At 42.3% G+C, this 207,528-nt stretch overlaps 8 protein-coding genes and 1 pseudogene across 27 annotated transcripts in view; 3 read left to right on the forward strand and 6 right to left on the reverse strand.

Moving 5' to 3' along the window:
* LOC112229656 (protein SMG5) overlaps nucleotides 1-2,998 on the reverse strand; it is a 15,569-nt gene extending 12,571 nt beyond the window's left edge. The window contains exons 1-3 of the mRNA XM_024395607.2: nucleotides 2,539-2,998; nucleotides 1,568-1,666; nucleotides 1,353-1,476 (exon numbers count right to left, since the gene is read on the reverse strand). Of these exons, the coding sequence (XP_024251375.1) occupies nucleotides 1,353-1,476; nucleotides 1,568-1,666; nucleotides 2,539-2,603 (288 nt within the window). The 5' untranslated portion in view covers nucleotides 2,604-2,998. The remainder of the gene's footprint in view (nucleotides 1-1,352; nucleotides 1,477-1,567; nucleotides 1,667-2,538) is intronic.
* Nucleotides 2,999-14,177: 11,179 nt separating this feature from the next.
* Nucleotides 14,178-127,133, reverse strand: LOC112229665 (ras/Rap GTPase-activating protein SynGAP-like). 7 transcript variants are annotated; one of them, XM_042311650.1, is made up of 22 exons: nucleotides 126,686-127,131; nucleotides 107,389-107,525; nucleotides 96,794-96,899; nucleotides 59,839-59,933; nucleotides 58,073-58,194; nucleotides 52,666-52,819; nucleotides 52,090-52,188; nucleotides 50,099-50,338; nucleotides 49,565-49,894; nucleotides 47,667-47,811; nucleotides 47,401-47,545; nucleotides 46,963-47,199; nucleotides 46,508-46,709; nucleotides 45,972-46,180; nucleotides 45,450-45,663; nucleotides 44,524-45,087; nucleotides 43,880-44,323; nucleotides 41,131-41,313; nucleotides 40,083-40,294; nucleotides 30,394-30,475; nucleotides 26,815-26,876; nucleotides 14,178-16,750 (listed from the first exon to the last, which is right to left on the reverse strand). In XM_042311650.1, exons 1-22 carry the CDS (start codon nucleotides 126,705-126,707, stop codon nucleotides 16,636-16,638), a joined length of 4,119 nt encoding a protein of 1,372 aa, XP_042167584.1. In that variant the 5' UTR covers nucleotides 126,708-127,131; the 3' UTR covers nucleotides 14,178-16,635. The 7 variants fall into 7 exon arrangements, with proteins under 7 accessions (XP_042167584.1, XP_042167596.1, XP_042167587.1 ...); XM_042311661.1 differs by lacking the exon at nucleotides 14,178-16,750 and adding an exon at nucleotides 19,778-19,913 and having other exon boundaries at nucleotides 126,686-127,133; XM_042311662.1 differs by lacking the exon at nucleotides 26,815-26,876 and having other exon boundaries at nucleotides 126,686-127,132.
* Nucleotides 127,134-129,483: 2,350 nt separating this feature from the next.
* LOC112229673 (PHD finger protein 1) lies at nucleotides 129,484-144,865 on the reverse strand. Of its 2 annotated transcripts, none has more exons than XM_024395639.2 (15): nucleotides 144,461-144,865; nucleotides 143,815-143,893; nucleotides 143,640-143,721; nucleotides 142,874-142,960; nucleotides 142,266-142,360; nucleotides 141,595-141,743; nucleotides 140,083-140,178; nucleotides 139,524-139,592; nucleotides 139,175-139,298; nucleotides 138,730-138,797; nucleotides 138,323-138,454; nucleotides 136,215-136,293; nucleotides 131,900-132,015; nucleotides 131,551-131,634; nucleotides 129,484-131,408 (listed from the first exon to the last, which is right to left on the reverse strand). In XM_024395639.2, exons 2-15 carry the CDS (start codon nucleotides 143,890-143,892, stop codon nucleotides 131,066-131,068), a joined length of 1,602 nt encoding a protein of 533 aa, XP_024251407.2. In that variant the 5' UTR covers nucleotide 143,893; nucleotides 144,461-144,865; the 3' UTR covers nucleotides 129,484-131,065. The 2 variants fall into 2 exon arrangements, with proteins under 2 accessions (XP_024251407.2, XP_024251400.2); XM_024395632.2 differs by having other exon boundaries at nucleotides 129,485-131,408; nucleotides 138,317-138,454; nucleotides 144,461-144,864.
* A 4,307-nt stretch (nucleotides 144,866-149,172) lies between these two features.
* LOC112229687 (ral guanine nucleotide dissociation stimulator-like 2) lies at nucleotides 149,173-169,784 on the forward strand. 5 transcript variants are annotated; one of them, XM_024395661.2, is made up of 21 exons: nucleotides 149,184-149,453; nucleotides 150,624-150,739; nucleotides 150,916-151,085; nucleotides 158,711-158,758; nucleotides 158,880-158,963; nucleotides 159,107-159,270; nucleotides 159,438-159,494; nucleotides 159,621-159,814; nucleotides 160,139-160,242; nucleotides 161,083-161,298; nucleotides 162,009-162,112; nucleotides 162,888-162,972; nucleotides 163,878-163,937; nucleotides 164,422-164,508; nucleotides 164,653-164,685; nucleotides 164,988-165,109; nucleotides 165,241-165,330; nucleotides 166,423-166,516; nucleotides 166,854-167,078; nucleotides 167,297-167,411; nucleotides 167,507-169,784. In XM_024395661.2, exons 3-21 carry the CDS (start codon nucleotides 150,927-150,929, stop codon nucleotides 167,677-167,679), a joined length of 2,214 nt encoding a protein of 737 aa, XP_024251429.1. In that variant the 5' UTR covers nucleotides 149,184-149,453; nucleotides 150,624-150,739; nucleotides 150,916-150,926; the 3' UTR covers nucleotides 167,680-169,784. The 5 variants fall into 5 exon arrangements, with proteins under 5 accessions (XP_024251457.1, XP_024251429.1, XP_024251420.1 ...); XM_024395652.2 differs by lacking the exon at nucleotides 150,624-150,739; XM_024395671.2 differs by lacking the exons at nucleotides 150,624-150,739; nucleotides 158,711-158,758.
* Nucleotides 169,785-169,949: 165 nt separating this feature from the next.
* Nucleotides 169,950-175,078, reverse strand: dnase2 (deoxyribonuclease II, lysosomal). Its single transcript, XM_024395699.2, has 7 exons — nucleotides 174,939-175,078; nucleotides 174,304-174,401; nucleotides 173,828-173,996; nucleotides 173,209-173,308; nucleotides 172,853-173,017; nucleotides 170,774-170,998; nucleotides 169,950-170,611 (listed from the first exon to the last, which is right to left on the reverse strand). The coding sequence occupies exons 2-7, from the start codon at nucleotides 174,399-174,401 to the stop codon at nucleotides 170,193-170,195; spliced, it is 1,176 nt and encodes a 391-aa protein (XP_024251467.1). The 5' UTR covers nucleotides 174,939-175,078; the 3' UTR covers nucleotides 169,950-170,192.
* Nucleotides 175,079-176,356: 1,278 nt separating this feature from the next.
* LOC112229719 lies at nucleotides 176,357-179,564 on the reverse strand. Of its 2 annotated transcripts, none has more exons than XM_024395710.2 (5): nucleotides 179,405-179,564; nucleotides 178,551-179,064; nucleotides 178,135-178,294; nucleotides 177,574-177,800; nucleotides 176,357-176,975 (listed from the first exon to the last, which is right to left on the reverse strand). In XM_024395710.2, exons 2-5 carry the CDS (start codon nucleotides 179,046-179,048, stop codon nucleotides 176,835-176,837), a joined length of 1,026 nt encoding a protein of 341 aa, XP_024251478.1. In that variant the 5' UTR covers nucleotides 179,049-179,064; nucleotides 179,405-179,564; the 3' UTR covers nucleotides 176,357-176,834. The 2 variants fall into 2 exon arrangements, with proteins under 2 accessions (XP_024251478.1, XP_024251487.1); XM_024395719.2 differs by lacking the exon at nucleotides 179,405-179,564 and adding an exon at nucleotides 179,244-179,397.
* A 1,570-nt stretch (nucleotides 179,565-181,134) lies between these two features.
* Nucleotides 181,135-187,687, forward strand: LOC112229761 (pre-B-cell leukemia transcription factor 2-like). Of its 3 annotated transcripts, XM_042311734.1 has the most exons (9): nucleotides 181,322-181,434; nucleotides 181,524-181,525; nucleotides 182,225-182,298; nucleotides 184,016-184,260; nucleotides 184,673-184,863; nucleotides 185,328-185,463; nucleotides 185,579-185,720; nucleotides 186,774-186,862; nucleotides 187,036-187,687. In XM_042311734.1, exons 3-9 carry the CDS (start codon nucleotides 182,250-182,252, stop codon nucleotides 187,114-187,116), a joined length of 933 nt encoding a protein of 310 aa, XP_042167668.1. In that variant the 5' UTR covers nucleotides 181,322-181,434; nucleotides 181,524-181,525; nucleotides 182,225-182,249; the 3' UTR covers nucleotides 187,117-187,687. The 3 variants fall into 3 exon arrangements, with proteins under 3 accessions (XP_042167663.1, XP_042167665.1, XP_042167668.1); XM_042311729.1 differs by lacking the exon at nucleotides 181,524-181,525 and having other exon boundaries at nucleotides 181,135-181,434; XM_042311731.1 differs by lacking the exon at nucleotides 181,524-181,525 and having other exon boundaries at nucleotides 181,299-181,438.
* An 81-nt stretch (nucleotides 187,688-187,768) lies between these two features.
* Nucleotides 187,769-193,587, reverse strand: notchl (notch receptor, like). 6 transcript variants are annotated; one of them, XM_024395740.2, is made up of 12 exons: nucleotides 193,250-193,587; nucleotides 192,608-192,842; nucleotides 192,307-192,460; nucleotides 191,650-191,982; nucleotides 191,316-191,542; nucleotides 190,829-191,159; nucleotides 190,400-190,548; nucleotides 190,184-190,257; nucleotides 189,944-190,073; nucleotides 189,107-189,204; nucleotides 188,587-188,918; nucleotides 187,769-188,473 (listed from the first exon to the last, which is right to left on the reverse strand). In XM_024395740.2, the coding sequence occupies exons 2-12, from the start codon at nucleotides 192,693-192,695 to the stop codon at nucleotides 187,951-187,953; spliced, it is 2,439 nt and encodes an 812-aa protein (XP_024251508.1). In that variant the 5' UTR covers nucleotides 192,696-192,842; nucleotides 193,250-193,587; the 3' UTR covers nucleotides 187,769-187,950. The 6 variants fall into 6 exon arrangements, with proteins under 6 accessions (XP_024251508.1, XP_024251533.1, XP_024251518.1 ...); XM_024395765.2 differs by lacking the exon at nucleotides 192,608-192,842; XM_024395750.2 differs by having other exon boundaries at nucleotides 192,307-192,457; nucleotides 192,608-193,587.
* A 993-nt stretch (nucleotides 193,588-194,580) lies between these two features.
* Nucleotides 194,581-202,967, forward strand: LOC112229767 (annotated as a pseudogene).
* The last annotated feature ends 4,561 nt before the right edge of the window (nucleotides 202,968-207,528 follow it).

Consider the following 207,528-nt stretch of genomic DNA (forward strand, 5'->3'; position numbering starts at 1 on the left):
TGTTGGATCATTTTCATTGTCGCTCTCGTCACTTTCATCCGGAGGCAAATTCCCCGCTGAGCTCATGCTGCCCTCTTCAACACGCAGCAGTCCAGTTTTTCGAAACCCGTTGATGATAGTGGATTTTTTGACAATGCTCCACGCTGTCAGGACCCGCTGGCAGACTTGACCATAAGTTGCACTTCGCATGCGGCCCGTTTTAGTGAAGGATTTCTCCCCACTTGTCATCCAAGCCTCCCACTGAACACGGAGCACCACCTTAAATGCACGATTTACACTGATGTCGAGTGGCTGCAAATACTTTGGGCCATCTGCTTTTTTCCCTCTGAAAGCTTTTGTTGTCTTTTTGCACTGAGTCAGTTCCTCACGCTGCTGTTTCCAACGTCTTATTATCAACTCATTAAGGCCAAGCTCCCGTGCAGCAGCTCTATTTCCTTTTCCAACAGCCAGATCGATCGCCTTCAACTTGAAAGCTGCATCATATGCATTTCTCTGTGTTTTTGCCATGATGAGGGTGACAAAATGACTACCGTAATCCGAATGATGGGAAGTTTGAGCGCGCTCGATTTACGTCACATTATGTGACGGTGCTCAGTTTTTTGGCGGCATGAATCTTGTAAAAGCGGGAAAAATCCATAAATTAGCCGCGTCACTGTATAAACCGCAAGGTTCAAAGCATGGGAAAAAAGTAGCGGCATATAGCCCGGAAATTACGGTAAGTAAGAGTGTCCATGATTGAGTCTTTGAATGAAGAGATGGAGATAAAACTATCCAGTTTGAGTGTTTTTTGCAGCTCGGTCCAGTCACTAGCTGCAGCGAACTGAAAAGAGGAGCAACCCAGGGATGTGTGCACTTTGGGGACCTTTAACAGAATGTGACTGGCAGAATGGGTGTTGTATGTGGAGGATGAGGACTGCAGTAGATATCTCAGATAGGGGGGAGTGAGGGTTTTATAAATAAGCATCAACCAGTGGGTCTTGCGACAGGTATACAGAGATGACCAGTTTACAGAGGAGTATAGAGCACAGTAATATGTCCTATAAGGAGCATTGGTGGCAAATCTGATTGAGGAATGAAAATGGCTTGTTCGAGAGTGCATTGAGTGAATGTTGGAAAAAATATCTTGATTCCTTTCTAAATATAGCAATCTGAATACAGAGAGGACTTGGACCACAACATGGATAAAGTGAACTGGCAAAAGAGTTGAGTCCTCATTCAAAGGCAAAGTAAGTTTGAATACAAAGAGAACATAGTTCTATAGCTTATTTTTTACCACAAAGTTCACTTTAAAGAGGACGGGGACTGGTTATTTTAAAGAGGACTAGATGGGAAAACACCCTTAAATGCTGTACCTTCTTGTTGGTCTTGATGACCTGGATGACCTCGTAGTAGACCTTCCTCCACAGAAGCTCCTCAGCCTTGCGACCATAGTCCACAGGGTGGAGAAACATCAGCTTCACACACAGCTCCCTCAACCTGGGCACAGAAGACAGATGAGGTTGGAGTTAGTGCTTTGCCTTTTGCCTTAGTTTTTAGGGCAAAGGTTGGAGTAGAGTAAAATGCTTACTTGTTGCGAAGGCTGATGTTCTCAGGCTTGAAGACCTCCCTGTACGATGACTTGCTGCCAATGACGACATCCAGCTTGTGTACCGACTCAACCACTGCCCTGAGCACGCAAGATACAGTTATTATGGCATGTGAATCACTGGTAATGGCCATTGGAGGAATGAGCAAACTCATTCTTATCAATGTAGGGAGCTAATGTTAGCTAGCTAGCTATAACTGGAAACTATCAAATGTCATGTCTCACACTGAGATAATGGTTGACATTACAGCTACCTAACTAGGAAGGTAAATCTAAAGAGGCTTGTGAAATATGGTGTCTCTCCCTAACTAGGCCTAGTTATGCATGTTAAAAGTAGCCAGTCGACATTATTCATGTGGTGATGTTCTGCAAGACGCTTCTAGTTATCGTAGCTGTTAAATAACTAACTCGCTAGGTAGCTAGCTAGCAAACAAGGTAGGCCTATCAGGTAACTAGTACTGTGACAATACTGATAGCTGAAACTATCACAACTAGTTAACCAACTGACGTTATTAAGAGAGCAAGTTGGCACAGGAATAAGTTAGCTAGCTAATAGCACAGTAACTTGTTACTGTACTGTTACTGTTCAGTTGCTTAGAAGCTAACGTTGGATAGCTAATTAGCTATCCGCTCCACAAGTTCCCACTGTGCTACATCTGGTTATTTAAAACACATTATCGAAAATGTCCGACTACTTCGTAAAAATGTCATTGTCCTTCGACGAAGGACAGTTAACTAGCTAACGTTAGCTGATTCAAGTCAGACAGACAGGTGACTGGATAGTTAGCTAACTAGCAAGTTGAATAGATGGCTAGCTAGTTAGCAAACTAGCTAAGGTTAGCTATCCATTTATTTCACTACTGTTAGCTAATGTACAACAAAACAAAAAAAAAGAATTTAAAAAAAAAAAACTAGCCAATGTAATGTTTCCCAGCAAAAGGCATTTAACTCACCTGTATAGCCGCTTGATGAGGAGGACTTTTGCCTCTGGCTCGCTATCCTGCCCAGGTCCACTCATGTTAGCATCTGGTGCCAAGAGTCACACGCTCCAGTCCAACAGAGTCTGCGTTTCCACCCTCTTCAACCCCACTCTTGTCAGGGTTGCTCCGGGCTTGCCCCACCGGCAGTGACAACTGTGTTGACTAGCTAGCTAGCAGCTCTCTCCCCTCCCGCTAGCGTATCTTATGTCGCTTGGCAATCCCCCCCACACTGCCCATCCGTTCGGAACCCGTTTAGGAGAGGGAATGGCACAGTATGTTTGTTAATTCCCGGTCAGCTATCACACTCCGATGGGTTCCTTGTGTTATTCCCCGTTTCAGACATTGCTTCGAGTAAGAGGGCGGCCATTAAACAGCGACCGCCTGAACAGCGCGAGACTTCTCATGAAACGTTCGTGCCAAGGTTCGCGCGGGACCGTCACTAGTTACCACAGCTACAAAGTCATGACCTCCGCCATGTATACAATTTCTCTAAATTAAAATATGACTTAACCCTAACCTTTACCACACGGCTAACCGTATGCATAACCCCTACCTTAAATTAAGACCAAAAAGAAAATAATAATACTAATATTTGTGGCTGTAGAATCTAGTGGACACCTAGCTAGATTGCCAGACAGCAAGTCATTATGATTCATTTGTTTGTGTAGGTTTGTGATCCCTGGCAATGTAAAACGTTTGTATATATATATTTGTGATTAGGGCTGCATGGCACAATAACCGGGTAACCAATGGTTATTGATGAAGACTGTCATGAAAATGAAATAAGAGCCATAACCAATTTACATTAGGCATTTAGCCGACACTCTAATCCTGAGCGATTTACAGTTAGTGCATTCATCGTACCCTTTTCCAGCAGTCAAATGACCTAGTGGCCTCACGGGTGGAATGTTATTCACATTTTTTTCATAATTCATTTTTAAAAAGATGAAAATCTGGTGTTTCTATGTCAAACCATTTTGTTTTATTTCAGTCTTCTGTGATGTACAGTATATAAAGTGTAATTTTGGGATGCAAACTCAAAATTGAATACATTTCAACTCTTTATCGGACATGGTATAGCGGTCTTCTTTTTTTAAGCCCATAACCATGTGTGTGAGGTGCATACTTTTGTTTCAAAGTAGATTTGTTTAAAACCAACAAGAAACACTGTGTGACCCTGATTATGCCCACTGCAGTAATAAGATAGCTAGGTTGGAAAACCACATATCACAGTCATAGTAGGTACATTTTTCCTCAATAAAGTACCTATCAGAAAACTCAGTTAGTAAGAGGGAAAACAGTTGTGTTTGTTCAAAAAAGGCTGTTTTTTTTTACACTGAATAAAAATATAAACGCAACATCCAAAGTGTTGGTCCGATGTTTCATGAGCTGATATAAAATATATGCACAAAAAGCTTATTTCTATCAAATGTTATGCACACATTTGTTTACATCCCTGTTAGTGAGCATTTCTCCTTTGTTAAAATAATCCAACCACCTGAATAATCACTACACAGGTGCAACTTGTGCTGGGGACAATAATAGGCCACTTTGTGCAGTTTTGTCACACAACACAAGTGTTGAGGGAGAAGCAATTGGTATGCTGACAACAGAAATGTCCACCAAAGCTGTTGTCAGAGAATTTAATGTTAATTTCTCTACCATAAGCTGCCTCCAATGTTGCCATTCATCCACCACCATCACCTCATGTTTGAGCATGATAAAGCACAGCCCCATTTCGCAAGGATTTGTTCACACTTCCTGGTACCTGAAAATGTCCCAGTTCTTACATGGCCTGCATACTCACCAGAAATGTCTCCCATTGAGTATGTTCTGGATGCTCTGGATCGATGTGTTCCCGCCAATATCCAGCAAATTTGCACAGCCATTGAAGAGGAGTGGGACAACATTCCACAGGCCATAATCAACAGCCTGATCAGCTCTATGCGAAGGAGATGTGTCGCACTGCATGAGACAAATGGTGGTCACACCAGATACTGACTGGTTTTCTGATCGACACCCCTACCTTATTTTTAAGGTATTTGTGACCAACTGATGCGTATCTGTATTCCGAGTCATGTGAAATCCATAGATTAGGGCTTAATGAAAGTATTTCAACTGACTGATTTTCTTATATGAACTGTAACTCAGTAAAATACTTGAAATTGTTGCATGTTGCGTTTATATTTTTGTTCAGCATACAGTTGAAGTCAGAAGTTTACATACACCTTAGCCATATACATTTAAACTCCATTTTTCACAACTCCTGACATTTAATCCCAGTAAAAATGTCCTGTCTAAGGTCAGTTAGGATCACCACTTTATTTTAAGAATGTGAAATGTCTGAATATTAGTAAAGAGCATGATTTAATTCAGCTTTTATCTCTTTCATCACATTCCCAGTGGGTCAGAAGTTTACATACTCAATTAGTATTTGGTAGCATTGCCTTTAAATTGTTTAACTTGGGTCAAACATTTCGGGTAGCCTTCCACAAGCTTCCCACAATAAGTTGGGTGAATTTTGGCCCATTCCTCCTGACAGAGCTGGTGTAACTGAGTCAGGTTTGTAGGCCTCCTTGCTCGCACACACTTTTTCAGTTCTGCCCACAAATGTTCTATGGGATTGAGGTCAGGGCTTTGTGATGGCCACTCCAATACCTTGACTCTGTTGTCCTTAAGCCATTTTTCCACAACTTTGGAAGTAAGCTTGGGGTCATTGTCCATTTGGAAGACCCATTTGCGACCAAGCTTTAACTTCCTGACTGATGTCTTGAGATGTTGCTTCAATATATCCACATAATTTTCCACCCTCATGATGCCATCTATTTTGTGAAGTGCACCAGTCCCTCTTGCAGCAAACACCCCCACAACATGATGCTGCCACCCCCATGCTTCACAGTTGGGATGGTCTTCTTCAGCTTGCAAGCCTCCCCCGTTTTCCTCCAAACATAACTATGGTCATTATGGCCAAACAGTTCTATTTTTGTTTCATCAGACCAGAGGACATTTCTCCAAAAAGTACGATCTTTGTCCCATGAGCAATTGCAAACCGTAGTCTGGATTTTTATGGCGGTTTTGGAGCAGTGGCCTCTTCCTTGCTGAGCGGCCTTTCAGGTTATGTCGATATAGGACTTGTTTTACTGTGGATATATATACATTTGTACCTGTTTCCTCCAGCATCTTCACAAGGTCCTTTGCTGTTGTTCTCGGATTGATTTGCACTTTTCGCACCAAAGTACGTTCATCTCTAGGAGACAGAACGCGTCTCCTTCCTGATCGGTATGATGGCTGCGTGGTCCCATGGTGTTTATACTTGCGTACTATTGTTTATACCAATGAACGTGGTACTTTCAGGCGTTTAGAAATTGCTCCCAAGAATGAACCAGACTTGTGGAGGTCTGCAATTTTTTTCTGAGGTCTTGGTTGATTTCTTTAGATTTTTCCATGATGTCAAGCAAAGAGTCACTGAGTTTGAAGGTAGACCTTGAAATATACATCTCCAATTGACTCAAATTATGCCAATTAGCCTATCAGAATATTCTAAAGCCATGACATCATTTTCTGGAATTTTCCAAGCTGTTGGGCTGACCAGGAGCTGCCGTCCCATAGGAGTGATTTGGATGAATACTGAATATTCTGGGTTTATGTTTTCGATAAAAAAATGAGGCTAAAAGTAAACGTTTCTCATTGGTTTTTGATTGCTAGACAAGGCGATCTCCGAAGGATCACCTGATCCAGCGTGAACGCCATCATCACATCTATTTCAACAGAGAAAGGTAAGTGCTGTTCATTAATGCTGTTCATTGAGAGTTTGAATCGGCTTGAACTTCTTATTTTGTAGCTAAATGAGCTATCTGTTTTTCCGCGTAGATTTAAGCGTTAGGAATAAAATTAGGCCACTTTGCTGGTAGGCTATGCCTCTGTAATTTGATAACGTAGTGTGCTGGGGTGCGTTTTTCATGAACCGACACACCAGGTAAGCAGTGATTGCATTCATTTTAAACTGGTCTGCAACACTAAATGCATAACGTTGGCATAACATACTGTACACTTTAGCCTCTATGCTTCTGAGTGTGGACATCTCCACACTTGTTGTAGATTCCAGAAGACCTAACAGTCCTTTTACGTAAGATTATTGTGTAAACGTAATTAGAATTTAGGCTGCTCTACTAAAGTGTGTTCAGTTTGATTAAATGTTTGCTACGTTGCGTGACGGTTTGTACTGAATGACATGTTTCCCCAAAACGTTCAACGTTCTTGAACAAACTTTGAGGTACGTCGCAGACACCAATGCCTCAATCAAGCTAAACACTTTCTTGTCCACTTCGAGGAAAACTACACAGAGCCACCGACGAGAACTGTGTGCCCCCGATCTCTGTGGCCAACATGAGTAAGACATTCAACGATGTCATCCCTGGCAAGGCTGCCAGCCCATATGGCATCCCAAGCCAAATCCTCAGAGCATGTGCAGACCAGCTGGCTGGAGTGTTTACTGACATATTCAATTGTTCCCTATCCCAGTCTGTTGTCCCCACTTTCTTGAAGATGTCCACCAATGTTCATGTACCCAAGAAAGCGAAGGTAACCGAACTAGCTGGCTTCCACCAGGTACACAACCCTGCACCTTAAGAGACCGCTGCCTTATGTATATAGAATCATTGAACAGTGGTCACTTTTATAATGTTTACATATGGTTTTACCCACTTTATATGTATATACTGTATTCTAGTCATGGCTCATCCTATATATGTACAGTTTGGTAAAAAAGTACTTGCCCCCTTTCTAATTTTCTCTACTTTTGCATATTTTTGACACGGAATTTTATCAGATCTTCTTCCAAAACCTAATAAATAAAAGATAAAGTGAACCTGAGCGAACAAATAACACAACAATGATATACTTATTTAATTTTTTTCATAAATAAAGTTATGCAACACACCATGTCCCTGTGTGGAAAAAGTAATTGCCCCCTTACACTCAATAACTGGTTGTGCCACCTTTAGCTGCAAAGACTGCAACCAAATGCTTACTGTAGTTGTCGATCAGACTCTCACATCGCTGTGGAGGAATTTTGTCCCTCTCTTGCATGCAGAACTGCTTTAACTCAGCGACATTTGTGGGTTTTCAAGTATGAACTGCTCATTTCAAGTCCTGCCACAACATCTCAATTGGGATTATTAGGTCTGGACTTTGACTAGAACATTCCAAAACTTCAAATTTGTTGCTTTTTAGCCATTTCCATGTAGACTTGATTGTGTGTTTTGGATCATTGTCTTGCTTCATGACCCAGCTGAGCTTCAGCTTCAGCTCACAGATGGATGGCCTGACATTCTCCTGTAGAATATACTGATACAGACCAGAATTCATGGTTCCTTCTATTAAGGCAAGTCATCCAGGTCCTGAAGCAGCAAAGCATCCTCAAACCTTTGCACTGTGTATATATAGAAAGCTGTGTACTTGCCTAATACATTTTGATTTGATTTGCTCCATTTGGTGGGTGTGGCGGGTTGTGGCTTTAACAATGAGTGACGTATTTAAATGGCAGTGGCCATTCGGACAGTGTTCCCAACCCCGTTTTTCAACTGGTCGCTCAGAACAGCACCTTTTTCGTTTAATTGAACAATACACATCATTTTGTCATATTGAACGCAGCCCTATTGTCTGCTGAGTAATTCCTTATGCCATTGAAAATCTGAGACATTGGTCTTGTCTGAATACCTATTCTTGCTAAATAGTAGGCATTTTGGGTATGGGAAATAGGTTTTGTAGTAGGCCTATATGATTTTTTTTTGTATACTTTAAATGCCAGGATGACATACTGCGTAGTTGTCCAAACTTGGTCCTCGTGGCCCCGTTTTTTTTGTTGCCCTGGTACTACAGCTGACTCAAATAATCAACTAGTCATCAAGCTTTGATCGTTTGAATCAATTGTGTAGTGTTAGGGCAAAAACCAAAACGTGCACCCCTTGGGGTCCCGAGGACAGAGTTTGGGAAACGCTGTCATATTCATTTAGGCTTTTCCTCTAGTTGAATTTTCTGCACACTATTGAGGAAGAGAATCGTCTCACAGCTGATAATCAGATAGGCCTTTTATGATCCGCTGTACCAAAATTAACGAATGGGGGAACGCAATTGCGCATTTGCGCACTAGATGAGCATTCTCAATATGGATGAGACTACTATGTTGAAATTTGTTGCTTACTGCATTTGATTTTACTAAACAGTATGTTCTAAATAGTGTGTACTACGATTAGTACACAGTATGCAGTTTTATAAAGTAGTAGGCAAGACAGAATTCTGACACAGACAATATCTACAGGAAAGTAGGCCTTAAATCGACTTCCAAACATGGGTCTGTGTGGCTCTCAGGGTTTGTTTGAGAACACAATGTAAATACATGCACACAATGCATGCATATACAGTTGAAGTCAGAAGTTTACATACACTTAGGTTGGAGTCATTAAAACTAGTTTTTCAACCACAAATGTCTTGTTAACAGACAATAGTTTTGGCAAGTCGGTTAGGACATCTACTTTGTGCATGGCTCAAGTAACTTTTCCAACAATTGTTTACAGACAGATCATTTAACTTATAATTCAGTGTATCACAATTCCAGTTGGTCAGAAGTTTACATGCACTAAGTTGACTGTGCCTTTAAACAGCTTGGAAAAGTCAAGAAAATGATGTCATGGCTTTAGAAGCTTCTGATTGGCTAACTGACATCATTTGAGTCCATTGGAGGTGTACCTGTGGCTGTATTTCAAGGTCTACCTTCAAACTCTTTGCTCGATATCATGGGAAAATCTAAATAAATCAGCCAAGACCTCAGAAAAAATATTGTAGACCTCCCCAAGTCTGGTTCTTCCTTGGGGGCAATTTCCAAATGCCTGAAGGTACCACATTCATCTGTATAAACAATAGTACGCAAGTATAAACACCATGTGACCACGCAGCCGTCATACCGATCAGGAAGGAGACGCGTTCTGTCTCCTAGAGATGAACGTACTTTGGTGTGAAAAGTGCAAATAAAACAACAGTAAAGGACCTTGTGAAGATGCTGGAGGAAACGGGTACAAAAGTATCTATATCCACAGTAAAGCAAGTCCTATATCGACATAACCTGAAAGGCTGCTCAGCAAGGAAGAAGCCACTGCTCCAAAACCGCCATTAAAAAGCCAGACTACGGTTTGTAACTGCACATGGGACAAAGATCGTACTTTTTGGAGAAATGTCCTCTGGTCTTATGAAACAAAAATAGAACTGTTTGGCCATAATGACCATCGTTATGTTTGGAGGAAAAAGGGGGATGCTTGCAAGCCGAAGAACACCATCCCAACCGTGACGGACGGGGGTTGCAGCATCATGTTGTGGGAGTGCTTTGCTGCAGGAGGGACTGGTGCACTTCACAAAATATATGGCATGATTAGTTAGGAAAATGATGTGGATATATTGAAGCAATATCTCATTACATCAGTCAGGAAGTTAAAGCTTGATTGCAAATTGGTCATCCAAATGAGTCTTCCAAAGTTGTGGCAAAATGGCTTAAGGACAACAAAGTCAAGGTATTGGAGTGGCCATCACAAAGCCCTCACCTCAATCCCATAGAAAATCTGTGGGCAGAACTGAAAAAGTGTCTGTGAGCAAGGAGGCCTACAAACCTGACTCAGTTACACCAGCTCTGTCAGGAGGAATGGGCCAAAATTCACCCAACTTATTGTGGAAAGCTTGTGGAAGGCTACCTGAAACAAGTTAAACAATTTTTAAAGGCAAAGCTACCAAATACTAATTGAGTGTATGTAAACTTCTGACCCACTGGGAATGTGATGAAAGAAATTAAAGTTGAAATAAATCATTCTCTCTACTAATCAAATCAAATGTATTTATATAGCCCTTCGTACATCAGCTGATATCTCAAAGTGCTGTACAGAAACCCAGCCTAAAACCCCAAACAGCAAGCAATGCAGGTGTAGAAGCACGGTGGCTAGGAAAAACTCTCTAGAAAGGCCAAAACCTAGGAAGAAACCTAGAGAGGAACCAGGCTATGTGGGGTGGCCAGTCCTCTTCTGGCTGTGCCGGGTGGAGATTATAACAGAACATGGCCAAGATGTTCAAATGTTCATAAATGACCAGCATGGTCCAATAATAATAAGGCAGAACAGTTGAAACTGGAGCAGCAGCACGGCCAGGTGGACTGGGGACAGCAAGGAGTCATCATGTCAGGTAGTCCTGAGGCATGGTCCTAGGGCTCAGGTCCTCCGAGAGAGAGAAAGAAAGAGAGAAAGAGAGAATTAGAGAGAGCACACTTAAATTCACACAGGACACCGAATAGGACAGGAGAAGTACTCCAGATATAACAAACTGACCCTAGCCCCCCGACACAAACTACTGCAGCATAAATACTGAAGGCTGAGACAGGAGGAGTCAGGAGACACTGTGGCCCCATCCGAGGACACCCCCGGTCAGGGCCAAACAGGAAGGATATAACCCCACCTACTATTATTCTGGCATTTCACATTCTCAAAAAATTCATTCTAAAAAAATAAAGTGGTGATCCTAACTGACCTAAGAGGGAAATTTTAAGAGGGGATTAAATGTCAGGAATTGTGAAAAACCTAGTTTAAATGTATATGGCTAAGGTGTATATAAACTTCCGACTTCAACTGTACTTAAAGGCCGGATCACCATATCTGGGGTTTTGGGCACCTACCTTCAGGCGGCCCCACAACCAGGGGTTGGAACCAAAATTATTTTCCAATCGTTTCGTTCTGAACAGAACCACATTATTTTAGTTCCGTTCCTCTGTTCCAGCCAGCAAAATATAGTTCTGAACTAGTTTGAACCCCCAAAAAGTACCGATTTATATCGTTCCTTACTGTTCCTTTTTTAACCTGTGATATCAACAGTTTTTTACATTTAGCTCATTAAATTACTTGACCAATCAATGCAGACAGAGCAGGTTGTAACGATCAATGAGTGAATAGGTGTGGAGTCAGGCGCAGAGAGCAAAAGGATGCGGGAAAAACACGCTTTAATGTCCAGGGAAAAAATAACATAAACAAAACTGGTAACAAAAATAAGAAAATAAAGGACAGCGAGAAACCCGAAATACAAACATAAATCACTCTAACACCTACAGACAAACAAGCCCGCACAAACAGAAGCGGGCTGAACGAACTTATATAACCCCACCCAAACAACCAAACAAGAAACAGGTGATACCAATTAGACAAGACTAAACGAACACAGAACAAAGGATCGGTGGCAGCTAGTAGACCGGCGACGATGACCGCCGAGCGCCACCCGAACAAGAAGGGGAGCCACCTTCGGTAATATTCATGACACAGGTAAGGTAATTGTTTACATGTGTGATGGACAGACAAGTGTAGACTATGGTGCAAGATGCGACTGACATTTTGTTGGTGGGGAAGGAAAAGAGCAAGAGAGGGTTGTGGAGGAGGCTTGAAGTGCTGGGCATCTTGTTATGACATGCATTATCCGAATTGGGTCCACTGAATTATACCTAAGAGGACAGGCTTCTATGGAAGAACTTTGAATGTCCTTTGAGCCAGCTAGCTATCAAGCTTGTGTGTGCAGAGTGGCACCAGAATTAAAAACACATCTTACCTTTTTGTAGTTAATAAATCCTTTGTGAAACATTATAACTAGGCCTATTGCATCCTTAGCTAGCATTTAAAAAGTTAATAGATTCTTCTCAAGCTAATTAAAAATCTCTCTCCCTATCTTCTGTATCACGATTCTAACGTCAGTACAGTAGCCTATGCTTTGGAGGGGGATGGGCAGGTATCCTATATACGCACACACACTTACAAAGATTTCAGCTTGCAGGCAGACACTGGAATACGTTTCTGAGTGACAGAGTAAGGGTTTTGCATAGGCGCTTTGTTGCATTTTCTTGTGGGAATAGTACAAATGCCTGCAACATAAAAGGTTATTAACTGGTTCTTGTGCTTTTAAAGTTCTGTTCCTGAACAGTATGGATTACTTTTGTTCCATGTTCTATTTATGTCCTATTTCTGTTCCTTTTTCTGATTTTTTGGGGTCCTGCAATTTTACACATTTTGTCATGCCTTATGATGTGAGCATATGCTAAAATCCAGGGGGTGGTTTAGAAAAGTCAGTTTAATAACACTTTTCTGTGGATATTTTCTCTCAAATTTTCAGCATAATGACCAACCACCAAGACAACCGGTAGAGTAAGTTCAAAGGTAATATAGCTCAACAATCTGGCTTGCAGAGGTCCTGAGAAGACCTTTCCAAACAATTTTATTGTATTATGTCAGACAGTGACTAGCTAGCAAGCTATCACTGGATGATGTATCAGGCTACATACAGTGCCTTCCAAAAGTATTCATACCCCATGACTTATTCCACATTTTTTTGTGTTATAATCTAAATTCAAAATAGATTAAATATATTTTTTTCTCACCCATCTACACACAATAACTCATAATGACAAAGGGAAAATATGTTTTTAAAAATGGTTGCACATTTATTGAAAATGAAATACAGAAATATCAGATTTACATTGTATTGTATTCACACCCCTGACTCAATACATGTTAGAATCACCTTTGGCAGTGATTACAGCTGTGAGTCTTTCTGGGTAAGTCTCTAAGAGCTTTGCACACCTGGATTGTAGAATATTTGCACATTATTATTTTTTTTAATTCTTCAAGCTCTGTCAAGTTGGTTGTTGATCATTGCTAAACAGCCATTTTCAAGTCTTGCCATTGATTTTCAAGATGATTTAAGTCAAAATTGTAACTAGGTCACTCGGGAACATTCAATGTCATCTTGGTAAGCAATTTCAGTGTATATTTGGCCTTGTGTTTTAGGTAATTGTCCTGCTGAAAGGTGAATTTGTTGATCCATCCTTGGTTTTCTTATATCACAGTTAAACTATGTAACTGCTTTAAAGACACTATTGGCCTCATGGTGAATCTCCCTGGTCCTTCTGGTTGAATCTCTGTTTGAAATTCACCGCAGAGATTGAGATTGAGACCGTACAATAATTTGTATGTGTGGGGTACAGAGATGAGGTAGTCATTCAAAAATAATGTTAAACACTATTATTGCAACTTATTATGTGACTTTTTAAGCACATTTTTAATCCTGAAATAATTTAGGCTTTTCACAACAAAGGTGTGGAATACATTTCTAAAAACATAGTTCCAGTTTGACATTCTGGGGTATTGTTTGTTGGCCAGTGACACAACATCTCAAATGAATCCATGTTATATTCAGGCTGCAACACAACAAAATGTGGAAAAAGTCAAGGGGTGTGAATACTTACTAAAAAGACTAGTCCTCACTTTTATCTCACATGAAATGCACCAACAGCCTCAGCAAATAATATTTGCAAACGTGATTGGTTATGGTAACGTTGACTACTATGATCTTACTGGCATACTGCGTCTTTGGTTGTCCAGTGATAATCTAATGATGATTCTGTAACCTACGGTATATCTCTTGATTTGGACCCCAGAATAGGCCTCATAAATGGCCAACAGGCCTAGTAAGAGTTTCAAGATATTTTTCACTGTGGTGACTGTTCTGTAGGAATGATACAAAAAATACATATCACATCTTAATTTAAGAAGTTAATTATTTGTTTATTATTCATTTGTTTAAGTATTTCTATCTCCAAGATTCACCCACCCGAAAAATATAAATTCCGGCTTATTCAAAAATGAAATGAAGGAATTGTTATTGACCGCATCAAAGGAATGAATCAACAAAATCAAAGTGGCAATAATCATAATCATTATTACAATAATAGTTAAATCATTAGAATATCCACATTCATAACAAATCCATGTACAATGGCAATACACTCTTCAATATCACTCTTTCCATTAATATACACAAATCCCCGAATGTCTGTCCTTTTTAAAACAAAAATAGAGGGGTTGGGGGACTATGGCTTGTCAAGGGGTATGACTATGAGTGACCTGTGGGGTTGAAGGTTCAAGGGTGAGGGAGGGTTGGCGAGTTGGAGGCACACTTAATAGAACTTGAAGAAATGGCTAATAACATGGTGTTACTTGCATGGAAGAGTTGCTTCACAAGTAACAGTGTGATCTGAACCAAATGTTCAGCCTGACAGAGGGGCCTATGAGAGGCAGAGTTCGGGGAACTAAATTGGAAAGATTAGATAAGGGTTGTCTGGATTATATACATCAGAATGACAACCATTGCAAACATTTAATGTAGAGAACGTAAAACTTAAATCAAATAACAAGAAAGAATCCTAATAGTTACAGGAATTTTAAAAAAGGAGATGGAGGTCACTGGAAATATTATCTTAGTTTTTCTATATACTGTATATGTACAAACATTGCTTGGTCACCCAAATATCATTTTTAAAAATGCCTCAGTTGATGAGAAAATGAGTGCAAGCCAGAGATTGTTTTGAGAGGCATAATTAGGTGTGTAGGTGTTCAGAGGTGTCAGATTGGTCAGTGTCTGCACAGAAAGTGCATCCCAGACAGCTGTCCTTTAAATTTCCAGTGTGAACCTCTCCACTCCAACATTTCTCTTTGAGGAGTCAAATATGTAATTTACAAGAAAGGGAGAGAGATTAGAGGATTGAGGAAAAAACTGTACACCCTGCATATACAAACAAACTGTATATACACATAGACATACTTTATATACACACACATATCCAGTATATACACAACAACTGTACACACACTGTATATACACACACATTCAATCACTTAAAAGGTATTAACCTCTAATCTCTCGCTCTTTTGATGTGTCATTTTTCAGTGGTCAGAGGCGAAGGAGGGCACAGGGTTTTATTTAGCTTCTGTGTCAGTGGAGTCCATACAAAGAAATCAAATGGAAGTTATACAAAAACTAGGCTCCAGAATTCGGTCTCACCACACTGGAAAAACATGATAAACTCGCGTCTGCCCCACTAAGCTTACATCAGAGACTGAAATAGGAAAACAAAAACGTGATGGTAAGGATGTCCTCTTCTAAGGAGTTTTAGATCGTCTGTAAAATGGAGAGCTCCCCAGCGATTGTCAAGTAGAGAAACAACATCCATCCTCTTATATCTCTTCCAGGGATTACAAGAGAGAAGTGGAGGGGTACAGGTCACTGCAACGTGCAAATCATTGTGAGGGGAGCAGGTAAAACAACAGTTTGTGTTTTTTTCCATCACAATCCCAGGGCAATCTTTCTCCACAAAAGTGTAATGTTCCATAAGATTGTCTTAAGAAAACTCAGTTGATACAAAATTGATCATTTCTGGACTGTCATGAGATACTAGAGTCTTGTCATTATCAAGAAATAAACATTTGCACAGGAAGATTTCCAATGAATAGTTTTTGTAGTACTACGGTAAGAATAAGCATTATTATAGAAATATAAATCCTAGCATTGTCTACATTTTTCAAAGTTTTAATTGAAGCAATATTTTGTTTTGTAGCAGTTTCACTTGTAATAGGCTGTGCATAATTAGTTTCCTTTAAATGTAAAACTAATAGAGATAAAGAAGAAAGAACAAAACCGAAACCATGGGAGATATGAACAGGAGCAGAAAAGTCTAAAAGGGGTGAACATAAACTGAGGTGGTTGAAAATGGTTAAGAATAGATAGAAAGAGAAATGGGTAGATAGTGGGTGGACTGTAGAAAATGTTAGGAAGGAAAAATGCAAGAAACATTGTGAGATCATTGAAAAAATGTTAGGAAAGAAAGATTACAGCACCTTTGAAATGCATCTTACACACAGTAGCTCTCCCTCATTTTATTTACTGCTCAATCCCAAAAAGGTTAGTATCATGTCAATCTGCATAGCTGTTCTTCACATGCTTGATGAGCCAACAAAACCATTTCCCGAGATTGATTTTCTTTTAAAGACGTGCCAAACATCTAATCACAAGCATCAAATACAGATTGTCCAGCCATCCAATCAGAGAGAGAGGGCCCAAGTAAAGTAGGATAAATAACACAGCAGATCCTTACATGGTCAGCTGTGGCTCTGGACTATCCTTAAGGTCAGGAGAATTGGACCAATGGCCCAACTTCTCCCTTTGTCAGCCAATCGCATCACGAGAGAGCGCTCTTGATATATGGCCAGGCCATGCGGGCTGCCCATGTTGCCTCAGCCAATTAGGTTCCAGATTGTCCTCCACGAAGCTGCGTGATTGGCTAAGAGGAGAAAAGGAAAACAGAGAGAGAAGGAACGGGGAGGTGCTTGATGAGTTGCTATCCAATCATAGCCATCCCACTGGGCACAGACGTCATTTCAATGTCTAATTTTGATTTACATTTGGTTGACTTGTCAACTAAAGTGAATTTAATCCATGTCATTGGATTTAGGTTAAAAGTAGGGTGAAAAAAATACTACATTCCCTAACGTCCCTAATGAAATTCATAACTACATCACATTTAGCCTTTTTGTTTAAATGATGTGGAATCACTGTTGATTCAACCAGTTTTCGCCCAGTGGGATAGATCTTGTAATAGATGGACCAACCACTGTATCTGATGGCAGTCACTCCAAAGATGGATTAATCTCTGTCAGTTTGCATTCAGCTCTGAGGCAATTATTTGTTTACCTGAGTCTCTCAATTCTGCATCTCTGAGGTATATTAATGGCAATGCTCATATATCAACCAGTGACCCTGTATAGTCCCACATCTTTACTCAATGCAGATGTAAAGCCCTAGTTGCTTTAAAATACATTTTATTACTGATATGAATGTTTTGGCATTCGAAAGGTAGCCCTATTAGCTGACTTAAGCTAACTACATCAAACTCTCCCTATTAATAATCACATTTGGTTAACTTTTAATTCAACACTCATAGCTAAATCTCTCTCATATCTCTGAATCTCACCCACTCTACGTTATGGCTAATCCCCTAGTACTGATTTGACACAGCATTGGCAGAGCCATTTTGACCCTATACACTAAGTGCCGAATCCTAACTTGAGATCTGCATGTTAAACTCAGACTTACTCGTAAAGCATGATGCCAATGGGAGAACTGCAAAAATATAAATCAAGTTAGGATTTGGCACTTAGTAAATGGACTCTTAATCAAATACAAGAGTTAAATAAGACTGACGTTGGGTTCTGCAAAACCAGGACTGTCTGAAGCATGTTAATGCTCTTGAGACGCTAAGCCAGCTAAGGAATGTTATCCAACTAGTTATAAAGCACCACCAGTGTGAATCTTAAAGGGCCAAAATAAACCCAAATTCACATCGAAACAAAGATTACAATGGACAAGTTATACACAAAACAAGAGGACATGACAACACAGTATCACAGTATTCACTGACAGGTGATATCTGAACAGGTGACACAAAGCAATCAATTCCTTTAAGCGCACGGTGTAACGTATTTTAGATTTGAAATACTCTTTACTAACAATGCCCCTAACAAACTTTGTTTTCTCAAAATGTTGTTACATCAGCATTCATCATGCTCAGCTACGTTAACTTAAAACAGTCCCTCGAAACGACATGAAGAAAGTCTATGCCACATATACATTTGGCTGAGCACTGTCTGACTACTGGCCAAAATGTGTTTATCTGAGACCCAGGCACTTAAGGCTAGACTTAACTGGCTACCCCAAAATAAGAATCAAATAAATCGGTTTTGGTACTAAACAGAAAAAGCCATGACAACAATTTTGGAAGTGTACTAGGTGTTACAAGTGACTACGTTATATGCCTGGACACTGAAGGTCCAAAAATAGCATTCCTTTTATATTTTCAACCACTTCAAATTGCCGGTAAACTTTTTACCTGACAACTTTGCTATTGTCTCATTTGGTTTAAGCACCCTACTGGACCCAGCTCCCACTCCATTAAACAATTGCACACATAGGGACACGACACACATAACAAACAAACAGACAAATACATAAAAGAAATAGGCTACCTTGACAATAACAGACAGAGTGAGAGAGACAGACATACAGACCGTGGGAAACATGAAAGGCAGCGCTATGACACACACACTTGATTTGGAGATGGCACTGTTTGTGTCTGGAGCACCAGTTGATCACACACAGGTTCTGAGATCGAGAAGAGAAAACATTGCACGAGTCCAGTCCACGAATGGGAAGTCCCTTAATTAACACATTTTTTTAAAACATCACACACTTTCCTTAGGCCATAGGCCATGTCTGTGAAATCCCAAAAATGAAACCGTATTCTGCTTGTTCTGCACTCTGTAGTTAGTCTGCATTTTAAAAAGCATAGTTATTTTGGGATCTTAATAAGACTGCTTATGTACTGTCATCAAATAATATAATCTTTCTGTCAATATCATCTCCGCCTGTTATTTGAAAACCCTGTTAAAATACACTCAAAGGCACTAAGGAAACCAAACTACAAAGCCAGATGACCACATCTCTACCAATGAAATTTGAGAGCTGGAGTTTTCAGGACAGGAAATGACAAGACCTTTATCGATGGAATTATGGGATACTACACGCATGTATATAGTAGGATGCTATTGGCTACTAATAAGTCTTTAGGGAGTGAGATGTTATATAGTGTTTGCTTACGGTCTATATTTGATTAAACAAACACACAAAGCAAAATCTCACATAGTTGCTTGGTTTGGTGATTAGGCCTATACCAGTGTTTTATAGGCTCTATAGTTTGATCGATTGAAACAGTACATGAGGATCCCACAATGTCAGCGATAACTAAAAGGTATCATTATCTTGTCCTGCAAGACAGATACTGACCAAAGCCCAGTTTGAGCATGACGGAAATTAGGTCCATTGGAAAGCCCTTTTGTTGTCTTGTGTGATAATGCTGAACGTACTGTACAGTTAAATGTACAATGACTGCTGCCCCCTACACATTTCTTCTCTCTCTGGTTTGAGTACACATAAAATAAACTGGAAAGATTGCAGTCATCTCATCCTCCTCAAAAAAGGAAGGAAATGTGGCAAGACTTTTTTATTTGTGTCTTCTCTCTCTGATTTGGTTTTGTGTTGTTTTTGACCTGCTCCCTCTCCTCTATGCCCAGTCCTGCTGTTGTAGTGCTCTCAGCTGCCTCCGTGCTTGTCACTGGGGAGGATGTAGGGTTGTCACGGAGCTCTCCATTCTGGGGTGGATTGGGATGGAGATGAGGAGTGGGGGGAGGAGGAGGGTCTACGGGTGGGGAGGGGACTCCATTCTCATTCCGGGGCAAGCTGGTGGAGGAGATGCCCGAGGAAGAGATAGTAGGGTCAGGATCAGTGGTCATCCCTCCTTCTTTTTCGCCTTCTTTTTCTCCTCCTCCCCCTCTTCCACCTTCAGTATTCACACAGGGGTCTGCTGAACCCAGGGAGGAATGCTGGGCCCCCTAGCAAGACAGAGAGAGGGAGGGGAGAAGAGGAGTAGGAGAGGGGAGAGATGGGAGTGGGAGAAGGGGCATTCAGTGGGGGATTTGTGGCATGGACAAGGGTGTAAAGGAGTCAGCCAATCCAGGAAAGAGAGAATGAGGCAATATAAAGAGTCATATATGAAGCAGGAAATGTGTAGAGAGAAGGCAACAGGGAGGATGGAAGGAGAGGGAGATATAAACAAGCAAGGAATAATCAAATAAAAAGAGGAGGCCAGTGAAGAACAAACATGTGGGTAGAGGAGAGAGTAAATAGGTGAATCAGTTACAAATGTAGAAAGAAAAGAATGGAGGAAATAGTGTGGGGTGATGTTGGTCCCGATAGGAAATGATCAAAGCAGGAGGTAAAGAAAGAAAGGATTGTGTGAGAAAGCAAAGGGAGTAAGGGAGGGAGAGAAATAAGTGACAAGGGATGGGAGGAACAACGGAGAAAGAGAAATAGAGGAAAATGAGTTACAGAGCAGAAGTATGAGGTACACCAGTAGAGATGGACAGCATAGGAGAGGGGATACAGTCAGAAAAGGAAAAGGTGGAAGGAATTACAATCTTGGGTTGACCAACATGTCAGTTCCTTGATCTTCGTATGATGCTGAGTTAGAAGGGGGTACTAGTCAGGGACGGGTGTCAAAAGGAGTCCGAGCAGTCAAGTAGAATGAGAGTTGTGTCAATCTTAGCCAATGAGATTAATTTCAAGGAGTTTCTATACATTCTAATTTGTATTATAAACTGGGTGGTTCGAGCCCTGAATGCTGATTGGCTGACAACCGTGCCATATCAGACCGTATACAATTACATTGCTAACCAGTTTATAATAGCAATAAGGCACCTCGGGGTTTGTGGTATATGGTCAATATACCACGGCTAAGGGCTGTATCCAGGCACTCCGCATTGCGTCATGCTAAGAAAAGCCCTTAGCTGTGGTATATTGGCCTTATACCATACCCCCTCGTGCCTTATTGCTTAAATATACTGCAGTGAAGGCTTGAAAACCATGGTGACACAAATATTTATGACTCTATAACTAGATACAATTGTGTCATCTTAATTAATCTTACTCACATTAAAATCCATGCACATTTCATGTTTAGCATGGTTTTTGTTAAGCTTTCAGTCAATTGACCTTTGTCAGAGCAAAACTTTCACAGAAAGAAGAAAGAAAGAAATAAAGAATAAAAAGCGTTCACCGAAAGCTTAGCTAAGACCACAATAAATGTGAAGAAATTCAATATTGTTTTTACATGTACCTTAGTTCCCTTGTCAAGTGTGTGGTTGATTCCCACACGTCATTGAACCTTATAAGTACTTTAACCTTTAAATAGTAATAAGTACTTTCAAATAAAAACATTATAGATGATAATATTATAGTATTGCATTATTATAATAGTCTAACATGCAGATGGGTTACTTTAATTCTTAGAACTTTAGATGCGAATTGGAGAACATAATGACTAAATACTGATCTACAAAGCTCGAATAAGAAGCTAGTATTCAAGAGCTCTTGAATAAAATCTCAACTGTGTCTAACCCACCAATCAGAATTTCTAAGCCATACCCATTGACCAATTATCAATGGATGCTCATTCATTTACCAAATCTGTAAAGCACTGGGTTGGAATTTGTAATAAGCGAATAAGTCAAAAGTTTGGTTTTGCTATCTATCCTTACCTACATTGGCGCAGAATAACGTCATTGCAAATACCAGATTGATTTCAGTTCTTAATTAAATCAAGCTCTGAATGCAAGTCATCATGTCCAGTCCTGTTCAATGCAGTCTGTGTTGGAGCAGTAGGAAAGAAAATAGCTGGGTTATTGGCACTGATGGAGGTTGTGTTCGATTAAGGAAATGGTGTCTAACGTATCCAAGTAAAAACAGCAATGTGGAATCATTTAAAAGATTTCTACACAAATAGAGTGAATTGACATTTTCTCAAATGTGTAATAACTTCATTGAACTTTAAGGACTAAAGACCATTCATATGAATGTACCAAGGACTATGAAGTCTTAAGATGTGAACGAAGCACTGGAGAAGTGAAAGTCAGAAAAAAAGGTATTTCAAGAGGGTTTTATGATCTGCATCCAGTACAGAAATTAGTCGGAAAAAGGCCATTTGTTTTCAAAACTAATTAGCATTAAAAATCAGGGTGGGTGTATCCATTGTGTGTAGCAGGTGTTTCCATCTCTAGAAAGAGAACAAAAAATGTCCTCCAAAAAGTGTAATTGAACTGGCAGACCTTTTCTCTTCTCACTCAGAACCTTGTAAAACACACGGCGATAACCAATTTCAACAGATATTACCGTTAGCATACATGCTAATCCCATTCCCTACTTGGTACTAGCAACAGTAACAGGAAATGGGTTATGGAAACAAGGGGAACAAGTGGTATTTCTCTACCAGTGCTGGATTACTTTCAAACCAGTTCTACAAAAATGACTACAAACCCTTTCACATTATTTATCCAAGTTTAGCCAGACCTGACAATACAACTGGGAAATTGTGCGAATATGTTATGATAAGAAAGTTAGCTAGCTGCTAGGTAGCCACCCTATGCTAATAAAAGAAGCAGCGATCCAGTCAACTTAACAAACGTGCATCACTCACTGTTAAAGATCCATATGTGCAGAGTTTGCTTACTTGAACAACTTGGTGTTTATGTTTGTACAAAAGCTGCAACTAATAAAAGTTAGGAGATTGTAGACAAAAACGACACATAGTGGATGAATTGTGCAATGTTAAGTGCATTGTTAGTATGCTTTGGTACACAATTCTCAAATGTTCTTACCCAGCAACATGAATAGGAAATTATTAATAAATTGCTGTTTCAAACTAGGTATATCATTGTGGAAATTAGATGTACAAACCAACCAAATATTCCAGAACAGTAGTATATGACTGACATACATATAAAAGATACTAGACAACTCTCCAAGTATGACCCAGAGCAAAAAGAACAACAATACAGTACTGGCGACACACTTGATCAAACTCACAATGACAATACATGAACATTGGATCAACTTATGAGCTCAGGTGCCATATACATACAGGACACATACACACAGGAATATATAAACACACTCTCCAAGAAACACACACATTGACATATACGCACACCAGTTGTTTATTTTCAGGAAAGAATTGTGTCAGATACGGAGATTTCCCATAATTCCCGTCATTTATTTTGGGGAGTGGTGGGAGGGGAGATGAGTCGAATTGAATGGATATGTTGATGACCCACTGTAACGTGTTCCTCTGTGAGACACGTGCAGTGTGTGTAGGTGAGATTGTTGATTTGAGCAGGGTTATTGTTGTATATGGATGTAGTCAGTTACCTTGTTGATATTGGTTCTTGGAATAGAGCTATATATATGTATTACTGCAGCAGAGCCATCAGTGTTTGTACGTGTACCTAATAGAGTATCTGAATTGTCAAGCTTTTTGTCATAACTGGAACTAACTAAGGCCTGGATTCAATCAGATCGATCATTAACCATCGTTAACCAGCGTTGGCCAACATCTGCATAGCAAATGTTTTATAATCCCTACCGCGAGCTGACCTATCGGTGAGCGGGTACTTTTGTCCGTCACAAACCACTCCCTTACTTGTTATCCCTACCGCATTAGAAGTTCAAAACGGCGCTAGAAATTGTAGGCTCTATCGATGTTAGAAATAATGACTCTCAAATGTCCATTCATTGATGTTATGCTAATGTATAGAGATGAATAGCCTATCAATCTAATTTGAGTGTTTGATTGGTAACGCGGCTGCATAAACCTCTAATGCGGCTGCATGGAATTCGTCGGATTACGTTGAGTGTGGTTTCGTTGCCACTTGTGGATTTGACAACTCTAATGCAGTTCCACCTCCGACACCGCTAAACAACGGCTGGGAGACTAAGGCTGTCAATCTGATTGAATCTAGACCTAAGTATATATTACTACCAGCAAGGCAGGGTAGCCTAGTGGTTAGAGTTGGACTAGTAACCGGAAGGTTGCAAGTTCAAATCCCCGAGCTGACAAGGTACAAATCTGTCATTCTGCCCCTGAACAGGCAGTTACCCACTGTTCCTAGGCCGTCATTGAAAATAAGAATTTGTTCTTAACTGACTTGCCTAGTTAAATAAAGGTAAAATAAATGTAAAAAATATATATATATTCTGATCAAACAGTTTGTGTATCATCCCAAAACAACACAGGGAAATTGAAATAAAAAAGTAGTGGAGGGATGAACAAGGATGAAGGATGTTAAGAAGGATGAAGGAGTTGCAAGGTTTTGCAAATGCCAACATTTGATAATAGTGGAGCATTGAAATGGAGCATTGAATTAAACAGCTGAACATTTTGATGCATCTCGGTCAGGAATTCTACCATTGATTGCTGGAGTTTTATGGTTTGAATCCAGAGGGTAAGCAATTTACCTAATGCAAAAAGTTACACGTTTAGGAAGTCTCCGTATATGACTGAATTTGTGCAAATAATGTTGGCATATTTGTCTGAGTGGTGTAAGAGTAACATACATTAATGTATATAGTATGTGTATTTTAAATCTGTACAATACATAAATCCAAATGTCCAATATATAGTGCTACACTGTACAGTGCCTTTGGAAAGTATTCAAACCACTTGACTTTTTCAAGATGTTGTTATGTTGCAGACTTATTCTAAAATTGATTAAATCGCCCCCCCATAAATCTACACTCAATACCCCATAATGACGAAGCAAAAACAGGTTTTTAGTTTATTTTTGAAATAAAAAAAATGGAATATCACATTTTTATAAGTATTCAGATTACAGCCTCGAGTCTTCTTGGGTATGATGCTACAAGCTTGGCACACCTGTATTTAGTGAGTTTCTCCCATTCTTCTCTGCAGATCATCTCAAGCTCTGGCGGGTTGGATGGGGAGCGTTGCATTACAGCTATTTTCAGGTCTCTCCAGAGATGTTCGATCGGGTTCAAGGACATTCAGAGACTTGTCCCGAAGCCACTCCTGCGTTGTCTTGGCCGTGTGCTTAGGGTCGTTGTCCTGTTGGAAGGTGAACTTTTGTCCCAGTCTGAGGTCCTGAACGCTCTGCAGCAGGTTTTCATCAAGGATCTCTCTGTACTTTGCTCCGTTCATCTTTGCCTCGATTTTGACTAGTCTCCCAGTCCCTGCCTCTGAAAAACATCGCCAGAGCATGATGCTACCACCATGCTTCACCATAGGGATGGTGCCAGGTTTCCTCCAGATGTGACGCTTTGCATTCAAGCCAAAGAGTTCAATCTTGGTTTCATCAGACCAGACAATCTTGTTTCTCATGTTCTGAGAGTCCTTTTGTTGCCTTTTGGCAAACTCCAAGCAGGCTGTCATGTGCCTTTTACTGAGGAGGGGCTTCCGTCTGGCCACTCTACCATGAAGGTCTGATTGGTGGAATGCTGCAGAGATGGTTGTCCTTCTGGAAGGTTTTCCCATCTCCACAGAGGAACTCTAGAGCTCTGTCAGAGTGGCCATCGGTTCTTGGTCACCTCCCTGAGCGTCCAGCTCTATGAAGAGTCTTGGTGGGTCCAAACTTCTTCAATTTAAGGATGATGGAGGCCACTGTGTTCTTGGGGACCTTCAATACTGCAGAAATGTGTTGGTACTCTTCCCCAGATCTGTGCCTCGACACAATCCTGTCTCGGAGCTCTACAGACAACTCATTCGACCTCAAGGCTTGGTTTTTGCTCTGACATGCACTGTCAACTGGTGGACCTTATATAGACAGGTGTGTGCCTTTCCAAATTATGTCCAATCAATTGAATTTACCACAGGTGGACTCTGATCAAGTTGTAGATACATCTCAAGGATGATCAATGGAAACAGGATGCACCTGAGCTCAATTTCGAGTCTCATAGCAAAAGGTCTGAATACTTGTATGTAAATACTGTAAGTTAATGTTTTTAATGTTTTATACATTTGCACACATTTCTAAAAACCTGTTTTGGCTTTGTCATTATGGGGTATTGTGTGCAGATTGCTGAGGATTTTAAAAATAAATAATTTAAATTAAGGCTGTAACGTAAGGTCAAGGGGTCTGAATACTTTCCAAAGGCACTGTCCAGCCTGGCCTCAGACTAGATGTAAAAGTAAACGAAAATCCGGTACACTCAAATTAGCATGATATGTTATGTTTGGTTACATCAGGCCGAAGGTTATTTAAGGCAAAAATTAAAGGATTGTAGTTGGTCGGGGTGGATGGTTGAGCGTATAGCTACTTTGCAACTACTTGTTAGCTTCCCCTTCCCCTAGCTCTTTCAACTCCTGACCTTAACCGTAACGCCTAACCCCTAGCCTAGCTAACATAGCCACCTAGCTAACGTTAGCTTGAACCATCTAGCCACCGTCTTAACATTAGCCACAACAAATTGGAATTCTTAACATATCATACGTATTGCAAATTTGTAGCATATTTTATGAATTGTAATATATCACACGAAATGGATGATGGACATATTAGTACATACCATACGTAACGATCATACTAATTTGAGTGTCCCAGATTTTTGTTTACTATGTTATGTCTACCCCAGAATCTGGGTTGATATTTCGGCTCCAGCATTTATTGATTTTCTTTTACAGTAAAGCTCGACATTATTCAAATTGCTGTTGACAAAATCAAAATAACCAAAATAATGTGAACAATAGGTAAAGAAAGAATATTGCCGTTTATAAGACGTGTGATTTTCTGTATAAGACATGTCTGTGTAAATCAATTAGTGCTTCTGTTGGTGCTGCATGCGGACAGTGATGCACATACAGTACAGTGGAGGAATCAAAGTGAAGAGGCAGAATGTATGGATGGAGAGAGGCAGTACCACTGAAGTGTATGCTGGTTGGTTTATTACCTTTGTACTCGGGGTGGGACGGGCGCGAGACGGGGCTGCACTAGGATGGATTGGCGCCTCCCCTAAGAGAAATCACCGTATCTCATCAACACAGGAGAAGAGGAGAGGAACGATAGAGAAAAGGAGAGGCTAGGCATGTGTGCACTGAAGGAAGTAAATGGTAGAAGTTGGGTGTCGAGGAGCATTAGGGATACTCAACGCCAACAGGACACACACAAACACAAAGGAACACACACCACATTCGCGCCAACACAAACCCAGCAGCCTGAAAGCACAAGAGGGCCCAACATGTCAACCAAGTCTGCATGCTGAGGAAGAAAACCAAGGCTGTTGATACACACATGCAGCAGTGAAGATGGTAAGTAGCCATCTTGTGCAAGCCAGAACATGAGGCAGCTTGATGTACAAGTACACCCTCCGGAAAGGATGCTACTCAATCGCAGGGGCATATCCCCCAACCTATCTCCTTAATGCTGAGCCAAGCAGAGACACATTGGGTCCCATTTTTAGTCTTTGGCCGAGGATCGAACTCCCAACATTCCAGTCACAGGGCGGACACTCTAACAACAAGGCCACTGAGTTGGTTTAGCAATAAAGATAGTTGAATTTTAAATCAAGCTAAATGTCATTCATTGATCCAAAGACTGAAAAGTCTTAAGAAAAATTGTATCTCTGATCTCTTCTGATGCTGAGGGGTTAGAAGTTGAGGCGAAAGGTCATGCTACTGCTAAACATGCAGTAATCATTGGCAAAAGTAATAAACACAACTATTACTGCAACAAGGAATAAATAGTATTAAAAAACAGAGTTAAACAATATAAATATGCATACACATAAAAAATGTTGAATGACACATAACACATACAAGGATTTAGAGACAGTAGATAACTGATGGAATAGGGATAACCAGGTACAGTGAGACATGCATTATACTCACAATGATGCATGGAACATACAACATTAAGTTGGAAAGGATATGTAGAGTACAACATCCAAAGGATGATTTATTTGTTACGAGTCATTACAAGGACAGGTTGATCTACTGTACTTTCAAGAGTGCTACCACTAGTTGCACATTTTAAAGTGGAAATTACAAACATTAGAAGCTAAATTAACTAATTTAATCAAGTTTGACAATGAAATCCCATTAAAACCAGATATTTACTAGAGATGGGGTGGAGGTATTCTCAACATAATGCTCTTGGAAGTTGTATCCACAAATTGCACGTAAAAAGCTGAATGCTGAGTGAACTGCCCACTGTTGGGACAATAAAGATGACGTGAACCCTATGAGTCACCGACACCCCCACCTAGACACCTAGCATTAAACACCTGTTGCTGCCATGGTGATGGACAAGTGATTGTATGGTAGCCACCTCACTGCAAATAATGACAGATATTGGAAACGCAATCATTAACACATGCCAACATGCTCTGCTTGGGCATAGCCATGATGGGAATGTAATGGTCCACAACAATTTACGCTTTCCTTTAATAATCTTCTTGACTATAGCCTTCAGAACAATGGAGATACACAGTAAGGTTTGCCTGGTTGCATGACAATGAACAATTAGCATGAGAAAAGAGAACTTGGGTGGAAGCATGACATGGAAATAACGAATGGTACCAGAAGATCCATGTTGGACTGCTGTGATTTGTGATACGGTGTCTCGGAAGAGACCCAAACAGCTCATGTTAGATAGCAAATCTTCCTCTTCCAGCTTGGAAACAAAACCAATGTCAAGATGGATGCACAGCCTTGAACGCTACTACAACCTCTTGAGAAGAGCTAATCCAACTGTGTCTCTCAGCCCTCAGAAAGGACAAATAGATTCCGACAGCAACGCTGTGTGAGGCTGTAGGCCAAGTCTACCATGACACTCCCCGCAACTACATGTCAACCACAGGCTGGCCACGGTCGACTGAGTGTAACCAACGCGAGCGCAAAAACTCTTTGGTCTGCTACTTGTCTGGCAACTGAACACAACGCCACGCATCGCTGGACGGCTTTACCCCCTTTCAACCACAGTTTCTAAGCCTTTCTGGCTAATCTCTCCCTCTCTTCCTCTCCCTCCCGTCCTTCCTCTCCCTCTCTGGGGGAGCTGTGTACTGAATGGAGAAATAACAGCAGAGACGCATTGGATCACTGCTCACTCGAGGAAGCATGGCTGAAGCCGTTACCGTTTAAAGCCTTGCAGGGGTGCTGCATTCAGCTGTATTCTTATCTGGGACATAGCGGGAGCCCTGTCTGTTCACACCGCTCAAACCTTCTGCTTTTGTTTTTATCTCTGGATGTCAGAAAATGTATTATATCTGTTGCCTCTTGAGTCTGATTTGATTCAGATATGGATAAAGAAGTTTAGATTGGGGAAGCGGCTGGGTGGGATTCAGCGAAGCTTGAGCGTACATGTGTCATGTTGTTTGCAAGAGACATTGTGGTTTGACACATACTCACTCTCTCTCGCTCTTTTACACACACACACACATACACACACACAGACACAGACACAGACACACACACACACACACACACACACACACACACACACACAGACACACACACACACAGAGAGAGAGAGAAAAATCTGGCATGTCTTTGCAGCATGACTCATGATTGAGGGTGGGCTTGACCGGTTTGACAGGAGTTGATGTGTGGCTGGCTAAAAGCATGGACCGAGAGACATTGAGTGTGGGATGTTGGAGACGTTGTCGGCCTGACAAATGAACTCATCCTCAGGACTCAAACTGTTCAATAGTTGTGTATTATGTCTGTCTTGCATTTGTGTTAGATTGGTAATACAACTTGACGTTGACATGCTCAGTGTGAAGAATTGGGATGAAGGAGTTTGGATTGGGGAAGCGGTTGGGTGGGACTCATCTTCTGGTGGAACAGGGATTTGATTTAAAGGAATGGAAGAAGCTTGAGCATACATATGTGATGTCATTTGCAAGAGACATTGGGGTTTGACACACTATCTCTCTTTCACACACACACAGACACATATACACACACACACACACACACTGAAAGCTGGTATGTCTTTGCAGCATGACTCAGGCTTGAGGGTGAGCCTGCCCGGTTTGACAGGAGATGATGAGTGGCTGGCTAAAAGCATGGACCGTGAGACATTGTGTGTGGTTGCTGGAGATGTTGTCGCCCTGACAAATTAACTCATCCTCAGGACCAAAACTGTTTAATAGTTGTGTATTATGTCTTGCATTTGTGTTGGACTGGTAATACAACTTGACTTAATACATATAGTTCACACAAAGTTGATAGACGTGTCTGAGATGTACAGTTATCACAGACGCTGATTTGATTACAACCTGGATGTGGTCAGACGTAATATAAACAGACTGATTGAGAGACAGACACGAGATGTAAACAGACGTTCTTTGACTTTCAAAGCACCTAAATGGATTGACAGACAAATGACAGTCTCACCCAAACCCAAGGACTTGTCTAGACAAAATAAAAGGGACAAATCAACAAAGAAATGAAAACAACATAGAGAAGGATAGAGAGATAGACACAGGCCATCCTACAGACATGGCGACCGGAAGAAGAAAATCACAGACCTGATCGGCGAAGACCCTAACGTTAGCTTTTGGCGGCTCAATGATGGCTCCTCCCCTTATCTCATCCTCCACAGCCATAAGTCTAAGAGAGAGAGAGAGAGAGTTCAAACAGTTGAGAGAATTGTGAGTTAAGTAGACACTAAGTAGCTAAGTGCAATGCGTAAGGCTTATAAAGACTGTCCAGGTGCAAGCTGCACCTGTCATTACCCTGACAAACGTTGATTTGTCAATTATACCCATTACCTGGTTTATAGTAGCGTTGTTATAACCTCTGGTAGCCAAATTATAATCTATTCAACCAATGCTGTAGCTGTTTAACATACACTGCTTCAGTAATACGAGGAAGCATTTTTGAGGCAGTTGAGGTGCATATTTCCATGTTTCCCAAGGGATTCAGCATGATGTGTCTGTCCAATTCAGGGTATTTTCCAATTTAATCATGCCTAATGATGTCTAGATTGTGGTGTTTTGCCGGTCATCGTGTTCTGAAGGGGGTTTAATTAATAGTTCATCCTCATGGAATAGTTGAACTGACGCAACATGATAGAGATTCCAAATCCTTGTTATAACCATTTCAAAAAGGGTTGGCTTACAGGGATATGGGAAGCTTATTGCTACAGTCTCCATAGAATATTTTTCTTGCCATGCAAATTCATCTTTAGACACGATTACTCAGCATCAGAATTATTTTCCAGAGAGGGGAACATGGATCATTAATTACTTGCCTTTGGAATTTCAAGATCTGCATCATTCAAGGCAATGGTTCTGATATTTTCTTCAACAGACACAAAAGGTGAAGGATCAATTAAAAGTCACTGCAATCATGAAGTCAAATCCAAGATGGTGATCAGCTGTTTGGTGATGGAGATTCAATGAACAAGAGTACATATGACATCCTAACTCCTACCTGGTCGGTATTTCTGAGGTAATGAAATTCTTCTGCTTTGCTCATTATATATTTCATTATCTTTCAATCTTATCACATCTACTTTCCGCCTGAACGACATGGTTGTTTTAATTTGAAGTCACACAGAAAAGCTGTGAAATTGCTGACAAGGTGGATGAACTTCAGAGCGTTAAACTCCTGAGATTAACAGAATGCTGAGAGAGGACTAATTGCACAAAATGAATGACACATTTATATACAGCGCCTTCAAAAGGTATTCACACCCGTGACTTTTTCCACATTTAAAATGGATTACATTGAGATCTGTCACTGGCTTACACACAATACCCCACAATGTCAAAGTGGAATTATGTTTTTAGAAATGTTTACAAATGAATTTAAAATGAAAAGCTGAAATGTCTCGAGTCAATAAGTATTCAACCCCTTCGTTATGGCAATAAATTCCGGAGTAAAACTGTGCTTACGAAGTCACATAATAAGTTACATGGACTCATAATATTGTTTAACAAGATTTTTGAATGATTACCTCATCTCTGTACCCACACATACAATTATCTGTAAGGTCACTCATTCGAGCAGTGAATTTCAAACACAGATTCAGGTTTTTCAATGCCTGGCAAATAGGGGCACCTATTGGTAGATAAACAAATATAAACGCAGACATTGAATATCACTTTGAGCATGGTGGCAAATAGGGGCACCTATTGGTAGATAAACAAATATAAAAGCAGACATTGAATATCACTTTGAGCATGGTGGCAAATAGGGGCACCTATTGGTAGATGAACAAATATAAAAGCAGACATTGAATATCACTTTGAGCATGGTGGCAAATAGGGGCACCTATTGGTAGATGAACAAATATAAAAGCAGACATTGAATATCACTTTGAGCATGGTGGCAAATAGGGGCACCTATTGGTAGATAAACAAATATAAAAGCAGACATTGAATATCACTTTGAGCATGGTGGCAAATAGGGGCACCTATTGGTAGATAAACAAATATAAAAGCAGACATTGAATATGACTTTGAGCATGGTGAAGTTATTATTACACTTTGGACGCTGTATCAATACACCCAGTCACTACAAAGATACAGGCATCCTTCCTAACTCATTTGCCGGAGAGGAAGGAAACCGCTCAGGGATTTCACAATGAGGCCAAAGGTGACTTCAAAACAGTTACAGCGTTTAATGGCTGTGATAAGCGAAAACTGAGACAGGAGCAACAACAGACAATAAAACTGCAAAAAATGTAAAAAATGTTAACTTTAAGTCCTGAATACAAAGCGTTATGTTTGGGGCAAATCCAAAACAACACATCACTGATTACCACTGTCCATATTTTCAAGCATAGTGGTGGCTGCGTCATGTTATGGGCATGCTTGTCATCAGCAAGGACAATGGAGTTTTTTAGGATAAAAGAAATTGAATATAGAGCTAAGCACAGGCAAAATCCTAGAGAAAAACCTGGTTAAGTCTGCTTTCCAGACAGACACCGGAGACAAATTGACCTTTCAGCAGGACAATAACCAAAAACACCAGGCCAAATATACACGGGAGTTGCTTACCAATACAACATTGAATGTTCCTGAGTGGCCTAATTACATTTTTGACTTGAATCGGCTAGGAAATGAATGAAAAGACCTGAAAATGGTTGTCTAACAACAATCAACAACCAGCTTGACAGAGCTTGAATTTTTTTTATAATAATGTGCAAATGTTGTACAATCGAGGTGTGCAAAGCTCTTAGAGACAAAGACTCAGCTGTAATCGATGCCAAAGGTGAGTCTAACATACAGCATATTGACTCAGGGTTGTGAATACTTATGTAAATGACATATTTCTGTATTTCAATAAATTAGCTAAAACAAGTTTTCACTTTGTCATTATGTGGTATCGTGTGTAGATGGGTGAGAAAAAAATAAAATTGAATCCATTTTGAATTCAGGATGTAAAAAAAAAAGTGGAATAAGTCAAGGGGTATGAATACTTTCTGAAAGAACTGTATAAGACATTGTGCAGCGGCAAAAGGGAAAGTGTGGACCAGACGGCCAATGTGACTGGTGCAAAAACTGAGCCAATAAGACAAGCTAAAAACAGAAATACATTTTAATGTTGGCACACATTTTAGTCAAACTATTTCAAAATGCGTGGTTGGTTTGGACAGAGGATAACATATCACTAATTGTCATATGCCACCATATCCAGCTGTAGCATTTCCGCAGAGAAAGCAGTCTCTGAATATCTTTATGCTTAACATACTACAACTAAATTGATGCTTAACATGAATAAATAATGAAAATCCACAGGTGAAGTTTCAGACATTCGTGTTAGATGTTTTATTACATAAATAATGTACAGGGATTTATTGGACAAAAATAACAAAGGGAAAAGGAATCAAACGTATGCACTGACAGAAACTTTGGCACTGATCTAAGAAACAATGAAATGTAACATGAGTATACAGTAGAATTCTACAGAAGGCAGACAGTGATTCACATGGGTGATAGGTACCAAAACTAAACCTGTATATCTATTTACTTCAAGTTCAACTAGTGTGCTTGTCAGGTCAAGTCTTACACACAGTCAAAACAATGTGGGTTTTTGTCAATATGAGGTCAGGGACAGGTCATGATGTCTGAATTGGCTGTGACAGAGAAATAAGGCAGGAGATCGGGTGAGTCAAAGGTCACCTGATATGTAGTCAATTATATGTACATCAACAGTAAACCCTCACTATGTCCTGCTATTTGCCATATCAATCCAAATGGCTTTATTGCACAGTGCACAGAGAACTTTCAAAGTAATACTGATGTAATATTATACTGTACATCTATACAGACTACCAATATTATACTTGCTACAATGCCAAAAGAGAGGCAATCTTATGATAGTGAACAATTCTTGTTCCACATCGTATCTCAAAAAAATGACTCCCTCAAAGCTCTAACTTTAGCAAACAACGACACCATTTACCATTCTGTCTCCTATGATTTACAGCAGATCAAAAGTTAAACCAATGACATATTGCAAAATTATAAGAGATAGAAATCTTAACACTTTAGATAAATTGCACCAATCCATCTATCTGCATGATTAACATTTTTGTTCAAGTCTCAAACACTATACAGCCATGTGTAAGTCAAATACATAAGTTATAAACTATTTTTACAGTACTGTATACGCTGTATCTATGGTATTTAGGGATTTACAGTATCCATGGTCGTACATGCAGAAGTCTCAGTATAATGTATGTTGATATGGTTTCAATTGATACAGAATGGGACCTGAAAAAAAACCTTTAAGTGTATGAGTTCTGTATGTATGATCATATGATATATGTATCTATGCATGTAAGGTATACATACTCAATATCTTTGTATGCCTGAATGTAGGCCTACATACATATAATACTTCTGTTCATTAATGCTCAATTTAAATATATTATTGCACATGTCAAATATTGCTATTTCAATAGATTAAAATAGTTAATTACATTGGTAATATCATAACAAAATGTACATACAGAATCTTAGTGCATCATTATTGGTACGGCTGGTACAGTACTGGTACTTCAATAGGGTATTGATAACATTTAGATAGTGTGTTACTCTGTCTTGTCTGATACAATAGAATATAATCTGTCATATTCCTCTTAAGAAACATAACTGCTACTCTAGAGGCAGTCGTCTAGAGCAACCAAGATAAATCACAAAAAAAGTATTTCAAAGAATATCTGAAGTCATTTCTAAGAAGAATGATGAATGAGATTTGAAAATCAATGATAAAGGTTTGGGTTTTGTAGGAATGTATGGCTAATTTTCCTTTTGGAGGACAGTGGAAGTCGGGAAGTTTACATACACCTTAGCCAAATACATTTAAACTCAGTTTTTCACAATTCCTGTAATTTTCTCCTAGTAACAATTCCCTGTCTTAGGTCAGTTAGGATCACCACTTTATTTTAAGAATGTGAAATGCCAGAATAATAGTAGAGAATTATTTATTTCAGCTTTTATCTCTTTCATCACATTCCCAGTGGGTCAGAAGTTTACATACACTCAATTAGCATTTGGTAGCATTGCCTTCAAATTATTTAACTTGGGTCAAACATTTCGGGTAGCCTTCCACAAGCTTCCCACAATAATTTGGGTGAATTTTGGCCCATTCCTCCTGACAGAGCTGGTGTAACTGAGTCAGGCTTGTAGGCCTCCTTGCTCGCACACGCTTATTCAGTTCTGCACACAAATGTTCCATAGGATGGAGGTCAGGGCTTTGTGATGGCCACTCCAATACCTTGACTTTGTTGTCCTTAAGCCATTTTTCCACAACTTTGGAAGTATGCTTGGGATCATTGTCCACTTGAAAGACCCATTTGCGACCAAGCTTTAACTTCCTGACTGATGTCTTGAGATGTTGCTTCCACATAATTTTCCTACCTCATGATGCCTTCCATTTTGTGAAGTGCACCAGTCCCTCCTACAGCAAATCACCCCACAACATGATGCTGCCACCCCTGTGCTTCACAGTTGGGATGGTGTTCTTCGGCTTGCAAGCCTCCCCCTTTTTCCTCCAAACATAACGATGGTCATTATGGCCAAACAGGTCTATTTTTGTTTCATCAGACCAGAGGACATTTCTCCAAAAAGTACGATATTTGTCCCCATGTGCAGTTGCAAACCGTAGTCTGGCTTTTTTATGGCGGTTTTGGAGCGGTGGCTTCTTCCTTGCCTAGCGGCCTTTCAGGTTATGTCGATATAGGACTCGTTTTACTGTGGATATAGATACTTTGTACCTGTTTCCTCCAGCATCTTCATAAGGTCCTTTGCTGTTGTTCTGGGATTGATTTGCACTTTTCGCACCAAAGTATGTTCATCTCTAGGAGACAGAACGCGTCTCCTTCCTGAGCGGTATGACGGCTGCATGGTCCCATGGTGTTTATACTTGCGTACTATTGTTTGTACAGATGAACGAGTGACAGTACCTTCAGGCATTTGGAAATTGCTCCCAAGGATGAACCAGACTTGTGGAGGTCTTGGCTAATTTCTTTTGATTTTCCCATGATGTCAAGCAAAGAGGTACTGAGTTTGAAGGTAGGCCTAGTGTATGTAAACTTCTGACCCACTGGAATTGTGATACAGTGAATTATAAGTTAAATAATCTGTCTGTAAACAATTGTTGGAAAAACTACAATAGATGTCCTAACCGACTTGCCAAAACTATAGTTTGTTAACAAGAAATTTGTGGAGTGGTTTAAAAACGAGTTTTAATGACTCCAATCTAAGTGTATGTAAACTTCCGACTTCAACTGTATATACTGTATTTATATATATATATATACACATAAAGATTCATACGTATACACGTACACTACTGTTCAAAAGTTTGGGGTCACTTAGAAATGTCCTTGTTTTTGAAAGGAAAGCTATTTTTTTGTCCATTAACATAACGTCATATTGATCAGAAATACAGTGTAGACATTGTTAATGTTGTAAATGACTATTGTAGCTGGAAACGGCAGATTTTTTTATGAAATATCTACATAGGCGTACAGAGGCCCATTATTAGCAACCATAGATGTCCTAACTAACTTGCCAAAACTATAATTTGCTAACAAGACATTTGTGGAGTGGTTGAAAAACAAGTTAATGACTCCAACCTAAGTGTATGTAAACCTCCGACTTCAACTGTAACTACCTGAGCTAATGAAGTAGCTTGAAACCTATTTTCTACCATCAATAATAAAAAAATGCAAACAGCATTTCTCATTCATTGACAGCATATGAATCTGTCTTAAAATCTAGCAGCCATCCACTACTCATAGAATCCTCTAGATTACCTTGTCAACTGTAACAATGCCATCGCCCAAACTAACTTCAAAGGGGAAAGAGAACTTGTCATTTAGCAGATAAATTAGGTTTAGTCTGTGTTCTCTTTACACATCATAAGAAAGTATTTCCCCATCAAACTTTGGTCGTGGTTTGTAAAGATTGGCATTGTTCATTCTCATGGCAAGCTGTTATGGTGATGACTACAATATGTCATGTACTACCTTAGTCTTTGCTTCATGCATTTTTATCAAAAACACCATTATGGCCTCTTACTGTATAGGGCAGATAGAAGTCATATGATGTCACCTTTCAGTCCATTATTGTGCTTTTCAATTCAATCTAGGTGAATCCCTCTCAGTTTACAATTATCGGAATAATCACCACAGATGATGCAGGTGAACTACTAAAGGAAAAGAAACAAGCAGCATGTTTGATATACTGGTAAGAAAAAGGTTGCCAAGTAGTGCAATAGTACAAAGGGCCTAAAAATGTGTCGTTTGGGTTCTTTATGCACAAAGTTATGGGGTTATGGATGGGATTGGTTCCATTAAGTACAGCCAGGAACTGCCTCGGTCTTCATTCCATTTCTTCTTCCCTGGAATGGATTAAAAGTTCCCTGTGACGCATATCTAACTTTCAATTGCAGATTATTAGAGGTGGTGGACAAAAGCAAAACATTTACACAAATAGTTTCCTCTCAAGTTCCTTGTCTCAAGTCAATTTGTTAACATTAGTCAGAAAAATAATGTTCAATGAACATTTTTCTACTGACTGGGTGAAAACCAATTGCCTAATGATTTCACTGTTGACCTCACCTTTCAAATTAATGTGCAGTTAGTTTGAAGCTATCCCATTATTTATATATACACTGCTCAAAAAATAAAGGGAACACTAAAATAACACATCCTAGATCTGAATGAATGAAATATTCTTATTAAATACTTTTTTCTTTACATACAGTTGAATGTGCTGACAACAAAATCACACACAAATTATCATTGGAAATCAAATTTATCAACCCATGGAGGTCTGGATTTGGAGTCACACTCAAAATTAAAGTGGAAAACCACACTACAGGCTGATCCAACTTTGATATAATGTCCTTAAAACAAGTCAAAATTAGGCTCAGTAGTGTGTGTGGCCTCCACGTGCCTGTATGACCTCCCTACAACGCCTGGGCATGCTCCTGATGAGGTGGCGGATGGTCTCCTGAGGGATATCCTCCCAGACCTAGACTAAAGCATCCGCCAACTCCTGGACAGTCTGTGGTGCAACGTGGCGTTGGTGGATAGAGCGAGACATGATGTCCCAGATGTGCTCAAATGGATTAAAGTCTGGGGGATGGTCGGGCCAGTTCATAGCATCAATGCCTTCCTCTTGCAGGAACTGCTGACACACTCCAGCCACATGAGGTCTAGCATTGTCTTGCATTAGGAGGAACCCAAGGCCAACCGCACCAGCATATGGTCTCACAAGGGGTCTGAGGATCTCATCTCGGTACCTAATGGCAGTCAGGCTACCTCTGGCGAGCACATGGAGGGCTGTGCGGCCCCCCAAAGAAATGCCACCCCACACTATGACTGACCCACCGTCAGACCGGTCATGCTGGAGGATGTTGCAGGCAGCAGAACATTCTCCACGGCGTCTCCAGATTCTGTCACGTCTGTCACATGTGCTCAGTGTGAACCTGCTTTCATCTGTGAAGAGCACAGGGCGCCAGTGGCGAATTTGCCAATCTTGGTGTTCTCTGGCAAATGCCAAACGTCCTGCACGGTGTTGGGCTGTAAGCACAACCCCCACCTGTGGACGTCGGGCCCTCATACCACCCTCATGGAGCCTGTTTCTGACCGTTTGAGCAGACACATGCACATTTGTGGCCTGCTGGAGGTCATTTTGCAGGGCTCTGGCAGTGCTCCTCCTGCTCCTCCTTGCACAAAGGCGGAGGTACCGGTCCTGCTGCTGGGTTGTTGCCCTCCTACGGCCTCCTCCACGTCTCCTGATGTACTGACCTGTCTCCTGGTAGCGCCTCCATGCTCTAGACACTACGCTGACAGACACAGCAAACCTTCTTGCCACAGCTCGCATTGATGTGCCATCCTGGATGAGCTGCACTACCTGAGCCATTTGTGTGGGTTGTAGACTCCGCCTCATGCTACCACTAGAGTGAAAGCACTGCCAGCATTCAAAAGTGACCAAAACATCAGCCAGGAAGCATAGGAACTGAGAAGTGGTCACCACCTACAGAACCACTCCTTTATTGGGGGTGTCTTGCTAATTGCCTATAATTTCCACCTGTTGTCTATTCCATTTGCACAACAGCATGTGAAATTTATTGTCAATCAGTGTTGCTTCCTAAGTGGACAGTTTGATTTCACAGAAGTGTGATTGACTTGGAGTTACATTGTGTTGTTTAAGTGTTCCCTTTAATTTTTTTTAAGACAGTGCATCCCAGTGCAAGAGGTGTCACTACAGTCCCTGGTTCAAATCCAGGCTGTATCACATCCAGCCGTGATTGGGAGTCCTATAGGGCGGCACACAATTGCCCAGTGTCGTCCGAGTTTGGCCGGGTTAGGCCGTCATTGTGAAAATAAGTATTTGTTCTTAACTGACTTGCCTTGTTAGTAAAGGTTTACATTTTTAAAAAATAATTTAAAATATGGTTGAGGCCTCCCCGTTATTTCTCCATACATTATTAATGTATCTATTTCATAACTATACACTATCTAGACTCATATATTCATCAATATTCCCCATATTATTTCCAAAAATCAGCACTTGCCTAAAGAAGATTAACTCTGTCTATAATTGTTGATATTTCTTGGATAAACGTAATCAGACACGATAGGTCTTAACAATTCATTAATTTATTTTCTTCACTCCATTTTAGTTCTCTCTCTCTTCCTCTCTACATCTCCATCTCCTCCACCCTCCACCACCACCCCTCTTTTTACCTGTTGATTATTCCTTTAATTTGGGAGTCTTTCTCCACTTGCTGTTGCCGTAGCCTCCTCTCGCTGTCCTCCAGGCGACTCTGGTATTGTGAGAGGATCTTACTGGTCTGCTGCTCCTGGGAAAGGAGCCTCTTCTCATACTCCTCCAGCTTCCTGTGGGACATGATCAGTCGCTCCTTCAGGGAGTGGATCTCCTCCTCGTATTCCTTTACCTGAGACAGACAGACAGAGAGAAGAGAACGCATTGGAGATAGAAAATGGTTGAGCAATTGTCATACACGTCGACAAGTCACCATGGAATAGGGAGGCAACCACATTGTTGTCCAGTGTTCATTAAAGTCTAAGGCACACATAGTTTATCCCATTTTCACTTACTCACTATGCACAAAGATCCAGCTATGTCTATTATGAAAATAACTCCAGAAGGGAATATATTGAAAATATAAAAATAGTTGAGCAAATGTCATACTGTTTATTAGCAACACATGGCTAAACAACCAGCAAATGTCCTTGGGGGTTGACTGAACACACCTTCACTCGGACAAAGAAATGTGGTAATGCGGTGTCTGCGGTCAAATATGAATATGTGAGCTAAAAGTTTGTTTATTTTCAATGACTCACTGTTGTTCAAGTTCATCCTCAGCTGTTCCTTTCTAAATTATTCATAAATACGTGTCTCGGTACCATCTGTTCTCCACTGATAGACTTGGGTTGCACTTCCCTGACATCTGTACTGTGCATTAAAGAAGGAGATATGACTCAGATCAGTGTTACGGTTCTCTAGTCTCACAGTTTGCTGTTTAATATGCTGCTACGTCGAATTGCTAAAGATAGAAATTCTGCATTCCTTTGAGGGATCGTTTTGTTACTGTTGATTTCCTAGAAGGTTGGGATTTCAATGCCAAAGCTACAGTATATTGTTAAGACAATTATCTACTGTTTTTATATACATATATACACACACACACACACACACACATTGCCAATGTCAAATTTAGGCTAGCATTCTTTTGTATTGCGAAAGCTGTGGTGGGAGAGATGTATCTACCCTGTCTAAGCGAGACTCATCCATGCTTTTGGAGTACTCCTTCAGCTTGAACTCCTCACGGTCGATGCGGTTAGCCTCCAGAGTAATGTCAGCGGAGAGGTGAGGCATGTTGGAGACCCAGGCGACTGTTCTCTCATTGGCCGGGGTCGGGGGGTTAAGGGTCGAGGGCGACTGCCCGGAACCCTGGGGAAAAAGGCAAGAAGCAGATATGAAGAGGAAGAATATGTACTAGTACTAGCAGTGGTGTGTATTCATGAGTGCCAAGGGAAGCCAGGCCTGTCACCAAAAATTGAACAAGAAAAAACATAGATACATTTTTTTTTTTGTCTCTCTGTGTTTCATCATTTTCCTTCAATTCGCAAGAGGCTGAATATATCTATATCAGTGTCTCCTGACTCCTCCTGTCTCAGCCTCCAGTATTTATGCTGCAGTAGTTTGTGTCAGGGGGCTAGGGTCAGTTTGTTATATCTGGAGTACTTCTCCTGTCCTATTCAGTGTCCTGTGTGAATTTAAGTACGCTCTCTCTAATTCTCTCTTTCTCTCTTTCTTTCTCTCTCTCGGAGGACCTGAGCCCTAGGACCATGCCTCAGGACTACCTGACATGATGACTCCTTGCTGTCCCCAGTCCACCTGGCCGTGCTGCTGCTCCAGTTTCAACTATTCTGCCTTATTATTATTATTATTGGACCATGCTGATCATTTATGAACATTTGAACATCTTGGCCATGTTCTGTTATAATCTCCACCCGGCACAGCCAGAAGAGGACTGGCCACCCCACATAGCCTGGTTCCTCTCTAGGTTTCTTCCTAGGTTTTGGCCTTTCTAGAGAGTTTTTCCTAGCCACCGTGCTTCTACACCTGCATTGCTTGCTGTTTGGGGTTTTAGGCTGGGTTTCTGTACAGCACTTTGAGATATCAGCTGATGTACGAAGGGCTATATAAATACATTTTATTTGATTTGATCTCAGTGGAGAACGCATCCAAGCAAGCAAAACACTGCCCCTCTGTCTCTGTATGTGTCAGCCATCTATCTGATGCTGTCTGGGCCAAAAGAGTATGACATTGTTGCCGGACGTAGCATTGAATGCAAGGGAAACCAATAAGCATTTGGCCTTCCTTGATTAAGTATAAAATAATAGCCAATCAGCGTTGCTCTAAACTGAGTGAGCCCAACTGTGAATGGTCCTGGCGTATCATTAATAAGTGTCAAGGGAAGCCAGTTTGGATTTGGCATCACTCCTATCAAATCGCAATGAGAGCATACGTCATTGAGAAACAACTTGAATTGTTGAATCTCGTTGTGATGTTGTCCTCTGGTGGCTAGCTAGCTCTTTCCTAATTTAGCCATGGATGGAAATAGGGATTTGGACTTGTGGTTTTACTTAATTCTCCATACTGGCCAATGATTATAACAGTGATTCTGATCCAACCATTAATTCCTACATTGTGCCCCTGGCCTGAGAGGATGGAAGTTCAATATGTAGCTTGATGTAAAAGGCTCATGTTAACTAGCTAACATTGCCCATGAAAGGAAGTTAGACTAGCAAGCAAGCATTTTAGCCATGTAGCCTAGGACAACAATAAATAAAAGAGTGTACTATATGACAGAGTGACTGTTTCGTCAACATTAAAGAGGATGGCATTGGCCTTTCTCTACAAGTAGGGTGAGTTAACAAGTGTTTTCGACTTGCACAAACTTTCTCACACACACACACACACATGAATCAGAACCATGGATAGCCACATTATATTTAGCTTACGTTGATTGGACTAAATTGTTTTTGGTTGCTTTTAGTTGTCACTGTAGTAGACTAAGCATAGGTGATATGATGATGTTGAAATGTTGAAGTTGAAATGTTTAATCTCAATCTCTTCTTTCAAATACTCATCATGGACACTCTTACTGACAGTTGTGCCTGCTTTGCGTGATGTATTGTTGTCTCTACCTTCTTGCCCTTTGCGCTGTTGTCTGTGCCCAATAATGTTTGTACCATGTTTAGTGCTGCTACCATGTTGTCATGTTGTGTTGCTACCATGTTGTCATGTAGTGTTGCTACCATGCAGTGTTGTCATGTGTTGCTGCCTTGCTATGTTGTTGTCTTAGGTCTCTTTATGTAGTGTTGTGTTGTCTCTCTTGTTGTGATTTGTGTGTTTTGTCCTATATTTATATATATTTTTTTATCCCCCGACCCCGCAGGAGGCCTTTTGCCTTTTGGTAGGCCGTCATTGGAAAGGGTTCTTAACTGATGCCTAGTTAAATAAAGGTTAAATAAAATAAAAAAATGGTGCTGGAAAAGTGTTTTCTTTGCATCTTGTGGTAACTCCCCTTGTGGTAACTCTCCTTGTGGTAACTCTCCTTGTGGTAACTCTCCTTGTGGTAACTCTCCTTGTGGTAACTCTAAACCAATAGTTGTTTAGTGGTCAAAAAATGTCTGAAACATTAACTTGACCATGCTGTAGGTCATGTAACTGTTATATATATATATATATATATATATATAATATAGCTACTGTGTACTACACACATGAGGGGGTGACCCTTGGCCCTATTTAATCATACAGGTCACTGGGACTCTGGGGTTGGTCAGAAACAACTGTGAAAGAGAGAGCATGGTTGAACTGTATTTGATAGGTGTGTTGGAATTGTTATATAATGCAGAGTGAGAGAAAATAACAGTGACAGCTATGAGCTTCTTGTCAGATTTAAGGGTAGATTAAATTACACAATAGAGTACAGTAGCCTGCATACCTGTTTACTAATGGAAGGTTTGAGCAGGTGCTGTTGCTGTGGTTGCTGTTGCTGCTGCTGTGATTGCTGTATGGTTGTTGTAGTGCCTCCCTGTGGCCCCTGGGGGCCCTGGCTCTCCCTGACAGAGCTCTGCTGGTGGGGCAGTCCAGGGGCTGTGTTGTCTTTGACCGACAGCTGTTGCCGTGGTGCCTGTTGCCGACCTCCGTAGCCCGACTCTGGTGATAGGTTGGCACTGGGCGGTCGCGTCTTAGCGGATGGTGTGGGAGCAGCAGCCGCACTGACGGACAGCTGATGGGAGGTCTGTGATTTGACGCGTTGAGTGGGAGGCGGGGCGATGGAGCTCTGGCGCACAGGCTGGACTGTGGAGGGGGGTGTGGCCAGGGAGGAATGGGAGGTACCAGTCTGAGAGGCCATGCCCATCTGCTGTTGCTGTTGAAGATTATCCTAACAAGGACAATTATAGAACTCCAAGTTATCCTGGTCTTAAACCTGTTTCAGATGTTTACATTATGCTAATCCTATTTATGTAGGCTACAAACAAATGTTGACTTAAATTACAAGAAAGTAGGAGAGACAATAAGGCTAATTTGCACAAAAGTAGAACATGATTGTAAACACATTCTTGACCTTAAGTTAATCCATACCTGCCCGTGCATGGACAGTTGCCGCCGTGCGAAATCAGCCCTGCTGTAGTCGTCGCTATAGCTGTGTGAGTGGATAATGGCTGGCTGCCCCAGGTGCCCTGCCCCGGTCCTCAGGGTGGACAGGTCCTCGCTGCGAGAGAACCCCCCATGGGCGAACTGGGGGATGTAGGCCTCGTGCGAGCCACCGGGGTCAGGCTCCGGGGCCAGGAGCAGGGGCGGCGGGAGATGGGCCCTGCTGTGCTGGTGGTGAAGGTGGGGTCCATCTGCAGTGCCGGTGGCCAGGTGAAACAGGGGGTTCTGGAAGGAGAGCGGGTATCTCAGGGCGGCGGCCTGCTGCTGCTGCTGCTGGGACAGCGAGTCGGTGGTGGTGCCCATCTGGCTCAACTGGCTCAGCCGGAGGCCCCCTGACATGCTGGATCCCCCCGAGCCTGCCGAGAGGCGGCCTCCGGCCCGGAGCTGACCACTCAGGCCCGAGCCCAGGCCTCCTCCACCCTGGCTGCTGAGCCCTCCGAAGCTGCCCATGCCGGTGATGGAGGCCTGGGAGGAGTTGAGCATGGCCACCGACTGCAGGTTAGACACGCTGTTCATTGTGGAGTCCTGGAGGTCCATCATAGATATACACTTTATTGACACTGAGCACCTAGACGAGATTGATAGAGCTAACAGCCTTCTGTGCCCAATTCTAGTGCCAATAAGTTGATTATGTTTTTTTATCTATTAAGAGGGGTGGTTGTAAGCCTGAATTGCATGTCCCATGACTTACCACTAAGGTACATCATTTTCCTATGAGCGCACAGCTGCCATACTATCCTGCAGTCGTCTGCCAGACTTGGCTACCACATGGAAAGGAGATGTGCAGTTTACATAGCTTCCTGTAGAACATGTCTCCTAACAAATCCTAATGCTATCAAAATAATTCAACTAACCTTGTGGTCTGGCTCGGTGATATCGGAGCTACTGGTGCAGTAGGCAGGGCTGGATCGGGCCAAGGGAGGGCGTGTTACATAGAAAACGTCTTTGGAGGCTCGATGTGGGTGATCACGCTCTTGGAAACTCAGCTGAGGATGAGCACGAGACGGCATGACCCCCCCACCGGACACACCAGATGTAGGGGAAGGCAAGCGAGTGATATCTATGGAGCTTAAGAAAGGCAACAACACATGGCAACAGATTGGAGAAGACGATGACAAGGTTATAGGTGTATTACGAGTTTGGCACAAAAGGCACAACCCAACCACAGCTTTATGGCGGGAAAGGCAAAACTTTAACAAATGCACCAACCAACCATCCTCTTAGGGCTGGTTTCCCCAACACGGATTAAACCTAATCATAGACTAAAAAGTATGTTCAATGGAAATTCTCCATTCAAAGTGCTTTTTTGTCCAGGACTATACTTAACCTGTTTCCAGGAAATAGGCCCATAGGATTAAATAAAGCCAGGGCACTACCTGTTGAGATCCTTCATCATGAGATTCTGGAACTCCGAGGAGACTCCCCTGTTGAAGCTGGGTCGTGAGAGCAGCCTCTCCGTCTGTCTCTCATGGACTCTATCTGTCTGGTTCTGGTGGCTGGGCTGCCTCTGCAGGTGGGGGTTACGCAGGGCCATGCTGATGTCATTCAAGAGGCGGGGCAAGGGACCCAGTTTGATAATGGCATCCTGTGGGTTAGGGTTAGAAGACTGACATGAATACAAGTTAACTATGACAATAGGAAAAGCATTCAATGGGTTACAAAGTGTGGTTGATCATTTTAAGTATCTTATCTTTGAAAATTACAAGTGCCCTTAATCATTCCATTCATTCTACTGACTCATACGTTCAGATTACTGAGTTGTCAAGACCATACATAGTTATTTTATTGTCCTGATTCCTAATTGGACTTCATTATTGAATAACACTACAATGGTTATCTGTAACTTGTACTTTTCTTATTGGTCATATGTTGTAGAGGTTATATTGTTAATATTTACCCTGATCCTCCCTACCTTGCTGAGCTGGGCCATGACCTCCCAGAGGAGGCTGTGTAGTATGGACAGCTCCCTGCCCAGGTCGATGTAGCCCTCGAAACCCCCCGCGTTGCTCACACTGTCCAGGTTGGAGATCTCATAGAGGAATTGTTGCATGGAGCCCCACTCCATCTCTAAGAACTCATTCATGAAGCACATGTACTCCTCTTTCATACCAAACCTGAGGGAGAGAGAGAAGAAGAGTCAAAATGCTATAAACTCAGATTACACATCATCGGCTGGTTTCCCGGACACAGAATTAGCCCAATCCTGGATTAATAACTAATAAGAAATTTCAATGGAGTAAATACATTTGAGCATGCTTTTTAGTCCAGGACTAGACTTAAATCTTTGTCCCAGAAAAATACTCAAAATATTACAGAAGTTTTAGCATAAGCATAACATTATAAGTTGTAGTGAATGAATGAACTGACTTGGAGAAGTTGGCCAGGTTCTGCACCACTTTGGAGATGAGGGTGAGCGTGCGCGACGTCTGCTCATCTGGGTACTCCTGGGTCAGGTTAAACAGAGAGGGGGACATGACGGCCGGACACAGGAAGCGCAGGAAAAGGGAGCCGCTGATTAGGCGGTCTGCGATGTCCTCCCTCCCCCTCTCTGCACAGCGCACCCTCCACGAGGCAAACACCTCCTTCAGCTCTCGAGGAAACACACTGCAGAGAGATACAAATATACAGTGTGTTATTATCATTTGATAGTATATTCTGGCTTTAGTAAGGCAGCGTATGCCAACTACTGAATGCAAATCTGGTGTGTTCAACAATAAAATTATGTAAATAAGTCTTTGGGTGCTGTAGACCAGGAGTAATCCTACTTGAATGAAAACGGTAAACACTCATATGCCAACTACTGACCAATGGGAGTTGACGATTTTGCAGAGTGCCAGTTCGCAGCACATACGGAGATTGGCTTGGTGATCTGGAAGGACAGAGGGTGGTGTCCTCATGGGGTCCACCTCGCAGTTCTCCTCTGATTCGTACAGCGCCCTTATGAACTCCCCTGAAACAAACACAATATCACTGACCATTAGGCAAACACAGAAAGATAATGAATACATCACAGCAAGAACAGTTCAACAACATGTATTGAGTGATAAATGTGAAGTATTCGAAGGCCACACCTATTGCATCCTTGAGGTACTTATGTCCAATCAGCTTGAGATACTCTTCTATGGCTTTGGTGGCCAGAGTGTTCTCTCTGAAGATAAGGTGTTCTCGGTCTATGAATCTATCTACCTCACACATCGCCATGTCTGAAAGAAAATCCTGGGAAGAAACAAAACAGAAACATCAATATAGCATAGACTTTCTTTTTAAAACATTCAATTATAATCCATTGGGTACTCTCAAATTCAATTTTGAGGATATAACGCCTTTCCTCAGGTCAGAGTGTAATTTGTTACGTTTAATATTCCTTCTGTTTCAATCTCTTTTGGTTTATGGTTTGGTAAGAAAACCAAGAAGTAGTCAAACTAATGTTAATTTTGTAGCTTATATTGCCTTAAAGATAGAATACGCAGGTTGTGGGCGCCCCCCCATGCTGCCCCACTTCTTCTGTTGTGTTTTCTCTTTGAACAAAAACAAGTGGTTTCAGCCCTGAGCCGCCTTGGGCTGGCCTTCTGGGCAAGGTGTGTCTTTGCACTAAAACCTGCCTACTCGAACGACCCTGCTGCCATGCTCCAGAGCTGGAGAAGAAGTGAAAGTCACTTGCAAGCTATAGTCGCAAGAAACAAACACAGAGCAGACGAAGCCAACAAGCTAGCTAACTTATTTGCTGATAAACTGTCCTGGTAGCAGGGCCAGCGTTTTCAGAAAATGTAGACAGAAACAAGCATCATTCTCAGTTCTTGGATCTGAATCAACTCGACCCCAAAAGAGAAAAAGAAGCGGAAAAAAAGACTGCTCATGACCAATCAACAAACCGGATAAACATTGGAATTAATTTTGTAAGGTGGAAGAGTGATGCCCAAATGGCCACCATTGTCATGGACAAGTGTTGGGTTGCGTTTTTTTATAGCTACATTAGCTGCTAACCTTAGTGTGTTCAATGTTCAAGCTTGCTAACATGGCTACTTAGCTAGCTAGATGACATAGATGACATATTTTGTATTTGGAAACTAACGATAACTAGCTACATTATGAAGCTACACTGCATAAACAACACTAAATGCCCAATGCCTTTATTTCAACTAGCTAACGTTAGCTAGTTACGTAAAGCTAAATATGCAGATTGTTGACATGATAGTGTGTTTGGTTTGTAGATGATAATGCTAGGTGGTTGACAGCATTTTCAACCTAGGACCACCCCAAAAATGCATCATCTAGCTATACAGTGACATCACGCAAACATTTTTTTTCTCAGGGAGATACTGGTGGAGACAGTCTGATTTCAAGGGAACCTGAGGTTGTAGAAGTTGTGATTGTGGAAAAGTCCAAAAGAGAGGTAAACATTTTTATAGAATGTTTTGTGATTGAATAATAATTTGATTGGTAATCGACCAATGGAAGCTATGTTTGCCAGTTCAGCACATTGCTTACATAGCATGGCATTGAGGCCTACCGTGAACTGCCCAACTTCAAGGACTGAATGAATATCCAGAGGGGTCAGTAAAGTAAACAATGGCTCATCTGCATGACATATTGCTAGACCATGGGCCATCAAGTAATAGGATGGTTACATTAGCATGACACATGTTACACTGGTTACAGCGCAACACTACATGCTATGTATTTAAAGGACACTGTTATGACATTGACCTATTTGGCAGTAATGCCCCCCCCTCCCTATTTAGCTGTAGTCAACAGAGCATGGTGATTTGAGGCAGTTGAATATATAAACAGTGGATACATTCTCACTATAATGTACTCATATTCCATCAATATTATGCTATCAAATCAAAAACAGCATTTATCTGGCATATACACAGGATACAGTGAGGTGTATACAGGAATATGACCTTGCATTGTACCGTGTACTATTGAAGTAACAACTTGTTTAATGTTTCATGCCAATACATACCTTTGCTTTCCCCGTGCTCTGTAATATGTGGACCAGCGCACAGGCCACCTCTTCTTTACTCTTCACGCTCAGTAGAGGCTCTAGCACCGCACACAAAGTCCGGTAGTTATTGGTAACATACTCGGCAAACTCCTTGTACAGCTCCATGGGCAGGATGCTCATGGTCTGGTAACGGGACTTGAGGCGTAGGGAGGCATTGATGATCTTGCCCCCTGCTTGCCCCTTGGCCAGGATGCTAGGCTGGATGACCGGGTACCACTGCTCCACAAACTGTCGGCCCGTGATGCTGGAGATAGGGATACTGACTAGTCCCAGGTATGTGCTCTTTTCCTGATAGAAGAGGGGAAATGAATATGGGATTTTGTGGACAAGAGTTATGTGGCCATTAAGAAAGAGGAGAAAAAGAAGATAGTAATGAAACTAAAGTATATTCATCTTAATCATTGGGCAAACTGCTTCAACCAGTCTGCAAAAAATGTCATTTTAACCAGTTTCATCCCGTTTTGCACACTGGTGAGAGAGTTGTCTCTTTACCTTGCGTCTCTTCTTGTCAGTCTCCTTGTAGAGATGAAGGCGTAGGTTGCGGACGGCTGGCAAGTTGTTGAACTCAAAGTGCTCGCCCCAGAACACGGTGTCAGTCCGGGGCTTGCTGGTGGTGCGTGCGTAAAGCATGTCGTCCAGACAAAGTTCGCAGTAGTAGCGCTTCTTGGCGGGAAGTTCCCGCGCCTCGATGATCCAGAGTTTCAGCACGTTGTCCACCCTCCGACTGTTGTCCTGAAGAGGGGCGAAGAGAGGGTGGCAAAAGGACAAGGCAGAACAGGGAGGAAAGAAAACCAAAGGGAAAAAGACCAAAGAGAAAAAGAAAGCCAAAGGGAGAGGGAGGGTTGAGTAGGTTAAGAACAGTGGTGTAAAGTACTTCAGTAAAAATACTTTAAAGTACTACTTAAGTCATTTTTTTGGGGTATCTGTACTTTACTATTCATATTTTTTACAACTTTTACTTTACATTCCAAAAGAAAATAATGTACTTTTTAATCCATACATTTTCCCTGACACCCAAAAGTACTCGTTACATTTTGACAGGAAAATTGTTAAATTCACACACTTGTCAAGAGAACATTCCTGGTCATCCCTACTGCTTCTGATCTGGCGGACTCACTAAACACAAACGCTTCGTTTGTAAATTATGTCTGAGTGTTGGAGTGTGCCCCTGGTTATTCGTCAATAAAAAAAATTAAAACACAATTGTGCCGTCTGGATTTCTTAATATAAGGAATTTGAAATTATTCTAGTTTTACTTTTGATACTTAAGTATATTTTAGCAATTTCATTTACTTTTGATACTTAATTATATTTAAAACTAAATACTTTTAGACTTTCTCAAGTCGTATTTCACTGGGTGACTTTCACTTGAGTTATTTTCTTTACTTTTCTTTACTTTTACTCAGGTTTGACAATTCAGTACTTTTTCCACCACCAGTTAAGAACAGTCTAAGAACAATATGCACACATACAGATGGAGATAAATGAGATAATACATATGTACTGGAGGCATGAGAGACAGAAAGTGGATGTGTGATTGGTATGGTGCAGAAGAGAACTGCATTTTCTGAACATGATTACAAAGAGCCAACTATGTCTGAAATCCCCCCATGGGAGGAGAGCATGCTGTGCAGATTGCACAGAGTGATGTTTTAGTCAGGGGTGAGTCATTTCAACTAGTCTGAAATGCCACTGGATCGCTCAGCCTTGGCTCAGATCAGCTCTTAATACCGAATTTAGATTGCTAAGTATATCAGCAATGTTCCAAAGTAGTTTTTTCTTAAGTACTCCATTGGTATGCCACCTGACAATTGCAACCGTTCATCATGAATTTCAATAAGAAGAAGAATCAAGAGCGCCTGTCTGCCCAGCGACGGTTGCGAAATCTAATGAACATCCTGGTCTCTATCGACATCGCATCTCGTCTTATCTCTCCCATCATGTGTCTGGTTGGGAAATTCATGAGGGTGCAGAGGATATTTCGGAGCCCCCGTGTTGAGTCATTGGAGCCCCATGATTCAGCCAGGAACCCCGCAGTCACAGCATCTGGATGAGTCAATCCACTCGGGCTGATGTTTCCTCTCAGTTTGCCTTAATAACTGTAGCTCCCTTGCTGCCATCAAGAGCAGTTATCTGTCTCTTGTAATGTCTCTTTGATAAGAGGGGGCTATTACGCAGACCTAGGAGATCAAGCGTAGCTGAAATTAGAAGATCTGTTTTAATCAACCGCATCTAAAGTGCTGAGTTTGCTCTTTTTAGTTATCTATTTAACTCTGATGATAGTGTAGAAGTGCTGTGTTCTAATATGTACTGTATCTGGTGACTATATACATTATAGACATAGACAAACAGAGAGCACATGGAGGTTACAGTAAACAAAATGAGGAAATGCTCATATTGAAACAGACATTGAAGACAGGGGAGAAGGAGAGAGGCACTGACAGAACGAGAAGTAACTTAATTTTTCGTCCTTGTTTCCCCACCTTGTTGGGTTTGACAGCTCTCTGAAGATTCTCGATCCATTTGTCTCTCTCTGCACCCGAGCGACATGCAAAGCACTTGGTTCCCGAAGCCGTAGTCACCTGAGGTTACCAACGGTAACATCAACAGCCACAACCATTAGCAACTTGGGAGAAGATGACAAGTGGCATAACAACGTCCTTTAATCACAGAGACTTTTGTCATGTACACGTTGGCTATGGGAAAGTGAGCCATGCAGTGAAATCTGTTTTCACAACAAATTTCTGTGACAAATCAACTTGGGACATGAGCTCATTTCGAGCCGCCCATCATCTACCCAACATTAGTAGCAATAGTAGACAGACCTGGGTTCAAATGCTATTTCAAATATTTCAAACACTTTTAGTGTTTGCTTTAGCCTGCCTGGAGTGGCAGATGGATGGGATCTGAACTTTATCTTCTTCTATCGGTTCCACTGCACCAGGCAAGATCAATCAAGCTCAGCAAAAGTATTTGAAATTATTTCAAATAGTATTTGAACCCAGGTTTAATTAGTAGCGCTCTCTGGGTTCATTGTGTGTGTGTCGTGTCAGCCTCACCTCAAAACAGTACTCCTGTCCCAGGATGCTGGAATGGACGGGCTTGATGATGGCATCCTCGTCCAGGGTGAGGTCCAGCGCCTCGGCTGCACTGCTAGGAGACAGCAAGGACTCATGGGAGTGGGACTCTTTGAAGCTCTGCATCAGGCGCGTTCTGGGTGGGGAGCAGAGACACAGTGAGAGGAGCAGAGTGAGTCCCATACATTACAGTACAAAGCATTCTGAACTGTGTTTTTTTTCTACATAATATTTCCTCTATCATTTCCTATGGCTAAAAAGAGCTTCTGGACATCAGAACAGCTATCACCAACTTCGATTTGGATGAGGACTTCTACTTCAATGAGTCGGAGAAGAAAGACATTGATTATCCCGGGCCAGGCCCAAATCCCTGACACTCGAAGAAGGAGGAGACGCCGCTATAGAGGCCGGTGTACAGGATACCTGACAAGACTACGTCAGAGAGTGGATAAATAAACTGGATTAGGTCCGTGCGAGACGATTCTATCATCGTGGACTACAGGAAACAGAGGACCGAGCACGGCTCCATCTACATCGAAGGTGCTGTAGTGGAGCAGGTCGATAGCTTCAAGTTCCTCTGTGTCCACATCACTAAGGAATTATCCTGGTCTACACACACCAACACAGTCATGAAAAGGGCAAGACAACGCTTCTTCCCCCTCAGGAGGCTGAAAAGATTCGGCATGAGCCCTCAGATCCTCAAAACGTTCTACAGCTGCGCCTTTGAGAGCATCTTGACTGGCTGCATCACCACTTGGTATGGAAACTGCTTGGCATCCAACCGCAAGGCGCTATAGGGGGCAGTGCGTATGGCCCAGTACAACACTGGGGCCTGAGCTCCCTGTCAGAGGAAGGCCCTAAAAATTGTCAAAGACTCCAGCCACCCAAGTCATAGACTGCTCTCTCTGCTTTCGCACAGCAAGCGGTACCGATGCATCAAATCTGGAACCAACAGGACCATAAACAGCTTCTACCCCCATGCCATAATACTGCTAAATAGCTAGTCCATGTAGCTATTGGTTAACTATTTAACTGTTTGCATTGACCCTTTTTTTACATCTCTTTTGACTCATCAAATATGCTACTGTTACTGTTTATTATCTATCCTGTTTATTATCTATCCTGTTGCCTAGTCACTTTATCCTGTACATATCTACCTCAATTACCTGTTACCCCTGCACATCGACTCAGTACAGGTACTCCGTGTATATAGCCAAGTTATCATTGACTCAGTACTGGTACACCGTGTATATAGCCAAGTTATCATTGACTCAGTACCGGTGCCCTGTGTATATAGCCAAGTTATCATTGACTCAGTACCGGTGCCCTGTGTATATAGCCAAGTTATCATTGACTCAGTACCGGTACCCTGTGTATATAGCCAAGTTATCATTGACTCAGTACTGGTACTCCGTGTATATAGCCAAGTTATCATTGACTCATTACGGGTACTCCGTGTATATAGCCAAGTTATCATTGACTCAGTACTGGTACTCCGTGTATATAGCCAAGTTATCATTGACTCAGTACGGGTACTCCGTGTATATAGCCAAGTTATCATTGACTCAGTACGGGTACTCCGTGTATATAGCCAAGTTATCATTGACTCAGTACTGGTACTCCGTGTATATAGCCAAGTTATCATTGACTCAGTACGGGTACTCCGTGTATATAGCCAAGTTATCATTGACTCAGTACTGGTACTCCGTGTATATAGCCAAGTTATCATTGACTCAGTACGGGTACTCCGTGTATATAGCCAAGTTATCATTGACTCAGTACGGGTACTCCGTGTATATAGCCAAGTTATCATTGACTCAGTACTGGTACTCCGTGTATATAGCCAAGTTATCATTGACTCATTACGGGTACTCTGTGTATATAGCCAAGTTATCATTGACTCAGTACTGGTACTCCGTGTATATAGCCAAGTTATCATTGACTCAGTACTGGTGTATATAGCCAAGTTATCATTGACTCAGTACTGGTACTCCGTGTATATAGCCAAGTTATCATTGACTCAGTACGGGTACTCCGTGTATATAGCCAAGTTATCATTGACTCAGTACTGGTACTCCGTGTATATAGCCAAGTTATCGTTACTTATGGTGTATTTATTCCTAGTGTTATTTAAAAAAAAAAATTCTCTGCATTGTTGGGAAGGGCCTGTAAGTAAGAATTTCACTATTAGTCTATTCCTGTTGTTTACAGAGAATGTGACAAATACGATTTGATTTGATTAGGCACTACAGAGGGTAGTGTGTACGGCTCAGTACATTCCCAGGGCCAAGCTTCCTGAAATCCAGGACCTCTATATCAGGCGGTGTCAGAGAAAGGCCTTAAAATTGTCAAAGACTCCAGCCACCCTAGTTATAGGCTGTTCTCTCTGCTACCGCATGGCTAGTGGTACCGGAGCACCAAGTCAAGGAACAAGAGGCTTCTAAACAGCTTCTACCCCCAAGCCATACGACTTCTGAACAGCTAATCAAATGGCTACCCAAACTATTTGCAACCCCCCTCCCCGGTACCCCCTCTATATAGCCCCGCTATTGTTATTTACTGCTGCTCCTTAATTATTTGTTTTTCTTATCTCTTACTTTGTTTTCTTAATTTTCTTAAAACTTAATTGTTGGTTAAGGGCTTGTAAGTTAGCATTTTACTGTTGTATTCGGGGCATTTGACAAATAAACTTGGATTTGATTTGATCAGTGGGATGATTAAGTCAACAAGGTAACTGGCACCATGTGGCCAAAGAAATGCAACCACTGTCAATATTTTTCATTTGAATGTCGGCATACACTTCTTCAACTAAAGGGACTACCATCTGTTTATAGCTCCCTACAATCTCACTAACAAATCTAACTGTGACAAGGGTAGTGGAATACAATCAGTCATTGAGGGCACAGAGAGCCAGAGATCTTTCACAACGGCAGGCTCGGTGGAGTTCTTCTGAGATACACTCGAGCATCTCTGATTCCGAAAAGTTGAGAAACAGCACGCAACCATTCTGCTTTTCATGCCAAAGGATTCCGTCTGTACTCACAAATTCTGTGTTCTGTGAGCTTGCAAAGAGGTCACATCAAAAAACAATGTGATGCTTGTCTCACAACGGGTCTAATTGTCATCTGAAGAAGTTTCACTGGATTACATTAGATTTGAGCGTAATGACAATAGTGTTATGATTACATTTCTTGGACAACAAAGCTATGTTTCTATTGACAGCCATACATGCATAGAATTGTCCATGACGCTTGACCGCCTTTCCCGCCATGCCCGCCCACACTGACTTATACATATATACACATAGACACACACATACCAATTATGCTACAATGCCACTGAACTGAAGAGGATACAGATACAGAGTGCCAGAAAGGGGAATGACAGAGACCACAACACTGAAAAAGCAGAGAGAAGAAAGTAACAGTCTCCCTACTATGATGTCCCTGATGCATCCAGCTCTCTCGCGTTCTCCCTGTGCCACTGTTTTTGTGGACATTCACTCATAATGGGCATCAGAACATTGAATACTTACAGAGAGAGAGAGAGAGAGAGAGAGAGAGAGAGAGAGAGAGAGAGAGAGAGAGAGAGAGAGAGAGAGAGAGAGAGAGATAAAAATAGACCCAAAGAAATGAGTCAGAATGAGAGAAATAAAGGACAGTGGGGGAGGTCGAGAAAGGGAGGGCGAGAGGGTGAGAGAGACAGAGGGAGAGAGAAGGAGAGGGGGAAGACGGTGGGAGAGAGAACCTCTCAGAGGAAATCAAGTTTATGTAAACTGTGGGTACTTTAGAGAAGAAGGGAGTGACAGGGCAGATGAGAAAACAGAGAGAGACTAAAAGAGATAGATATGGTAGAAGAGGAGACACAAGAGGGCAGCAAATGAATGAATGCAAATTGCAATGCAACACAGCTAAGCCACACTGGAAACAACTCCATCCCCCAACATGCACTTTCTACCAACATTCTCTGTACCGAAGATGCAGGCAGGTGTTTCAAAAACAACAAAAAGTATTCTAAAAAGTGAAGTAAAACTGCCCCATCAACTACACCTCAAGCAACTTATCCAACGTAACAACACAGAATATGTATAAAGTCACCCTATTAGGATAGGTCATTCTCACAAACAAGTAAGGGACTAAATACCAGAAAATGACCAAAACAACCCACACATCTCCCTTACCTGCAGCAGGTAGCCTAGTGGTTAGAGTGTTTGGCCAGGTTGCTAGATTGAATCCCCGAGCTGACAAGGTAAAAATCTGTCGTTCTGCCCCTGAACAAGGCAGTTAACCCACTGTTCCTAGTCCATCATTGTAAATTAGAATTTGTTCTTAACTGACTTGTCTAGTTAAATATATATTTTAAGTAAGCCAGGAGACGACCAAAAGCCAACTGTGTTTGAACTAAGGCCTTTGAAAAGGAAATCAGTCTTTGATGCTTTGAAGACTGCATCCCTGGCGAAACATGACGAACTTCAGAAGCTGCTTGACCTGTCTTTCTGTGTATCCTCAGACTTAACCATCCATGAAATACATCCGGATCTCTTCAATGAATAAATCATGAACAGAACAGCTCCTCGACCGCACTTAAGCCCTTTCAAGATCCAAATGACCTCTTCTACACAGGTCAACTTGGAGTAGCTACAACACAAATGGCATGTCACTGATTTACCATTGTTTATTTAGCTAGCTACTGGCACTATCATGCTGACAGATTTGCATAAAATCCATATGTTGTTTTCAATTTATGTTGTTTTCAATTTATTCAGTATGTATCCCTGCAGAGAAGACTACCCCTATTAGCATCATTAAATCGTATAGCCTGGTATAATTCAATTTTATTCCCCACACAGGTTCATCTAAGGTATGTCCGTTCTGTGGCCATACAGCTGTCTGATGGTTGCCATGGAGAGGTCAGGACTTTTTATTAAATCTTGAATTGGTATTCTCCATGTATTAAGCCGTCATAAAAAATGTAGTATGTAAAATGGGAGTGCGGCGGCACCGAAAGGGGCGGTTGTGAAACAAACACTTACTGTCAAGGCTTACTGGTTTCACTATAGCTAGGAGTAATACTAAAAGCACAGTACCTGCCATATTGTCCTTGAAAGGTATCCAAAATAGACACAAGAAAGCATCTTTAAGAGTCACACATACATGTGGACACACCGGTAGGAGTGTACACACACACACACACACACACTTGAAAAGACACATTGCAATACAGCACAGCTAAGCCACACTGGAAAAAACTCCATCCCCCAACATGCACTTTCTACCAACATTCTTCCCCCAACATGCCTACCTGACCTGTTCCGCACACGGAGAGAGCAGGGAACACACGCACACACTCACAGAAACACACACACACAGACACACACAGAGACTCGTACCTGTCCTGGTCGGCACTGCGGAAGCGGGGGAGGATCATGTGTCGGAAGCTGCTGGTGCGGTCCAGTTTGGGCTGACTCTTAGCCCTCTTGATAGAGCCCTTCAACCTTCTACTGAGGAAACTCTGAACAGGGCAGCCATGGAGAGAGGGAGGAGGAGGTGAAGAATGAGAGGGTGTGAAACAGATGGAGAGAGGGAGGGAGGGGACGCAGGAAAGGAGATAGATCAGAGTTGTAGAGAGGGGGAATAGGGTGAGTGTGAGTAATGATGGATATTTTGTACCCAAAATGGATTGGAAGAAGAATAGAGGACATGTGATTTAGTGAATGACAGGTGATTGAAGGGGGAGAGCAACAGAAAGATTTATTAGATATTATATCAGTCATTCGTCCACAATACAGCAATAGTAGAATAGTGGTAGAATAGTGTAGTATCATTTGGTAACCAACAGTGGGTGGTGTTGTGCCATAAATATACCCACAATCCAACAGCATACACTGGACCTCAGTAAAAATAGGAGTTTCATATTGCAGTGCAGTTTTGTCTGCAACCATATTCCCCTGATTTTGATCAGCTGATTTAGTCAGTATATAACATAGGTCTTATCGAACAGGCTGTGTGTTGATACCGTGTCTTTTATAAGAAGTGCTGACAGGGAGAACATGGCTTCAATAGTAGAATGAAAATCAATGAATGATGTCATTCTCCGCAACATACAGGATAAGGTTCCATGCAACTACTATGCAGCCTTCTCTCAGAGTGGAAGGAGAGCCATGCTGCTGTATCTGAATAACCTCACAGTGCTTTTTTGACAGTCTTACAATGCTGTTTCACCTCAATTCAACCTCTCTCCATGTCTAACATCTACTCAGATATCAATCTGCACATTACACATCAACATTGAACACTACATTCCGGGAGGAATTTGTCTGAATCGAGACCAACCATTCACTTTTTGTGAGCTTTGTGTCACTGAAGTCTGTTTTAAAGAAGTGACTAAAGATTTGACTCATTTGCTGACCGTCAAGGTAGCCGACTGGTAGGACTAGATAAGTCATTCTGGTTTGATTAGCCAACCTTTCTGACACGTTTAAGCCTCATACAGTCAGAAGAACTGAATCACAGTGGTGGGTCACATTTGGCATAGGGAACAGAAAACTCCATAGCATTTGGCATAGGGAACAGAAAACTCCATAGCATTTGGCATAGGGAACAGAAAACTCCATAGCATAGGGAACAGAAAACTCCATAGCATTTGGCAAAGGGAACAGAAAACTCCATAGCATTTGGCAAAGGGAACAGAAAACTCCAAGCGTGAAGTTTAGAGGGGTTTCTTCACCACATACAGAGAACATCTGCAGTCATGAACAGAAAACTCCATAGCATTTCGGAGGCAGATGCAGAAAATATAGCGTCTGGTCACTGGGCTGGAAGCGGCAGAAAACCCTCCAGTCTTCACCCCGGCCAATTAGATCGGAGGCAAGGTGCAATATGGGGGAGAGGGGGAGACTAAGAGACAGGCAGAGGGGGGAGAGGGGCAGGGAGCGAGGGGAGCGAGGGGGAGGGGGTACCGACCCCTTTCTTGTAGCGTTGCTGAGGGCAGGAGTGGCCATGGGGGAGGGAGGGGGAGAGAGAGGGTGAGAGGGCGAGGGGGAAGGGAGGGGTTCCACTGGCCCTGCGACAGGTGTGTGGTGGGGAGTGGAAAGGGAGGGCGAGAGAGAGGGACGGGGGGGAGCGAGCGAGGGCGGGAGGAGGGAGGGGTACTCACGGATTGTCGGAAGGGTTGGGGGGGGGCAGTGGGAGGGATCTCCATGCTTGGCTGCTTCACGTTGGCTATGCTCTTCCGCCGGGCGCGAGCGTTCTCTGAGAGGGAGAGAGGGAAGAAGACAGGTAAGAAGAAGAGAGAGAGAGAGAGAGAATCCAAAAGACAGGTGAGAGAGAGGGGGAGCGAGAGAGGGCATGGACTTGGCATGTGGTCAGCGGGGAGACGGGAGCAAAAGAGAGAAGATACACACAGTACAGACATACGGTCAGGGGAGAGAGGAAACATATGAGAAACTGACAATTAAGGTGAAAAAAGGTGAAGTGAAGGTAGTGTGTACAAAAAAAGCAAGGGAGAGAGCAACAGAACAAGGTTAAGGGTGAGAGAAGCAATGTGATGATAATGTCCCATTCACCCTGATCTCCATCATCCCCTACTTCCTCCTCCTACCTACCATCCCCCCCTCTCCTCCTACCAGGAAAATGAGGAATGTAGATAGAGAGCTGCATGGAAAGGAAGATGAAAGAGGAGGGGTGAGGTGAGTGAATTGAAAGGGATGGGTTTTCTGCCTGACTGTTCGACAAGGCAAATGTTAACAATCTGCACTGAGTGTGGTGGGGGAGGGAAGAGAAGAGGCAGGGAGCAAGAGAGGGAAGCAGGTGGAAGCATTAACAAACACAGCGCCATTGACTTCCGCCCGTGAGTCAGTCCCTAATGCAGTGAATTAGGCAGTAAGGGAATACACTCTGTACTATCCATGATGGATGGCAGAGGAGACCAGTGGCCGGACAGTAGAGAAGATGGATCACAGAAGCCCATTCTAACATTCTGTACTGTCCATGATGGAAGGCAGGACCCACTAGACAGAGGCGTCAATTCAACATCTTTTCCACGTTGGCTCAACGTAATTCCGTTTAAATTATGTGGAAACAACATTGATTCAACCAGTGTGTGCCCAGTGGGAGGAGACCAGTGGCTGGACACAGGAGAAGATCTGTGAAAGGCAAGGAGAAGTTAACTAATGTATGCAGTTTATTAGTTTACTCCAAATGGGGGAGGGTTGGTAGGGTTTGTGGGGAATAGTAAAGGTATATAAAAAAAAAAAAAGTGTGCATATGTATGCATATATACCCTACTGTCCAAAAGTTTGGGGTCACTTAGAAATGTCCATTAAAATAACATCAGATTGATCAGAAATACAGTGTAGACATGGTTAATGTTGTAAATGACTATTGTAGCTGGAAACGGCAGGTTTTTAATGGAATATCTACATAGGTGTACAGACGCCCATTATCCCGACTCCGGAATGCTGGCCTTCTAGGCAGATTTGCAAAGAAAAAGTAATATCTCAGACTGGCCAATAAAATGAAATGATTAAGATGGGCAAAAGAACACAGACACTGGACAGAGGAACTCTGTTCTCGGAGTCACATCTTCACTGTTGACGTTGAGACTGGTGGGTTGCGGGTACTATTTAATGAAGCTGCCAGTTGAGGACTTGTGAGGTGTCTGTTTCTCAAACTAGACACTAATGTACTTGTCCTCTTGCTCAGTTGTGTACCGGGGCCTCCCACTCCTCTTTCTATTCTGGTTAGAGCCAGTTTACGCTGTTCTGTGAAGGGAGTATTACACAGCGTTGTACGAGATCTTCAGTTTCTTGGCAATTTCTCGCATGTAATATCCTTCATTTCTCAGAACAAGAATAGACTGACAAGTTTCAGAAGAAATGTCTTTGTTTCTTGCCATTTTGAGCCCGTAATCAAACCCACAAATGCTGATGCTCCAGATACTCAACTAGTCTAAAGAAGGACAGTTTTATTGCTTCTTTAATTAGCACAACAGTTTTCAGCGGTGCTAACATAATTGCAAAAGGGGTTTCTAAAGATCAATTAGCCTTTTGAAATGATAAACTAGGATTAGCAAACACAATGTGCCATTGGAACACAGGAATGATGGTTGCTGATAATGGGCCTCTGTACGCCTATGTAGATATTCCATTAAAAATCAGCCGTTTCCAGATACAATAGTCACTTACAACATTAATTTCTGATCAATTTGACGTTATTTGGACAAAACATTTACTTTTCTTCCAAAAACAAGGACATTTCCAAGCGACCCCAAACTTTTGAACAGTAGTATATGTGTATACATATGAATGTTTATGTATGTATATATATACAGTTGAAGTCAGAAGTTTACATACACGTAGGTTGGAGTCATTAAAACTCGTTTTTTAAACAACTCCACAAATTTCTTGTTAACAGACTATAGTTTTGGCAAGTCGATTAGGACATCTACTGTGTGCATGACACAAGTCATTTGTACAACTATTGTTTACAGACAGATTATTTAAGTTATAATTCACTGTACCACAATTCCAGTGGGTCAGAAGTTTATATACACTAAGTTGACTGTGCCTTTAAACAGCTTGGAAAATTCCAGAAAGTGACGTCATGGCTTTAGAAGCTTCTGATAGGCTAATTGACATCATTTGAGTCAATTGGAGGTGTAACTGTGGATGTATTTCAAGGCCTACCTTCAAACTCACTGCCTCTTTGCTTGACATCATGGGAAAATCAAAAGAAATCAGCCAAAAAAATTGTAGACCTCCACAAGTCTGGTTCATCCTTGGAAGCAATTTCCATTCCAATTTCCTTCCGCCTGAAGGTACCTCGTTCATCTGTACAAACAATAGTACGCAAGTATAAACACCATGGGACCACGCAGCTGAGATGCATTCTGTCTCCTAGAGATGAACGTACTTTGGTGCAAAAAGTGCAAATCAATCCGAGAACAACAGCAAAGGACCTTGTGAAGATGCAGGAGGAAACAGGTACAAAAGTATCTATATCCACAGTAAAATGAGTCCTATATTGACAACCTGAGAAGTCACTGCTCCAAAACCGCCATAAAAAAGCCAGACTACAGTTTGCAACTGCACATGGGGACAAAGTTCGTACTTTTTGGAGAAATGTCCTCTGGTCTGATGAAACAAAAATAGAACTGTTTGGCCATCATGACCATCGTTATGTTTGGAGGGAAAATGGGCACGCTTGCAAGCCGAAGAACACCATCTCAACCGTGAAGCACGCGGGTGACAGCATCATGTTGTAGGGGTGTTTGCTGCAGGAGGGACTGGTGCACTTCACAAAATATCTCAACATCGCAACATCTCAAGACATCAGTCAGGAAGTTAAAGCTTGGTCGCAAATGGGTCTTCCAAATGGACAATGACCCCAAGCGTAATTACAAAGTTGTGGAAAAATGGCTTAAGGACAACAAAGGCAAGGTATTGGAGTGGCCATCACAAAGCCCTGACCTCAATCCCATAGAACATTTGTGGGCAGAACTGAAAAAATGTGTGCGAGCAAGGAGGCCTACAAACCTGACTCAGTTACACCAGCTATGTCAGGAGGAATGGGCCAAAATTCACCCAACTTATTGTGGGAAGCTTATGGAAGGCTACCCGAAACGTTTGATCCAAGTTAAACAATTTAAAGGCAATGCTACCAAATACTAGTTGAGTGTATGTAAACTTCTGACCCACTGGGAATGTGGTGAAGAAATAAAAGCTGAAATAAATCATTCTCACTAATATTATTCTGACATTTCACATTCTTAAAATAAAGTGGTGATCCTAACTGACCTAAGACCGGGAATTTTTACTCGGATTAAATGTCAGGAATTGTGAAAAACTGAGTTTAAATGTACTTGTCCAAGGTGTATGTAAACTTCTGACTTCAACTGTATATATAAAAATAATAATAATGTATGCAGTATCATAGAAAGAAGGGAGCAGGAATGAAAGTGAGAAAGCATCTGAGGCCAGTTCATTTCAGTCTTTCTTTCCCTCCCTATCCCTTTCTCTGCTACCCTCTTTTGAGATAGATCAATGATAACATAGTCATATCTGAGGCTATAAATATTCTTCATGTTTCCTATTCTCTCTGTCTCTCTCTCTTTTTCTCTGTCTCTCTCTTTATCCCTCACTCTCTTCTCCCTCTCTCTTTCTTTCCCTCCTTCTCTCACTCTCCCTGGTTCTGCTATCACACAGACACACACATTCAGGCATACACACTACACACACACTCAGGCATACACACTACACACACTCCTCCTCTCTCCCACGCAGCTATTTTACATAATTCAAAAGTGCATTTATCCTCTCCTCTCTCCAGCCTCTCATCGCTCTCTCTTTTCTCTCCTCACTCTTCACGTTTTCACATGATCCCGTCTTTCCCTTTACTTAGTCATGTATCTTGTCTCCTCCATCCTTCTCCTTCATCCTCCTTTCATTCATCTGCATTCCTTCTCTTTATCTGGTCTCTACATTCCCTCTACTTCTCAAAATGGCAATCTTTTCTCATGACTCTGCTGTCATGCTACTTTCCACTGCCCACGTACTGAGCTGAGCGAGTGCCTTAGGGAAGGATCCTCATTGTGATGATAACCAAGTCAACGAATCACAGAGGGTTATGAAATCCAAAAGGGTGTATGTCCATTATACACAGCGGAAAATCCCAAGACCTATGAACCAACTGCTAGTCCATCATTGTCCTTTGTAAAGGAAATATGGGTGGCACACAGGATCTTTATTTGATCACTCTTTTTATGCTGAGAATTTTCCTGCACAGCAGGACATTTTTACTTGTGTATTTCAGCTTTAAAAAGGCTTCTTTAAGTTTGTAATTTCCACTTAAAAATGTCTGACTTGATTTGCCCTCATGAAAAATGTACAAACCTCTACAAAAAATATCCATTAGTTATAATCCACATAATAATTAATATTTCTTCTTGCTCCAGAATTGTTTTCCTGCTGTAGCAAATCAGATCAAATTAAGATCCTACATCTGTATTGAGGTAGTTATCGTACTAAGGGACCTGAGTTTTTCTAACCGCATAACCTGACTTTGAAAACTACAGGCACTAGTCACCCTGGTGTCATGATCTGTTGTGATAGAGACAAACATCACTATTAGGAGCCAGAGTTTCTCCTGACTATGTGACCTTTTCCTGGTCAGTTCACATAATTAGGAAAATATCAGGACAATAGTCATTATGTGTGCACTCCAAATACAGCCCCAGTCAAAATGCAACATAAACTAAGAGGTGCATCAGTACCCCCTGGAACTACTGTTCCCAAAACAAATTCGTTTTCCAAGAGCAAGCAGACTGTAGCCATGTCTGAGTAGCTAAGTGAAAATTCAGCTGGCATCCTTCCTAACAGTCCTAAGGTGTGACCGCTCTGTGGCTTTAGCTAGCTATACATTTAGATAAGCTGGAGCCAGTCAGCAACTTGGCATCGTGCTCTCTCCCTGAGGGTGAAAACTTTGTCCTTTGTTGCCAATTTAGATTCATATGATTATCTGAAAATATTGGTGTTATGGAGGATTTCATTAGGCAAAACCTTTCATTTGTTTGGAGATCTACCAAGTCGTTTTCTTTACCCTTTGCAACGCTTAGTCTACTATGGGAAAGAGTTTATTCAAAAAGACAGCAAATATTATTCTGATGAATGTTTTTTGTGTGTATAACTGACTGTAAAGGCTTGTTGAGTCACACTGGGTTTGGATCATCCAGACAACCCATCTGTAGATGCTCTACAGATCAACAAACTATCCGTTAATAAGCAACTGCTTACTACGGTTACAGTTAGGGTTAGGTTTAGAATAAGGGTTAGGTAATGGTTAAGGTTAGGGCTAGCGTTATGGTTAGGGTTAGCAGATAGTTAGTTGAAATGTTGCTGATAGTCTGTAGAGCATCTACAGATGGACTATCCAAATAAAGTGTTACCGTTGGCCGTCATGGGTTACCCCTCTTGAGTTCTTTGGGTTTTGTGTTCTGATATGATTGGCAAATTAAGCCTTTTGTTCGATCTGAAAGTGCACAGAGCTTTGCAGCGTGACGGTGAGTTTACGGAAACAGGAAATAGTTTAGCAAGACCCTTCCGTATCTGCTGTTCACCACCATCGGCCTTCACGCAAAGCTCTCAAATCACCGCGTGAAGCCAAACCTGACATTGTGGAAGTGTTTATGCAATAAAGGTTCCGATGCTTCCGTACTAACAGAACGAACCCTTGAGATGCCCTTAGCATAACGCTTGCTAGGAACACCAATATTTTGGCATAGTCGGAGTGTCATTTGGCTCAGTAAATTAAGAAAAGAATGCACATGTTTGGTAATGATTATGAACAAAAACCTTAAGTATACCTAATAGGCCGCAGTTATTCATAAGAGCTTTGTGTATAAGAAAACATGATGATAATATTACTAGGATTGATGATCCATTTCACTACATTATTTTAGTAATATAAAGTCAACATTCTATTTATGACACTTTTTTTCTGAGCAAGGATTTCTGCCCCATTTAAACATAAAGTGTTAATTGCTTTATCTACAAAGAAACAGTATTACGGTGTTGTGATTTTGAGTCATTGCGGTTTGACCTCCAAAAGTGGATATTTCAAAGCTTTACAAATGTCAACAGTCTTTGTTCCAATTCCTTAGTGATATGCAAACGTACAAGAAAGGATCTAAGGCAGTGTAGTGCATACTAACCTCCACTAATGTACTGTAGGGCTACGTTCCAATGACCATACTAGCATACTACTTAGCATATCAATCAAATTTCAATATACATTTATTTATAAAACCCTTCTTACAGCTGATGTCACAAAGTGCTGTACAGAAACCCAGCCTAAAACACCAAACAGCAAGCAATGCAGGTGTAGAAGCATACTACTTGCCCAATGCTTTAGCATACTTCATTCTAGATGGTATGCTTGTGCGTTACAGACAATATATAACTGACCAGAGACAACATACTATGGACAATTTTCTGTTCTACACTGAAAAAGGAAAAACCTGCACTTGTTTTTTCTTTTTTGACTATCCCTTTTGAACCAGGCACTTTTAATTAACACAAACATTTCCTCCTGCTACAATTTTCTGCTCTAGAAATGACACAAGCAGACATAAATGACAAGTGACCTGACACTGTTGTGTATGGTTCATGGTACACAAGATCATCTGGGGTCTGGGCTAGCTTGTCACTTGGTATTGGGAAAGTATACACCCACGTGTCATAGCAGCAGTATGTCATTTTTGTATGAACTGAAATCAGATGTTATGAAGTAGGAGGGGAGAAGGGAATCATGCTATTGAAATCCTAAGAGCATCATGTACATATTATGATGGGTGAGTCAGACACATGTCAAATGTAGTCAAGTGTGATCAAACGTACATCTTTTAGGGTGTCTGCTACCCGGGATCCTTGGGACATTCCTACACCATTGAAGTTGACATTTGAAATGGTTAAGGTAAGAGTTAAGGTAAGGAACTGACCCATTCTTTAGTGGGGTGCAGTGCCAGTATAAAAGAAATGGAGCCCAACACACTCATAAGATCTACCACGTACCTTTATTCACAAACATACCTTGACGGTGGAGCTTATGAGTGTACGACTCTATTTCTTTTACACATGTCAAACGTAACCACATATCCTCACTTGTTTAGTCATGTCCAAGTGTTACTATAACACTTCATGCGCTTCATGCTCAGAGTGTGGAGACGAGATGAGTGGGTTGAAGTTGCTTCTAAACACTGATACAGGGTCAGATCTTTTTTCATCCCTACAAGGTCAAGGTTATGATGAAGAGATTAGTAATCTGATCCTAGATCTGTTGTTAGAGCAACTTCTACCTTAAGTGGAGACAAATGAGCGGCGTGAATTGTGTGATGTTTTGCAGTAGCACCAGTATTATTTGTGTCCTATACGAACCCCTTAATGGTGTTCAACAATAATCGACCACATTAAATATTTATTTATGATAATGTGTTAAAAAGCCATCCGTAAAAGGGACTCAATAGGTCCATTTCATTCAATTTCTCACCCAGTCCCTTTTGAACCAAACCCGGGCTCTTTATTTAGTTTCCATGGCAACATTTTCGAAGTACCTTGCATGTGAGTTACAGACACATAACAAAGCCAGCGAACAGAAAAGACACATAGGACCCTATAAACTACATCCTACACACTCACCTCCAAACGCTTAAGCAACAGAGGGAGAAAACATGCTCCAAATGTGGGGGAAATGAAAATCTATAGTCATGCTGATATAATATGTTTTTTGTTCATGATATCTGGGGTATACGGTGTCTAGTACTGTCATTACTGAAATTACAGGCAAATGCAAAGCAGTAAAAAACCTATTGCCTTAGACTGACTTAAATAGTATAGTAGTATATGAAATAGTACTAGGCATTACATAATGAAGGGAGGGTTAGAGGAACGTATAGAGGAGAAAGCAATAGTGTCCTCAGTCTTCTGTTACTGCATCTGATTTGAACCCATAGAACCATTTATATTGAGAACGCGTTCACGGATACAATAGGATGCACATGATGTGTGCGTTCATGTGCAATTGTGCATGAGCTTGTATACACCGCCTACAGCATACCTGATGCCAATGACGCACGTGCGCCTCTAACCCTCCCTTCATACGGTACAGTTTGCACTGTCATGCACATGCATGTGTGAACATGTCAGTTTGCATTGGCATGTGCTTGTGTGTGTGTGTGAAATGGTGCACTCTTTTCCTTCTGAATGTAAATCTGATGTCAAGCCGAAAGCTGAAGATGAAACGTGTGGGTGGCAACAGCTTCCAGCTTAGTCCCTCAGAGAGAGAGTATGGTGAGGGAGAGTGAGTGAGGGAGAGTGAGTGAGGGAGAGTGAGTGAGGGAGAATGAGTGAGGGAGAGTGAGTGAGTGAGGGAGAGAGAGAGAGAGAGATAGAGAGACAGAGATGAATGGATAGAGTGAGAGCGAGTGGGAGGGACAGAGAGAGAGAGAGAGAGAGAACAAGAGCCAGAGTGATGGAGGCTGGAGAGGGAGTGGGTGTCTATAAGGTGCTGAAATGCTGTGGGCCTTTTTTGTATGTTTTCCATTGTTTTGAGAGAATTCTGGTCTGCAGACCTGTTAGCTTTTGATCCAAGAACTGTAACTCCAAACGTAGGATAGTCTCTCCTGTGTGCAACATACACTATACTCCATTGCAGTTCTATGATGATCTTTCTTGACATATTTCAACACATTTAGGTCACGTCTCTACATGTATGACCATGTCTTAGAGGATGTCTGAGCCATAGACATAGAATCTATAGAACTGATATCCTCATTCTCTCCGATATCCTCATACTGAGTGTACCAATGAGTAAGCTATACTGTCAAACTGACTTGGCATTACCCGTTCTAATTCTTTATTTCTATGGTATGCGCACTTAGGAGTAATTTCTGAGTTTTAATTGATGAATGATTTAACAGATAAACAAACAACGTCTAGCTTTTAGGCTTGCCACTTAGCAGGCAGCGGCAGCTTACTTAGTGTAATTTGATGCATGTCAGAAAGGATACGTTGTCATGGCAATAAAATATTCCTATTTTTCAACTAGATATCCAGAATGAGCATGTTCTACTCTTGGCCTAGCTCTAACCAATCAGGGCCAATAATAAAGAGGGAGGTAGCCTTGTAAGATTTAAAGTTGTCGTTCACCCTAAAATATACGTTTGCTAGATGTTTTCAGACCTCAAAGTGGTTTGATTTGAGTTTAGGGTGAACTATCACCTTAAACTTGCACAACTCAAGTGTTTCATCTTATATTGGTGCAAGATGTTAAAATCTTCTTACTATTTGGGAAAGTACAAAAGCGGACTGTAATACAGTGGATCATGACAACATGTTTTCATGTGTGCATGACACAACAAAACGAGATGCCAACTCAATCCAATAGCCTGTTCCTACTGTACAGAACCGGAATAGAATCTGGTGAATGCAAGATACTTGGTCATGACCAAGATGGGACAGGAATCATCGGATGATGACTTTGGCTCCAACCTAAGAAAGAAGACGGCGTTGTTTCCAACCTAAGAAAGAAGACGGCGTTGGCTCCTACCTAAGAAAGAAGACGGCGTTGGCTCCTACCTAAGAAAGAAGACGGCGTTGGCTCCTACCTAAGAAAGAAGACGGCGTTGGCTCCTACCTAAGAAAGAAGACGGCGTTGGCGCCTACCTAAGAAAGAAGACGGCGTTGGCTCCTACCTAAGAAAGAAGACGGCGTTGGCTCCTACCTAAGAAAGAAGACGGCGTTGGCTCCTACCTAAGAAAGAAGACGGCGTTGGCGCCTACCTAAGAAAGAAGACGGCGTTGGCTCCTACCTAAGAAAGAAGACGGCGTTGGCTCCTACCTAAGAAAGAAGACGGCGTTGGCTCCTACCTAAGAAAGAAGACGGCGTTGGCTCCTACCTAAGAAAGAAGACGGCGTTGGCTCCTACCTAAGAAAGAAGACGGCGTTGGCTCCAACCTAAGAAAGAAGACAGCGTTGTTTCCAACCTAAGAAAGAAGACGGCGTTGGCGCCTACCTAAGAAAGAAGACGGCGTTGGCTCCTACCTAAGAAAGAAGACGGCGTTGGCTCCTACCTAAGAAAGAAGACGGCGTTGGCTCCTACCTAAGAAAGAAGACGGCGTTGGCTCCTACCTAAGAAAGAAGACGGCGTTGGCTCCAACCTAAGAAAGAAGACGGCGTTGGCTCCTACCTAAGAAAGAAGACGGCGTTGGCTCCTACCTAAGAAAGAAGACGGCGTTGGCTCCTACCTAAGAAAGAAGACGGCGTTGGCTCCTACCTAAGAAAGAAGACGGCGTTGGCTCCTACCTAAGAAAGAAGACGGCGTTGGCTCCAACCTAAGAAAGAAGACGGCGTTGGCTCCAACCTAAGAAAGAAGACGGCGTTGGCTCCTACCTAAGAAAGAAGACGGCGTTGGCTCCTACCTAAGAAAGAAGACGGCGTTGGCTCCAACCTAAGAAAGAAGACGGCGTTGGCTCCTACCTAAGAAAGAAGACGGCGTTGGCTCCTACCTAAGAAAGAAGACGGCGTTGGCTCCTACCTAAGAAAGAAGACGGCGTTGGCTCCTACCTAAGAAAGAAGACGGCGTTGGCTCCTACCTAAGAAAGAAGACGGCGTTGGTTCCTACCTAAGAAAGAAGACGGCGTTGGCTCCTACCTAAGAAAGAAGACGGCGTTGGCTCCAACCTAAGAAAGAAGACGGCGTTGGCTCCTACCTAAGAAAGAAGACGGCGTTGGCTCCTACCTAAGAAAGAAGACGGCGTTGGTTCCTACCTAAGAAAGAAGACGGCGTTGGTTCCTACCTAAGAAAGAAGACGGCGTTGGCTCCTACCTAAGAAAGAAGACGGCGTTGGTTCCTACCTAAGAAAGAAGACGGCGTTGGCTCCAACCTAAGAAAGAAGACGGCGTTGGTTCCTACCTAAGAAAGAAGACGGCGTTGGTTCCTACCTAAGAAAGAAGACGGCGTTGGTTCCTACCTAAGAAAGAAGACGGCGTTGGTTCCTACCTAAGAAAGAAGACGGCGTTGGTTCCTACCTAAGAAAGATGCGAGGTGCTTTGATCCCAGACCTCTAAAGTATCTTCAGATGTCCAAAGTCTATTCAGCCCACAATAAAAAAATGGAGGCAATTCGAAGCAAATTTGAGATATCCAACTTCGTCTTGAGTTACCATAGTTTTCCACGGGTTTTAGTGTCTGTTTGATATTGTTGTCGTTGTCACATTCCTTTGGGCCCAAACTTGCTGTAAATCAATGCTCCTCCACTATGCCTTGGCATTAGTGTCTATAAATAATTAAATACATTGGTGTCAGTGAGTATCTGCTGACACTGGACATGATTGTTAATGTGTGTCATGGCATTTGCCTGATAGCCTAAGTGCATTCGTCTGGGTTGCTGTCAAGCAGGTGAGTGCCTCACCCATTGAGTTCAGCATCTGCAGGTCTGAGACTATGAGTTGGCCATACAGATATATTGCTCAGGCAGTGCTTGAGGTCAATTCTCAAGCAAAGAATCCGATTTAAATAACACCAGCAAGCAAAGACGGTAGAATATATTCTAATCAAAAACGAATATACAGCCAAATAACTAAAACAGCCAAATAACTATCAACAACTTTGTCCACATTTTAAATATTCAACACATAAATACACATATAAATGACAGAATGACCAGACTTTACTATCCAGGCTTCTTGAAATGGGAATCTCTAGATCAACTTAACATTTCACTCATGAAAAAAAATCTATTCTAACTCAGTGATATAAATATGAGAGATTTTTACAAGTGCAATTTAGGAGGGGGAAAATGAATAGCCTTACTCGTGGCATTTGTGTTTTGGTCAAGGAAGTGAGGCAGTAGTCTCCTCATAAGGTGCAGTGTCTAAACTTCAAGCTGTATACTGAAAAGTGCTCATTAATATATTTATCATGACCTTAAAGTGCCACATGTAAGCTCACAGAGAATAAGGATGATTCTTTTCCACACACATAAATAAACACCAAAATATTAGCTATCCTAGGCTATACTTGATTGGATTTGTAGACGTCTCTTACAGTAGTATATCCATACGGAAAAAAGAAAAATGAAGAATTAGAAATAGACTATGTCTCCAAAATCAGCGACTGTTATAATTCCTCACGGATGTATGGTTCATTCTTCCACCACCTCCCCCCAGCCAAGCTCTCCAGCACCGGCAGCGGCTGTTCCGCGGCGGGCAGTCGCGCTGAGAGCTCCTCTTCCCCGGCCTCTCCCTGTCCCCTCGCACAGTTGCCCTCGCCCCCAATCCCGCGGCCGTTTCCTCGGTAACCTACAGAATATCTACTGAGGCGAATTTCTCTCATGTTTTGGTTGTAATTGAGCAATGGTTTTTAAGGGTTGTATGCCTTCTATCCCCAAAATGATGTTGTCCAGGCGTGGATGATATATTTTATACAAGACCTCAATGTCGATTTTGGAAAAATAAAATAATTATTAAAATAAATATTAATAATACACTTTTTCGTTAATTCAATGTTTTGTAGTTTTAGTTTTTTACAATAAGCATATCAACCCATGATATCTGCAGCTGTGTGTGTATGTGTGTGTGTGTATGGGGTGGGGGGGGGGTGGGGGGGGCGAAGTCCGCCTATCCTGTGTGCCAATTATTGGATATAGGCTAGTGCGCGTTCGGATGCGCTCCGACAAGTCCTAATCTTATGCAGGGGGATAGATATTCGAAGTAATCTTTCCGTTGATTGACCGATGCTTTTTTAGTTCCCAAATCGGCAGAGAATATTGAACTAGCAGCAGGGCAGATGCTGAGCCAAATCGGCAGAGAATATTGAACTAGCAGCAGGGCAGATGCTGAGCCAGCGCCTGGTCAGGCTACTCTTGCATGTACAGGAAGTACGAATCATTGGTGACCATCAAAACGCAAACGTCATAAAAAAATAACAGCGAAACAGCAACACTTCAACGAAAGTGAACAGTGTCCTACAGCATGGAATAACCGGGTGAATATTTCCAAATTAGCATCCCTTATCCAGTTGCTAGAAATTATAGTACATCCTCAAGTAATCCGCCTCCCCTTCGGTGGAAGTCCTATCCAATCTATGTTGAACGAGATTGTGTCACACAGGTGTATATGGTTGGAGCATCACTTATGCCTTGCCTTGCTTTGCCTTCACATCTCCCTCTCTCTTGCTCTATCTCAGTTTTGTTAAAGGGATAGGACAGCGATGTTTTGAAATGGTGTGGGAGTCGAGTAATGGAGTGATTTTAAGTACAGTACTAGTATGAGGTGCCCAGAATTCTCTCTCTCTCTCGCTCTCTCTCTCTCTCTCTCTCTCTCTCTCTCTCTCTCCACCCCCTTTCTCACTCTCTTCCTGCCCCCTCTCACACACACATCTGGGAGAATGAGAGGTTCAGAGCTAGGGGCAAGTGTGTGGGAGGCGTAACAATATGACTATGACACTGAAAGCTGCAACCCGCTCATGCATACACAAAAACACACAGTGAGACACAAGACAAATCTGGGGTCGGTGTAACGGTTTCAATGCACATAACTGGATGTGTCATGGAAAGAAAGACAATGAGAAGTACCCAAACACATCAGTAATGGTGACAACACTCTATACCTATCTTCACGTAGACCTACATCAAAGCACAATTTGCGGTACTCTTTTATCACCAACAGCTAAAAAGACAGCCATTTTTTTTCATTTCAGTCACTTAAGACATCACCAGTGATGACACTTAATAGTATATTTAAAGTAATCGAAAGGGGTAAAAGGTGACTTAGATCTGTTTCCATGACAACTGTAAGCTTGGGCCAACTTTTTAACCCATCGCATTACAGATAGTAAGTCACGGAGCTATTAGAATTACAGGGATTGGTTCATTTAAGTATTGCAGAAAACAATTTACTACACCCCCTCCCACACACACACACACACACAGATTTTCTCTCCTTCACCCCCCACCCCCTCTCTCTGCCTCTCTCTTACTCTCTCTTTTGCATTCTCTCTAACCGTCTGTGCGTCTGCTCTATAATTATTTCCATGGTTACCATTAGTGATGTGAACCTAAGGCGGATGTACTATTGTAGTAATCTTTCCCTCTCTCTCACCACTGTCATTTACTTTTTTCACATCCCTTGCTTACTCCATGCAATACAAATGTCCAACCCGTTCCCATAGTTCTCTCCCCGTCTCTCTCCATCAGATAGGATAGGGGAAGAGGAATGATATGAAACAAGGACACAATTGAAGCGTGCACAGTGCCACCTGGCTCGGTGGAGTGCCAAGGCTGAAGAGTAAACTGGGATGTTGGCAGTGGTGGGCACAGGAACTTGGGAAACTGGGAACGCATTGGAGCCACAGACTCAGTTTACAGTACAGTACAGTACAGTACAGTACAGTACAGTACAGTACAGTAGAGTACACACACACACACACACACACACACACACACACACACACACACACACACACACACACACACACACACACACACACGCACAGTGCAAGCAGGCATATAAACACACACACACAATTACAGTGCAGTATACACAACACAAGCCCACGCATTCTCTTGCATGTGAAGATATTTGCATGGATGTTCGCACACCTTCTGTACATACCCTACGGCCTCACACCCATAACACATACATCGCCTTGACTCATTTACCACATCCCATTCACTCACCATATGGTGTGAATACTGTATCTCCCCATCTCCCATCCATTCTTACTCTATAACTTACTGATAGACCAAGTATATGAGCTCCTTTCTAGCTTCACAGAGCGCGGTGGAGCCTTTAGGTGACAGTCAGTCAGAGTGGGAGTGTTGGCCTGACAACACCGGTATTCTGTCCCTGGAAAACCACGTGCCTCTGGAGCTGCAGCACACGGCTGTGTGCAAATATTCAATTAAGATCCTGGCTAGTACAGCTGGAGAGCCTGGTAACGACACTCTACGTGTGAGAACACAGCCAGAGAGCTGAGAGAGATATAACAGATATACAATACATACCTATAGGGGCATTGAGATAAAGGTGTTAGAGACAGGCAGAGAGAGGGGGGAGATAAACAGAGAGATGGAGAGAGAGAGACAGACAGATAGACAGACAGACAGAGAGAGAGAGAGGGGGGAGAGAGAGAAACAGAGAGATGGAGAGACAGACAGAGAGCGAGAGGGGGGAGAGGGAGAAATAAACAAAGAGATGGAGAGATAGAGACAGAGACATACCATAGACAGAGAGAGAGAGGGGCTAGAGCAAGCTCTAATACAATTTGTACTACATGAAGGAAAGTTGGCTATCATAATGACATATAATATCCATTATAGTGTTAGAATTTCAAAAATCTATTTCATAGCTGCATAGAGTTATGATTTCAAGAAGACCACACCGCACTGTCCTTATATTTCTCAGCAACACTCTCCAGTCAATAGCTATTTTTGCCTCTTTTGTGTAAGCGGATGTACTGGCATTAATGCTCTTGTATATGACGTGAGGACCAAGGTTGTTTTACCTTTGCTTGGTCGCTTTCTTCAACTCCTAACTCCCTCCATTTCAACTCCCTCTATTTAACTATGTACAGTACAGCAGTAACAAGTGCTGATTCTTGGCTATTGACGAATGACAAACTAATTTGTAGCAACTGGCATGTACCTATTTGAGATACACAAAGAGCAAAAGCATACATTTATATGCAAAAGGAGAGAGTCATGGTCTATGAAAGCCATACGGGAGAGAGATTATTGACATCTTGTGTTAGAGATATGGTTCTTTGGATTGGTTTAGCATTGGCTGTTGGGGTTGCCGGTACATACAGTACTAGTCTGAGTCGCGGGGGTGTAGGAACATACTGGTCTGAGTTGCGGGGGGGTGTCGGAACATACTAGACTGAGTCGTGGGGGGTGTATGAACATACTGGTCTGAGTCGCGGGGGGTGTCGGAACATACTGGTCTGAGTCGCGGGGGGTGTAGGAACTTTCTAGTCTGAGTCGCGGGGGGTGTAGGAACATACTGGTCTGAGTCGCGGGGGGTGTAGGAACATACTGGTCTGAGTCACGGGGGTGGGGGTGTAGGAACATACTGGTGTGAGTCGCGGGGGGGGGTGTCGGAACATACTGGTCTGAGTCGCGGGGTGTTGGGGTGGGGTGTAGGAACATACTGGTCTGTGTACTAGACTGAGGGGGGTGTTGGAACATACTGGTCTGAGTCACGGGGGGTGTCGGAACATACTAGACTGAGTCGCGGGGGTGTCGGAACATACTAGACTGAGTCGCGGGGGTGTAGGAACATACTGGTCTGAGTCGCGGGGGTGTCGGAACATACTAGACTGAGTCGCGGGGGTGTCGGAACATACTAGACTGAGTCGCGGGGGGGGGTGTCGGAACATACTAGACTGAGTCGCGGGGGTGTCAGAACATACTAGACTGAGTCGCGGGGGGTGTCGGAACATACTGGTCTGAGTCGCGAGGGGGTGTAGGAACATACTGGTCTGAGTCGCGGGGGTGTAGGAACATACTGGTCTGAGTCACGGGGGATGTCGGAACATACTAGATTGAGTCGGAACATACTAGACTGAGTCGGGGGGTGTCGGAACATACTGGTCTAGACTGAGAACATACACTGAGTCGCGGGGGTGTCAGAACATACTAGACTGAGTCGCGGGGGATGTAGGGTCTGAGTCGGGGGGTGTAGGAACATACTGACTGGTCGGGGGGGTAGGACATACTGGTCTGAGTCGCGGGGGGTGTAGGAACATACTGGTCTGAGTGGTCGGGGGTGTAGGAACATACTGGTCTGAGTAGACTGAGTGGGGGTGTCGGAACATACTGGTCTGAGTTGCGGGGGGTGTTGGAACATACTAGTCTGAGTTGCTGAGTTGGGGGGGTGGGGGTGTCGGAACATACTAGTCTGAGTTGTGTCGGAACATACTAGTCTGGGGTGTCGGAACATACTAGTCTGAGTTGCGGGGTTGCTGTGTAGTAACAACTGAATGATGGCATTTATTTCCCATAAGAATATGCTGCTCTACTAAAGCTCTGGAACGAACACATTTCATGTCAGGAGAAGGTGTTGATGTTCTGTGTGTGTTTGTGTGTGCGTGTGCGTGTGTGTGTGCGTGTGTGTGTGCGTGTGCGTGTGTCAGGGGCGTAGACACAGGTGGGCCTGGGTGGTGATTTCAATAAAATCCTTAAGCTTACAGATTAATCCCCAACTGGTATGTTAGCTACCACTTCCCAAAACAGAAAACTGCCAGCAAGGATTGGCGACTCGTATGTTACATCTACAGTGGGGAATGCAGCCCCTGTTAGGAGCAACTTGAATTTACAGGCATAATGGAACGAGATATTGGACTGGAACTCAACAGTCGTTTTCAGAACGATGCATGTGGGATAATGAAGAAGGCCGCAACCCCCTACTGCCCTGATTGGTCTCATTTGGTCAAATGGCAGTGATACAGCCACCCAGTGCCCATTATGACATTTCTGCAGAGATAACTACTATTTTGGTACAGCAGCTTAAACGAAAGGTACGAAAGGTACAATCAGGCTGGCTATTTTAAAATATATACAGTGCCTTGCGAAAGTATTCGGCCCCCTTGAACTTTGTGACCTTTTGCCACATTTCAGGCTTCAAACATAAAGATATAAAACTGTATTTTTTTGTGAAGAATCAACAACAAGTGGGACACAATCATGAAGTGGAACGACATTTATTGGATGTTTCAAACCTTTTTAACAAATCAAAAACTGAAGAAAGCAAAATTATTCAGCCCCTTTACTTTCAGTGCAGCAAACTCTCTCCAGAAGTTCAGTGAGGATCTCTGAATGATCCAATGTTGACCTAAATGACTAATGATGATAAATACAATCCACCTGTGTGTAATCAAGTCTCCGTATAAATGCACCTGCACTGTGATAGTCTCAGAGGTCCGTTAAAAGCGCAGAGAGCATCATGAAGAACAAGGAACACACCAGGCAGGTCCGAGATACTGTTGTGAAGAAGTTTAAAGGCGGATTTGGATACAAAAAGATTTGCCATCGGAGAGAACATCTTGCAGTTTTCAAGCTAATTTCCTGCAATTCTACACATTTTGTCATGTGGCAGAGATTTTTGTTGTTATTGCAGCTTTAAAGCTAATATCCTACAATTCTACACATTTTTTCACGAGGCAGAGAGAACATGGTGCAGTTTTAAAGCTTAAATTACAGTACATTTATGTTGTTGTTTTTCTATTGTGGGGGAGAATACAATTAGTGGAGAATAGGATTATTGTGGATACCAATATCCCTGTAAACCGACCAGGCCCATGTTGCCCAGGGTTAAGAATATACATTGTAGATTTATAATATTACATTGTATATTATTTTTGAGAACCCCTGGCTTAGATCACCGTGTCTACAGCAGCTTCGGCGATCCCACAATTTAAATTGATGCTGACTGTAGAGTAGGCTACTGTAAGATTTCAGAAGCCTAGAGAGAGATTATCAAAGAATACAGCAAGGGGTGAGTTTGTTATGAGTGTTTATTTATTTATTATTCAGCACTGCAACGCTGTTTTTATTCAACACTTTCAGAAATCATGAAATACACTTCTCCACTTTGACTCGCACTCTCCCCCTCCGCTGAGACTGACCATCAGTCCAGTGAAATAGTTACTTCAATTTATGCTCGAATGTGCCTGGCAAGTAGTAGGCTACAGCAACTGACCTATTACCAGTGCTATCAAATAACCAAACTCAGTGGCGATTTTAGCATGGAAATCTTGTTGGGGCAAACACATTTTTATTTTTTTAATGCATGCCAGCTAAGCCACTACATAACACAACACTAAAGAATACATTAATTGCACTATAACAGTGACAAACGGTGCCCACAAACTGTTAGGGCCTACATAAAAATGTCCCCACAGCAGAGCTTTCTTTTCACCACTATGGGGTGATTTACCACCACTACACCTGGCTATCAGCAGAGGCTTGTCAGGCAGCGAAACAATTCATTCAACCTCATTTACTGGCTGACTTGCTTAAACAAATGTGGTTTCTACTGACAATTGAGATGTACAAACCATAGCATAAGGGAACGATGAGCGGATAAGAGGCATTCCATAATTTTGATCAAGACATTAACGAGCCAGCTAAGACGGACATTGTCAATATAACTATATATCAGAACTTTTGAAATGTACAGCAACAAAATTCAGAACATGGGCCATTTTTACAGTATTCTCCCTGTACACCATGTCAGAACCGTAGGATAAATAAAGGCGGCATACTGTATAAGCAGACAATGAAAGCTCTTACAATATTCGATGATGACATTTCTGTAAAACAGGCATGACATCAGTGACCTTCAGGTCGGCGCTCTAGAAAGAGGCCAGAGTTCCCGACTTGAAATTCCGTATTGGATAACTGTTCAAAACGTTCAATTTCAAGTTGTTTTGAACGCTGCAGAAGTCATGCTGGATTGACAGCATGGCCAAAGTATTCAACCTTTTTTTGCCCATGGTGTTGCGTGTGAATGTTTATCCTTTTAAGCTTGGAAAATAGTGATTGCTTTGCAACGCTTGCAGTTAGCCACTGATTCCTGCCAAACCACTCATTGTTGAATTTGTGATTTCCAACTTTTTGTGTCATGTTTATGTCCAATGGCCGATGAGCACCGATACGTTTTATCTATAATTTCTCTTCATATGAGACAAGGATTGAAAAGGATTTGCCAGTAGATTGTTGACGTGATGCATGATGATAACTGTTTTCTCTAGCTTGCTAGCTAAGATTTTGAAAGTATGATGTTGGCATGATCAGTCCAATCAAAGCTACGGTAGATATAACGTGATTTGATGTAATTTTATCTGTGGCCAATGACCTTGAGCCTTCTTGGATGGGCACTTCTAATGTAAATCTATGGTAGCACGTAGGGGGCTTGAATTTTCTAGCTCTCCCAGTAGATTTTGAGATGACATAGTGTCCCCATAAGTGACAAAACACTGAGCCAATCGCAACTAGAGAAGATTACCAACCCCTAAAAATATTTTCCACTGGCTGTCCCTCCACAGAAAGCACTGAGCTAGGCTGAAACACCTGCATTTTGGAGCTGCCTTACTCAAGAATGCAAAAAAGAGACCATGTTTATATGCTGCTTTATCCACTTGATTTTTTTAGTTTTCAATTATTTTTTTACCCCTTTTTTATGGTATCCAATTGTAAGTAGCTACTATCTTGTCCCATCGCTACAACTCCCGTATGGGCTCGGGAGAGAAAAAGGTTGAAAGTCATGCGTCCTCCGATACACAAGCCGCACTGCTTCTTAACACAGTGCACATCCAACCCAGAAAGGTGTCTGAGGAAACACCTGGCAACCTTGGTTATTGTGCACTGTGCCCGCCCTGCCACAGGAGTCGCTGGTGCAGGATGAGACAAGGATATCCCTACCGGCCAAACCCTCCCTAACCCAGATGACACTAGGCCAATTGTGCATCGCCCCACAGACCTCCTGGTCGCGGCCAGTTACGACAGAGTCTGGGCGTGAACCCAGAGTCTCTGGTACTTTTGTCTAGTTCCCAGGATGTCACTGAGGACCATGTCAGGACCTTTCTCGGACGTGCTCATGACTTTCATTTTACTCGTGTGCAATGGCCCCAAGGAAACGCTCTCTGGAGGACCTTTTTATAGCTCCAGTTTTGACCCCTGAAGGTTCTTAGTACATTGTGTCAGGTCCCCTGGAATATTTGTGTAGTTCCTGGTGTCCCCAAAGACATTTATAAGATGTTCTTGGGACGTTGTGTCATGGTCCCCTGGAGGTCTGAAGGAACATTATAAATGTAAGAAAATGCATTAAAAAACTGAATGGCATATTTTGAGTTTAAATATAAGTGCTTTGAGTGTTGACAGTAATCACAGTAATTCTGCCAAAAAGTTCAACGGGTCATCTGCCAAAAACAGCTCAACGGGTCATTTTTAAGAGTTGTTTGGATAGGTCCTTTGGAAACTTTCTGATACTATATAGACATCAACACGCAATGACGGACTGGCCATCTGGAGCACCGGGAATTTTCCGCTTGACAATTGGGGCCGATGCAACGCAAAATATAAATAACCCCAGCCCCCGCTTAAATAAAAATAACCAAGTGCTGTGTGTCTGACTAGCCCAGGCGAGTGGGCTGGCGGCCCACTGACACTGCGGTTGGGTATTACATCTGTCAGCCTCTCTCTCCCAGCCAATTACTTTTGGTCCAGTCCATTCTAAATTTACCTGGGCCCTGCCCCTTTTCCATCTCTGTTAAGAGGTGACATTTGGATAAATAGTGCAGTGGAGCAAGATGGACAAACAGAGAAAAAACGTAAAGGTGGTGCTGAAAATCGGAGAGAAGAGGTTGAAGTCCCTGAGGCTGAAGCAGCCAAATGTTTTAAAATAACAAATGATTAATTTGGCGCCATTACCAGTCAATCATGTCAGCCTAGTGAGCCTGAAGGCACTGGCAGCGTAGAGGAGAGAGAGCAGAGAGAGCAGCCCATTGAGCCCAGCGATACCCATTCAACTGTTTGTCAAGGTTTTGCAAAACCTACAAAAATTATAAATATTGTTTGTGTATTTCTTAAACTGCTGTATTGCCCAATTGGAATTAATATTATACTAGTGGTATATAGTATACTATTATATGAATCTACTAACATTGTATAATTAATATATTAATATTATACTAACATTATACTATTATATTAACATTATCCTTTTAATTAATGTTATAATATTGAACTAATATGCTAATTTATAGTAATTACTCATCCAGGTTGAGGATAGTGCATCTGCAGTGGACAGATGTGGATTGAGCCAGAGCCAGGATGACACTGCCACCCCAATTTTGGATTATTTTAAGAGGCCGAAGTCAGGGGACCTAGATATGTTTTTTAGTTTCCACCCCCAACAAAAGTGTGAAAAGTCTGTGATGCAGGTTTTATTTTGTAAAGATGGAACCAACAGGAAGAGGCTGTCATACAGTGAAGAGAACCATGCTTTATTCTGCTTCATTTGTATGGCATTTGCAAAGCCCACAGAGAACAGCCCTTTCATGAATGGAATGTCAGACTGGAAGCATATCCATCAGAGAGTGGGAGAGCATGAGAAGAGCATTATGCATAGAGGTTAAGCTGAGGCCTACTTTCTAAGGTCCTCCAAAGGTAACATTGAGAGCCTGTTCATCGGCAGTCAGATGTCTGCTCATAGAGAGCAAGTGAACAGAAGAAGGCAAGTGCTAGAGCGCATTATAGATGTTGTTAAAGTCCTAGGCAAGAGGGATCTGAGCTACAGAGGCATGCAGTCTGAAGCAGCTTATACGCTAGATGACAGCAGCATTGACCATGGCAACTTTGTAGAGATGATCATTTGGCTGGGAAAGTATGACATGTGTATGAAAGATCATCTCACTGCCTGCATAGAGAAAAGCAAAACACTGCATGAGTCTGGGTCAAGAGGGGGCAGAGGCTCTCTAATCAAGCCCCCTCCATTTCTCCTTTACCCAAATCCAAATAGCCGATGTTCTGAAAGAGCTGCAAAATCTGGACCCTACAAATCAGCCGGGCTAGACAATCTGGACCCTCTCTTTCAAAAATTATCTGCCGAAATTGTTGCAAACCCTATTACTAGCCTGTTCAACCTCTCTTTCGTATCGTCTGAGATTCCAAAATATTGGAAAGCTGCCGCGGTCATCCCACTCTTCAAAGGGGGTGACACTCTAGACCCAAACTGCTACAGACCTATATCTATCCTATCCTGTCTTTCTAAGGTGGTCTTCGAAACCCAAGTTAACAAACAGATTACTGACCATTTCGAATCCCACCACACCTTCTCTGCTATGCAATCTGGTTTCAGAGCTGGTCATGGGTGCACCTCAGCCACGCTCAAGGTTCTAAACGACATCATAACCGCCATCGATAAGAGACATTACTGTGCAGCCGTATTCATCGACCTGGCCAAGGCTTTCGACTCTGTCAATCACAACATTCTTATTGGCAGACTCGACAGCCTTGGTTTCTCAAATGATTGCCTCGCCTGGTTTACCAACTACTTCTCTGATAGAGTTCAGTGTGTCAGATCGGAGGGCCTGTTGTCTGGACCTCTGACAGTCTCTATGGGTGTGCCACAGGGTTCAATTCTCGGGCCGACTCTCTTTTCTGTATACATCAATGATGTTGTTCTTGCTGATGGTGATTCTCTGATCCACCTCTACGCAGACGACACCATTTTGTATACTTCTGGCCCCTCCTTGGACACTGTGTTAACTAACCTCCAGACTAGCGTCAATGCCATACAACTCTCCTTCTGTGGTCTCCAACTGCTCTTAAACGCAAGTAAAACTAAATGCATGCTTTTCAATCGATCGCTGCCTGCACCTGCTCGCCTGACCAGCATCACTACTCTGGACGGCTCTGACTTAGAATACGTGAACAACTACAAATACCTGGGTGTCTGGTTAGACTGTAAACTCTCCTTCCAGACTCGCATTAAGCATCTCCAATCCAAAATTAAATCTAGAATCGGCTTCCTATATCGCAACAAAGCCTCCTTCACTTATGCTGCCAAACATACCCTCGTAAAACTGACCATCCTACCGATCCTCAACTTCGGTGATGTCATCTATAAAATAGCCTCCAACACTCTACTCAACAAACTGGATGCAGTCTATCACAGTGCCATCCGTTTTGTCACCAAAGCCCCATACACTACCCAACATTGCGACCTGTACGCTCTCGTTGGTTGGCACTCGCTTCATACTCGTCGCCAAATCCACTGGCTACAGGTTATCTACAAGTCTCTGCTAGGTAAAAGCCCCGCCTTATCTCAGCTCACTGGTCACCATAGCAGCACCCACTCGTAGCACGCGCTCCTGCAGGTATATCTCACTGGTCACCCCCAAAGCCAATTCCTCCTTTGGTCGTCTTTCCTTCCAGTTCTCTGCTACCCATGAAATCTCTGAAGCTGGAGACTCACACCCTCTCAATAGCTTTAAGCACCAGCTGTCAGAGCAGTTTACAGATCAGATCACTGCACCTGTACTTAGCCTATCTGTAAACAGCCCATCTATCTACCTACCACATCCCCATACTGGCATTTATTTAGCTCCTTTGCACCCCAGTATCTCTACCTGCACATTCATCTTCTGCCGATCTACCATTCCAGTGTTTAATTGCTATATTGTAATTACTTCGCCACCATGGCCTATTTATTTCCTTAACTTACCTCATTGGCATTCACTGTATATAGACTTTTTGTTTTCTTTTGTTCTACTGTATTATTGACTGTATGTTTTGTTTATTCCATGTGTAACTCTGTGTTGTTGTATGTGTCGAATTGCTACGCTTTATCTTGGCCAGGTCGCAGTTGCAAATGAGAACTTGTTCTCAACTAGACTACCTGGTTAAATAAAATAAAATAAATAAATAAAACTCTATTATCAAAGACTACCATCGATAACATCATTACCACCATCCAACACACAATGCAGGCCACCATAGCAAGTGAAATCCAGGAAGCTGGTATGTTTTCAGTCCAGATTGACACTAGTCACTGTCATAGTCAGATATGTGACGAACGTCACCCATGAGTAAATTGTGGCTGTGGTGAAATGCGAGGCATCCACTGGACAACACTTTGTCCAGGTACTGTGTGAAGTACTGGAAAACATGAAGCTTGACATCAGCAAGTGCATTGGCAATTCCACTGATGGAGCCTCCAGTATGCAAGGCCAGTATAAAGGCTTCTCTGCCCTGCTCTCTGGAAAGTCCACCAATCAGGTGTGGTGCTTTGCACACATTTTGAACCTTGTTTTGGCAGACACAACAGAGAGCGTCTTGGCAAGTTTTTCTCTCGCGAACAACATAGCTGTGTTCTTCCATGAATCCTACCAGAGGATGAACATTTGGGAGAAGGAGAGCAAGAACACAAGACACAGACGTCTTGCTCCAATTGGAGAGACACGCCCGGTGGGCTAAAATAGTGCCTTAAAGGTCTTTGGAGCTTTTGGAAATCCAGATGAGGGTCTGTATGTTGATGTCCTTCTCACTCTTTCAACCATACAAGATCAGAAAAACATCAACACTACTGCACGGGTCAAGGCACAAGGATACATTGAGGGGTTGCTGAAGTATGAAACGATACTTCGATACGATATTCCTCAGAATATTTCAGGTCACCTCACCAGTCTCAAAATATCTTCAAACAAATGGAATGGACATTCTGTCTGTGCATCGTATGGTTGTGTCTACAGAGGAGCTGCTGAAAGGAATGGCAAGAGATTTTGAATAAGTCAAGGCAGCTGCAGACACATTTGTTCAGTGGGCCAACAGGAAGTTGCAGGAACAGGATGAGGAAACAGAACTGGAGTTAGAAAACACTCTGCCAACAAAAAGGGTCTTTCAAGCCCTTTTTGTTGGCAGAGTGGTTTCTAACTCCAGTTCTGTTTCCTCATCCTGTTCCTGCAAGAAGACCATGCCTGAAGAGATGGCACAAGATGTTTTTTTTACTGTGGCAGAGTGCATACAGGATTGGTGTCCATAATCAAATTCTGGATATAGTTCTAGAATGCATCCATCAACGATTTCTGAGTAATGGCACTTTGTATGCCGACATGGCTCTTCTGGACCCTAAAAACTTTAGTCAGCTAACATCCAGTGCCAGTGACCTTCCACAGACAGCCCTTCAAGAACTAAGCAAATGTTTGATCAAATTTTACAGCAGAGCAACGGTGTTTCAATTTACAGAGTGAGCTCATGAGTCTGGCCGAACAGTGGACTAGGTTAAAACAATCGGGATTTGAAGAATACACAACCAGGACTATGGAGGATCATGGACCTGAAGGAAATGAAGACGAGGTGGAGATGGTGAACAAGAGCTGTTCATCTCACAAGGACTGTCCAGTGTGTTGCTACCGTATTCTTAGTCAGTACAACCTATTGACGACGCATACCACATCCTGGGCCTTGCTTACGAGTTACTACTTCCCCTGTCAGTAACCCAGGTAGCTTGTGAGCGGAGCTTCTCTACTCTGAAATTCATCAAGAGTAGGCTCAGGAGCAATCTATCTCAACAGCACCTGGAGGCTTTTATGCTCATGGCTACTGAGCGAGATGTTTTAATGGCCCTGGACAGTAACCTGGTTATAGATGGCCTTGATGAGAGAAGTGAGCTTCTGCAGAAATTGCTCATTTAAGGAGGTAGGAAATATGTTTATTTTAATTTTATTCTATGACTTGCCTACTCACCAGTCTTTTCACCAACAAATGTCTTCCTGTATTATTTATTTTACTGGTCAGATGGTTCCAGAGATTCTTGCCACCTTCCTGCCAGTGCCAGAGCCAGCCTCCTCCTATTTTACATATATTTGACGAAAGTTATTGTTATAAATATTGTTCAGTAATCTTGTTTACATAAAGTGTGGCGTGGGTTGTGTGGGTGGTGGTGTATTGCTGGGGGGGATTTGGTGTGCCAGTCAAAAAGTCCAGAGTCAAAAGGTCCAGGGCCATTTTTCATTCCTAGTCCATCCCTGTCAACACGTCTTACCTGCTTGTGACTCTGTAGGAGAATTTGCAAAAGTCATTTTTTGGGACGTTTCGTTTCCCTGCCTCTATGTCAATTCCAAGCTGCACTGTTCTTCATATACAATTTAACAATTGATAATATTCTCACCCACCAGACTATTGTCAATTTAACACTTCACTTAGAGTTTGAAAATCACAAAAATACGAATTAATGCAATTCTTCCACCATGACCGTTCATCTACTTAAGAATGGGTCTCAAACTGGTAAAACACAAAATTATACTTTTTTGTTTGTTTGTTTGTTTGTTTGTATTTTACCCCCGTTTTCAATCTTGTCTCATCGCTGCAACTCCCCAATGGGCTCAGGAGAGGCGAAGGTGGAGTCATGCGTCCTCCGAAACATGACTCGCCTACCCACGCTCCTTAACACCCGCCAGCGTAACCCGGAAGCCAGCCACACCAATGTGTCGGAGGAAACACTGTTCAACTGGTGACCGGGGGTCAGTCCACAGGCACCCGGCCTCAGTCCACAGGCACCCGGCCTGCCACAAGGAGTCGCTAGAGCACAATGAGCCAAGTAAAGACCCACCGGCCAAACCCTCCCCTATCCCGAGCCACGGCCGGTTGTTGCACAGCCCGGAAATTAACCCGGGTCTGTAGTAACCCTTCTAGCACTCTGATGCAGTGCCTTAGACCGCTTCGCCACTCAGTAGACCCCATAATTACATGTTTTACAATTAATTTAGACCCGCTACCGGAATAGTGACATCCATGATGTTCTGGGTCAATTTGACCCGCAATTTGACCCACGCAATTTGACCTTGACCTTGGTCTATACCAGGCCTGGGCAACTCCAGTCCATGGGGGCCTGATTGGTGTCACACTTTTTCCCCAGCCCCGGCTAACACACCTGACTCCAATAATCAACTAATCATGATCTTCAGTTAAAAATGCAATTAGTTTAAATCAGCTGTGTTTGCTAGGGACGGTGGAAAGTGTGACACCAATCAGGCCTCTGAGGACTGGAATTGCCCAGGCCTGGTCTATACAGTGCCTTTGGAAGGTATTCAGACCCCTTGACCTTTTCCACATTTTGTTAGGTTACAGCCTTATTTTAAAATGTATTAAATTGTTTTTTTTCCCCCTCATCAATCTACACGATACCCAATAAGGACAAAGTAAAAACAGGTTTTTATACATTTTAGCAAATGTATTAACATTTTTTTTAAACATATCACATTAACATAAGTATTCAGACCCTTAACTCAGTACTTTGTTGCAGCACCTTTGGCAGTGATTACCATCTTGAGTCTTCTTGGCTATGACACTACAAGCTTGGCACACCTGTATTTGGGGAGTTTCTCCCATTCTTCTCTGCAGATCCTCTCAAGCTCTTTCAGCTATTTTCAGGTCTCTCTAAAGATATTGGATCGGGTTCAAGTCCGGGCTCTGGTTGGGCCACTCAAGGACATTCAGAGACTAGTCCCCGAAGCCACTCCTGTGTTGTCAAGAGGTCCTAAGCGCTCTGGAGCAGGCTTTCATCAAGGATCTCTCTGTACTTTGCTCCGTTCATCTTTGCCTCGATCGTGACTAGTCTCCCAGTCCCTTACGCTGAAAAACATCCCCACAGCATGATATTGCCACCACCATGCTTCACCGTAGGGATGTTGCCAGGTTTCCTCCAGATGTGATGCTTGACATTCAGGCCAAAGAGTTCAATCTTGGTTTCATCAGACCAGAGAATCTGGTTTCTCATGGTCTGAGAATCTTTAGGTGCCTCTTGGCAAACTCCAAACGGGCAGTCATGTTCCTTTTACTGAGGAGTGGCTTCCGTCTGGCCACTCTACCATAAAGGCCTGATTGGTGGAGTGCTGCAGAGATGGTTGTCCTCTGGAAGGTTCTCCCATCTCCACAGATTAACTCCAGAGCTCTGTCAGATTGACCATTGGGTTCTTGGTCACCTCCCTGACCAAGGCCCTTCTCCCCAGATTGATCAGTTTGGCCAGGCGCACAGCTCTAAGAAGAGTCTTGGTGGTTCCAAACTTCTTCCATTTAAGAATGATGGAGGCCACTGTGTACTTTCCAAAGGCACTGTATAACTTGTAAATGGTTTGTCCTTGAAACAAGCTGCTTTCTAAGCTACTGGAAAATACATTTTGGGAGGTTAAACTTATATATTTATGTTCTTGATGTACTTACTGCGCTTACTGTATGGGTCAAATTGAACCAGAACATAAACGGTTTAGACCAAATCAAACATAAATGAAGGGTGAATTAGGTTAACTGTATTATTATACTTTACTATTTATATTTTTGACTACTTTTACTTCATTACATTCCAAAATAAAATTATGTACTTTTTACTCCATATATTTTCCTTGACACCAAAAAGTACTAGTTACAATTTGAATGCTTAGCAGTACAGGTAAAAGGTCAAATTCACACACTTATCAAGAGAATGTCCCTGGTCATCCCTACTGCCTCTGATCTGGTGGACTCACTAAACATAAATGCTTCCTTATGTCTGAGTGTTGTAGTTGGCCCTAGCTGTCAAAAAAAAGTAATAAAAAAGGAAATTGTGCCATCTGGTTTGCTAAATATAAGGAATTTGATTTATAGCATTTATTTTTACTTTGTACTTTTACATCTTTGCTGGCCCTGCCATCAACGGATTTCTGCCTAGAGTACGCCACTGGTGTGTTTGTGTGTGTGTGTTGGTGTGTATTTGTGTTTGCATGCTTGTTTGTGTGTCAATGGCTACTCTCATCTACACCAGTGGTTCCTAAGTGAAACCGAAAGGCACACTGCACCGCCCAAAGACTCCCAATTCACATGCTCAGCAAAAAGAAGATGACTACTACCAAGTTGGCATCTTCTTTTCCTCTGGGCCTCGGGGAGAGCAGGCTTTGGTCAAAGAAACTTAAGGTATAACTTCAATTAATAGCCCAGGTGTTTATTTGCTTAAATCACTGAACACAACCGGCGCTTATAAGAGACAGATTTCCATTTGAGCCTGGTGTCTATCCACCTCCAGCTCCTCGCAAACATGTTGTTCTACCCCCACCTTGCAGTCTCGCCCTCTTCTGATCCACCTCAGACAAACGTTGAAGTTCAACTTTTTTGACAGCCATTTTCTCACTCTTTTTGGATCAATTCCAAAATGCCTGGCTGTTGCCTCGCCTGAATTTTGCTCTGCGAATTTGATCACTGTGAGCTTGAATTTGATGTGTTTTCTTTTAGGTGTTGCCATGGATAGCAACGATGATAGAATAAAACATTTAAACATGTAATGCAGATGACTGTGGGAAAATCAGAGCTGTGTCCATGGTAACCTCATAAACAATTCATTTAGACCCGGTGTTTATTTGAAACAGGTCGTTTATTGCGTGCCGATGCCCAGCTATTTAAAGGGACAGGTGGCTATTTGAGACCGAGTCTAATTGAAGTTGAAGAAAGTGGCAGTAAATCCCTGACTCTAGTCTCAGTGCAGAGAGATGAGGTCTTTTAAGACTACAGCCAACCAATGTATGAAAGCTGACTAACACACTCAGGGCTGAGGAAGAGAAACCAGCCTACACAAGAGACCCATGGACAACTGCCAGTCAAACCAGGAGCTGTGCTGCTACTGCTGTTATTATTGTTATTGCTCTATTTCATCCTCAGGATATATCACAGGACATGTGAGCACTTGATGTTACATAATGTCGACATTTACATAGCTGCTCTGCATAAAAAGCTATTTTCCAGTTGATGCATGGTATTTACAATGGTGCTTCACTCCATTTCTTAACATGTCATTTCTGGTACCTAGTAATTGATAAATTGATCAGTAATCAGTTATTAAAGGGGAACTATTTTTTTGTCAACATTTCAATTACATAGAGGATTCTAAAAGACCCATCTTGAAAAATGTATTGTAGCTAAGATGTTGATTATAAAAACGTTATCTTTAAATCACATTTGCCTAATTTTTCAATAATATACAGCCCCAAGGAATACATATGTACTGTGTAGTTGCACTCTCTACACTGCTGGTTGTTACGCATATTAAAGGGAAGGTTGCACAATATATTTCCACAAATCTAACAATGTAGATTGATGATATTCCATCTTATGCAAAAGTTCTTTATGCAAAAGTTGATTAAAAACTAACTATACACATATTTTGCTATTTGAATTACATTTATTAAAAACTCCTACACCAACAAAACATTACGGCTTTGACGTCAAGAAGGGGCCTGTTGGTGGGGGCAGTACACACTGAACTGCCTCATCTTTTTTTGCAGGATATCATGGTAGTCAATGTTTGTTTTAGCCATTATACCTGGGTTTACTGCTGCTAGTAGTAGCACTCAGGTTAGCATGGCATTAGCTGTAGCTACAATCGGCCAACAACAGAGTTTTAGCCAGTTCGGTTATAGATGTTCAATGTCTACTATGATGGTAAAGGTTTATCTTGGTTTTGTAACAGTACGAGAAATGCTGATGTGCTGAACTGCAAATAAGTGATGTGCTTCAAGGCTGCTAGTGGTTAGCTAGTAGGGGCAAGCCAGGGGTGGAATGGGGGCTATGCTAAAAGAATGCGAGCTGTATTAGTGTTCTTTTTTTAATGAGCTGATACAGAGTAAAAAATCAGATGATATGGTCAGATGATAAATTGTCTTTATTCAGAGTTCCAAAATAGATATTTTTAAACAATAATAGGACTCTGTATGATATGAGTCTCCACTGTGTTATGTGGTTTCACTCCTACTCCTGGAGTGCTCCTCTTCATGTCACATTTCCGAACGCCTTTCCGACCTGACTTTGGTCAAATTCGGTTAAAATATACATTTCTCCCAAAATACAAATGTAAAGTGATACAGCACGCCGTATTGGGACCTTTAGTTGGAAGAATAATTCTACAATCTTCCCTTTAAGTGAAAAATAATTTGATTAGTTGTTCCACATGAAGTAGCTATACGTCATTTCGATGGAAGTGTGGGAACAGCGATGTAAAATGTTGCCAGAAAACAGTATTGATTCTAGCTGAGTGAGCACACAATTCCATTAATCATCTCTCTCTCTCTCTCTCTCTCCCCCTTTCCCCAGTGAGTGTTCCCCTGCTCATGTCCACGAACCGCTAAACAAAGCTACAGTAGCGCTCCATTTGTATTCATTCGGAGTTCCAACATTAAGACAGCAAGATGACTCAGCAAATCTCTGCAAAGACGAGCGGCAGCTTTGGGGGTGCATTTACAGTTCCCTCAGTGACAGACTGACAGGCTACCTGTCATCCTGCACTGTTAACTTTATATAGTACTAAAGGTCTCACTAAAACAAACAATACTGTTGTTGATACTGCTACAGTACTATGTATGCTTCCTGCTGCAATTAAAACATATTGAAGTGTCCTTTGGTATTCCCATGTGGTAGCAAACAGAGAATAGCATAATTGGGGTTGGCTAATGGGATCGTATTGCGTAATGTTGCTGTAGAAATTTGGGGTCAACAGAGGCTGAATTGCTCAAAACAAAGAGAAATCTGAGTAACATACTCACTAATCTAATATATAATGCTAGAGAATACAAACTACGCACATGCATTTGGGGTGGCAGGTAGCCTAGTGTTTAGAGCATTGAGCCAGTAACCGAAAGGTTGCTAGATCAAATCCCCGAGCTGACAAGGTAAAAATCTGTTGTTCTGTCCCTGAACAAGGCAGTTAGCTGTCATTGTAAATTTAAATTTGTTCTCAACTGACTTGTCTAGTTAAAAAAAGGTAACATTTAAAAAATGGAAGGTAACTGTAATGAGGTGTATAGGTTAGCGGTGGTTGCTGGAGTATGCTGCAAACATGAACCACTTCTGGGTTCCACTCTTACCCTGACAGTTTTTTTGTCCCTGGTGGAACCTCAAAGACATTGCATGCTGTTTTAATGAGTTAAAAGTCTGGGGAAAATCCATAATTTATACTGTTATTTATGATTCATTTCCTTAAAGTTATTGGAGGAGAAATTAGTTCAGTTATACACGCTAGTGTTGTACCTTTAAGATGGGATGTGGAACAACTCCTATAAATAAAATATCAAAATGACAATGTTGTCCAAGAAGATGGAGAACACAAGTTTATAATGGAGGAAAATACGAACAACACGTTATGTTTTTACATTGAATTTCCATTCAGCCAAAGGCTATCAATCAGATAAGCAGTTAGCTAGCTACATTATGGTTGTGATTTAGCCTGAGGTTAATTCATTCAGATAACATGGATTCCTCTCAATGACTGAGCAGCCGTGGTGAAAGTCAATTTCAAAATGTAACACATTTAATCACATCCAATTTTGATGAGGTTAATAAGAGAGAGAAAAAAAATATTTTTCTTCTATTAGCCCAGAATGCACCTCTTTGAATGTTATTGAACGTTATTGCAAGAGACCCAATAGGATCAGGAGCGTGCACTTCAGTGCCAATAAAGATTTAAAAGGATTGTTTCTCTCACTAATTACATAATCAAGTCCCTTCACTGACCATGCTCTATCAAATCAAATCAAACTTTATTTGTCACATGCGCCGCGCCGCATACAACAAGTGTAGACTTTACCGTGAAATGCTTACTTACAAGCCCTTAACCAACAGTGCAGTTCAAGAAGAGATAAGAAAACATTTACCAAACAAACTAAAGTAAAAATGAAAAAAAGTAACACAATAAAATAACAATAATGAGGCTATATACAGGGGGTGCCGGTACCAAGTCAGTGTGTGGGGGTACAGGTTAGTTGAGGTAATTTGTACATGTAGGTAGGGGTGAAGTGACTATGCATAGATAATATGTCAATGTAAATAGTCCGGTGGCCATTTGAATAATTGTTCAGCGGTCTTATGGCTTGGGGGTAGAAGCTGTTAAGGAGCCTTTTGGTCCTAGACTTGGTGCCTCGGTACTGCTTGCCATGCAGTAGCAGAGAAAACAGTGTATAACTTGGGTGACTGGAGTCTCTGACAATTTTATGGGCTTTCCTCTGACACCGCCTATTATATAGGTCCTGGATGGCAGGAAGCTTGGCCCCAGTGATGTACTGGGCTGTTCGCACTACCCTCGGTATCGCCTTACGGTCAGATGCCGGGCAGTTGCCATACCAGGCGGTGATGCAACCAGTCAGGATGCTTTCGACGGTGCAGCTTTTTGAGGATCTAGGGACCCAAGCCAAATATTTTCAGTCTCCTGAGGGGGAAAAGGTTTTGTCGTGCCCTCTTCACGACTGTCTTGGTGTGTTTGGACCATGATAGTTCGCTGGTGATGTGAACACCAAGGAACTTAAAACTCTCGACCCGCTCCAGGTGTTATTTTTGTCCAGGTGGGAAAGGGCAGTGTGGAGTGGATCTGTTGGAGCGGTATGCGAATTGGACTAGGGTATCCGGGATAATGGTGTTTTTTGTGAGCTATGACCAGAATTTCAAAGCACTTCATGGCTATCGACGTGAGTGCTACGGGGCGGTAATCATTTAGGCAGGTTACCTTTGCTTCCTTGGGCTCAGGGACTATGGTGGTCTGCTTGAAACAGCCTGAGTTTAACTTGGTTAACATCTGATATGGTAAACAGGGGTTTTGTGGTCAGACCAGCTCTTTGAGCTGCTCGAAATGACAAGTCAACACAAATGGAACTTACCCTGCCAGTAAAACAAACACACAAACAACCCACAAACATGCTACAGTACAGAAACAACCCCAGCTACACAGTTTCAATAACTTCCGTTTATGGCTGAATGACACAGAAACGTAGCATATAACATTTTGCAGCTGTACACAACATACTACCACTTTTTACTCTATAGTGTTTATAGTTTTCATTATGGATGCTACTGCAATTGCAACAATTCAACTTGGTATAGATACAGTACCTCCACCATAATGCAGCAACTGCTATTCAAGCAAGATCCCCTATACTCCACTATTGGTACTCCACTATTTGTCCTACTGCCCCACACAAACTGTCTCCCTAATCATTTTTTTTTCTTCATAAAATTATTTTTTTACCCATTTTTTCGCCCCAATTGATAGTTACGATCTTGTCTCATCACTGCAACTCCCCAACGGGCTCGGGAAAGGCGAAGGTCAAGACATGCATCCTTCAAAACATGATGCGCCAAGCTGTGCTGCTTGAACCCCAGGCTTTAGTGGCTCCTCAGCACTGCGATACAGTGCCTTAGATTGCTGCGCCCCTCGGGAGGCCTTTGTCTCCTTATTGTAACTACTGTACCTTGTATGTACCTAAATGTGTCCAGGGTACATAGGGTGTTTCAACACCATGGACAGAGGGCCCAACATGGGCTAAAATCAACCACCGATGGGAGCTGTTTCAGTACCTTGGACAGCTCCGCACAGAGCAAACATTTTGGTTTGGTCTGTGTGGCTGCAGGCAGAAGTTCTGTGGATAGCGTTTAGGTTGAAGTTCTAATTACAATAGATATTTGCATAAAACATTTACAGCACACTGCAATTATCTACCAAGATGAATGCCTTAATTGCATGTTGATTGCTCCAACTTTAACCATTTCCTTGCAATACAAGGAAGTGGATGGGGAAGTAGACTAATTGCATCTGAGTAACTTTCCGTATCCAATCCAAAGAGCGTATTGAAATGTCCTATGCGTCCCTAATAATAGATGCAGAGCCAAATGTCTTCATCAGATATGGTTATTACATCAGGACCCAGCTGGGATTGTTGTCAAGTGTCTTCATTTATCAAAACGATGATACATGAAAATTCATTTGAAGTATAGAGACAGTACATAAACACAATTGATGCATACAAATTCAACCTTGTTTTTTTGTAACACAAGAGTAATCTATGACTTGTACTGTATGTGTCCCTGGAATGAAGCACTTAAGTGAGTAGAGGACAACATCGGAAGGTCTATTGGACCTCATCCCCCATAGCAAACGATACTCTATCTCCATCTTGCATATCATTGGACAGTTTAGCCTGGCATTTTGATTTCATGCCTTTGTGTCCTATTTTTCTTTTTTGAAGTCTAGTCAAAATGGATTTTCAAAGATTTTTTTATACATAGATTTTCACTATACTATCCAATCCACTTGTATCCGTTCTACTCACTTTCTTGTATCCAATCTACTCACTTGCTTGCATCTAATCTACTCACTTGCTTGCATCCAATCGACTCTCACTCTGGGATTATCCCAATGATGATCTCACTAACTTATCTCAGTTCCAAGTTATGCAGTAGGTCACAGTCTTTCTGAAATGGGTCACTGTGTCACAAGCAGTTCCCTTGACAGTGACTCTGTAAATGTGGAATTCTGATGACAGCATGACAGCTTTCTGTTAATCAGCTCATTAATGGGCTGCCTGGGGGGCCTTGGCTGCCGGTGGGGCATCCATCTCATTCAGTATGGGCATTTCATCAGGGTGGATGGGCTCTCACTGCAGATGGTTCTCAATGGAAGGCTGTTGGATAACATATGCTATACCATAGACATGCTTAGAGTGTGATGAGCATCACTCTTCTGGAGTCAGTAGGCCTGTGTAGCCTGTGCCGTTATAGGAGAGTAGTGCTGTGTCAGACCTGGACAGGTTCATGTCAAATACGGAGTGAGTGGCCTATTTCAGTATCCCCACAAGACTGTTGTGGGGAGAGTTTCCCTCGTGGACGATGGGAGTGTATCAATGCTGAGACATTGTGAGAGAGGTGGAGTAAGGCAATGAGGCAGAGACAATGAGTCAGAGAGTCAGTAAGAAAGACAGAATCACAAAATATAAGAAGTAGAGAGGCAGAGAAAGGTAAGAGCAGCCCATGACAGGTAGAGTCAGAAACACAGAACTAGAAGGAGTAGAACGGGCCTCCGCATTCAAGTCAATGACGCCTTAATGGGTGGACTGGCAACCATTGCGAGGGTCCCCATAAGAGTAAAGCAGGAAGTAAAAGCAGGAAGTGCAACATTACATTTGTGCTTTATGGTCAGAGGCTCCAAGCCTATTCTATTGACTGTATTTCTATCAGAAAGAATTCAGAGAGATTGAAGGGCCCTTAGCCTACTCACCCATCTCTGGATGGTGCCTCCCCTCAACAGGAACGCTGACTGTCCTCCGCAGCAGCTTGTTCCTGTGCAACTCGGAGCGCCGCTCGCGCATCAACAAAGGGTGTACCTGCATATGCACAGAGAAACAAGGTCAGGTCAATACGCACAATGCATTAGGCTATATTTTCTGAAGACCATAATGGATAGTATCTTGAAATGTGTATCACTGAGCAGTAGTGGTGCGTGGGCAAAAATAACTAGGGAAGCTAAGCCATGAAAAAAGAGCCATATTACAACTTACTGTATGTGTTGTGATAATTACATTGTTTGCTTTTGAACCTGTTAGTACATATTCTTTGACACCGTGATATATAGGCCTAAAGGCAGAGACAATTAGAGAACAAGTGGTAGAATAAATTCCACCACACCTTTGTTTCATCAAACCAACAGAGAGCAACTTCTGTCCGGTGAAGTCCACAAAGCATTTAGCCTGTAACAAACAGCTACATGACCTACAGCATGGTCAAGCAGTTAATGTTTCTGACATTTTTGGACCTTTTAAACAACTATTGACTTAGAACAATGGAGAGTTACCGCAAGTCGAAAAGGAAACAGGAGCTGCCTCCACTATTCCAGCACCATTTCAACTTCTACATTTCATCAGAATCAAATCACCTCTGCTAATGGTTAGTTGAATACAGTGGCAACTAAAAGATACCAAAAACAATTGAGTCCAGTCAACATAAGCTAAATATGATATGGCTATGCATGGTATAGCACTGATTTGTGTGTGTGTGTACTACTTAAGTAGTTTTTTGGGGTATCTCTACTTTACTTTACTATTTATATTTTGGACTACTTTGACTTCACTATAATCCTAAAGAGAATTATGTTATTTTTACTCCATACATTTCCCCTGACACCCAAAAGCACTCGTTACATTTTGAATGCTTAGCAGTACAGGAAAAGGGTCCATTCACACACTTATCAAGAGAACATCCCTGGTCATCTCTACTGCCTCTGATCTTGCGGACTCACTAAACACAAATGCTTTATTTGTAAATGGCGTCTGAGTGTTGGAGTGTGCCCCTGGCTATCTGTAAACGTAAAAAACAAGAAAATTGTGCTGTCTGGTTTGCTTAATATAAGGAATTTGAGTGTACGTGCGAGCGTGTGTGAGTGCGTGTGTGCGAATTCAGACCATGAAGGCTTGATTCACGCAGTCTCCTCTGAACAGTTGATGTTGAGATGTGTCTACTACTTGAACTCTGAACCATTTATTTGGGCTGCAATCTGAGGTGCAGTTAACTCTAATGAACTTATCCTCTGCAGCAGAGGTAACTCTGAGTCTTCCTTTCTTGTGGCGGTCCTCATGAGAGCCAGTTTCATCATTGCGCTTGATGTTTTTTTGCGACTGCACTTAAAGAAACTTTCAAAGTTCTTACATTTTCCGGATGGCCTGTCCTTCATGTCTTAAAGTAATGATGGACTGTCGTTTCTCTTTGCTTATTTGAGCTGTTCTTCCCATACCAAATAGGGATATCTTCTGTATACCACCCCTACCTTGTCACAACTGATTGGTTCAAATGCATTAAGAAGGAAAGAAATTCCACAAATTAACATTTAAAAAGGCACACCTATTAATTGAAATGCATTCCAGGTGACTACCTCATAAAGCTGGTTGAGAGAATGCCAAGAGCGTGCAAAGCTGTCATCAAGGCAAAGGGTTACTACTTTGAAGAATCTTAAATATAAAATATATTTTGATTTAACACTATGTTGGTTACTACATGATTCCATATGTGTTATTTCATAGTTTTATGTCTTCACTATTATTCTACAATGTAGAAAAAAGTACAAATAAAGAAAAACCCTGGAATGAGTAGGTGTGTCCAAACTTTTGACTGGTACTGTATGTGTGTGAGGGTCACCGGCTGGTCACATGACCATGTTTGACCGTATGACCAGCTGTAATATTATAGACATGTAGCAGGACTTCCAGCACAATATGGGTGACATAAAAGTGTAATACATATAAATCAAATCAAATCAAATTTTATTTGTCACATACACATGGTTAGCAGATGTTAATGCGAGTGTAGCGAAATGCTTGTGCTTCTAGTTCCGACAATGCAGTAATAACGAGCAAGTAATCTAACTAACAATTCCAAAAAAAAACTACTGTCTTATACACAGTGTAAGGGGATAAAGAATATGTACATAAGGATATATGAATGAGTGATGGTACAGAGCAGCATAGGCAAGATACAGTAGATGATATCGAGTACAGTATATACATATGAGATAAGTATGTAAACCAAGTGGCATAGTTAAAGTGGCTAGTGATACATGTATTACATAAGGATGCAGTCGATGATATAGAGTACAGTATCAACGTATGCATATGAGATGAACAATGTAGGGTAAGTAACATTATATAAGGTAGCATTGTTTAAAGTGGCTAGTGATATATTTACATAATTTCCCATCAATTCCCATGATTAAAGTGGCTGGAGTAGAGTCAGTGTCATTGACAGTGTGTTGGCAGTAGCCACTCAATGTTGGTGGTGGCTGTTTAACAGTCTGATGGCCTTGAGATAGAAGCTGTTTTTCAGTCTCTCGGTCCCAGCTTTGATGCACCTGTACTGACCTCGCCTTCTGGATGACAGCGGGGTGAACAGGCAGTGGCTCGGGTGGTTGATGTCCTTGATGATCTTTATGGCCTTCCTGTAGCATCGGGTTGTGTAGGTGTCCTGGAGGGCAGGTAGTTTGCCCCCGGTGATGCGTTGTGCAGACCTCACTACCCTCTGGAGAGCCTTACGCTTGAGGGCGGTGCAGTTGCCATACCAGGCGGTGATACAGCCCGCCAGGATGCTCTCGATTGTGCATCTGTAGAAGTTTGTGAGTGCTTTTGGTGACAAGCCGAATTTCTTCAGCCTCCTGAGGTTGAAGAGGCGCTGCTGCGCCTTCCTCACGATGCTGTCTGTGTGAGTGGACCAATTCAGTTTGTCTGTGATGTGTATGCCGAGGAACTTAAAACTTGCTACCCTCTCCACTACTGTTCCATCGATGTGGATGGGGGTGTTCCCTCTGCTGTTTCCTGAAGTCCACAATCATCTCCTTAGTTTTGTTGACGTTGAGTGTGAGGTTATTTTCCTGACACCACACTCCGAGGGCCCTCACCTCCTCCCTGTAGGCCGTCTCGTCGTTGTTGGTAATCAAGCCTACCACTGTTGTGTCGTCCGCAAACTTGATGATTGATTTGGAGGCGTGCATGGCCACGCAGTCGTGGGTGAACAGGGAGTACAGGAGGGGGCTCAGAACGCACCCTTGTGGGGCCCCAGTGTTGAGGATCAGCGGGGAGGAGATGTTGTTGCCTACCCTCACCACCTGGGGCGGCCCGTCAGGAAGTCCAGTACCCAGTTGCACAGGGCGGGGTCGAGACCCAGGGTCTCGAGCTTGATGACGAGCTTGGAGGGTACTATGGTGTTGAATGCCGAGCTGTAGTCGATGAACAGCATTCTCACATAGGTATTCCTCTTGTCCAGATGGGTTAGGGCAGTGTGCAGTGTGGTTGAGATTGCATCGTCTGTGGACCTATTTGGGCGGTAAGCAAATTGGAGTGGGTCAAGGGTGTCAGGTAGGGTGGAGGTGATATGGTCCTTGACTAGTCTCTCAAAGCACTTCATGATGACGGATGTGAGTGCTACGGGGCGGTAGTCGTTTAGCTCAGTTACCTTAGCTTTCTTGGGAACAGGAACAATGGTGGCCCTCTTGAAGCATGTGGGAACAGCAGACTGGTATAGGGATTGGTTGAATATGTCCGTAAACACACCGGCCAGCTGGTCTGCGCATGCTCTGAGGGCGCGGCTGGGGATGCCGTCTGGGCCTGCAGCCTTGCGAGGGTTAACACGTTTAAATGTCTTACTCACTTCGGCTGCAGTGAAGGAGAGACCGCATGATTCCGTTGCAGGCCGTGTCAGTGGCACTGTATTGTCCTCAAAGCGGGCAAAAAAGTTATTTAGTCTGCCTGGGAGCAAGACATCCTGGTCCGTGACTGGGCTGGGTTTCTTCCTGTAGTCCGTGATTGACTGTAGACCCTGCCACATACCTCTTGTGTCTGAGCCGTTGAATTGAGATTCTACTTTGTCTCTGTACTGGCGCTTAGCTTGTTTGATAGCCTTGCGGAGGGAATAGCTGCACTGTTTGTATTCAGCCATGTTACCAGACACCTTGCCCTGATTAAAAGCAGCATATACACCCACTGCAGGCGATCGTACACCCCCCCAACATACATAACATGCAGTCTACTGCGCTAGACATATCTAGTGGATGCACAGCGCAGAGCACAGCACTCCATACAATCCCCCATAGCCCAGTAAGCCGGAAGACATCTCTCAGTGCTATCGGTGGCAGGATTCTTTTTGTTGACGTTTACCTCTTTTTTTTTTTACATAATCAGGGACACACACACCATAAATCAAGTGTGTATTTGATTATGCTTGTGTTTTCCACTTAGGGCATACTAATGAGTATGTTGTGAGATGCATCTTACGCCAAGGACAGATATATTGCCAGTTACGGAATGAGTTCCTCAATGAAACATGTATTAAAAGACACCCAATCTGTACGAGTCCTGCACCCGCATGCATACAAGCTTGTTTCTTTATCGCCTGCCCTTTTATATGAGCAATTATATGCACGGAAAGACCTTGCTTTGCTGTTTATATAGTTTTTTATGATACACTGCGAGCTCACTGTTAAAAATGCGTCAGACCAAATTTTAACATGTGTTTATAACATCCACATTCTTTTTAGTTATTTCTCAATATAATCTAATTTACTTCATCATTGGACCATAACACTCTAGGAAAACCCTTCGAACACAGATATACTCTATATAACATGTTAATAATATGAGCCATCTGTCTCCAAGCCTTTTACACTGTCATAAGCGTAATAGTTGCTATATTTTTGGATAATTAACTGATAAATGCATTCACAAGACTTCAGACACATCCCTAAATGTATCTATCCACTCTTCTCTACCCTGTTTCCTTGCTGCACCAGAGCTCCTTTCTGCATTCACGAGCACTTATCTAATTAAATGTATCGTTACACATAAAATAGTAATATAAAGAAATGTGATCAATATACAGTATACTGTATGTGCTAAATGCTATGATAATCTAAGTGTAGTATTACTTCATCAATAAGTAATTGCTCCGGACTTCAGTTGAGTCTAAGGCATGGAGTTGCCGATTTTCCTCAATGAGAGTAGTGACTTTGACTAGGAATAAGAACTCAAAAAGTTCACAGAGCAGCTGAGAGGCCGTTTAGATCACATTAAACTCTGACTCAAAACTGATCTCAAACACCATACATAAATACTAGTCTATCATGGCATGCTAAACATGGTAATTTCCACAGCCCACTCCCCCCTCATCTCCACTGTGTCCCCATTCAGACATAATTCATCACAACACGTGTATGGAAAAGACCCCCCTACACACATACACACACATACACCCTGACACACAGCCCTTTCTGGTTGCGAGGGGGAACACCTGGGCACTATTTATAGCCTGCGTGGCAGTTTTGGATTGACAGGAGGTGGGGGAGGGAGGGGGAGCTGGTTAGGACAGTGGCGCTGCAGCTGGGGACTTGACACGGCCTTGGCACCGTCCCTGGTAGCCATGCTCATGAGTGGGCACACAAGGCAGGTTGGCACACAACACTGGCAGACCAGACAGAGGGCATGTGGGGCCCGCACTGACACTCACACAGGGGCAGTCGTCTAGCTTTGAAACCTGCAGGGAGCAAGATAGCATGCTAATTGTCTATCAATGTCTGTAATTGTAATGCAGTATAGCAGTGTTTCCCAATTTCTGTTCTGGAGTTTCTGTCTCTGGGTATTCTGGTTTTTGTATGGGCGAGTCAACAATCCATTTCATTCAATTGAAAAATAGATTGAATACTGGCATGCAGACCTTGGCTCCCTTGAGTGTTGTCAGAGATAAGCTCATTCATAAGGTCATTCTAATAGCTAACAAGAAGGTCAATTGTACTGGATTTCGGCATCCAGCAAACTGTAGTCAAAGGTAAGAGTAGGAGCAAAAGTGGCTAAGACTGAAATAGACAGATAACTGTGCTCAGGCACTGCAAGGAGGGGTGGATGGTGGGTTGTGGGTGAGTAGAGGGAGAATGAAAGCCATAGACCTGAGGGAGAGTAGAGGGGGGCTGGTATGGAGAGTTGAGCAATGCTGCAGGCTGCCTGGACCATATGTCACTACTGGCACAGCTGTGATGGGTAGGCTGGGTGGGGGATATGGGTGTGTGTGTGTGTGTGTGTGTGTGTGTGTGTGTGTGTGTGTGTGTGTGTGTGTGTGTGTGTGTGTGTGTGTGTGTGTGTGTGTGTGTGTGTGTGTGTGTGTGTGTGTGTGTGTGTGTGGGTGACTAGGGAGGGGGTACGGGGTTAATGGAGCGGCAGGTGTGAATCCAATACTTTGTAACGGAGTCGTGATCAAACAGCGGCTGAGTCCACTACCTCTGCCCCCAACACACACACACACACAGACGCATTCACGCACGCACGCACACAAACACACACGCACACACCAGCCTCTGTGTCCCTGGAAGTATGACAAACGGTTGGCCAACACCACTGTCTGTCCTCAAGTCTCTTGATAACATCCTATCACTGACAGATGTTCCCTCCCCTCGCCTCAGGCATTGGACACAGCAACTGGCATGTGATAAAATCAGAGAGAAACGTTCAAACAGAGGGATTTTAAGACCATATTTGGCATCTTGGAATGAGAAAAGAGGGCATTTAGAGAGCATCCCTAAGTACTAAATCTGACCAAATTCCAATCCAAAGTTGATCTTCATTGTTTGTATGTAAAATTTGAGCATGCTGCAAAGCACTGGTGGAAGAGCTGTCCCACTACTCCCCTATGTGGACATTTCCCACAATACCTGCATTCAGTTGGAATGTTAGATCAACTCCATTTAAATGCACTATACACATGCATAGCCAGGCAAATTAATCAAATTGCCTTGATAAAACGCAAGTTTACATTGAGTGTACAAAACACTAGGAACACCTGCTCTTTCCATGACATAGACTGACCAGGTGAATCCAGGTGAAAGCTATAATCCCTTATTGATGTCACTTGTTAAATCCACTTCAATCAGTGTAGATGAAGGGGAGGAGACACGTTAAAGAAGGAATTAAGACACGGGTTGTGTATGTGTACCATTCAGAGGGTGAATGGACAAGACAGATTTGTGCCTTTGGAAGGGTTATAGTAGTAGGTGCCAGGCTTGAGTGTGTCAACAACTGCAACGTTCGTGGGGTTTTCAGGCTCAATAGTTTCTTGTGTGTATCAAGAATGGTCCACCACCCAAAAGACATACAGCCATCTTCACACAACTTTGGGAAGCATTGGCATCAACATGGGCCAGCATCCCTGTGGAACGCTTTGGACACTTTGTAAAGTCTATGCCCTGACGAATTGAAGCTATTCTGAGGGCAAAAGAAGGGAGAAACACAATATTATGAAGGTGTTCCTAATGTTTTGTACACTCAGTGTATTACCCCTAATATGTATAAGGGTGACCTTTTGAAAATGGCTTATTTCAGTTGCGCGTAATGGTTATTCAGATGCCAAAAGGCAGTAAAGCGCTTGTTAAATAACCTTAGGATTTGCCAATGTACAGTGCATTGAGCCTTCTTATTGGTCAAATGAAGGAGCTTCTTCCTCATGACTCCTTCCATCCACGTGTGCCTTATTATTACATAATTACCACATCCCCCCTGTTTCCAAATGGGTTCCCAAGGGTCATGCATGTGTAAAAATGCTAACTACTCCTGAGTCATGCTTTATGCAATGTGACAACAGTAGCTTCAGGCAAAGCCACCATGGCGCTGCATTGTTGGCTTGGGCGCTAATGAATTAATTTACAGTATCAACACTGCCAAAGCCATTGAAAACATATGGGCAGGGAATGCAACACAATGGCCATGCATTGATACTGAGACAAATCCTGTTACAATTCCCTTTATTTTGAATTAGCCTAGCAGGCTAATGCTAATGTGCAGTAGTAGTGAGAGAGGATACTAACATGCTAGTGCTAGCGCTGTGCTAGCAGGAAGTAGTGCCCTCTGATTGCTTGCATAACACTGGTGCACAGTGGGAGGGAGAGCGATTCCTGGGCACATGACTGGAGGACAGGGCACTGGTGCGTGGCGTCTGGTGCACACAGTGCGGGGCTCTGTCACTTCACATCAGTGGCAGCCATTACTGTCGATCCTCTCGCTCCCACCACAAGCACAGAGAGCTAACAGCAGCCCACTGGGAAGTGGTCAGGGCTCTTCTACTGTCAATGGCAGTGCAGCATGGAGTTATTTTGTTAGGGAGTGAAGTTCAGTTGGATTGTGTGGTGTTCACTTTTAAGATTGACTTCTGAGATGGAGAGAATGCAAGTAGGGGAAGCTACACAAATAATATAGGGTTGAACAGAAGGTATAGTGACTTCTGTACATGGATGAAAGGGAACACTCTTAATCTATTACGTTAATTCGGACTATGCATAAGTCAAGCTTTCAACATCACCCGTTTCACCACTTGTAGTGTTTACCGAGGTGAATAGAGCACATTTGAAATATGGGAGCACAGAAGAGCACAATGGTGAAGTGACAGATATTTTTCACATGTTCCTCCAGAGCACTGTTATTCCCTCACGCAGCCCCTTAGTTGAGACTGTAGAAGTCGCAATGAAGAGAAAAGGGTCTTTTGACGGATGTCATTCACAAAACAAAACAGAGTGGCATCTCAATGGAGCTGCCTGGGAAAGAAAGGAGAGAGCAGGTCTGTGGGATAGCCACGTCAGTCACTCCAGGGAGAGAGGGAGGGAGGGAGCAGAGAGGGAGGAGAGGTAGCCTGAGAAATCAAATGTGAGAGAGAGAGATATATATTCCTCTGTTCCACCTTATCTCCTCTTTGGCAACATATGATTGCTTTTTGTCATGCCACAAAAAGCATTTGAATCGAATAGAATAGAATCAAGTTGAGCGTGTGTGTATGAGAGAGAGAGAGAGAGAGAGAGAGAGAGAGAGAGAGACCCACTCGCACCGCATGAGGTGAGTGACAGGCATGAATATTTAATTGCCTCTCATCCTCTCTCCGAGGTGGTGGCTATCGGCACGTCAGGTCTGCCTCAAATCCATTCATAGCTTCTGCCTCATTGGCACAATTAGACAGGGATAAGCCTTTGATTAATTGACCTGGGCCTTCTTCTCATCACTCCAGAGCTGAAAAGGCCCTTATCTGGATCATAAGGTTCTTTATCCTCCTTCTGAGTGACGAGAATTAAAGATATTGGCAGCTAGCTACCCTGCAAGTACCGCTACAGTACTCCGTTACATCATTACATAATCATTAATAGACTCATACTCTCAATCAAATGTACTACGAAAACTGTTATTGCAGTGTAATAGGCTTTAAGTGTGTAAGTAAAACCTCTATGTGTTTTAATTGTGTTTTAGGATTAATGTATTGGATATCAATCTGTAAATCTGTCTACAATTTCTACATTTAAAAAGAGACCTGTCCAAAGCCGATACAGGTACAAAAGTGAAGGAATAGTACCCCCTTCTGGTCTTAGCTAGCAGGCTGAATCTTTACTTAGTAAGATATAATAAGTAATAGTAGTTTATTTATTTTTTAAATTACCAATAAATAGTCAGGTTGAAAAAGTCCAGTATTCCTAGTGTCTCAGAGTAGGAGTGCTGATCTAGAATCAGGTCCCACCGGGTCATGTAATCGTGTTATGTCTGTTATGATCTAAAAGGTATACTGATCCTAGATCAGCACTCAGATGGGAAAGGGGATACCTAGTCAGTTGCACAACTGAATGCATTCAACCTAAATGTGTCTTTTGATGGCTCGGGGATTCAAACCAGCGACCTTTCGGTTACTGGCCCCAATGCCCATCTTAGCCAGACGTGACCTACTTGTATAGAGGCATACTGGTGCCAAAGTTGTTTGCCACAAAATTCTAAGCTAATAATAGTTGCAGGACTGGACCTCCCATAAGCAAGCCTTAGGCGATAGTGTCCCAGGACACCTGCCTTGAGTGTATAATATGAACACTGGCCTCTTTCAGGACCAACATGTACATGAGATACTGTGTTATAACTAGGACCCCGGCCCGGTGCTTTTCCTAGTCAGGTCATATGTGGTCGGGAAAACCTCAGGGATTAAAACAGTGACAACGTTTATTGGCAATGTAATGTACTCAGCATACCATGTAATGTCAGGTCATGTCAAATGAAGTTACATGCCTAAAGGGCCAATTGTGGTGACATCCTTTTTTGGATACGTCATTTTTTATTCAACTGTGTGGCTTTAGAAACTGTCATGACAGTGTTGTAGACACTCATGCCATGTCAAACAACCCAGTCAGTATGGTACAGCAACAGTATGGTACAGCAAAGTGAGCCATAGAATAGATAGAAATATAATTCCTAGAACAGTAATCCCCTTTCAAGTCAATGGGTGGGTGATGGTTGGGATTGTATTTCTATAGTGTGTGCCGCAGTAGATAAGTACCTCCTCCTGGTCCAACATGTAGAGCTGATTTCCGGAGATCACGCAGAGACGGGGGTTCCAGTCGGGGCGGTCGTAGGAGGGAGCGGCAAAGGAAGGGGCATGGGGGCGATAGGAGGGGGGGACGGCACACCTCGCATCTGGAGAGGAGAGAGAACAAGGGGAGAGGGACAGAGAGAGGGGAGTGGGGTCAGTTAGGGTGACTGGATGGTGGAGGACATGCCAGAACATGCCCGTCGTCAGATGGTTGACGTTAACTTGTTTATGTTTGCAAGCTGGTACGTCCGCATCAGTTGAATCCAAAGCACTGAAAATGCAATGTGACTTCTTCACATGTTGTCCACATTTCACGCATAACAACAATGCTCAATGAAAGAAGTGGACAAATTCATCTAGGACTGGTCCATTACGCAGTAAATAACTCACCAATCAATGCACTCATTCAGAGAAAATAACACACTTTCTACAGAGTTGAATTATTATTACGATTTGTAACCATAGCCTAAAATGTGGATAAAAGGATTGGATGAAAGGGTCTGCTACATCAGAGGTTCCCAAAATGGGGTCTGCGGAAGAGGTACTGCAGTGGCCAGATCTCTAAATATGTATAAAATAAATAATTACATTTTTTTTTCAATGAATATTGTTACAATATTCGATTTTAAAAACATTTGCCCAGGGATTCGTTTAGAGGGTCTAATACAATAAAATGTCATTATTATTCATCTACAATGTAGGTTCTTATTAACCATGGGCAACAAGGCCTGGGAGGCTCACAGGGATATCCATCAATTATTCATTTTTCAACTCAATACTTCTTTGTTTTGAACATGAATGCACTTTAATTTAACCTTTAAAACGGAAAAGTTTTCTCTCTGCCTATGCTATAAAAAAAAATGAATTGCATGAAATTAGCTTCAAAACGTGAAAAAAAAACATCTTCGATGCCACGTGGCGGGCTATTTAAATGTTCCTTCCCTGGGGCCGAGACTTCGCCCAACCATGCACTGCAGACAGCACAGTAAAAAGTCTCCTTTTATGCCATTTCTATCGCACTGCGAGTTGTGTTATGGTTAAAAGGCAGTCCTTGATGGATTTGCTATCACAAAAGGGGTCCCCGGACCCAGAAAGTTCAGAAAACCCTGTGCTAAATGACCATATCTTCATACTACATCGCTAATTCCATCAGTTTCATAATCCCTCTGCCCTGGACACGCCTTTGTTCGTCCTCAGGTTCCCCCTCTGACCAGACGGCCGTAACAGACAGGCAGCTCTTCAGACAGACCCTGGGTCCTGAAGCAGAAGGGCCGTGGCATGAAACAGAGCAAAATAAGCTTTGTGATCCACTACAACTGCTGGAGTCAATTAGCCAAGCTCTGACTTCAGTCCGGATGATGCTAGGTCACTCAGAAATAACCAGGGCATGGCTCTTTGTCTTTTTCACTATCTTTCGTAGTCTCCAATTCCTAGTGTGTCTCTTTGTCACTCCTACTCACTCTGCCCATCCATCTGCTTCTCCTTCTCTCATCTGTCTCCATTACTTCATGTCTTTCTTGTATTGACCTTCCTATTCGTCTTTCCTCCAGTCTCTTTCCATGTTCCCCTCTTTCAAATTTCTTTCTCTTTTCCCTCTAAGTTATGTCAGGGGCTATGTTAATGTTTTCATCAAAACTCTTTTGATATCCCTTCGCCTCGTTTTTACGTCAACCAGAATGTTAAGCAAACATCTCAACACTATTCTCACTCCAGACAGCCTTGTGTTGTGAATTCACAGACACCCTCAACAAGGCCGGAAACAAGCCTTCAACAAGAGGTTAGCCAAAGTGACATTCCCCACTCCCCACTCCTCACACCAAGACTGATTTCCCAATTCACACACATCAAATCTGCAGATTGTACAAGTCCCAGAGACCCTCTAACACACTTTATTTAACCCTTACCCATACATCTTGTAGATGGTACAAATAACGACTATCTAGTGTCTACCTCTTCACCTTCCAGACAGCACACTTTAACCCTTTGCATATTTCCCCATGTTTGAGAAAGGAAAGGCCCCTGCAGGTTGAATGATGTAACAGGCCCTGACGCGGCTGAGACACGGCACAGTCGGCACACTCACCGCAGCGTGCCATGCTGTCCATTTGACACTATGCCAAAAACAGAGCCACTCCGACCCTGAAAATAGGCCTACTTCAGCCAAACAACCATGTCAGAACCTTTATTTTACTAAAAAAAGCTTTCTCAAATATTCACTATATTCACATATAGTCACACTTGTATCCCCACCAAGTAGGAAGGCAAGCACAAAAGGCAATCTGTCTAATTGTAGCGAACACAGCTGAGTTGATGTTTTATATTCAAGTTTAATTATGAATAAAGCTGCTCTTGAAATATAAATGAGTTGCTAAACAAGCGAAGCTTATTAAGGGGATCACAGTGGTAGAATCCAAGGTATGAGTCATTGTACGATATGAAGAGAGATTACATAACCTTGATTTCAACCTCTAAGTCACTTTTCACTCATGGACTCACAGTCACAGTGTCTATTGTGACTGAGCCTCCTAGGGGTTTTCATATATACTCACATATCATTAAGAATTTGACCAAATCACAAAATCTAGGCCGTGAATATAGGCCAGGGCATGGAGGGATCTTTATATACAGTACCAGTCAAAAGTTTGGACACACCTACTCATTCAAGGGCTTTTCTTTAAAAAAAAAACTATTTTCTACATTTTAGAATAATAGTGAAGACATCAAAACTATGAAAAAACACATATGGAATCTTGTAGTAACCCAACAATATATTTGAGATTTGAGATTCATCAAAGTACCCACCCTTTGCCTTAATGACAGCTTTGCACACTTTTGGCATTCCCTCAACCAGCATCATGAGGTAGTTACCTGGAATGCATTTCAATTAACAGGTGCGCTTTGTTAAAAGTTAATTTGTGGAATTTATTTCCTTCTTAATGCTTTGTGTTGTGACAAGATAGGGGTGGTATACAGAAGATAGCCCTATTTGCTAAAAGACCAAGTCCATATTATGGCAAGAACAGCTCAGATAAGCAAAGAGAAACGACAGTCCATCATTACTTTAAGACATGAAGGTCAATCAATGTGGAAAATTTCAAGAACTTCAACCATCAAGCGCTATGATGAAACTGGCTCTCATGAGGACCGCCACAGGAAAGTAACACCCATAGTTACCACTGCTGCAGAAGATAAGTTCATTAAAGTTAACTGCACCTCAGATTGCAGCTCAATAAATGCTTCACAGAGTTCAAGTAACAGACACATCTCAACATCAACTGTTCAGAGGAGACTACGTGAATCAGGCCTTCATGGTCAAATTGCTGCAAAGAAATCACTACTAAAGGACACCAATGAGAAAAAGAGACTTGCTTGGGCCAAGAAACAAGAGCAATGGGTGGGAGACCGGTAGAAATCTGTCCTTTGGTCTGATGAGTCCAAATTTGAGATTTCTGGTTCTAACCGCTGTGTCTTTGTGAGACGCAGAGTAGGTGAACAGATGATCTCTGCATGTGTGTTTCTCACTGTGAAGCAAGGAGGAGGAGGTGTGATAGTGTGGGGGTGCTTTGCTTGTGACACTGTCAGTGATATATTTAGAATTCAAGGCACACTTAACCAGCATGGCTAACACAGCATTCTGCAGCGATATGCCATCCCATCTGGTTTGCGCTTAGTGGGACTATCATTTATTTTTCAACAGGACAATAACCCAACACACCTCCAGGCTGTGGCTATTTTTGAACACTTTTTTAGCTACTACATGATTCCATATGTGTTATTTCATAGTTAAGATGTCTTCACTATTATTCTAAAATGTAGAAAACAGTAAAAAATAAAGAAAAACCCATGAATGAATGGGTGTGTCCAAACTTTTGACTGGTAGTGTATATATACAGTTGAAGTCAGAAGTTTACATACACTTGCAAATTTAAACTCTGTTTTTCACAATTCCTGACGTTTAATCCTAGTAAAAATTCCCTGTCTTAGGTCAGTTAGGATCACCACTTTATTTTAAGAATGTGAAATGTCAGAATAATAGTAGTAGAGAATGATTTATTTCAGCTTTATTTCTTTCATCACATTCCCAGTGGGTCAGAAGTTTACATACACTCAATTAGTATTTGGTAGCATTGCCTTTAAATTGTTTAACTTGGAAAAAACGTTTTGGGTAGCCTTCCACAAGCTTCCCACAATAAATTGGGTGAATTTTGGCCCATTCTTCCCAACAGAGCTGGTGTAACCGAGTCAGGTTTGTAGGCCTCCTTGCTCGCACACACTTTTTCAGTTCTGACCACAAATTGTATATAGGATTGAGGTCAGGGCTTTGTGATGGCCACTCCAATACCTTGACTTTGTTGTCCTTAAGCCATTTTGCCACAACTTTGGAAGTATGCTTGGGGTCATTGTTCATTTGGAAGACCCATTTGCGACCAAGCTTTAACTTCCTGATTGATGTGTTAAGATGCTGCTTCAATATATCCACATCATTTTCCACCCTCATGATGCCATCTATTTTGTGAAATGCACCAGTCCCTCCTGCAGCAAAGCACCTCCAAAACATGATGCTGCCACCCCCGTGCTTCATGGTTGGGATGGTGTTCTCCAGCTTGCAAGCCTCCCCCTTTTTCCTCCAAACATAACGATGGTCATTATGGCCAAACAGTTCTATTTTTGTTTCATCAGACCAGAGGACATTTCTCCAGAAAGTACAATATTTGTCCCCATGTGCAGTTGCAAACCGTAGTCTGGCTTTTTATGGCAGTTTTGGAGTAGTGGCTTCTTCCTTGCTGAGCGGCCTTTCAGGTTATGTCGATATAGGACTCCTTTTACTGTGGATATAGATACATTTGTACCTGTTTCCTCCAGCATCTTCACAAGGTCCTTTGCTGTTGTTCTCGGATTGATTTGCACTTTTCGCACCAAAGTACGTTCATCTCTAGGAGACAGAACGCGTCTCCTTCCTGAGCGGTATAACGGTTGCGTGGTCCCATGGTGTTTATACTTGCGTACTTGTGTTTGTATAGATGAATGTGGTACCTTCAGGCATTTGGAAATTGCTCCCAAGGATGAACCAGACTTTTCTGAGGTCTTGGCTGATTTCTTTTGATTTTCCTATGATGTCAAGCAAAGAGGCACTGAGTTTGAAGGTAGGCCTTCAAATACATCCATAGGTACACCTCCAATTGACTCAAATGATGATAATTAGCCTATCAGAAGCTTCTAAAGCCATTACATCTTTTTCTGGAATTTCCCAAGCTGTTTAAAGGCACAGTCAACTTAGTGTATGTCAACTTCTGACCCATTGGAATTGTGATACAGTGAATTATAAGTGAAATAATCTGTCTGTAAACAATTGTTGGAAAAATTAGTAGTTGTTCTAACTGACTTGCCAAAACTATAGTTTGTTCACAAGAAATGTGTGGTGTGGTTGAAAAATGAGTTTTTATGACTCCAACCCGAGTGTATGTAAACTTCCGACTTCAGCAGTATATATATATATATATATTTAAATCTTTATCATCTCTGACAATGGCATGGAGAAATGTACAGACCATATTATCCTGTCCTGCAGCTAAAATGACGTACTTCCTTGTACGTGGATGTTCCCTTGTTTAGCAGTTGAAGTGTTACTTTTTCATGTGGAAAGTAGAAAGAGCTGGTGTCGGAAAATGTTTGTGTATTGAGACTAATACCGTATATCAATTCGATCATCATTATGAGCATGTCAATCACCATCATCTTTACTGCAGACGACATATAGCCTAAATTCCAAGGCCCAGGAATCTCAAGGCCCAGGAATCCCAAGGCCCCGGAGTGTGACACTAGTTCGCGTCCTTCAGAGACACATTGGCCAGGGAGAGAGAAAGCCTTTGACGATAAACCTTATAGACCGACAGCAGCATACTCCATGAAAGTCACAATGTTGTGGATCCACTGGGGAAATCGGTGACTCATTCCCATAATATGTGCTCCCGCTACAATCTGTACCTCCACCTTCATTCCTCATCATCTGAAAAACCTTGGAGGGAATTGTGCGGCCCAATCTAGGTGGGCTAGTTCTGTGTTATAAATATGAAAAATAAACACTGTATTCTTGTTAACGCTCTCAGAATATGCTGAGGTCTGTCTCTGTAACGCCATTTATTTCTGCCTTCCTTTGCAGTTTGCCAAGGAGCCGAGCAGCCGTCAGATGACTGGTCAGCTTTATTCAACGTTGTCATTACTGAGCCCGACAGGGGTAATGTTCATTTATACATATCACTAAGCTCTAAAACAGCGCTAAAAATAAACATGCATTATCCTCAGGTCGCCCGGGTCGGGCAACGTACCAACGTCAGCGTAGCCTTGTTGGTTACTTTCAAGGCAAATAAGCACAATGTACTGTACAGTATGTACACATTTTATACATTACTTGGTGCCCACGTAGCATTTATATCACATCATTCGGAATCAATAGGGGTATCCTACCATTCCATATTCTATGAATGCTTTTGGATTTATTGCCCAGATTTGATGTATTTATGAAAATATACACTGGTCTACAATGGTGTTCTTTAATATGCTGATTCAGGGTATTTAGTACATGGCCTTCAGTGTCATGAGAGACGTCAAATGTCAGGGATGTGTCACAATGGGCCTCAATGAAGAGGTGAACACAGAGGTCCGCACTACACTGACACCACACAGTCCTGTGTGTGTGCGTGTGTGTGTCTGTCTGTGTGTGTGTGTGTGTCTGTCTGTGTGTATTCTCACCTGTCAGATCATTCACTCAGCCCTTTCCCGGGCCAGCAGGGCTCCCCACTACCGCGCATTTGTCCACACGGCGTCACTGTTGCTGCACTTTACGTGTGAATCCGCCCCCAACTCCACACACAGGAAACAAGGTTACTGCCCAAGAGATGTCACTTCCGAAACACCCACTCTTGCTCGCTCGCGCTCTTTCCCTCACGCCCCCAGCCTATTGCCATGACAACCGAGAAAAGAATAGAATATAAGTGAGTGTTAAAGAGACAGATGATCAGAGACGAGGAGAAAGTGAAGAAGAGATGGAGGGAAAGGGAAAGATTGAGAGGGAGAATAGTAGAAGTGGGGAGACCGCAGGGAATGAGATAGACAGGGGGAGAGAGGAGTAGACAGGGAGAAAATGAGTGGGAGGAGGGAAGGATGGACGATAGGAGAGATAGAAAGAAGGGGAAGAGGAGGGAAGCGATGGGATGAGGTGGGGATAGGAAGAGAGGAGAGGTGAATAACTGGGGATGCTGAGAAGAAGGAGAGAGATAAATGAAGTGATGAGAGAGGGAAAAAGGGAAGGAGGATACTTTTTTGGGAAAAGGGAGCCCACATCTTGTTCCCATAGCAACCCAGCCATCCATGAAAAACGGACTTGTTCCTCCCTCCCTCTCGCTCTCTCTCTGATGCGCACGCGCACATCTTTTCTGTCCATCTATCTATCTACACACTATAGACATAAGTTGGTGGTGAGCAATACTGTATATGGGTAAAAGTATCCTTATACGGCTGTGTAAAATACATCAACGGATATCACAGTCCAATACGTTCAATACTGTTACTGTAAGACAACATAAGATGAGGAAACAAGATCTATATATTCATAAGCAAGCCGTCTGCTTGAATATATGGCGGTAATAAAATTGGATTCAAAATTAAATTAAACTTTCCCACAAACTCCCTGGCAGCCTCCCCCCATCTCCCCACCATCTATTGCTCCCCTCTCCCTTCCACCCATCTGTCTCTCAGTCCCCCACTTCCACAGCCCATTTCTCTCTCTCTCTCGTCCTCACTTTCTCTCACACATTTATCTCCTAATGTCCCCCTTCTCTCACTCTACCCGTCTCCCTTTTACTTCTCTCATGCTCTCCTTCCTGCCTCTCGTTACCATCGTCTCTCTCACTGCCACACATCTCTCGCTCTCTCTCCATTCCCATCCCTCCTCCAGGATGCTAGAGCAGTAGGGTGGAATGACTGCACTGCCAGTAACAGAGTTGGCTTATTAGAGTGTACAGTATCACTCTCTCTCTCCTTTCCCTTCACTTGACTATTCCACGGGGCTACACAGCAATCCCCCAAGTTGTGCTGCAAAACTCTCTTTATACTTAGGGCTTGAATAACATCTATAGGAAATGAGATGCAGGATTGCTTTGTCTGCTAACCCTTCATGGTGATGTGCTGTTCCGCCCTGTCAACCTGTGTGAAGGTGATATTCAATGTGCTGAGTATAGAGAAAATATAAATGAATGGGACTCGTGTGTGTGTGTGTGTGTGTGTGTGTGTGTGTGTGTGTGTGTGTGTGTGTGTGTGTGTGTGTGTGTGTGTGTGTGTGTGTGTGTGTGTGTGTGTGTGTGTGTGTGTGTGTGTGTGTGCGTGCGTGCGTGTGCGTGTGCGTGCGTGCGTGCGTGCGTGCGTGCGTGTGCGTGCGTGCGTGCGTGCGTGAATTACTGTGAATGCAAAACCACAGTGATCCACACACGTCTATCATCTATTATGATGTGTTCTCCCGTCTCTTCTCTCTGTTTGTATATCCTGTCTCATGTCACATGTGGGGGGTACTCCACTGAGAGAAAGCAGGTCAAGCCTTTGGTCCTCAGAGATAAATAATAATTATAGTGAACTGTCCTCAATCCAGAGATAGACTAAGAACTGTGTCATTGTTATATTACCCAAAATGGCAATCTCTCAAACTCCTACACAGCTTAACTCACCTCGTCTGACACACAGAGGAGTGACGGGGAGTCTGACTGGGAGGCCCTCTGTTGCCCTGGGTGGAATTATGAAAGAACCTTCTGATTGAGAAAAAGCCAGAGGTGTCTTGGATCAGAGGTATCTGGGGTATTTCATGGCACCGTTTTGCCTCCTTGATTTTGACAGATCAACGCAATGATGTCTGAGTAGGAATCAACAGAGACCATCTAAATGGATTTTAGTTCTGGGTTTTCTGCTTTCACTTCATCACCAAGATGTCTGTCATGTTCAGTGGGTGTCTGAAATGATTCACACCCTTGATAAAGATGAGGAAAAATTACTGTACAAAATAAATAACTCAAATACTGAAAAGGGAAATTAGATTGTTTTATACTAATACAATTGTTCAGAGAAATATATTTTGTTTAACAAGTAATAAAAAACGATCTCAAAAAGGTAGGGGTCAAATTATCGACACCCCTGTTTTCAATACCATTCAATACCTCACCTTATGAGGATAACGGCAATGAGCCTTTTTCAAAAATTATTTATGAGATTGGCAAACACAATGGGAGGGATCTTAGACCATTCCTCCATACAGAATCTTTCCAGATCCTTGATATCTGTCACGTACGTGAGGAGAGACGGGCCAAGACGCAGCGGATGTAGAATTACACATATTTATTATGAAGTGAAACTTAGCAAAAACAAAACAATAAATCAATAAACTAACAACGAAACGTGACTACGCAGTGCACATGCACAAAACACAAAATAATATCCCACAAACACAGGTGGGAAAAATGCTACCTAAATATGATCCCCAATTAGAGACAACCATTATCAGCTGCCTGTAATTGGGAATCATACGAATCACCAACATAGAAAAATAAACTAGAACACCACCTAGAAATAATAAACTAGAATAATCCCAGTCACGCCGTGACAATATATTTTCTCTGCGCTTATGGATGGCCCTCTTCAATTCAAACCACAGGTTTTCAATGGGGGTCATGTCCAGAGACTGGTTTTGTTGATTTAGATTTTGTGATCAATTAACAATTTCTTTGTGGATTTTGATGTGTGCTTGGGGTTATTGTTTTGCTGTAAGATCGACTTGCTGGAATATCCAACTGTGGCCAAGTTTCAGCCTCCTGGCAGAAGCAATCAGGTTTTTGGCTGAAATGTCCTGGTACTGAGTGAAGTTCATAATGCCTTAAGACTTGAGACAATTGTCAAATGGATTGTGTAAGTGTGCCATTCAAAGGTTGAATGGGCAAGACACCAGATTTAAGTGCCTTTGAAAGGGGTATGGTATTAGATGCATGGTGCACCGGTTTTCCTGTGTGTATCAAGAATGGCCAACCACCCAAAGGACACCCAGTCAACTCTGTAGGAAGCATTGGAGTCAACATGGTCCAGCCCTGTGGAACGCTTTCGACACATTGTATAGTCCATGCCCTGACGAATTAAGACTTTTCTGAGGGCAAAGGGGGTGCAACTCAATATTAGGAAAGTGTTCCTAATGTTTGTACACTCAGTGTATATAATTCAATATCTTTTCTCCATGCTTTCTATCTGGTTTGGGTCATTTAAGTTGACACTGAAACTGTTTTTCTATCCAATAACTTACCACTTAGATGGACCACCTAAGAATTTTCTATACAAAAAACTTCTGTAATTTGCTCCAATGACTGTAATTTCCTCTATAATAAAGGGATAGTTCGAGATTTTTGCAATGAAGCCTTTTATATACTTCCCTAGAGTCGGCTGAACAGGACTCAGTCATTGCACTTTTTTTCATGCTGGACGCAGAAACATAAAAATGGTATGCACAATGGTATTCTGCTGCAGCTAGTGGAAATTCCCCCATTTTTTTTTTTCACATAAAAAAATTCCCAAAATGATTTCCCCCAAATAATATATTTTAAAAAATTGCGGACCCCCTGCAGCACCTCTGTGGACCCTAGTTTGAAACCCCCTGAATTAAGAAACAGCACAGAGCTCACCTCAGGATTTTCTACAGTGCCCACGCTAACACATTAACACGAATGGACATATGCCTCCCATGGCAAAAAAACGTCCCAATCTCAGCAGGATCTACTAGCAGCAGGCTACAAGAACAAAGCAGCCCCTACTGCCAGATGCTATTTACTAATATAATTACTTTGAATTAGGTTTTAAATGAGAAGTGTAAGGGATGAGATAGTAAGACAAACCCTAACTGAGTCCCAGACACTCTTAGACTTGACTGTGCATCTTACCACATGTTATCTCATCCCTTTTTGTACTAAAACAAATACAGTACAATTGTACTTGGGCATCCAAGACCACTCTATGTGTGTGAATTGCCTGCTTCAGGTAAAAACACTGCAATAGCTTCATTCATTATGTAAGTCAGCTTTTCTTATTTTTGTGTGTTCTCCTCATCTTTCTCCGCATGTTCAAATGTTCCTACATTCAGAGAGCTACATCACCCCAATTACCTTACACAACCCCTTCCGCTGACTGAACCAATCAGATCACTCAATTGACACAAATAGTTATACAACTTCCGGTGTCATCATGGTATCAGTGGTCATGTCGTGACACATTTTCTGTCTGGGTGACAGTAGCTGTACAGAAGCTACTGATCTGAAAGGACAAGAAAAGGGACTTGAGCAGACAAGATTAACTTCTGTACAAGATTAACTGACCAATCAAATGCATGCCAAATACAGAACTTTTTGCTCCATTTTGCTTCAAGAACAAACCTTTTTTTCCATTCAAAAAACTTTAGTGAAACTGATCTCAATCTCAAGTTATCCAAGTCACTAAAGTTTTTTGAATGAAAAAAAAGGTATATTCCCCCAAAAACATAATTCAGGTATGTATCTGGTCACCATGACTGCGACTTCAAACAGGTAAATTAGCTATTTGTTGTCGTTGTTAAAGTCCCTTATGCCCAAGGTTTACATGTAACTTTATCTTGCACAAATATACAGTTGTGTGTGCTTTCTCTCTTTTTTGAAATTGAGTAGTTAGTAGTTACTATCTTGTCTCATCGCTACATTGCTCGGGAAAGATGAAGGTCGAAAGCCATGCGTCCTCCGAAACACAACCCAACCAAGTCGCACTGCTTCTTAACACAGCGTGCATCCAACCCGGAAACCAGCCGCACCAATATGTTGGAGGAAACACCGTGCACCTGGCGACCTTGGTTGGTGCGCACTGCGCCCGGCCTGTCACAGGAGTCGCTGGTGTGTGATGAGACAAGGATATCCCTACCGGCCAAGCCCTCCCTAACCTGGATGACGCTAGGCCGATCCTCCCAGTCGCGGCCAGCTGCGACAGGGCCTGGGCGCAAACCCAGGGTCTCTGGTGGCACAGCTGGCGCTGCGATGCAGTGCCCTAGAACCCCTGCGCCACCTGGGAGGCCCACTTTCTCTCTTTTTTACTCTCTCATGTGAAAAAGGTCAACTAGAACCAAATAAACCAAACTGTTGCAAACTGTTGCAGAGCACTGATACTCTACCTCTGCATTCAGCACCACTGAAGTGGACAGCGACTGAATCGGAATTCTAAAGTTCAGCCCCACATGTCAGTGGAAAGTGACTGTGTATAGTCTATGTCAGTGTGGAATGATGGTAAGGCCATTATACTTTAACCTAGAAAGGAAACTATACTGAACAAAACATGAAACAATCAATTCCCTAATCCATGGAATCCACATGACTAGGAACAGAGACATGCATCTCTTGTCACAGACACCTTAAAGAAAAGGAAGTGGAGTGGATAAGAAAACCAGTCCGTATCTGGTGTGACCACCATTTGCCTCATGCAGCCGTTTGCCTCATGCAGACGTACTGCCAAATTCTCAAAAATTACGTTGGAGGTGGCTTATGTTAGAGAAATGAACATCAAATTCTCTGGCAGCAGCTCTGGTGGACATTCCTGCAGTCAGCATACCAATTGCAGGCTCGCTCAAAACTTGAGATATCTGTGGCATTGTGTTGGGTGACAAAACAGCACATTTTAGAGTGGCCTTTTATTGTCCCCAGCACAAGGCGCACCTGTGTAATGATCATGCTGTTTAATCAGCTTATTGATATGCCACACCTGTCAGGTGGATGGATTATCTTGGCAAAAGAGAAATGCTCACTAACAGGGATGTAAACTAATTTGTGCACACAATTAGCTTTTGTGCATATGGAAAATGTATGGGATATTTTATTTCAGCTCATGAAACTTGGGACAAGCACTTTACATGCTGCGTTTATATTTTGGTTCAGTCCATATAACCCTGTGTGGCATGTTCTTCATCTCAAACCAGGGGTTATCCAGTTTTGACATCCCGCTTGCTTGGTCAACACAATCTCAGTCAACTTTTCACCCCTAGCTAATATGAACACTCACCACTCGCTAGGTCAAACAAACTGAGACACTTTGAAGCCAGTTCTGTGTTTAAAGTGAATGTGAATTCCAGTGTAGTATCTTCATAGAGGAGAGGAGATTTCAAACATGGCATTGAAGCGAGAAGCTACAATTAAAAGTGTTTCATAGGTGTCTCACACCTTCCTCTCCCAGCAGTCCATTTCTACCAGTTAGACTCTGCCTCTGATCAAAGAGATCAGGATGTTCTGCCATTATCTCCACTCTCATACAGAACAACTCAACTCCACATTGAAATGCCAAACAGAGCAACAACTGCAAGATAGGCTCTCTGAAAACCACTAGGACAGGAGCTTTCCTCCTGAAAAGAAAACTTACGTAAAAAAACCACTAGAAATTGGATTGCATTTCCAGTCTCTCTCAACAATCCACTCCAGTTTAGATGAATCATTATTTGAAATAACAAAAGGGCATATCACATAAACATTGCATGAATGCCAGAATTTTCTTTGGGAGCAAATACAGTTGAAATGCACTCATAGTTTGTGTGGTGAAAATTCAAATGTGGTGGAGATGAGGTGCTAAATATAGCGCCAGGCATGCAGAGTTAGCCTTCTAACCTTCATGAGGTCTTCAGAGTAGAAGTTAATCACTGAAATAAAAACACACTGACTCTCTCTCTCTCTCTCACACACACACACACACACACAAACAAACACACATACACACACATGTGTAAGATCTTAATTTGAACCAGTTTGCTACAGCAGGAAAGATAATCCTGCAGCGACAGGAAATGTGTATTATTATGTGGGTTCATACATCTTCCCTAAGGGAAAATGAACTCTGAAATTACAAACTTCAGAAGTATTTTTAAACCTCAAATACACTACAAGTGCTCCTGCAACAGGGTGATCAAATTAATATCCTACATCTGTATACAAGCACGCTCACAAACACACATGCACACACACACACACACACAAAGGCATGCACGGCACACAAACGGCACACACACACATTCTTGTGAGCCTTGTAAAAAAAATGTTTTTTTCTGAAGTAGAGACACTACCCTAAATGTGTAATAGTGGAACACTTTAAAATGGTAATAGACTACTCTGAAATGTCAGGGTCCAATGGCCCTGTTTTTGAATATCAGCATATCAGTGTATTTGATTACAGCTAATTAAAATGCACCATTCTTCTCTGCAGTATCTGTGCATCTGAAGTGAATGAGAGGTACACCCCATGAAAAATCCGGTCCTCTTCTCTCACCACCTTCAGTAAAAGTGCACACCGACACTGCATATATCAGCCATCTATTAGCATCACAAGAGAGAGGGGGACAAATTAGCCCGTCGCTAGCATGATATTGAAAGTTTGAGACCACATTTGATTTAGCCGTCTGCCTTTATAACACTGTAATAAGATGGCTGTACAGTCCTGTCGGGACATTATGACATCATGACTGGCTCCTGTAGCTCTCCTAAACCTTACGCCATATCAGAAAGCAAACTAGCATTCAAATGTCCATTTCTATAGTACATCAATGAGCAATGTGAGGTTATCTGCTACTGTCATGGCCTGATTTGACCACCACGTCTTTCTTACAATGAGGGATAATACGTATGCAGTCTATACATTATGATATCCTACATCGTGTTAACCCCTTGACTTACAAGAAAGTGTGAACTGTACACATAACACTGAAAATAGACTTAAAATGTCTGTGACTGAACATCTCTACATTATCTACCCAACAGTGCAATATCTCCTAGTTCTCATGGTAACTCTGGGTCCCAGGTACAAGGCTTCAGTGAGCACTATCTTTGTGAGCCCAACTCTCCAATTTGTAATCCTGCTTGAGGCACCACAGTAGTGATTTAATAATCTGTTCTTTTAGGGGGCACTTATCACAGGCTGTACTATCAGCATCTCAATTGACATGGTGTGGAATTCAGACTCTCCCGAAAGCTATCACAGGGCATTTATTTTAGATACTTTGACGGAAAAGGGTCAGAGAGGATTGTTTGAAAAAGCCCTATACTGTGCAAATAATTTAATTGCACATAAATAATATGAATGTACAGTATGTGTATAAATCAAAAACATAAAAGTCACATTTCATCTAACAGAGGTAGGATCTTAATTTGAGCCAGTTTGCTACAGCAGGAAAATAATCCTGCAGCAACCGGTTTTGGGGTTGATGCATTTTTCGTGAGGGAAATTTTCTATGTGGAAATTACAAAAGCCTTTTTAAACCTCAAATACACTACAAGCTTTACATTTCCTGCATTGGGAAAGGGAAAGGTGGATACCTAGTCAGCTGTACAACTGAATGCCTTCAACTGAAATGTGGGCAGGAGAATTCTCCTGCAACAGGGTGATCAAATTAAGATCCTACCTGTACATTATAACCTAACATCACACCTTTAACAACTAAATGTTATTTTTTAGTGATACATATGCAAGTGAAACCTGCTGTTTAAGGCATAATCAGCTTTTTTAATGCCATTCAATCATGCCTACAAACATCCAATAACTGCTCCATTTTGACTCCATGACTAATATTATTTGTTCTATTACTAATATAGTGACATATGTACAGTAAGCTGTCGAATATCTCCAGGTCTGAATGCACAACTTGTCTGTGCATCATGAGAATCTGTTGGATCAAATGACATAATGTCTGGAAAGCCTGTGAGCCAACCATCCGCAGGGACATCATTATCCCGGATTGGCAGCCCTCCGATTGGCTTAGGAGAGGAGATAGCTCATCCTGACCTTTTGCCATGAGTGAATCCTGACAGAATCAATCAAAAGACAAGCATCCTTTAAACACAAACCCATTGAGTCATTGGGCTCCAGGCTTTGCGGAGGAATTGAATAAGTGGGCCCCCCCTCCCATGGTGTGGTCTGCACTAAGCAACCATTTCTCCCAGCTACTCATTTCTGATGGGATCCTTATGTAGATTTCCTCAGAATCAGTAGTAAGGCTCTTAGTGGATGGGGTCTATCTGGGCCTTTTCACCACCAGGTTCAGTCAGTACTGCTGGGGAACAGAGCGATAGTGAGGGAGTGGAGCCGTGGACAGAGGCTTAGCGGCATGCCTGAACTCACTGTACTAGAACTGTTCAAGGGGGAGAGAGTTCCCCTGACATGGCCCTATATCCATAGACTACAGATGTAGGATCTTAATTTGAGCCAGGAATTGTGAATTATTATGTGTATTCTAATTAATGAGCTCAGCCAGTACGCCAGCAAACTACAGCAGCAAAAACATTCCGTTTGTCTGATTTACATTTTTGGACTACTGCTATTAGCATTATTACAATATCATTTTAAGGTCTTTCCACCATAACAAACATGCCCTTCCCCCCAGACAACATGGCTTATGGGGGGCAGCCCTCAAAATAACATTTTTGCTGACACTACCCAGAGGACACTTTATCATGTCACACTCAGAAACCATCAAGGACATTGGAGCACGGTGGTACTTTGTAATAAACCATGTACATTTTATACTGTGCATTGGTAGAATGACACATGCTGCAGTGGACACTTTCACTTAAGTATGGTTATCTAACACAAGGCATGATACTTTATGACCTGGAACATGTTTCAATCTGGACCCTATCTCGCTGTGCCGTATAAGCGTCATGGTTCATGGTGCAATATGAATACTTTTTATGGTAGAGGCAAGACGTTGGTTGACCTAGGGCAAAACCAAAGACCTTAAAGCATCAGCCAGTAAATGTTAATATGCATAAATAATCTTGCCATCAAACTGCTCTATGCCACCTCCTGTGCTTATTCATACAGTACGTTCGCTGCACTGTGCCATGAATATGCTAAACAGTATGCAGATACAAGCAAATGAGGGGCAGTTTAACTTTGATTGACTTTATGTCTGTGGGATGAAATTATAAATACGATATTTCCTTGAGGATACCGACCAACATTGTCTTTGCTTTCATGTATACGCTAGATGTTAGCATCACTGAAAAAGGCTGAGGCATAGTAACGCTTGACGTTCTTGAATGTTGACTTTTCACGTCTTGAGGGAAGTTGGCGTTTTTTTAAATTCCCAACTTCACGAAACTTGGACAGCAGGCACTTTAACTCACAAAAATCCCAGAATCCCTACAATGAATTCACATCAGACAAGATGGTATCTAATGAGTTGCATCATTTACTAATTTGAGCATTAATTCAATATAACACTTCCGCCGCAAACAGGAAATGAATGAGCTTTTCCCCTGACAGATCATCGAACACGGTAGATCTCGAGCATACAGTACAGTAATAGCCTAACAGATGATGGTTCCTGGCACAGCTCGATTGGCGGAGGGTGTAAGACAGCCCCTTATGTCACATGAGAGGAGTGCTGCAGTCAGCGCTTTGGTGGTGCACTGTCTCTTTAAATTGAATGCCCATGCTTAACAGGAGCTGCTGTATCAAACTACTGTAAAATTGACATGACTGGGTTGGCTCAGTGGCTGGCTGGTGCTCCATGCTGTCCATCTGCAGAGAGAGAGAGAGACCTACCTACAGTATCTTATCTTCACATTAAATGTCCATGTGATACTCACATAGAACTAATGACTTTTGAACATTTAAACATTGGTTTAAACATTGGTGTAAAATACAAAATACAGGAGAGCCAAGGCAGCACTCTGTGTATTATTTCTATGACATTTTCAGTCTAACAACTTTAAAACCGATGCCTTTCGGCATGGTGTTCGTCAGGGAGAGGTAAAACAAGTGTTTTAATAGGGAACTAATGTTCAGTCAGCCATAAGTTACAAATATGTGGCTGATTTCATTTTGATAACATTACCTTGAGATTCAACCACAGACTCCTCTACCCAGAAAACCTGTTACATCTAAAAGGTTCATGGTGCCATCTATTGTAGTGGAAAGAGTATAGCCTGTACATTCCTATTGACACGGGTTTTGAAGGTATAATACTACTGTGCACACATTTTTCTGGCAGTGATCTCTCAAGAGTGGGCTCGCGTACAGTAGCGTAACATCTCACCAATATTATGCAACCAACTTCTATTGCTGTGCTCACACAAGAGGCCGTTGGGCTATATCCGCTTGTGATGTGTTAGAAGATGACCAAAAGCATCATACTACAGAGTTTGAACTGGCCATTCTCTTTGAATGACTGATAACTTTAAGACATTCATGTATTGGATGCTGAACATGATTTTGGTTTGAGCTTTGTCAATGCACCACCAGCACAGCAGTACAGCAGTGTGCTTACTGTACCCGGTATTACAAGACATCACACCTCAGCAGCTTCAAGTCTCTCCACCCCCCCACCTCCCCTCCCCTCTCTCTCTCTCTCTCTCTCTCTCTTCTCTCTCTCTCTCCCTTTACCTCTTTCTCTCACTCTCTCTCTTTCCCTCTCTCTCTTTTTCCCCTCTCTTTCTCTGTCACACACATTCTCCTCACACATGATTTGCAGTTGCTGTAGAGAGATACTTTGGTAATAGGGACTGGACTCTTGTGTACCATACAACCCTTGGATCTCTCAAAGTCCCATCAAACTTTCAAGTGGCCATAACATTTCACACATACAGTCAAACAAAGCATTTGAAGGCTGCATGATTGAAGTAGCTCACGTTGCACTCTGTTTCACACAGCATTAGTCATGGTTGCGGTGTCACAATACCAAGGGAACTGATTTGAACATACACTTTCAGGGACCATTTTCCTCCACTACAAACTCATTAAATATTGAGTTTCAAAAACAAGCAAATAAGTACCCCTTCAGGCTCCTTACTGCACACATTGAATAGTTATGACTCAATACTAGAGGGGCAAAGTTACAGTGTCATGGAGATACAGTAGGCTACCTGTGACTGTGATCTAAGGATGTTGCACACAGGGAAAAGGACTTGCAAGACTGTGATACCAGCAGGCATGCACACCTCAGCACATTGCAACACTATGGACTATCCTACTCAGCATACACCGGCACAGTGACATATTGACTGGCACACAGTGATAAAACCAGGTAGGTAGCTACCTCGAAGACACTACCTCTTGCTGTACCTGCCTGTGTTTCCACTATGCCGCGTTAACGCACCCCTTTTCTAAATTCTGTATTGTATGATGGAGAGAGAGAGAGAGAGAGGCGTGAGGGGGAGGGAGAGGCAATAGTGGAATATATCAGTTCTCTTACCTTGAAAGGGAACATAGGACATGTTCCAACGGCATTGAACGTGGTCTTCGAGTCTTGACAGTCTCTCGGCATGCAACAAAAATACCACACACCAGTCAGAAAATAAGGAATACGCTATTCACAATTGGAGTCGATGGTAGCCAATATTCCACCGCTGTTCAAAAATATAATTTATAATCCACGATCGCCGAAAGCCATTGAAAATGTATCCCCGTGCATAAAAATATATGCACAAATATATCGCACGCACCGTTATTGAGGTGTGTGGGGAAAACACGAGAGAGAGAGAGAGAGAGAGAGAGAGAGAGAAAGGGGGCGGATGAGTGAGTGCGCGCGTGTATGCGCTTTCCATTATATCTATAGCCTATCTATGCATTGTATATTCCATGTTTGCGCCTTGAAGTTCAAGAAGCAATGATGGCTAAATCGCCTTATTGAATACGGCCCCTTCTACGACTATCAAACGCGCACGCAGAGTCACACACAAACACGCTACACAGTTCGGTGCTGCTGCCAATAACGCGGTAGACTACATAGTTCGCTATAGGTGGTAGACTATAAGCTAGGCTATTAGGAAGTCTGAAACTTAGTTTAGGCTGTAGGCCTATATCTGGTGACATGCTCAATGGGAATAGTCTCAAGGGGGTAAACTAAATGAATGGTCGTCGAGAATGACTTCCACAAACTCGTCTCAAATGTCAAAACGAACCACATTTTTTTATTTGCCTGTAGGCTCTAAATTTAGAACAAAATTGTTTCATCTTTATTCTTGCACTTTTATGTTCCATTACAAATATTATGGGCAAAATTATTGATAAGGCTATTGGTCATTTTTAGCGACACATCTGAAGTTGCTGGTGTCCTAAATGAACAAAGCTAAAAGTAGTTATACATATATGGAGCATACCTACACATTATCAGGCTCAGTAATGGCATCACGTGTGCATTTGGAAGCTGATGATTTCCTCTTGGATCCAATAGTGGTCCATAGAGCCAACATGGCGTCCTGCTCGGTTCAGTTGCTTCACCTGCCTGCATAGTACGGTATCAAACTTGGATTATGGCTACCACCTGGCGGTTGGCTCTTGCAGCTGCAGTTGGAAACTGAACGGGAATGCACTTTAATCTTTCCTTTACACCTCCTCCTAGTGGGAAACGAAAGTAAATACATGCATTATACAGAATTACATCCAAAGCTTTCATGATGAATATACATTTCGGCCTAACCGACCTATGTAAAGGTTAATAGTGATCTGCTAATTAGAATGACACCATCTATACAGGATAACATACAGTTACATACTGCAGTAGGCATCATCATAGCCCTCTAAGATTCACAAGGCTATCTGAAATGTCACTGCAATGAATCAACTGCTCTTGACATGCCATGGCAAAGAGATTCTTGGCAACAGAGCCATAAGGACTAGCCAGTCTGTTTGCCTGGCAGAAGGGCTATTGATTCATCACGTAATGCCTGCATGTGAATGGGGTGTGTAGTCTATTGCTATACCAATAGAATACAATGGAATAGAATGGAACATAACTTTGTCTCTGAAGTGCAATTCATTCATTCATATGTTATTATTGGCTGGCCTACTGTAAATACAAATAGGCCTATACATATTGTAAGTTAAAAAAATAAATGGGCAGAAAACACTCAAAGCACATTGGTAAGATGTGAAGGGCAACTTTTAATTTTTTAAATTTTACATTGGCTGTGTCAGCCTAGGTTATACATGTATAAACGTAATTTGACCAAAAGTCAAAAAATACATCAAACCAAACTTGGACTTGACTACAAATAATAAAAAAAGAGAAGACTTAGCTTCTTGTTCCTCAACTCAAAATCAGATTTAGCCCAGTCCTTTGAAGTCATTTTGTATAGTTCCATCTATAACCTACAGTAACAAACACTTGACGGGTCTATAGACATACTTTACCATAGAAAACATACAGATACATTCATTACCATCGAATTGATGGTTCCACAGACCTCTTCCTATTCAACTACAGCCAAATTCACTGAGAAGTATCTAAATCCTAAACTGGGATGGGAAGGACTGAGTTGGGAGGTTAATTTGACCTGCACTGCTGTTTAGAAACGTGCCAAACCCTTTGCAATCCAACCTAGACTCGGGGGTAGACGTAACATAGTAAATGTAAATCTATGGCTCTCCAATTAGTATATGTTACATTTTGTATGATATGTCTTAATTTGTGGATGTTGTATTATATGTTACGAATTTGCAAAATGTATGTTTTACGAATTCCAACTTGTTGTGGCTAAAGTTATCTAGGTGGCTACCGTTAACTCCACTAGGGGTTAGGGTGAGGAGTTAAGTTAAAGGGTTAAGGTTAGGGGACGGGTTAGCTAACATGCTAAGTAGCTGCAAAGATGCTAATGCACTAAAATGCTAAACTCTGTGATGAGATTCAAACACGCAACCTTTGGGTTGCTAGTCATTCACGTTATATTCCTACCCATCCACATTACTTCCCTTTTTTTTCTTAAGTAACCTTCTGTCTTATCTAACCATACCAAACGTAACATATCATACTAATTTGAGTGTTCCGGATTTACATTTACTATGTTACGTCTAGTCTATTAGACCAGGCTGAGCAATCATCTATTCACTCTTATAAACCGGGTCATTCAAGCCCTGAATGCTGATTGGCTGAAAGATGCGGTATATCAGACTGTATACCACGGGTATGACACAAAATTACCTGTTTGCTGTTCTAATTACGTTGTTAACCAGTTTATAATAGCAATAAGGCAACTCTGGGGTTTGTGGTATATGGCCAATATACAATGGATATGGGCTGTATCCAGGCACTCCACATTTGGTAGTGCTTAAGAACAGCCCTTGGCCGTGGTATATTTGCCATATACCACACCCGCTCAGGCCTAATTGCTTAAGTAAGAGATGGCATATTTCACATCATTCAATCTGGGGAACGGGTGACATCTTGCTGTGGTTTTAAAAAAATGACTGAAAATGTTTTCTGTTGACATGATTATAACATGTTGTGTTATTTACGTTAACTACACCTGTAACACAATCTGTCTTCTGGGGGATACAACGCACACATTTACTCTTATCTGTGTTTTATCCCACAAAAGGCAGAAATAAAGATCTGTATAAATATAAACTCTGAACCTTGCACTATGATATTCTAGAGTTCTATACACAACATCCTGTTCCACTATGATCTCTGGGGCCCAGTTCCAAATCAAACACAAACCCATAGCCCTAACCCCTTAGACTCTTGCGTGCATCTGAAAGGATCAGATATATGAAAAATATGATAAACGCTCACCTTTCCCTCTGATAGACCGGATGAAACTTAAGCCATATTGCTCAGATCTAACCAATCTTGTCAGATCTACAGTGTCCAGACTAGTGCTTAGGTATCAGCTTGGAAGTGGGCCAGAGTTAACGCTATCTCTCATCCTCAGTGTAAACCTGGTAGATAGGAGCTGACTCCTCTGTTTATGGCCTGAAAATGGAAAACAGTACAAATAGTTTCACCTGCACATAATACCATAATTTGTTGACTTCTCTTCCCTAAAACAATGCAAAAACACCCCTCAACAAATTGAAAGTCAAATCTGGCTCAACGAGCCACCATTTTCCATGGCTATCTGATCAAAGATTTTGATCAGTAATCTTGAAGAGATGCTTTAATATTTGTTTGGAATGTATTTTACACTAATTCTGTGTGTGAAAGCCTACACAACATTGTCGTGACTCTTCAATTGCAATTGGTGGATGAGGAAGAAAACCTTATAGAATAGTTATCATACATGCCATACATTTCAATCACCTGATCCCTGGATTCAGGTCAACTTCTTAATCTGCAGATGCACAATCCAAATAGGCACTATGCAACCACATCAAATCAAATCATCCTATAATAATATACTGTGAATATATAAATCTAACTATAAAACAAAAGCCCTGTTGTGGCTCCTAATATATTTCTATTACATACTATCATGTAAATCAAGTATGACAAAAGGTAACGTAACAAATTGCCTATAATCAAATACTGTATATACAATCTTCAAACGTAAACATGATAAATGCAAAGGCATATTCCAAAGGTATACAGTACAAATATAGGAGAAACACTACCAAAGAGGGAGATATAGTAACACGTAGTGTGATGATATAGAATGGAGGCGATATCATTTGAGCAACCTGGATTTGCCTTGTGTGGGGTTTTTGTTTTGCTTGTACTTGAAGTTGCCACACATTTCTGATGTGGCACCTGCACAACAGTCATTCTCCCTCTCCCTCTCTCTCTCCAATATCCCCTCTTTCCTGCCAAGCACTCTGGTGTGTTGATCCTCTCTGCCTCCCTCCACCCCCCCATCTATCTCTCACTTTCTCTCAGTACACACTCACGTTCCCCCACTCCACAAGGTACTGGACCTTCCCGTCTGGCGTTACTCGCCTCGCCAAAATCCTCACCCCGTCCCCGCCCCCAGCCCCTGACAGCTGACCCATCCCCCCCGCCCCCTCCCCCCACGCTGCCCGGATAGGAAGGGACATCACGCAGCAGGAGGGAGGGGCAGGGATCCAACTTCTGGCCAGGCTGGTGCTGGTGGTGCTGCTGCTGGTGGTGGTGGTGGTTGTGATGGTGGTGGTGGTGATGGTGGGAGGATGACAGGGAAAATGGGAGGCAGGGGGGCGGCACTCGACAAGGATCTTCCGCACTGAAGAGAGAGAGAGAGAGATTAATATTTCACGATTCATACTTTTTTCCATTGTCATCCAGGCACAGGTATGGTTTCCTCTCTAGATGTCTAGATTGAGGGTAGTCCCCAGAGAGCAGGAGGAGCTGTGGTTAACACTGACCTATAGTGATGCAGGGTTCTGGAGATGGCTGGGGCTCCGTTATAGGTGGGGTGATACAGGGCAAACATCCGCTTAGGTGGAGAGCTGTGGGAAAAAGAAAAAAAAACGGACAAAAAAGCAACAATGCATGGATTTCCACTGACATACTGACTAATACAAGCATTTCCTACACCCACAATAATATCTGCTAAATATGTGACCAATATAATTTAATTTGATAAGGGTAGCCTAAATCAATGAGGATGTAATGTAAAAAAAAAAAAGCTAACTAACTCTGTAAATACAGTACATTGCATTATTACTTGTTATACAATATGTAAAGTGTAACCAACACAATAACAGCACCAACCCCAAATTCAGCTCCTCCTCCGACTTCCTGGAGTTGTAGAGGTTAGTTCCACCTACGTAGCCATGGCAACATGGCACAAGATCTATTGGGGTGGCTGGGACCGGGGGCGGACAAGGCTGGACACAGGAGAAACACTGATTAGCTAGTGTTTTGACACCAAATCAGTGAATCCAATCACACAGACATGATACTGCAGTTCATGTCCTTATTTTTATAGAATAATTCATACTGCTTGTGAATACATCTAAATACAAACCAAGGTCTATTAACATACTGTATCAAATGATACATATCATTTAAAAAATGTAATTGCATTTCACTTATAAAAAGGTCGGACGCTGGAATTTTGTCAGTACAAAGGGCTAGCCTTTCAAAAAGGAAATGTACACTACCATTCAAAAGTTTGATGGTCACTTAGAAATGTCCTTGTTTTTGTCCATTAAAATAACATCAAATTGATCAGAAATACAGTGTAGACATTGTTAATGTTGTAAATGACTATTGTAGCAGGAAACAGCTGATTTCTAATGGAATATCTACAGTTGAAGTCGGAAGTTTACATACACCTTAGCCAAATACATTTAAACTCTGTTTTTCACAATTCCTGACACTTAATCCCAGTAAACATTCCCTGTCTTAGGTCAGTTAGGATCACCACTTTATTTTTGGAATGTGAAAAGTCAGAATAATAGTAGAGAGAATGATATATTTCAGCTTTTATTTCTTTCATCACATTCCCAGTGGGTCAGAAGTTTACATACACTCAATTAGTATTTGGTAGCATTGCCTTTAAATTGTTTAACTTGGAAAAAACGTTTTGGGTAGCCTTCCACAAGCTTCCCACAACACGTTGGGTGAATTTTGGCCCATTCCTCCTGACAAAGCTGGTGTAACTGAGTGAGGTTTGTAGGCCTCCTTGCTCGCACACACTTTTTCAGTTCTGCCCACAAATTGTATATAGGATTGAGGTCAGGGCTTTGTGTTGTCCACTCCAATACCTTGACTTTGTTGTCCTTAGGCCATTTTGCCACAACTTTGGAAGTATGCTTGGGGTCATTGTCCATTTGGAAGACCCATTTGTGACCAAGCTTTAACTTCCTGACGTCTTCAGATATTGCTTCAATATATCCACATAATTTTCCACCCTCATGATGCCATCTATTTTGTGAAGTGCCCCAGTCCCTCCTGCAGAAAAGCACCCCCACAACATGATGCTGCCACCCCCATCCTTCACGGTTGGGATGGTGTTCTGCAAGCCTCTCCATTTTCCCTCCAAACATAACGATGGTCCTTACGGCCAAACAGTTCTATTTTTATTTCATCAGACCAGAGGACATTTCTCCCAAAAAGTACGATCTTTGTCCCCATGTGCAGTTGCAAACTGTAGTCTTACTTTTTTTATGGCGGTTTTGGAGCAGTGGCTTCTTCCTTGCTGAGCGGCCTTTCAGGTTATGCCGATATAGGACTCGTTTTACTGTGGATATAGATACTTGTGCACCGGTTTCCTCCAGCATCTTCACAAGGTTCTTTGCTGTTGTTCTGGGATTGATTTGCACTTTTCGCACCAAAGTACGTTCATCTCTAGGAGACAGAACGCGCCTCCTTCCTGAGCAGTATGACGGCTGCGTGGTCCCACGGTGTTTATACTTGCGCATTATTGTTTGTACAGATGAACGTGGTACCTTCAGGCATTTGGAAATTGCTCCCAAGGATGAACCAGACTTGTGGAGGTCTCCAAATTTTTTCTGAGGTCTTGGCTGATTTCTTTTGATTTTCCTATGATATCAAGCGAAGAGTCACTGGGTTTAGGGTAGGCCTTGAAATACATCCACAGGTACACCTCCAATTGACTCAAATGATGTCAATTAGCCTATCAGAAGCTTCTAAAGCCATGACATAATTTTCTGGAATTTTCCAAGCTGTTTAAAGGCACAGTCAACTTAGTGTATGTAAACTCCTGACCCACTGGAATTGTGATACAGGGAATTATAAGTGAAATAATCTGTCTGTAAACAATTGTTGGAAAAATTACTTGTGTCATGTACAAAGTAGATGTCCTATAACCGACTTGCCAAAACTATAGTTTGTTAACAAGACATTTGTGGAGTGGTTTAAAAACAAGTTTTAATGACTTCAACCTAAGTGTTTGTAAAGTGTATGTAAACTTCCGACTTCAACTGTACATAGGCGTACAGAGGCCCATTATCAACAACCATCACTCCTGTGTTCCAATGGCACATTGTGTTAGCTAATTCAAATTTATAATTTTAAAAGGCTAATTGATCATTAGAAAACCCTTTTGCAATTATGTTAGCACAGCTGAAACTGTTGGTTTGATTAAAGAAGCAATAAAATTGGCCTTCTTAAGACTAGTTGAGTATCTGGAGCATCAGCATTTGTGGGTTCGATTACAGGTTCAAAATGGCCAGAAACAAAGAACTTTCTTCTGAAACTCGTCAGTCTATTCTTGTTCTGAGAAATTAAGGCAATTCCATGTGAGAAATTGCCAAAAAAACTGAAGATCTCATACAACGCTGTGTACTACTCCCATCACAGAACAGCGCAAACTGGCTCTCACCAGAATAGAAAGAGGAGTGGGAGGCCCCGGTGCACAACTGTGCAAGAAGACAAGTACATTAGTGTCTAGTTTGAGAAACAGACACCTCACAAGTCCTCAACTGGCAGCTTCATTAAATAGTACCCGCAAAACACCAGTCTCAACGTCAACAGGGAAGAGGCAACCCTGGGATGCTGGTCTTCTATGCAGAGTTGCAAGGAAAAAGCCATATCTCAGACTGGCCAATAAAAAGAAAAGATTAAGATGGGAAAAAGAACACAGACACTGGACAGAGGAACTCTGCCTAGAAGGCCAGCATCCCGGAGTCTAGAATGTCATTCGGGCCTAGCCCGAACCATAAAAAACAGCCCCAGACCATTATTCCTACTCCACCAAACTTTACAGTTGGCACTATGCATTGAGGCAGGTAGCGTTCTCCTGGAATCTGCCAAACCCCGATTCGTCCGTCAGACAGCCAGATGGTGAAGTGTGATTCATCATTCCAGAGAACTCGTTTCCTCTGCTCCAGAGTCAAATGACGGCAAGCTTTGTAACACTCCATCGGACGCTTGGCATTGCAAATGGTGATTTGCTCGGCCATGGAAACTTATTTCATGAAGCTCCCAAAGAACAGTTCTTGAGGACAGACGATCTTACGCACTACACGCTTCAGCACGTGGAGGTCCCGTTCTGTGAGCTTGTGTGGCCTACCACTTCGCGGCTGAGCCGTTGTTGCTCGTAGCCCTTTCAACTTCACATTAACAGCACTTACAGTTGATCGGGGCTGCTCTACTTTAAAGTCACTGAGCTCTTAAGTAAGGCCATTCTACTGCCAGTATTTGTCTATGGAGATTGCATGGCGGTGTGATGTTCAGCAACAGGTGTGGCTGAAATAGCCATGTCCACATACTTATGTATATATAGTGTATATCTGTTTATCTGTCACCTCCATTTCCTATGTAGAAGTAGATTCATATTGTGGAGACTGAGGTAGAATTTCTTACAGTGTGAGCTCGCTACCATAACAACAAAAGCATCAGTACTCTATCCCATCTATCATTCGCTTCCTCAGTTCTCAGCACACCCTCAGGTCTATCAACCTCCAATGCTGGACTGTGACCCACAACATATACAGTAATTACAGCAGTGCTATACTAGCATTGTCCCCTTACTAGCGTGCTGTCCCTTTAAATCGAGGTGCTCTGTCAATGCTGCACTGTCAAAGTGCCAGCGCCACCTGGCCAAACTGTAATCGACTGCAAAGTGCACTTGGAAGCGCTCCCAGATGCAGCATATCAGTGTACCTTCCCCTCTCACTTTCCCTGGGATAACCAACCTGCCCCAAGATGGCAGATGATTCATGTCCGCTCAGGATACAACAGTCTGCTGGAAGTACTGCCCGCTGAAATACGATCGATCCATAACATTTATTGTCTCAGGATTAGGGAGCCAGCCTAAGCAGTAGTATAAAAGGATGTGTATTTTCTATTCATATTAAAAAATATATTTCTAAACCCGTGACCATAACATGTCGTCATACTCGATCGATCGAGTCGTAAACCAGCTTCAATAGTGTATGAGGGGTACGCTGGGCTTTGAAGAATATGTAAACAGACAACACTGGCTATAAGGAGAATCTTTTCTCCACACACTGACTGACATGTCGTTCCAATGCCAGGCAGCTCTTTGCTATGCAGTGAAGAGGCGACTGATGTCTGATCTCTCCCTTGATGCCTGGTTCGAGGCAGAAGCACTGACCTGTGTCTCCATGATGCGCCGCTTTGATTTGCGTGACTCTGGCCCCACCGCTCTCCTCTGGCAGGGCAGTGACAATGGGCTGCTCCACACAACAACACAGAGACACAGTCAATAACTTGAGGAGTGGTGCATTGTTTTCACTTAGAAAACTACAGCGTGAGTCAAAAGTTTGGACACACCTACTCATTCCAGGGTTTTTCTTTATTTATTTTTTTACAAATTTCTAAATTGTGGAATAATAGTGAAGACATGAAAACTATGAAATAACACATGGCATCATGTAGTAACCAAAAAAGTGTTAAATCTAAATATATTTGAGTTTTGAGATTCTTCAAAGTAGCCACCCTTTGCCTTGATGACAGCTTTGCATACTCTTGGCATTCTCTCAACCAGCTTCATGAGGTAGTCACCTGGAATGTATTTCAATTAACAGGTGTGCCTTGTTAAAAGTTAATTTGTGGAATTTCTTTCCTTCTTAATGCGTTTGAGCCAATCAGTTGTTGTGACAAGGTAGGGGTGGTATACAGAAGATAGCCCTATTTGCTAAAAGACCAAGTCCATATTATGACAAAAACAGCTCAAATAAGCAAAGAGAAATTACAGTCCATCATTACTTAAAGACATGAAGGTCAGTCAATACAGAACATTTGAAGTACTTTTAAAGTTTCTCAAGTGCAGTCGCAAAAACCATCAAGTGATATGATGAAACTGGCTCTCATGAGGACCGCCACAGGAAAGGAAGACCCAGAGTTACCTCTGCTGCAGAAGATAAGTTCATTCGATTTAACTGCACCTCAGATTGCAGACCAAATAAATGCTTCACAGAGTTCAAGTAACAGACACATCTCAACATCAACTGTTCAGAGGAGACTACATGAATCAGGCTTTCATGGTCAAATTGCTGCAAATAAACCACTACTAAAGGACATCAATAAGAATATGAGAATTTCTTGGGCCAAGAAACAAGAGCAATGGACATTAGACCGGTGTAAATCTGTCCTTTGGACTTATGAGTCCAAATTTGAGATTTTTGGTTCTTTGTGAGACGCAGAGTAGGTGAACGGATGATCTTCGCATGTGTGGTTCCCAGCGTGAAGCATGGAGAAGGAGGCGTGAGGGTGCTTAGCTGGTGACACTGTGCGATTTATTTAGAATTTAAGGCACACCTAACCAACATGGCTACCACAGAAATATGCTATCCCATCTGGTTTGTGCTTAGTGGGACTATCATTTGTTTTTCAACAGGACAGTTACCAGCACACCTCCAGATTGTGTAAGGGCTATTTGACCAAGAAGGAGAGTGCTACATCAGATGACCTGGACTCCACAATCAGCCGACCTCAACCCAATTGAGATGGTGTGGGATGAGTTGGACCGTCGAGTGAAGGAAAAGCAGCCAACAAGTGCTCAGCATATGTGGGAACACCTTCAAGGCTGTTGGAAAAGCATTCCAGGTGAAGCTGGTTGAAGGAATAACAGGAGTGTGCAAAGCAAGGCAAAGGGTGGCTACTTTAAAGAATCTCAAATATAAAATATATTTCAATTTTTTTAACACTTTTTTGGTTACTGCCTGATTCCATGTGTTATTTCATAGTTTTGTTGTCTTCACTATTATTTTTCAATGTAGAAAATAGTACAAATAAAGAAAAACCCTTGAATGAGTAGGTGTGCCTGAACTTTTGGTATAAATGTGGTGTTTTTTATTTTAAGCCTATAGAGAATGAAAGAGAAGATGGTGTTGAGAATGTTTAGCAAGATGATCAATGTCCACATGCGAATGCGCACACGCGCGTATGCACACACACACACACACACACTATAGATGATGTATTTATTGATACAAATATTAGTTATAAACATATTAACCAGAGTGAAATAAGTGAGTCCTTCCCGTCATGATTTAATGAGGCACACAGGAGGCTGTTTAGTTAGGAACAGTTGTTCCTATCCAGCTGGAAGGACCACCGTCTACAAGGTGCCGCTCTTTTTCATTATTGTAAATGTGCAATTAATTACTAGAATGAATGTATCCATATAAGGAGTTGAGTCCTGGGGCTTGTGTTTGTAATGAGAGAATAATAAATCACAGAAGTTGTCCTTACTCTGACCTTCTCCTTTGGGTGATGTTGATGGGCGGGTCAGTGATGAGGGGAGACGAATCAGAGGTCAGGGGAGGCGGAGCTCGGACCTGGAGCCCAAAAAGACACTTCTTCTTCTTGATCTCTTTACCAGAGACAAACCTGGATGACATCACAGAGAAAAAGACTTTCAAAACTTGTCGACAAAAACTTTGTAAAGTCAGGGTCATCATTTAAAAAAAAAAACAAGTTAGCATTATTGTCTATGTTTTCTTATCGTTCTCTATTGATAATATCAAAGAGTTAACTAACTGAAACAATTAACTAACTGTATTTTCTTTAACCAAATGTACAATTCCAGAAGCAACGGTATCATAAATCTGGTCACGCATAGCTGTGGCTTCTGTTTGTTCTTCGCATCATATGCAGACTCTCACCTGTCTTTGTTGGAGTTCAAAGCGTTGAGCAGATTGTGGCAGCGATCTTGCCTTGGTGTGTCAGAGAGCTGGGGGACAGGGAGGAATGAAAATCAGGAGTTTGATTAACGCTGTGGATGGTAGCCTGAAACAAATGTTAACACATTTAGAGACACATTGACATTCATTGGCGAAAGGTAAACATCTCCATGGATGACATGGTTAGTTACTAATGTGATTTGTGAACAGCTCATTAAAAAAGGGTATGACTGATTTGAATGCAACTGCAGTACCTGAGAGCCACATAAAATACAAGTGATATTTACTATTTAAAATGTGCTAAATAACAATGGCAACTAGCTAATGAAATCAAAGCACATAATTACCACATGACTGCTAACCAATGACGCTAGCTAACACTTTCACATCGTTTCATCATAGCACGTAAGTGAGGACATTTTTATACCGAGCCGAGAAGCAAAGAGTCCCAATTCTCATTGGCAAACGACATGATTTCATGGTCGAAATCAAAGTATTTTCTCTTGCAGCACAAGGAGAGGTGGTAGAGCACCAAATGGGCCAAATCTACCCTGTATTTACAACAAACACACCAGGAAAAAAGACGCCGTTAGTTCAGAATTTATCACATCACAAAGCTTTTCATTACATTATTGAGTCAGAGGAATTAACATATTGTAACCCACACGACTCAATAAACCTGACAGAAGAAACTGGTTTTCAAGAGTGTTTCAGTGTGATAATCCCTGCATTTTAAATGATGTATTCTTCTCTTAGCAGATACTGTATAGCTTTACCAGCTCATGGGTAGCCGTTGAATTGTCTCTGGTCCGCTTGCACAGACAGAGCACTGGAACTCATAAAACCTTTCAGAAAGAAATAGAACACAGATTATTCTATTTCTGCCTGTGATTGACCAGAAATAAAAAGTCAATGGAAACATAACATAGCACGTGGTTGCTACTGTCAGCAAATTCTTCCCAGTTTCCATCACCTGTTTAGCAGATGTAACAAAGCAGCACATTCTACCTCACCATCAATTTCAAACATTACTTTCCTAAGCAGAAACAAAGAGTAATGTAATAAATATATCATGGGCATTAAACCAGTAGGATAATACAGATGGTTAATGTGACAATAATGGTGTAATGGACTGGACTAATTTGAATTCATTTTAAACCTCTACCACATTACATTGGACACCAGAGAGGCAGAATAACAACTGCACTGCTATTAGCAGTGAACACTAACAGCATTAGCCCTAACACTGCCAGTTGTATAACCTCTCTGTTATGGTTTGACAATGGTAATGCAAAGGAGCAGTACAAGGTTATAGATAACAATACTCTGACTCACCTGTCTCCATATAACAACGGCTTGGTCAGACACTGTGTGCAAGCTTCATGAAACCACTGACCACAACTTCCACACTGCAACATTTTCAGGTTCCACCTGCAGTTGATAAATAAAAACATTAGCCACACTCCCCAATGGCCAAAACATAGCTAACATCTGGTGGCCACCTGACAAGAGTACAGTATATTATGTATTTTTCAAGAGGCTGCAATACTCAACTGAAAAACACATTATGTCTTGACAGTAGAGCTGTATAATGGTGAAAAGGGCATGCAGGGTTCCGACATGAATATTCTATTTGTTTTTGTTGGTAAGGAAAATGAATAGTAAAGCTTATTGACCAATACATGTGCTAAACACTAATTATAAAATGTTATTATTAAGTGATAATGCCCGAGAAGCCGGTGTTTGGAGGATACATTGGTATGGGTGTTGTTAGAACCGAGTCAAAGTCGAGGGCCGGCAAACCGTGTCAATATATTCTCCGAACACCGACTTTGAGGGCATTATGACTTTCATACAACGGGTTAACAACATACTCAAATAATGATTGACATATTTTCATTATAAATGTTATTTGGATTAATGTATTCATACCATTTTAATCCTTCCACAAGATATAGTCCTGACACAAATCTAGGCTTGCTACCCAAGCCGGCTGGTCATTCGTTCAGTTGCCAGAGACGCGACCCAGTCGTTCAGTCTTTTTGTTCTGTATCTATGGATGCGACCCAGTTGTTTGTTCTAAATGTTCCATTGAAATACTGACTTGCAACGTTGTTATCCCTTGCTTGCTAGCTAGCTAACTACGGCTAACTTACAGTCATGTAAAACAGTGCAGCAGGAATAAGAGCAAAGTAGCTGCATTTGCATTTGTTTAAGCTGTTTAAGCTAATGAGGCGCGATTTCGCCTGACATGGAAAATGTGCTCTCTCTTTAGGACACTGTTGTTCAGAGGAGCTAGCCAACAACACAGCTAACACAATCACTTCAAACTGAAGATGGAAAAACAGCAAACTAGCTGCACTTTGTTTCATTTGACCTGTTTTCGATTGATAGTTATTTGTATATATCCATACAAATTATGCTGATTCATGATTTCAACTGGCTGAGAAAAGCTGCCTTCCTGTCTGTCTCATCCCGACTCCCTACACGTCCATTAATATGGGACAGCTGGAGATCCAATTTGAATATTGAAACAATGTTGCAAATGTCGGAGAGACAGACACCAATGTTTTTACATCTCCGCTGTTAAAAACTAAAAGTTAGTCTAAAAGAAATGTGAGATAATGTCTAGATGCTTTTTATAGTGGAGATCAGTGGATTGCACAGTCAGATGGAACACAGTAAATAGGCATTTTAACGTCATAGATTTAGCCAGTGGTAACTTGTGGAATAGACACCATCTGGAATGCGGTTTTAACCAATCAGCATTCATGATTAGACCCACACGTTGTATACCATAATTTATCTACTGAGGGCATCTGTTAGAAGCTATAAATTGTCACTCACTCTCCAGGTCCGGCACAGTAGCAGTAACACTGCTGCTGGTTGGTCAGATGCTGTGGGTCCCAGTCTAAAGATGACAGCTGATAGGGCAGCCGAAGTTTCATGATTTGCATGAGCCGGGCAAACCGTCCTCGTTTGATGGCTCCCCCTCTCTGAAATAAATGTTGACAATTTCGATTCACTACAGCGACCTCTCCACTCCCGGTCATGTCAGTACATTCAAGATAGATGACATTGGATGGGAACTATCCAGAAAATGCAATTCATCTCATTTTATTGTAGGTCAGCTGAGTGAGATAATATCTTGAGAAAAGTCAGGTCAATGAGATATGGACATTGACCAATGGACAATTAGCCCTTAACCACAGAGCTCCCTCATCTAACACCTACAGTACAGAATTGGAGCATACATGAATTACTGACCATAATCACGATAATACAGCATAATCTTGAAAGAAATCTGCATTGACGAACTGGTCAGATGTCCAGAAACCATAATACAGAGTTGTAACATTTCTGTGGTGTGCTTCAGATATATCCTTTGACGACACTGTTTAACACAACACTGGTATTGAAAACCTCTGGATAGATAAAAAAAAAATGGACAAGTCTGAAATGGATATTTTCCCTGAGCCAAGAGGCAGTGTGTGAAACAGAAAGATTAGCAGTCTAACCTTGGTTGCCACTGCAAAGACACATTGCCGACATATCCAAGAATTGCTGTCAGCTTCCGGCTCAATGGACGGAGTGTGGCACTCAGGATGATAACCTGTTATGGAATGGAGAGTGTTTACTGTAATTCACATGCTGAGTATATGTTACTGGTAGAGGACTTTTCCTTGTCTCTTTTCATGAGATATTATACACTGAGTGTACAAAACATTAGGAATTGCAACGCTGGTGGGTTTTTCACGCTCAACAGTTTCCTGTGTGTATCAAGAATGGTCCACCACCCAAAGGACATCCAGCCAACTTGACACAACTCTGGGAAGTATTGGAGTCAACATAGGCCAGCATCTATGTGGGACGCTTTCGACACCTTGTAGAGTCCATTTCCCCCAACAACTGAGGCTGTTCTGAGGGCAAAAGGGGTGCAACTCAGTATTAGGAAGGTGTTCCTAATGTTTTGTACACTCAGCGTATATTATCTGGTAGAAAATCTGAAGAAAAAAAATAGATGGCATTGTTTTTTTCTTTCTGTAAATTAGTTGTGCCTACCCGTCATAAGTTATTATTTGAAAATACCTCGATGAAGAGTACATAACATGCTGTGTTTTCTTACCGTGACGACATTTAAGACAATTGATGAGAGGTTCTTTAAGAGGCGGGGCATCACAGACACAGCAAACCTCTTCCACTCCAACTGAGACTTAAGCGAGAGAGAAAAGGAGTGAGTATCAGAGAGAGGGGGAGAAAGAGAAAGATCACTCAACAGTGTTAATTTATGTATATTGATTCATTTCCTTGCCACTTCATTGATTTCAATGTCTCCTGCATCCTTTCAGATTTCACTCCTTTTGACATGCGGATATTTGGCTGTGCTTCCCTTCACTTTACACTAACTACGTGGGGGCGCCATTTCCCTATGGAGTCATTACACTAATAAATTCATAAATACACCAATTACACCTAAAAGTCCCCCATCAGAAATGCCAACATTTCCAGGGAATGTTGTATTTCAACCTTGACTAAAGACCTTAATTGCACAACATTCTTTTGAACTACAATGCATCGGAATGAATAGAGAGCGTCAAATTAAGAACAAACTTTTCAAAGCTGAGAGAGAAACATCAAAAAACATTTTATGAATTTCTGTAAACTCCCTGAGGTGAATCAAGATAAGGTAAACATAAAGATGATTAAAATATGATAATGGAGAATCCTCAATTAGCCCCCTAGCTATAGAAAGGGTAGATATGAATGAAATAGTTTTATCCACATTTTAGGGGATAATACTTTGATTCAAAAGGAAGTCCACAGTGGCCAAAAACCCTCCATTAAATGTGTTGTGTTAACTGAGGAAAACAAGAGTAAGTTGTAAGTCTTACAAGAGTGAATGTCTTTTCTTAGGACCCAGAATTCCGAGTTGTCCTCAAATCTCACCAGACAACACTGCTTGACTCCATCTACCTGAGGAGAGGGATGGAAAGAGAGTGGAATTGTTCACTCAAACCTAAATAGAATACTTTCCAACTGCACACACACACACACACACACACTTACTCTTTTCACATTACCGAGGTACAGTAGTCCATCACTCCATCGAGCTAACACATCATCCCCTTCACTTACTCCCCCCATCCTGAAGAGAAGTGAGAGAGAGAGATAAAGAAGGGGTGAGGGAGAGGAGGGGGCTCATGTGAAATGGAAATCCGATTTATTCACTGAATACTTTGCTGCCATTGCTGACAGAGGTTTATGGCCTTATCGTTCCATAGGCACTTGGCTGGAGTGGATAAGGGGATACATTCTCACAAACCCAGCATAGCCACAGTCAGAATCCAGCAGATTTAATGATGAGTGTAAGTGCCCATGCATGGAGCAGGACAAACCATTATGACACAACACATGTGAGAAAATGCATTCACCACTGCATGATGACTGCACTGTAGTTTGATTGTAACACCACTGTACGTCTCTCTACTTTGCTTTCTCACGCACTTCTGTGTTGTATCCTCTTTGAAAATCGAAAACGACAAACTTGAATAGAAAGGAATCGCTGTAGCCTATGGACCTAATCTCTGCACATCCAGCGGTTGTTCCAGTGCAGGCACTCAAGTCTAAGAGACACATGATACATAATAGCATTTTCTGATCAATAAAAATTAACATAGACAGTGTTGCTGGATGAACAGAGAGCCATTGCTACCTGTCAAGTGGAACTCCTCTCCGTTGGGGTCACAGCGATTCCTGTGCCGGCTTGACATGAAATATTTTATCTCTTCTGTTTCCCTCTCGTCTCAATTACTGTCCGGTTGGATGTGAAGCCTACGTGTGTGCCAAAGTGGATGTGCATGTATGTGTCTGTGCCAAGCGCGTATGTCAGTCAAGTCGTCAGTGAGACACCGTCGGTACGTCCGTCTTTCTCTCCGTCTGTCTGTCCTCCGCGACGTCGTTTCGTCATGTTCCCTTGCCTTTGCTCTCGTTTCTCCACCTATTGATGTGTTTGTCAGAGCAGCACGAGAATCAACCCGCGAGAGACGCCATCATCCCTGCCTCTTTCTCGACCGACTTGTTGTGACGCAGACATAAAACACCGAGAGATAGAGTGGGAGGGAGATAGGGGGGACCGGGGCAACGGCGGCGGGAACACCTTAACATCCGAAGTAATTACCTCTAAACCGTTATGACAAGGAAAGCTGTGTTTTCCGAAGATGTAACTAAATTGTGCTAAAAGCCAGTTAAAAATCATCCAACGACGATAGTCGCTGGAGTTTATGTGGCCAATTAGTGGAAGTTTACATACCTCATTAATTGGTACCTCCCAAAGAAGGGTGCTGCAAGTTTGGAGTCCTGGATAAAGTTTTAGAAGGGCCAGTGGAAGATGCGCTCACACGTGTTATTCACCTTCTTCTTTTTTTTACCATTCAGTAAATTCCACCATAAATAGTTTCCTTGCTATAGTCAGCATTTTTCTTTCCTTCCAGCTAAAATAAACTATAATCATAATGTGATCATAAATTATCTAATTTCTTAATATTACTACACATTTGTATTATATAGCATAGGCTTCAATATACAATATGTATAATAAACATTGTGATTGTTTATATATAGTTATTTGTGCAGTCTTTGTGGTCCCCTTGCCAGATAAGCCTATTTTCAGGTTTTGGACACTATACAAAGTTAGCCTAAATAATTAAGGATAATTAAGGCTTGGATTAGTTTGAGTACTTGTCACTGTCATCAAAGGGAATTGTTGAATGTGATTTACAATAGTCTATAGTTGTTCTATACATTTCCTCTTATTGTGAAGTATTGAATATCTATGATCAATCATCTATTCTTTACAGCTCAATAGTCAATGCATATGCTCAGTAATGTCATCACCACTTGTCTCTGCTCACTATCACCATGAATATCACTGGTCACACAAGCTTTCATTTCTCACAACAACTGGGTGATAACATAACATGGTAATAACCCATGTCAGAATGAGTAACAATTTTACTTATTTACCATTGGTTAATTATGAGTCCTAGAAATTGCACACACGTTCATGTTTATAATTTATGAACGGCAGATTAAAGGGCATTTTAAAGTGTCATACCATAACTTAGCACTGACAATTCTATGAGTAAGCAACATAGCCTATAATTTAATAGTCAAAGCAACAAGTGATGAGGTGTTTCATATGTTATTTTTATCGTTAGATTATATGTATTTGTTCATTTGCTTGTTTTTGTCATATGAATGTATCAAGCATATGGTAATATTGTGCTCAAAATGGCCACTGGCATTTCTGAAGGATGACAATGAGTTCCTCATTGGCAACACTAGATGGCGAGCACACTACACCTTCTAATGCACTGCTCTGTCAATAGTGTAGTGTAGTGGTAGGCTAATAAAAATGCAGTGGTGGCATTTAGCTGAACTACAGTTCAGTTCACATAACTGTGTGATGAAAGAGATGTTTGGAATGTATCATTAGCATTTGGATGAGGGTCGCTTTGAATAATGGCAAAACGGAATTATGCTTCTAGCAGTCTCACAGCAAGATTCACTATTTACCAAGAAAGGATAGTGATCCCATTAGCCCAACTTTAGTTTCATCATAGAAGAGAAAAATGACCCCTAGTCATGTTAATACGGGGCTTGTGCAGGGGTCATAAGGTTGACAACTTGACGCCTTTCATGTACTCTCCCTTTTGGAATAAAGATGCCTCTCACACACACAGCCAGGGCTTTGTGAGCAGTTCTGTCATGAGACAGAGCGGAGGGGAAGCAGACAGTCATGAGCTTCTGATAAAAACTAGGCAAAACTCAATGTGGCTAGTGTCCATAGAAGGGTTTAATTAAGAATATTAGAGTAAACTTTCAGAGATAGAAGGAAACAAGCACCATTAATAGGATATTGTGCTACTACATCCAGGGGTGTCATGGACAATGTTCCCTCTAATTGAGCACTGAGCCAATTTCAGGTCTGCTGAGCGCAAACTTGAACATTGTTAAAATGTACTATGAACCCTGAGGCTGTACCCGCTTTAAGTTACAGTTTTAACTGTGGCCAAGTAGGCTACTGTGGCTATTTGATTATAATGTAGGTCTACCAGTGTGGCCTACTATCAAAAACAATGAAGAAAAAGCATTGCATAATACATTAACATGGAAATAACTGTTTAATCATTCAGTCCACAGTAGCAGCCAATGTGTGTTGTTCATTGTAGGCCTACATTCCATGAACCTTTTGAGAGAGAAGAAAACATACAGGGCTTGACATTAACCTGTTTATCCACTTGTCCTTCGGACAAGGAGGTGACTGAAAGTGCTGTTGTTTGATGCAAGAAACCACTTTCCAAAATAAAATGCATTATTATTCCCGTACCATTATTACAGAGAATCAGACAAATTATGCTACCCTCTGCCTATTAGCTACTTAGCTTATTCAAGCAAGCATCAAAATAGAACACTGCCCCTTTAAGACAAAATAAATAGCTGTTTGCCTGACTAGCTATTCAAAGATGTGTAGAATTGTACACGTTTTGTGTTCTTGTAGAAAGCAATCGCTCCCTTATTGCTGACTACAAATTATCTATAACTGGGCTAACTCATTAACTAGCAAAGGATATTAACAAAATGTGCACACATGGCTTTACATGCAACTCTCGCCTTGATCTCAAAACAAGCGCATCTACTCACAATCGCTCATGCTGTAAACACAGTTCAGTTCAAAGTAAATGGCACAGATCCATCTTTGGAATTGTCTATTTGCATATAGGCCTACTGCAGCTCTGATTGGTTATGCTGCACAGGTCTGTTTAGAGTACGGGCTGAGTCATGTGCTTCAATGCAATATAATCCTACTCCGATGCATTCGGCCTACAACAAAATCTCTTGCATGATTTGTTTTGCTTCGGTATGTTGCATTTAAAGTGGATAATATTGCGTTGATTCAATCACCACTGCCCCAGTAAAGGGAAACAATAATAGTGTTAACTAACAGTGAAAACTCTAGAAAGTTGAGTAAAGTTCAATCTCATGCTTCTCTCCATGGGATGATATTTCTTCTGCCTGCGTGGCAGTCTCAGGGATGCTTCGAGCCTGCACACAAGCAGCTTAGAGGGAACTTTGGTCATGAACCCATTATTATATAGGGGGGTTGTTCCCCCCTCTGTGAGTTGGAGAATTTAAAAAAAATTCAAACACCTGAAACATTTTTTTCCTGCAATCTAGAGCCATAATTATTATGACTATGTTAAAAATATTTTTTTCTGCATAGGTTATCTAAGCATACCTCTTTATTTGTTCAATTGTTATTGAACAATGACCATTGATTCTTCAAGACCTTTTATACCTTAGGAGGTTAGTACAACTACCACACTGGTATATAGTATCATAGCCCTAAATATGCTTCTCTGCATCCACTAAAATCTGGGTAAAAGATTGAACGGAATTTGAGTCATTAGTAATTGCTTTCTTTTCTAAAGTCTAGCAGCTAAGATAGTTAGACTTGATTAATAGCCTGAAATGGCTTGGTAGCTACCCATGCATACCCCACAAGACATGTCACCAGAGGTCTCTTCAAAGTCCCCAAATCCAGAACAGACTATGGGAGGCGCACAGTAATACAAAGAGCCATGACTACATGGAACTCTATTCCACAGGAAGTAACACATGTAAGCAGTAAAATTGATTTTAAAAACAGATAGAAATACGCCTTATGGAACAGAGGGGACTGTGAAGAAACATGATAAGATATGCACTCTACACATGGATGTTGAATTGTAAATATGTGATAGCATATGATAGCCTGAGAGAACACACTAAATGTATTCAGTAAAGTGTTAGGAAATATAATATCTGTTTGGTCTTCTTGCTGTCAATTTGCAGTCTAGACTTTATTTTGAATTGTGTTCCGGCTCCCTGAACATCCGCTCAAAAAAAATAGTCCCGCGGTTGAATCTAGTTGATGATCCCAGAACTAGAGTTTAAAGCTTCCTGTCTAGCATATCTTTCCTCTGTGGTGCACCTTGGAAGGAACCTTTTTTTACACGAAAAAATAAAAACAAACAAGAAAAGGACAAATCTGAGGGGGCACATACCCTTATGGCCCCTGTGGGCATGACATCCTGTAATGCCTTCCAGCAGTGTCGGGTCAATTTCCTTTTGGAAATGTTTCCCCATACTGTCAGCATTGGAGGAAAAAAATGTGGCAGATATCTTATTTCCATAGGGAACTATTGGTTATGTTCTTAAACCCTAATTTTAGGAGCCCGTAGATGACTTGACATGTTTAATATTGTACACCACACACAGTCCACATGGACTATATTTCCGAGATGACCACTTTTTCCCCCTCTCTCAGCCAGCGAAACAAGTGTAGGCTATGTTGCTAAACGCGCTGAGCACAAGTCTACAGGAACTGCGCCGTCAGAGCACAGAGAGAGAGAGAGCAGTGACGGAGTGAGCTGCACACGAATGTGCTCAGTGCTGCTATCAGCCGATAGAAGCTTGACAGGCGACCAGAGGGGGACACAGATACTGATAGAGGGGGAGAGAGACTCTCTTCCGACGTCGGTGCTGGAACGGATGAGCGCGACATTCGTCCACTAACCGGTTACCGTATATTCCACGGCGGCAGACACTACAGATATCCAATGCTGGCGGAATTTAGCTGACCATAGTTGGACACGCAACATTCAGTAAGTTCGTTCATACGATACAGCCATGAATGACACTTTGTATTTTCATCACCTCTTTAGTTGCAGGGCCCTCATAGCATTGAATATCATATGGCCTTCTATAAATAGGCCTAAACCTTATGTATTTGTGTTACTAAAGAAACAAATGCTTTACACGCAAACTTTATCATCATATTCCGTTTACTCCCAATAGTGTCTTGTTTCCTATGATTTAAGGTGAACACAATTTGGTTGAGAAATCAATACAGCAGCACCCATCGGTTGGTTGAATTGAAAGGGAACGTGTCCAATTGGGGTGTGACCATCTGTAGCCTAGTTACAATGTGGACTCACTCATGCAGATCTACATGTCATGTTTACCTTCCTCAAAAAGGCAGCAATGTCAGGAATGGAAGTTATTCAGACCTTTGGATAACCGTTGGTTGGTTCTGATGACAAACTAACAGTCAGTATATAGACACATTTTACAGATATGTTTTCCTATTACCAATATATATTTTTTAACAACGCTAGGCCTAATTATATGCATTCCCTCAAGACTGAAATACACTTAAAAGTTTAGTACCGTATTTCCAAAGATGATGTGATTGAATTGATGGTGTCCCATATAAGCCTATTGTATAACAGTGCATGTAGGGTAGAAAAGTGTGTTTCATTTCACAGACAAAGAGCTATATATGACAGGTAGCCCAAAACAAATCGAATCAAATTGTATTTGTCACAGGCGTCGAATACAACAGGTAGACCTTACAGTGAAATGTTTACTTACAAGCCCTTAACCAACAATGCAGTTTTAAGAAAAATACCAACAAAAAAAGAAATAAAGTGACAAATAATTAAAGAGCAGCAGTAAAATAAAATAAAATAACAATACCAAACCCTTAATTATACAGATAAAGATGAAACATAAAATGTTTGTTACACCTATTTAAACACCTTTAGCATCATAACTGAAGTAATGACATTAACCATACAAGAACAGCAAGTCTTGTGACATATCCACATGCTGTACATTCCTATACAGTAGCCTACACCACACTTGCTTGGCAAAAAAATGTCCTGACACAGTTTCATTCATGTGAATCAGCAATGCATCATCGCATGAATATCTGCCATCTCTAAATATATATATAGTGGTACATGTCAACATCCTCCTCCACTGTGTAACAGTGGTTTCTAGATTTCCATCATCATGGCAATCCACATCAGAGAGAAGGGAAAATGAAGGAAGACCTGGCATTCAAATTCAGTGCTGGAGCAGGGCACAGTGAAATGTAAATCATCATGTAAGCAAATCAACTGCTACCACCAAAGCTTTGGTACACAATTATTTTAATTGTAGGGTATATATACTATTGTGCTTCTTTTTTTATGCCTTTCAGAGTTGGTTAAAGTCCATGAACAATGACATTTTCTGAGTTGAAAATTGAAATTGTGCCTATTGTTTATTTTGTGTCTCTAGCTGTTGGTGCCATGATCCCTCGTAGTATGCGAACAGGTGGGATGGCCCTGCCAGGGGTGGAGTCAAGGGATGTACCCCTCATTGGCTACCGGCCTTTAGCGCCTGACGATGTTCCCCTCAGCAGCCAATCAGGGCAAGTGACTGACTGTACTGGACTGGACTCCTCTGAGGTTGGAAGTGATTTTATATTTGATTAACTTGATTAGGAACATGTACTGTAAGTAACTCATTCACAGCAATTAAAATGCAGTAGTAGTTTCATTGTGATGAGAGACATCAAGGTGCAGTTGCACTTTAATACCTGTAAAGTTATGGGGGGCACTGTTTCTTGTTCTCTCATATAAGCAAACTTTCTCCAGTGGTCTCATATTAAAAAGGTTCACCAGATATGGTGAATCCAATAAATGGCTGATTTGATCATATAATTTAAAGATGCACTGTGCAGAAATCGCTCTGCCATTTCCTTGTTGTTAAAATTCTAATAGTTTGCCTATTTTCAGTTTATGTGACAAAACAAGCAAGTATAGTGTACAGCAGGGTTTCCCAAACTCGGTCCTGATGTGAGCTATTTCTAGAAGTCTTAAAAAATAAAACTGAAGACAGGGAAGGATAGAAATAGCTCACATAGAACAGCTCTACAGCGTTTTAGACTTGCTTTCAATGAGAATAACAGATCTATAACAGATCTATAACTTACTCTATGTGAATTTGTCGGGTCGCCCAAAAAATTACTTATTGCAGCTTTAAGTCAGGTTGTCCTCTTAGTCTTGCCCTTTAAAATTGATCACATTCCTCAGACCAATGCTCATGTCTTGAGATTTCCAAGACTACTGTAACATTTTTGCTAAGATGTTGCTTTCTTGAGCATGACTTTTTTTTGACCATATTACATGTATTTTGTCATATAATTCACTATTTATTTATTTCCAGCTGAATTCCCCTGAAACAGAAAGGGTTGTGTTAGTTGTTTTGAAAGTGTGCAAACCTGGACAGGTTGACAGCACGCAGGTTTTTCTCACAATGTATAACCTTTGTTAATGTTCCATTGGCCCGAGACAGAGGCTGTCAAGGTTTTATCAGACTAGTTGTGGCAGTCAATTTCTGGGTTATTCTACTCTAGTCACACAGCCTTGTTGTTCTGTCACTGATGTCTGGGTTTTACTCCTTTTCAACCCTAAAGTACACAGATAATTGTTTCCATTGTAAGTTCTCTCCTCTTTTTAGGAAAGAATGTGTTTGTGAGATATTATACTACTTCATTTTTAACACTTAGGCCTATGTCATTTCATCACTTTGATTTTACAAATCATTATATTTGCCCAATAATTGCAGACCGTATCAGGTCAATTTAAGATGAAAGCGTGATTGCCATTTAGTTGATTGTCTCTTAATTACATATCAATTAACTCCATCATTTCCCATTGACTAACTCTCATACACTTGCTACTTGGCTTTAGTGCGTAGTGCACATGATGCTCGTCTCATTGGCTTTGACTTCACTTAGCATGCAGTCTCAAGAAACTCCCCGGGGCTATAAAAAGAAGACACCAGCTGCAGTGGTAACTTCCCTCTTGTTCTGTTTGTGTCACATGACATGACCACTGTACCAAGTGTCTCGTGATAAATAATCTATGGGTGGCCACCAGCCGGTGGGTCTATGTGTTGTGAGTTGTACACCTGCCACACCCCCATCTCAACTCAGATATCATAGGCTGGGTTTCAGAGGACATTCTATCAAGTGGAATTGAATCAAGCCACTTGTTCACTCTTTAATGAGGGAAACTTAGATGCATGTGAATGGATTTAGACAATGGGGTCAGGCCTCACAATGACAATCCATCCCCCCTGCAGGCAATGAAACGTTTACACACAGGGAAGCATGTTCTTTAGGTCAGGTTTCATAGATATGAGCTACATTTGTTTTGCAGGTATAGCTTGGTGGAATCATTTCAGTAGTATTTCGGCTTATCTTAAAATGGGGCCTATGGTTTGTCACATAGTTCTGTGGTGACCCATATAGTCTCCTGAATATTCATTCTGAAAAAAAAAAACGAAGTGTCTTGCCGATATGACCCTGATAGTTAAAACAACCTTATGAACCAAAGATTTCAAAGAGATTTCAGATAAGACTTTGATATAAGGACCATAGAGCAGCTCTAGCATACCACCGGGGCTCACTTTAAAGAGTAGAGAGGGTACCATGGGATGCACAGATGAAAGCGTGAGAAGAAGAGCGGGGAAAGATGGGAGGACGGGGTGGGAGCCTGAGAGGGAGAGCAAGGGAGCTGCAAAAAAAAACAATAGGCATCTTTAAATAAAACTTCAGAGGATATATTTACGAGCCCCAATTGTAATGCTGTGTAAAGTAGTCAACAATATTTGTGTCAGCGGTGGGATTTACGTTTTCACATGACAATAGCCTCCCATTTGCTCAGGCACCCATTTGTTCATACTGTATAACAACCATACATACTTATTTAAAAAGACAAAGCCCAAAATGTCTGATGTTGACAAACGAGTGACGGAAGTAGAACTTGAGACTGTGTAAAGACAGGGGGTGAAGATGGTGAGATTGTGAGGCTCTTTCCCGCCCTGCACCAATGCCTATCGTACGTAGTGGTCAGAGGAGGCCGGGTTGTGAGGGAAAGAGAAAGAGAAACAATAGCAGCTCGTCACGACAGCACGTCCTGCTTCCTGTGTTTGTCTCCGCTCATTATGTACTTCCTCTATGGAGAGAAAATATGGAAATATAGAGACAAGGAGCATGTTGAATCATGAGAGAGGTTCCACATACAGAGTATAAACATTGAGTTAAAACTAGCAACGATGTGAAAAAGTGGGCGATCAAAAGAAAACATTGGAAACATGAGCAGACAAAATGGGAGATTTGAATGATACAGTATCTGAGGGGAGTCAAGCAAATTTCCTTATCAAGATGTTTCTCATGGAATGAACCTCAGCCACTTACTTCCATAATTATTATCATCTGCTCCCTGGGCCAGCTTTTCCTTACAGCGGAGCAGCCAAGTCCTTGTATTGATTGTTGGGGAAAATGCACTCGAACAGATTCAAAGATTTTGCGCATTTGGTAGAACAGAAACACTGTAGGGGTTGTTACATGGCACAATATTAGACATCCTCATTGGTGCCTCTGTTCCATTGTCACTCACAGACTGAGATGTGGTGATTGTAGTTGGTTGAGGTTGATGTGGATGGTCCCAAGTAAGTGGTTATACTGTAGCTAACTGTACCCGGAAGAGTTGTGGGTAAACTTAAACTTAGACCTACTGCTTGAGACAAAACCACAATACCATGGAAAAAGAGGCCTACAGTAGACCTATGTTAAAAATGTAAAAAAGTTGTATTTAGCCTCACTTTTACAACTGCAGTGCCTTAGAAACAGCAACTGTGCTGTTAGCCTAGTTCATAACACCCTGATTAGTTGAATGCACAGTGCTACTTTAGGCCTACAGTACAAAGGCTTCTCTGTTTTTCGTGACCTGTTGTAGGCTAGCATTAATGACAACACACAAATAATCATCTCCAAAAGTCCTGTGTTCTATGTTTTTTCTGTGTACATTGAGCTGAAATCCTCTTCAACTGGTTTGCAGTCCATGTATTTACACAACCTTCCTTCTGTCTGTTGCATAGAGTCATATGTGTGCAGACAGTGCGTTTATAGGTGCCAGTAAACAGAGCTACAAAGGCTAACAAAGGCTAGTAGTCTATGCTAGCTAGAGTTCAAATGAAATTTGATTTGTCACATGCACCGAATACCAGTGGTGTAAAGTACTTCAGTAAAAATACTTTAAAGTACTACTTATGTCGTTTTTTTTTTTTTGTACTTTTTTACTCCATACATTTTCCTTGACACCCAAAAGTACTTGTTACATTTTGAATGCTTAGCAGGACAGGAAAATAGTCCAATTCACGCACTTATCAACCGAACATCCCTCGTCATCCCTATTGCCTCTGATCTGGCGGAGTCACCAAACACACATACTTTGTTTGTAAATGATGTCTGAATGTTGGAGTGTGACCCACGCTTTCCGTAAATTAAAGAAACAAGAAAATGCTGCCATCTGGTTTGTAATATATGATGATTCGTTTACTTTGATACTTAAGTATATGCCAAATATGCTGGTGACTTTTACTTTTATTTGTCATTTTCTATTAAGGTTGTACCGAGTCAATGTGCGGGGGTACGGGTTAGTCGAGGTAATTTGTACATGTAGGTAGGGGTAAAGTGACTATGCATAGATAATAAACAGTGAGTAGCAGCAGTGTAAAAACAAAGGTGGGGGTGTCAATGTAAATAGTCCAGGTGGCCATTTGATTAATTGTTCAGCAGTCTGATGGCTTGGGGGTAGAAGCTGTTAAGGAGCCTTTTGGACCTAGACTTGGCGATCTGGTACCGCTTGCCGTGTGGTAGTAGAGAGAACAGTCTATGAATAGGGTGACTGGAGTCTTTGATCATTTCTTTGGGCCTTCCTCTGACACCGCCTAGTATATCGGTCCTGGATGGCAGGAAGCTTGGCCCCGTTGATGTACTCGGCCGTACGCACTACCCTCTGTAGCGCCTTATGGTTGGATGCTGTGCAGTTGCCATACCAGGCAGTGATGCAATCGGTCAGGATGCTCTTGATGGTGCAGCTGTAGAACTTTTTGAGGATCTGGTGACCCATGCCAAAACCTTTCAGTCTCGTGAGGGGGAAAAGGTGTTGTTGTGCCTTCTTCATGACTGTCTTGGTGTGTTTGGACCATGATAGTTTGTTGGTGATGTGGACACCAAGGAACTTGAAACTCTCGACCCGCTCCACTACAGCCCCGTCGATGTTAATGGGGGCCTGTTCAGCCCTCCTTTTCCTGTAGTCCACGATCAGCTCCTTTATCTTGCTCACATTGAGGGAGATGTGGTTGTTCTGGCACCACACTGCCAGGTCTCTGACCTCCTCCCTGGTTAACATGCTAACATTTGCTTATGCTAACAGCCAGACCTAGCTTCTACTCGTGCTAACAGGCAGTAACCTGAACCAGTCTATCATTGTGAGGCTGTGAAAGTCTCCACCTGTGTGTCAACATGTGCTTACACCCTAGTGTCGTTAGCCCGTTGTGTAAACAGGGCGTGTTTTCTGCTTTATTCATTGACTTGGAACATTTATGAACTGTCATTAGCATATGTCACATATTAACAGGTCAGAGCAGCTTACCGATCACAGCACCTGTACACAGCCCATCTGTAAATAGCCCACCCAACTACCTCATCCCCATATTGTTTTTTTTGTTGCTCTTTTGCACCCCAGTATCTCTACTTGCACATCATCATCTGCACATGTATTACTCCAGTGTTAATGCTAAATTATAATTATTTCGCCACTATGGCCAATTTATTGCCTTATTACCTCTCTAATGTTACTACATTTGCACACACTGTATATATATTTTTCTATTGTGTTATTGACTGTACGTCTGTTTATTCCATGTGTAACTCTGTATTGTTGTTTTTTCGCACTGCTTTGCTTTATCTTGGCCAGGTCGCAGTTGTAAATGAGAACTTGTTCTCAACTGGCCTACCTGGTTAAATAAAGGTGAAATAAATAAAAATGTAAAAAAGTGTCAGAGGATGTAATGATCCTCAGAGCAGGTTTGTTGAAATGTTGATGATGAAGGATGAGTTTAGTCAATTAGGTCTGCCTCTAAATGTACTCTATTCATTGTAGGAAGAGAGGTAGTCAAACAGGTTTAGTTACAGATGTAGGTCATTCACACAGGGAAAGAGAGTGGGAGAGAAGGAAGGAGGGATTGAAAGAGAGAAGGTATTGTAAAGAGAGAGGGATTCAAAGAGAGAAGGTATTGTTCAGCCAATCGCTGCAGGCCATCTCATTGTGTGTAGGCTATGTGAGTCCCCTGTGTGTTCAACAGTTGAGTCTAATATTATATCATCCCTCTCCTGTGTGTGTATGTATTGTATGTGTGTGTGTCTCTGTCTGTCTGTCTGTCTGTCTGTCTGTCTGTCTGTCTGTCTGTCTGTCCGTCCGTCCGTCCGTCCGTCCGTCCGTCCGTCCGTCCGTCCGTCCGTCCGTCCGTCCGTCCGTCCGTCTGTCTGTCTGTGCCTGAGTGAGTGAGGGAGGGAGTGAGTGTATACGTTTGTATACGTCTATCTCTGTGTGTGTTATGGGTGTGTCCATGTGACGCGGGCCCACAGAGAGGTTGGCCCTACCTAATGACGGCTCCAGGTGTGTTTGTGTGTTAAGTCCGAGAGCCAGACTAACTGAAAGACAAAGACAAACAATCCCTCGGTCATTGAAAAACGACGGTCAAGGAGACAATAAGAAACTAAAAAGGCAGATGAAAGAAAGTGGACAAGATGGTGTTTGTAGCTTTCTTCTGAAGTTCTCAAAGAAGCTAAAGGCTTGTAGCTTGTCTGGACTTGTCGAGACAAAGGTAACTTGTGTTTTTTTGGGTCAATGTCAATGAGATACAGATAGGGGGGAAAGAGAAAGCGCAACAGACAGATATGAGATCTACAACAGAAACATGCTGCAGTAGGTGGAGCAACATGTTCTGAACCTTTGTCATGATAATAGAGGGACTATGGATTTGTATTTTATTTTTATTGAACCTTTATTTGACTAGGCAAGCCAGTTATGAACAAATTCTTATTTACAATGACGGCCTACGTCGGTCAAACCCTAACCCGGACGACGCTGGGCCAATTTCCCACCGCCCTATGGGACTCCCAATCACGTCCGGTTGTGATACAGCCTAGAATCGAACCAGGGTCTGTAGTTACACCTCTAGCACTGAGATGCAGTGCCTTAGACCACTGCACCACTCGGGAGACCAAAAATAAGATACTTGCACTTTGAATGAAAATTATGCATAACTGAGCATGGGCCTTTGGTACTCCAGTTCATTTGAATGAGGAAGTGGATACTGAAGGTGATTATAGAAGGCACCTCCACATGTAGAGAAAAAAAAGGAAATTGAGGGAGACGTTATAGGATACAGCAGTTGTTGCGTAACTGTGATGTCTGGTCAGTGGTCTATATGACCTGCTTTGAGCTTAATGCATTTGCACGTATATGTTGACCTGGATATTGCTCATCGTCCTATTGTGGTTGGATCTCAACGGAAGGGGGAAGTTAATGCAAAAGGAGGCAGTGCAATGCCCTAAAACGCTTTTAAACGCGTTGACGTTGTTATGGTTTACATGTTGAAGGATTCACACATGACCAGTCGGACTTTTGTTTGTGAAACTGGATTGTTGATGTCAGACTAGTGATGCGTGCATTTTTCAGCATGGAAAATCCCATTTTCATGGGCGTAAATGGCAGGGGAAGTGTAAACTGGTATATCCATTAATATATTACCCCTCGGGTACGTTAGGATGTTTTGCTGTTTTACTCGTAGTAGGCCTATTTCATGGAATGGTTCGGGGAATCTGTGAGCAGGTTATTTCAGTACAGTATCACAGCTGTTTTGCAAGTATTCAGAAGGCAAGTGTATTTGATGTAATGTTATAATTTCTGTTGAAATGATGCATTGTTTGTGTTCCAGAACATATGAAAGATGTTGTGATCCATCGGTTTAGTTGCGTTTACAACTTTACTGTGTATTGTTTTGTTTTAAGACCTACTCTAATTCACTTACGACCTTTTCAGATTCTGGTAATATTTCACCCAATAACATAATATGCTTCAGGGGCACATCGGGGCTTTATGCTAAAACCTGAGGTTCTGGTTCTGGTCATGTGACAGTACTTCTATTTATTGTATGTTATTGTATTCCACAGGGGGAGACTTCCCCCATGAAGACAACTTGGTACTGTCCTCTGGACTTGGTAGGTCAATGCAACTTGAGATATGCATGAATAACTAGATTTTGGTGACAGTGGGAGGTTTGTGCGAGAGTATGAGTTATGCACGTATTTTACTGAATCATACTCTTTCTCTCTTCCTCAGTCTACTGTGTTGGAGGAGGAAGAGGACGGAGTGATATACAATGTAGTGGTGAAGCAACAGCGTAGCGCCCCCACCAGTGCAACAGTGAGAATACATACCCTAATACACTGCACAGAAATTACAGTATAATTGCACCTTACATCCTTACACGTTAGCTTTGTCTGATTTGTGAAATTATTATAAATCTCTCTATTTCTTGCTCTATGTCCCTCCCTCCCTCCCTCCAGTCCAGCTCTCGTTCACAGTGTGTGAAGGCGGGAACAGAGGAGAAGCTGGTTCAGCACCTCCTCCACTCCTTCGCCATGGGAGACTCCTCCTTCATCACCATCTTCCTCGCCACCTATCGCTCCTTTACCTCAACTAAGAGAGTGCTGGATATCCTCATCGACAGGTGGGGAAGACAGAAGCAATGCATTGCACACCGGTTGTATGTAGTGTTACAAAATGTTTTGAAGTGCTGTAGAAAGACCAAGGGAAAGAAAGGAGACGTTGTGATGCCTCTGCGTTGTCCTGAAGAAACCATCTTTTGTCCATCTATTTTTTTCCCTCTTTCTCCAGATTGCAACATCCACCAGGAGAACGTACAAAGAGTCAGATTAGGCAACCCTTCAACAGGTGAGTCTAATACTATATCACCCCTGTCCTTTGTGTGTGTGTGTGTGTGTGTGTGTGTGTGTGTGTGTGTGTGCGCACTTCATGCATTTGTATAGATTGTCTCCCGGTCCTCTCTCCCTCTCCCAGAGCGGTGTGTATGGTGTTCAGTATGTGGTTGTCGGAGTATCCTGAGGACTTCCGCTTTCTGGGAGAGCCTGGTCTTCTGCTCCGCCTGGCCCCCCTGCTGCCCTCCGACCCCTCTGGGACAGAGATCAGGGGTCGCCTCCTCAGACTGGCACAGGAGCTCAGTGAACAGGCCCTACTGCCTGACTCTAGTTCAGGTCACTATACACTCTGGGTTTATGACAGTCATGGCACTGCCAACCTGAGGTTATATGAGGATTTTGTGGGTGGCATAACCGTAGATATATATATGGGCAGAACTCTCCTCCAAATTGTTTCGAAGAGTTTTCTGTGATAATCTTCAGTGTTCTATTCCCACTGTCTCTGCTGTCTACCATCCAAATCTGGTGGAACCTGCTTCTGTAACAACCACCCTGATGTGTCTTTCCACTGCCAACCCGACTGAATAAGCCTTTCATTTGTATCAGTTAATATAGACCTACATTCATTGGGATTAGTGTTGCATCCTCTCTGTCGTTTAGATAGGACCACCCCCAGCCCTGCTGACCCCACTAAGTTTGATCCCACCAATATCCTGGGCTTCCCCGCTGGGCTGATTGCTGAGCAGCTCACCAAGATAGAAACGGTGGGTTTAACCTCTGACCCCTACAGTATCATTACTCCTCCTAACCTTGTATAGATCATGGGAACATGCACTTTACTACAGTCTTAATTGTGTTCCTCTTTTTCTATTGTTACGTCTCTCTGACCCTTTCCTACGCATACTGGACATGTTTGCCACTTGCAGTCTCTCTGGCTATGCCTTGCTCTCTCTCTCTCTCTCTCTCTGCCTGACTGTCTCTCTCTGTCTCTCTTTCTTTCTTTCTTTCTCTCTCTCTCTCTGTCTGACTGTCTCTCTCTGTGTCTCTCTTTCTTTGTCTCTCTCTGTGTCTCTCCGTGTCTCTCTTTGTCTCTCCCTCGCTCTCTCTGTCTGACTGTCTCTCTCTGTGTCTCTCTTTCTTTGTCTCTCCCTCGCTCTCTCTGTCTGACTGTCTCTCTCTGTGTCTCTCTTTCTTTGTCTCTCCCTCGCTCTCTCTGTCTGACTGTCTCTCTCGGTGTCTCTCTCTCTGTGTCTCTCTTTCTTTGTCTCTCTCTCTCTCTCTCTGTCTGACTGTCTCTCTCGGTGTCTCTCTCTCTGTGTCTCTCTTTCTTTGTCTCTCTCTCTCTCTCTCTGTCTGACTGTCTCTCTCGGTGTCTCTCTTTCTTTGTCTCTCTCTCTCTCTGTCTGACTGTCTCTCTCTGTGTCTCTCTGTCTCTGTCTCTCTTGGTGTCTCTCTCTCAGTGCCTCTCTTTCTCTTTCTCGCTCTCTCAATCTTTACTCACTCTCTACCTCTTTTCCCTCAATCATGGTCCCTCACTCACTCACTCACTCACTCACTCACTCACTCACTCACTCCTTACCTCTTCCCCCACTCTCTCCTAACAGGAGCTGTTTGTGCGTCTGGTCCCGTACCACTGCCTGGGCTCCCTGTGGTCTCAGAGGGACAAGAAAGGGCGCGAGGGTGTATGTTGGTCCGTCCGGGCCACTGTACGCCAGTTCAACCGGCTGGCCAATGCTGTGATGGCTTCGTGCCTGTGGCCCACGCAGCTCCGCAGCCAGCAGAGAGCCTGCCTCCTGGAGAAATGGATCAGCGTGGCAGAGGTCAGCCGGTCATCATTACAATAGAATAACTTTATTGTCCACACACACCCGTTGAGTTTGGAAACAGCATTCCTCTGGAGGAATTTCAAGGTTGAATACCTCGCTCAAGGACACAACAGCAATAGGTTTGGGATTTTGAGTTGAAGTAAGAGAGTGGGGAGCAGAATACTAAGCTGTCTTTCTCAAAGACTACACTGTACTTGACTTTCCCCATAATACTTTCCTCTCTCTATAAAGGTGCTCACAGTAGATGTAGTACTGCCATCCTGTAACTTAGGAGAACAGTAGCAACTTGCAGCAGGGCTGTTTCTGCTGACTCCACACACACAATCACATACACTTTCCTGCTTACTTGCTTACACGCTCCCCCCCCCCCTCTCACACACACACACACACCGTCCGCAGGTTGCTATGGACACATGAGCAAGCTGAGTCACTGCCAGACCTCTTTCTCCTTCACGACTAAAAGCCTAGCTAGCTCCTGTGTGTGTGTGAAGGAACTTGTTTGGAAACACACACACAGTCTCACACACACTCTCAGCCTAGATATCATTTGTTGCCAAGACACTCACGTCACCTCATCAACAGGTTTTTATGGGAGAAGTCACTTTAGAAATGTACATAGTTGACCATGTCAGACAGCGAGTGCCAAACAACCCCATTGATCCGGCGGCAGGTATTCTCAGACAATCCTGTGTGTGTTTCAACAGGAATGCAGAGCCAGGAAAAACTTTTCGTCTCTCTACGCCATCGTGTCTGCCCTGCAGAGTAACCCAGTACACAGACTAAGGAGGACGTGGCTAGAAACTGACAGGTTGGTGGAGGAAGCATTTTGATTGGTATAACAGAAGAAAAAAAACATACTTTAACATATATATATATATATCCTTGTAATGTTTGTTGGATAGAGAGCGATACACTCTTAGGAAAAAGTGTTCCAAAACGGTTCTGCGGCTGTCCCCATAGGAGAACCCTTTTTGGTTCCTGGTAGAACCCGTCCTACATGGAACCCAAAAGGGTTCTACCTGGAACTGAAAGGGGTCCTTCTATGCCGGAAAGCTGAAGAACCCTTTTTGGTTCTAGGTAAAGGAGAGTGTGTTGAAATGGGCAGCCTGATTTGAACTCATGCTACAGCAGAACATATGCACTGGAGGCAGTGGCCGAGACCACTTGACCACCCTAGGCCACACCAAAACTTAGTTCAATTGCAGATGTTTTCATGGTATTGTCATTTCCATAACATTGTCATTCTCGTAACACTATCATTGTCATGACTGTCTTCTTTTTTCTTTTCTTTTTTTACAACACAGCCATTTCAATAACTCAGGAATTTAATCACATTGTCATTGATATAACACCATCCTTTCCCACAGTCAACCATATTTAACGTTCCAAAACAGTACAGCAGTTGATCATCTCATCTTGTTATCATTTCCCCAATCGTAGCTAAATTAATCATGGCTAGCTGATTCGTTTGGATGTGGATTATAGTAAGACCCAGTAGACAGCAGAGAAATGTCAGTCCAGGCCCCTAATACCTTCTTTGGGTGCATGGCTCATTGTTGTTGTCATGTGACTCTGTCTGACAGGGAAGCAGTGAGGAGGTACGAGGAGCTGTCCAACATTTTCTCTGAGAAGGACAACTACTCCCAGAGCAGGGAGCTGCTGAAAGAGGTGAGTCACAGTGATTGAGAGTTCCTGCACACACACGTACTCACACACACACACACACAACACGCACGTACTGTATGTACATACGCATGTACACACACACACACAGTGCACTGATGGACATCCCATAATACAAGCAATATGAGCTAAGGACAGGTCTCATATAAGCGAGTTCTGCTGTACTTTTTTCCATTAAATATATCCTCACACAGTGCAAGAGCTGGTAAATTAACATACAACATTGGAAAGAGCTGAAAGCCAAACTTGGACATTTACTATTCATGTGAAGTGTCGTCACAGATCACACCAAAGGTGTTTTACTCATCTCAAATCCATAGACGTTCAAGAGCGGTTGCACTACACAGATTCAGTGTAAGCATTACTCCGGGGCTAAAAATGACTTTGAATCATGAATCATGCCTTATAACCCAGAGGAAGGCTTCATCTGGGGGTGTACAGCCTCTCAATGTCAACGTCCTGTCAATCTAAATTCACCCGTTTCTCATCATATATTGCGTTTAGGATGCATTGTGAGTTTCTGACGGGGGTCTGGAAATCGGTAGGATTAGCAGCATTTTCATTCACTGTTTATACGTTGTGCATGCATCAATACCTTTTACATTAGCTGCAATTTCACCAAGGCATCCACACAGGAATTCATCTAAACATGACAGAGCTTTCATTTGAAAGCTTCACTCCAGGCTTTGATGTTGGAAAAATATCACACTGCCTTCTGCTGTGCTTTGATAATTTACCAAGCAAGCTGCTTCCTTACCCTCTCAGTTTGTCTGGAATTGAGGGCCTACTACCCAGTTACTACACAGGGTTTTAGAGCACATAGCCATGGTTCTAAATTCTACATTGTGTTCCAGATTGTCATGCTTAGATGTTTGTCCATTTTTTTTCAGGAAGGTACTTCGAAGTTCGCCAACCTGGACGGCAAGATGAACAACAGGAGACAGATAGGAGTAAGTGCTCTTATAAGCGAGTTTGAAGTCACTCACAAAGCTCATTATCATTTTGCCTTGAAGGAAGAAGCATGGAATAAACTGTACAAAGGGCATCAGATAACCCTTTGCTGATGTAACCTAATGCAATGCTGGTATTTCTTCAATAGAGGAATCGTTGATGGTTAAGTAAGGACAACTTGATGTACAGCACATTCACCGGTCTTAACCCAAGGTTCTCCATCTTAACCCAAGGTTCTCCATCTTAACCCAAGGTTCTCCATCTTAACCCAAGGTTCTCCATCTTAACCCAAGGTTCTCCGTCTTAACCCAAGGTTCTCCATCTTAACCCAAGGTTCTCCGTCTTAACCCAAGGTTCTCCATCTTAACCCAAGGTTCTCCGTTGAGCATACATTAAGTAGGCTTCATCTGTGTCTGGGAAGCCTGAAGCCCCATGCCTGTTTTTGCTTTTCATTGTTCTCCACCCTTCCCCTCTCTCACATAGTCCAGTGCCCAGGGCACAGTACCTTACCTGGGGATCTTCCTCACAGACCTCACCATGCTGGACACGGCCGTCAAAGACAGACTGGAGGTGAGTCCCTTCATATACAGTCATTTAGCCCCCATCATGTGTCCAGCAACGGGAGGTTGGTCATAAGCTCCGGTGGTGAAGTTGTAGTTGGTTTACCAAAATGTTGCATTGACAGTGACATGATATCCTGTTCCTCCATTTCAGAACGGCTACGTCAACTTTGACAAGAGGAGACGAGTAAGTGATGCGGTCAGGGCCTTTGCACTGCTGCTGTTTAGATTCCTCAGAACCCGCTGTCCACGTGTTGAGTTATTCCAGGATCCAGACCAATTCATTAGCCTCTGGCTCAACACAGCAGATGGTCTTCATAAATTGCTTTTCTGTTGTGCCTCTCATTAAACGTGTGGCAGTGTATTGAATTCTGAAGCAGTGCGTTCATGCACATATTCATGTTTAACTGCTAGCGTTTCGACTGATAATGTGCCATTGGTACTGGAGAGTCATTTGATGTTCATAATGATTTGTTTTTCTCTTTGCAGGAGTTTGAGGTTTTAGCTCAGATCCGACTACTGCAGTCCTCCTGTAAAAACGGTGTTTTCCTCACCGACGAGGCATTCCTACAGTGGTACCAAAGCGTACCCTCGTTAAATGAAGAAGAAAGGTAAGCCGTGATTCTCTTTTGGTTTTCATTCATTTTTACAATCAAACCATTCACGTTTGTACATACGTGTTATTTCAAACGGAACACTACAACTATGATGAATCGCTAATCACATTACATGATGTCTGCAGTTACAGACTGTCCAATGAAATTGAGGTGCCGTCCGAACCGAGCTCTGGTCGTACCCTGAACCCTACAGTGATCATCACACGGTGCCCAAAGTAATGTGGCCTATTATTACACTCTACACACAACATGGAAGTAGTATTCACTGCAGATACCTTTCACTATGTATAGTGAAATACATTGGTTATATGGGCTCAGTACTATTGTATAAGAATGGCCAGTCAGCATTTTCTGTGAACTATACTACACTACATGACCCAAAAGTATGTAGACACCTGCACGTCAAACATCTCATTCCAGAATCACGGGCATTAATATGGAGTTGGTCCCGCCTTTGCTGCTATAATGTCATCCACTCTTCTGGGAAGGCTTTCCACTAGATGTTGGGACATGCTTCCATTCAGCCACAAGTGCATTAGTAAGGTCGGGCACTGATGCTGGGCGATTAGGCCTGGCTCGCAGTTGGTGTTCTAATTCATCCCAAAGGTGTTCAATGGGGTTGAGGTCAGGGCTCTGTGCAGGCCAGTCAAGTTCTTCCACACCGATCTCGACAAACCATTTCTGTATGGACCTCGCTTTTTACAGCACTAGGCAGTCCCGTTCTGTGACCTTGTGTGGCCTACCTCTTCGTGGCTGAGCCGTTGTTGCTCCTAGATGTTTCCACATCACAATAACAGTACTTACAGCTGTAGCAGGACAGAAATATGGCGAACTGACTTGTTGTAAAGGTGACATCCTATGACGGTGCCACATTGAAAGTCACTAAGCTCTTCAGTAAGGTCATTCTACTGCCAATGTTTGTCTATGGAGATTACATGGCAGTGTGCTCGATTTCATACACCTGTCAGCAACAGGTGTGGCTGAAATAGCCGAATCCACTAATTTGAAGGGGTGTCCACATATTTGACTGTCAAATTTGTAGTAACGTGGCCATAAGTAATCAGTTGTGGAAAATTGACTTTGGGAGGGTCTGGGGGTAAATCCTCTGTACTTTTTTCCATTAAATATATCCTCACACAGTGCAAGAGCTGGTAAATTAACATACAACATTGGAAAGAGCTGAAAGCCAAACTTGGACATTTACTATGTATTTCTCAGGGGTTGAGTAAGATGTTTTGTAGGTTGTTGTCATGCAGATTACGGTGCATGATGAACATACATGATATGATTCTCTCACTTCCTTACAGCCTGAATTCCTCCAGGACCAGCCTTGTTGCTGACAGTGACGGTCTTTTTTACTTCCCCTCCCCCGTCTGCCACTTTCTTTCCAAATTCACTAAGGTAAGAATAAGACCTAACATTTACAGTTATTTTACGTACTTTCCCAAAAATATATTTGCATTGCCAGCTAGGATTGCAGAGCATGTAATTACTATTCAGGTACAAATGCTGGTAGGTGTTGCTGTTTACTAGTAATCAAATATGATTGTTTTAAAACAAATGCATGTCGTAAAAACATACAGAAGAGCACTTTTCAAAGAGGAAAATCTTTGATCTTTTATAATTCTCTTCTGTGTCTTTTTATTTGCTTTGGCCTTCACGGAACAGCCACTTTTTATCTTGTCATATCAGTAAGTATGTTTTTATTTTTTTATTTTCATCACTATTATTATTTCAGCATATGAAATCCCCCTCAGTTTCCTGTCTGGATGTTGACTCCTCCCATCCCACCAATGACCCCATCCCGTCTGCATTGACACCATCCACTCCCGTCAAATCACATCGTCGATCAGTCTCCTGTGGCAACAATCCCACCAATAACAACAAAGGGTCTGGGCCTGATATGCGGATCGTCAGGATACGGATGGATTTACAAGATGGGAATATGTACAGAAGCATACTGGTACTGAGCCGAGATAATGACACATTTTGAGATATTTGCCTTTTTTGGAATCAAATTATACACTGGACTGCACCCTGCACTCATGACTATTTACTTTAATCCACAAATATCTGTTAATGATAGTAATCCAAAATATTTCCTCAGGTTGTACACAGGATATTATAACTAGGAGTCAAGCTGTCTGGTATCATTGTCATTCTTCCTCTCTGTTTCCTCAGGTGACAAACAATGACAAGACGCCCACTGTGATCAGTTCTGCCTTAGATAAACACAGTCAGGACCCCAAACAGGCATCCAGATATGAGCTCATCCAACTATTGCCCGAGGGAAAGGGTAAAGACATTTCTCAACCCGACCATGCGAAGTCACTTTAACAGTTCTCTGTTCATATTGATTGTAGTGATGACTTTTCTTGTTCTGCCCTGTAGAGTTGGTCATCCCTGCCACAGGAAACGTCTTCTATGCCATGACTTCCTCTAGTGTGGACTTCCTGCTGCGCAGACAAGGAGGCAACACCCCTTTTCGCTCTCAACCAATCAACACAGAAACCAGTGCCACCTTTCCTCGAATCAAAGCCAAGGGGCGGAGACTGTTTTTTTGACAACAACTCTTTCCCAAATAGGCTACATCTGAGACATAATGTAGCTAGTTCTCAAGGACAGGTCACGATAAGAATGCAGGCAGATATCTCAGTGAGATGTGGCCTTGTCTTTCCTAATCTTTTTCCGAAGTGGAAACACATTCTGACCGAGCTTGTTCAAGCAAAATCTATCCTGAAACCTGTCTGAACTTGTTTGATGAACGTGTTCTTACCTGGGACATTTCAATAAATATGCTGCCCGTTTGTGTATACCAGGGAGGCCATTAGTGTAGAAGGGTGCATGTCTCTGGGTGGCAATGCATACTACTGCAAATATACACTGAGAACAAGACCAATGCAAATCTTTAACTGATGGTGAATGATGCTGTTTCTTAAGTCTCTCTGACCATTGGCATCTAATTTCCTATTTAACCAAATGGAATGGCCTTGTAACCAAGAGCAACTGAGGAATCCAAATCATCTTGCGTATTTGAGGAATGTGCCTCAGGTTCCATCATAGAGATGAATTGATAGTAGAGAACTTCATTAAATCAAAGTATTTGGGGGATATGACCTCCTTGAATTGACCATGACAACAAAGTTGAACATTTCTCCATAGAGAGTGGATACAAGCGGCATGACGACATATGACGTATGCAAGGCGTTTCAAGAATATGAATGGTGGGGAGAGCACTGGGCTGACATTATGACATAATGCATCTGAATAAGTGACAGACAGAGTCACTGAAATCTCTCATTATAGCAAAGCACGGGGGCTCATCAAAATGTTTTAACTTTGTATGTATACATATGTTTTTTTTTTAATGTGTTGACGATGTCATGATTGTGTTTACATTCACAAGGAGCAATCAACAAGTGTCAGAATGACATGTTATTCATTTTGAAGTAACAGGAAATATATGAAATTGCCCCAAATTGCAACCATTTCAAATGAGCACAACATGTTACAAAGATAAACATGATCATTTGGGTTTTGTGCATACATATTGAATGATATCTCCGGTAGTATCTTATGTAAAATACAACACATTTACATATACAGCCTTGCCACTCCCATACAGAAGTCATATTTTGAGTATTAACCATTAGGCATAACAACATCAACCCACAAACTCTTAACCTAAACAATTCACGTGAAGACACTAACGAAAGTCCAGACTAGGTTGTGCGTATTGAAAAGATGTCTACCATTGCACCTGAATGCTAAACTTCTCAATACAGCATAAGCTAATCTTTATCAATGGTCTCTGAATGGGTTTAGTTGGTAGTTGCAATGGAAGTCTGTCTGAAGTGTACTTCAACCAGTGCACCCAAAGTCAGTCCTCAAAGACCCATGCCAGGTTAGTGAGTTATTCTCACCAATCACTGAATGATGTTTAATTGATATCATCTCTGACGTTTGATAGAGATCTGACAGCTATTAAGGTTTCATTATGCAATGTCTTTAGTCCAGGAACTGAATGTAGAGGGTTTTGCAGAAGGCTCTGCTTCTCTCCAATGAGGATGAGACCAGTAGGAAGGAAAACCTGTATGCATAAGGGCGCATGGGGAACAGATTGTGGAAGGCCCTAACTGATGAACTCTTGTGAACTCTGGCAACACTACCCAGTGCTGTTGAAGTCTCTACTAAGGCTGAAGCATAGACACGGTAGTTCCAGGGAGAGGAGAGAGGATTCTGGGTAACGTAATTTGACGAAGTGTTAGCGCCAGGCTAAGCTACTGATTGTTTAGTGCCTTTCTCTCATTGGTGCTTGAACCACTTAGTGTCCCAAATGGCACCCTATTCCCTAATAGTGTTACCTTTCACCAGAGCCCTGGTCAAAAGTAGTGCGCTTAATAGGGTGCCATTTGACATGAAGCATCTGTGATGTATGCATTGGAATGTACAGTACATATGATGTACATTCACAGTGCTGTATATGCTGGCATGTTTATGCACTACATACGCTCTATTTGTTTTTGTGTGATACATTTCCTTTTTCTATGGATGCATTTTGATGCGACGGTAATATGAGGAATTTCTATGCAACTCCCCGGATGTGTGCCATAATTCTGCCGTGTCTATTCTTACCAAATAAATGTACACAGATGTACATCTAAAAGATTCCGACTGTGTTTTAGTATCTAGCTTGTTGGTGGATGAGGAAGTTTAATGAAGAACATTATGCAAAATATTTGTGCAGAAGACAGTATCTTTGCCTGTTTCAAGCTGAAAAGGTCACCACACGTTTGACTAAAAAGTAAAAGAGAATTCAAGAAAAAACATGACACATACTTTAACAATCTTTTTTTTTGTTAAATCATTTGTCACATAAAAAAGGTTGAAAACAGACACACATAAAATGTCTAAAAACATACCTGAGATCACAATCAACATTGCCTACAGTCATTAGCAACTTATAGAACTACATAGCGTGCATCAAAATGATCAAGTGTGTTTCTATTCATGGCAATTTCTGAAACACTCCAAAACTGTGTGAACTGTGTGCATACTAGTAACTTTACACTGATGCTTACTGATTCATATCTCCCTGGTAGTGCCTTGCATCCTCTACATCCACATCACACCCGCTAGTTTCTCCCCCGCACATCTCACACTCCAGCGCCGCTGTCCGATAGGCCTTCCACACCGTGGCGTCCTGCAGACACACCGTCCCGCCCCCTCTCTTCTCCTCAGCCTCGTTGCGGTTGATGTCGCCCACACACACCCAGCCAGCAGCTCCATCCAACCCACCCCCGGTGGTACTCACGGCCCACTTGGAGTGGTCGTTGGAGGTCTTGAAGGTGATCCTCCCGCCTGGGGAGATAAGCTGGATGTCCAGGACCTTCCAGCCCAGGGAGCAGTCAGAGGGCAGGATGCCAGTGGAACGGATCCAGAACTGGACTAGGAGGTCTGACTGGAGGGAGGGAGCCACCCAGGAGTGGTACAGATCTAATGGGAGACAGGAGGAGAGGAAATGGGAATATTGTGGTTAAATGTTGGGTCAATCACAACGACAAAATGGTAATGACATGAATAGTCATTCTTACCATGAAACAACACTTCAACAGTACAAAAAAATGACAAATTAATAGTTTCTAAATGGTTCCTTACCATTATTGAATGATCTCCCCTTGGCAAAGCTGATGAACTCGGTTCCACCCAATGAGGTGAGAGACACGCTGCGATTGGATGCAGGTTGGGTGTGCGGTAAGCTGCTATAGGCCATCTGACCTTGACTGTTGTTACAGACGTCAGCCAGTGCAGGCACCAGAGAGGCCAAGGAAGCAGGGACACCGCAGTCATACACATTGGGCTGGTTGATCTGCAACTGCTCTCCTGCAATTTAAAACATAATACGTGTCAACTGAACACTTCAAACATTTCAATCAATGAATTGTGTCAAAAGTAAAGCAAATAATGATGAATTGACTGATCAATCCAGTTTGGCCGCCATTGTAAATAAGAATTTGTTCTTAACTGACTATTTAAATAAAGGTTAAATAAAATAAATGTAAATAGTACTTGTCTTGGAACTTGGTGCCTATCTTAATCTAGAGCATGACTTATTAGTATGACAACTTTTCAAATTCTTCAAACAGAGTAGCAGACAAATGCCTGTACATACAAGACCACTGAGTGTGGCTGAGATTGAAAACGTTTTAAGACAAGACAATGCTTTGAGGTTGATGGAAGTTGGCCTCCACTGAGAACTCCCATCACAATTAATGACACTCGTCTTAAGCTGAACAAAAATATATACGCAACACGTGAAGTGTTGGTCCCATGTTTCATGAGCTGAAATAAAATATCCCAGAAATGTTCCATACACACAAAAAGCTTTTTCAATCTCAAATTTTGTGCACAAATGTGTTTACATCCCTGTTAGTGAGCATTTCTCCTTTGCCAGGATAATCCATCCACCTGACAGATGTGGCATATTAAGAATCTGATTAAACAGCACTATCGTTACACAGGTGCACCTTGTGCTGGGGACAATAAAATGCCACAAATGTCTCAAGTTTTGAGTGAGCATGCAATTGGCATGCTGACTGCTGGAATGTCTACCAAAGCTGTTGACAGATAATTGAATGTTCATTTCTCTACCATAAGCTGCATCCAAATAGAGAATTTGGCAGTACGTCCAACCGCCCTCACAACTGCAGACCACATGTATGGCGTTGTGTGTGCGAGCAGTTTGCTGATGTCAACGTTGTGAACACAGTGCTCCATGGTGGCGGTGGGGTTATGGTATAGGCAGGCATAAGCTACAGACAACGAACACAATTGCATTTTAACAATGGCTATTTGAATGCACAGAGATACCATGAAGAGATCCTGAGGCCCATTGTCATGCCATTCATCCGCCGCCATCACCTCATGTTTCAGCATGATAATGCACGGTCCCATGTCACAAGGATCTGTAAACAATTCCTGGAAGCTGAAAATGTCCCAGTTCTTCCATGGCCTGCATACTCACCAGACATGTCACATGTTGTGTTTATATTTTTGTTCAGTATAACTCCACGAGAGACATGAAACTTACAGAGCAAACATCGCACCGCGGGAGGAGTATGGTCTCTATGGTTACAGTGCCATAGAGGATAACCCTATCTGTCACTACGGTAACAGCACCATTTGCTAGCCAGGTTGTAGTGGCACTTGCTACTACAATATGCTAAAATGCTAATGAACTAAATTGTTTATGCAAATGTTATTTTTTGTTCACAATTATTGTGTCAACATTAATGTGGCTTTATTAGCTATTGCGTAATAATGAGTTAATTGTAATTTTTAAGTTCATTGCATGCAGGTTTTTCAGTGATAGGGGCAACAGTACTTTACCATTAAAGACCCACTATTACTGTGGAGAATGACTATGACATAGTTTGTAGGGTCAGCAATAATAGTACGGCACCCCTGGAGAAAATGAGGGTTAAGTGCCTTGCTCAAGGGCACGTCAACAGATATTCCACCTAGTCGGCTCGGGTGGTACGCACAGACAGTCTGTCTCAGCATGAAACAGTCACATGAAATAGAACACATTTGTGTCTTCATGAAACAATTCACAGTTTCATGCATTATAACAGGGTGGATAATCCAAGATACTTTTCAGAATTCTATTTATAGTATTCCATTTATAGTATTCCATTTATAGCATTCCAAATGACTTTTACAGGATTACAGTCTCACCAATGGCCTGAAAGCGCTCCAGTGGGTAGGTCACACAGATGAAGTTCTGTCCATTCTGTACACCACTACCTGGGTAGGAATATTGCCCGATTTCCTTTACAGGGGGGAAATGAGGGGTGCTGTGGACCAACCAATAGCCCTGTGTCTTGTCCAATAAGACAACACCTGAGATGGAGAGAGGGAGATAACACACACATTGAAAGCTGAGTCATTTCACAACAGTACATACTCTCTTGTCAGACAAAAACATGTACATGCTACAAATGGAGGAGCTGGCCAGAGGCCTGAGTGCTGAGGTTAGCATTACAATGTAATGTCTGGTTACAGTATACAGCTGAGGTTTATATTGTCCTGACCTTTGGTGTGGCCACCTCGGCTACTAAGGAAACCAAATCCCTTTTCTCCCTCCTCGGGTGGTCTCTGGTCATTGTACAGGATGTATGCAATGTCACCATTCTGCAAAAGAAAGTACACACACTCATCATCAGAAGATATAGACTTTCATGCATATTGCACACTCTAAACTCAGAAACAAACAAGGTTGATAGCACCAATAGTGTTTGTTCTTTGATAACATGTCATATGCTGTATTTATTTATCATGGCTGTCTGGGTGAAAAGAAAACTCCAATTGCACATTTAGAGTTTTTGTGTCCTTCTGTCTCACTCCACTGTGACATAAAAAGGGAGGGGGCAGCTACCTAAAATAAAACCTCAGCAGTGGTATATACATGTGTTGCAAGTGAAACTTAAAGGGAAAATCCACTCAAAAACAATCTTTTGGTCTTTTTTTAATTAGTCGACTGTTGATACAGTCCCAAAATGGTTTGCATGTCAGCAGTCAAGTTTCAAGATATTTAACTTCCAATAAACATGAAAAAACATTTTGGGCCTGATAGTTTTTGAGTGGATTTTCCCTTTAAGTTTCATGGTTCATTCTAATGTGGTCAGATATTAATAATAGAAGGAACCAGACCTTCCCCTGCTCATACAGCTGGCCCACTGTCCTCCCCAGGGCTCCAGTGCTGTCATTTACCAACACATTTCCATCTGTCCATCCCTCGCTCCCTTTGTCCATCAGTAGATAACTCTGTCCATCATTGGGAAATTCACGATCAACATGGGGGAGTTTGTAGAGATAGAACCTGAGAGAAAGTATTTGATTCTCAGTACTGTGCGTTGTTTTAGCATTTAAAAAAAAATATAACCAGGCAAGTCGGTTAAGAACAAATTCTGCCTTGTTCATGGGCAGAACAACAGATTTTTACCTTGTCAGCTCAGGGATTCGATCTAGCAACCTTTTGGTTAGCAGCCCAATGCTCTAACTACTAGGCTACCTGCCACCCCATACATTGCTTTGCACTCTGTCTGTGACTAAGTAGCTTACAGACCTAAGGGAAGGAGGAGGTCATATCAGTTCAATCTTCAGTCTGCCCAGAACTGTTTTCTCACCAGTCAACAGCTTCCCCTTGATCATTGTAACAGGAGATAGGTGAGGAGCCTCCCTCTTCTGGTTGAAACAGGATCATCAGGACAACAAGTGACAACATCTGAAGGGAAAGCAACGAGGTCAAAGTAGTTTTAGGAACTGTGAAAAACTATTGCGGAAATGACATCTTCAACATTTGTTGACTAAAATGGAAAAGGTTTGGCTTTGAAACAAGAAGAGAATGCGGCGATGCATTACAAATTGGAACAGTAGCCGACAGTCCATGATACAATTATTTTATGATGTTGTAACAATATATCAGAAGTAAACTAACAAAAAGTATCCGATTTGCATTGATTTGATATCTGATTGGTTTGTCAACTGCTTTACAATCAATTTGGATGAAGCATAACCCATGCAAACGAAATGTATAGCCCCCTCAATCTCAACTCTTGACTTCGAAGCCAGTTCCACTGCGTTCTTTGTTCCCCTCTAATCAGGAGGGACACATTCAGACCCAGGTCTGCGCACATAATGATCAGCTATAACAGAAACCCAGCAGGCTCAGGACCTCAATAAAGAGTTGAATACCCCTGCTATAGCCTGTGCCCCACTGGTTGATTGAAAAGTCTAATTTATACATCAACACTTAGCCTACCTTTGAGTAGATAAGAATTTGACAAGGGCGCTGATTCTACAGCTTTTTCCAAATCCACGTGATCTTCGATTGTGGCGAACGATTCCATTTCTTTATTTGAGATGCATCCTTGTTTTGAAGTATGATGTCACGGGGCGGGCTTTTGGTCACGAGTTAATAAAGTGGAGGAACTGCAATAACGCCCTGGACCAGAAGCACCCTTCTGCCTTTTACACATGGGGGAAATCTATGTGAAATCTAATTAAATGGAATCAGAGCGTATATGAGCATAAAGCAAGCCGCAAACGTATGATACATATTTATTGGATACATATTAAATGAACAAGTGTGTTTTCCTTGCTGTTGTCAACAATGGTTGAACAGTTAAAGGGATGGAGTTGATACATATCCACTTTGCTGTGGACAATTAATCCTCAGCACATGTAGTCTAGCCTAACAGCCTAGTTGTTCCTGAAAAGTTGATTTCTAGTGCATTGCAACACTGTAATGTAAAGGCAGATATCTGTCGTTTGACAATTGAATAATGCATATTGAGTGGTTATGGCAAATTGCCTGGGATTGAGAACCTCAACATTCTGAAAAAAAAACACCATTATACACACATTATAAAGAAATGAGACCTTTACATTATTATGTCACTCTCTCTTTCATTGGATTCCAGGCAATGCTACCAGACTACTGTATGATATATTGTACACCCCCTGGTTTGTTGACGTTTTCCTCAATGCCTATCTCATGCCTTTCTTTCACAATTGCATCTATTTTGTGTCTTTATCTTTTTGTATTTAAAAAAAGAATCCTCCTTTTAATATCCCACCAAAACAGTTTCTCTGACTTTGTGACTTTGTTTTTAACAATTGTAAAGAAGGTCTAGAAGGCTAAAGAAAGTTAACGAAAGGACTCCACTTCAAGTTCCTTGTGTTGCACAGAGCATACTTAGCATTTTGACCTTCGAGCAGCCAGTTGTCATATGATATGATAACTTTTCACTGCTCTTGCTATTATCACTGCTCTTTAATAAGCTTCACGTATTGGCCTCAATGCCTTCGTCAGTAGTGTGCAGGTTTCTTATTTTTTTCTCATCTTATTCAACCTGCAATGAAGATAGCTCAAATGTGTGAGGGCCTTTTGAATGTTGAATCACACACTGAGGAACTGCCATAATAAGCATTCTTCCTCATCACTTACCACTTTCTCTGCACAGACAGTTCAAGACTTCCTCTGAAAGTTGCCGTCTCAGTTGGAGTGGACTGGAGTCTGACAAGACTGCAGGCTTCCTGGAGGCCCCCAGGGTTTTGATGCTGTGTTGGCCCTTGCATTGGCCCTCAAAATCTCTGTGGGGTCCAGTAGACAAAGGCTGAGGGACTTTATCGTAAGCCTTCTCGGGGAACAACTAGAAACACTCTTGATGCAGGTCAAACATTTAACGCTTATTTTATTCTCGTGAGGAGCTGAATTCAAATATAAGATGGAAACACAAACACTCTCATTCATACTCGTTCACTGCTGTGGTGAGCAAAACTAATTTCCTCATATTGGAATAAACACATTTAAAGCACCCCAAAGCATAGGGGCATTTTGAATAACATCCAAATTATTGTGCAGTCAACATACAAATCAGCCCACTCTGTAAGCTTAATATCATACAAAAAACATTGGAATTAGACTCTACAGCATTATGCAACTGAAATGACGACTCTATTATTCACATACAATGTTTTTATTAAATGACTGATGCAGGTATCTATACAGATGATACTGTCAACTCAGACCATAACAGAACAAAATGGTCATGCCTGGTCTGGCCAAGTGAATAAGAAGCAAAAGCCATTGCTCTATAGGGCTACACCACATACTCTGAGCCATTTGAGCCCATCTCTACAGCATGTGTATCTCTCAGGTTCCCAGAATCCCAGGCAACTCAGTCCTCTGGTCCTCCATGCGTCCTCCCTGGACACTCAGCAGTAAGGAAAAGAAGTCCTCATCATCCATAGGCCCTGGGGCCACACTGCGCTGCTCCTCCAGCCTACCCTGGGCCTGAAGTACAGAGACAGTCAGAAACACCACATGGTTTGATGCCTATTTTACACTGGACCTGAGGTACGGAGACGAGACATTACGCATACGTAACATCACATAACATGATGCTTATACACCATATGACATGATGCTTATACACCATATGACATGATACGTTGTTACACCATACAACATAATACCTAATGCCCATGTTACAGCACATGACATACAGGTGTAGGATATTCATTTGACAAGTATTGTTGCAGTAAAATAATCCTGCAGCAACAGCATTTGAATGTTTAGTCCATGATGTTACATGATCGGTGGTTAGGCTATAAACTGGCCAAAATTAAGCTACTTGAAAAGGGAAATACTGTTAATATAACTGTGTTAGTGCGGGCTTTCCGTTCATTTATGTAAAGCACAAAGTCATTGCATTTCCTGGGGCGCAGGAAAATGAAGATCCTTCATCTGTTATGCCAATGTGGCACTGTAACATGATATTAACGTAACACCATATGACATGATGCCTACATGATATTTTGCTTATGACAAGAACAAAATAATGTTTTGGTCAAATTGACTATTGGCAGCTTGGGTGATTACAGTTACTTACTTGCGAGATGAGAATCATATTGTACAAGTCCTCGTTCTGCACTGCAATTGGAGCAGACTTTTTAGGTTTTGTATCTTTTACGCTGCTCCTCTTCTTATTGGCTTTCTGCTTAAGGGGTGGGGTGTCATGTAGTTCCACCCGCTGGTCGTCAAGCCGACGGCCTTGGGAAGTAGCCACCAAGTCAAAGAACTCGTCTGTCTGCAGCGAGGTCATTGAGGAAAAATGCACTGTTGGGAATGGAAGGGGAGGAAAGAGAGTGGAGGCATGCTACATTTAGTGGCCAAGTTCATTTAGTGTCCTAGTTAATCATTCAAGCAATATTATTTCAATATTTTACTAATGTACAGATGACATCCTAATATGTGTCCCTGCCACAGTTATATGATAGAAGCGCTTCAATGGATGTTGGTACCGTACAGTTATTTACAGCTTTTCCCCTTCTGTCATTTGAAGTGAGTCAGCGTGTCAATGTTGAAACAAGGGAAGCTAATGGCAAAAGTTGTTATGTTTACCACAGTGACTTAGTTATTATTACAGGGAGTTGTTTTCGCATTCTATCACCTCTGTGGGCTCTGTGGGCCGGAATGTAGGTGTTGGGTTCAGAATGGCATCTTCTCCTCCCTCTGAACGAGCACCGCTGGTCATTGAGTCGCCTTCCTTCTTGCAGAGTAAAGACCAGGTCATACAGAGCGTCTGGGAAGTAAGTGGTTAACCGTTGAGCCTGGGAAAGACAGGTTGCAGAAAGAGTAGTCATTATCAAGGACTTCAAAATGGGGGGTATCACTACTCATTTCAAATCCGCTGGCATTTCCACACATAGACATTCTGTAACCACAAAATGAACCCCTCATTCTTCCACCACTGGGATGTTGTTTGTTCTTTTTCTATATGTGAAAGAAAACCCAATAGTGGAATTATTGTAATTGTGGGCACAAGGGAAATTGCAGTATTTTTTAGTGAAAGCGCATGTTATAGACCTGTTTTTGGGCATGCTCTGGGCTCAGCGTATCTTTGGGCAACTGGTCAAAGGGAAGATGTCTATTTGTGTCAACTTGTAATCCTTGTGATGGTTTGTCCGTCTCCAAATCTTGTTCTGTTGTTTTGTATTTTTCTGTTTTATCCACCATCGCCATCCCTTCTTTCTTGCCATGTATTTTCGGGCCATCCATTACTAATTCATCCATCCCTTTAATGTGCTCAACCCCCTCCTCTGTCCCAGTCTCTCCATTTGCTTGATTTATATGGTTATCCTTTATTCTTTTGTCGCCATCTCCGCTTTCAGTGTTGGCTTTTCCAATCTGTCCATGTCTGGCAGTGGCATCCTCTTCCGCACTAGAGTCTTCATCGTTGCTCTTGCCTGTTATTGTCTCTATCCCTCCCTCAACATCCCCCTCCTTAATAATGATTAGATCCTCCAAGTGCTCCTCTTCAGCTGTTTCAACTTTGACCTTTGGGTATTCCATGACAACATCCATTTGTCTCAGTGTAAACCTGACAAAAAATTAGATAAGACAAATATATCAACTGATGTTCTATTGTACATTGTGAGGAATGTGGAACTAGTTATAAGAAAATGTATTAGGTAATCTAATAGAGTTGATCAAAATGTTAACTCTCAACAACACATGTAGAAGACTTCTAGTGTGACACAGACTGAACGGCTACTGTACCTGTAAGCATAATATGGTATAATCTCAAGAGTGGTGTTTATGAAAAACCAGGACTGGTTTCCTGCTCACTTCTTTAGGCACTGAATTCCTATCTTGGATTGTACTTGCCCGCCTGCCAATCATTACCTTACCCACCCACGCTCTCAATAAGTCTATCGTACCTGTGTTTTCCTGGAGTTCAGTTTCTGAAAAACATAATCTTCTTGTGTCCACATGGATTAGGCATGGCATCACTGATTCACATGGCAGTTTTCTTCATGACAACGAATCAGTTATGCTTCACATATCACCGTGACGAGCTCTCTCTCGCTAGTCTCTTCCTGTTCCTCTTGCCCCAACCCACCCCTATTTATTTGTCCCCTATCTCTCTGTGTCATGGATTTATGAAATATTACTGTAAAAAGTGAAGTGGTGCGATGTTATCAAATAGCCTTGTTTTTAACAAAGTGAAAACTCATAATTTGAGATGAACATCAGAAAGGGGGAAATGACTATGAAGTTTTGCTCTGCTTGTGTAGCATTTTCAGCAGAACAGCATACAGTCAGAAACAGCAACATGTTGAAACAGGCACTCTGTTATTCTGACAAGGACTGTGGTTTGGCATACTTCCTGTTGACTTGCAGCTAAAGGAGAAGTAGACAAAGTGTGTGAGAGAGAGGGAGACAGATATAGTCAGATGTTGATTATTTTTGGTGAAGTGAGAGAACAGAAGGGAGGGTAATTGTTAATTTGTGTATGTTCATATATGACTTGTCTGAACTATTCTGTAGTTCTAAAAAGTGTTCTGCTGTATATCACCCACTGATGTATGAAACTTTCACTGTAAATTAATTTGTCAAATCTGTTAATATTATGGAGTGCTTGTATTGTCCCATAATGTGAGAGTAGGCCACAACACATCTGCCACGCTGACCCTCAAGCTCTTTTGACTCATCACATACACAGCTGCTACTACTTATTATCTATCCTCTTGCCTAGTCACTTTAACCCTACCTTTATGTAAATCTACCTCAATTACCTCATAGTACCCCTGCATGTCAACTCGGTACTGGTAACCAGTGTATATAGCCAAGTTATCGTTACTCATGGTGTATCTATTCATTGTGTTATTATTTTTCTATTTTTCTCTCTACATTGTTGGGAAGGGCCCGAAAGTAAGAATTTCACTGTTAGTCTACACCTGTTGTTCACAAAGCATGTGACAAATAAAATGTGATGAAAATAAATATTTGATGATTTGATTGGTAAAGATCTGTGTGTGACCTTATTATGAGGCTGATGCATTATTAAATTAGCTGACATGAAATCAGAAGATGATCCCTTCCCCATCATGGATGCAAATGCTCAATGTATTAGGCTACTTGCAGATTGAAAGATCCCCCTCTTCTCCAGTGGCGGTTCTGGGGCCCCTGTGACAACAATTCTGGACGCCCTTGTGGCCTCCCTAAATGTGGAGTATGAAATAGTTTTTACATAACTAATTTTTGCTATCATTCTTTTTTTACATCCATTATTAGACAGTGGCAACAATGATGATTATGAACATGGTCTTTTGCCTGCTAATGCCTGCAATGCAGTGAAGAAAACGATATGTCAACAATAACGTCTAATGTAACTGGCACCTCTAACAGTACAACTGGCCCCAGCTTGCCCCCCTCTTCCCACGTTTTCTCTTTCTCTTTCTCTCTTACATACACAGTTGCCTTACAGTTATATCCATCTACCTGGTTGTTCAGAAGACTTACTTAGTTTAAAAGTCATAGCTATGAATATCCCTAGTACAGTAGCCTATGGGGTCTGTCTGGAGTACAAATCGAATTTTATGAACATTCTTGTTCGAGACTTTCTTTGTCAATCGCTAGGGGACTCTCGTGCAGGCCTGCTCTAGTGTTTGAGTTTTGAAGGGTGTGTGACTGTGATTACTCGTCCGCGCCACTGTGTGCCGCTCAGGATGTTGCAGCAGCAGCCTCTCACTGGCAACGGGCCCTCTAACGGCCGGGGCCTTGGCCTGAGCTCTCACCCCGGTATGCACCCTCTAAACTCGGTTCATCCATCTTCCCACCACCGCTCCGATGGAGACACGGGCCACGAAGGCGCAGAAAATGGACATGAAAGCCGCAGAGACATTGGTGACATATTGCAACAAATCATGACCATCACCGACCAAAGTTTGGACGAAGCACAAGCAAAGTTAGTCATAATTGTTTCTAACTTATTCCGATTCAGCTACACCTTACTGCAAAGTTGCTCAATGGCCAAGAGTTAGCTAAAGTTTTCAGAAGTTTTCATTCTTTTCAACTTTGAAGTTTTTTAATAAGCTAACTAGGTAGACAACGTTGCTAGATAGCTAACTGGCTTTGTTTCATGATAAAACTATTTGCACGCCATATTAAATGGTTATCACTTCTTCCCCTGGACTATTTACACGCCTGTTGTTGTGAAATTTATAAAAACCGAAATAATTTTTGTGTCTAACTCGATGAAGAGGGTGAATTCTTGCTAAGCTAAAAGTAGCCAGTTATCTAGCTACGCTCTATTGCTTTGTGTTACTACTAACGGCTATATTTACATGTATATGAATAACAATATATTATCAACGGACTGTGGCCATAATCTTGACATCATCCATTTCATGTTACATTTGTTCTACGAATAGAATGTTAACATATTAGCTACATATTGTAGCTGCTGCTAGCTAGCCATAGCATTGCGTAGCTAACGTTAGCATAGCAGGCTGCAGTGAACTCCAGTCAAAAGGTCACGAACAACAGAGCCGATGTTTGTTATGAATGTCATCTAGTTAACGTTAGCTAGCTATATTAAGCGTGTGAAAGCAGGGAGCTAGCTAACTTATCAAATATTTTGTTGGTGCTAATGGCTCGTTGCTAAATAGCTGGCTAGATAAACTAGATAGACAGCTACAGTAGCTAGTTAGCTAGCTAATAATAATAATAACAATTATCTTTTTTTCATTCGTCAGAAAACACGCATTGAATTGCCATCGAATGAAACCAGCTTTGTTCAGCGTCTTATGCGAGATCAAAGAGAAAACGGGTAGGTTAATTTTCACTAACTGAAACCCTTTGTTTGATTTAAAACTTGTTGCTAATTCGTTTAAAAGTTTCTGACCATCTGTGATGAAAACAGATGTTGGCTCCATCATAATAATAAGAAGTTGCGCCTAATCCATGCAGTTGGATGACAGTTAGAACATTCTCTAACTATTTACAATTTTCAACAACATGTATTGTGTATGATGACTTTAAAAATGTTGCGCAAGATGAGCCTTCCGTTACTTGTTTCTTCCACAAAGTGCTTCTCCAAGTCTGTACCTCAGAGGGAAAATATTTTTTATATACACTGAACGTAAATGTAAAGTGTTGGTTTCATGAGCTGAAATAAAATATCCCAGAAATTTTCCACATGCTTTTTTTTGTGCACAGATGTATTTACATCCCTGCTAATGAGCATTTCTCCTTTGCCAAGACAATCAATCCACCTGACAGGTGTGACATATCAAAAAGCTGATTAAACAGCATGATCATTACACCTTGTGCTGGGTACAATAAAAGGCCACTCTAAAATGTGCAGTTATGTCACACAACACAATGTCACAGATGTATTTTTTTAGGTAGCATGCAATTGGTATGCTGACTGCAGGAATGTCCACCAGAGCTGTTGCTACCATAAGCCACCTCAAATGTTGTTTTAGAGGATTAGGCTGTACATCCAACCAGCCTCACAAAGCAGACCATCCGGCCTCTTCACCTGCGGGATCGACTGAGAACAGCCAGACTGGTGATGAAACTGTGGGAATGCACAACAGAATAATTTCTCCACAAACTGTCAAAACTGTCTCAGGGAAGCTGATCTGCATGCTCGTCGTCCTCATCAGGGTCTTGACCTGACTGCAGTTAGGCAATGTAATCGACTTCAGTGGGCAAATGCTCACCTTCGATGGATATGGCACGCTGGAGAAGTGTGCTCTTCATGGATGAATCCCGGTTTCGGGCAGATGGCAGACGGTGTGTATGGTGTCGTGTGGGCGAGTGGTTTGCTGATGTCAGCGTTGTGAACTACGCGCCCTATGGTGGCGGTGGGATTATGGTATGGGCAGGCATAAGCTACGGACAACGAACACAATTATATTTTATCTATGGAAATGTGAATGCAATGAATTGTCGTGCCATTCATCTGCCGCCAACATCCATGTTTCAGCATGATACTGCAAGGCCCCATGTCGCAAGGATCTGTACACAGTTCCTGGAAGCTGAATGTCCCAGTTCTTCCATGGCCTGCACAATGTCAGCCATTGAGCATGTTTGGGATGCTCTGGACTGACATGTTCGACAGTGTGTTCCAGTTCCCGCCAATATCCAGCAACTTTGCACAGCCATTGAAGAGGAGTGGGACAACATTCCAGAGGCCACAATAAATAGCCTGATCAACTCAATGTGAGAAGATGTCGTGCTGCATGAGGCAAATGGTGGTCACACCAGATACTGGCTAGTTTTCCGATCCAAGCCCCTACTTTTTTTTTTTAAAGGTATCTGTGGCCAACAGATGCATATCTGTATTCCCAGTCATGTGAAATCCATAGATTAGGGCCTAATGAATTTACTTCAATTGACTGATTACCTTATATGAACTGTAACTCAGTAATATCTTTGAAATTGTTGCATGCTGCATTGATATTTTTGTTCAGTGTAATAGGAGACATTGTAACTCTTAATTTTCCATGAATCAGATTGACAGACCTCTCTTGTTGCAGGCCTATCAATGCGAAATGCTCAGGAGGAAGAATCACAGGACCCACAGCTGGTGCGATTGGACAACATGCTGCTGGCGGAGGGTGTGGCTGGGCCGGAGAAAGGTGGCGGGGCGGCAGCGGCGGTGTCCGCAGCCACCAGCTCTGGCGGGATGTCTCCAGACAGCTCACTGGAACACTCAGACTACAAAAGCAAGTTGAGCCAGATTCGCAACATCTATCACACTGAGATGGAGAAATATGACCAGGTACTTTTCTACTTCTTTTTTGGGGGGGAAAGCAGTGGGGCAGTCCGAAACCTTTTGTGTTGTTTTTTTTGCTTTATTGAAGAGATAGTAAAGTGTTGGAAAGACGGGGAAGAGGGAGGGTGAGTCAAAGAGCAGTGGGCCGGATTCAAACTCATATTGACTCTGACATATATATGTGTGCTGGGCTCATTGGCTGTACTTGATTTGAGGTGGAGGGACTTGACACTTTACATACACTGAAAATGACACCCTTTAGCAAAGTAAACAAAAATGTGGTGATATAATTTAGGTGAGATAGTTGAATGTGAACATAAATGACCGACGTCGGCCCGCTGTTGACTTCCATCCTTTGAGCCCAACTGACTGTCATATCTGTCTCCAATACCCCCTTCTGTCTCCGTGTCTCCTGTAGGCCTGTAGTGAGTTCACTACCCACGTGATGAACCTGCTGAGGGAGCAGTCGCGTACACGACCTGTGTCACCGCGGGAGATTGAACGCATGGTGGCCATCATCCACCGCAAGTTCAGCTCCATCCAGACACAACTCAAGCAGAGCACCTGCGAGGCCGTCATGATTCTGAGGTCCCGCTTCCTCGACGCCAGGTTAGCGTGTAACACTGCTATTGTGGTGACCTGTCAAAACTTGCCATGATAGTGAATGACAATTCATTTTCAGGTAGTATTTTTTTATGGAGAATAAAACATTCCATACATTTTTATTTTACTAGGCAAGTCAGTTAAGAACAAATTCTTATTTTCAATGACGGCCTAGGAACAGTGGGTTAACTGCCTGTTCAGGGGCAGAATGACAGAGTTGTCAGCTCGGGATTTGAACGTTCAACCTTCTGGTTACTAGTCCAACGCTCTAACCACTAGGCTACCCTGCCACCCCATGAACAGTGATTCATGGTCATACCAGTCATATTTACAGAGCATTATCATGTTATTACAGTGCAGGTTGTGATTGACTATTCTGTGTCAATATCAGTTTTTACTGTAGTTGTGAAACGTACACTTCTGCCTGGGTTGTATGCCCACTCTCAACACACTCACCTTTGTGTTGTCAGGCGTAAGAGACGTAACTTCAGCAAGCAGGCGACGGAAGTCCTGAACGAGTATTTCTACTCCCATCTCGCCAACCCTTACCCCAGTGAAGAGGCCAAAGAAGAACTAGCCAAACAGTGTAGCATCACTGTCTCTCAGGTAACCTTGCGTCATAAGTATATGCGTCATATACTTACTATTAGCTCACCAATTGATACGTCCATATACAGTTGACTCCATTGACCAGCCTCTTACTGGCTCGTTAATTGAATAGGTGTGCAACTGGTTTGGCAACAAGAGAATCCGCTACAAGAAGAACATCGGGAAGTTCCAAGAGGAGGCCAACATCTATGCCATGAAGACGGCCATCGTGGCGACACAGAACGAGGACTCTCCACACACGCCCAACTCAACAGGTAAGAGCTGAGGAAAGGAAGCCAGGCCTTGTGATACACACCACTGTTTTGAGTTTATGGTTCAATTGATAATAGAAATGGATGGGTTGTTAGTGTTTTTGTGTTACCCCCCCAAACCTACCTCTACAAAGAGCTATGACTACATTTAGGCTAATGAAATCGTTATGGAACGGAGCGCAGACCAACCTGTAACAGTTTGAACCCAACGCATGGCGCAATACTTGGCTGTGTCATCACACAGTTCCATGGTTAGTGTGGGCAATAGATTAGGGTATAGTCTACTATTGTACACTATCCTCCCTATTATAATTCTACGTACACTGATCTTCCAACATAACCATGGGTTAAAAACTGAATTTGGTGATTTTCAGAATGAATCAAACAACCGTTTTCTTTCGTGCATAAAGGCTCTCCAAACCTGTTTTTTCATAAATACTTTCCTAACCCTAAATAATCTATCAGCTTTCTATTTTTAATTCTACCAATTGGTGCTGAAACGGAGACGAATATGCATATATTTAGATGGCTTTCTTCCATTGATCCCTAATATTCTGAACCCATTCTCTCGATATATTCTGTTGAGTCTGTCAAAACAAATTCTAACTAAAAGGTACACCATATTTAAAGGGATGGCTTAAAATAAATGTGCTGAAAACCCTATTGAATGAAAACTCCACAAGAAAATTGACCAGCAAGTGGGAGGGTTTACAGAGGTTGAATTAAGCTTAATCAGCACACGCAAGGGAACTATGCAACTGAATGAGATACGTCTGAACACCAACTACTGAGAAGTGCGTAGGAAAGGCTTGCGTAATTTTGTAGGAAAGACCTGCGTAATTTCCTAATGTGCTGTCGTGCCAACTCCTTGTCCAACGATAGAAGTCTGCTTCACAGCACAATCGGATCTGGGACCAGGCTGATATTGTATGCCTAGTAGCCCTTATTAAAGGCATCTCCCCTTTTGTTCCTCCACAGGATCAGATCTGGGACCAGGTTGATGTTGTAGGCCTAGTAGCCCTTATTAAAGACATCTCCCCTTTTGTTCCTCCACAGGATCGGGGGGCTTCTCACTCACTGGACCAGACCTTTTCCTGGGTGTTCCACCAATGAATGGAGAGCAGCCTGTCTACATGGGAGCACAAGTATGGAACTTCACTGTCATTCACTTCATGTTACATATCATCTTTATTTTAGCTCGTAGCTAATTGAGATCACATTCACAACAACAACCTTGGGGATGAGTTGTATTGGAGTGGAGAGGGGTTAGTGTAGGTTAATGCCACTACACGTCACCATGTCTTTTTCTCTTTTGCAGACTAATGGGAACTGGCAAGGGCAAAACACGCCCCCCTCTGCCACTTCCCCGGGAAACGACCACTCGGGGGACTCAGACTGATGGCCCCGCCCCCTTTGGGTCGATGACATAGATGGAAAGATTGACAACGGAGAAAGAATGATATCACCCTTACTTGGCTGCAGTTTTTGTATGTCCTTTCTGTTTCTTACTGTCCAATGATACTGTTCATTATGTTTGTATGAGCTGAATGTGTGATTTTTGTGTGAGTGTGTGTGATGTTTTGTATTGGGATCATGGGTTTTTGTTTTCCACAACTTTATATGTTACTGTGGTATGTAGGCAGGGAGGCTTGGGAAATTGCGTTACCATTGTTTTATTAGGCTATTATATTAATGCTGTTATTACAAATATTTTAGGATTTTCATTTAAAGCTCAGATATAGTTGCATTTAGAGGATGTGGGGGCAATATAGAAAATCCAAAGATTTAGTGTGTTTGTTTTCTCTTTTCTACTGGGCTTGTTTGTCTGTGTGTCTATATCATGAATGAAGTGTGTGTGCTGGTTATATTAACAGTTTGAATGAGTATATCAACAGTGCTGTCATTCTGTACAGTGAGTGAAAAACACCTGTATTCTCTACCTCTTTTACAATAAAGTCTCTGTATTCACAGTCAGTTGGTCTGTCTTGATTGGTTGATATCAGCATAAGAGAGACAGGTCACTGCCTAACATGGCAGAAATAAAATGCACATTAATCATTTCATAGTTTATTGATTTAGATATTTAGAGTAAATTAAGTTACTCATTTATTGACTGAGTTTATATCCCGTCTGTCAATCTGCTGTTATTTAGGGGCAAGGAGCCTGTTACAGAAAATGTAAACAGCACATGATTGACATGGTATTTGGGGTCATTTTAGCAGAGCTCTCTCCCTTACAAAGCTGTTTGTTTAGAGTCGGGCATGTGGTTATTTAGCTTCTCATTTCGGGCTTTCTGGTCTGCCTTTTTAAAACTTGCTGTTTCAATCTCTGGCGCCGCCCTGTTGGGGTTATCGCTACTATCGACTATTGATCTACGATTTGATTGGATGGGAGCATCTGTAGGAGGGACTACGATCACTCTTTCTATGGACTCATTGGCAATTTTCTCTGATAAGGCAACATAAGTCGGTTCGGGCTGCTGTGAACTGGAGCGACGCTGCATTGCATTCTGGGTACAGGAGAAGGACCGCTGTCGAGGAGCAGGCTGGGGTAACAGGAAGTGCGGTGTCGCTGCTCTTGGGACTTTCTGGGGCCTTTCACGATCTTCGTCCTCTGAGGTAACTTCCTGCAGAGTGCTGATTGGCCGTGGGGGACGCCCCATGATTCTTGGGGTGACCAGTGCGGTCACTGATTGGTTGAGCTGTGGCCGCCAGTTCTGAGGGGAAGGGCACTGCATTCTGCCCATTGACCAATCACTGTCAGAAGAAGAGGGCGATCAGATGAGTAGGCTGATGAATTTGCCTTACCAAGATTAGTAAATTGCTAAATGTTATTGTGAGTAGATGTGTCAAATGCCACAAGACTTTACCTTGGTGGAGGCGAAGACATATCCCGATGCCCTATGACACCAGAGAAGGAGGCACTTCTCCCAGGGAGCCCAGGGGAATTCACCCATTGGCTATACAGCAAGGCACGCTCATCCCAAAACATATCATTGGCTTGCTCCATAGGAATAGGCACTCTCTGAACCCTGTGAGCCAATAGGAGCTCCAAGACTTGATGATGCATACCCTCTCGGGCAACATCCAGTGCCCGGCGTCCTCTGCGATCAGACAGATCCTGATTGGCCCCGTTTAGGAGCAGGAACCGGGCGGTGTCGTAGCAACCGTGGAGGGCGGAGAGGAACAGAGCAGTCTCACCCTATCAGATAATGGGAGTGGTATATATCAGAGAATGGGAGTGTCGAAACAATAATATGAGAGTACCTTAAAGTTGAACCATTCTACGCAGATTCAACTGAATATAGTTTCTTCGAAGTTCCTCTTCCTAAATCTTCATACTAGTACGTGAATAATCATAAAAGAAGAGGCATCTGCTGGCCTTGGTACCTTGTTGTCCTGTAGGTCCACAGCAGCACCGTAGCGAGTGAGGGTTCTTGTCAAGGAGAGGTGGTTAACTGAGGATGCCCAGTGGAGGGCTGATCTCCCTGGGAGAGAGAGTGCATTTCAAGTGGAGGAAGGTGAGGGAAGGAAGGTGGGAGTTCAGTACAGAAAGAGAGGGAGTAAGTCAGCCAGTGAACAAACATTATACAACAGAGTCAAGCCCAAAGGGTGAAAGACGGGGAAGAGGGAGATTTTGAAAGGGAGGAAATGAGAATGCAAATGATGGTGAGGGACTAGGGAATTAGCCCGAGAGGGAAAGAAAGAGATGGTGTGTGTGTGTGTGCGTGAGAGAGAGAGAGAGAGAGAGAAGAGCAAGGAAGGCTAATATGGTACATCCACACTGCCTGGGCACTAGGGCACATTAACTTCTGTATCGGTTTGAGAGGGGGGCAGCAGGGGTGCTGTAGAGAGGAATGGGAAGGAAGAGTGGGAAGCCATGGAGGTTTTACCAGAACAGAAGAGAAGAGAAGGGACACAAAAAGGGACGCGACATGGGGAGGACCAGAGAGAGATGGGGTCAGTTACACTGGTTACTCAACCCCTCAAAGTAATACAATATAGTAATATGTATGCGAGGCAGTGTGTTTATAAGCTAGTTATTACACCTATGGAAGCTACATAACATTTATGGACATTTGTTCCACGTAATATTGATTTTTAAAATATATTTGCACAATAATCCTCCCATGACACTCTACAGGGAAGTTCAGTTTACTTATTGTACCGTCTAGCCTACATTTTGGTTAATAATGTAATTGGGAAATTGAGAGAGTAAAGTGATACCAGTGTGGTCGGTGTTGTTGACCGGCACCCCAGCTCGTAGCAGCTCCAGAACCACACGGTCAAGCCCACTCCGGACTGCACGAATCAGGACAACTGACCCATCTGGACCACACCACTGAACCGAACCAGACTGTCAAAATAATATTTGGTATTGTCAAAATAGAACACTGTAAATAATAACCACGTTATCTAAAATGTAAATAAACATTGACATTTATGTAGAATATGTATGGAACTCACTTGATTGGGTGTTCTGTGATGTGTCGACGGGACAGCATTTCTCTCCCATCCTCTTGGGGGAGCTAAAAGGGGAGCTGAAAGTCAATTTAGTTTCATGCTTAGTTACGTTGTGCAAACCGTAAACTATTCTGTGACAAATTAATATAAGAGAATAATGAATCATTTTTACAAGCCTATTAATGCAGTATGTTAACCATGATCAGGAGGTGATGTTACGTTGTGTGGGTGATTGTGGGTGGCTCGGAGGGCTGCGGTAGTGCTTCTGCTCTTGCGTCCGGTGGTCACAGATGGACCTGTTGATGTCCTCCATAGAGCTCTGTGTAAAGTCAGTGTCACTTCCAATATCCAGGTCCTTTTTCAGGGGCCTGAAATCATACGTTTATGCTCTGAATAGTAGTAATTTGTGCACACTTAGTGATATTACTACAGTATCACTAATATTGTGTAAAATAGAGGCAGTCCAACATAACAGTTTTATCTTACAGACAGATTAAAAGTTCAGTTAGGTTAAAATGACCTTAATGCAAACAACCGAAAGCCATACAACCCATTACAATGAAGCAAACTGTTATGTGATCACAGCGCTGTTGATTTCCTAGACTGAACATCCTCTAACTTCTCCCATAATCCTTCATCTTCACTCACCGCAGTCGAATGGCATCCTCCCCCAGTGGATCTCTGCGTCTTTTCTTCTCAGCCTCCTTTGCTTTCTTCTTCTTTATCCCATTCCTGTCTTTCTCTCTCCCTGTCCTGCCCCTCTGCTCTCGGTGGGGTGTGTGCTGTGCCCATGCCTTGGCCACATTGGCTCCGCTGTCATTCTCAGTGACAGTGGATCTGTGCCTAACCCTCTCTCCTCCCTCCCTCTCCGCTCGTCGTCGTCTCACCCTTCTGATCGCCAAGACAACCATCAAGACCAAAGCCAGTACAAGGCCCGTTGCCACGCCGATCACAGCCCATAGCCATGGAGGTGTTGCTCCTGTGCAGAGAAGGGGTGCAGAGATATTAGATGGTACACACACACACACACACACACACACACACACACACACACACACACACACACACACACACACACACACACACACACACACACACACACACACACACACACACAATGTAACAGGATACATACCATTAGTTTCCTCTTTTTCCTCAACTGGGTCCTCCTCTCTCCCCCCTATTTCCTCCCCAACCCCTCTTACACTAATAATGGCCTTTAATTCTGGGTGAGAGGGGACCGACACACGAGTCGACAACGTAGCAGCCCGCAGGAAGTTAGCTGCTTCAATGGCGTACGGGAAACAGGTAGAAGGAAGACGGGAGCACGGCCTGTTATCCACTTGCAGGAATAGGAGAGAGCTGTTTCAGAGAGATGGGGAGTGAGAGCATTGATGAGATGTTAACAAAATAAACTAGGTTAAGGTAAAACATTTGGGGAAGCAAAATCATAATCTCTTTATAGTTACCCATTTGAGTCATCCGAGGAAGCTTGAGCCAGCAGGTTCTCGAGCTGCTGGGGATTAAAGGTGAAGAGGTCCTTGCTGGCGTCAAGGGGCACCATGCCGCGCAATTTGAGGGGCGTCTGCAGGAGGGTGCTGAGGGCCCAGAGAAGGGAACTGTTGGAAAATGTGCCGTGCTGCAGGGGGACGTGGGTGTGCAGGAGCAGGGTGCCCTTAGCCCACAGAGGGCTGTGGTGCCTGTGACAGTCACTCCCGTCCCAGCCACAGGCGGCGCTTTCACAGCCCTGGTCACAGTAAGAGTTGGCATAGTGGTCTCGGCAGTAGTGGATGTGGCCTGAGCTGAGAGGTGGGACAGTTGGAGGGATGCAGAGAAAGTGTGAACCCCAGCTGAAACATCTGGATGTATACAAAAAGGAAAGTGAGAGTGATAAAGAGTAAAGAGCAGGGTGCGTTTCATTCCGGGAAGATGTTCTCTCCTCTCTGCTCTTATTCACTCCCCTCACCATGAATATGAGACTACTGGGTAAGAGTAAGTCACCATATTGCTTTCACATATCCAGTCCTGTTTGATCCATGAAGGAGAGTGAACAAAGGGAAAGGTTGATGGAACATCTTCCTGGAATGAAATGCAGCCCAGATCTCCCTGCTGCTACAGTGTCTTACTTGCAGTGTCCTTTGTCCCTCAGACAGTCGAACCCGTCCCTCAGACACTCAGGCTCGGTGCAGTCTTTATCACATGACCCATCTCCAAACGTGGCCTTACACTGTCTGGATGGACACTGGGCCCAGGGGTCACCACCGGGAGATGCTGCTGCTACTTGGGGACGAATCACACACATACACACACACAAAGGTTGGATTTCCACTTGACACTAATATACTAACTTAAACTGAATCACGTTGGATAAAAGCATCCATTAATTACACTACTGTATCACACAAGAACCTGTTGGCCTATATGTACCTATCACCACCAAGCATTCATTGTTAACAATGCTTGGTACCATGCAGGCCAGGCAGGCTATGAAAGGTGTGTCCTTGGCATGAACCATGAAACGGGAAATAGGAGGCCTGACACAAACAGGAAGTCTCCAGGAGAGGCGAATAGCAACAGGAAATGGAGTGGGCTGGGACTGGATGAAGGTCGGAGGTCGTCACCCTGGCGATGAGGAATGTAATGGAGAGGGACAATGGAGAGGCTTGGCAGGTGTGTGAGGGACAATTAAATCATAACACAGGAGAGTTGGGATTAGACATAGTGTACTGTATAGCAGTGAACATTCAAGGAAATACAGTACAATATTTTTGGTTAGTTACATCTTTAAATCAGGGACACATTCATGCAGCATCTTATAAAGTGACGCTGAAAGAATGTGAGAGCAGCATATGTCAAGTACGTCACAGGATTTTCTCCGAATGATATATCCTCAGAAATCTATAAAACATAGAAGTGAGAATATGAATGTAAAAAAAAAGTATGTTTCGTTGTTGGGAAGTACCATGTATGACTTCCTCTCTTTAGACGATTACCTAGTAGAGACTCTACCTCACTCTCATAGGTATCTAACATCGTATCAACAAGATAATAGCTGTAAGACGGACTCACCTCGACACCACCTGCTCAAACCCAACAGAACAGCTGTCCACAGCACCAGCATCATTGGGCCAAGCAGGTCCCAGAGAGGAGGATGGAGACAGCAGTAGTCTACTCTCTCTCACTATCCTCCCAGCTGTACCAGTGCGGTTACTAGGTCCAATGCCTTGGTCCAGCTATGGCAGGTCCGGCAGGTCTGTACTCCGCCAAAGTGTCGTGAGGTATCTCTCTGGGTATCTTCAAGAGAAGACCGTGTTCGCAATTGGACCGTGTGAACAGTTTATGTCTAAAGTGTACACCCTAACCTCCAGTGCTGCTACCACCCACCTCCCTCTCTCTAATTCTTCCTCAGTAGCACTGCGGATATGTGGACAACTTCCTGCCACTGTGTGGAAAAGAATAGGAGCGGGATGTGTGTGTGTGTGTGTGTGTGTGTGTGTGTGTGTGTGTGTGTGTGTGTGTGTGTGTGTGTGTGTGTGTGTGTGTGTGTGTGTGTGTGTGTGTGTGTGTGCGGGTGTGTGTGTGTGTGGGTGTGTATGTGTGGGTGTGTGTGTGTGTGTGTGTGTTTGTGGTCTTTGTGTGAGTCTGCAGTCAGTTTTTCTACTGATTTCAATGTCTCAGGATGTAATCTTTCAAATGAACCAGACCCTGTATTCATAAAGCGTCTCAGAATAGGAGTAGCGATCTAGCCCCCCCCCCGTTCATCCAAACATTTTAATTACATTTAAAAAAGGCAAAACCGATCCTAAATCAGTACTCCTTCTCTGAGTCACATTATGAATATGTCACTTTTCTTTACCTCCCATGCAGGAGCATGCTCTCTGCATTTAGAAAATATATATATAATCTTATCTACTGAAAACGACAAATAAAAGTATTTCAAAATCTCAAAGAAGAGATAATAACCTCCAGGAATGTGGTGGGTCTTAAAATAGACAGATAAAGCTGCAGCACCTTATGTCATCTGTCTCAAATGAAAGGATGGATACAGGAACAGGAAACTAGGGGGTTCTTCTTTCATCCTTAACCTAAGGACTCATCAATTGTGCCAAGAAACAGCCTCACAGCAGGTGGTACAACAAACACTGTGTGCCTTTTCAAGTTATTTTGCGGGGGTCTATTTCAGGCTAAGGCATACTACTTACTCTTGACCTTCATTTGAGGTATTTGAGCAAAAACCTAGAATTGTTTTTTAAATGTTTTATATGATGAGTTTATATAAACCTATATAAAACATTAGGCTGCTGTGCATTGTCAAGGGGGAATATGCAATAGATGATCGTGGAAATAATGTATCGATGATAGAGCAGTGATAATGATTTGATTATCATCGTGTAGGTCATCAAGCTTTCCACACGATGTCGCTATTCTACATGAGATTCCTTTCAAATTCAAAGGTGAATCAGCCAGTAAGTAATTTACTGTACAACATTTTCAGATATATCAAGCCCTTACACAGTAATCACCTAGTCGTTTCACATAAAGCATAGCATAGTATAATTAATCTAAAATCGGCGTTTGCAAAACTCAGTAAGGCAAGGCAAGAGGGGGCAGGTCGTTCATGAGAGACTTTTCAGTTATGTATTTTCGGTTTTGGTATGAAGCACAATCACCAACTTGAACGTGGGGTCCTCCAGTCCAGTCTCAGACTGCAGTATAACTAAATTAATACTAAGATGGCCCTTTGTATGATATGAGGGTGTAACATAGAATATAGGCTATCGTTTCCTTGACATTCAGAATAAATTGCAACCTCACTCGTAATAGCCCACATGCAAACGTGAGTAGTCTATCTTTTCAAAAAGTAATTTGCGTGTTATATTGTATTATATATTACATAATGCATTGTAATGTGTTAATACCATTCGTCATATCCATCCTGAAGCCTAAACGACTTTGAAATTCACCTAGTTGAAAGTGAAAGTAAAAATGAAGCGCCATAACGTAACAGTTGATTACATACTCCAGCACCCAATGGTGTTTCTTATTAGTCGGCCAGCTGTTTTTCATTAAATGGTCACACTCCTTCCAATATTTTCAGATAATCTATGTCCCAAGGGTTTAATTGGGATTTTGTGTGAACTAATTCCCAAATGTCCACTTTTTCCATAATAGGCTATAAACAAATCTATGTGCACATTTCATTTTCCATATGGTATCCCACTTAGTCCTCCTCAATATAACCCTGATGTTCCTCAACCTCATTATCTATCTGTCCCAAACTCCTGTTCTAGAGCCTGTTCAGGATGCCGAAAATGAACTTCTCTCCACTGCTCTTCCTGTGCATGGATGTGTGTGTGGTGCAGACAGTCCGCTTGGCCCAACTCTCCCCTCTCCTCCTCCCCCATCCCCTCATCACCTTGTGGGGTGGAAGCCTGCTCCGTGCCGGCCTCCACCTCTTTCTCACCTTCACCTTCCCTGGAAGTCCCCTATGGATGAGCAGCTTCGAGGGGCTCCAGAGCATGGGGGTCCTCTGCTTCCATTGCCCAATCTACATCAGCCTTCTCTGGGTATGTGGCCAGTCCATCCTGGGGCAGCTATGGGGATGGCACTCCTGGCAGGGGGTGGGTTTATATTGCTATAATTATGTTAATATATATATATATATATATTAATATATATACCCTTTTTGTTTTAAAAATTGATAAACCAAACAAACTAAAATCACTTTTTTTTCAACTACTTCAGGGCTACTGCATAACAGTCGTAGCATGGTTGTACTGGACACGCTACGTCCCTTCTCTTCTTACCAAGCCCACCAAGGAACCACAGAAGAAGACTGGGGCATCTCTAGAGAAACTGATGGGATACATGAAGCCTTATATCATACGCTTTGGAGTCGTGCTGAGTCTTGTCGTCATCTCTTCCCTTGGTGAGATGGCTTATTCCCCACTACACCGGCCGAATGACTGACTGGATTATGAATGAAGACGAGCCTGAAGCCTTCACTTACGCCATCACGGTCATGTCTGATTACAGTCATGAGGTGTGGTACAGCATATATCAATAATTAGTGATGTGATACTATTGAGTCCTTCCAATTGATACTCCTGTTTAATTTTGAGGTTTCAAGTGTCCTAACCACTTTCATAGGGCATTCATTGTAATGATACTGTAGTAACGTGTTTATTTGCCCTCCTTCTCCCATCTCTATCATTCAGTGCTGTGTGTGACCTCATCTACAACATCACCATGTGTCGCATACACACCTCCATCCAGCGCCTAGGCTTCCAGTCGGTGCTGAAGCAGGAGATCGCTTTCTTTGACAAAGCTCAGACAGGTGAGTCATATCTCATTGCAATCTGCAGGTAACTGCCTAAATAAATTAAATACCACCACTAGCTGCCAGAATAGCTTCAATGTGCTCTGACATAGATTCCCTATACTGCTTTGAGACCCCTCTTTCAAAGTCACTGAGATCTCTTCTTCTAGCCAAGGTAGCCAAAATAATGGGCAGCTGGACATATTTATACATGACCCTAAGCATGATGGGATGTTCATTGCTTAATTAACTCAGGAATCACACCTGGGTGGAAGCACCTGCTTTCAATATACTATGTATCCATCATTTGCTCAAGTGATTTCTTTATTTTGGCAGTTACCTGTACTTCACCTTTCTTAAATATATATATTTTATACAGTTGCTGGTTTACTAATTGATTAAGCTAACTGATAAACACATACTGTATGTCCAAAGTGACGTGAAAAGGAGAGTATCTTAATAAACATGTGATCCTGTCAAGAGTATTGTGCGGGTCTTTCATTTCTTCAAGGTATATATATATATATATATATGTGTGTGTGATATATATTTGCACGCCGTCCCCTCCGCGGGGCTAACTTAACCTATGACCTTTGTTCTAGGTGACCTTGTGTCACGCATCACCACGGACACCAACAACACGAGTGAGTCTCTGAGTGAGAAGTTGAGTCTGCTGATGTGGTACTTCATACGGGTCACTTTCCACTTCATCTTCATGCTCAATCTCTCCTGGAAGCTGTCACTCTTCACCGCTATGGGGCTCCCTATCATCTGGGTCATACCAAAGATATCCGGCAAGCGGTACCAGGTACAGGAAATCAGACCTTTTCTAACCTATTGTTGTGGAAGTAGCCTGGTCCCAGATCTGTTTGTGCCTTTTGGACAAAATGTATGGGGTGACAATGTCAATAAGAGTTGGCTAGACAGCATAAACAGATCTGGGACCAGGTTATAGTGGGGGTAGTTTTGTGAACTACTGAACACTCCCGTGATGAGTAACCTTGTCTGAGAGTTGCAGTTTCGTGTTTGCATACATCTTTATTCTACAAGTTACAGTCACCAAAAACAGCACTACAAAGCAGACAGAACAGAATGTTACCTGACCAATCAGAAGGTAACTGTGAATATTGTTTTTGTCCCATAAGCTCGGTGCGAAGGTTCAAAAGTCACTAGCCCAGGCCAATGACGTTGCCACGGAGACCTTCACCTCTATGAAGACAGTACACAGCTTTGCCAACAAGGAGGGCGAGAAGGAGCGCTACAGAAAGAGGCTGGAGAAGACCTACTCTCTGAATAAAGAGGAAGCAGTAGCCTACGCAGCCTCAACCTGGACCAATAGCTTGAGTCTCAGCTTCAATTGTAAACGGTCACAGTGTGAGAGCAATTTATCAAATTCAGTTCCAAAGAGCTTGGATTGCACATTGACTCACGAGGTTGCATGAATTTGTCTGTAATAAGGACCCTGAGTTTTTCCTGGCCATGTGAACTGACGAGGGAAAGCTCTGGGCCATTGTTATAGACTATAACTACTGTAGGTCCCAGAGTGTTTCCTGGTTACATGATCTGGAAAACTCTGAGCCCTAGTCATAATCCATAGTAACCCCATCTGTCTCCCTCTCAGATGTCAAGCCTGTTCCTGAAGGTCAGTATCCTGTACTATGGCGGTAGTCTGGTGACAGAGGGGACCGTCAGCAGTGGGGACCTGGTGGCCTTTGTGCTCTACGAGCTCCAGTTCTCCTCTGCTGTGGAGGTAAGGCCATAGATGAACAATCTCCATTCAATCTACCTGCCGCCATCTTAAGCTTGGTCCCTACTGCCAAATCCAAACAGACCGAAATGTACACGCCCTAACAAGGCACTGCCAAGTTGTTCTACAGCAAAATAGGGGGTCAAAATGATTCATCATTATCACAACATTTGAATCACAACTAGAGTTTTGAGTAGCAACATTTTGACAGTCACTTACTGGTGCCGCTTTTACACCTCCTGTCTGACAGACCGTGATGTCGTGTTACCCAAGTGTGATGAGGGCAGATATTCGAGTATGTGGACCGACAGCCCCATGTTCCTCCAGAAGGCACCCTTGCCCCACAGAAACTTGAGGGATATGTTCAGTTCAAGAATGTCATATTTACCTACTCTACCAGGGAAGATACACCTGTGCTCAAGGTATCTACAGTATATTTACAGTATACTGTATACACATATACTGGATATGAATTAAAATAACAGAAATTAAATCTCAATTTCTCTCAGGGCCTGTCTCTGGAGCTGAGGCCTGGGCAGATCACTGCCCTTGTGGGGGCTTCTGGAGCAGGGAAAAGCACCTGTGTGAGCCTGCTGGAGAGGTTCTACCTGCCCCAGGAAGGAGAGATCCTATTGGATGGACAGCCACTGAACAGCTACAAGAACCAGTACCTGCACGACCAGGTCATTACAAACAGCAATCGAAGCAATGTTACTCTTCCCCTAAGCTATTTTAGTGCCTAACATAATTAGCTACCAGCCTTTAAAGAAAATTACATGATCACAATGTTTGCCGAGAAGTTATTAACCAACTAAATGCATTATCTAAATGAATAATTTCTCTCAGATCAGTGTGGTGAGTCAGGAGCCGGTGTTGTTTGCTCGTTCTGGCAAGGAGAACATCAAATACCCTGCCTGTTTGGCCCTGTCCGGGGGTGCCATCGGATGGGGCCACAGTGTCTCCTGACCCTTCCTGTCTCAGCCTCAAGTATTTATGCTGCAGTAGTTTATGTATCGGGGGGCTAGGGTCAGTCTGTTATATCTGGAGTACTTCTCCCGTCTTATCCGGTGTCCTATGTGAATTTAAGTATGCTCTCTCTAATTCTCTCTTTCTTTCTCTCTCTCGGAGGACCTGAGCCCTAGGACCATGCCTCAGGACTACCTGGCATGATGACTCCTTGCTGTCCCCAGTCCACCTGGCCGTGCTGCTGCTCCTGTTTCAACTGTTCTGCCTGCGGCTATGGAACCCTGTCTGTTCACCGGACGTGCTACCTGTCCCAGACCTGCTGTTTTCAACTCTCTAGAGACAGCAGGAGCGGTAGAGATACTCTTAATGATCGGCTATGAAAAGCCAACTGACATTTACTCCTGAGGTGCTGACTTGTTGCACCCTCGACAACTACTGTGATTATTATTATTTGACCATGCTGGTCATTTATGAACGTTTGAACATCTTGGCCATGTTCTGTTATAATCTCCACCCGGCACAGCCAGAAGAGGACTGGCCACCCCTCAAAGCCTGGTTCCTCTCTAGGTTTCTTCCTAGGTTTTGGCCTTTCTAGGGAGTTTTTCCTAGCCACCATGCTTCTATACCTGCATTGCTTGCTGTTTGGGGTTTTAGGCTGTGTTTCTGTACAGCACTTTGAGATATCAGCTGATGTAAGAAGGGCATTATAAATAACTGTGATTTGATCTTGATTTGAAATATGTCAGAGATGATGCCACTGATGAGGAGATGTACCAGGCTGCTGAGCTGGACAACGCCCACAAGTTCATCTCTGACCTGCCCAATGGCTATGATACAGGTACAGTGCCTTGCGAAAGTATTCGGCCCCCTTGAACTTTGCGACCTTTTGCCACATTTCAGGCTTCAAACATAAACATATAAAACTGTATTTTTTTGTGAAGAATCAACAACAAGTGGGACACAATCATGAAGTGGAACGACATTTATTGGATATTTCAAACTTTTTTAACAAATCAAAAACTGAAAAATTGGGCGTGCAAAATTATTCAGCCCCTTTACTTTCAGTGCAGCAAACTCTCTCCAGAAGTTCAGTGAGGATCTCTGAATGATCCAATGTTGACCTAAATGACTAATGATGATAAATACAATCCACCTGTGTGTAATCAAGTCTCCGTATAAATGCACCTGCACTGTGATAGTCTCAGAGGTCCGTTAAAAGCGCAGAGAGCATCATGAAGAACAAGGATCACACCAGGCAGGTCCGAGATACTGTTGTGAAGAAGTTTAAAGCCGGATTTGGATACAAAAAGATTTCCCAAGCTTTAAACATCCCAAGGAGCACTGTGCAAGCGATAATATTGAAATGGAAGGAGTATCAGACCACTGCAAATCTACCAAGACCTGGCCGTCCCTCTAAACTTTCAGCTCATACAGAGAAGAAGACTGATCAGAGATGCAGCCAAGAGGCCCATGATCACTCTGGATGAACTGCAGAGATCTACAGCTGAGGTGGGAGACTCTGTCCATAGGACAACAATCAGTCGTATATTGCACAAATCTGGCCTTTATGGAAGAGTGGCAAGAAGAAAGCCATTTCTTAAAGATATCCATAAAGTGTTGTTTAAAGTTTGCCACAAGCCACCTGGGAGACACACCAAACATGTGGAAGAAGGTGCTCTGGTCAGATGAAACCAAAATTGAACTTTTTGGCAACAATGCAAAATGTAATGTTTGGCGTAAAAGCAACACAGCTCATCACCCTGAACACACCATCCCCACTGTCATACATGGTGGTGGCAGCATCATGGTTTGGGCCTGCTTTTCTTCAGCAGGGACAGGGAAGATGGTTAAAATTGATGGGAAGATGGATGGAGCCAAATACAGGACCATTCTGGAAGAAAACCTGATGGAGTCTGCAAAAGACCTGAGACTGGGACGGAGATTTGTCTTCCAACAAGACAATGATCCAAAACATAAAGCAAAATCTAAAATGGAATGGTTAAAAAATAAACATATCCAGGTGTTAGAATGGCCAAGTCAAAGTCCAGACCTGAATCCAATCGAGAATCTGTGGAAAGAACTGAAAACTGCTGTTCACAAATGCTCTCCATCCAACCTCACTGAGCTCGAGCTGTTTTGCAAGGAGGAATGGGAAAAATTTCAGTCTCTCGATGTGCAAAACTGATAGACACATCCCCAAGCGACTTACAGCTGTAATCGCAGCAAAAGGTGGCGCTACAAAGTATTAACTTAAGGGGGCTGAATAATTTTGCACACCCAATTTTTCAGTTTTTGATTTGTTAAAAAAGTTTGAAATATCCAATAAATGTCGTTCCACTTCATGATTGTGTCCCACTTGTTGTTGATTCTTCACAAAAAAATACAGTTTTATATCTTTATGTTTGAAGCCTGAAATGTGGCAAACGGTCGCAAAGTTCAAGGGGGCCGACTACTTTCGCAAGGCACTGTATGTCCCAAAAGCTTCATTCATATTGACTTCATCCTGATAGGATTGGTAATATTGTTTCTTTGGGGCGTTGTTTAGTCCTTACTGATAGAACGTTACACTTTTTTCTGCATAGCTTTAACTTTGAACTGTTAGTGCTTTTCCTTCAGTAACCTACTGATGACATGATTGTAGTGGATGTGTGTTATCCAGCTCTACTGTTCATACTTAATTGTTGTTCTTTATTCCACAGATGCCGGGGAGAAGGGAGGCCAGGTTTCAGGAGGGCAGAAGCAACACATTGCCGTCGCCAGAGCTCCGATCAGACAGCCTCGGATTCTAGTGCTGGACGATGTCACCAGTAACTTGGACACAGAGAGCGAGCATTTGGTAGGAGAACTCTGAGTCTTGTTATCTTTCACTACAACAGACTGACAGATCTATTGTTTGGGGGGATAATCAGTTGCTGTTGACAATTTACTCACAATATAACCCAATGGAGGTTGTTTCCTTCCCTAACATTAAATATTGATTTACAGTGTATTTTAATCTCAGCTAATCTCTGACAGTACAGTGGCTTTAATTCAAACAAACTCATGTTTCTCTCCATGTCCTTAGGTCCACCAAGCTCTGCTCAACGATTCAAACCCCTGCTCAGTCCTGCTGATTGCTCATAAGCTGAGCACTGTGGAGAAGGCCAATCACATTGTCGTTCTCGAGGAGGGAAAGGTGCTAGAGGGGGCCATGTTGAGCTGCTGGAGAAAGGTGGAACCTATGCTGACCTGGTGAACAGGCAGAACACTGGCTTCCAGCGCAAAGAAGGGGAGGAGCTAAACAACTAAAACAGAGGCTCCAATCCCATGACACTTCTCAATTTACACTGAAATCCCACTCTGCCACCATCTCACATTTTCAACATTATTACCTACTAGTTCTACTGCATCGCATATGCTTAACAAATACTCTGAGATCATAGCATCAAACTGTTGTTAAATGATCATTATCCCCTCACTGATTACAATAAGAGACCTGTAATATAAGAGGTTTCATACAAAGAGCACATTTCTATGTTCAACTTTCTATTTGCACTATAGTGTAACTAAAGTATTCTTTCTGCCCCAAATGCCTTTTGTATTTATTTTTACATTTATTTTTGTTGAATTGTTCTCCCACATCTGTGTTCTAACTATATAGTGTAAATAGGGATCCCAAAGAATGTTTTGTTTTTCTGTCTCTTCAAGGCAGTACAATACAGGAGCCTTTTTCTGTTCTGTGTTAATGACAATAAACATTCTGCTCTCTGAAATCATTTCGTATCTGAATGTGGGGGAATTGTTACATAATAACAGCATGATGTGTACGTTTTGCAGTTGCTCTGTATTATTATGGGAAATGCCTAATGACATGCTTTCACTTATTCTTTCCATTGCTACAGGCCTAGACAATGATGCCAAAGGCCAAGCCGAATCGCATACATTGACCCCCAGCAATACTGTTAGTGTTTAGAGGGTAACCAGCACAGACGAGGGGTAACCAGCACAGACGAGGGGTAACCAGCACAGACGAGGGGTAACCAGCACAGACGAGGGGTAACCAGCACAGACTAGGGGTAACCAGCACAGACAGGGGTAACCAGCACAGACGAGGGGTAACCAGCACAGACGAGGGGTAACCAGCACAGACGAGGGGTAACCAGCACAGACGAGGGGTAACCAGCACAGACGAGGGGTAACCAGCACAGACGAGGGGTAACCAGCACAGACGAGGGGTAACCAGCACAGACGAGGGGTAACCAGCACAGACGAGGGGTAACCAGCACAGACGAGGGGTAACCAGCACAGACGAGGGGTAACCAGCACAGACGAGGGGTAACCAGCACAGACGAGGGGTAACCAGCACAGACAAGGGGTAACCACACACGTCACAGGGGCTATAAAGCTGAAGCATCCGTTTAGAACATTTTCTCACCACCAAATATGTTGTTGAGAGGAAGTCCAGTCGTGGGTCGTGGGAGAAATCACAAACACATGGTTAGCAGATGATATTGCGAGTGTAGCAAAATGCTTGTGCTTCTAGTTCTGACAGTGCAGCAATAACTAACATGTAATCTAACAATTCCACAACTACCTAATACACACAAATCTAAGTAACGGAATGGAATAAGAATATATACATATAAATATATGGATGAGCAATGACAGGGCAGCATAGGCAAGATGCAATAGATGGTATAAAATACAGTATATACATATGAGATGAGAAATGCAAGATATGTAAACATTATTAAAGTGCATTATTATTATGACATTCTTTTCACCTTTATTTAACCAGGTAGGCCAGTTGAGAACAAGTTCTCATTTACAACTGCAACCTGGCCAAGATAAAGCAAAGCAGTGCAACACAAACAACACCAGGGTTACACATGGAATAAACAAACGTACAGTCAATAACCAAATAGAACAAAATCTATATACAGTGTGGGCAAATGAGGTAAGATTAGGTAGGTAAGGCAATAAATAGACCGTAGTGGTGAAGTAATTACAATTTAGCAATTAAAACCTGGAGTGATAGATGTGCAGAAGATGAATGTGCAAGTAGAAATATTGGGGTGCAAAGGAGCAAAAAAATAAAACAATATGGGGATGAGGTAGTTGGATGGGCTACTTACAGATGGACTATGTACAGGTGCAATGATCTGTGAGCTGCTCTGACAGCTGATGCTTAAAGCTAGTGAGGGAGATATGAGTCTCCAGCTTCAGTGATTTTTGCAATTCGTTCCAGTCATTGGCAGCAGAGAACTGGAAGGAAAGGCGGCCAAAGGGGGAATTGGCTTTGGGGGTGATCAGTGAAATATACCTGCTGGAGCGCATGCTACGGGTGGGTGCTGCTATGGTGACCAGTGAGCTGAGATAAGGCGGGGCTTTACCTAGCAAAGACTTATAGATGACCTGGTGGGTTTGGCGACAAATATGAAGCGAGGGCCAGCCAACAAGAGAATACAGGTCGCAGTGGTGGGTAGTATATGGGGCTTTGGTGACAAAACGGATGGCATTGTGATAGCAAATTGGATGCAGTCTGAGTAAAGTGTTGGAGGCTATTTTGTAAATGACATCACTGAAGTCAAAGATCGGTAGGATAGTCAGTTTTACGAGGGTATGTATGTTTGGCAGCATGAGTGAAGGATGCTTTTTTTGCGAAATAGGAAGCCGATTCTAGATTTAATTTTGGATTGGAAATGCTTAATGTTAGTCTGGAATGAGAGTTTACAGTCTAACCAGACACCTAGGTATTTGTAGTTGTCCACATATTCTAAGTCAGAACCGTCCAGAGTAGTGATGCTGGACAGGCGGGCAGGTGCAGGCAGCGATCAGTTGAAGAGCATTTAGTTTTACTTGCATTTGAGAGCAGTTGGAGGCCACGGAAGTAGAGTTGTATGGCATTGAAGCTTGTCTAGAGGTTAGTTAACACAGTGTCCATAGAATGGCCAGGAGTATACAGAATGGTGTCGTCTGCGTAGAGGTAGATTAGAGAATCACCAGCCTCAAGAGCAACATCATTGATGTATACAGAGAAAAGAGTCGGCCCGAGATTTGAACCCTGTGGCACCCCCATAGAGACTGCCAGAGGTCCGGACAACAGGCCCTCGGATTTGACACACTGAACTCTGTCTGAGAAGTAGTTGGTGAACCAGGCGAGGCAGTCATTTGAGAAACCAAGGCTGTTGAATCTGTTGATAAGAATGTGGTGATTGACAGAGTCGAAAGCCTTAGCCAGGTCGATGAATATGGCTGCACGGTATTGTCTTTTATCGATGGTGGTTATGATGTCGTTTAGGACCTTGAGCTTGGCTGAGGTGCACCCATGACCAGCTCGGAAACCAGATTGCATAGCGGAGAAGGTACGGTGGGATTCAAAATGGTCGGTGATCTTGTTTGTTAACTTGGATTCGAAGACCTTAGAAAGGCAGGGTAGGATAGATATAGGTCTGTAACAGTTTGGGTCTAGAGTGTCTCCCCCTTTGAAGAGGGGCATGACCGCGGCAGCTTTCCAATCTTTGGGGATCTCAGACGATACGAAAGAGAGGTTGAAAAGGCTAGTAATAGGAGTTGCAACAATTTTGGCGGATAATTTTAGAAAGAGAGGGTTCAGATTGTCTAGCCCAGTTAATTTGTAGAGGTCAAGACTTTGCAACTCTTCCAGAACATCAGCTATCTGGATTTGGGTGAAGGAGAAATGGGGGAGGCTTGGGCAAGTTGCTGTGGGGGGTGCATGGCTGGTAACCGGGGTAGGGGTAGCCAGGTGGAAGGCATGGCCAGCCGTGGAATAATGCTTATTGAAATTCTCAATTATTGTGGATTTATCGGTGGTGACTGTGTTTCCTAGCCTCAATGCAGTGGGCAGCTGGGAGGAGGTGCTTTTATTCTCAATGAACTTTAGTGTCCCAGAACGTTTTGGAGTTTGTGCTACAGGATGCAAATTTCTGTTTGAAAAATCTAGCCTTTGCTTTCCTAACTGCCTGTGTATATTGGTTGTAGGACGGCCAGGGTGACTAGTGATCCATTTATTAAAGTGGACAATGATTTCAAGTTTGTATGTAGGCAGCAGCCTCTGTGTTAGTGATGGCTGTTTAACAGTCTGATTGCCTTGAGATAGAAGTTGTTTTTCAGGATGGAACTAGGTGAGGATGGAACTAGGTGAAATTGGGCTGACATTCTGCACATTTTCTCATTGATGAAACATCTGACGTCAATCATTTTTGCTGTTCCCAAAACTAGAATCTTACAAACACAGTGGACTAAGTTTTATAGACTTGACGCTTTGCGAAAGGTAAAAAAAAAATCTGTTGTTTAAGAGTGCACGGTCGAATTGACTTTGTGAACACACACACTTCACAAAGGCGTTTTTCATGGAAATATGCAAATACATGTTACAACACGCCAATAGGATCTCACTAGCTCATGCTTGGCTTTACCCACCTTGCTTGTTTCATTTGCTTACACTGTAAACGACACAGATGAACTGTCTTGGTTTAGTTAGAAATATATTTGGTAGTGGGTCCACCACAGCTCAACTGTCGTAACACCATAGCAACAGTATTTGTTTATTTGTTTCCCCATTAGCTTTTGCTGAAGCAGCAACTATTCTATTCTAGTCCAAAAAAAACACAAAACATGACAAGTACAAAACACTAGTACATTGATAGACAGTCACACACATATTTAACACAACGATATATAAACAATAAAATAATAGTAATATAAAAAATCCAAGTAAAACAAATCATGTTTGTCTGCATGTGCTTGTCCCCTCAAAGTCCTCGCTGATCCATGACATGTTGTTTAATCTATTTTTTAACCCTTGTGTGGTGTTTGGGTCTGTGGGACCCATTTTCAATGTTTACTAAAAGAAATTATACAATTCATAATTTTTTCAACCTGAGACTCAATGGCCTTGGCTCATGATGAACATGTAAAATAACACATTTTCATTGAGTGCACACTGTGCACCCCTCCACACATTTATATTACATTGTGTGGTGTTCAGGTCCACTGGACCCGAGGGTAAGTGTGGAAAAGTGTGTTGGTGAAAACAAGTAAAAATTCAACAAAAAGGTTTGCTGTGTGCCTTCACTCTGTCTTCCTCCTCCCTGGGCCTGCTGTTTCAACATAGCACCAAGAACCTGTCTGTCTCCCTGTCTGTCTGTCTGCCTGTCTCCCGCTTTTCTCGCACTATTTACCCTGTGTAGTGTGTGAAACTACACAATGCCTTGCGGGAACCTGCACAATGCTATTACAATACATTATTTCGATACTTTGTAAAACATTCTGTATTTTCCCACACTCTACCCCAGCCAGGTGCAAATTGGGGAG

Source organism: Oncorhynchus tshawytscha, linkage group LG03 (assembly GCF_018296145.1).
Source record: "Oncorhynchus tshawytscha isolate Ot180627B linkage group LG03, Otsh_v2.0, whole genome shotgun sequence".
Lineage (NCBI taxonomy): Eukaryota > Metazoa > Chordata > Actinopteri > Salmoniformes > Salmonidae > Oncorhynchus > Oncorhynchus tshawytscha.

Coding starts and splice junctions, on each gene's coding strand:
- LOC112229665 (XM_042311664.1), bottom strand. CDS start 126,707: ATGTCCTATGTTCCCTTTCAAG. Junction 46,181..46,507: donor TCATGGCCCAGCTCAGCAAG/GTAGGGAGGATC, acceptor CCTAACCCACAG/GATGCCATTATCAAACTGGG. Junction 45,121..45,449: donor TCACCGAGCCAGACCACAAG/GTTAGTTGAATT, acceptor ATGGACCTCCAG/GACTCCACAATGAACAGCGT.
- LOC112229673 (XM_024395632.2), bottom strand. CDS start 143,892: ATGGGGGGAGTAAGTGAAGGGGATGATGTGTTAGCTCGATGGAGTGAT. Junction 142,961..143,639: donor AAGAAAAGACATTCACTCTT/GTAAGACTTACA, acceptor CTCTCGCTTAAG/TCTCAGTTGGAGTGGAAGAG. Junction 141,744..142,265: donor TCTTTGCAGTGGCAACCAAG/GTTAGACTGCTA, acceptor CATTTATTTCAG/AGAGGGGGAGCCATCAAACG.
- LOC112229687 (XM_024395661.2), top strand. CDS start 150,927: ATGATCCCTCGTAGTATGCGAACAGGTGGGATGGCCCTGCCAGGGGTG. Junction 158,759..158,879: donor GGTACTGTCCTCTGGACTTG/GTAGGTCAATGC, acceptor TCTCTTCCTCAG/TCTACTGTGTTGGAGGAGGA. Junction 167,079..167,296: donor ATATGTACAGAAGCATACTG/GTACTGAGCCGA, acceptor CTGTTTCCTCAG/GTGACAAACAATGACAAGAC.
- dnase2 (XM_024395699.2), bottom strand. CDS start 174,401: ATGTTGTCACTTGTTGTCCTGATGATCCTGTTTCAACCAGAAGAGGGA. Junction 173,309..173,827: donor AGCTGTATGAGCAGGGGAAG/GTCTGGTTCCTT, acceptor TTTCTTTTGCAG/AATGGTGACATTGCATACAT. Junction 170,999..172,852: donor GGAGCGCTTTCAGGCCATTG/GTGAGACTGTAA, acceptor TTTAAATTGCAG/GAGAGCAGTTGCAGATCAAC.
- LOC112229719 (XM_024395710.2), bottom strand. CDS start 179,048: ATGGATGTTGTCATGGAATACCCAAAGGTCAAAGTTGAAACAGCTGAA. Junction 178,295..178,550: donor CAGAGCATGCCCAAAAACAG/GTCTATAACATG, acceptor TGTCTTTCCCAG/GCTCAACGGTTAACCACTTA. Junction 177,801..178,134: donor GGCCCACAGAGCCCACAGAG/GTGATAGAATGC, acceptor CATTCCCAACAG/TGCATTTTTCCTCAATGACC.
- LOC112229761 (XM_042311729.1), top strand. CDS start 181,196: ATGTTGCAGCAGCAGCCTCTCACTGGCAACGGGCCCTCTAACGGCCGG. Junction 181,435..182,224: donor TTGGACGAAGCACAAGCAAA/GTTAGTCATAAT, acceptor TTCATTCGTCAG/AAAACACGCATTGAATTGCC. Junction 184,261..184,672: donor AGATGGAGAAATATGACCAG/GTACTTTTCTAC, acceptor TGTCTCCTGTAG/GCCTGTAGTGAGTTCACTAC.
- notchl (XM_024395740.2), bottom strand. CDS start 192,695: ATGGTTCATGCCAAGGACACACCTTTCATAGCCTGCCTGGCCTGCATG. Junction 191,160..191,315: donor GGAAAAAGAGGAAACTAATG/GTATGTATCCTG, acceptor TTCTCTGCACAG/GAGCAACACCTCCATGGCTA. Junction 190,549..190,828: donor GAGGATGCCATTCGACTGCG/GTGAGTGAAGAT, acceptor GTATGATTTCAG/GCCCCTGAAAAAGGACCTGG.